Below are 234,825 nucleotides of genomic sequence, written 5' to 3'. Positions count from 1 at the left end.
GCCTTTGGGATCAGATTCAGGTAACTGGTATTTATCGAAAGTAGGTTGATATCTTTATCAGCATTCTGATACGTTTGTTTTTTTTTTTTAACCATCTGGTCCCTTCCTCGATAAATTGGAAGTCAAGAATTTCTACTTTCAGGCCGGGCGCGGTGGCTCACGCCTGTAATCCTAGCACTCTGGGAGGCCAAGGTGCATGGATCATTTGAGCTCAGGAGTTCGAGCCCAGCCTGAGCAAGAGCGAGACCCCGTCTCTACTAAAAATAGAAAGAAATTATATGGGCCGGGCGCGGTGGCTCACGCCTGTAATCCTAGCACTCTGGGAGGCCGAGGCGGGTGGATCGCTCAAGGTCAGGAGTTCGAGACCAGCCTGAGCGAGACCCCGTCTCTACTAAAAATAGAAAGACATTATATGGACAACTAAAAATCTATATAGAAAAAATTAGCCGGGCATAGTGGTGCATGCCTGTAGTCCCAGCTACTCGGGAGGCTGAGGCAGTAGGATCGCTTAAGCCGAGGAGTCTGAGGTTGCTGTGAGCTAAACTAACGCCACGGCACTCACTCTAGCCTGGGCAACAAAGTGAGACTCTGTCTCAACAAAAAAAAAAAAAAAAAAAAAAAAAAAAAAAGAAATTATATGGACAACTAAAATATATATAGAAAAAATTAGCTGGGCATGGTGGCACATGCCTGTAGTCTCAGCTACTCAGGAGGCTGAGGCAGGAGGATCACCTGAGCCCAGGAGTGTGAGGTTGCTGTGAGCTAGGCTGACACCACGGCACTGTAGCACAGGCAACAGAGTGAGACTCTGTCTCAAAAAAAATAAAATAAAAAGAATTTCTACTTTTTCCTGTTGTGAAAGATAAGAGTTCTGACATGTGGGAGCTTAAATTAGACAAACCTTCAGACATTTCCTACTGTTATCATTTTATGTGTTTCACCTCAGCCACAGAAGAGTACATTTTTCTTAATGTGTCTTACCTATTTAATTTTGTGCTTTCTCAGCATTATTAACATGTACTTCAAAAATGTTTCTAAAATGTCTTGAACACTAACACATGTGAAATGTGGTCAGTTCTACAGCAAATCGTCATATCTTAAGGACTCTGTCTCAGTGTGGTGCCGGATTATTTGAATATTTTAACACAAAATCCAAACATAATTGGAAAAAACAGGTAGGTTTCTATTAATAAAATACCTTATCTCTAATTTTATGTGTACATGTGGAAATAGTATCTTCTTACAAGTCTAAGTGATGGTAACTTCTGTGTTTTCTTGAATGGACAGGGGAGCTATAAAGAGGCAAAAGCCACCAAAGGTGTGAGCCCCTGCCCTCAGGCACCACCCATGTGGCACCTGGTGGGAACACAGTCAATACTTAATCGGGTCATTGTCCGAGCTAATCGTTTGATTTCTGCCGTATAAAGTGTCATGAATTTTTTAAAATGAAGTGCTGTATATTTGTTGCTGCGATTAATTTTTTATTGGGATAAAATATACATAAAATTTACCATTTTAACCATTTTAAGTGTATATTTCAGTGCAGTGGCATTAGGTACATTCACAATGTTGTGCAACCCTCATCTCTCTCTATTTCCAACTGTTTTCGTCATCCCAGGTAGAAACTCTGTCCCCGTTAAACAGCAGCTCTCCATTGCCCACCCCCAGCCCTGCTAACCGCTGTTCTACTTTCTGTCTGACTCTGACTGTGCTCAGCACCTCATAAAAACAGAATCGTGCAGTATTTGTCTCTGACTGCCCCATTTCGCTTAGCGTAATGTCTTCAGAGTTCGTCAGTGTTGTGGCACGTGTCAGACTGTCCTTCCTTTTTAAGGCTGGGTAGGCTGTAGTCTGTCCTGTCTACGTTCCACATTCTGTTTTCTTCATTCATCCGTTGATCGCGGATGGACACCTGGGCTGTTCCCACCTTTCGGCTGTCGTGGAAGTGCTACTGTGAACGTGGTGTGCACGTGTCTGTTTGAGACCCCACTTGCGGTTATTTTGAGCATACACCTGGAGGCAGGATTGCCGCATCACGTATCATCCTGTGTTTAGTTGTTTGAGGAGCCGCTGTACCGTCTTTCACAGCAGCTGGGCCGTCTTACCTTCCCGCCAGCACAGGGGTTCCAGTCTCTCCACATCCTCACCAACATCCACTATTTCGTGTGTGTGTGTGTGTGTGTGTGTGTTTTTAAATAATAGTCATCCTAATGGGTGTGAAGTTGTATGTCATTGTGGTTTTGATTTGCATTTCCCTAATGACAAGTAATGTGGAGCATCTTTTCCTGCGCTTGTTGGCCAATCGTGTAGCTTCTTTGGAGAAATATTTATTCAAGTCCTTTGTAGGATTAACTTTTATAACTGGAAGCTACCCATACCAAAGTTGTATGTTAGTAATTAGCTAATGGAATGATTTTAGGATGCTTTGTCAATCTAAATGATGTGATAGTGCTATCATTAAAAAATCTATTTAAAATCTTTTTGCTCCTGCCAACATGCCAAGTAGAAAAAGGAAAAAAAAAAAAAAAAAGAAAATCTTTTTGGAAAAGTACCCTGTAGCAAAAGGAGAAAAGAAATCAAAGAGCTACAAAATCCCCAAAGGAGAGAATGAAAACTTTATTTTGTGTTAAGTAATTTATCTGGATATAACATTGAAAGAGGAACAACTCCTTTTTTGTGAATAGATAGAAGACCAGATGACCAGGTTACGTTCTCCCAGTTGTCACTCTGTCTCCGTCAAGTGGCAACAACTCAGCACAGACGCGCCGGAGCCCCTGCAGGCCCCAGCCCAGGTGCCATCCCTGTTCCACAACGACCGACTCCTCGTCTATGGGTTTATCCCTCATTGTACACAGGTAGGCAGGCACACGGTGTGTTATACTATTGGAAGACTGATATATTTTGCTCGTTACTTTTTTCCCCTTTTTTCTTCCTTCTCCTTCTTACTGGCAGATTTTCTCTTGGCAACATAGCTGGTGGTTAGCCAAGGCTATGGGGAGGCTTCTAATTTCCATGGAAATGGGAGAGGAAATCACTGAAAGAATTGTTGTTAAACTAACCAAGGCATTGTGGAGTGGAAAAGCTAATGAGGAATTAATGTTTTTCCCTGCTTCAGGCAACCCTGTGTGCACTAATTCAAGAGAAAGAATTTTGTACAATGGTGTCAACTACTGAGCTTCAGAAGACAATTGGAACTGTAAGATTCACAACTTAAACGATGGGCCTGTTATTTGAAAATTATGATCTTAAATTCCCGTATATAATGCTCCATGTGCTTCCTTTGTTGCTGCTTTCTGTGTTGACATTTCAGTACACAATAGGAGATGGGTACCTATACAAATGAGGACGCTCTCCCTTCAGTTCTAATGCACCAGTTCTCATCTGTGGTTCTTGGGTCTGACTGTGTCCACGTGGGCATCAGTGGGTATGAATGACTGCAATTTAGTATGGCTTTTTATGCATGAAAATTTTTTAGGGAGATTCTCAAGGATGATCATGATTCAATAAAAGTTAAGTGCCACTGGTCTACCTATGCTATTTAAAAATATTGCAGTCCCAGCTACTCAAGAGGCCAAAGCAGGAGGATCACTTGAGCCCAGGAGTTCCAGGCCAGCCTGGGCAACATAGCAAGATCCTGTCTCTAAGGGGAAAAAAGTATTAATTATAACACCACTGGACTAAGAGTAAACTATATCATATATTGAGGATGTGTTTGTTTTTTTCATTTTTAGATTAAAAGCAAATGAAATATGAAATAAAAACTCCTGTTTCTTCTAGACTCTTAGTGCCTCTGGTCTTCAGATGTGTGGGGTTTCCCCCACACTGACCAATTCTCCAACACTGGTTGTGTGTCCTACGATTTTTTTTCCAAAGATAGGGTCTTGCTCTGTCACCCAGGCTCAAGTACAGTGGCACAATCATGGCTTACTGTATCCTCAAACTCCTGGGCTCAAACAATCTTTCCATCTCAGCCTCCCAAGTAGCTGGGACTACAGGTGCATGCTACCATACCCAGCTGATTTTTCTATTTTTTGTAGAGATGGGGGTCTCACTATGTTGCCTAGGCTGGTCTCAAATTCCTAGGCTCAAGCGATCCTCTTGCCACAGCCTCCCAGAGTGCTAGGATTACAGGCATGAGCCACCATGCCCAGCTTGTCCTACAATTTAATTCAATTATGACACTAACTGCCTGGAGTTGGCAGAGACCCCCGCAGGGTAAGGGCTCAGCCCCATGAGACTGTGCCCCACTCCAGACGCCAGTCACAAGTAGTGGGTCCCCGGGTTACTCACACTTCTGTCTGACCTGGCTCCAACTCAGAGGTTCTCACAGCTCTTCCTCAGGGTCAGTAATCTGCCGTGACGGCTCACAGCTCTCAGGGACACAGGTTACTCACCGTTGCCGATGTATTACAAAGGGTGCCATGGAGGATACACATGAACAGCCAGAAGCAGAGGCCCACAGGGCGAGGCCGGCAGAGGCCCGAGCACAGGGGCTTCTGTGGTGTGTGGAGCTGGGGTGCACCACCCTCCCGGGACGTGGTGCCAAACGGAAGCTCCCCGAACCCCGTCAGTTGAAGTCCCACCCTGGGAACTTTCCAAAAGTCACCTCACTGATGTAAGCTCAGGTGTGGTTGATAGGGGTTGTTACGAATAACACAGATGTGTATTTCTTTTTATATCTGAAGGGAAGTTCAAACTTTCCCTCTGAATGTTCAGTATTGTAGTCTATAAAATAAACTGACAATAGACAGGTTAACAGGAGAAAAGACATACAAATTGATTTACCTGGGAGCCACGTGAGACTCCAAGAAGGGCAGGACGGCTGAAGGGAGAGGGTTCGGGGCTCTTGTGGGGAGGTGGGACGGGTTGTGGGGTGGGACCGCATGCCGAGCAAAGTGTCTTGTCACCAGACGAAGTGTGGCGGCGGCAGCCCGCAGAGAGAACAGGGAGCAGCCTGTAGTAACGGTGTCTCTGTCATAGCTTTAAAGTGTCAGATTTTAGTCTTTTCCTGTGGGTTCGTCTTTGCTAGATTGGGCTAGGGCAGGTAGGAGGGTCTGGAGAAAGCCTGTTTGCACCTGCTGTTTACTTCGCTGGTGTGGCTGTCCTGTGGGCATGGAACCCTGCCCTAGAAAAGGACGGCTCCTCGGAGCTAGTCCTGTGTCCGCAGCCCCTCTGAATAGCCACCTTGAAATATGTCGAGGAAATATGTTTTGAGGTGGCATCCATTGGTTTCCCACTTATCACAATGTCACAAATTAACACCAAAAAGTTTGCTGTATTTGCATTATACTGAATCCACTGTAGTTTAACCTTGGAAAGTCTTAACCTACGTATGCTATTTATGTAGTTTGTTATTCAGAGGAGTATTTGTATAACCAGATAAATCATTCCCCAGACATTGCTAGGTTTTTTAAAAATAAAATATTGATTACTTTTTGGAACTGAGTCAATATTATTGACTTACTACTTGCCAGTGACTTATGTGTAGAACTTAAAGGAAGCTGTATATTGCTTTAAAAATAGGTTCTAAGGGGGAAATAAACTAAAAGGATTCTACCTGGGAAGAAGTCTTTTTCCATAATATCACAGTCTTTATAGTTGTACTTCCTCTATGAACAGTGGCCTTCCCAATGACACAATTACAGGAGTTGGAATTATTGAAAGTGGACGTTGCCACTGCAGATCAGCTCCGTTTCTTAGTCATTTCAGAGGACACACCTCGCGGTATCCAAGGCCCCACCGTGCAGAGCGCAGGCCTCCTTCGCGGGTGGGCGTCGGCACTAAGCCAGCCCTTCCTACGGCAGAGCAGCAGTTTGGAATTTGTGAAACAAATTGAATCGCCAAAGTGGCCTTTTGTAGAAAAGGCAAAACTCTAGGGACAGAAAATGGATGAGGTGTTGCCAGGGCTGGGGGTAACTGCAGAGAGACACGGGGGAGCTTTCGGGGTGAGGGAGGTGTTCTGTGTCTCCACGGCAGTTGTGGTCACACGGCTGGATACGTTCATTGAAACTTGTCAAAACGTACACTTAGAAGGGGTGATTTTTTTTTTTTATTAAAACACTCAATTGGAAAAAGGTTTTTTTATTATAATTTTTTAAACAGTTGGCATCAATAAAGGGGTGAATTTTACTGCATGTAAGTCATACCTCAGTTTTTTAAATGATGTTCTGTGCAAGTCTTTAATTAAAAGCCATTTGAATCTATTTTTCCTTGCTGCTGAAACAGATGATTCACAAGCTGACGGCACGCGCTCTCATCCGAGATTATGAAGATGGCATTCTTCACGAAAATGAAACCGGCCACGAGGTTCGTTCTTTCTACAGTAAAAATCACAGTAGTAATTAAGCATTATTCTTGAGCGTTCTTAAGTTGATTTATCTAGGAAATGTAAAGGGAGGCTGCCTGGATGACTGTCAGGGCCTTCATCACTGGTGTCTGTGACGTCTGTGCCTGGGACGTGGGGTGCACAATGAATGTTTGTTGAGTGAGTTAACAGAAGAAGGGATCTCAGCCGTTTCCCAAGAATTCTGTGACATTTTGCCCACCAGAAAGAGGCCCATCATCTCAGATGTCACACGCTGTAGCGTTGGTATTCCCATCTTACTGATGTGAAGCCCAGGTGCAGGGTGGTGAGTGACCTGCCTGGGGACACACGGCAGAGCCAAAGCCCACCTGACCCCCTCTTAGGGAAGGTCCTGGCAGAGGGTCCCACTCAGCCCACCCCCCAGGACCGTCCAGCTGGTCTCTCAGGGACTGTGGTCTTAATGAGGCTACGAGAGTGTTGGTCTTCAGTGCCATCCCCAGAAGAAGGTGCCGGCGTGCCACACAGGGCCCAGATACCTTGCAGACAGTCACATTTGGTGACAGATAGCCTGGTGCTTTCACTGTTCTCCTCGAGGGCCCTTGGATTAGCAGCCTTTGTGTTCTGTTTTGCCGAGGCCCATTTATACTGAGCAAGTCACTTGTCTCTCCAGTCCCTCAGCTGTAACACAGGAGCCACCGACTGTAAAAGCGTGAGGAAGCTCACTGCATACGAGAGCGCTTTGGGAACCACAGAGAGCTGTATACTTTTTCTTAATGACTTAGCTTAGTTTGTTGATCCCATTTTGCAGGGAACATTTAGTCACCTACTTAAGATTTTTAAATAAGACCCTTGATTCAATATTTATTTTGAAATACTAATTATAAAATGACTTACTATCGTAGAAAAATAGCTTTGCAGATGATTAAATACTCCCTTAATTGGTCATATATAGCTAAATAGAAATAAATAGAACAAACCATGATTTCATTTGCTTTATCCTAGATGAAGAAACAAATCTTGAAATCTGTGATTATTAAACTCAGTAAAGAAAACTCTCTCATAACACAATTCACAAGCTTTGTGGCAGTTGAGAAAAGGGTATGTACTGTTTTAATTCGTGGTTAAATTATTTTATGTATATTTCCACCTTAAGAAAGTCACTCTTGCTCTGCCGGTTAATGACAAGGCTCTGGGCCGTGAGGTGGCCTCAGGGGCCAGGGCCTCCCATTCACAGAGGGCCCAGGCTTTGGGACTTGAGGTCATCTTTCTACATGAATTGCATGTTATCATTTTTAATGTTATAATTATTCATAGCTACGTGTGCATTTTAAGATACACTACAATTTTGTTACATCTTTGGCATTTCTCATCTTTTATTAATCCAAGACCCTCAAAAAGAAAATAGAAAAGGCCTGGGTTTCCCTGACTCTCGGAGGGGCCCCTTCCCCTTCATAAGTTTGGGGAGAAAATCCACATAAAGCACTTAGCACGGCGCCCAGCCCAGAGGGCGCTCCTTAAAAAGGAAGCCGCTCACCCAGCACCCGGCCTTCTCCCCTTTCCCTCCATCTACGGCCTGGACAGGATCCGGACTTACAGGCAGACATCCCAAACCAACACCCACAGGTTTTAGAATGTGTAACAGTCACTTAATTGGATGACGTCTGCTTTAATTTAATCTGATTGTGATTCAATATAGGATGAGAATGAGTCTCCTCTTCCTAATGTGCCAAGTGTTTCTGAACTTATTGCCAAAGAAGACGTAGACCTTCTGCCGTACATGACTTGGCAGGAGGAGCACCGAGACGCCGGCGGGACGCAGGTAAATGCTGGTCACCAAATACACCGATATTGTGCTTTCACCTTTTCATGATGATGAGGGGAACCCTTTGCTAAAAGGATTTTTAAAAAAAAATTTACTACAAACAGCTGTTCTGCCCACCTTCCTCTGCTACACGTAGCAGGAAACAATTCTTCACCTGCCAGTTTGGCCCAGAAACAAAGAACTGAACAGGGCAGGTGGGAGGGGATCCGCTATCCCCATTTATAAAAACCCTCACTAAACCCCCTTCTATGCTGACTGTCTTTTCGGACTCAGCCCACCCGCATCTGGGTGAATAAACCAGCCATGTTACTCCCACATGGCCTGTGTGTGACATGTGTCCTTTGGGTCATTCACCCTTTCATTTAATAAAGTTGGCTTCTGGATGCTCAGCATGGTTTCAAATCCCACAGGACAACAGGCGAGACGGAGAGTCCTGGGCCTGGCCCAGTTCCCAGTCCCGCCAGGGCGTGTTACGACAGGTCCCTTACGTTGTCTTTCCAGAGACGGCACGTGCAGGAGTGAGCTCACTGCATCTCTCCAACCGCAGCAGGTGTTAATACAACACACCGTGCGGTACCTTGTTCTTTATCTGTACCTTGGAAATGTGTAGTACAGCACAGCTGCTTTATCTTTATGGTGGAATGGCATTACAGCATATATGCATGTGCCGGAACTTACTCAGCCGAGTCTTTTATCAATGGACAATCTGGTTTGTTTCCTGTCTATAACAAACAGTGCTATTGTGAATAACCTGCACGTTATTCCTCTATGTGTTGTAGTATGTCTGTGGGGTATATTAGTAGTAGCCTGAAGCTGTACACAACCATCAGCAGGTGAGTGAATAAGCAAATTGTAATACAGCCAAATGATGCAATGCTGTTCAGCAGTGAAAAAGTTAGCTATTGATACATGCATGCGGCATGGACGCATGTCAGGATAATTAAGTCCTGAGTAAAAGATAGGAAACAAAGAATAGATACTATATGACTCCATGGATATGAAATGTATACAAAACAGTCTATAGCTGGGGTCCCGTGCCGGTACTATGGCCCATTAGGGACCGGGCCACAGAGCTTGCCCTCTCCCTTCCCTGCCCGCCCCGTCTGTGGAAAAAATGTCTTCCATGAAACCAGTCCCTGGTGCCAAAACGGTTGGGGACCGCTGAGCTATATAGTTACTGAAAGCAAGTCACAGTGCCTGGGAACAATGTGGGGAGGCTTGAGGTGCGTTACAAAAGAACACAAGGAATATTTTAGGAGCAAAGGACATATTAACTCTCCCAATTGTGATAATGGTTTTATGGATGTATACTTACATCAGAACTCATCAAATTGTATACTTTAAATATGTAGTTTATTGTATATCAATTATAACTAAATAAATCTGTTTTGAAAATTTTAATTAGCTCTAACCAAATTGCCCTCTATATAGGGTGTATCAGTTCCACCCCCATCAGCAGCATGGGAGAGAGGCTGTTACTTGTCCCTCTTTAACCCAGTGTATTATTCAAATTTTTGATCTTTGCAAATCTGATAAATGAAAAATATAATGGTAACATTTTAATTTTCCATTATGATTGAAGAGGAGCATGTTTTATATTCCTAAGGGCCGTATGTATCTCTTTTTCTTTGTATTACCTATTTATGTCTTTTACCTTTTTCTAATTGAGGTGTTAATAGTCTTTTTCTTGTTTACTTTCGGAAGACTTCAGATGTTAGGGAAATTAGCCCTGTGTGATAGTTGTGAGAATTTGTTTCCCAGTTTGCCGTTTGTATTTTGATGTTGCTTATTATCCTTTTGTCATGCAGATTTTTTAATGCAGTCAAACTTTTAATCTTTGGGTTTCTTCTTTTTGTTTCGTGGTTGTGTTGTTTTTCATCATGCCTAGAAGTACCTTTCCTGTTTGGAGATTATATTTTTAAATTTTTCCCTCTTATTTCTTTAGTTTTATGTTTTCATGTTTACATTAGTTTTTCATCCAACTGGAATTTATCCTGGTATAAGATAAGAAGTATGGGACAAACTATTCTTTTCCAGGTGCCTACCCGATTTTCTCAGCATCATTTATTGAATACTTCTTTTCCTCCCATTGACTCAACATTCAACCTTTGTTCTCTACTAAATTCTCACATTTTAGGAGCTACTGCTGGACTATCTGTCCATAGATCCATCTGTTATTATAATTTTATAAAAAAAAATCTGATTAAGTCCAGTCCATCACTATTGGTCTTTTTCAGTTTGCTTGTCTAACTAAAAATATTTAACCAGATAAGCATTGTTTTTAAATATTATTTTGAAATGCGTTTTGTCATATGTTCTATATTATTCAAGGGTATACTTGAAATTTGACTACTGCTTTTTTTAAAGGACTATTCCTATTTTAAAATAGCTCATGTACACAGGTAATGATTCCAAAATATCTTGAGGATTTATCCATATAAAACTGGGTTTGGTTTACATGCAGCTTTTTAAGGAACATTCTTTACACTTAGATTTAAGTAATAGTAGTAACATAGCATTCCTCATTCCCTTTTATTTTACATATTGTTCATATTCTGGTGAAAAGATACATTCATTTAGTTACTTTACAACTTTTGAAATTTTCAATTTTCTCATTTTTTTAATATTGCTGGAAAGCAATATAAGAGACTAGAATAATCTAAATTACTAGCTTAGTGTAGGGCTAATTTACATACTGTGATACTGCTCATTGCAAAATCCTGGGCAGCTCATGTCTGTGGTCCTCAGTTCCTCACGTGTTTAACATTCCACGATTGCCGGGACAGACAGAGAAAGCGCCCGCCGTGCGACCGCCGGCGCCCTCTCCGGCCCGGCCTCCGGTCTCGGGTCTCCGGAGCAGGTGGCGCTCACCAGGCCGCGCGCGTCTCTGGGGCCCTGGCCGGGCCGCCCGCGGCGACGGCGACGGCGCTGACGCGGACGCGCGGTTGGGGACTGCCGCGAAGACAGCTGCTAGGGACAATGTTCGCTTCACTGTTCCTTTCACTCCGTTTTCCCCTCACATTAATCATTTCCTCTTCTGCGCAGCCTCTTTTAGCATCCTCTGAAAGGAACGAAGAATTACGTTTCACCAAATGTAGATGCATGGCTAAAAGAAAACCTACACGGCGTCCCGGGAAAGTGTCCCAAGACTCTGAAGGGGCGAGCCTAGGTTCGGAACTAGCGGCACAAGCCTCCACGCCCAGTGTTGAGGGTAAAGGTGTGGCAAAGCCCGTGGATTTACGGCTTTTTTCAAGTAAACCAACAGGAGTTCCACCACAGCCCTGCAGTGCCCTTTACAAAGACATGCCTGTTGCCGGCTCGGCCCTTGGGACGGCAGCCGCGCGTTCGCCTCTGCTGGCTGCGCCCCCTCCTCCCGCGCCCGCCCTCCCCTCCTCCCGCCCTCTCCTGCCACCCCCAACCCTCCCTCCTCCTGCCCCCCTTCCTCCCGCGCCCGCCCTCCCCTCTTCATGCGTCCTCCCTCCCCTCCTGCTGCCCCCGCCCCTCCCTCCTCCCGCCCCCTTCCTGCCCTCCTCACGCGCCCTCCCTTACCTCCTCCCGCCCCCGCCCCTCTCTCCCCCCACCCCCGCCCTCCCCTCCTCCCGCCCCCTCCCTCCTCCTGCCCCCTTCCCTCCTCCTGCCCCCCTTCCTGCTGCCTCCGCCCTCCCTCCTCCTGCCCCCCTTCCTGCTGCCTCCGCCCTCCCTCCTCCTCCCCCCCTTCCTGGTGCCTCCGCCCTCCCTCCTCCTGCCCCCCTTCCTGCTGCCTCCGCCCTCCCTCCTCCTGCCCCCCTTCCTGGTGCCTCCGCCCTCCCTCCTCCTCCCCCCCTTCCTGGTGCCTCCGCCCTCCCTCCTCCTCCCCCCCTTCCTGGTGCCTCCGCCCTCCCTCCTCCTCCCCCCCTTCCTGGTGCCTCCGCCCTCCCTCCTCCTGCCCCCCTTCCTGGTGCCTCCGCCCTCCCTCCTCCTCCCCCCCTTCCTGGTGCCTCCGCCCTCCCTCCTCCTCCCCCCCTTCCTGGTGCCTCCGCCCTCCCTCCTCCTCCCCCACTTCCTGGTGCCTCCGCCTTCCCTCCTCCCGCCCCCCTTCCTGGTGCCTCCGCCCTCCCTCCTCCCGCCCCCCTTCCTGGTGCCTCCGCCTTCCCTCTTCCTGCCCCCCTTCCTGGTGCCTCCGCCTTCCCTCCTCCTGCCCCCGGCCTCCCTCCCCCTGCCCCCCCTCCCCCTCCCCCTCCCCCCCCCCTCCCCGGCTTAGGCTTCGGCTCTCAGGTCTCTCTGTTTGGTTCTTTTTCTCGTCCCGGGCTTTCTGGCCCACCTCAGCATCGCCGAGGCTTTGAGACCGGCAGCTTTGCCGCCGCTGCCTCTTTCCGTCTTGGGTCAGCTGCTGTCCCCCCACCGCCTGCCCAGAGCCCGCCTTCTGGGCCCCTCCCTGGCGGTGCTTTTCCAGGTCACTCCTGCTTTGAGCTTGGTGACGGTGAGGGCAGCCCTTGTACTGACACGCCCCCCGCGGTGTGCCGGCCCCGTCCGCAGGGTCTTTCTCTCCTGCGTTCTAGAGCTGCTCCTCCCACCGGGGCTTTCCCTTTTCGCCAATCCTCTGCTTCCTTTGCTTTTCATTCTGAAAGTTGCGCAGTGCCTTTGAGCACCGGTTACAAGCCGCCAGTAGACTTACCTGAGCTTACGTCCAGTGCCCCAGGGCGTCTGTCACCTGTGTCTGCTAGAACTGCCTCGTCGCATTCTCTGGAAAGTCACTGGGCTGACTCCAGTCCCGAAAGCCTTTGTGGAACAGAATGTGATGACTTATCAGCGCCATTTCTAAGGCAGTCATATCTTAAGGTAATGAGTGACTTCCCTGCGAGCCTTCAGGCAGGGGAACACACGGACGCAATAGTCTGCAAACAAAGCCGGGGGAGTGTCGTGCCTTGGGCTGAACTCTTCAGTCTACAAACTGAGGTATTGGTTTTATTTTTCCTTAATCTGTGGGTAGCTGGCTTCATAGTTTAGGACAAGGTGACTCAAAGTAGCTGGTCACAGAACTGTTTCTTTACGGTTCTGTAGTGAGGTAAGGGGCCCTACCATCCCGTAAATCACTGCGTCCTGCCCCATGAAACTCTTGCTGCAAAACAAAACAATGGAGTCAGCTGAAGGGACAGGGTGCTTGCTGACCACTAGCGTTTATCCATTAAATGCTACTGAATGCTAATGTTCGTCGGTTGAAAATTAGCATCCCTGAACAGGTCATAGGGTAAGACCTTAATTTCCGAGGTTCTAGAACTGATGAATTGCAATTTATATAAATTTCCCATTTTAACATAAAGCATAAGTGCTGTAAGTATACTCTAAATATTTTCATATAAGGTTGTGGGACTATAGATATTATTCAACATGCAATATGTGTTAGAGCTTATCATTCTATTTGTCAAACTAATAAACACCCTTTAATTTAGCTCCTGCACTGGCACTAAGGCCTCATATTTGTAATTATTTGTTTTGATGTAAAGTAGTTTAGTGAAGTGGAAAGGACTTAATGTAGTATAAGGCCAAGTGTGGGCCGAGCATGGTGGCTCATGCCTGTAATCTCAGCACTCTGGGAGGCCAGGATGGGAGGATCACTTGAGGCCAGGAGTCTGAGACCAGCCTGGGCAACATAGCGAGACCCTACCTTGGCAAAAACTAAAAACAATTAGCTGGGCATGGTGGCACACACCTGGAGTCCCAGCTACTCAGGAGGCTGAGGCAGGAGGATCATTTGAGCCCAGGAGTTTGAGGTTGCTGTGAGCTATGATCACACCACTGCACTCCAGCCTGGGTGATAGAGTGAGACCCTGTCTCCAAAAGAAGAAAAGACCACTTGGTGATATGGGGCAAGTCAGATAACCTGAGTCTCAGTTTCCCCATCCACATAATGGGGATAATGATGATGTCTACCTGTGGAGTGGTTTTGAGGTTTCAACAGGGCAATAGCTGCCCGGCTTCCTAGGCGAGGCAGTGCACGTGAAAGCCTCTAGGAGGCGAACTGCAGACGGTCCTGGCTCTACTGCTTGTCAGCTGTGTGACTTTGGACACCTTGCTTAACCCTCGTGTGCCTCAGTGTCCTCATTTACAATGTGGGTATAATAATAGTGCCTCCACAAGCAGCAGCTAAAAAGATAAAAGAACAGCACCCGGTCCCGGTTTCATATGGGTTGGCACATATTAATTAACACTGCTGTCATTTTTCAAATTACTGCCGTGAATCCTTTAACCTGTGCCCCTGCCTAGGATTGCACCCTCCTTTTTGCTCCCTGTGTTAGTTCCCCAGGGCCTGGGGTCTGCCTCCTGCAAGGTCAGGAGCCCCATGTGCAGGCTGACCGCACTCTCCTATGTGCTGGTGCGGGCAGGGGGTGGGGGACACAGGAAAGGTAGTTTAAAAATCATCATCTTCATGTATCAGATTATGTGAGGGTACATTTTTATGTTGCACGAAAGGAACCATGCTAGAGATCTACTGCACAACACAGGGCCTATGGCTAACAGTATTGTGTACTTAAAAATTTGCTAAGAGGTAGATCTTGTGTTTAGTGCTTTTTCCACGAGAGGAAACAAAGCAAAACAAAGGAAAATTTTGGAAGTGATGGATAAGTTTATGGTGTCGATAGTGGTAATGGCTTAATACTGTCATAGGTGTGAACTTATCTTCAAACTCATCAAGTTGTATACATTAAATATATATGGCTTTTTGTATGTCAATCATACAAAAAGTTTTTTTAAAAAAAGGAATCATGCCAGTTAAAAGTTTGAGAAACATTGGTGCAATGCAACTGCTAGAAGAAAAAAATATATAGTACCATTTAAAAAAGTCTCTACAGATGAAACTCTTTCCAGAGTTTTTATAAATTCCACCAGATACTTAGTGACCATAGTATTTATGAGATTCCAAGCAATACTATGTCACTAGTCTATGAAAAATTTTGATTTTACAGTAATAAACATTTTTAAAATATCTTAATTAACTGAATTGGAAAATGGAAACATTCATAACATCTTTTGTGATGAAATTTCAATAACACGACTTAAATTTGTTTTCTCAATTTCATAGGATGGCTTCTGGAAACTTACACGAGAACTAGGATTTATATTAAACCTTAATATAGATGCTTTACGCAGCTTTCTTGAAGAAAAAGGCATTCAATCTCTAGGTAAGTCACTATCTTTCCATTTATTAAGTCACTGTTTTCATTCGTTTTTCATTTATTCATAGGCATACTCCTAATTGTTATAAACTATTGTGTCAACTAGTATATTAACATAATAAATATGAAAGTTACATATGAATGGAATTATATTTGTTAACCATCAAAGGAAATAGGAGACTGATTTCTGTCATATCGTTACCACTTGTTAGAGTATTGTCTGTGCAAATGTGTTAGCATAAGTAGCACCAATTGTTGTAAAAAACAAAACAAAATCTCAGTAGCTCAGCACAATCACAGATTACTTTCTTACCTGCATCATAGTCAAATATTGGTCATTTAGAGACCTTGGCTCCTTCCATGTTGGGGCTTCACCACCTTCAACATGTGGCGTCATCCCCAGCAGACAAGAGGAAGAGCACTAGTCACAGAGCCCCACCCAGGTACAAAGGGGCTGGGAAATGGACTTTTTAGCCTTGTGTCCAGGGCAGGAAGACAGCTTTGATGAGCGTCTAGCCAGCCTCTGCCAGAGCCAGTTGTTCAACCTCTGGATCTGTTTCTTACTTTGACAATGAAGGGGACAGATGAGGAGGTCCTGGGCATCCTTGAACCAGCAAGCGGTTTGAAGGCCAAATGCTGGCCCTGGGATAGGAGATCTTTTAAAAACTAAAATAGACATTATTAAACAACTAGCCAGCAGTCAAGGATAAATACAACAGCAGCGTCTCACTGCTCTGCCAGCTCCTGAAATGTCAGGGTGTCCCTGTGCCAGGCCGAGGGGCGGGCAGATGCACAGCCCACTCGTCCTGCGCTAGGTTAGAAAGGGATGAGACAGTTTGCACGAGAGGCAGTGCTTACTCCTGGAGAAACAGAAGAGCTTGTATCTGACTAAGTCTCCTGCCAATAACAGTTATCAACTCTGGGTAAAATATTTAAAAACCACTCTTTGAAAGCCTGGAACATAATCCAAAACAGGCAGAAACTAGAGAGGGCACAATCTTTTTTTTTTTTTTTTTTTTTTTTTGAGACAGAGTCTCACTCTGTTGGCTGGGCTAGAGTGCCATGGTGTCAGCCTAGCTCACAGCAACCTCACACTCCTGGGCTCAAGCGATCCTCCTGCCTCAGCCTCCCGAGTAGCTGGGACTACAGGCATGCGCCACCATGCCCGGCTAGTTTTTTCTATGTATATTTTTAGTTGTCCATATAATTTCTTTCTATTTTTAGTAGAGACAGGGTCTCACTCTTGCTCAGGCTGGTCTTGAACTCCTAAACTCGAGCGATCTACCCGCCTCGGCCTCCCAGAGTGCTAGGATTACAGGCGTGAGCCACCGCGCCCGGCCGACTTGCATTTTTTAAAATAAACATGGGTTAACTTCTGAGTTCAATATATATAAGCATTCGTTTTTCAATTTTGATATGTTGTAATATAGTAAAATATCTTGATTTGGATACCTGTAGGTACCAATCACTAGAAACAATTTGACAGACTGGCATAATCAGTTATATCTGTTGTTTGCTGATGTATATTTCGGTCTACTCTTCTCAGCCTAGAAATTGGCATTTTGTCATTGTGCCGCACAGCTGCTCTGGTTATTGACAGTGGCAAGGGAGGAGCGTGCTGGGTGTACCGCTCAGTTTCCTAACTGTCAGGATAACGTGATAGGCACATGTTCCATTTTTTTATTTAAATAGGCTAATCCTAATTAGCCTTAGTAGAGTTATTACAGAGTTTGATGATCTGCTCACGTGTTATGGCTTAACAGTAGTATAATTCTTTAATGGAAATGTTACAAACAGGCACAGTTTGAGATGCAGTGTTTCCAGCAGACATAACGAGTTTTTTTCTCTTTTAGGTATAAAAGGAAGAGAACGTCTCCTGGACCTAATTGCCACATTGCTGGTGCTACAGTTTCTTAGAACCAGGTTGGAACAGGAGGGAATAGTCTTCAAATCACTGATGAAATTGGATGACGCAGCTTCCATTTCCAGGTGGCTTTAACTTCAGTATTAAGCAACTCACTTACATTTTCAACCATTTCTTAAACCTTACAAGCAGCTATAGGGGAATTGCCTCACATGTATTTACTACTTTGTAAGTATTCACAGGTAACAGCTTGCCTACAATCCCCTGAGGTAGGCAGAGCTGACGCCACATTTTTGCCTGAGGCTGCACAGGAAGACTGGGGCCCAGGGGCTTACGTGTGGCTTACACGTGTGGCTTACACGAGCCCGGCACTCCTGACTCCTGACTTGGTACTCGTCACTATAGCATGTTGATCCTGTGTGGTTTTGGAAGATCCACCATATGATTGTTGGGACCAGGCCTGTTCCCGATAATAGCAGGGCTAAGTTTCTCCTAATTTACTGTTTTGTAGTTTTAACTTCGGAACTATATGTAAATATTTTACATAGTAATTGTCTGGGTGTGGTAGCTCACCACCTGTAATCCTAGCACTCTGGGAGGTCAAGGTGGGAGGATCCCTTAAGGCCAGGGGTGAGCAACAACATAGCAAGACAACCCCTCACCCCCCAGCCCAGTCTCTACAAAAAATAGAAGAATTAGCCAGGTGTGGTGGCCTGTGCCTGCAGTCCCAGCTGCTTGGGAGGTTGAGGCAGGAGAATCACTTGAGCCCAGGAGTTTGAGGCTGCAGTGAGCTATGATGACACCACTGTACTCTAACTGGGGGACAGAGGGAGACTCTGTATCAAAAAAAAATTGTTGGCCGGGCGTGGTGGCTCACGCCTGTAATCCTAGCACTCTGGGAGGCCGAGGCGGGTGGATCGCTCAAGGTCAGGAGTTCGAGACCAGCCTGAGCAAGAGCGAGACCCCGTCTCTACTAAAAATAGAAAGAAATTATCTGGCCAACTAAAATATATATAGAAAAAATTAGCCGGGCATGGTGGTGCATGCCTGTAGTCCTAGCTACTCGGGAGGCTGAGGCAGTAGGATCGCTTGAGCCCAGGAGTTTGAGGTTGCTGTGAGCTAGGCTGACGCCATGGCACTCACTCTAGCCCGGGCAACAAAGTGAGACTCTGTCTCAAAAAAAAAAAAAAAAAAAATTGTTGCATAATAATGTATAAAGTTTAAACTCAAATAGGCCAGGCATGTTGGCTCACCCCAGTAATCCTAGCACTTTGGGAGCCTGAGATAGGGGGGTAGCTTGAGGCCAGGAGTTTGAGGCCAGCCTGGGCAACATAGTGAGACCCTGTCTCTACAAAAAAAAAGGAGGATGGTTTGAACCCAAGAGTTTGAGGTTGCAGTGAGCTGTGATTGCACTACTGCCCTCCAGCCTGGGTGATAGAACAAGGTCTAAAAAAAAAAAAAGAAAAAGAAAAAACAATGTTTAATTAAATAGATAAACAAGTAATCCATGAAAATAGGAAGCAAAATGAAACAAATCTAACTATAGATCAAGTTGGTGGCTTAACCACCCAAAGAGGAATAATTTAAGGTGATTTTAAAACATAGTACATAATCTGACTATACCTCCCCATTGGGATAGCACCTAAGGGTAAGAAGAATTACAAAGAATTCTTACTGTGAGTAATCACATTGTTAAAGCACTTCTGATTTTGTTATTTTGAAAGATAGATATTAATATTGTTAGGAACTAAGATGTATAAAATCAAAGAAGTTAAGTGAAACCTCTTCAACCCTAAACTTGAATTAGGGGAGAGAATAGAGGAACATGTTAAATGACACCGTGGACGTGCACCCAGCAACGTCTGCGATGTGGGGAAATAAGAGATAAGAGAAAAAAGCAGGGGCAGCTGGAACCTATAAGTAACCTCAAAACTTCAACCAAAGCCAGGGTAGACCTTGTTTAGATCTGGATTTGAAAACCCACTGTATTAAAAAATGATGAGGTAAGGAAAATTAAACATTACCTAGATATTTTGTGATATTAAAGAATTATTAATAACTATTTTTAAGTGACATGTTTAAAAGTAATTCTTATCCTGTGAGATACATATTTACAGGTAAAATTAAAATAAATAAGTAGACCTATTTTTAGGCTCTCACAAAGACTGATTAAATTCTTTATTCCCAATAGCATCAAACATAAAGTAGGTACTGAGAAAATTCTGAATTGAGCATTTCACTATATGTAATGTATACCTCCATGTTTTAAAAAGCAACACCTCTTTAGTTTGCCAAAACAACTCCTTGAGAAAGGTGGGAATTTATTAAATAAATATCAAGAAAAACCACTTTGAACAACTAGTGGATGAGACTAAAAACTTAGTATTTGATTTAATGGGCACATCCAACGAGGTCCTTCTTCTGTGTAGAGTTTTCTCAACTCTGATAGCCGTTAGAACAAGGATTAACTTCCAACCTGCTTTTTTTTTTTTTTTTTTTTTTTTTGAGACAGTGTCTCACTCTGTTGCCCGGACTAGAGTGCCATGGCGTCAAGCTCACAGCAACCTCAAACTCCTAGACTTAAGTGATCCTTCTGCCGCAGCCTCCCGAGTAGCTGGGACTACAGGCATGCACCACCATGCCTGGCTAATTTTTTTCTATATATATAAGTTTAGCTGTCCAGATCATTCCTTCTATTTTTAGTAGAGATGGGGTCTCCCTCTTGCTCAGGCTGGTCTCAAACTCCTGACCTTGAGCGATCCTCCCACCTCGGCCTCCCAGAGTGCTGGGATTACAGGTGTGAGCCATCGCGCCCGGCCTGACAGTGTTGAATATTCAGTTGTGTCCACATCATTTTGTGGACACAAACTTGATGTTTATATGTTACGCATGTTTTACTAGTAAGTTGTTCCTGGTTTATGTTACACAAGTAAGTGTACGCCAGTTCCACAGGGGACTCTCCAGGATTCTGCAAGTCCCTGATCAAGCTGAGAAATCCCGGTACAATGAAAAGGAGAGAGAAACTGCAGCCTAATTTGTAAAGTAGTGCTCGGGCTTGTGCCTGAAGAAGAGTGGATTTAGATCCAGAAGAGTGGACAGGGGACAACAATAAACAAGTATATAGAGGCTGGGAGCAGCTTGAGTTGTCCTGGAGGCGGCACATGGAAGCCGGGGAGTGATTTCACTTGGCAATGCAGAGAGTAAGCTCAAGCAGTCAGACCGGTAGAAAGAACGTTTTTAAGATGTCAAGGAGAACTGCTTTTATTAACATCTTGACTGCCACACTAGAAAAAAAAAGTTTTTCCTTGGGGCCACGGTGTTTTATTGTGAAAATAGAATAAAAACTTCAAAAACAACGATCCTTTCTAATTTAATGAAAAATTTGTTATTTTTTTTTATCATTTTCTGTGCATGAGTGATATGTAACTTGAAAAATAGTTCACTCGGCTTCCAGGGTAAAGAGACACTGTGAGTTACATATGCTTCACGAAGCCCCGGGCTCAAAACTAAATACAACTCACACGGCAGTTAATGTGTTAATTATCTTCATTTTTGACAGAATCATTTTGTCCAGTATAATGTGATAGATTTAGTACCTCATTACCTTTCACATGTAATTATATTCTAAAATCAAGGGAAACATTCTCTTTAACCTAGGAATATTCCCTGGGATTTCGAGGCAATAAAGAAAGCGAATGAATGGGTAAGAAGAACCGAGGGACAGTACCCGTCTATCTGCCCACGGCTGGAACTGGGTAAAGACTGGGACTCTGCCACCAAGCAGCTGCTGGGACTTCAGCCCGTGAACACCACCTCTCCTCTTCACAGAGTCCTTCGTTACAGTCAAGGCTGAACCGAATGAAACTGGATTTGGATTTTAAGCTTTTCTCATGCTTCTGTGTAGAAAAATAATCAAATGTTCATAAATGCCTGTCGTGAAATTTAATTATGATTTTATTTAGTGTAGCAGTCAGTCCCTTTAAGGTAAATGGAAGCAGAACGGATTTTTAACCAACTAACAAGCAATAATAAAATGAAAATTACAATGTCACAGTTTTTTGTGTTTCCGAGTTTTAAGGTGATGAGAGACATGTGTGGCTGGTCGTTGGGGCTCGTTCCTGTGTCCGGTTCAGGGTCTTGTGGAAAGCCCCCGCTCAGATGAGCAGGCTGGGAAGCAGCAGGGCCTCTGGCCGATTCGAGATCCTGGCACTGCCTGTCTCCAGGGCCGCGGAGCAGACTCCCCGGTGTGGCTCCTGGGTCTGCAGGTGCCTGGATCCACTTCCCATCACTTAGAGAAACTAGCTGTCCCAAGCAGTTCTTTCACAGATCTTGCTTTTGGTGTTGCATATAAAAACTCATCGCCAGACCCAAGGTCATCTAGCTTGTCTGCTATGTTATCTTGTAGAAGTTTTCTAGTTTTGCATTTTACGTTCAGGTCTATGATCATTTTGAGTTGCATTTTGTGAAAGGTGTGAGGTCGCTTTCCACTCACACAGCCCTTTGCCGGCCTTCGCCCCTCTACCTCTGTGTAAAACCAGATTGATTTCTTTGACTTTCTTGTCTTTTGGCTACACTCCTGCCTGTTCTCATTGCTGCCATTCCCCAGATGCCCAGGACCTCCCTCAGTCGTGTGTTTAGGGGTTGTCCTGCCTTCATCTGCAGTGACTTCCCATCTCCTGAGGTATGCCCTGCTTAGTGCCCTGGGCTGTCGCTACTAACCTTTTTTTTTTTTTTTTTTTTTTGAGACAGAGTCTCGCTTTGTTGCCTGGGCTAGAGTGAGTGCCGTGGCGTCAGCCTAGCTCACAGCAACCTCAAACTCCTGGGCTCAAGCGATCCTCCTGCCTCAGCCTCCCGAGTAGCTGGGACTACAGGCATGCGCCACCATGCCCGGCTAATTTTTTCTATATATATTTTAGTTGGCCGCTACTAACCTTTTTTAAGTTCTGTTTATTGTGATCTAAATATGAGCATTGAAATTAAATAAAGGAAAAAGTGAAGAGTTCTTGCCTGTATTTGGAAACATTCCTTTTTTTCTTTTTTCTTTTCTTTTCTTTTTTTTTTTTTAATATAAAAAGATTTACAGCAACCTCAAACTCCTGGGCTCAGGCAATCCTCCTGCCTCAGCCTCCCGAGTAGCTGGGACTACAGGCATGCGCCACCATGCCCGGCTAATTTTTTCTATATATATATTTAGCTGTCTATATAATTTCTTTCTATTTTTAGTAGAGATGGGGTCTTGCTCTTGCTCAGGCTGGTCTCAAACTCCTGAGCTCAAACGATCCGCCCACCTCGGCCTCCCAGAGTGCTAGGATTACAGGCGTGAGCCACTGCGCCCAGCCGGAAACATTCCTTTCACTAGATAAAAAGCAGAAAGACAAAGTCAGAGAACTCTGTCTGGGTCTTATATGAAGAAATAAACCCACTGAAGGAGGGTTTATTGATCTCCTTATTTTAAGTTAGTATCAGCATAAGGAAGAAGAAACCAGGAAAAATTACTTCTGCAGTGCTAGATAGAGAGGAGCAGGGTGACAGGGCATCTCACGACAGCTGCAGCATAGACCAGTCAGGCAGATGCTGCCTGCCCAATCAGAAGGGACGCCAGTGGTAAGTATGTTTATGCTTTTATCTTTCAAATGCTATACCAGAATTAAAAGTGATTTATACGTTAACATTACAGTACTATGTGATTCTATATTTGTCTGTTTATTTACCTTCACCAGAGAGCTTCATATACTATTTTCATATGTTTTCATATTGCTCTCCCTTTAGTATTATTTCTTGTAGGGCAGGTCTAGTGGTCTGACGACTCCCTCAGATTTTGTTTATCTGGGAAAGTCTTAATTTCTCCTTCATTTTTGAATGAAAGTTTTACCAGCTATAATATTCTTGGTCAGCAAAGATTTGTTTTCTGTTGTTGTTTTGAAATCATTTTAAATATATAATCCTGCTCTCCTGTGGCCTGTAGGGTTTCTGCTGAAAAAAATCTGCTGGTAATCTTATAGGAGCTCCTTTGTATGTGTTGGGTCTCTTTTTTTCTTGCTGCTTTCAAGATTCTCTTTGCAATTTTGACAATATGTGATTATTATGTGTCTCCATATGGGTCTCCTACTTGGAGTTCGTTGAGCTTTTTGAATTTCTATGTCCATTTCTTTACTCAAACTTGTGAAGTTTTTGGACATTATTTCTTCAAGTAGGCTCCTGACCTTTTCTCTCTTTGTTCTCTTTCCGGGATTTTCAAAATGCATATATTGTCCCACTTGATAGTGTCCCATAAGCTCCTTAGGCTCTCCCTACTTCTCTTCATTCTGTTTTCTTTTTCTTCTTCTGCCTCAATAATTTCAAATGACCTATCTTCAACTTTGCTGACTCTTTCTTTTACTTAGTCAAATCCGAACCCCTCTAATAAATTTTTCCATTCAGTTATTATATTCTTCAGCTCCAGAATTTCTGTTTAGTTCTTTTTTATAGTTTCTATTTGTTGATAGTCTCATTTTGTGCATGCATTGTTTTCATGATTTTGTTTAGTTGTTTGTGTTCTGTTTTAGCTCATTGAGCATCTTTAAGATGGTAATTTTTACACTTGATCTTAGCCAAAAGTCCGAGAAGCAATATGGTTATTTTAAATTCTTTGTCAGGTAATTCATAGATCTTCATCTCTTCAGGCTCAGTTTCTGAAGTTTTATTTTGTTCCTTTGATTGGGCCACATTTCCCCATTTTTTTGTACGCTTTGTCACCTTTTTTAAGCTTTGGGCATGTCAAACTGGTTTTGTATAAGGGAAGACTTTCACCAATCAACCTGGCTAGAGATTTTGGGGATTTTTCAAACCTTTTCTGGTGATACATCTTATCTGGGCTTGTTTCTGTAATTTCCCAGTTAAAGAGGTTTACTTGCTTCTTATCTGGAGTCTGTAATCTCTTGCTGCCCCTGGTATCTGTCTGTCTGTCTGACTACAGTCTCTGTGTTGCCATAACAAGCTGTGGTGCAAACCTTGATTCTTAGTGACCCCAACCTGGCATCAAAACCTCTGTTGTCATCAGCACTCCAAGTCAGAAGAGACAGAAACCTGCCCCTTAGGCAAGTCCCTGAAGAGCCTGAACACTGGACTCATGGTGCCTTCTTCTCTTTCCCTCTTGAGGGAGAAGATAGGAGTTGGGATTTTTTTCCTAATCACACTACAGCATCCCAGGGAGGGGAAGTGGCTGGGGTAACAAAGAATCTCTCCTTGACCAAACTTTTGTCAGGTTCCTCTGAACCCTTTTTGCAACTAAGCCTTGACATTTGGGCTTCTGTGTTCATCACAAAACCGCATCTTGAAGTTTTAGCAAGAATCCTGCTAAATCAGTTTATCAGGAATCTTCCACTCTTGATATCTGATCACCCTCGATTTCTGATCAAATTCTTTGGGCTGTGTGGATTTCTGATCAAATTCTTTGGGCTGGGTGTGGTGGCTCACACCTGTAATCCCAGCATTTTGGGAGGCTGAGGCAGGAGAATCCCTTGTGGCCAGGAGTTCGAGACATGCCTGGGCAACATAGTGAGACCCTGTCTCTACAAAAAAAATTCCTCATCCTCCACCATCCCCTAGGCAATATCTGATCACCCTGGCCTGTCTTTAGCAAGAATCCTGTCAAATCAGTTTCATCAGAATCTCCCCCTGCCCTTGATGTTTCCTCTTAGTAATTTTCTGTCCACTCATACTGTCCCCCTACTCCTTGTCTATGAATCCCTCCTTGTCCTTCCTCTAGACAATTATCCTAGCTTTTCTTTGACAACGGGAGATAAAATGCCACACATTTTCCTACCTGCTTCAACGCATCTCTTCTTGGCTTTGTGCACCTCTGGGTGTTGCTGCCCAACCAGCCTCATTTTCCCCCTGCCCAAGCAGCAGCCAATATGCTGAGTCAGCAGGTTTTACAGCTGAGAAAGAGTCTTTATTGACATAGCGCTAAGCGGAGGACAGAAATTTCTCAAATCTGCCTCCCCAAGAACTTGAGAGAGGGTTTTTAAGGGCAGTTTGGCAGGCAAGGGATTAGGCAATTAGGTTTGTTAATTGGGGCAAAATTATAGGGATGTAGAAATCATTTTCTTGTGTTGTTTCAGTCCCTGGGGTCACAATTCCAGTTGAGTCGATTTCTTCGTCTGGGCCTCGGGTCTGGGTGAGCCAAGCGATCCACTGGAATGAGGGGCCTGGAAGAACTACCTTTAGGTTTTGAAAAGGTGATGTTATCTATGGAGAAAGTTAAGAATCTCTATGGACACCAGCTATGGGGAAAGTTAAGAGTCTTTATGACCACCTACAGGGGGACAGTTACTAATTATTATCATTATTTTTTAGCTAGGCCTGTGCACTATTTTAGCTAGGTCCTTACCACAGTTCTTGCCTTGCACCCCATTATTGAAGGGCAGTTTCATGGGAGCCGCAGCCTCTCATCTGGAGTTCTCAGAAAGGCAAACTTGTCCATATGTTGTTGTTAAGCTGGTGTTTCCATGGCGGACGAGGGCCTGGGCTTCCTATTCTGCCGTCTCGCTTACGTCCCTCAGCACTGTTACTTCGAAGTATGTCGCGGCTGGACTTGTGATCTTCCCTGAAACCTGCTTTCCCAGAGTGTTCCTTCTCCAGTGACACAGCGACACCGTGCTCCCATCCAGTACTCAAACTGGAAGCTTAGGAATTATCCTGGACTGTGTCCTCTCCCCCGCATCAAATTATTAGCCAAATATTCTTGATTTTGCTTCAGAAATAGCTATCAAACCTACCCATTTCTCTTTACTTCTATACAACACCATCCCTTTTTATCTGAATGATTATAACAGTCTCCTAAATGGCCTTCCTGCCTCTACTCTGACCCCTGCAATCTAGTCTCCCAACTGTAGGTAGAGTGATTCTCCTCAAGTGCATATATGGCCCTGTTATTCTGCCACTTAAAACCTTTCAGCAGCTCTCCACTGTCTTGGGGATAAATTCCAATCTCTTTTAAAAGGTTTACAAGACCCCTATTGTTTAAAAGTCTCTGATCACCCCTCCAACCTCACACAACAAAGAATTATCTGGCCCAAAATGTCAATAGTGCTGAAGTTGAGAAACCCAGTCCTAGAGGATGGGCTCACAAAATAAAAGAGTCAGCCAAGAAAGAGGAAGAAATGGAATCCAAAAAACCAAGAGATCCAACATGAGGCAAAAGAAATCCCCCAGACTTATACATTATAATTTAACATAAATGATCAACACCAAGTTATTCCTGCTGCTGTTGGACTTCTTAGGCCGTGGAGGCTGCCATGTTGCCTGACAGTGGTCTTTTCTCCTTCAGTGTTCCTAATAGGTAGGTTATTCCTGTGCCCACTGTCAATTGTAAGGAGGCAGCCTGAAAATGATATTGTGGGATTGCTGTCAGCTTTAGCCTTGGACCTGGTCCAGAGAGGGACAAGCTTCATGTGCTCTCAAAGCCACAGTATGACGTAGTCAGATGGGACTGAGAGTTCCTCACATAGAAAATTTGGTCCTGCTTAAGCGGATTTTAAAAAAATGGGATTTAGGGAATTACCTGTGAGCTGTTCCTGCCCCTGGAATCGTGCATTTCAGTTCCCTGTTAGGAGGGTGGTTTGGGAAAGGCTAGTCTGAGCTCCACACTAGTCTAGGAGTCCAACCACTGGACTGATGAGGGCCTTCTTCACACCTTGGAGAAGCAGGCTTTTTGTAACTCCAGCTGGCTGTTCTACTAGACCTAGAACAGATGACTGGGACAGTGGAAAGTTATCTCAGCCAATTGCATGACTCTGTCCTTGCAAAAATAAAAATAAATTAACCAGGAATTTATCAGAGTGGTGTTGGAGTCTAGAAAAAGAACAACATAATAAACCTAAAGAAATTAATAAGCAGGAATAATGAAGATAAAACAAATTAATGAATTTAAAAAACAAAGGAAAAAGTCAAACAGCAATAGATTGCTAAGGAAAACCAAGGGCTTGATCTTCAAAAAAAAAAAAAAAAGACAGACAAACCCTTGGCAAACCTGCACAAGAAAGAACTAAAAAAACACAAATATAACATCAGAAATGAGGAAGGGGGAAATACATACATGGATGTGATTAAAAGAACTATGAGAGAATTCCATATATAACTTCATGCCCATGAATTTCAAAATCTCAGGTAAATGAACAGTTTTCTGGGAAAATATGTAAATTACCAGATCAAGATGTTAAAAGCCTGAATAGCTTAGTGATCTGTAGGGGAAGCACTCCACCATGGCCCCTAGCCACCTTGTGCTATCACCGTAGGCCACACAGGCAAAGGCTTGGACCACAGCTACTGTGAACCTTGTGATCCCCTGGAACACAAGAGGATGACAGCTTTAGAGGAGCTGCCCCAGGCCTTCTCCCACCTGCCTCCCCACACGCCCTTGGCAGGCTGTCAGGAGAGAGTTTCTCATGGCTGTCCAGTTCTGATGAGGTCTGAAGCTCAGACTACAAATCCTCAAAGCTACAGTCTAGCACTGGACCCTCAGCAACAGGGTGTCTGACAACTCATGTCATAATAATCTAGATCTTTTTGTTTCCATGTCCTTTTTGGGGTGTGGGACAAGGACCAGGGGGAGCTGGCATCTTAGACTACTCTTCCTTTTGCTGCTTATATACGTAATAAACCATCGAAATCTAAAGAGGGCTCGTTATATCTTTATTGGCTGAATCTGTCAGGTCTTGGCCTTGCCTGCTGTGTGCTGGACATAATCACAGCAGATGGGCTGTCTTTTCTTGGTTTACTAGATTAAGGGATTTAAAAGATTGATAGAGCCCAGTGGCAAAGAGAGCATGGGTAAACACATAATTCCTTACATTGTTGCTGGAAACAAATACAGTTGGCCCTCCCACGGCAGATCAAAAATGTAGTTAGTCCTATGATGCTTGCATCTGTACTGAACATGCACAGACTTCGTTTTCTTGTCATTATTCCCTAAACAATACAGTATAGCAACTATTTACATAGCATTTACATTGTATTCGGTCATATAATCTACAGATGATTTAAATTATATGGTAGGATGTGTGTAAGTTATACGCAAATACTATGTACGCCATTTTATGTCAGGACTTGAGCGTCCGTACGTTTTGGTATCTACAGGAGTGCTGGAACCAATCCCCTGTGGTTACCAAGGGACAGCTGTATTGGTAAAACAAAATTTGGCAATATCTATTGCCTTAGTCTAATGTCTTAGTGTGTTTTCTGTTGCTTATAATAGAATATCTGAAACTGGGTAATTTTTATTTATTTATTTATTTATTTATTTGCCACTCATGAAACTGGGTAATTTATAAAGAAATGAAATTGATTTCTTATAGTTCTGGAGGGTAGGAAGTCCAACGTTGAGGGAAGGGCACCTGGTGAGAGCCTTCTTACCGGTAGGGACTTTCTGCAGAGTCCTGAGGTGGCGCAGGGCATCACATGGCCAGGGGGCTGGGTGCTAGCTCAGGTTTCTCTTCCTCTTCATATAAAGCCACGAGTCCTACTCCTGTGATGACCCATTAATCCATTAACCCATTAATCTATGAATGGATTAATCCATTAATGAAGGCAGAGCCCTCATTACCCAATCACCTGTTAAAGCCCCCACCTCTCAATACTACCACATTGGGGATTAAGTTTCAACATGAGTTTAGATAGGGACAGACATTTAAGCCATAGCATCTATCAAAATATAAATCACTACCCTCTTTGACCTATAAATTCCACTAATAGAAATTCTACTTTTAGAAATTTATCTTAGAGGAATATGTAAACACACATATGCTATATATATATTAATATATGCATATATGTATATATTGCAACTGTAAAACAATATACCGTAGAGCTCATTTAAAAAATGTTTATATGGCTGTTTATATATGTATGGGATACAAACTTGTGATGTCATATTACAAACTGGTTACCTTTGATAAATAGGAACTTTATTTCTATTTTATGTATTTTTAAATTAATTGAACAACTTTTGCCATGAATATATGTATTAAAATTATTTTATTTCAAAGATACATAAAAGCAGAGAATAGTTTAAGGAACCTATCAAGATTTAAAATATTTAAAATATATTGCCATGTTTTTCATCTCAAGTTTTTATAACCCTAAAACAGTCTTCTCTTGCTTCTTCTTTTGCCTTTTTTTTTGAGACAGAGTCTCACTCTGTTGCCCGGGCTAGAGTGCCGTGGCATCAGCCTAGCTCACAGCAACCTCACACTCCTGAACTCAAGTGATCCTTCTGCCTCAGCCTCCCGAGTAGCTGGGACTACAGGCACGTGCCACCATGCCCGGCTAATTTTTTGTATAATAGTTTTAGTTGTCCAGCTAATTTCTTCCTATTTTTAGTAGAGACGGGGTCTGGCTCTTGCTCAGGCTGGTCTCGAACTCCTGAGCTCAAACCATCCGCCCACCTCGGCCTCCCAGAGTGCTAGGATTATAGGCATGAGCCACTATGCCCAGCCTTCTTTTTCCTTTGACTTGAAGAAACAGGGTCAGTTGTCCTACCAGATATCCCACATTCTGGATTTGTCAGACTGTCTCCTTTTCCTCTTTCCCCTTTACTCCTGCAACTGGAAATTAGATCTAAATGCCTGAGTAGATTAAGGATCAACATTTTTGTTAACAGGAGGCATATAGTCTGGTTGTTCTACTTGTAGTAATGCTAACATTCATCAGTGGGGTTTACAGTGTGAAGCTGGGTTTCCCCTCCAACCAATAAATAATGAGTGAATACCCAGTTCCTCATCAACCTTTCATTTAATGGCTTTGTTCTCTGGCTCGTTTTCATGCAATATTATGATTTTCTAACTTTTAAAAAATACTTATTATCTGGAATTCTTCTGTAAAAATGAGCTTTCCTCCATCAACTAATTATTATTTGGTTACAATATTTTTACAAAGTTATTTAAAATCTCTACATAAATATAATTGTCAGAATTGTTGTGTCTTCCTCTATAGACTGAGTGGTCCCAGGTAGGTGGAGGCTATGTTCTATTGATCTTTGTATTACTATTCTTAATGCCTAATATAGTGATGGTACATAGCATGCATTTTTTTTTTTTTTGAGACAGAGTCTCACTCTGTTGCCCAGGCTAGCGTGAGTGCCGTGGCGTCAGCCTAGCTCACAGCAACCTCAAACTCCTGGGCTTAAGCGATCCTACTGCCTCAGCCTCCCGAGTATCTGGGACTACAGGCATGTGCCACCATGCCCGGCTAATTTTTTCTATATATATATTTAGCTGTCTATATAATTTCTTTCTATTTTTAGTAGAGATGGGGTCTCGCTCTTGCTCAGGCTGGTCTCGAACTCCTGAGCTCAAACGATCCGCCCACCTCGGCCTCCCAGAGTGCTAGGATTACAGGCGTGAGCCACCGCGCCCAGCCCATAGCATGCATTTAATAAGTCAAACAAATAATAAATCATTGAGCCAACTTAAAGATCTGGTGATCCTCTCTGAAGAGATTTGCTGGATCATAGATTATTCTTTAGTTAAACCTCAGAGATTTGGTAATGAGGCCCATCTTGTAATTAAGTTCGCCATTCAAAGCAACAAAAACAAAAAGCTCACTGCCATAAAGACTTCAGTTGCATATGTGAAATTCAAAGTGAGAAAAATATATTACCCTTATGTGGATTTTCCTAGTAGGATTTTGCAAAGAGGAGTCCCTGTATATCAAAACAAAACAAAACAAAACAAAGATGTATGAAGCTACAAAGCATTCGTTTTCCAAGTTCTAGTAGTGCCTTTTGGTTTTTTGGTTGAAAATATAGGAGAAGAACGCGATGAAAGGATTTGTTCCTTTCATCGCGTTCTTCTCCTCTTTGGCGACCAGGCTATAGTGCAGTGGTGTGATCATAGCTCACGGTAGCCTCAAACTCCTGGGCTCAAGGGATCCTCCCAACTCCGCCTCCCCAATTGCTGGGATTCCAGGAGTGCATTTCCTTATCTTTAAACAATATCTATTAAAATATAACAGCGGTATGAGTTATATTTGATTGGATCATTCACATGGCATGGGAGAGGAAACCTGCAGCCTTGAGGCCGAAGGATTTCCTGAGCATCTGTTCTGCTCGGCTGGGGCTTGGGCAGCAGCAAAGTCCCTTTCCTAGAAAGTCCTCGGCTCTGCCCCGCCAGCGTCCTCCCGGCGCCGCCCTCCTGCTGCCCAAGGTCCGCGCGGCGGCGGCAGCGGCCTCGCCCATTCCGCCCCAGGACCCCTTCCGCCCCGCCCGCAGACCGCGTTCTTCCGCCCTGGGCGCCACCCCACGCCCCGCCCACCTGCTTCCCGTGGGCTCCGCGGGGCTTCTGCGCGCCCGCCTTTACGTGATTGGTTGCTGGACGTGTCACTCCAGGGCCCAGAGCCCGCCATTGGCCGGCTTTCGTCACGCCGCCGAAGTGGATTAAGGCCGAGCGCGGAGCGCGAGGAGCTGCTGGGTGTGTGTCGCAGCCAGTTTCCCTCGGCGGTTTGCTGAGCTCCTACGCTACCATGGAGCCGGCTGTGGAGGGAGCGAGCGCGACCGCAGTTCCTGTGTCAGGTGCCCACACCAGTGATGACTCCCCCGAAGTCGAAAAAGGAGTCGGAGCAGCGGTTGAGAAGAAGGACGCCGCCGCGAAAGGAGCGGAGCCCGTTGGGGACAGCGAGGAGGACGGAGAGAATGTGTTCGAGGTGGAGAAGATCCTGGACATGAAGATCGAGGGAGTACGTGGGGGCAGGGGCTGTGTTCGCGGGGAGAAGGTCGGGCCGTGGAGACCGAGCGGGTCCGTGGGGTGCGGCGCGCCCGCCGCCACAGGGCAGGGCAGGAGCCGAAGCGCCGGTGTGTGCGGACACAAAGCGTGAGCAGGGAGGAACGTGAGAGCCGAACGTTAGCGGGCGAAATCGGGGGAGAAGCGGAGTGACATTTTCGGACGGACTCTTTAGGGCCCTGTGTGTGAAGGATGCTTCAACAGGTTTTAGAGAATTGATTTGGCCGGAGAGATGAAGCAGTTTAGGACATGGTGTGTGGCTGTCAGAAGGGTGCAGACACCTGGGGAAGGGCCTCTGTGGTCATCAGTGTTTGGGTACGTGATGGGGGCCGCTACGCTATGCCGGGAAGGAGCGATAGGATAGCGAAATAATGCTTCTCTTCGTAGTCCATTGTCCACGCCATAGTTCCAGTGTTTTCTAAACCCGTGATCGAGTCTCTGGTTTAAAATCTTAAGGAATTCCCATTAGCCCTCTGAATGGAATCCCGATCTCACTCAAGGGGGTGGCACTTAAAAGCCTTCAAAACCTGGGCGGTATCGTTGCTCTCAGCCCTGTGCGTTGTAAGGGTTGTAGCCTCACGGCGGCACCTGAGATTGCTCATCCCACATGCGCGCCTGGGCACTCAGCTGTTCTCCCCGCCTGAACCGTTGTCTTCCCTGCCGTTGTGGTGAAATCCTACTCAGTTTTTAAGGCCTCAGGGTCCATTTCTCTGGGGAAAGCCTTTTTTGACCCTGATTCCTGGAGAGTGAGGCGCTTTCTCGTCTCTGTCCCTATTCCACTTCGTAAGACCTCCGTGCAGGCATTGAAGACATTGTTTGTGTGTGTTTGTCCTGCTAGCTTGTGGACTCCTTTAAGCGGCGGAGGTGGAGGAGGGAGCATGGACAATTGGAAAATAATGTTTTAATAGGTAGATGACCAGAGGGCCCGTGCAGTGGGCGGTCTCTGTGTTGTATTCTTTTTATTGTCTGTTATTTCCCATTTGTCATATGCCACTTTGTGTTAATTTTTTTGTGCATTCATTTGGCACTTTTTTTTTTAATCAACTACTGTGTGCCAGATGCTGTGTTAGGTCCTCACAATATAGAGATTAATTGAAGCCTACACAGTTGCAGACACTGGAGAGTTATCTTGACCAGGGAAATAATTGAAATCCAGTGTCACTAATATTGTTATTTGCAGTCCAGCAAAGACAGAAATGTGTTTACGTATAATTTCTCCAGATATATCGTAAGCACCTTGAGGTGAGAGGAGAAGCCAGTCATAGACTGTTTTGTATTGCCTGCATTTAACACGGTGCTTGGCACGTAGAAGATATTTAGAAAATGTTTGTGTAGGTGGGTAATATCTTTAGGGTTAAGATGATTCACCCATTCGTACAGTGTTTAATTTTGCCTCAAACAATTGTAGGCACTGTAGGCCTTGTGTTTTAGTCTAAAGGTTGATGAAACTAAGAAACTTAAATGTGTAAGGCAGTTAGGCTTTAGTGATATAAGGTTGAGTTAAAATTCTAGTTCTTGGATTTTTAGGTGCTCTTATTAACTAAATGGTTCGTAAGGCGGAAGGTATTATCAGTTCATAAGAACACAGCTGTGGCAGTTTTCTTTACTAGCTACTGAGTGAGCCAGCTAGTTGGTCTGCCATCTAGTCATTCACAAACGTAAGGGTTCTGATAGTGGTTTGTTAGGCTTCCTCATAGTCTAAGGGTTTAAAATTAATCAGAAAAACTTGAAATTGACTCACTTTTTACTAATTTATGTATTTCTTGATTGCTAACTTATGTATGAGTAACTGGCCTAAAAACTATGGAAATACATACATACACCATTCTAATACATACATTATTATTTATAATTTATTTAGGGTGATAGAATAAGCAAAAAATTAAATTCCAGTACTGCATATTGCTTAATTTCCAAATATTTGAGGGTGTTATATTTATCCTTTTAAAAATGATTTCTAGGTTAATTGTGTTTTGGTCAGAGGATGTTCTCTATATTATGGTCTTTGAAATTTGTGAAAACACGCTTTATGATCTAGCATATGGTCATTTCTGGTAAATACTTCATGTGCATTTAAAAATAGATCTCTAATTGTTTAGTGAAATTGGTCAAATAGGTCAAGTTTGCTAACTGTGCTGTGCTGTTGAGATTGTGCTTTGTGGGGTTTTTTTTTTTGGCTTGATTTTATTTTCTATGTGTTTTCCTGGAGAGATGTGTTTAAATGTCCTGTTTTGATTTAGTCCTTTTTCCCTTTGTAATTATATAATTTGTGCTATATATACTTGTTTTGAGTTTTACTTTGGAATTATTAAATCTTTCCAGTGCATTTAACTTTTGTGGGGTGGGGAGGTGGTGTTTTTAATCCAGGCTAATTTTTCTACTTCATAATCCTAATATTGATTGTTGTAACTATCATTTTTTAACTGTGATTCTTGTTAGAGTTATACTAAATTTTTACTTCTGTTATAAACATACTTCTAGAAAGGATAATAGTCTGTAACCTCTGTGTACAGTGGAGAGCTGCTTGAGCTCTTGTTCTACTAAGGAGGTTTTAGGAAAAACCCAAACTGCTAATATTCAATAGAAGTCCATTGAAATGCTTAATTACAGTTGTGCATTTTTATTAACATTTCATATTGATAATGCATTCAGACCCACTGGCCTTGATTTCTTTTTCTTTGAGAGACTGAGTCTCACTCTGATGCCCAGGCTGGAGTGCAGGGGTGTGATCATAGTGCACTGCAGCCTCAGACTCCTGTCCCAGCCTCCCCAGTAGCTAGGACTACAGGTGTGGGCCATCACAGCCAGCTAATTTTTAAAATTTGTTGTAGAGATGAGATCTCACTATGTTGCTCAGAGTGGTCTTGAACTCCTGGCCTCAAGTGATCCTCCCATCTTGGCCTCTCAAAGTGCTGGTATTATACGTGTGAGCCACCAGGCATGGCTGGTTTTTTTTTTTTTTTTTTTTTAACAAAAATTTTAAGCTAATTATCTAGTGTATGTGATCTGATATGATAGTAGGAGTATGTCCTGCCTTTTACCTTGGTTCACTGATTAAAGGAAAACTTTGGCTATCAAGAAAATAGACTATTTCTGGAACTTTGAAGACATGTTTATAAATTCCAGGCTGTTGTGAAATTTCCTAATATTTGGCAAACCCCTGGACAATATTTGGATCTACACAACTCCTATAAAAGGACGTCTAACAGGGATTTCATTTGTTTTTGTATACTGCTATGCCTAAAGGACCCAAAAAGTTCCTGACACATAGTGACCACATTCAATAAATATTTACTGAATAAATGAAGCAAAACTGCTGAAATAAAGGCTGATAACCATTATCAGTAATTTAAATCTGGAGCTAGAATTGGGATATGCTTCTTCATACTTGAGAATGTTAATACCCTGATTCTTGTATTCTTGTTGATTAAATCAAATTTCGTTGGTGACTGGCCTTAAATTTATGACACTGTTAACATAGAAGTAAAGTTTACTGTTGTATCCACTGCTCGATTTTTTTTTTTTTTTTTTTTTTTTTTTTTGAGACAGTCTCCCTCTGTTGCCCAGGTTAGAGTGCAGTGGCATCATGGAACCTGAAACTCCTGGGCTCAAGCGATCCTCCTGCCTCAGCCTCCCAAGTAGCTGGGACTGCAGGCTCGAGCCACCATGCCTGGCTAGTTTTTCTATTTTTAGTAGAGACGAGGTCTCACTCTTGCTCAGGCTGGTCTCAAACTCCTAACCTGAAGCAATCCTCCTGTCTCTGTCTCCCAGAGTACTAAGATTACAGGCTTGAGCCACCGTACCCAGCCACCACTACTTTTTATTATTATTATTATTATTATCGGAAAAGTTGCAAGAATTTTATAGAGTCTCATATACTTTCACCCAGATTCCCTAGTTGTCAAATCATTTATCATAATTGCTTTATCTTTTGTTCTTTTCATATACATTTTTTTCTCGACCCATTTGAAAGTAAAGTGTTTTCTTTATTAGTCAATAAATTTAATGATTACAGCAAATACAAAATTGTTTTGTAAATGACTGTTGGTTGATAATTGACTTAGTAAATAGTGTTTTTTAAAAGCTGTATTGAATAACAAATTTACTGTTATTTTTATGCACACACATATACAAGGATCATTTGTTCCCATGACCTGTCGTTGATAAAATAGCATATTCCCTCACCCTACTGTAATGACATAACCCTTTATATGATAGTTCTACCAAGACCAAGCATGTTGCTTTTAGGCAGTTGTGCATGCTATTGACTAAGATTTCTTTTCTTTCCCCCCATTCATGCATGCTGTCTCACCTTTGTTTAATTTCTTCAATTTTAACTGCACCTTTATAGCAGCTCTTTTAAAGTTGTATATAATAGTAGTTTTCTTTTTGTATACTATTTTGTTAAAAAGAATATGCATATATTCTCAACTAACATAATCACTGTCTTCCCAGTTAATGTAGCTAAGCCATAAAAGTATATTGATGTCCCCTTAACTATTATTTTAAGGATGTTCAGAATTATCTTTAAAAGTAAAGATTTTAAGTCTGCTCTTTTCTCATTATTTCTTAGTTTCTAATCCTACTAAATGCTGATACTGGGTCTTTCTACAGATGGCTGAGTGAAGGGCAGTTTGGGTATGACTGAAGGGTAAAATGAGAGGGAGCAGTTCTTGGCAGTCAACTTGGAAAGTTTATTCCCTTGGTGGTGGTAAGAATAAAATCAGACAAGTGTTAAGCGTATAGCTAGAAGGTGCTCTGCAGTTCATGTGGGCAACCGTGTTATATGTTCTTGCTTCTCATTGAGATAGGGTATTGAGCAGAAAAGATAAACTAGAAATCTGGAAAAGCAAAAATTTGGAAATATATATGGTAAAGATTTAATAGCCATAAAGTAGTAAAAAGAAAAATTCTTATAGATGAGGAAGAAAAATGGGCAAAAGACACAAGAGGTAATGAATTTTTTTATTATAGATGCACATATATACCATAAAATTAGCAGCCATTTTAATCATTTTTAAGTGTGCAATGCAGTGGCATTAATTACATTCACAGTGTTGTACAACCGTTACCATTATTTCTAAAACCTTTTCATCATCCTAGAGACTCTGTAACTGTTAGACGATAACTTCCCATTCCTCCTACCCCAAGCCCCTGGTAACCTCTAATCTACCTTCTGTCTAATGAATTTGCCTATTATAGGTACCTCATATAAGTGGAATCATAAATATTTGTCCTTTTGTGTTTTGCTTATTTCACTTAGTATAATATTTTCAAGATTCATCTGTGTTGTAGCATGTGTCAGGATTTCTTTTTTTTTTTTTTTTTTTTTGAGAAAGAGTCTCCCTCTGTTGCCCGGGCTAGAGTGCCATGGCGTCAGCCTAGCTTACAGCAACCTCAAACTCCTGGGCTCAAGCCATCCTCCTGCCTCAGCCTCTGGAGTATCTGAGACTACAGGCATGTGCCACCATGCCCGGCTAATTTTTTCTATATATTTTTAGCTGTCCAGATCATTTCTTTCTATTTTTAGTAGAGACGGGGTCTCACTCTTGCTCAGGCTGGTCTCGAACTCCTGACCTCGAGCGATCCTCCCACCTCGGCCTCCCAGAGTGCTAGGATTACAGGCCTGAGCCACCGCACCCGGCCTCATTCCTTTTTTTTTTTTTTTTTTTTTTTTTGAGACAGAGTCTCACTCTGTTGCCCGGGCTAGAGTTAGTGCCGTGGCATCAGTCTAGCTCACAGCAACCTCAAACTCCTGGGCTTATGCGATCCTACTGCCTCAGCCTCCCGAGTAGCTGGGACTACAGGCATGAGCCACCATGCCCGGCTAATTTTTTGTATATATATATTTTAGTTGTCCATATAATTTCTTTCTATTTTTAGTAGAGACGGGGTCTCACTCTTGCTCAGGCTGGTCTTGAACTCCTGACCTCGAGCGATCCACCCGCCTCGGCCTCCCAGAGTGCTAGGATTACAGGCGTGAGCCACCGCGCCCGGCCTCTCATTCCTTTTTAAAGCTGAAGAATATTCCATTCTGTGTATGTAACACATTTTGTATCCATTTATCCATTGATAGACACTTGGATTACTTTCACTTTTGGCTGTTGCGAATAATGGTGCAGTGAACATTTGTATAAAAATATTTGAGTCCCTATTTTCAATTCTTTTGGGTATATAGCTACCTGTGAAATTTCTGGGTCGTAGGATGATTTTATATTTAATTTTTTGAGGAACTGCCTGTTTTCCATAGTGGCTGTACCATGTTATATTCCCAGCACCAACATAAGAAGGTTCCAATTTCTCTGCATCCTTAGTAACACTTGTTGTTTTCTGTTGGTGTTTTTTTTTTTTTTTTAATAGCCATCTGATAGGTGTGGAGTGGTACCTCATTTTGTGGTTTTGATTTGCATTTCCCCAAGGACTGATGATGTCGAGCATCTTTTCATGTGCTTGTTAGCAATTTGTATATCTTCTTCATAGAAATGTCTAATCAAGTCTTTCACCTACTTTTGAATTGGTTTGTTGTATTGTTTGTGAGTTATAGTTGTTTATATAGTCTGGATACTAATCCCTTATCAGATACAAGATTTACAAATATTTTCTCTCATTTTGTGGGTTATCTTTTCACTCTGTTGGCAATGTCCTTTGATGTACAAAAGTTCCTTTTTTTTTTTTTTTTTTTAAGAGGTATTGCTCTGTTGCTCAGGCTAGACTGTAGTGGCATGATCATAGCTCACTGAAACCTCAGACTCCTGGGCTGAAACAGTCCTCCTGCTTCAGCCTCCCAAGTAGCTGAGATGACAGGTGCGCATCACCATACCTGGCTAATTCTTCTGTTTCTCATAGAGATGGGGTGGGGATGGGGTGGGGTCTTGCTGTGTTGCTCAGGCAGGGCTTGAACTCTTGGCCTCAAGTGATCCTCCTGCTTTGGCCTCCCAAAGTATTGGGATTACAGGCATGAGCCACCATGCCTGGTCTATCCTAGTGTTTTAAAAAACATACTATATTTATGTTAATAAATGCAATAGGTGAAGGAAAATAGATCAAATTGTTATCAGTATCTTTGGATGATTTGGTTCTTCCTATTTTCATTGCTTTTCAAATATTACACATTGTTGATAGATCAGTGATGGTGGTTTTCTTTTCTTTTTTTTTTTTTGAGACAGAGTCTTGCTCTGTTGCCTGGGCTAGAGTGAGTAGTGCCGTGGCATCAGCCTAGCTCACAGCAACCTCACATTCCTGGGTTAAGCGATCCTCCTGCCTCAGCCTCCCAAGTAGCTGGGACTACAGGCATGCGCCACCATGCCCGGCTAATTTTTTTCTATGTATATTTTTAGTTGGCCAGATAATTTCTTTCTATTTTTAGTAGAGACGGAGTCTCACTCTTGCTCAGGCTGGTCTCGAACTCCTGACCTCGAGTGATCCACCCACCTCGGCCTCCCAGAGTGCTAGGATTACAGGTGTGAGCCACCGCGCCCGGCCAGCGATGGTGTTTTTCTTAAGCCACTTGTTTTAAAGTTCTTTCATATCTTCTCAGCAGTTTTGTGTTTTGGGAAATTTAATCAAGTCAGTAATATCCTTTATTTACCTTTTTAAAATTTATGGCACAGGGTAAAGTGCTTTACAAAGTCCGCTGGAAAGGATATACGTCAGACGATGATACCTGGGAGCCTGAGATTCATCTGGAGGACTGTAAAGAGGTGCTTCTTGATTTTAGGAAGAAAGTTGCGGAGAACAGAGCCAGAGCAATTAAGAAGGACATTCAGGTATCGTGTTTTGACTCACGTTTGTTCTTTTCGTTTGTTTTCATGTACGTAGTTTATTATAAATGTTACTGTTTTAAGGTATGTGTTGTAAATAATTTACGAATAACAAAATATACAATATTCCTTAGTGTGAATTCCATATAACCAGTTGATGCTTACAGAATTGTTTTCAGTGATTTTTGCTGAATTCTTCTTTCTGTATCCAACCTACGATTGCATTTGACAAACAAGCATAGTTTGGATGTGAATATTGGCATTTTCCTTTAAGTTAAGAGTAAGATGAAAGTAGGGGAAAAAAGACATGTCAAAACTTGTCCGTCCAAGATGTGAGCAACTTGTTTTTGTGTATTTTATGTTTAATCTGCATTATTAACCCATGTTTTATGTCTGCTTTTTCTGCTAGTTAAAATAAAATAATTCTTAGATCACTTCATACAGTTATAAAGTTTAGTCCATTTCAGATTATTCACAGGCAGATTTTCTGGGTCTTGTTTTTCTTTTCTATTTGCACTTCACTCTTTAGCTATTTTATTGCTTTTTAGTAGCTCTTCCTGATAGTAGGCAAGAATGAAGAAATCGGAGGGACTCAGATAAGTCAAACTTCTATCATGAGCAGTTTGGAAAAAGATTGCGATGGTAGGCTGCAGTTGGGTAATGTGAAAGTAATGCACAAATTTGATTTCTGGGTTTTCCTTCATGGATTTGTCTTTTTTTTTTTTTTTTTTTTTTTTTTTTTGAGACAGAGTTGCCCCTCTGTTGCCTGGGTTAGGGTGCTGTGACATCATCATAGCTCACTGCAACCTCAAACTCCTGGGCTCGAGTGATCCTCCTGCCTCAGCCTCCCAAGTAACTGGAACTACAGGTGTGTGCCACCACACCTGGCTAATTTTTTAATTTTTTGTAGCGACAGGGTCTCGCTCTTGCTCAGGCTGGTCTCGAACTCCTGAGCTCAGGCTATCCTGCCTCGGCCTCCCAGAGTACTAGGATTACAGGCGTGAGCTACCGCGCCTGGCTAACCCACTGTTATTTATAACCCACTATGAGACTGTTATTGTTCACTCCTGCTTCTGTTTGGGGCCTTTAGCAGCACTAGAGCTTTTTGTCCCTTTCTCTGTGTCAGCTTTTAAAAATTGATGTTCATCATCACCAGCAGGACCTGTGTGCTAAATCAAATATATAAGAAGTAGCATATAACTTCAATTTAGGTAAGTAATTTTAAGGAGTTGAGATTCTGTTTGGGAAAAAACATTTCTACCAGATTTCATTGGTACTACTTTTGAAAGCCCTTAATTTTTATGTTAACAAGTATTTTTTAACTTTTTTTGTATTTTGTAGAGACTATCCTTAAATAATGATATATTTGAGGCAAACTCCGATAGTGATCAGCGAAGTGAGACCAAAGAAGATACTTCCCCGAGGAAGAAAAAGAAAAAATTAAGGTATAGAGAAGAGAAAAGCCCAGATGATCTGAAAAAGAAAAAAGTAAAGACTGGGAAACTGAGAGATAAATCCAAACCAGACCTGGGGAGCTCCTTGGAAAATTTAGCCTTTGATTTAAGGACAAAGAAAAGGATTTTGGAAGCCAAAGAAGAATTAAAGGAGTGCAAAAAGCCCAAAAAAGATGAAATAAAAGAAACTAAAGAAGTTAAGAAGGTTAAAAAAGGTGAAATAAGAGATTTAAAGACTAAAATAAGAGAAGATCCCAAAGAAAACAGAAAAACAAAGAAAGAGAAATGTGTTGAATCTCAGGTGGAATTTGAATCGAGTGCACTTAATGATTCCCCGTTGCAGGAGCAAGACAGTGAAGATTTACATTCTGACGATAGAGAAGAGAAACAAAACATTAAAAGTGCAAAAGATAGAGCAGGGCAAGATGCAGGGCAGGATCAACCTCTTGATAAACAGCTGGACAGCGTTGCGAGTGCTGACGAGGATGCGGATGTCAAGGCCAAGAGGAAAAAAAAAACCCTGAGAAAGGCTGAGGAACCCAAAGAGAACAGGAAGCTAGAAAACAGGAATGCTTTCTTAGAGAAGAAAACTGTGCCCAAAAAGCAGAGGAATCAAGATAAAGGCAAAAGTACCACCGAGTTAGAGAAGCTGACGCCTCCCTCTGCCCAGAGGCAAAAGGGTTTGAGGTTGGGTGGGGAAGAGCGAGGCCTCAGGTCCACCGACCCGACGACGGAGGAGGTAAGGGCCGAGGAGGTAACGCGGGCGGGAGGGATAACCTTGCAGATTACAGAAATACCCGAGCAGACTAGCGCCCTGTGAGTGGTCAGGAAGTTTCACAAATAATGAGACAGATAAACTGTAAAAAGTGTTTCCATCATCAGGGAGTTATTGAATAGTGTGACAACCATGGGCAGTTTTAAATGCTGAAGATCCTCTAGCCGTTGGACACCGCCCCCACCAAGTTTATCTCTTGGTCTGACTTATTTTCTCTTAGATTAACTACAACTAGAAAATTGAAGACTAACTTGTGAACAAAAGTAAGGATTTCTTTTTAGAGGTACTGAGATGTTGCATTGTATAGTCAGGCTTACAGCTTCATGAGCTTATTTTGTTAGCTTTTCATACCCTACTTGGTAATTTCCCCTGTTATGTTAAGAATATACCACTGTTTACTTAAACAGTAGTACACAGAGTGCATTAACATTACAAATCTTTTAATTCTTACAAAAATATATTTAGTAGAGAATTTGTCCGGTTATAAAAATTATGATATGGTTTTTCAAAATGGAAATATTTTCCAAATTATGCAAGTGTTTACATGTGTAGTGTTTATCAAGGGCTATGCAAAAGGTCATTTTCTTTTTATTCATTATTCCCAGTTTTGGGAATTTATCTTAAGTAAATCATTTTCAAAGGGGGAAAAGGGTGTGTATACAAACAAAGTTATTTATGACAGTGATTTTCATTAGTGAAAAACTGATAGCAGTCTGACTTTCTAGCTGTGGGGGAAATGGTTAAGAAAATGTTGGTGTACCAACTCAGCGACTGTTACAGCCATTGAAATACTGATTTTGAGGTCAGTGTAGCAAAAACAGAAAAGTTTAGAAAATGTGGAGAAGAAAACCCTGCATACATATTAACATAATTATGTAAAAATATCTATGTAAAGAAAAATGGATTTTTAAAAAAATCCATGCAGAGGTACAAGAATCAGAAAGAGGAACATGGAGAAATAAAAATAGTCGTGCTTGTTTAATAAGACTACAGGTGAAATGTTTTTGGAATTTTATAGTATTTTTTTTTTTTTCTGAGACAGAGTCTCGCTCTGTTTCCCGGGCTAGAGTGAGTGCCGTGGCGTCAGCCTCGCTCACAGCAACCTGAAACTCCTGAGCTTAAGCGATCCTCCTGCTTCAGCCTCCCGGGTAGCTGGGATTACAGGCATGCACCACTATGCCCAGCTAATTTTTTCTATATATATATTTTAGTTGGCCAGATAATTTCTTTCTAATTTTAGTACAGACGGGGGTCTCGCTCTTGCTCAGGCTGGTCTCGAACTCCTGACCTCGAGGGATCCTCCCGCCTCGGCCTCCCAGAATGCTAGGATTACAGGCGTGAGCCACCGCGCCCGGCCAGTATGTTATTTTTAATAATAAAATTTTGAGTAGGTAAACCAGTATTAGGTTTTGAATTTGATATTTTATAAATTATTATGTGGTTGGTTAAGGAAGCAGTTAATGTGAAAAAGATTTAATGATCAGGCCGGGCGCAGTGGCTCATGCCTGTAATCCTAGCACTCTGGGAGGCCGAGGTGGGTGGATTGTTTCAGCTCAGGAGTTCGAGACCAGCCTGAGCAAGAGTGAGACCCCATCTCTACTAAAAATAGAAAGAAATTATATGGACAGCTAAAAATATATATAGAAAAAATTAGCCGGGCATGATGGCGCATGCCTGTAGTCCCAGCTACCCGGAAGGCTGAGACAGGAGGATCCTTTGAGCTCAGGAGTTTGAGGTTGCTGTGAGCTAGGCTGACGCCACGGCACTCACTCTAGCCTGGGCAACAGAGTGAGACTCTGTCTCAAAAAAAAAAGATTAAAAAAAAAAGAAGATTTAATGATCAGTTACATGCAGTATACAAAGGCAGTCACTGAAGTGAGGAACCTGTATTTTCCAGTTTTCAAATGTACAGTGTTAGCTCTTTATCCGTTCTTGTTTTGGGTTTTATACATTTGTTTTCCTCAGGAGAAAGAGACCAAAAAAAATGAACCCAAAGAAAAATACCAGAAAAGGCATGATTCAGACAAGGAAGAAAAAGGCCAAAAAGAGCCAAGGGGATTAAAGAGTGAGTATAAATACAAACATGTTACATTTGCACCGCCATCCTCCTACAAAGAACTTAATTGAGTATGAAAGCATTTGCATTTCTAACATGGAATGTTATAGAAAATTTCATTGGGAAATTTAGAGTTTTATGCTACTTTTGATTAACCATTTACCTAAGTTTATTATATAACAACTTATATAATTAATTTTTTCTTTCTGTTCACCTTGTTTTTCTTCCTTTTCAGTATTGTGAGGGAGTAGGTTAGAATTACCAACAGAAGAAATTAGTTTTGGCTGAAAAATCAATGTGTGCTTTATAGTGGATGCTAAATAAAACAACTTTTTTTTTTTTTTAAGTATTAGGTTATTAAGTATGAAATGTCCGATTTACTGTGACAGTATCTCTGATATTTCACTTTCACACGTCTTGTTTTATTTTTATTGTGAAAGTACATTCTCAGTCTTTCATACACATGGTTTGGCTTGTGATGATCCCTCTAATTTTTTGTTAGACTAATTTTTGTGAAACCATGGATAAGTCAAAAATTCGTGATATTTTCGAATATAAGTTCTGTTGTGGAACCAGTGCTGTGCAGACACCTCAAAACATCAACAAAGTGTTGGGAAGGATGTGGCTAACGAACACACAGTATTTAGATGGTTTGAGAAGGTTCATTCTGGTGATTTTAATCTTGAAAATAAGCCATTTGGACAACCTGAGACCAAGATGTATAATGATGAGCTGAAAGCTGTAGTGGAAGCGAATTCATCTCAACCTTTGCGTGAATTAGCAGCAAGGTTTGACATTACTATTCTAACAACATTGGATCATTTGAAACACAAGGGCAAGGTAAAGAAGCTGGATAGATGGTTCCGCATGAATTAAGTGAGCATCAGAAGAGAAATCATCTCGAAGCTTGCCTTTCTCTCCTGTCACGTCATAAAGGAGAACCATCTCCACACTGTATTGTTACGTGTGATGGAAAATGGATTCTTTTTGACAACTGCAAGGATTCGGCACATGGATGGATAAAGATGAAGTGTCGAAACACAGTCCAAAACCAAATATTCATCAAAAAAAGCTAATGGTGTGTGTTTGGTGGTCCAGTGCTAGTATTAGCCACTACAGCTTCATGAAACCTGGTCAATCCATTCAGATGTCGACTGCAACCAATTTGACAAAATGATGAGGATGCTTGCGACTAAGCAATTGGTCAATGGAGACAGGCCAGTCCTCTTGGAAGACGATGCTCCACCACAAGTCGCACAAACAATGTTGCTCAAACTACAGAAGCTGGACTTGGAAACTCTGTCTTCTCCCGTATTCACTTGCCTTACACCAGCTGACTACCACTTCTTCCAGGCTTTCGACCACTTACAAGGAAAAATATTCAAGTCTCAACAAGCTGTGGAAAACAGCCTTTCTCAGTTTCATTGCCACTCGCTCTCCAGGCTTCTTTGTTGCTGGCATAAACAAGCTACCGTTAAGATGGCAAAACTGTGTTGACGGTTTAGGCGCATATTCTGATTAACTGTACTCTTCTTGTTTGAGATAAAATAAACTAAACTTTTAATCTGGAATTGGACATTTCATATTCAATGACCTAATATAGTCAGTATTTAACTCTCATTTGTATAAAGATAATATCGAATACACATTTTGCATCACTTCAAGATATATCATAATTGGGATTCCATAATACATATCAATCCTGGGACAAGTACTTTGTGAAGGGACAAATCACCACTAATGTGTTTGAATAAGCCCTAGCAGGTAAGTATTTTGGTTTATGTACCAAAACTCCTTGGAACACATGTTTTCTTGGAAGCAGTGATTCTAAGATAAAGATGGGTAATTTTCTCTGGGTTTTCTCCAAAAGCTACGTGTAACTGAAGTAGTATAAAAAGTGGATTTCGCTGTACGCCCGGGCTGAGGCTCGGCGCAGCAGCAGGTAAGTGAAGCTAGGAAGGAGCAGCGGCTGTTTCAGTGACTGGCCTGTCCCCTGTCGTACCCAGAGGTTACGGGAGTTCTTCCTAACTGTCTTCTCTTCTTTTTAGGGCTACTTTTCAGGTCTGGAGCTTTGCCAGTTTTCTTCCCACTTTTATCTTGAGTTGAAAACTGGTCACATCACGTCCAGTTTGACCAGTTTTACCAGGTGCAGGCCGGTGCTCTGCAGCCTGCCTTGCCCCCGCTCACCAGCAGAAACTGTTTGCCTCAGGCTTGGAGATCCAGCGGGAGATAGTGCGGTGTCTCTAGCGGTAGGAAAGGTGACCGTGTGAGCTGGGTGGCTCTGAGGCTCGCTGTGGTCAGTGAGCCGCAGTCACAGCTGGAGGCGAGTAGGTCAGAACGCTGCTTACAGCCCTCACTCTGGACGTCCTCTGTAGATACGGAGCAGCCGACAGAAAGACCAGTGGAAATGATTTTGTGGCTTTGATAGTAAATCTGACCGTGCTTTATGACCAAGGCAGATGTTAGTGAAAATAAAGAAAAATATCTGTTTTTTTAAACATTAACCCAGATTTTCTTTCAATTACAACAGACATTTGTGACTCATACTTACCAACAATTTTAATTTTTTCACTAGCATTTAAGGAAATCAGAAATGCATTTGACTTATTTAAATTAACTCCAGAAGAAAAAAATGATGTTCCTGATAGTAATCGGAAACGAGAAGAAATACCACTGGACTGTAAAACCACAGAAGATCACAAAACCAAGGAAAGCAAGCAGTTACTTAAAGAAAGGAGAAGTACAAGAGACGAAACGGATACTTGGGCATACATTGCTGCAGAAGGTGACCAGGAGGTTTTGGACAGTCTGTACCAAATGGATGAGAATGCGGGTGGGTTTGTTTGGAATCATTTTGCAGAATTTTTTCAGGGTATTGCACCATATTATTTCAGTCTACTCTTCACTGTAATTCTGATCTTTATCAGAAAATAATGGAGTAGATTTTATGTGATTGCTTGCATATTGAAGACTTGGGTCATTCTATGACTTCTAAATGGGTAAAACCACTTTTTCTGAGTTCCTATAATGTGCTCAGCACATTTAGAAATTATAAAGATTTCTGATTTTCTACCTTATCTACTCTTGCCTGGTGGCCTGATTGTATATCTTCTTGGATTTCTTTCAGAAAATTATCACCTACAAACTTACTTGTATTCCTTATTTTTTTCTTTTCTTTCTTTTCTTTTTTTTTTTTTTAAACACCTCGTCTCCTATAGTCTTACCTCAGGGACTTACTTGTTTTTTTTTTTTTTTTTTCCTTTTTATTTATTTATTTATTTTTCCTCATTTTACTCCTAGAAAACCCTGGCAGAAGGGACTTACTTGTATTCTGCCCTTATAACTTTGCAGTAAATAACACTAAAGATATATGATAAATGCTGTCCTAAAGACACAGATTGGTTGAGAAGAAGGGGAGGACCTTGTATAGAATACGGAAGACAACAGCTATGGGGATGAGTGAAAACAGTAAACATGTATGTTCATAACTAGGACTAAATAGATAAGAGATTACTCTGATAAAACTTTGTATAATTTATGAATCTTGAGGAATAGTTTAAGAGAATTTTTTAAATTGAAAGTATATGACAGGCTGGTCTGGCAGACGCTTTTACTGCAAAACAACTAGATCCCAGATACCTAGGTAAAATGTGCTTATGGATGCACTGCTGAGTTTGCAGGAAATTGGGATAATTTCTAAGAAGGCGAGGGGGAGGGGGAGGGGGGGAGGGGGAGGTCGGTTGCCCAGAGGGCATGCCAGTTAGCAGCACTGCTGTTGGAGGCCAAGCAATGAAGAATAGATACAGTAGGGAACATCAGTAATGGCAGAAGTTGGTTCCTAAGCAATCCTACTGTCTCAGCCTCCCGAGTAGCTGGGACTATAGGCATGGGCCACCATCCCCGGCTAATTTTTTTCTATATATTTTTAGTTGGCTAGATAATTTCTTTCTATTTTTAGTAGAGACGGGGTCTCGCTCTTGCTCAGGCAGGTCTCGAACTCCTGACCTGGAACGATCCACCCGCCTCGGCCTCCCAGAGGGCTAGGATTACAGGCGTGAGCCACCATGCCCGACCGCAGAAGTTGGTTCTTGAAAAGACTGATAAGAGACAAGCCCCTGACACAGTTAGTTGAGGGAAAAAAAGAATGAAGGCTTAAACCATATTTTAAATGATAAAAGACACACGATTACAGATTGCACACAGCCGGCCCGGGTGGCAGCTCAGGGGCTACGCCTTTTTCCCTCTGACATCAGCTCTCAGAGTTAGCAGAGAGAGGTATTTGAGTTGAGGCTTGGAAAAAATTTACTTCATTTATTGCATATCTTTTACAAACTTCATTTCCATGACCAGGTTATCTGCCTAACATCATCTGTGTAGCTTGAAGAATTGGTTTTGTGTGAAAATCCTTTAACTCTTACCATCAACTGTTTCTGGTTTTTATTTTTTTGAAATAGCATAGAGCCAGCCGGGCGCAGTGGCTCACGTCTGTAATCCTAGCCCTCTGGGAGGCCGAGGCGGGTGGATTGCTCCAGGTCAGGAGTTCGAGACCAGCCTGAGCAAGAGGGAGACCCCGTCTCTACTAAAAATAGAAAGAAATTATCTGGACAACTAAAAATATACATAGAAAAGATTAGCCGGACATGGTGGCGCATGCCTGTAGTCCCAGCTACTCGAGAGGCTGAGGCAGGAGGATCCCTTGAGCCCAGGAGTTTGAGGTTGCTGTGAGCTAGGCTGATGCCACGGCACTCACTCTAGCCCGGGCAACAGAGCAAGACTCTGTCTCAAAAAAAAAAAAAGAAATAGTATAGAGCCATTTTGGATCTCCCACATGAACTGTGCTGAGGTCTTAGTGATTTATTGCAATGGTAATGACAGTGAGAGCTGGACATGGCCACCCCCAGTGTTACTGCACCTGTGGGTCCCCCAGACCAGGGAAGACGCTAGCAGAGCTTGGTGGATGGAGTGTGGGCACTGTGGGAACAGGGGCTTCCAGGAGGGAGGGGCTCAAGCGAGTCTGGAACAGTGACTTCCATTGACATGCTGGTCTGGTTCACACGTTGGGAATTACATTACCTGTGGAAATGGTTGGCAGCAATGTATATCCAAGAAGAATGGCCACAGAAAGAAGTCATGTAGAACGACTCACCTTTCTTCTTACTGAATCCTGTGGTTTCTGCTTCCTTGAGCTACTCAGTCCTGCACTTAAAATTCATCTTTCACTATTTTACAGTTACAGGTTACCTTTGGAGCACCATGGTATTAAAATGTGGCTAGTTTGTATTACTTCCCAAAGAAATCAGGAATTTTATCAATTAAAGAAAAGACTTAATGACTTGTGTTAAAAGTGAGCATGGTGGCTCACACCTGTAATCCCAGTGACTGAGGAGGCTGAGACGGGAAGATTGCTTGAGGCTACAAATTTGAGACCAGCCTGGGCAACATAGCAAGACCCCGTCTCAAAAAAAAAAAAATAACCTCAAAAATTTAGCTAGGTCTGGTGGTACCTACCTATAATCCCAGCTACTCACAAGTCTGAGGCAGGAGGATCCCTTGAGCCCAGGAATTCGGGGCTGTAGTAAGCTATGGTCCAGCCACTGCATTCCACTCCAGGCAAAGAGTGAGACCCTATCTCTTTAAAAAAAAAAAAAAGAGAAAGAAAGAAAGGTATGCATAAGGTATTGGTTAAGACACTACAACTTTAATAAATAGCATTGTGGTTTTTTATACTTGAGAAAAATATCTGTTAATAAGGCTCTTGTGTGTTCCAGATGGCCGGCAACATATTTTGAGTTTGGGGATGGACTTGCAGTTGGAATGGATGAAATTAGAAGATTTTCAAAAGCATCTTGATGGGGAAGATGAGAATTTTGCTATAGCTGATGCAATTCCAAGTAGTGAGTAGTTTTGGAATTACAGAAATCCCTTTCACAAATGTATACATACAACCTAATTTATCTTTCTTCATTTTAGATTTGTTGAGGGATGCTGTGAAAAATGGGGATTATGTTACTGTAAAGGTTGCACTTAACTCAAATGAAGAATATAACCTGGACCAAGAGGTAATATGTTTTTGAAAAAAATCTCATGAAAAGAAGTTGGAAAGTAGCTCTTTTAAAAGAATTCAATTTGATTTTTCATTTATTTTATAGAGGTAATATGTGTTCACTGTGCAAAATTCAAATGTAGAACTCTGTAAATGTGCAATTATAGTCCCGGTAATTCCAGACTCCTCCCAGATGACCATTTGGTTTGGTTATGATCTGGCTGGTTTTGTCTATGATCTTCCTTCTGCCACTTTGAGGAGTGTAAAATGACTCCCATTCTCATGTGGCCCGTTGTGTTCTTTGATAGTTGCCCATTTGTAGCAATTGCTCATCTTTCTGTTGTTGCTGGGCATTATTCATCTTGATGTATATGGGTTTTTTATGTGGAAGCACATTAATCCTTCTGGTTTTTAAGTATTGTGTTTTGGTTCTTGTACTGCTTAGAAAATTTTTATATTTTCTCCTTTAGTTGTGGATTTTTTTAGGTTTAATCCTTTGGGATTATAGTTCAAAAGATTTCTTGGGATTTTGATTAAAATTGCATGAAATAGATTAATTTGAGCATTGACATTTTTATTTACATTTGAGTCTCTTCCATCTAGGAACATGATAACTCTATACATTCATTCAGCTTTTTTTTTTGAGATAGTCTCACTCTGTCACTCCAGCTAGAGTGCAGTGGTGTCATTGTAGCTCACTCTAACCTCAAACTCCCTGGGCTAAAGCGATCCTTTTGCCTCAGGCTCCTGAGTAGCTGGGACGAGAGGCATGCGCCACCACAGCCGGCTAATTTTTCTATTTTTGGTAGAGGTGGGTTCGCTCTTGCTCAGGCTGGTCTCGAACTCCTGAGCTCAAGCAGTCTTCCCGCCTCGGCCTCCCAGTGTGCTGGGGTTACAGCCCACCGTCCCACCGCCCATTCAGCCTATTCTTTGCCCTTAAAGCAAAGTTCTGTGGGTCTTTTCCTTTGTGGTGGTCTTGCACATTTCTTTTAGATATATTTCTACAAGTTTTATAATGTTTTATTACCTTACTATGGTCATTAGAGTCTTTTTTTCACTCAGAGTTTGTTTTCTAACTGCTGCTTATAGATGTTGAAGCTCCTGATATCTCTGTGCGTGTGTATATGTGTGTGTCTCCAGTCACTTAATGAAATTCTCTTACTCTTAATTTTTAAGTTACTGTCTTTGGATTTTCTAGGTAGAGACCATCTGCCCCCAAATAATCCACTGATCATTTTCTATCATGCAAACTGTCGATGTGCCATTAGGATTTAATACAGGCATTCCTCAGAGATATTGCTGGTCGGTTCCAGACCCCTGCAGTAAAGCAAGTCTGGTAAAGCAAACACAAAGGTTTTGGTTTCCCAGTGAATATAAAATTAGGTTGATACTACACTGTAGACCTTATTAAATGTGCAGTAGCATTATGTCTGAAAAAACAATGTACGCGCCTTCATTAAAAAATCCTGCCAAGACATGCTGGCACGGAGACAGGAAGCGGGCACGCGCGTCGGAGAGACGGCGCCAGCAGATGTGCTCAGTGAAGGGTTACTACAAACCTCCAATGTGTAAAACAAGGCAGAATCTTTGAAATGAAGTAAAGCAAAGTGCAATAAAACAAGGTACGCCTGTATAGGAAAGTTGTACAATGTTATGGTAACAGTTATATGTGAAAAAAAAATCTAAAGTTACAGTTTCTGATTTTTAGGATATTTTAGTGAAAAACCTAAGATGCTTAAATCAATGCGATTTAGTGACTTCACATTGAAACATGTTAGGTGAAAAGACATGGCTCTCGAATTGTTCTGGTTAAAGGTGAACAATTTTTTTATTTCACAAAACCACCGCAGGATGCCAGCGGGATGACACTGGTGATGCTCGCTGCGGCGGGAGGACAGGATGACCTCCTGCGCCTCCTCATCACTAGAGGTGCCAAAGTGAACGGCCGGCAGAAGAACGGGACCACTGCCCTTATTCACGCTGCTGAGAAGGTCCGCGGCTCCGAGTGCATCAGCGTGAGGGTGGGAATTCCTGCCAGCGCACTAGGAATCTGCCTCTGTAGTGCGATGTGGCAGCCATGCGGTCACGTAACTTTGTCACTTCACATTTCAGTTGATCTGTGACTTCTAATGAATAGATTTTTTAATCGTCAGTAGTACTTTGTAATCAAATTTTCAAAATAATGATTTATCTAGTTGGGAGTAATTTATATTGAATTAAAGCACTCTGATTAGGCCGGGCATGGCAGCCCACACCTGTTACCCTAGCACTCTGGGAGGCTGAGGTGGGAGGATTGCTTGAGGTCAGGAGTTTGAGGCCAGCCTGAGCAAGAGCAAGACCCCTGTCTATACCAAAAATAGAAAAACCAGGTGTGGTAGCACATGTCCGTAGTCCCAGCTACTCGGGAGGCTGAGACAGGAGGATCGCTTGAGCCCAAGAGTTGGAGGCTGCAGTGAGCTGTGATGATGCCACTGCACTCCAGCCCGGGCAACAGAGTGAAACTGTGTCTTGAAAAAAATAAAGTACTCTGATTAAAGTTCTAATATTGATTTTAGTCTTAGATAATTTGAAAGTCTTTTCCAACTGAAATGAAGTATTCCTTTTGGTTAATAATTGAATTTAAATGTTCCCATGTATTGTCTTTGGAAGGATTTACATGCAGAGGTTCTTCCGTAGGAGGCCTGGGTCCCGCTTCAGGCGGCCGAGCACAGGCGCGGGGGGTCCACCCCCGGGCACAGGCCCGCAGCCCACTTGCAATAGAATCTGCTGAATATTTTTCCTGATGAATAAAAATTTCAACACATATTAAAAAAGTCTTTTAAAGAATTTCTGATGTCAGATCGCTTTTTTTTTTTTTTTTTTTTTACAGAACTTTCTAACCACAGTGGCCATCCTTTTGGAAGCAGGAGCTTTTGTGAATGTCCAGCAGAGCAACGGCGAGACGGCGCTGATGAAGGTAGATCCCTGCCGCGGATCATCGGCTGTTCCTCAGCCTCTCGGCAGGTGTGACGTTGGCACCTGCGGCTGCCGGACCCTGTGCTGGGGCTGGGAATAGCCTGGGGAAGAGACGTCCCCAGACCCAGCAGCTCACAGAGGAGAGGCGTGGGCCAGCGAGGCGGGAGAGGGAGAGTGGTGTGGCAGTGGTGGGACTGCAACAAGCTCAGGGAGCCACAGGGTCACACGGGTGCTCCCGAGCTTGGGCCTGGGGACCTCCCTGAGCCTTAGTGTAGACGGGCAGGCTCCGGGCTGTGTCCTGGAAGGCAGCACAAGTCTGCAGCTGCAGCCCTGGCAGGGGCGGAGACTGGGAGTGGGACAGAGCGCTGTGCTCACAGGTCAGTGTGTTCTGTATTATTTTGGTGAATTGTCTCCTCGGTCTCAGGCGCTTCCTGTGTTTTGGAGTTGAGGTTTGCAGATGCATTTGAGTGGAGGACTGTTGGAGGCCCCAGCTTGCCCCGTGTACCTTCTTAGCCCTCCCTGTTGAGCGCTTTGAGTTTGCCTTAGGGGCCCCAGCCCAGTCTGGCCCGTTCTTCTGTGGCAGTTGCAGGTTCCTGGCCCGAGATGTCAGTAGCACATGGCAGGCCGGATGGCCAGCTGGGGGTGGCTGTGTCTTGCCCCGGGCCTGGGACGTGGCTTTACGTGAGCCAAGCAGGGGCTCGCCTGCAGTCCTGTCTCCGGCTCCCGTCACCAGGGAAGGCACACGGTGCAGGACAAGCAAAGGGCGCTGCAGATGTCTGGCGCTGTCTTGTCCCTTCTGTCACACGAGGCTTAAGTAAGCTTTGCTGTCTGCTCTGTGTTTCTCTTTCATGTTCGGTTTGTGGAAATGTTTGCTTCGTTTAGGAGCCTGAACTTTGAGACTTGACTTTCCCTTTACGTGTTTGTGTTACTGCTGTATGTTTAGAGCAGAGGTGGCTTCTCAGAGCATCGTCTTAGCAGTGACAGGTGTGACAGGTGCGCTGTGAATGGCCCGCGCCGGGTGCCTTCTGGAGCGTGGGGGAGGGGAGAATGGAAGCTCCTGGTGGCTGAGGAGCTGGGCTCATCCTGAGGGCAGCTGGAAGAACTGTAGGGTTTAAGCTGGAGGAAGATACAATCGGATTACAGTGTTTTTCATTTGTTTGAATGGTCTTAGTCCAGTAGGGACAATGGATCGCAGAGAAAGGCAGTTTGCAGACGTGGAGGGTCTGCAAATGACAGGAAGTGGCAGTAGCACTTCCCCAGGTAGTGACAGAAGGGATGCAGTGGGTGGATTCACGGGACTTGTGACGACGGACGACACCCGGTCGTCGCGTTTTCTGAGTTGGGGTGCAGGCGGCGCAGGGGCAGGACGGTCGCCACTGAGCTGTTGAGGTGTTGCCTTTGCGCCAGAAATGCTCAGAAGGCGTTTCGCGCAGGAAACGCAAGCTCAGGAGTGAGGTTTGGGCTGGAGATTCAGGTTTGGAGTTGTCCAGTGAGGTGACAGTGTAGCCATTGGTCGAGTGGGTCACTTGTCAAGAATTGACAGAAGGGCCGGGCGCGGTGGCTCACGCCTGTAATCCTAGCACTCTGGGAGGCCGAGGCGGGTGGATCGCTCGAGGTCAGGAGTTCGAGACCAGCCTGAGCAAGAGCGAGACCCCGTCTCTACTAAAAAAAAATAGAAAGAAATTATCTGGCCCACTAAAATATATATATAGAAAAAATTAGCCAGGCATGGTGGCAGATGTCTGTAGTCCCAGCTACTCGGGAGGCTGAGGCAGTAGGATCGCTTGAGCCCAGGAGTTTGAGGTTGCTGTGAGCTAGGCTGACGCCACAGCACTCACTCTAGCCTGGGCAACAGAGCGAGACTCTTGTCTCAAAAAAAAAAAAAAAAAGAATCGACAGGAAGGAGAGGCCAGAGAGGGAAGGAGGCTGTGTGGCAAAGACCAGAGAAAGACGAAGATGGGGGGCAGGGAGGTCTCGAGCCAAGGGGAGAAGGTGGCTCACAGGGTGCCTGGGAGGAGCGACGCGGGCTGGGGCGCCGTCAGGGGCACGTGCCGAGTTGGCAGTGGAGGCGCAGGGCGTGCCGTGAGCGCCGGCGCCCAGGAGCCCTGACTGGGCAGAGGCCATGCCTGGGAAAGGGGAGGGGTCCTGTCCTCTCTGAGAGGAGACTTGGAGCTCATTTAACTGGTGTCTAGTTTAGATAGGCGGCCAGGCACGGTGGCCGTCACCTGTAATCCCAGCACTGTGGGAGGCTGAGGTGGGAAGATCACTTGAGGCCAGGAGTTCAAGACCTGCCTGAATGACATAATGAGACTCCATCTCTACAAAAAGCAGAAAAATGAGCCAGGCATGGTGGCGCACACCTGTAGTCCCAGCTACTTGGGAGGCTGAGGCGGGAGGATCGCTTGAGCCCAGCAGTTGGAGGCCGCAGTGAGCTATGATGAGGCCACTGCACTCTAGCTGGGGTGACAGAGTGGTAAGACCCTGTCTCAGGAAAAAGAAACTTAGATAGGCTGCCCGTACCTACAGTTAGCTTTATTTAGTTAGGTACCTGTTCCTGAAAGGCAGTATTTTAATTGCTTAGAAGGTGTATAATGGTATATTAAGTTTTACTGAATTTTAGAATTAGAAGAGATACAGAGATTTCAGAAATTAAAATAAAAAACGTTTTCATGTGAAATTGGTCCTCACCAGAGTAGGAGATGCAGGTAACTGCCCTTGGACGTTGGTGTCGGGGCCTAGCAGGGATTGTCCCCTGCTGTGGTGTGGCTTGGTTGTCTGGGGCCTGTGCTGGGCACTGCAGGATGTTCCCCATCGTCCCCAACTGCCATACTGGCCACTGGTGGCACCCCTACCGCAGTGTGATACGCAAGTGTCCCTGGTGAGGAGCCCTGGGTGACGCCTCGCGGAGGGCAGTGCGGCTCCGTCCCCAGGGACTCGGCTGTGTGCGGAGCCTGCTCTGCAGAGCGGCCCCAAGGGGAAGCCTGGCCTTGGCCCTCCAGTGTCCTCTCCCCAGTGTGGTGACACACAGGGAGCGAGGTCCCCTTTTAACAACTGGAGACTCACTTACCTGCAGGCACGTGGCTGGTGAGGGACAGAGGGAGAGGACCCGTGCCACAGGTGTGTTTTCTCCAGACGTGGTCTCCACACCGTGTCGCAGCTCCATGTTAGATGGCAGATTCGGAATCCTGTCTGTGCTCGGGTAGCCTCCGTTACAGCAGCTGTGGGGACAGCTTGAGTTCCCTGCGGCCTCGAGAGCTGCGTGTCAGAGATTCTTGAGAAAGGCCCTGAGGCTGAGGGCGGCTGCCCGGTCCTCTGTCGTGCGCTGGCTCGAGGGGCCGCTGAGCGGGCCTGGTGTCTGCTCGTTTCCTGAAGAGTCAGCGAGGACGGGGACTGAACATGGCTGACACTTCTGTGCTGCCGCCGAGCGTCTGCAGTGCTGCACGGCCACCCACACCTGCCGGGCCTGGCCCAGGTGCTCGCAGCGTCTCCATCGCCCTTTGCCCTCTTCACAAAGAGCCACCAGGCACGCACGGAGAGAGGGACCAATGCCAATTGGTAGTTACCGTGGTTTACAGTTAAGTAATTATTGCTTTTTTCCTGACCTAGGCCTGTAAGAGGGGAAATTCGGACATCGTACGACTTGTAATTGAATGTGGAGCTGACTGCAATATTTTGTCAAAGCACCAAAACAGTGCACTGCACTTCGCAAAGCAGTGTAACAATGTGCTCGTGTACGACTTGCTGAAGAGCCATTTAGAGACGTAAGTGGCAAGTGACCCTGCCGTGGCGAAGTCACAAAGCATATCTGTTCATTTGGGTACATGGAAATTGGAACAGCCTGTGTGTAACTACTGAGAAAAAGATTAAGCACAAGTCCTGATTGGTTTCTGTTTCCAGTAGATTATGAATTTAATAAGTAGCATATGAATTATTTTTCTGTAGGTTATTGGAGTCTCAGAAAATTTCACACCTAACACTGGCATATCAGGGAATATCTCCTTAAAATCTTAAGTGTGCTCTTAATTTGGTTAGTAAACATTTCCTTAAAACCCTTTAAACTTGGCCAGGCACAGTGGCTCATACCTGTAATTCTGGCACTCTGGGAGGCCGAGGTGGGCGGATTGTTTCAGCTCAGGAGTTCGAGACCAGCCTGAGCAAGAGTGAGACCCCATCTCTACTAAAAATAGAAAGAAATTAGCTGGACAGCTAAAAATATATATACAGAAAAAAATGAGCCGGGCATGGTGGCGCATGCCTGTAGTCCCAGCTACTCGGAAGGCTGAGGCAGGAGGATTGCTTGAGCCCAGGAGTTTGAGGTTGCTGTGAGCGAGGCTGACGCCATGGCACTCACTCTAGCCTGGGCAACAGAGTGAGACTGTCTTAAAAAAGAAAAAAAAAACCCTTTAAACTTTGTTTTCTTTCTAATAGACTATTTTTTATAGCAATTTTAGGTTCACAGCAAAATTGAGGAGAAGGTAGAGTTTTTTCAAAGGCCCTCTGTCCCCTCCATTGAGGTCCCCAGCAGAGGGGCATGCTGTTACTTACTGCCCGTGGCCCTGCGCTGACACACCCGTCACCACCCATAGTCCGTGGCTTCCGTGAGGGCTCGTGCTCTCTTGGTGCTACTTTCCGTGGGTTTGGACAGATGCACAATGACAAGGGCCTACCATTACCGTTTCATACAGGAGAGTTTCACAGCTTTAGGAGTCCTCTGTCTTCCACCTGCTGTCCCTCCCTCTCCCTAACCCCTGGTAACCACCACTCCTTTTACTGTCTCCATAGTTTTGCCTTTTCCAGAACAGTTGGAATCAAACATTATTTGGCCTTATCAGATTGGCTTCTTTTGCTTAGCAATAGCATGTAAGGTTTCTTTCATGCCTTGATAGCTCATTTCTTTTTAGCACTAATATTCCATTGTCTGGATGTACCACAGTTTATTAAAGTTCATTCTTTTTATTTTTATTTTTTTTTAATAGAGACAGAGTCTTGCTCTGTCTCCCAGGCTGGAGCACAGTGGTGAGATCCGAGCTCTCTGTAGCCTTGAACTCCTGGGCTTCAGCAATCCTCCCACGGAGCTGGGACTACAACGTGTGTGCCACTGTGCCCAGCTAATTTTTAAAATTCTTGTAAAGACAGGATCTCACTAGTGTTGCCCAGGCTGGCCTTGAACCCCTGGCCTCAAGTGGTCCTCCCTCCCAAAGTGCTGAGATCACAGGTGTGAGCCACCATACCCAGCAAGTTCATTCTTTGACAAATGAATTCTAAATTTTATTTTAGCTTCATACTTCATAACTTTTTATCACTTAAAAATTCTTTTGGTGTACACCTGGAAGCAGAGTGTGGAATGATGGACAGTGGAGACTCGGAGGGTGGGACGGGCTGTATGGTGGGAGGTTGCTTGGTGGGTGCGGTAGGTGGCCCCGTGATGTACGTGCTGAAGGCTTGACTTCACCACAGTGCAGCAAACTGCACTCATACCATCCCGTGAATGTATAGAAATAAAAAATAAATGGAGAAGAAAATAATTCTTTTCTCAGCACGCATCAGGAACTCTACAGACAGTAGCCAACTCAAGTAAGGTGTTTATGTTTCACCTAAAGGGGTCCTGGGGTAGGCAGCCCTGGGCAGGAGTAGCCACTCTTATCTCCTCCTGGTCCACTACACTTAGAAAATGACTTGTATCGTCATGCCCACAAGATGGTTACTCCAACTCCAGGCTTAAGGTCTACATTCTAAAGAGAAAGTAAGGTAAATTTCAGTTGAGACAAAAAAGGTGCGTACCTGGTCTGTCCTCTTGACGGCCTTTGCTGGGAGCCTCGCCCGACCGGTGACTTGTCCGGGCCTCCCCGGCAGGCCCAGTGCGTGCAGGGCTGTTTGCAGCTGCAAGGAAACCCGGGGAGCCAGCAGGTAGGGTGACCCACTTTCCTGTTTGCCCAGGACTGAGGGGTTCTCATTTCTGGTTTTCCATTTATTCATTAGACAAATACGGGGTTTTTTGGTATAAATTTATGGGGCATAATTTTGTGGCACTGATAAATTGCATAGTGAAGTCAGGGTTTTTAGTGCATCCATCCCTGGAGTGATGGACACCATGCTAATTAAGCAATTTCTCGTCACCCACCCCCAGCTCCTCCAAGTCTCGTGTCAGTCCACACTCTGCTTCCATGCGGACACATGGTTTAGCTCCCACTTGTAAGTGAGAACATGCCGTATTTGTCTCACTGTGTCTGCGTCGTTTCACTTAAGATAGATAATGGCCTCCAGTTCCATCCATGTTGCCGCAGAAGACAGGATTTTACTCTTTTATAGCTCCGTAGCAGTCCGTTGTGTATATATGCCACATTTTCTTTCCCCACTCCCCGCCCCCAGGGACACTTAGGCAAACGTGGGAGTGCAGGTGTCTCTGTCCTGCCGTGTACACTCTGTGCCAGGCAGTTCTGAAGCTCAGGGATGTGGAAGTAGCAGGCGGGAAAAGACCTGCCCTCCTAGGACCTCAGCTGCAGTGAGACAAGAGACGGCTGCCCCGCAGGCCGCGCGCCCAGAGCTCAAGAGGAGTCGAGTCGGGGGCAGGGTGGGAGGTGGGCATGGGCAGGGCTGCGGCTCTTTTTTTAATAAAGGTTGACCTAGAAAGGCCTCGCTGGTGTTCAACAGTGTATGGCTTGTAGGTCTCTACATTGTCAACCTGAAATAACAGAAAGGGTCAGAATCCAGTTTTAAAAAGTTTATTCAAGCAGAAAGCTGGGAATGGCCATTTGGAAAACACAGACTCCATAGAAATGGGGTCAGTGTCCCAAACTTAAAAGTGAAGTTCATGTTTATATAGGCAGAAAACAAAGAAGTTTGGTAGGACTATAACATTTTTTATTTTATGAGTTACAACAATTTAATTAGTTACAGTTTGGTTTTTTTTTCTTTTCCATACGGCTCGTTTTCATTTTCTTTCCAGTTTAGAGTATATTTAACATTCAATCTTAGGACAGTGTGCTAGCCGTGACGTCTCCGTGTGAGAACGCCAAGAGGGAAGTTCGTCTGTGCTGAAGATGGGCAGTGAAGAGGGAGGGTCTTCCCCGTGCCCTTGAGCCACTGGCAGCGCCAGGAGGAAGGCGGAGGAAGGCGGCGGGTCTACTGCCGGAGGAGCCCGGGGTACAGCTGGCTGTGGCGGACCTCGGGCCCACAATCACATGACTTCAAGGCTCAAAATAATTAAAAGTCCCAACAGCTTAAATTTCACATTACTTATTTTCACAGCATTAATATTAACGATTCTCACTATCCTTTTCTCTTAGACTTTCAAGAGTAGCGGAAGAGACAATAAAGGATTACTTTGAAGCTCGTCTTGTTCTACTAGAACCAGTCTTTCCAATAGCGTGTCATCGACTCTGTGAGGGGCCAGACTTTTCAACAGATTTTAGTTACAAACCCCCACAGAACATTCCAGAAGGTAAGCATAAGCTTCTCTCAGTTTGAAGTGTGACACTATAAGTATTAACTGATTTTTAGACAGAATCCTTTCTTTGAACAAAACCTTAAAGAAAAATTCCATTATGTGTAATTCTATGAAATAATAGCAGAGCTACTGTGACATAAGAGACCCAGCTAAAGCCCCACCCCGTAGGGGACTCTGTCGGGTCTGCAGAGCACTGTGTTAACACTGCTTTAAAAAGTGTGAAAGTTGGGTCTAAATAATTACACAAGTTTTTACTACATTTTATTCGAGCTTAGCTTCACAATTCTAAGCCTAGAATCTTTGTAACCCCGAATTTGGGTTATTATTACAAATAGTCTTTGCCCTTTTAAGAAGAAAAAAATTCTTACTCCATAGCAGAGTGGGAAAGATGGAAACCTCAGTTCTTTTCCTAGCCTGTGCTCCAGAGGCGTTCGTTCAGATAGGACGGTGACCATGGCCTGACCCTGGCCCTCTCTGGGACACCGTGCTGCACACACATGGAGGGGGTGACGCTATCTCTGCCGGGAGGGAGGAAGCTGGGCCTTTTTTTAATGTTAGAAACGCCCACTCCCCATTTTAAAAATGGCATTAATAAACTTACTAGAGAAAATAGAGCCCTACTGATTAAAGAGCACCACTTGTGACATCTTGGTGTTGAGTGAACTTGACATCAAAGAGTCATCATTTGTAGTTTTGACTGTTGACGTGAACGATGTGCATTGCTGGGCGTGGGCGCCAGAGAGCACCGAGCCAGGCTGGGCCAGCTAATGAGTCCATGAGATTGGCACAACTGGACCAGCTTAGGGTTAGAGTTTTTCCTGCACACGCACAATGTCTGCGTCCACCAAGTTTTATTACTCATGTGAAGTCTCCAATCTAAGATCCTGGTAGACTTTCCTGGCCTTTGCTGCTCAGGGTGTGTATGGTCTTTGCATACAGCCAGAGGCTGGGGCCTGAGAATGTCAGTCTTGTCTTGGGCAAGATCTCAGGCAGTTTGTAACCACATTAAAATTTAAATACACTACCGTTGGCCTCTTGAGGGACTTTGGCTGCTAAGAACTGTAATCTTGTTTGTGAATGCATAGTTTGGCTGAAGATAAAACTTCTAAGTTTGTACTGAAACAGCTGTTAGCAAATTGCTTGTGTCATTTTAGATCTATGAAACTCAAGTATTGGTCAGACTGATGAACATCCCTCCCTTACATGTAACTCACTGTGGTTGGCAGAAATAGAAACATGATCCCCCCCGGGAGGACTGCCCTGCAGACCACCTGAGCCTGCCAGGGCTGTGCGCTGCCTTCCTCCGGGGATAGGAACGCTCGAGGAACACTTGGCTCTCCTGGACCCCCCACCTTGCATCCCATGTGCTGTTTCACAGTAGACCTGGCTGGGGGAAGGAGACAGAGACAAGACTGTCCCTACATTTAGGCCTTGTCTCCCCCTTGATTGGGGCTGGGGGTGTGCATGATAAGACTAGGGGGCAAAGTGTGTCCAACCTCAGCTTGAAAAGAGGCCCCACAGCCAGGGCCCCAGGTGCCCTTTTTTCCTGGTTCTTTGGGGTCTGGTAAAGTTTTCTCTTGTTGTTTACTGGCCTAGAGCAATGCTGTATCATGTTAAAAATGGTTGGGTTTCACAGGTCATGCAGTTCATATACCTATTTTCTGTTTTATTACTAAAAGTATGGCTATTGTTGGAAAAAAATGTTATATATTTTTGATATTCAGTAAAAGTTTCACATCTCATGTTAGCATTCTTTTTCCAAGTAAGATCTTTTGGTATTAATCAGAAAGTTTGGAAAAGGCAAAACAATATGTGGAAAAAAATGGAAAACCAGTCAAAGCCATACCCAGATATAACCACTATAGAGTTGTCCGTGGGTTTGCTTCCACGGACATGTACACACATTCAGCAGCAACTTCAAAATACTACTTTTTAAAAATTGTTTAACTTTAGAAAATCATATTTAAGTCTTTTCCAAGAGTGATAGTATCAGTAGGGATTACTTTGGACAAAAAGTAAAAAGTGGCTAGGCGCGGTGCCTCACACCTGTAGTCCCAGCTCCTCAGGCGAGGCCAAGGTGGGAGGATCACTTGAGCCCAGGAGTTCCGAGGCGGCAGTGAGTTACAATCACACCTTTGCACTCCAGCCTGGGCAGCAGAGCAAGACCCCCGTCTCACCAAAAAAAAAAAAAGTAAAAGTAAAAATTGTTCTGTGGTTTGAAAAATGCTAGGTAACACATACATGCTTTGAAATTGGCAGTTCTTGCACAGGTGCTCCTCCCTCAGGGGGGTCTGAAGGCTGTAAGTGTGATAAATCTACTCACATCTCCCTTTTTCAGGCTCTGGCATCCTGTTGTTCATTTTCCATGCAAACTTTTTGGGTAAAGAAGTTATTGCTCGCCTCTGTGGACCATGTAGTGTACAAGCCGTGGTTTTAAATGATAAATTTCAACTTCCTGTTTTTCTGGTAAGATATTACATAGTTCAGTACTGAAAAGTACACTGTTCTAATCAGAAGCACAGATGACTTAAAACGTAATCATTTAGTAAATGATTCAGTAAATCAGTTGTTGGGAATGAGGCAATACCCATAATCGTAAAATTATCCTAAATTTTGTCAGTAGTGATTTTTCTACATGTTTAATTCATTTCTTTCCCTTAAATTATGCTTAACATGTCTTGGAACCAGCATTGTTCTGAATATAAGTTCTTAACAGTACAAGAAACATACTGTCTGATTTTAAATATTATGCCCTTTTCCACCATTGTAATTACAAACAAACATTCTTTCGTACTTGAAATACTAAATGCAGCCACAGTATAACATTGGTTTTATCTATGCTTAGTTTTAATGCATAATTAATATTAGTGGCTGTGTAATTTCTTTTTTAACATCATAAAAAATTGCTCCCGGAGATTCTTGCCACCTTTAGAATTCTTTCCTTGGCCTGAATTAAGCACAATTAACTGGGTGTGGACATTTTTAACACTGGTACTGTATGTGGCAGGATACATTCTGTCTAATCCCAAAGATTTCCTTGCTGTTGTTTTTTCTCATTTGTATCTTTTTAATGAATGCAGAAAAAAATTAAATCAACATACTGACTTATAAAATCAAAAAATAAAACTTACACGTGATTCTCTTATACCACTGGAGTTTTAAAGGTTTCTGGTCTCTATACAGTCCAGCTGTTCATTTCTAGATGTGTGGCTTTGTCTGCAGAAAGAGTGACTCTCTATCTCTTTCCACTCCAGGACAGTCATTTTGTTTACTCGTTCAGCCCCGTTGCAGGCCCCAATAGACTCTTCATAAGGTTGTCGGAAGCACCCTCTGCTAAGGTGAAAATCTTTTCATCATATTTAGTGTTACTGCTCAAACTGTCACTCTAGATCACTTAGGATCATTACAAGAAAATTTGAAGAATGTCGTGGTGTGCCTGTCCTAGAGACAAGCACTCCCTGGGGTAGCAGTGCTGGGCGCACTGCTGTGTCTGATGTAGGATGTGTTGGACACAGACGGTGAGGCAGGAAAGGGACGAAGGGTGAAGCTGAGAAGAACATCTCTCTGGAAGATGGAACAGTGTGAGTCATGTTCTAGGCTTCGGGATGGAATTGCCATATGTAAGTCTTTATCTTTAGGCTGGTCACCAATCTCTCTGTGAAGGGAGCTGGAGTGAAATATTCAGTCCATTGAATAATATAGTTATTTAATGTAATAACCTAAAATGAAATTGTAAGCACTTGGATTTTTTTTATTTTTTTTATTTTTTTATTTTATTTTATTTTTATTTTATTTTATTTTTTTTTTTTTTTGAGACAGAGTCTCACTTTGTTGCCCAGGCTAGAGTGAGTGCCGTGGCGTCAGCCTAGCTCACAGCAACCTCAAACTCCTGAGCTCAAGGGATCCTCCTGTCTCAGCCTCCCGAGTAGTTGGGACTACAGGCATGCACCACCATGCCCGGCTAATTTTTTTGATATATATTTTTAGCTGTCCATATGATTTCTTTCTATTTTTAGTAGAGATGGGGTCTCGCTCTTGCTCAGGCTGGTCTCGAACTCCTGAGCTCAAATGATCCGCCCACCTCGGCCTCCCAGAGTGCTAGGATTACAGGCGTGAGCCACCGCGCCCGGCCATGATTTTTTTTTTTTTTTTTTTTTAATTAATTAAAACGGCACACCTGTAGTCACAGCCGCTCTGGGCTTTAGTGTGCTGTGCTGCTCTGGTTTCTGCACTAAGTTTGGTATCAATATGGTGACCTCCGGGCAGTGCGGGGCTGTCAGGTTGCCTAAGGGGTGAACTGGCCCAGGTCAGTAACTCCTGTGCTGATCAGTGATGGTGCCTGTGAATAGCCGCTCAGCTCCAGCCTGGGCAACATAGCAAGACCCTGTCTCTACTTTAGAAAAACAAAAATAAAAAAGCAATAATCAATCTAACAATGTAAATTGATAACCAAGTTGAAAATATCGCCAAATTAGAGAACTAATTCTTGGCCATGGGTGGTGTTTTTTTTTGCTTGTAAGAAAGGAAAAGTCTAGTTCTGTGTACTGACACACTCATTTTTTCTTTCAATAGGTGAAGTTGCTAATAGGAGCATACAGAGTGCAGCTGCAGTGACCAAGCAGAAAGGATTGGGATGCAGTTACTTTCAGACCGATTCCTAAATATTCTCTATGGAGCAGTTTGGAATTCTTCTGGCACATGTCAAACTTTCACATGTAAAGTTTTGTCTGCAAACCTCCTGTGGTGTGAGCCTGTCGTCTGTTGTAGTCTGTGAGCTGGGATGCAGATGTGTTTGTGCCAGTGTTGGGGAATCTCAGTGTTGTGTCCAGACTGCGTATTTTCAGTTTTTCCACAATGTGGATGGTACCTATGAGGATTATTTAAGGAAATTAAAGACTTTTTTTTTTTTAACTTGAAAGTTTATACTAGCCATGGTGAATTTCTGTGTTAAAAAAAAGGGGGGGGTGGGGAGGGGGGAATATTCAACTATAAAGCATTTGCTTACAGCAAGGGAGCTGTGTTATATTCAGTTTACCCAATGCCAAATAATGTGGATTTGCTGCCCTGGAAGGGTGATTAATGTGGCGGTGGGGGGGGGCCTGATCTTTTCTAATCTACAGCTGCCACATATTCCCCAAGCAGAAAGGGTGGTGGTGGCAGTAACTCAGTAGAAGTGCAGTAATCACTTACCCTTTCAAATGCTAACAGGGTAATAATATGAAAATCTAAGATGTAGCAAGGGTACAAACCGGACATTATGAGGCCTAAAAGAGACTATTAAATGTGAACTTTTGGCCGGGCGCGGTGGCTCACGCCTGTAATCCTAGCACTCTGGGAGGCCGAGGCGGGTGGATTGCTCAAGGTCAGGAGTTCGAGACCAGCCTGAGCGAGACCCCGTCTCTACTAAAAAAATAGAAAGACATTATATGGACACCTAAAAATCTATATAGAAAAAATTAGCCGGGCATAGTGGCGCATGCCTGTAGTCCCAGCTACTCGGGAGGCTGAGGCAGTAGGATCGCTTAAGCCCAGGAGTTTGAGGTTGCTGTGAGCTAGGCTGACGCCACGGCACTCACTCTAGCCTGGGCAACAAAGTGAGACTCTGTCTCAACAAAAAAAAAAAAAAAAAAAAAAAAAAAATGTGAACTTTTAGTCTTGTTCTTGGAATCTCAAGTAATTTTGAAAAGCCACGTCCTGTGCCCTTGTTGTGAACACTAACCGGGAAGACCAGCCTCAGATCCCAGCCACGCTTGGCTGTCCCAGGGGCTGGGTTAGATGTCAGGCTGTGCCTCCGGGGAAGAGCTCCTGCTTCTGTAGACGGCCCCACAGGTCTAACTCTTACATCCTCTTAAATATTTGGCGAACACTCATAAAAATCAAGCTCAGTCTAGTTTTGAAAATTGTTTAGTTCCTCATTAGTTTATAATTGTATGAAATATTTTAATGCAAGTTTTTCAGACTATCACATTACGACGTTAGACCCACATACATTGTATAGCCATTTCAGAGAACCATTTTACTTTACATCCTAAAACTGCCTTTTCCCATAGTTTCCTCAATAAAACAACACGATGTTGGTCTATTTGCTTTTTATCTCAAGTCTCAGGATGTCATCTGTTAACTCAAAATTATGCCTAAGATGAACAGCCTTACAGGAACAGATCAGAAGGTGATCTGCCTTTATCAAGAAGGTCGGGCTAACATGAAACTAACCCAAACAGAAAATCTGCACACAGTTCTGTTAGTAGTTCAGGCTGAGGAAAAGCAGGACACATATGACAGTTATCAAAAAACTGATTCACGAAAATGATAGAGAATTTTGAAATTTTAATACTTCGTGCAGTTAACGTTTCACAGCATAAAGTTTTAAACTTAGTTCCAAATCTTTGCCCAGTGAAGACCACTTACTTACGGAAGCCACACCGCCTGCCTTCGTTTTACGCTGACTTGCAGATAATGCTCCTCCTTACAGACCAAAGCTGGGTTTTCAGACGTGACTTCTCCCTCCAAGCATCTTGATTTAATTTATAAAAGAACAAAGAACCTGAATACAAATGGAAATCCTTAACCACAGAAAATGTGCCCTTGAGGCATGTTTTAAAATGTAAAGTGTTACATTTACTCCATAAATGTACTTAAATGGAATAATAAATTCATAAGCGAAATAAAATGTTTCCTGTTGTTTTCTCCTGTGTTATTAAAAGTATTTTTCTCACAAAATGATTTGACCTGAGTGACAAATTCTTCAGTAGTAAACAGGAACTAATTTCCATAGTTTTTCTAAAGAAAGAGGTTTCAGTCATAAAATAATTTGCTGGACTGAGCAGCAGACCCAACAAATATTCAGAGATTTCAATATTAAAATTTTTCAAAGAGGAAACCATATGGAAATGGTACTTTCTTAACTCTTTATAATAAAAGCAGATTCAATGCCATTTCTATTAGAATTAAATGTATATTTGACACTTTAATCATTTAACTTTCTTTACATGTTTCTGGAATCAACCTCCAGTTTCTTTTCACTTTCTTAGGAAATAAACTCAATGAAAATAACTGCTTTTCATCATAAACAGTATTCACAACTTTTTAATCAATTAATTTCAAAATCCTCAAGTTCATTGACAAATCTGCTGGACAAGCTTATAAAATCTCTTGCCCTCTGTTTTTGAAAGCCACATAATGCTACAGCTTTTATCTATGCCACAGGTAGCCTACGTACAGATTTTCTTTTTCCTATCCATATATTTTGAGATTATTAAATTTTAAGGGATCTACATATACAGTAATTTGAAAATTTAATCCCAACAAAATGTCCACAGAATATAAAGTTACTTTATAAACATATTTCAAAGGGCAATTCTAATTTTTCCATTAGTAATTCCTTAGGTCAGTGGTTCTCTAATAGAAACCAAAATCACCTGTAGGACTTTAAAATAAAAAAATAGAGAAAACATATTGCCAGGTTCCCTATCTCAGAGTTTCCGTTCAGTAGGCCAAGGGTGAGGTCTGGGGATGTGCATTCTTAATAAGGTCCCAGATGATGCTGGCCTAGGGACCAGGCTAGAGAACCAACGCCTAAGATTAATTTTCTACACCTGGGTAACAGTGTGCAAAAGAACAGCGCACACCTTTGTGCCACATGAAGATACTTAACATTTATCAAAGGTACAGAATATGTCAATGCTTCTCAAAGTGCACAGATACCTGCTGGGGTCTCGTGAAAATGGACGTTCTGGGTCATAGGCCCGTGTCCTGCTTGGGAGATCCTGCATTTCCAAGCAGTTCTCAGGCAATGGCTTCACTCCTGGTCCCCAGCACCACACTTGGAACAGCAAGAATAAGACAGAATAATGTTTATTATCAGATAAGCTAGCAAGGAAAGAGGCCTCTACAGGTTAAAATAATACTTCTGGATCTATCAGGATGACAATATACCCATTGGAAATTTATCATAAAGATTACATAATGTAATGTTTCCATAAAATTTTATAATGTCTGACATAAAGAAAAACTGTGACCACTCTCCAGAGAGCAGAAAGCAGAGAGGGAGAATGGAGCTAGTATCCCTAACATGGACCCGGGTTTTATGCCATTTTTAAGATTAAACACTTTCCAAAGGAGCATAAAACTAAAATTTTAGGTTTGGGGTCAATAAAAACCAATAGGGAATTTGTTCCCTTTGTAAGACCTTTTATTTTTCTCTCCTAACCCCAAAACCTCTATGTCATTCCTCATCTTAGTCCAGTTTTCCCTAAAGATAATACACACTACTGCCCAAATTTGGAGCTAAAAGTCTCCACCAGCTTTGCTCAAAGACAGGCAGTGACACTGGGGGTTTCTGTATGAAGACAAGGTGATATAGAGGCTGTAGCTTCAGCTATAAACTACTCACAAATATTCTACTAACTCAAAATACTAAGGCCATTACATATGTTCGCTATAGTAAACAATCAGAACCAGGAAGAATGACTATGTGAGGGGCTGTCAGAAAATAATGAACAGACGATGCTGACTGACCTGAAAGGAAGGATAATTCCAGCTCTCCTGGCCTTCAAGCTCTTCTGAATTACGCTGGAAGCTTAACTTTGGGTAGCTTCATTCATGTTTCCTTTTATCACCCTAGGAATACAATAAAATCAGATTTAGCCTTTTAAAAACTGATTTCAGTAATCAACCAAAGACCAGAATGTTAACTTGTCTCTCAAAGTTCTTAGGAGTAATCAAGGTTCTATGAATTTATCATCTTGTTGTAGCTGCATGGCGAGATTACTTCCATTCAAGTAAGGACTTTCCTTTTAACTCAAAATATTCCCCATTTCTTCAAAGAACCAGCACTACCCACGTAAAATTCAGCTTAATTTTATCTTTTGGCATTGAACTCTATTTAAAGTCCTAAATACTAAATCATTTTCAAATCTCCTAATGATTTAAAAGTGTTTTCTTAAGAGTATTTTACCAAATGCTATTTCCATAGGCCCTCCGATACGGATTGCTGCTCCCTCAGCACAACATGGCTTGAAACCTGACACTGCAAAACCCTACAAAGGATCCTAACTCCTACTGTGTCTACAAAATCTTATTCTACTTGTACCATGGCAGGGCATAAAAGTATATCTGTTGTGCTCTCTCAGAAAAAGACTCTCTTCGCCTAGTAATACCTTGGATCAAGCAATCCTCCTGCCTCAGCCTCATGAGTAGCTGGGACTACAGGTGCATGCCATGACACCTGGAAAATTTTTCTATTTTTGGTAGAGATAGGATCTTGCTCTTGTTCAGGCTGGTCTCAAAGTCCTGACCTCAAGTGATCCTTCCACCTCGGCCCCCCAGAGTGCTAGGCAAGAGCCACCGTGACCGGCCTTCCCATATACTTTAAATTATTTCTGGACTACTTATAATACCCAACATATATAGTACAAATGCTATATAAATAGTTACACTGTATTTAGGGAATGACAAGAAAAAACATCTAATACGTGTTCAGTACAGATGGAACCATCATAGGCCTAACTACATTCTCAATCGCATGTATAGGTAGGGCTGACTGTATATAAAAGTAACATATTAATATTTATAAAATCAATTTAAGAATATGAATGAATTTAGGAGGAGATCCTCAACAAGTAATTTCTGTAGCAGAATGCTGGTTGCTGGTGGAAATACATAAAAACAATTTTCTTGACTTATGACGTGCCTTGCTTCAAAAAATATTTAAGGTTTTATAACAAGGACCATATGAGTACCACTGGGTCATTGAGGTACACAGGGGGATCTGTAGATCCCCTTTACTTAATATGCAAAATCTTATATACATATTTCAAGCTATGGTGGGAGGAGTTCGAGACCAGCCTGAGCAAAAGTGAGACACCATCTTTACAAAAAAATAGAAAAATGAGCTGGGCATGGTGGTGTGCGCCTGTAGTCCCAGCTACTCTGGAGGCTGAGATGGGAGGATGGCTTGAGCCCAGAAGTTGGAGGTTGCAGTTAGCTATGACAACGCCACTGCACTCTAGCACGGGCAACAGGGAGATTTTATCTCAATCAGTCAATAAAGTGTACAGGAAGATGTACATAGGTTATATATAAGTACTACACAGTTTATAGCAGGAACTTCAGCATCCAGACTAGTATCCATGGAGGTACTGGAACCATCCCCCACAGGCACTGAGGAACAACTATATATGTCTTTGGTAAAATAAAGGCTAACGAGAAGAATAAATACAACCATAAACCAAACTAGACAAGAGAATTACTTAATTTTCAATGACACCTGGACTATTAAAAAACTTTAATTAAGCCTTCCCAACTTTTCAAAACTGTGAATCTGCATTTACAAAGCATGAATTTTATTGAAACCTAAAAGCTAATCCTCAGAATTTAGCCAATGCTAGTTGTCAGTATTTAATCTTTAAAAAGGTAGCTTAGGCCGGGCGCGGTGGCTCACGCCTGTAATCCTAGCACTCTGGGAGGCCGAGGCGGGTGGATCGCTCAAGGTCTGGAGTTCGAGACCAGCCTGAGCAAGAGCGAGACCCCGTCTCTACTAAAAATAGAAAGAAATTATCTGGCCAACTAAAATATATATAGAAAAAATTAGCCGGGCATGGTGGCGCATGCCTGTAGTCCCAGCTACTCGGGAGGCTGAGGCAGTAGGATCGCTTAAGCCCAGGAGTTTGAGGTTGCTGTGAGCTAGGCTGACGCCACGGCACTCACTCTAGCCAGGGCAACAAAGTGACACTCTGTCTCCAAAAAAAAAAAAAAAAAAAAAAGGTAGCTTAATACTCATATTCAATATTCAAAAACAATCAGAAAAGTTCGGTTTAAAGGGAGTCTTGGCTGGGTGCAGTGGCTCATGCCTGTAATCATACATTGCATTGCCATTAGCCCTAATAAAACAATCACAATGAGCTACTACAAAAGTACATCCATTCAATGATACCCATAATGTGGATTTAAAAACCTGTGAAGCCCTGGAAAGCTGATACACAAAAGACAGAAAGACTTTTCTGATCCTGAAGAACAGCTGTCCCCATTAAAATGATATTGCCAAATATGAAAAAAAAAAAAAAAACCAACTGAATTGCATTAAAAGAAAAGGTCTCCCTTAACTGAAATCTTAAGCATAACAGTAACAAGACTGTATGATACCACATTGGACAAGTCTGAGAATAAAAATGGGTCAATAATAACTGTGTACATGTTAATGTGTTAATGTTTTGTTTTATTTTGTTCTGTTTTGAGGTAAGGTCTCACTATGTTGCCCAGGATGGTCTTGAACTCCTAGCCTCAAGAGATCCTCCCACCAAGCCTCCCGAGTAGCTGGAATTACAGGTGTGCACCACTCTACCCAGCTAATGTTTGATTTTCCCCTCCCATGCAAAAACATCTGAATAGTTAAGAGTGAACAAAGACCCTCTAGCCATACCCAAAATTTGAGTAGTCAGAAATGTGAACAGTCAATACCACATATAATGTTTCTGATAACTTAAAGAATAAAACATTAAAGATACAGGCCGGGCACGGGGTACCTCACGCCTGTAATCCTAGCACTCTGGGAGGCCGAGGCAGGTGTATCGCTTGAGGTCAGGAGTTCGAGACCAGCTTGAGCAAGAGCGAGACCCCGTCTCTACTAAAAATAGAAAGAAATTATCTGGCCAACTAAAATACATATATAGAAAAAATTAGCCAGGCATGGTGGCACATCCCTGTAGTCCCAGCTACTCAGGAGGCTGAGGCAGGAGGATGGCTTGAGCCCAGGAATTTGAGGTTGCTGTGAGCTAGGCTGATGCCACGGCACTCTAGCCCGGGCAACAGAGCAAGACTCTGTCTCTAAAAAAAAAAAAAAGATACAGAAACTCCATTCTTAAGAAAATGGTCGACCATGTAACAATAGACCTAACATCCCAACCTTTGAGTGAAAGGAGATATTCTTTTTCCACTGAGGACACAAGTCTACTCTCATTATTACATGATGTATATTACATAATACGTAAATTATATAAATAGCAAATTCTAAGGAATGAATGTATAAAATATAGATAATATATAATCCAATATATATAATAGAGGCTGAGATGTTCAAATTATAAGATATGAATTGTAAAAAGCCAAGAAATAAGATTTTAATAATGACATATTGGCCAGGTGCGGTGGCTCACGCCTGTAATCCTAGCACTCTGGGAGGCCGAGGCGGGTGGATCACTCAAGGTCAGGAGTTCGAGACCAGCCTGAGCAAGAACGAGACCCCGTCTCTACTAAAAATAGAAAGAAATTATCTGGCCAACTAAAATATATATAGAAAAAATTAGCCGAGCATGGTGGCACATGCTTGTAGTCCCAGCTACTCGGGAGGCTGAGGCGGGAGGATTGCTTAAGCCCAGGAGTTTGAGGTTGCTGTGAGCTAGGCTGACGCCACGGCACTGACTCTAGCCCGGGCAACAGAGTGAGACTGTCTCAAAAAAAATAAAATAAAATAAAATAAAATTTAAAAAAAAATGACATATTAAAAGATGCCTTCCTATAAAATCAACCTAAAAGGCAATGATTTCCTCTGAAGCAGATTTCTGTGGGTATTGAGCCACAAGGAATAGCATTTTTTCTTTTCTTTTTTTTTGAGACAGAATCTCATTCTGTTGCCCTGGCTAGAGCGCAGTGGCATCATCCTAGCTCACTGCAACTTCAAACTCCTGGGCTCAAGTGATCCTACTGCCTCAGCCTCCCGAGTAGCTGGGACTACAGGCATGCACCACCCACACCCAGCTCGTTTTTTTCTATTTTTAGTAGAGATGGTGTCTTGCTCAGGATTGTCTCGAACTCCTGACCTCAAGTGGTCCTCCCGCCTCAGCCTCCCAGAGTGCTAGGATTACAGGCGTGAGCCACCACGCCAGCCTAGGAATAGCATTTTTGATTAGCATGTTCATTATTCAACAGCAGGGATTCCCTTCTGAGAAATGTTATGTTCTAAAGTTTGCAGATTTTGGAGGGGTGGGGATTTCCATATTATCAAGCGTGGATACCAGACAGATTGTATATAGAACAGCCTTTACAAGAATCCTTTGCCTTCGTGACAAAGACAGATGACAATAATAGCTGCTAAAGCAATAAATAAACCAAATGCTGTTACAGGCAACTCATAAAAGTCAAAATATGTTGTATACTTTTTATCAAAGTTAATCCATTTCAGTGTTAATGAAAAGATTCTCTTTAAGCAACAAAGAGTGTATCTCCAAAGTGTAGGGAAATAGTGTGATTGAACACACAACATAGCAAAAGAAAAAAAAAAAAAGGCAAAAAATTTAAGAGCCATCATTTTCCAAGGAAGCTTGAGAAAATGCCCAAGAAAGCAACAAACATGTAAGATACCTCACAATATATCCACAAGTTCATCCTGCTTTTTTGATGTAATTCAACTTCAACAGATGAAGAAAATGATTTGGCATACTAAAATATAATTTGAGCTAAATTAACTGGACAATATTAAAGAAGTTCAATCTTTCAGCTGATATTTTGCAAGGAGCAAAAATCTGTAACACGAACATTCAATTCTGGAATCCCAACCCCATCTGGCTTTTCAGAACTGTAATAAAGCTATCTATGTTTAAACTCACTTTTACATCATCGTAATTTATACACATAACAATGAGTTTTACATTAGATGGCAATTATCTAGTTACAGCAATATGGGTATATGGTCATTAGAGGGAAAGCAAGAGAACGTTACAAAAGAAGGTATCTGAATCACAAAGAAAGTATATAAAAGGTACCCAACATCAGAAGTTATCAGGAAAATGCAAATTGAAACCAAAATGAGACATCTCTATGTGCTACCTAGAAATGCTAAAATTAACATGACCTTGTACATAGTGTTGACAAGGATGTGGAGCAACAGAAATCTTACACATTCCTCATGGGAGTATAAAACAGGACAGACACTTCTGAAAATTATTTGGCAGTTTCTAAGAAACAAATACCTACCCCATGCTCAGCAATTCTGTTCCGATTTTCCCCAAGAGAAATGAATGTATAAATAACTTGTACAAGAGTGTTCACATAATAGCCCCAAACCAGAAACTACCCCAAGAGCGTATCAATTGAAGACTAGACAACAAACTATGGTATGTTCATTTAATGGTATACTATTTAGCAATATGAGAATTAACTACTCATATATGCAACAACAAAGACAAATTTTAAAAACACTACGTTGAGTGAAAGAAGCCAGAGGGGGAAAAAGTATATATTGTAACATTTCATTTATATGAAGTTCAAAAACAAGCAAATTAATCTATGGTGATCAAAACAGAACAGGAGATAAAACATCCTAACACCAGGGTAGGATGGATTGAACTGCAAGAGAGCTCAGAAGATCTAAAGATTATGAAAACTGAGTCAAACTGAACAAAACTTACAAATTTTGAAAAACTGACAGGCTTGTCCAAAATTTTAAAAAGCAAGTTTTCTTACATTAAAGAAAATTATTTGAAAGTTCATGTAACCATTCGAAATTTTGAGAAATAAGTACTAAATAAGTACTAAGACTAAAATAACGTCATGTTCAAGTATAAGAGAATCAGTTGTGAGTATTAAAAATAACATTGAAATTTCGGCCGGGCGTGGTGGCTCATGCCTGCTGTAACCCTAGCACTCTGGGAGACCGAGGCGGGAGGATTACTTGAGCTCAGGAGTTCGAGACCAGCCTGAGCAAGAGTGAGACCCCGTCTCTACCAAAAATAAAAAGAAATTAGCCAAACAACTAAAAATAGAAAAAATTAGCCCAGCATGGTGGCACATGCCTGTAGTCCCAGCTACCCAGGAGGCTGAGGCAGTAGGATTGCTTGAGCTCAGGAGTTTGAGGTTGCTGTGAGCTAGGCTGATGCCACAGCACTCTAGTCCAGGCAAGAGAGCAAGATTGTCTCCAAAAAAAAAAAAAAAAATTTACATTAAAATTTAGAAAAATATTGAAAAATTAAACATTCCAGCTAGAATATTAAGTTTTTCAGGAAAATAATTTACTGATATTTATACACCATCTTTTCTTCTCAAGGTCATAAGGTAACATTTCCTGTAGTTAACAAAAAAATCTTAAGTCCAAAGACTTGTATTTTAATGATTTTATCAAACATACTCATCACTTCCAAGAAAAAGATAACCCTGTTTCAAGTGTCCAGACCTGAAAAAAGCAAATTCTAGAGAAAATGGTGAATCTGGTCTTAAAACATGTATGTTTTCTTCACAAGGCAACTGTCATAAGGTAAATGCTAGTTAAGCAATGAAAGACACCACTGAAAATTTTCAATCTGAATTTAATTTTGTCCCCAGATTCCTACAAAGGCATTTAAAAGACAAAATTCAGCATTACCCTCTTGTGACCACACAAAATTTCTCAAGCATCATAGAAAATATAAAACGAAACAAAGAAAGTCAAGGAAAACCTATCACTGATCATTGCATCATCAGAGGTAAGTTTTAAAAACCATGTTGGACTATCCTAACAATAAACTGCATTTTTTAGTTCAAGATAACAGATCATTATTACAAACCTATCTGAACAGCTTCCACTATTTTCTTTAAAAGTTCAATATTTCAAGTACATTATTGCCACATCCAGGAATCCCCCTATTACTTATTTAATGTATCAACCATATACATCTATCACGAAAGGGCACTGGAAATGAATTATCAAATGATATTCAACAGTTTATTTTTCACCATATACTTAAAACCACTTAAAAATATCCCGTTACCTACTTCGAAGGTAACATGTAAATCAACTTATTAGGCAAAAAATTTCTTATAGAAATGCATTATATATTCATATGCACCAACACCAGAATGTTGTATTGGGGAAAACTATTCAACTGCCCTACAAGTATAATCTGCACTGTTTTGTGCTGATCATCTATTTAAATGTGGGGGAAACAGGCCCTGAAGGCAATCTGTGGTGGGGTACGATGATCATGCCCCCTCCAGCACCTACTCCTCACCTCGACACTACTTCTGAATTACAAGTGTCCCAACAACTGTATTTATGTAAAAAAATTAAGATCATTAAATGTTTTAATGATTTGTCTAAACAGGATAATACATTTTCTAAAAAGGAAATGAAGTATAAAAACAAAGGGAGTTTTAAAAATGTCACATTTAAAATTCCGTTTATTATCACAAGGTTTGATAAATTTAGACTGTACAAACTAGATTAATATGTAACACAAAAACAAGGCACAAGAAAAACCATAAAATACAAACGAAACTTTTTCTGCCTCCTCGTCATTTGTAAATGCTACATCCTGCCATCAGCAGGAGCCCGACAACTGCTCTGCGCCTCGTCTCATCAGAGCCCAGCCCTGGGCAAGGCAGGACCACATCTCCCTAAGTGGTGGGCGAACTTTTGAAGAATTCCATGTCATCCCTTTTTTAAAGCATATATCCTATTTCCCATTTGCAGTCACAATCAGGGCTCATTAAAGCACTCCCAATAATTTTGCAGTGATTATACTCAACTTTCAGGCAAAACTGTGTGTATAAAAAAATTCCATTTTGATTCTGCTAATAACTCCAGTGTGACCTCAGACAAACTGCCTGTTTACTAAGTCAACAAAATGGTGGGGGAAGCATCTCTCTGAGACTCTCCAATGCCTTACGGAGTCATCTCCCTCAATAACTCATCGAGGCCCTGAGAATTGTGTATTAGGTAAGAATTATTTAATCTAATGGAAACAGCATTAGAATTTAACTCAAAGTGTCCACATACTAATGCAGAATCATGACTACTATAGCACAACAAGAATAAACAGGCTCTAAGCAGATTCTCCTCCAAGAAAGAGAAGAGACTAGAATAAAAGGCACAAAATACAGGCCACGTTCCCAATGAGACCAAATGAGGCTGAAATAAATCTGGCATTTTGACGATTCTAAATTGTTCTCTTTCATTATCATCCACATATATGCTAAATGACTGAAAAACAAGAAACTTAAAATGATATCAAGGTTAAAAACCACTTGAGTCTCTCATTTCCCAGTGTTTCCTGTATGTTTCACAGGCAACCTTCCTTCGTATGTCTTAGAGGGCATTTCCCCCCAGAGATTTAGTCAATATTGTACGTAGACATACTTCATTGTTGACCATTAGTACTGCACCTATTTTATTTTCTCTCCTCTTATGTATCTATCAATAGAGATTTTTATAGACCAAGCCAGCATCACCCTCCCCTCTCTATATAGATCGAATTGGTCTACCTGCTTTGATTCTGGCTTTCCTCCAGTCAATTCTCTACGAGTAGCAAAAACAATTCTTTTCTAAAACAAAGTAGATCACATCACTACCTGGCCCAAGCCTCTCCAGTGATTTCCCAATTCATTCAGGGGGAAAAAAAAATCTCAACTATTTACCACAGCATCTCAATAGGGCAATATCACCCCACTCCCCCAAAGGGCAGAAAATTATCTGGGGGGAGGGAGAGGATAAATATCTTACTTTTTTCATGTATAAAGCAGAAATATATTTACAGTACATAAACAGTTAACTGGGTGGTAAAAATGCCATTGCAAAGGAATCGATTAGGAAAAACTGTCTAAAATCCTTCTGCAGGGGGAGCAATGATGAAGAAAAGGTTAAGAAACTTGTGTACTAAGAATGTATACAAATATGTCTATCAATGCCAAGAAACTTTGGAAAGAATACACAAGAAATGAGTAACAATGGCTGCCCTTAGAAACGGGAGGTGGATAGCTAGTAGACAAAAGAGAAATTTGCTTTCACTATGAACCATTTTGCATTCTGATTTTTGTGTACCAGGTACATATTATTATTTAAAAAATTCAAGACTGGGCCACGTGTGGTGACTCAGGCCTGTAATCCCAGCACTGGGAGGCCTAGGCTGGACATTGCTTGAGCCCAGGAGTTCAAGACCAGCCTGGATAACATAGCAAGACCCCATCTCCACAAAAAATTTAAAAAATTAGTCAGCTGTGATGGTATGCACCTGTAGTCCCAGCTACTGGGGAGGCTGAGGCAGGAGGATCCCCTGAGCCCAGCAGTTTGAGGCTGCAGTGAGCTAGGATCACCACACTGTACTCCAGCAAGGGCCACAGAGCAAGACTCTGTCAAAAAAAAAAAACCAAAGCAAAAAACAAAAAACAAAAAACCCCACCAATGATACATTTATAAAGAGTGTTTGAAGGCCAGCTGATTTTTAGTAGGGTTACTGCTTTCTCAAGTACAATGATGTAATAAAGATTATCTCTAGATCTCAGAGTGGGATTTGAAGGATGGCTACAATAAAGGGCCTGTGTAGGTACCTAAGTTTGAGGAGTAAGAGAGAATAGTGATCAGCCCATTTATGGTTTCCCTATTTCCTCACCCCGAACATTGACTAAGTACAAACAAAACCATCTTTAATGAACGTACATGTATTTAGTGTGCATGTTTCCGTAACTAATGAATGCAACCGCAATATTCAAATAAGAGCTTTAAGGGTTTAGATGTATTTCTACACAACTGTTCACCAGCCCTGCAGGGTCTACCTACCTAAACAACCTCCTAACCTATATAAATTCTGCACTACTGAATTACCTGTTTCATATTTTCACTTATCAACTGTTGCTTACCTTACTGGCGACAATCAAAATTGTCCAGTGAAGACCTTTTTCCTAAACACCAGAATTTCACAGGCTGCACACCCTTTCTGGATGTCACAGCGTCTGAAGCCTTCCCTCCTGCCTTTGCTTCTCCCAACTATTCTTAGAAGTTGGTAGCACCAAAATACCTGTCATTTGGTTAAAAAACAAAAACTCTCACCCTTGCCTTTTTCTTCCACACAAATCCCTCACATTCAATTAACCAAGTCCTGACTTCACAACTAACCAGACTGTCTGGTTTTCTGCCCTTCCTCTCCAGCCCTCCTACCCGGTATTTCAACTGCTCTTCCTCCCTGCAGTCTGAGTTCATTCAAATGCATCCTTCCCCAAAACCACTAGTTATCTGTCTGACGTACAAATCTGACTACCATCACTTGCTTGCCAAAAATCTCCTCATGGGTCCTTATCACAGAGTAAGATCTCTGATTAGTTTTCCAGTTTCATTCAATCTGAAGATGAGACACCTGGGTTCTACTAACCCCAATCCCTAGATAAAATACTACTTCCCCTCTTTGTTCTGAATGGTCACCTAACACTCCCACCTCTAAACAAGAGTATTCTCCCCAACTCATCCTATGAAAATCCTTCTCAATTATTTCACATATTCACTTCTCTGCCAAACTCCCTGTAACACACTTATTTTGGGCAACAGGTTTCACGTGTAATTTATGTCAAGTCACCCAAGTATACTCAGCACAGTCACTGAACTATACACACAGCAGGCGATTTTAAGAAAACTGATAATGGGATACCATATAAAACAACCTCCTGTCACGTGATACATCCAAAGCTGATGCTAACAAAATGCATGCTTTATTGAGAACAAAATTCCGACACTCATTCTGTACTCATTTGTGCACGGTTGACTTTTTCCTTTCTTCAGTCTGCCTCTCAATTCACGCATATGTAATCCAAGTCTCAAGTTGTTAAAAGGTGCTATTAAGCTAAATGACATTTCTCATCCTTTTGTTTTTCCTTAGTCCTTTTCTGCATTGTTTCGTTATTGTGCTTTTTTTTTTTTTTTTACCAGTTTGGAGTTGCTGGAAGACAGGAACACATCCTATCTATCCCATATACTGGCTGTCTTGGTCTTAAATAGAGCAAATCCTTGCAGGATGGAGTTTATATTCCATGTCACCCATACCTACTGTAGAATTAGTCATTCATAATCTATGACTTCTAGTGTCTACTAAACTAACAATCTAGACTTTACACAAATATAATCTCTCAAAATTTGATCAAATACAGTTAGCTAGCTTATATGACAGCAACAAAACATTCAGATTAAATTAGCATTTTATTAATAAAGGATGTGATAAAATTCCAAAAAGAAAAAAACCACAAAACTCATTGTAGTGCTCCTACACTAGCACCCATGCTATTTTATGTGTTTGTGTATCCATTATCCAAAGGAAAACAACTAGTGAAGGACAAAGGTAAAAATTATAGTTAACTGGCACAATAAATTATCAGGTGGTTCATTTAATGATAATCCAAGCCAGGAGCATATCCAACCCAGAGAAGCACTGAAGTCCTTCTGCTCTAGCTATTCTAGACAGCAACCAGTTCAACCAGAGCAGAAAAAGGAAGGCCTCCAGAGGAAGTCTGGAGTGAAGACAGGAGCTAAATAAAGACAGAATGATAAATAATATGAAAAAATAAGGAAATGATAAAGACACTGAATGCTAGGGAAAAAAACTGTATGAATAACTTATACAAAATAGTTCAAACAATTAATCATCTTTAAAACTTGTTCTTTTCCCACACTAGTGGGCTTAAAGATAGAAAATTTAACCATGGTTCTATTAAAAGTATTCAAATTTTACATTTCATATACTACATATCAACTATATAGAATGAATTAAGAGTATTGGCTAATTTAACTTGATTCCATTTACCTGAGCTCCTGAAATACTTAGAAGATATATATCATTGCAAGATATTGATTATATTAAGCAAAATTATACAACGTAAACCTGAAAATTTAAGAAAATCCTTTCCAAATGTTGAATTACACATGTATCTCCCAACTTTTCTTCATCTCAAGGTCAAGGAGAAAAGAAATAGCAAAAGAAAAAAATGTTTCTCACAGAGGTTCCCAGACTTGGTGGCATTTCCATTCTTCCTAACTTGCACTTACACAAAATATAGAACCCAGGATACTAAAAACAATGTATTTTGCAAATGAGGACAAAAGCCAAGATGGAGGAACTGAGTAATGTCTACCACATAACTAAGAAAAATGTTAATCTTATCTCTGTTCTTAGAAAACATTTAAAATCATCACTGTAAAAACAAACCAGAAAAGCAATGTCTATTTTATAGGTAATTTTAAAAAATCCTTATAATCCATCCAAACAGTAATAAGTATTAATCCAAAACCAGGATAAAGGAAGCAGCAAGCAACTGAAAAAGGATGGGGTAGAGGAAAACTGGTGATGTTTATGAAGTCTTCAAATTATCTGAATAATTATTCACTCATAAATAGGGACTGCTAACACAAAGACCAAGTCAAAGAAATGTCTTGTGGAGTAACATTACTTCAAACTATGAATTACATGCTTTGCTTCCTCCCAATATTTGTAAAAGGTAGTTTTTCAATCTATGTTGGTACGATACCGAATTTCTCATTAAACCTACCAGAGGATTAGGTATTCCCTTCATTACATACAATTTTTACTAAATTATTTCTCCTGGAAATCTTAACTACTTTGTCATTTTAAAGTTCAATTACTGTAATAATTAACATAATTAGACCATCAGTGTCTGTAGAAGTGCATATGGAAAATCACATCAACGATGAGTTCAAGTGGCTACATTTTACCAGGAGGCCTGATGAGCTGCTCCTGGCAGCCAGCCTTTCCCATTTGTGTTGCTTCTAATCTTCTCTTCAATGTATACCAAAGAAGAGACGCAAGAGGAAGAAAATAAATACACAAACTTGTAAAACCAGTAGCCTTCATTTTACACTCAATTAGAATAAAGGCTACTTTCCTACAGAGACTTTAGGCAGGCCTTTTAAACTTACTTCCAGGTTCCTCTGTTCTTCTTAATGCTTGGGGTTCCACCAATACCAAACACCAATGCACGTGGTATAGCCAAAACACAGAACATACACTGTGATTTTAGTTTTAAATTTTATTTCAATTGCTAAAACCTTGTCTTCTCCCATGCTGCCACCCTTACCCACTCTCCAGACTTAGAGCAGGACGTCTTGACTCCCATCCATCCATCCATCCATCCCAATGTTTTGTTTTTTTTCCTCTCTCCTTTTTCCTGAGACAGGGTCTACAGACAGAAAAATATATATTCTTCTCTATTAAGAACAGGGCTACTCACTCACATTCTCTGCTGGCTCTTCTTGCTGTGACCCTCAGTACAATGTGGAACTGCCTAAGAGTTTCTTTAGGGGCTTTCTTCCCATGATTTCTCTTGCCACCCATTAAACTTCAAACTCAAAGAAGGTAGGGATGAAGTCTACCTCCTTCACTATTATATATGCATGGCTAAGATAAAAACGCTCAGTATTTGTTGAATGAATAAACAATCTGAGATTCTAATCCACACACCTTAACTGGCACTAAAAGCTCTACTCTTAAATACTTGCCACTACCCCATTTTTCTCAGATCAGGATGAAGATGAATGTAATACAGGTACAAGCAAATAAGTAAGTATCATATATTGGCAAAATGACATGAATGAAAAAAGGTGATGTGAAAGTCTGTTGGGAAAGGCTCTTTTATAAGAGACCTACAAAAATATCTGGGAAACAGAGGAATCACCTTAGAGTTAGTGACCAAAAGGTGGGCAGAGTAGATGGGGTTGGAAAGGTGCACTGAGTCAGAATCAGATAAAGCCCTGTGGTCTACATACAGATGGGCAGCTACTGCATTTGAAAAAGGAAAGAGACCGGATATGACTGATGTTTTAAAAAGATGCAATGGATAACTTGTGGGAAATAAATTGCAGGAGCAAAAGTAAAAACTGGACAAGTTAGGAGGGTATCATAGTCATCTTGGCAGTTCCTTGAGAGAGAATGTATTTACCACCAGGCAGAGGGGTTTTCTAAAATGTTAAAACTCCCAATGAACCACCAATCAGCACTCAAAACCAAAATATTAAAAAATCCAAGGGACTATGCCCTCCTCTCCCTCTAGCAGCTATGTGGTCTCACCATTGATTCTGAACACACTTACCTTCGGTGTCTCAGTTAACAGTATCCTCAACCAATCATTCAAACTAGAAACCCCTAGAACAATGCATTTCCCTGTCTCCTCCAATATACTAGTCACAGTTGATTAAATTCACTCTACCTCCGAATTGCTCAGATCTGGAATCTGAACAATCCTCATTGCCACTAAAGATCCTTTCAAAAATCAGGTAGGGAGATGGGGGTGGATCAGTGACCTTTGTGGTCTCTCTGCTTTTTAGAACATATACTTAAGGTAACTGTCCTGACTCCCGGTCACCTAAAAGGTAAAGACCTGAACTACTTAACAGAGATCAATCACAATCTTATCTCTACTTCTCCTCTGCTCTCCAGCAGTCTTACCTCTCCCTCCCCTCAGCCAGCTTGCTGCCTCTCAGGATCTCTGCTCACGGCCATTAGCCCTTGTGACCCCATCATCATCTTGCCATCCCACAACCCTCCCTACAATCTCCCTCCAAAAACCCTACAACTGGACAGTACCTACTCACCTTTAAGACCTGCTCAGTCAAAGGTTATATAATCTTAGTGAAGTCTTCCCAGCCTCCCCCAAAATAAACGGATGTTTATTTCTAGGTTTTCAGAGCACTTTCTATTCCCTTTATTATGATACTTGGTCAAACGGCTTCCTTACAGTTCTACATACACCCATTAAACTTCAAATCCAAGAGAGTAGAGACGAAATATTGTTCATTTTTGTATCCTCACTAGTGAGCACTGTGCTCATCCCACAGGTGGCGTCATTCATTCACCAACAAAACATTTAACAAGGACTTACTAGGAAATGAGCATTAATTAGTAAATGATAAGGTCCCTAATTCCCTGACATTCTAGATGGAATAAAGTGAACAAATACATGAACAAGAAAACCTCACACAAATGTTTAAGAGAAATCTCCTATGACAAAAATCTTTTCAGTACTTAAATATCTGTTTTAAACTTCATGAACATTATCAAATAGAAAAGCAACGAAAGTGAAAGGGGCATAAACATCAATGTGTACAATTTATTTCCTGATAACTCGGTGCTCGAACTCCTTCCCTGCACTACAGCAAACACCAAATAATTATACCAGTAAATTGATCTCACACTGACAGTTAACAATGAACACATACTTAAACAAACTTTAAAGTTCAACCTTACAACTCTTCATTTTAAAAGGTGACAATAAATAAATTACATGATATACAGTCCATGTAGTGGGATTCTGGGACTACAATCATGAAAGGAAAAACTGTGACACAGTTATTCTTCAATACTAATGCTGTCTAGAAGAAAAAGGTGAACCACATGTGAAATCTCGTATTTTCTTGAAGCCATACGAAAGGAAAAAAAGCAACAGGTAAAATTAGCTTAATAGTTTATTTTATTGACCCAATATATCCAAAATATTATCACTTCAACATGTAGCCACATTAAAAAAGTTGAGATATTTTACATTCTTTTCATCACATTATGTTTGCAAATCTAATTGAGGTGAAAATTTTTCTTCAAAAATAGTCATCTGTACTTAGATTACGTAAAACTGAAGATGCAAAAGTTGTTCCAAGTATGCTTAATGCTCTATAAATAACTGAATTTAATTACAATAAAATTAAAATTTCAGTTGCTCATCTCACTAGGGCCATCCAAAGGATCCAACAGCCAGATGTGACTACCACTGGACAATGCAGCTCCAGACAGAAGACTTACTGCATCCACTGACTTCATCACAGCTCATGTAACCAGTACAGTCAGAATGTTTTCCCCTTTATCTCCTAAGACAGCTATCTTCTAGACCTCTTATCTGAAACAATAGCTGTCATTTTCTCTATCAACTACGTGGTAAGATATTTCCACTGTATGTCACTCTATTTGTTCCCCTAGGTCTAGAATACAAATGCCACGGAGACAAAGGATTGGTCACTGTGTTCACAGCTGTATTCTTAGGGCCCAGACTGCAAGAAACTATTGTCAACATAGCAACTGTAGGAAGTCTGTATGTATCTGAGAGAGATTAAAATGTTGCTGAATTATTTAACATGTTTATCTATGCTACATTTATGACCTATAAAAAAACAAACTGGTTGTGACAGAGTAATCATCTTCTGTATTAGTCAAGTAATTCCAAAATAATTCAAATTATGAGATCCAAATCTTCAATCAACCTAGGGAATATTTCATCCATTCATAGGTCCAAAAGTCTGTGATACAAACCTCTCCCAATATCTTTATTTACCTTACTTCTAACACTTGTAGCACAAACAGCAGGACATACATTAAGTACATTAATATTGCAAGGCAGAATTTAAGAATGTGAATACAGTTTTTCTACACTGCACTTCCCACCCACCAAGCTTGGAACATGTCATTGCCCATCAACTTCCCATCTTCCAATTACTAATTTTTACGAAAGTGTTAATGGCTCTAGATAAAGGTCATAGCATAATATACAGCTAAGGAACAAACAAAAAAACACATGCTGTCTTATTTTTCCTAATTAATCATCATGCATGAATCTCAATTACTAGCAATAGATCAAATGTAATCTAAAATTTGTATGGCTTCCCAATAACATAACAGTGGGGTTGATAAGTTTGCATGTGGGTGGGAGGGTGGGAACCATATTCCAAATCTTCAGTAATGTACAGGATGGGACACAGTCAAAACTCAAGGCAATTCTCTTTTTCCCCCCTGCATTCATGTGCCTAAAAGTTAAAGCACAGATTTTTGTAGATATGTAACTCATTTTAGTGTTACAGGAGTTAAAGTAATCATTTCTTGACTGAAGAAAATTAGTAATAAATAATTCAACAAGAAAAACTGTGTCAAAAAAATCAAGTATCCACAACAATTTTTTTTTTTAAAGAGATGAAAAAAAGTTTTACTCTCATTAGCCTGCTTGAGATTTCCTAAGTCAGAAAATAGGTTAATAAGCCATGTTGGGATAGAAGCCTAGAATCTTAGTTTTGGGCTTCCCTGAACAAGGAATCTGACTCTGGAACAGAAAAAAGGAGGAAAGGTGAGTTGGTGCAAAGTTAAAAGACAAAAGGGTAGGCAGGATGGCTTCCTTCAGCACAGAGGGATAGACCTTTCCCAGAACCAAAACCATTTAATTTGCAAAAATCTCAAAATATTTGATCAATGTAGGTTTCCTGGAAAAACTGAGAAGATACTAAATTCTATGCTGGGGGTGGTCTTTGGGAAACAGAGTCAGGACACCAGGTGATATATGGATTAAAATCAGAAACAAGTCTCTACACTTAAAGTGTTTCCTAGATACAGATACTCTTAGCATACATACATCAAAAGCCAATGTTCTCTACAAACTTAACTTCTGAAATATTCAAAGGCTTAAAATTGGGTGATTGTTTCTTTGCACTATTATAGTCACAATATCTTGGAAAAAAGTCAATATAGCAACTATGTGCTCCTGTTATAAGCCAAGTTAATTATTTAATGTACTGCATAATTCTGAATAGCTTTGAATCACACACATATATTTGAGGCTATGAAGGAAATGAAATTATGTGTAATAAATATACTCATCGTCTTGGAAAACATAGTTATCAAATCTTTTATCTTCAATCTAGAAAAACAAAAGACAAGCTTATACAAAAGAAAAAGGCCATGATTTTAATCCACCAAAACTGTATCATTCTGTTCATATTTGTCAGGATGGTAAGCAAAGACCAAAATGGTTTTCTAGCACCTTCATCCATCAGGCATAAGCATGTTCAAATACACTGATACAAATACAGATTATTACAGTGTTTCATCACTCATACTGGTATGGACAGATGGGGATCAGTTAAGTGAAAAACTTTTACAAAATTTTCAAAATGTACTTTTCTATAGTCTCTCTTCATCTGAATTAACCAGGTTTGTAAAGCCAACAATAAGACCCTAGAAGGCATAATGAATACATTTTACGTGTTATGTGCCACTCCACAGCTACTATGTTTCCTAGTCAAAAATAAGGAACTTGTGCAGTGCTTGTCAATTGGCAATTGCTGGAAACTGTCTCAATGATTGGTCAGGGATCTTAAACAAACTACACTGTAATGGGACAGTCATCTATAACAACAACAAAGATCACACAGCCAAAAATACGATGTCTCTTTTGAGAAGCAATGTTTTAAAACAGAGGTTCTCAAAGAGAGGTTCCCGAAACAGCATCAGCACCATCGCCTGGGAACTTGTTAGAAATGCACATTCTTTGGCTCTACCTGAGACCTCCTGACCACCGAGGAATGGAATTCCGAGATCTGTGTTTTAATAAACTTCCCAAGTAATCCTAATGCATGTCACAAGAGTATGGGAAACAATGATTTAGAGGGATGTCTGTATGGCTGCTGTCCCTTAATTTAAAGGATGGATTTTGTCCACTGTTCTAGCTTAAGCCCTAGAAAAGTGCCCAATCTACAGTAAGTAGGGCCCCAATATATATTGCTACAGTGAATTATGAATATGGTAAAATTCTGAGTGACATGAATCTAAAATCATGTATGACTAAGAAAATAGTTTGTAAACAATTACTCCAATTATCATTTTCAGATTCCTAAACTTTTCACTTCAATGTCATAAATATTCAAGCCTAGTAATACACTCAAAGAATTAACATAAACTAAGTAAACTACTGAGCAAGTTACTATTGCCCCCAATACCAAAAAGGTCAGAAATAACTAAAACTCACATAGCATGACCATGTAAGATTCAGTCTATTTTTCTCTCATTACATAAAAACACCAAACATAAATTTAAATGTAAGGAGTGTCTGATATACTGATTTACATTATCTACTAATGTAAAACCACATGAAAAATCAACTATAATCATTCTGACAAAATGTACACTAAGGTGTTTTCTCTATTTTCACATAAGATAATGTAAATTAGCAAAAAAATTATTTAAATAAACATAAAAATAAAAACATAGGCAACTTGTAGACCAAACACGACAAAGTTAATAAACATAGGATTATATTTACATAGTTCTTCTAAAACCAAAAACATACAGTCATTCACATTCACAAAAGCCTGGTTGGTTAACAAACATACAATGCCTTTTTCCGTAAAAGAAGCTAGAACAACACAGAGTACATATCAGAGATCCAGTCAGAGAAAACACATAGAACATAAGGACTGTGGCTACTCATTTAAGTAATTGACACTGGTGCATATACGTATAATTTCTACCTCACAGGATACACCATACATAAATTAATCAAAATGCAAAGTTGTCTTGACAGGACTAGAAAAAATTTTAGACAAACATTTAAATAAAAATAGATCAAAGATAAAAATAAAAATTTAGATCAAATATACATAAAATTATCAATTTTAACATCTTCAATGCCACCAACAAACTGCTTATAGAGAGCATTTTGAAATGTAAAGTCCACTTATATTATTATCAATGCAATGCAGGACAATGTATTAATTTTTTTTAACTCTAAAAACTTTCTTATTGACCAACTTTATTTTAAAATGTGGGGAAAATTTAAAAAGAAAAAAAGAAACCCATGTATTCAAGTTAAGTACACTTCCACTTAAATCTACTTAATTCTAGTCTTAATTTTGAGACTGAAGTGCCTCACATGAAATCTGGGTGATTGTATTCTATGAGACAAAACTGAAATTTTATTTATATATACAAACAGAATACCATCTCTTTTGAAGTTCATTTCTTTAAATCAGAAAGACAAGCTGAAAGGAATAATTCTGACTTTTTTTTTTTTAGCAAAGCCAACAAAACATAATTATCTGTTGCAGAGGGGGGAACTGGTAGAGATAACTGTGATTCAATCCATAAAGCAAGCAACATACTTGAAACAAGTTTTTTAAATGTGTATTTACAAAACTCTGGCTACCTAACTTTAAGAATTTCAGTATCCTCAACCTGGAAATAATGCATTTCTGTTATTCAAAAAGAAAACAAAGTGTAATAAAACAAAGAAAACATACACTGTTGATTTCACCAGGTAAATAAAAAACAAAATCAAACAATAAAGAAGAATCCTTAGAGATAAGTATAATCTAAACATGGTTTTACAGGAAAAAGGGTCAAATAAAATCAAAACATAACATAGCTCCATAGCAGGGCCTTTAAATATTGCCTTCTCAGTTTCAAACTTCAATCACTAATGTTATTCAGTAATTACGGAAACAAAAAAATTTAAAATGTTTTTACAAGACATAGAGGATAGTACTTCTGATATTTTTTAAAAATCCAGATTCTAAAGATCAGATAGTATGAAATTTTTTCTGTAATTCTTCAGTACTTCTGCAGAGTAACTGTCTGTATATTACCTGAAGGACAGTCATTTGGGAAACAGTAGGCATACTTCATTTTAAACCACTAGAAAAAAGTATGAACACAAGAAAATGATTTATTTTTTAAATTCAATAATGAAGACTGCTGGAAAAGAAACAATACTATTAAAAGTAGAAGACTAGTCCCAATTTATTTAATCATATGTATTGCATACAATGAAATAAATCCATACTAGACACATAAATTAAGAGACTTGACTTTTCGATTTGATGAGGAAATTCTCTGGTATAAAACTGACGTTAAAATGTTCTTACTTTTTGGGAGAGTACGTTGAAATATTTAGGGGGGAAGTAATATGAAGCCTGCTACTTTCTGAAATAATTTCCCACCCCTCAAAAAGTCCATGCCTACAAATATCTAATTATACAAAGGAAACCATGAACTTTTAAATTAGGAAACACGTATATGGATATTCATTGTCTTATTCTTGAAAATAAGAAGTCTGACTTTTTGGATCACTGGTATCCTCTGACACTTCAGGAATAGAGTTTAATATATTAGATGTTGTAACAAAACTATTAACACACACACAAAAAAAATTTAAATACCACCATACTCTCTAGGTAACTTTCTCTAATTTTTCGAAGTGATCTAGCCCTTTTAATTTTTGACTAGTACCATTTGACACTAAATTTCAACCTTTTCAAGCTTTTAGCATACATTTTATCACATTCTTTCACAAAACTTATTTCAATCACACATTTATGTCCTTTTCTCATTCAGAATCTATGTTGTAATTATTAATATCGACATAACTTCAATGTATTAATTAGTGATTATTGATCATTCACATTGATATTCATAATTATTACAGACTTTTACATATAAACACTAAGTTACTGAAATAGTCAACAAGTATGTTTCTGAATAAACTGTAAAGGTATAATTTCAGTTAGTGTTTGAAAAACAAGAATGAAAGTTTCAGTCACTGCCCTTGTTAATAATTCCTATTTCTATTAAAAGGCAATTCCAGCAACATATTTTCCTTCTAACAGTACCAATATTTTAAGGTTAAAAATTAATATTTAATCTCTTTCACTGACCACTCAGCACTATCTTTAGATAGAAAAATCCAAAAAGCTCAAGAAAACAAATAGAATTTTACAAAATACAAGTGAACTTTAAAACCTGCATCTGTCAAGAAGAAAATCAATGTACTTATTTTCAAAAGAAACAAAAACAGGGGGCAAATTCTGACAAAACACAGTGCTAGAGTAGAACATTTAGAAAAATGGGTGTTCCTTTATTTTATGCATATTAATTACAAATAGCATATGAAGCCTAAGTCCTGTAGACTTTAAACTCAGTACTTCAAATCATGACACAAAAAGAAACATAATATTGTGGCATTATAATACTAAACTTGTTTCATATTGCCTTTTTATGGAAAAAATGATAGCATATATAACAACTTCATAGTTAAATTTAGAAAGCTAATATTGAATTTCCTCTTTATTTTTATATCTACCACTTTAAGCAAATGACATCAAAAAAATCTTCCTTGGTATACTAATTCACAGGAAAAAAAACTGACTAAGCCAGTTGCAAAGTTTATCTATACAAAAACACTATACAAAACTGTACAAAAACGCTAAGAACTGAATAACTAGGAGTTCAGGGATGCTCCACTTGACTGTCACTCAGAAGCTGACTGTTCCCAGGGTAAACTTGGTAAATACTGGAACAAGGATTTTCTTGATGCCGGAAAAAAGCTGTGTAGAACTCTGTTCTTGGAGCCAGAGTTGAGCCTGGACACTAAGATGTTCAGGAGAATAAGACATCTCTGTGCACTGGCTTTCAAACGTTCTTGAATGAATCATACAGAATTTCACAGCCTTGGCCAAAGGTAGCTTGGTATTAACATCAAGGAGTCAAGATTCTCCCAATCTTAATTCAGCTTTGAAGTAATATATAATGCTAAAATTTACCTAAGAATTATATGAATAAAATATAGATGACAGGAAAGGTAGACTTAAGTGCAATATATGTCACTTAAAAATTATAATTAATATTAAAATTCCTCCCCAATTAACGTCACAAATTGAAGCAAATCCCAGTCTCCATCACCTCACACTCAAGAAAAATGTAATAATCATCTTCAACTATTATTTTACAATTTCCAAATCATGTTTTCAAAGAATTGCCAAAAACAAAAGCCCATGAATAGTGCAAATTCTAGAAAATAATTCCATCCACACTATTGTGTCTAAAAAATAGAACATGAAATAGTACATATGATAAACTTAATTGGTACAAAAGAATACATCTCAATTATGCTTTACAACCAACTGCTTTTATGTAAGACTTTAACCAAATTTATTTCTTTCCAAATATGCTTTCCAGCGAAAAGAGAAACCAGGGAAAAATAAAAAGCACTATTTACATACTGTTTATTTAAAAATAGCATATTATCTTTCAGAAAGGTGCTAAAAGCATGATATAATAATACATTGAAAGGTTATATGAGAAATAACTGTGCTATGATCAGTGTCTGATAAATTAGATTTGTGGTATAGTTAAATATATCATTCCTTAAGTGTAATTTTAAATAAACACGACTAACATACAAATTTTTAAGTATAATTTTGTTTTGGAATAAACATTATAATTTGATAAAATCAGTTTCTCCCTAGCATTGAAAATCAAAATTGAAAATAGGTATTTGATAGTAGAGGGATCCAAGCAGATTCCTATGACCCTACCCATTCTTCTCAAGTTAATTCTCTGCTTTTTAACATCACCATCTGAACTGTAGTCCTTGGAGACAGTCCCAGCCCATCATAGAGTTTTACCAGAGAGACTTACCAAACTATGGAGAAATATTTAAACACTGCAGAGTCAAGTCATTTTTTAATACGTCTAGAAACCTACATTCTCCAGTAATGTCTAATTCACCATGAATCACACAGCAAATCCTTAATTAACAACCAACTCAACAGTATTGATTTTAAAGAAGATGTAACACTAACTGTACAATGATAAACAGGCAGAGAGATTCATACTAGACATTACTTTATAAGCAAAAGAGATTTGCCTTCAAACAGTTTTTTTTTTTCAAGATTGAAAAGATTTATTTGGAAAAATCAGCACAAGTTAAAGATATCCTTAATAATTCTTCTTAGAATACTTGAATATTCAGAATCGATATGAAATGTAGGCAGCAACTCTGATTTCACATAACATTAATGGCTTATACAAATTAAACTCCCATACCCACCCACTCCCAAATATACTACTCTATCTACCACGTATTGAAGTTAGCTTTCATTAAGCTTCCATCTTCAAGGCTACTTGCACAAACCAAAAAGCAAAATAATTTTCATTTTTAAAGGACTAGGATTAGTTAAAGCAACCAAAGCATTACCGTTACAGCAAAGTTTAGTAAATCCATAAGAGAATACCACTGGTAACATTTTTAAATTATCCAAAATGATTTCTTTATTGAGATTAAGTAACTACATAGATTTCACAGTACTATGGCATACTTATATTTAGCTAAAGTCACAAACACATTTTAACATTCAAAATGATAAGCATCATCATTACCATTCTAATCTACAAAGCTTATGAATAAAGAAAAATACAAAAACCTCAGGTTTTACAAAAAAAAAAACTTTAAGTCTACATACATTAACAATAAAACCATTTCTTCCAGGTAACAGATAAAGTATAAAGGCATACCACTGACTTTTTTTTTTTCTATATTGCCAGGAATGAAAGAATGTTTAGTATCTACGACGCTTATTAGGGCCTTCAAAGTTGGCCCCTTGACTTCCTCTACCAAAGCCAGCAGGACCACCACTTACAGGACCCACACCACTCATTGGTGCTTGAGGGGTTTCAGAACCTGTTCTACTTCCCATAGGTGAGCCCATTTGAGATGGTGGTCCTTGGGGAAATCTATCATTGTGCTATAATACCACATAATAAATATGAAGTCCATTTGGAACACGCCAAATATAAGTGACAAAAAAAATTGGCAAAATCCCAAGTGGTGGTGTCATGAAGTTCAGCAGAAAGTCCAGCAGAATCAGGATCACACATAGAAGGAAGAAAGGAGCAATTTAGTTAGTTACTATGTTTTTTTTTAAATGCAGCATCTGAAGATTTACATATTGCTAATGCTATGCCCCAATTTCATGAAAAAACTGATTTTATGGCATAAACAAATGCCATCTTAAGCCTAATCAGTATTATAATAATGCGCTGATTGCTTTTTAAAAAAACTTACATTGCACAAAGCTATGCTGTGAAACTTTGCTTTTTTAATAAGAGAAATAAAACTGGGGAGCAGCATCACATTCTTTTTTTAAAAGTAAACATTCTAAAAATTTTTAACATCAGTGCTTTTAAGACAGAAAGCACTAGTACAAACACAAAAAGAATTATGATTTCAATATGGAAATTTCTGAGGTGTTTTCCTTGAAAGACTATTATTGTGAAAATAGATTTAGTTCTAAAAATTGATAACTTAATATGTACTGAATCAACTATTTTGATAAACTTCACAACAATAACCACACATATTAATCTCAAAGTTTGAATAGAACTCCCTAAAGTGCAGCAGTAAAACGTCAGTGCAGAAAAGACCAAGAGTGATATGTAAATAAACTTTACAATTTCAAGGAGGGGGTAGAAAAATGGGACAGTTGATGTTACTTGTAAGTTACTACTGATTATATGCAACACAAAAACTTTGCCAAAGTAGTGTAAGTCTGTACTAGCTTTCAGACATTTTACTATAAAATGAAGCCTCCAATGAAAGGAACAAATGCACTAACTGCATTATGCGCCATCGTAGTAGATACGCACTGCCTCTTTATCTCCCTGTACAAACTATCATTTAAAAATCCCAACTATATGCATGTTCAATTTTTCCAAATTCTTAAGAGTGTATGAAGCAAATAAATTTAAAAAATGATAAACAATGTATTCATCAATTCTAAGATGACGATTTATTACTTTTTAACAATCACAATGAATTTAAAACTGATGGCATGTCTGAGTTTAACTGGCAGTGCTTTTTCTTAGCAGCAATGGCGCCTTAAGATTTGATATGGCAGTTCCAAAACTAACTGCCTTTTCAAAATATACAATCAACCAATTTTTCTAAATGTCATTTAAAACATTCCCAAATACTCAATGAGAAACTGTTTTGTCTATATAAAGCCCCAATTATAGAATGACAGACCTTAAGAGAAATGATAAAAGGTATCATTCTTGCTACTGATATTCAAATATAAAAACTGCAACTGAAAAACCTTCTTTTTATAATATTTAACCCACACAAAGATATCTTCACACTCTCAGATCCAAAAGAAAAACTGTCCACTTTAAATTTAATAACAAATGTTAATTAGCAATTCTGTGAAAAAGATGCAGCAACATATGTTTAGAATATACACAAAAACTTCAATGTTAATTATACAGTTAAATTCTTTTAAATAAATCATGACAAATGATATTTTTATTAAAAATATTTACTGAAATCTGTGTTTTCAAATATATTGGAGTTTTGTCCCCACCAAAGGTAAGGAGTCCACACGAGAAAAGAACATAATCATAAAATTTGACCATTACATGGAATGCTCGTAAAAGGTGGATACAAATTAAAAGACTGAAACATATCTAATTAATATATGTATTTCCTATACACTGAGGTATCACAGCATGCCACAGGTGGTAATCCTGATTTGTGGGCTACTTAAAAATTACCTCTTATAAATCAACATATAACTTCACAAAATTGTTTTTTCTTCATTGGTTATTGATCTCTACTGCCGAAACAAATGATGCCACATTATAATAAGTGTGAAGTTATCTTTGGGGCAGAAGTGTATATTACTGTATATAATCAAATTAATGTTTATGATACATTACCACTGCTCCATTATCTGGCATCATTGGAGTTCCCATATTTGCAGCTCCTTCTGGTCCCATGGCAGGACCAGGACCCATTGGTGGGCCAGGTATAGTTCCTCTGTTGTTCATATTCATACCCATCATTGGAGGAGGACCTTGGTTACCAGCAGGTGCTGGGCTAAACGCATCTACGTAAAACAATCTATACTTAGAGCTGTCCTATCTTAGTTTAGTAAACATTTAAAATTTAACAATACTTATGCAATCTATATAGCAAGACCATTATTATAAAAACCATTTTCCTTCCTTAAGAAGGGAAATGGGACATATTAATCTATTCTGCAACAGAGCATTACCCACACTCTAGAATGTTCATCCCCAAAACAAATGTACATAAAACCAATGAAGCAACTATCACTTATTTTAGGATATTTAAGACTGTAACAGTTTGAAAGTTTTAAAACATCATTATTTGCTATAGTCTGCTTTTAAACCAAATAATCCCTAACAATGGTGACTAAACTCTACCTGTTTAAATGAACAAAGGATCAGCACTTAGAAAACCACATAATTGTTTTCAAGTCATGGCCAAAAACATTAGCACATAAATAAAGCTGTGAGAGGGAAAACCATTTCCTGCGATATATATAAATAAAGATCACTATAACTAAGCACTTGGTTTTATATATAGTTATTGAATAACCCCCCCAAAAAAATTACAGGAGGTATTTTTTAACTTTATATTGAAAAATGCAATCCAACCAAAAATAAACTAAAATGACTCATGACAAAATTTATTCTTAAAAGCAACTGAAGCCAAATACAGATAAAATATTAACCCAGCTATTTGTATCTCTTCAACATGCTCGAATTCCAGCAATGAGGACAATCATTTGATATACTTCAAACTTTTTCATCAAAAAGATATCCATCTATCTCTTATTAATTGAAATAGTGTTTGCACTGTAATACCACATATATGATACTTAAAAATACGACATTTTTAAGTATTTTCTTTGAAATTTTTTTCCTAAGTGCCATGTTTGTTTATCACCAAATATTCAAAGCAAAGATTAATTCCAATTTAGGGTTTTCTTCTAGTATTTCATTAGGTAGGTCAATTTTCTGACACTCAGAACTCAGTTTCTCAAATCTATATTATAAAAGGAGTAGAAGTCTTTATTCAAACCCACAACTCTACATAATCCATAATGCAGCTGAACTCTGTACATGGCTGAGTCCAAGGAGCAGCTGAGAGAAAGAAGTCTCATTTCCTCCCAGGGGGTATCGTATTTCTGTTCTCTGAATCCAATCTCCAGGAACCTTGCAACTGCAACTTCGGTTCCTGGGGATTGGATTCAGAGAACAGAAATATGATACCCCCTGGGAGGAAATGAGACTTCTTGCTATCATATTTCTGTTCTTTGAATCCAATCCCCAGGAACCTTGCAACTTCATAGGAAGGAATTATTTTTTTAATCCCAAATGCTCTTGCTGAGAAATCTACCCTTTCTTTATTCAATACTTCCAGTTCCTCAGTATAGCTATAAATACCCATTTTTAATAATTTCCACAATCTAGAAATGAAAGAGTAGAGATATGAAGAAGAGTAGAGAACAGTATCTAGGAGGTGTCTTATCTCATCTTTCCTCCCCCCAAAAAAATTAAGGACAAATCTCTCTCTCTCTCTCTCTCTCTCTCTGTCTCAGAATGTAATGGCTACATTTGTGAATTTGGAATATAACTATATATAACTATGGGTATAAAAAAATAAAAATAGTATTTCTAACTATTTTCTAACTATCAGTAATTGAGACCCTTATTTTTAGTAATTACATCTTCTACCACATAGCTATAAATGAATTAAATTTAAAGATCTAAGAAATGTTAGCGTTATCTGGTTAACTGAAAAGTAGCTTTATAATCTATGTTTTACTTGGTATATAAACTAATGATACAACAGAAAATATGCTGACACATTCCTTCAATGTAATTTGATGGGATATGACAGTTTTACCTACTCAACAGCAACCCAACTGGATAATGATTAATAACTCCAGGAAACCTTTTTATGAAGTCTCACATTGCATGAAGACTAAAGAAAAAATTAAAATGGACTGAACTTTAGTAGAATAAGTGCTAAAAGATAAATAAGGTTGTCTGGGAGAATGGTAGATATGTCATGAAAATTTTAAATTCTCTTGAATCCTTAACTAAATGAAGAATGTAAAATTATGTCCTCATACTTCTGATAAAGTTGCTAATCAAGCAAACAGAATGCTTTTGGGGTCTCTCTGCACCATCAGAAATGATTTTTTTTTTTTTTTTTTTTTTGAGACAGAGTCTCACTCTGTTGCCCGGGCTAGAGTGAGTGCCGTGGCGTCAGTCTAGCTCACAGCAACCTCAAACTCCTGGGCTTAAGCGATCCTACTGCCTCAGCCTCCCGAGTAGCTAGGACTACAGGCATGCGCCACCATGCCCGGCTAATTTTTTGTATATATATATTTTAGTTGTCCATATAATTTCTTTCTATTTTTAGTAGTGACGGGGTCTCACTCTTGTTCAGGCTGGTTTTGAACTCCTGACCTCGAGCGATCCACCCGCCTCGGCCTCCCAGAGTGCTAGGATTACAGGCGTGAGCCACCGCGCCCGGCCTATGATTTTAAGTTTTATACCATTTTAAAGCTTAGTTCTGATGTTAACGACAATCTAATAATTATAATGGCCTTTCAAACTGCCTACAGTCCACAATATTCTCACTTTTACAATCCTGAAAACCACATTATCTTATATACCATCTCAGAATTTACTCTAAAAAAGACAAATACTGCACCAGTAGTACATTATTATATACTCAACTATGCTTCGTAATTTACAACTTACATATTCTTGGTTCACTATTTCATGCATCAAATGTACTAGGATCACAATTAAGTTCTTTATGGGCAAGGGACCATATTTCATGTTTCTTTTGTATACCAGAGATGTTCAATAAACTACTTGTTGGTAGAAAAGTGACCAAGTAAACAGCAATAAATGATTTCAGATCATCTGAAGAACTGGCATCAGAGAGTTTTTTTTTTAAAAAAAAAATGAGCTAATCACAGAAAAATTGCTCAATCCACATATTACATGTTTTCAGTTTCATTTTAAATACTATATATTCTAAGAACATAGTGCATTTTGTAAATGTGTTCATTTAGGTACATTAGATGCTATGGTAATGCAATCTTTAAAACAATATATACATTTGAGTCATATAAAGATTTTTAACTTCATGACAGCTTCATGGGGCAACTTAATGTGAAATTAATATATACAAAATTTAATTCATTATCCAATATTTGAATGTATGGCATTACAAATTTCAATTTTAATAAGACCTATGATACTCTACACTTATTTTTTCCTCAGTATATTTACTTGGTACTACTTCACTGACAATCTGGCTATATATGTCAATCTATATTAAAGTAGGTAATGTAGGTATTTTCCTAAAAACTTTACATCAATTGTAAAGATATGCATTAGCAAGACACATCTCATTTCCTTAACAAATCACAGAGGTCCCCAAATGGTGTACTTCTGTGCACAATACTGCAGTTAAGGGGAAAATGTTAAATATTTAGTGAACTGATTAGCAGCTTCAAAGTTACAAAATCTAGTTGAAAATAGAAATCTATAAAATGCTCTAAAAACATTTAAAAATGCAACTCAGAAACTATTTCCAAGGGGAAGAAAGCCAATCTGAAGGTATGAAACTTGATTTTAAAAGCACAACAGAGTTGTATTACGCCATGTAATGACTAAAGCAGTTTCAGGCTGTTATCAAAATCTGGTTTATAAATATCTTTCATTAAACCTATCAAAGTATAACATATCTTTTAGCCTTCAAAAAAACAAAATAAAAATTTTCTTCCTGGAAATACATTTTTAATATAATTGTGTTTTATTTCAATTTAATAAAGGTAAGAGATTTCACTTTTACAAGTGTTGGTTTCATATTTTAGTTTCTTACTGATATGCAGATACCACAAACAGCATATACAGTCCCCCAAAGAATTACAAGGAAGTTACAGAAGCCTTTTGCTTCAAATCCCTACCTCCCATGTTTATTGCTCCACGGGGACCCATATCACCCATTCTCATTTCCTGTTCTCTCTGTAAGTAAACATAGTTGTCACAGTCAACCTATCGATCTTATGACTTTACATTTCCCATCTAAAATCAAAAAGAAAAGAGTGAAATGGGACATCACTTTCCATTAAAAATTTTGAAATTTTCCATCATCATTTACTTAACAAGAACACTGAAAAGAAACTTCAGTCTCCCAGGCTATATATACAGATATACATATATATTAGTGTATATACATATATATACTACAAATGCTTAGAGCACCCAGTTTGTATTGTAAGATTAATTAGTGAATCAGATTACATGAAATCGACCACAGATTATTTTTAGTATTTTTATTCTAAAAGATCAAAGACATATGCCTAGATTCCAGGCATAAAAAAATCTAATAATAACCACTGGGGCCAATTATTTTTTCCTCCCAGGCCACTGAAGTCGTAAAATAGAAATGACTGTTACCATGTGTATATTGAAATATATTCAAATATGCAATGCAAAACAGCTTTAGAGCACTAAGCTAAAAATAAACAATTTTCGTCGTCTAAATACAATTTATTCTTGTATATTTATTCAACTAGTTAAGCGTTATTTCATCCAGCCTATACATATAACACAAAAGTCTCTACTCCACACAAACAATTATTGAAAGCTTGACATAACACTGCTTTCCTTTAACTGAGCAGCAATTTTACTTAAAAACCTAAATTAAAGTATTGCACAGCTGGCAAGTTTTGAAACAATGTGCCCTTGATAGTAACTACAACACAACAGGTTCAAATGTTCAGAATGTTTGAAATTTCATTACAGAAACTGCTTCCTAAAAACTCTTCATTTACCAGTAATAGTTATATAGAATTAACTCTGATGAAATCTCTAGGTGAAATTACTCAAGATATCACATTAAAATTGCAATTTTATCTCAGACAGACAAGTATGTTAAATGTAGCAATCATGAAAAACATTCTATTATGAGGCAAAAGTAGCAATGTTTAAAGAAAGGGTAATTATACTTCTGAAAAGTAATCTTACTAAAATCTAAATGTTCATTTAAAATTCTATTTAATAATATAAAATACTGGTGAAAAGCACCCATAATACCTGGAAATCAAAGCCTATGATGGAAACATAAATGCTATTAAGCAGCAAATGGCTCCTTTAAAAAAATAAAAATAAAATACCTGCCTACCTAACCTAAACGGAGATACCCAAAGATAATCTTTAATGAAGTTATGGTACAATAAATGAAGCTATGGTACAGCAAAAACACCACCATGGGGAAAAAAATTTAAATATCAAATCTTTCTAAAAGCTGTTGTTTTTTTTTTTTTTGAGACAGAGTCTTGCTCTGTTGCCCGGGCTAGAGTGCCGTGGCGTCAGCCTCGCTCACAGCAACCTCAAACTCCTGGGCTTAAGAGATCCTGCCTCAGCCTCCCAAGTAGCTGGCACTACAGGCATGCACCACCATGCTCGGCTAATTTTTTCTATATGTATTTTTAGTTGGCCAGATAATTTGTTTCTATTTTTTAGTAGAGATGGGGTCTCGCTCTTGCTCAGGCTGGTCTCAAACTCCTGACCTAGAGCGATCCTCCCACCTCGGCCTCCCAGAGTGCTAGGATTACAGGCGTGAGCCACCGCGCCCGGCCTAAAAGCTATTTTTTAACTTTCCTAAAAATAAATCTCTCATACTATTACTGACCAGGAAAAAAAAAAAAAAAAAAGCTAGACTGTAAGGTAACACTGGCTACTGAGTAGTCAAGCATTATATGAAGAAAGTATTTTAAAGTAACAATTATCACCACTTCTCAATAAAGCAAATCAAGTTGCCATCTCATCACTACTTAGAACCTACTGATAAAGGGAAGACTTCTTTTCAACACATCCAAAGTCTTCTAGCTATACATATAATATTTATAGTATCTAGACAAGTACCTATAAATAATCTCAGATATTTGTTACTGAGGCCCTGGTTACATTGCAGCACCACGGAGTAAAACATGGATTTTATAATCATGACTTTTTTTTGGGGGGGGGGGGGAAGGACATGGATTTAATTTATATTTTTACTTTTGGATTTGCCTTAAATAAGGTAGGTTAGAAATGCAGTGTCTAACCACTGATACAGGGTAATTATTATACTCTGAGACTTTAATTTTCAAATATCCCTAACTACCTTTAGCACTCTAGGTAAAGAAAAGGAGCATAAGCAATCTTTTTTAATGTCTCTTTATATTTTCAGCTCTATTCTCAGAAATAACAATGTTTAACACATAATTATTCACAAAACACTTTCTGTTACTATTATTAAATTCATTTTCATTATTAAGAGAATTTCATGGGAAACTTTTTAACATGGTAGAGAAATCTATGATTTTCAGTGTCAGTAACATTCCCCTTCTGATGCTACAATCTTTCTGTAAATGAGATAATCAGAATGCCTTAGAATATTCCATGTTAATATAACATATCACCATGTTAAAATACCAATTCATGTTGTATATTGCATTTTTCACCATATATACACTTATACTTAGTAATATTGACAGTATCTTAAAGAAAATTACTGAATACTATTTTACATAGCTTTACTGGAGTTTATGAAAAGGAGAATAATTTGATGATGGATCATTTTAAGTATTTTAGAAGGAGCAAAATCAGTTTTCAGCTTCCTATTCATGTCTTCAGGATGCTGTTACTTTCTAGAAATCCACTGCCACATACTTCTAGTAAAATACAAAAGAGGTAGAGATTATATTTATTAAGGTGATTCTGTAAACTGAAAGACAGTATTTTTCACTACCACTTATCAAATGTCAATAAGGAAAATCACTTGAAGAAGTTCACTACAAGGTGTCCCCCCCAAAAAAGCAATACACAAGGCCCTCACTTCTATGATTTATTTTTAAAATATTTCAAATTAGAATTCAAATTAAAACTAGTACATAATATGTGATATTTTTACAAATTTTAATGATTTTTTTACTAAAAATTGAGAGTTGTGCTATAAGCTGAAACAACTTATTTCTCATCAGCATCTCGAAATACTGCAGTGCAGTAAAACAACGCTGTAACAAAAACTCAGTTTTCAACTACTGATTCAACCCTATGAGAGGTAAGTCTACCGTTACCCATTTTAGAGATGATAAAACTGAGGCACAGAGTCGTCAAATAAGTTGGTCAAGGTAATACAGGAAGTAATTAGTTGAGTCAGCCTATAACATTCTGCTAAAATAGAGTTCATAAGATTTCCACCTTCACAAGGTCCCTTCATTCTTCAATAATTCCAATAACTGAAACCTAACAAAAGGCAAGATTTCTTTCTTTTTTCTTGAAAGAGGGTCTTGCTCTACCACCCAGGCTAGAGTGCAGTGGTGTCATTATACCTCACTGGAACCTCAAACTCCTGGGGTCAAGCGATCCTCCTGTGTCAGCCTCCCAAAAGGCAAGATTTTTAACTTATCCTTATAATGTTTATAAGATTGTGTGCCTTTCCATGAAAAGAATTACATGTAAGTATTTCTAAAAGGTGTCACTAAAGTGTACTTAAATTAAAAGATGACCAAAAAAGGAAGCAAAAGTATGGCCCATTCCCAGAACCACATATCAAAGGAGCACTAAGAATGCCCAAGACCCTTTGAGGAAGTGCCCAAAGTTAAAACTATTGCATGGCTGGGTGCAGTGGCCCGAGTGGGTTAATCCCAGCAATTTGGAGGATTGCCTGTGGCCAGGAGTTTGAGACCAGCCTGGGCAACACAATCAGACATCTCTTGGAAACAAAGAAAAGAAAAAAGAAAAAATTAGCCAGGAGTGGTAGCTCCATGCCTGTAGTCCCAACTACTGAGGAGGCTGAGGCAAGAGAATGACTTGAGCCCACACAGGAAGCTATGATCGTGTATCACTGCACTCCAGCCTGGGCAACAGAGTGAGACCCTATCTTAAAAAAAAGAAAAAAACAAAACAAAACAAAACAACCCACTTCATGTTTCTATTAACACTAAGACATAATTATAATACTATGATCTTATGAGGCTTTTTACTATATCAACATTCACCACATTTGACGGTGCAAAAGCCATGGCTGGGAAAAGTCTCAGTGTTTCAGCACCAATCAAGGTACTTGAACTCAGTTTTTCCTAATAAGCATTGAATTTACCACATCCATGAAACTGAAGTTTAAAAATTTAAATTATGAATACCCGGATGAATTAGTAAAAATTATTAATTTTAGTAAATCTTGGATACATGCCTTTAATATTCTAAAAAATCCAATTTACATACAAAGCACTCTGAAGTAGTATGGTTATTTTAAGAAAAAGCATTTGTAACTGGATTCCATGCTGAATAAGCCACTTTTTTCATAAAACATGATTTTTTTCTTGAGATACTACCATCTGACAAACTATGATTACTGACTTGAGTATTTGCCAGACGTTTTCTAATGAGATCGATATTAAGAACTGTGACTTCTTTTTGACTTTCCATAATAAAATACATTAACATTTGGATAATCTCTTAGGTCAATGGATCAGTATTTTTCTACTGATTGGTACAGGACATTACAAAATCATGCTTGAGTAAAAACTGAAGGTAGAGCAACAAATTTTAATGCAAAAGAGTACTTTTAAGATACTACCACTTGTTAAGTTTTACTGTAGTATCAAAAAAAATTCACCATTATCTGAAGATATTATTAACATATTTCTCCCTTTACTTATCACTTATCCATGTAAAGACAGGTTTTCTTAATGTTTTTTAACCAAAAGAGCTTTTTGTAAGACATGGAATAAATATGGGACGCAGACCATTTTCTATAGAGCAGAACATTAAAAAAACTTACAAAACGTGAAACTGCCCTTCTTCCCACTACACTAAAGTTAAACATTAAAAATATTTGCAAAAATGTAAAATAAGGTCACTTCCGTCTATGACAGATTTTCTTTAAAATTTGTTTTAATTTTTAACATGGTATTTACTGATAAAACCTAAACAAAAGCTCTTTGAAGTCCTCAATAATTTTTAAATATGTAAAGGGATCTGGAAGCCAAAAGTTTTGAGAACCACCATTTTTTAAACCTCCAGTCAGACTTCCTTCATGAAAATATACAATAGCATAAAACTTGTTCTAGTGTAAATTAACCTAACCAGTATTTCCCGAACAGTACTAATAAACATGCCACTACTGGCACACAACACTATTTTATTTAAAATACAGATTTTTCCCTATAGTATCTAATAATTCTATCAATCTGTGATTTTAAAGATGCAGGTTGAGCATCCCTAATCCAAAAGTCCAAAATCCAAAATGCTCCAAAACCTAAAACTTTTTGAGCACCAGGATGATGCCCACCACAAGTGGAAAATTCATGTGATGGGTCAAGTCAAAACAGTCAAAATTTTGTTTTGTGCACAAAATTATTAAGAATATTGATAAAATTAACTTCATGATATGTACATAAGAAATATAAACAAGCCAGGCATGGTGGCTCATGCTTATAATCCCACCATTTTGGGAGGCCAAGGTGAGTTGGATCACTTGAGGCCAGGAGTTTGAGACCAGCCTAACATAGTGAGACCCCATCTCTACGAAAAAATTTAAAATTAGCCAGTGTGGTGGTGCACACCTGTAGTCCTAGCTACTAGAGAAGCTGAGGCAGGAGGATCCCATGAACCCAGGAGTTTGAGGTTACAGGGAGATGAGCAATGATCATGCCATTGCATTCCAGCTAGGCAACAGAGCAAAACCTGGCTTTTAAAAAAAGAAGAAGAAACAAATTTTTTCTTTAGACTTGGGTCTCATCTCATCTCTAAGAGATCTCATTATATATGCAAATATTCCAAAATCCAAAAATATCTGAAATCCAATATACTTCAGGTCTAAGGCATTTTGCATAAGGGATACTGAATCCGTATAATTTGGGGTTTCCCCCCCAAGTTAACCTAATTTAAAAGAATTCCATGGTACTCAAGTAAGGCAAAAGTAAAGTTGAAGGATACAGGATACAGTAAACCTAACGATACAGTGAACTAAATAAAAACTGCCTTACCTGTGTCAAACTGGAACATTTTGTGATCAATGACAAGATGTATTCACCTAACACTTTGACCAATCCAAATTCTTATTTGAGTAGACACAGTATTAAGGACCACAATCAATATTCTGATTTAGTCACACAGACTTCTGAAGCTTCTAAGAATTGTCTAGATACCACCGTGTGCTATTTAGGTTTCACGTCTCAAAAAAGAAAATACTAAAAATAATAGAGAACACTTAAATCCACTAAAAAATACGTAATTCTAGAGAAAAGTATAGTAAGTTCTGGCAAGTAACAAGATTCAGCTAAGTCTTTTATCTGGACACAGGGTCTCGTCCTGTCACCCAGGCTGAGTGCAGTGGTGCAATCACAGCTACTCCAGGGCTCAAGCGATGCTCTTGCCTCAGTCTTGAGTAGCTGGGACTATAGGTGAACGGTACCATACCCAGCTTTTTTTTTTTTTTTTTTTTGAAAGAGACATCGTCTCACTGTATTGCTCAGGCTGGTCTGGAACTCCTGGCCTCAAGTGATTCTCCCTATCTCGGCCTCCCAAAGTGCTGGGATTACAGGCATGAGCCACCACACCTGGCCCAACTTCTTTATCATTAAATATTCCTAAAAATAAATTTCCCAAAAAATCAATTACATTTAGCACTTGAAAGTATTTTAGAGTTAGCAAACTGCATTCTTTTATCTCTTCCTTCACTAGAAGGTTACATAAATAGTAAGAATATTAGTTAACTAGCCAAACTTTCATGAGAAAGATTAAATAAAAACTGTTAAGCATCCAGAAATAATCACTAACACAGCATATTTAGACATAAAGAATGGGAAAAACAATCAATTATATGAAATATTAAGAAAACTTAACATTTTTAGTTCAGGTGATTTAAAACAATAATTTCTGAAACACTGTATTACTCACTGCTAGATAGGGAAGGGAAGCTATTTTAAGAAACATAAGACAATCTTTTAACATTTATATCCCTAGGGTGGGTTTTTTCCCCTCAGTTTGAATACATGCATTCTAAAATATCTTCAAACAATGAAGATTGGGGAAAACGTTCCTCAGTTTTAAGATTTTTAAAATGAAACTTTACAACGTGTATTAGTAGGGAAATTGCAAATTAACATGAGATAGCACTACCCATCTATCAGAATGCCCAAAATCCAAAACAATAACAACAAATGCTGGCAAGGATTACAAGCAAAAAGAACTCTCATTCTTGGGAATGCAAACTGGTATAGCCATTTTGGGTGAGAGTTTGGCAATTTCTTATAAAACTAAACATACTTTTATCATCCAATATAGCAATACTGCTCCTTGCTTTTTACCCAAAAGAGCTGAAAACTTAAGTCCACACCAAAACCTGCCTAAGAATGTTTATACCAGCTTTATTCACAATTGCTAAAATTTGGAAGTAACCAAGATGTCCTTCAGCAGGAAATGGATAAATTCTGGTACATCCGGACAAAGGAATATTATTCAGCACTAAAAAGAAATAAGCCATCAACCTCTGAAAAGACATGGAGGAAACTTAAAAGCATATAGCTAAGTGAAAGAGGCCAATCTGAAAAGGCTACTTACTATATGATTCCAATTATATAACATTCTGGAAGTGATAAAACTATGGTAACAGTAAAAGGATCAGCAGTTGCCAAGGGGTTAAAAAGCAGGGATGAATAAGCAGAGCACAGAGGATTTTTATGGGAGTGAAAACACTCTCTATGATATTATAATGGCAGATGCATCTCATTATATGTTTGTCAAACCCTCAGAAAGTACACCAAGAGTGAATCCAAATGTAAACTATGGACTTTGGTTGATAAGGATGTGTCAATGTAGGTTCATCAATTTTAACAAATGTACCACTCAAGGTGCAGGATTTTGATAATGAGGCATAGCAGTAAGTATGTGGGGACAGGATTATATAAAAATCTCTGTACCTTTTGCACAATTTTGCTGTAAACCTAAAACTTCTCTTTTATTTATTTAAAGATGGGGTGTCTCACTCTATCACCCATGCAGGAGTGCAATGGCATAATCACAGCTCACTGCAGCCTTGAACTCCTGGGCTCAAGTGATGCTTCATGTCTTAGCCTCCTGAGTAGCTGGGACTACAGGCATGTACCACCATTGCCCAGATAATTTTTTGTGAAGACAGGGCCTCAATATGTTGTCCAGGCTGGTCTCCAACTCCTGGCCTCAAGCGATCATCCTGCCTCGCCCTCCCAAAGTGCTGGGATTACAGGCGTGAACCACAGCACCCAGCCAAACTCCTCTTCAAAAAAAAAAAAAAAAAAAAAAAAAAGAAGAGACAGACTTTAAAATGCTTCCTTTTGAATAATAAATTACATTCTTCCTCCCACTCTCTTTTTTTAAGGGACAGGGTCCAGGCTGCAGTCAAACTCTTGGGCTCAAGCAATCCTCCCACCTCAGCCTCACAAGTAGCTGGGACTATAGGTGCGTGCCATGATGACTGGCTAATTATATCTTAATTTATATTACAAGGTTTAGTCATGAAACAAAAATAGTTGTTCCTTGTTAAATACTGAATTCAGAAATAGAGGCAACAACAAATAGAAGTAGGGGGACTTACTGTGTTCATTAACTTGACATACACCTCATAAACCAGACATATTCAACAATGTATTTTTTTAAGGCCTAGTTCTAGGTAATTGAGTAAACAGATTATTCTCATGTTACTGTTAAATTCAACTGAATGTGTAGCAAAATTAATGGCTATTTTTTAATATTATACAGTGTGGCTTTCTAACTGAAGAGGAATTAAATGTAATCATATACACTCTAGCATACATCAAAGAGACAGAAGGAAATAAGTATTTTAGATAAATTAATTTTTAAACATATTCAGCTGAGAATTTTATTTTTAATGCATATACCTGAGAAAATTTATAAGATTGCCATTTTCAATTATCATGGCAAACTCTCCGAAGAGATGCTTTTAAAACCTAAAATTGATCAGCAATATTTAATTATTCCTCAAATTTAGTTACTATACACAAAACTCCTAAAGAAACGAGCAATGACATCAGCTACAAGACAAATATAATACTATTAATAGACTCTTACCAAAGTTCACATATTACTGGTGACTGGTTTGCATTTCTTTATCCATAACCTCTTTCTTACTCAGTACGTTCCCTTAACAAAGTTAAACAACTATCACAACTGCCCAGGTCAAGGTATGAAAGATGAAACAAAAGAACAAATGTAAACTGCAGAAGAAGCTATTCCAAATTGGTCCCATTAACAGAAGAAAGCAATGGAAAGAAGAAAACAAGGCATATATAAAAAAGGCCAATGTATGAGGAATTAAGTACATATTTTAGAGAGTATCTTTTTCTGTTTGTGATTTTAAGGCATTAGATAAATTATTTCAATAGTTTACCAGAAGTTTTGAAATTTTGACAATATATATTTTTTTGTAAGTAGCTAACTCAAAGCAACAGATCCAATACATAGTGATTTTTTCAATATTTAAGTAGTACCAAAACAGAAATTAAGAAGTTACTTAAAATTCACAAGTATAAAAGAAACTACTGTAACAACCATATTGGTTGTTTAAAATCAGGATTTAGAAAAGGCGGTATGCCAAACGAATAAGTTATCTTATGAAAAATATGGTAAATTTACAACCAGAAAAGCCAGGGTTTGAAACATAATAAACAATATAGTGGAAGATACCATAAGACAAAGAAGCAACTTACCCATATATTATCAGTAATTTGAAATATTTAAAAGCCTTTGAAAATTTGTAATTATCAACAGTCTAACTTAAATAAATGCATCTTATCAGAACATGCTTATAAAACCAAGTTCCTACACCCCAACACTAGTAGTTAATATTAAACATGAATATTGATATGCCCATTTTTTAGTTTTAGTATAAAATTCTGACATTTCAGATGATACTACACAGCTTCATACCTTCAATATGAAGTACAGAAGATATCAGATACTGATAAACCTAAAAAGCATTTTTTTATAGAATCAACATATAGAACAACTCCTGTAAGGTGGCTCTAAATGCACTCAACAAGTCACAAAGCAGAAGCAACATGTTAAATTTTTATGCCTTCCTAGGATCTTTTCATTATTAATTCAAACTAATAATCAGATAAAATTTAACTGGATCACACTTATTAGAAATTATACAAGACATGTTTACTTTAGTTAACCACTTCTATTCACCAGTCTTGAGTCTCCTCTTCTCGATTCCTCAAAAATAAAGGTCAACATTAGCTAAAAGAAAAATCTTACCATTCGGAACGAAAAATGATGAGAACTTACCATTTCTAATGAAAAGACATGAGGTATACCTATTAATATAACACAGCAGAGTAATAAACGAATCATATCAGTTAAAAAAAAACAAAACAAAACAAAACAAATTAAGTTCCACAATAGTGTCAAGGCTATTTAATGGCCTGCTTAACACTCGCCAGTAGAGAATTTGTCTGAACTCTGAGAACTTTTACACCCTGTGTTAAGTATTCTGATCTAAAATCCTCTAATATCCTTTGTATTCATGGTGCTCTGCACTATGTTTTGAACACAGGGAACAGTAAACAAATTTTTCTTCCTAAATGGAAACTTCCGAGTCTTCCTGTAAGCCTAATCCTCTGAAGGAATATTCAAGTGGGATCCGCATATTGAAAAGTTAGATATGCTGAAAACCAAGTACAAAATAATTATTAATTATCTGCTTTGAAAAATTACTCTTATTATGTGATTCCATTATGAAGTCTATAAAAACACAAAGTTGTACCTCAATGCCACCTATGTTTTCCAAAGTACTAAATGTTTACCAACTGAGGCATTAGTATTCAATAAATACCAAGATGTCATGGACCATAAAAAACACTGAAAACCATGATTGAGCTACATGGGCATTTGAAAAACATGATATCAACAACTATTTAATTTTCTCACTTTACGTCTAACTAACTATAATATGACAAATATAAAATTCCTGACTTAAAAAAATAGCACAATTGGTGGACAAAGTCAGAAAAACTTACATTGCAACTTGGTAAGTACTACAATAAAAATATTAAAAATGAAAAGGATCACAACTCAGGTGAGGAATCAGATAATATCTGAGCAGAGTCTACACAGATGTTCTTCATGAGGAAAAAAGATGGAAATTTTTCTGGACTATGAACCTCTCTGAAACTCTAATAGAAGGTAAGACCAAAAAAGACACTAGAGTCATCTAATATGGCACAAAAATAATCAAGTACAATTAATAGTCCTCTGGAAAAGTATATGTAGAATATAAGAGATTCAGTAATCATTTCCACCTTGTCATTCAGAAAAGTCTTTAAGATATGAATGATAAAACAGAGAAAAGAAAACTACTACTCATAATTGTAATATATAATTACGGTAACTATACATCCTGGTTTACCTAAGAAAGCCCATTTTATGCACCTGCTATAAAAAGTATTTTAATAATATCCATATTCATTGGTCCCAGTTTTGATGAAAAATTTTAAGGTTTCCCATACAGGATTAGATGATATTAATCTCAAAACTACTAAATAATCCTTCTGAGAAGTGATCAAATAACACCTGGTTAAATCTGACACATATCTTTAACCCAAATATCCCAAATCGTCAAGATTCTAAAGATCATTTCAGATACATGTAAACATTACAAACTTTACATCTCTGTTTTCATTTGAACACAAAAGTCTAAGTCAATTTCCAATTGTTTACCACCATCCATGTATTCAGAAAAGTCTTTGGCTTGTTGTGATAATCAATTAAATTATTTTAGTGAATAAATAAAAAATATGAACAACCCAAATTGGTCACAACTAGAACATTACACGTGAAATCACTGATGATATTACTGTTATCCATTTTGATTTTCACCAACACGTCCAAACCACTGGGACTGGGCCACCATTATACCTGCAACAGGTCACACCTAAATCTGACACCAAATCCTATAGCAAATAATTCTTCAGTTATTTTCAAAGGACAATGTAGAGGCCATAAAAATCCCTCGTAAAATGTGTCCTTTGTTTGAATGCTTCAAGTGCTTAGACTTCCAAAAACAAACCAAAAAAATTTTCTACTGCAACATAATCAAACTATTTGTTAGAGCTAAAAAAATATGCAGATAAAGGAATGATGGCCATGTGGAAACCACAAAATTTTAACTTCTCCTCTCAAAATTTCTCACACCATTTCAGAAAATAAGTTTGTACCTATCAGTAAGTAACAATGGAGATCATTTCTCTCTGCCAGCAGCAATTAATGGAAATTTTTATTGACTGGAATTTCTGTTCCTGAATTTTGTTCATGGCACATCAGGGGAAGTCAGGTTATAATTAAATCAAGGGGTGATTAAGAAAAGCAATGCCCGTGCAGGAAGCAAGAAAAAAGACTGACAAAGTTGTTACTGGTTAAATAATAGGTCAAATTTGGCAATACTGATCAAGAGGAGGTAACATGTGAAACAACAATGTTTTATACCTCTATTGATTAGAACTATAAAAGATTTTAAGACTCCAAGTTATCAGCTGTAGGGCAATCACACTTTACCAGTTCTTCCCATAACATTTTCTCTTTATAACCATGACTACCAATGAACCTTCTGGACACTAATTTGGATTCCTCAGGAAACTTGGATCTGGGATATGAGGTTCTTTCTGTGCTCAGTGAGCCTTCTAAAAACACTGGAAAAGAATATATAAATTAATAAATTTGCATTATAATTCACAAACTCTATGAGTTTGGTTAACATGAGCCACTTTTTATAGATTCCCCCCAGCCCTCAGACTGGCTCTAGATCAGGAGTGAGCAAACACTTTTGGTAGAGGGCCAGATGTAAATATTTTAAGCTTTGCAGGACATACAGTCTCAATATGGTCTCGTATAGTTTTGTCCCAACTATTCAAATCAGCCTCTGTAGGGCAAAGCAACCATAAAGAAACAAAAAAATGTGCTGTGTTACAATAAAATTTACAAAAACAGGCAGCACGCAGGTTGAGCATGGCCTAGTCTGTCAATCCCTGGTGTCTAGATGAAGTAATTAAAATACTAAAAAGTAATGCATAGTTTGAAACAATTATCTCCTGCATATATAGGCTGAAAGCCCAATTCAAGGTTGCCACACCCAAATTTCACAGGACACTCTTCACATAAAATGCTGTGCTATTTAAATGGTGCTCTAAAGACACATGCAGCAGCATGCACCTATAGTACCAGCTACTCAAGAAGGCTGAAGTGGGAGGATCGCTTGAGCCCAGGAGTTCAAGGCTGTAGTACATACAGTATGACTGTACCTGTGAATAGCCACTGCACTCCAGCCTAAGCAACCCAGCAAGACTCCGCCTCGAAATAAATAGTCTTCTATATGAATCCTACTGCCTCCATGTTAAACCACACCAAGCATGCTCTCCATTCACATTCCCCAGGACTCATAAAAAATTCAACTACTACTATTCTGATTTCAACATATGTCTCATTTCAATGTACAGCCAGTGGTTTCAACCTCTGTTAAGAAAAAGAATAAGCAAGGTGTAGAGTTTTTAAAATGCAGATCCCATGGCCCCAATGCAGACCTACTAAATCAAAATACTTGGTGGATGGGATCTCAGGCATTGTTCTTTTTCAAGCTCCACAGATGTGTTGCAAGGTTGAAAACTAATGGACTCAGCAAAAAATGTGAAAGGACAATGCATCACAATCTACTTCGATCACAAAACAAACCAATGTCTAGGTATATGACTTAGAAATTTACATTTTTTAAAAGCTCCCTGAGTGTTTACTATGTACATTTGAAAAACGCTATCCTGCTGAGCCCAGTGGCATACGCCTGTGGAGGCTGAGGCGAGACCCTTCTCTAAAAAATTTTTTTTTAGAAAAGAGAAGAGAAGAGAAAATAAAAAAGAAAATTAATGTCCTTGGAAGAGGCAATACACTGTTTGCCTCTGGCAACCTTTCCTTAATATTTCTGGCCTCACTATTTCATCATCCCTGAGGTGCCACAACAGAACACCTCTGACAAACAAAGATAACTGGGTCAAATTGTTGCCTTACCATAGAATAACAAATTTATTATACACATTTTGAAATATCGAGGCTATTCACAACTACTAAAATAAGACCAAAAAATCTTTGGCACCAAGTCAGGTATGTATTCAATCTAATGCAGGATATCTGAAACAGATCTAGAGAGCTATTCTTTTCTTTATTGAAAAAGCAAACATTATTTACCATATGAGAAAAATAAGCTTCTCAGATTTTAAAACTAAATAGTTTACAATCTAAACTCTGCCCCAATTTTCCTAAACAAAGTATTTCATGACTACATGACACAATTACTAAAGCTAGAATAAGACTGACATTTAGATATTATTATGACATTTTCCCAAGAAGTAAAGTTTTACTCCAAGAAACTGCATCAACAAAATATTAGAAGTAAAACCTGCCATTTACTGGAAGGCAAATTGTTGCCACAAATAAAGACTGGTACACTGTAGTACTTAAGTATTTAAACTAGTAAATCTGCAGTAAGTGGAGCAACCTGACATGAAAACAATCACAAGGCAATTATAAAAGACAATCTCATACAATTCTCATTGTTTCCAGAATAATCACTTCTAATATGTGATTTTGATAAGCAGAAAACTTCCAACTTAGTGAATACTGCCTAGAAAATGGTCAAATACACTCTACACTATGGTAAGAACAAACCTAAATATAATTAAGACACAGTATAAAAATGCATTCCTAAAGCAGTCAAAAGTATGTTATTCTACAAAAGTAAAAATATCATGTTTATAATTGTAACAGCAATTATCAAAAAAGTTCTACTTCTAAGGAAAAATAAGGTATGAAAGGCATGAAATAAAAATGACAACTTATAATTGATGAAGTGGTGACTTATATCCTTGAAACTCTTAAAAATACATTACCATGTATCTCATAAAACTATGATCAATTTGAAGGCCGACAAAGAAAAATACGACCAAGCATTATGAGGTTTTCCTCATCCTTTGTTACACTAAAAAAATATTATTTAAGACATAAAATATGTAAATCAATATTTACTTTATTCTTCAAAGCCCCATACTCTTAGTTGCATTGGAATATTTCTAATAGGAAAACAAGAAAAAAATGAGAAGTGGCATCTGAAAACTAATGAAGGAAATCTACTTTACTCATTACTCGGGCAAGCTGAACACTTACCATTTGACTCCTCCCTTTAAATTGAACAGTGAAAAAAGAAAGCACATAAGAGGGCCTAATTTCAAAGCTTTTAAAAAAAAAACAAATAAGCATTAAAATTGTTTAACAATTTTCTCCATAGACAATTTTCAAAGTAAATGAAGAATAACTGATAACAATTGCCTCAAGTAACTGCTAGTAACACCATATTTTCCTATTGTTTTCCTGTTAATACAAAATAAATGAGAACTGTAAAGAGCTTTTGTTAACATTTTTTTTAGTAGTTGGTAAGTTTGTATTAACAAGGAATTATGAAGCTATGAACCAAATAAAACTGATACCAAAATAAAAAACTTATGCCTATACATATAATTTCTAATTTCAAAAAAAAACCCAATATTAAAACACATACTGTATTTCTCTCTAAATATTTAATTCTACTGTTAGTCAAATTATCATACCTCATTTACGTACTATTTGAAATACGGATGCTCTTCAGAAAATCAAGAGCATAATACCTCTGTGGCCTATCTAACATAAGTACTAATTTTAAAAAAGACCACAAATAATCCAGCCCAGAGTTCAACAGATTTTTTCTCTAAAGGGCCACAGAGCAAATATTTTAAGTTATTGTGGATCACAAATAGTTTCTAGTATTATTATCCTTTTTTTTCTCCAATGACCCTTTAAAAATGTAAACACCATCCCTATCTCTGTGGTGAAGCTCTATGAGAACAGGCAGTGATCCCAGGCTATGGTTTCCTGACTTCTCTAGTCAAATTAATTATGATGCTTCAAAAGTATGCAACACAAACTTTAAGTAACTACTTGAAAAAAAGTTACCTTAGTATTTAAATGCATTATCACCTAATCCTTTTCATGACCACACTCTTGTGAAACAATATATGATCTATTTTTGAAATGCCACTAAACTCAGTATGAATATTTTTAAATATCTGATTAATCTATTCTCAAAGTTCATTAGGTATTTGTAAAATTTTGCCTACCACAAAAATGAATTTTAAACACAAAAATGTTTAAATAAGAACTTGCAGTAATTCAATTTTAAATTGTAGCAATGTTTCAAACATTTTAAGATAGAAAAGTAAAATTAAAATAGTCCATTGTTAATGATACCAATACCAAATAATACTACGCATACAGAAAACCCTGGTGTGTAAGTTATTTTAATTGTAAAATTATTTTAAAGAATAAGGAGTATGCAGCTGAATTTATGATATAACCAACTTAATCAAGTTTAGCAGAATACATTTTACTTAATCATTTCCTTCCAGTCCCCTAAATGATTTACGTATGACATTATTACAAATAGCTACACATTCACTCCAAAATGTAAAATTTATGCCAGAAAAATATTAAGAAAGTTAATTCCATCAATTTTACTATAAGCAAGCACTTTAGGAAATATTCAGGTAAACAAAAGGAATAGGCAGAATATCTTAATCCTCACAGGAAGTTTCCCTAAGAACTGTATCATATATGGTCTATATGTGATTCTCTTTGAAGATATAAACGCTAGCTACTATTTTTCAAATATACGTCTGGAAAACTTAAAAGTTTCACTTTCTTTTATAATATCATAAAACACCCTTACATTGATAAATCCAGCAGATTTACATTCAAGTGTAACAAAAACGCTAAGATGTCACTAAGTGCTATATATTCAAGGAAGAAAAGAGAATGATAAAATAATGCTAGAAATAACTCAAAAAAAAATTTAGAATGCTTAAAAAACTTAAGTCAGCTAATTTGGGAATGGAATTTTGAAATCAAACCTTTAGAATGACTTATAAAATAAAAACTTCTCTAACTGAATTTCAATGCTATATAATTTTAATTCAAAGGACATTTACTTGATAGTAAGATAAAAATTTCTTATCAGTATACAAGGGTTTATTTTACTGTGTATATTCCTTGTAATAAAAAAATTTTTTTAATTACCTAGGAACAAAAGAATGGGGACAGAAAAGGACCAAAGAAAAGTACCAATTATTTGAATTAACACTTTTGGCCTCAGAAACTTATTTAAAAGTTTAAGTTCTTATTAATCATGGCTTTTGAACACCAGAGAAAAAATAATAGTAAATACTTTTCAGAATGAGATAAACTGGCATCTTTTAAGGCGAATAATGAGGCCTCTTTATTAATTATCATTAAGAACTTGTAGACTTTTGAAGTAGTCTTGTTTGCCCCACCATCCTGCGCCCACTAAAACAAAAACCTGGGTCAGTCAGATCAGGTCTTTTGAACTAACGCCAGTTTGCAGGAAATTCAGGGATAAAAGCACATGTTAAACATCACTGCAAGGATGTAATTAATCTGCAAAATCCAGGATATGAGATACTCTATACAATGAAGCTCTGCTGATAGGTAGGTAGGTAGGTAGGTAGATAGATAAATAAGAAGAAAAAAAAGAAAGAAAGAAAGAAAGAAGGAAAGAAAGGAAGAAAAACTATAGACCAAAAAGACCAACTACATCAACCAATCCAAAGAAATCAACTGTAAAAAAATATATATTTGTAAGACCTAGGCAAATCTGAACTTTAACAAGTTAACAATAAAGAACTGACAATTTCTAAAGATATGATAAAGTTATTTTTTAAAAATCATCTTTTAAGATATATACTGAAAATAATTATTAATAAAATTATATCAATTCAGGAATTTCACACAAAATAATTTTCAAAATAAAGCGGGCATAAAGATGAAAAAGATCAGCCACATGTAACTGTTATGGCTGGAGGATGACCACATACTAGTTTCCTTCTGTATATGTCTAAAATCTTCCAAAAAAAGACTTTTTAATATCAGTATATGTTAAAAAATCAGTTAAGTGGAGATGACACATGTATAGATCTCTAATTTCTTAGCAAATATTTTTAAAAGATCAATGGAAAAAATATAACCTCCACTTCATAAAACAGATAATATCTTCAGAAACTAATTTTGATTTACTACCTGTAAGAGGCTGAGAAAATTACTAGTTTAACATGGTAAGTTCAAAAAGGTTAAAAAATTGACTACTACATAAACCAAAATCTACCGAATTCTAAATATACATTGTAAACCTGACAATGCAAAATCCATTTTAGTTAACTAGTATTTTACTTACATTTTCCATATAGTTTGGTTTAAAGCCCTCTTGCTGTCGCCTCAATTCCTCCTGCTCTCTGTGTCGGATCATTTCTTCCTCACGGCGACGATGTTCTTCTTCATGCCTAAAAAATTTTTAAGCAAAAATTTCAGCAACATGACATGTAAGTCATAACTATTTTATTTCATTTACATTATGCCAAATCTACGATTAATGATTGGCCATGATGTCCTAGATTTACCTACCTTCTTCTATTTTGCTCCAAGCCTTTAATAAATCAAATAAAACAAAGAAATAAAGGAATTTAACTGAGGTTAACTAAACTGAATAACATATAACTAGGACAGTTATTTGCTCATATTCAAGAAATCAAGAGTTCAAAAAAGCTCAAACATGTACCCTCTTACTATAAAAAGAGAAAAGTCTAGGATCTATTATCACTAGCACAGCAGAGTTCAGAAAGGCACTCAAGAACATATCGAGAGATAAATCACCCTAAAGGACCACAATAATGCCTAGACAAAAATCCCATCATGTGTAGACAGAAACTTTACTAACTGCTCTCTCCCCCATTTTCATCAACCCACTAAGAAAATCCCCTGTAACCCACAACCTGTTTTTATAAATTAAATTTTACACAATAATCATTTACTTTACTATCTACAGCCACTTTTGGGGCTAGAGCAGTTAAGCAGTTGAGGCAGAGATCAATGACCTGCAAAGACTGAAATATTTACAATTTAGTGCCATTCCAGGTTTGCCTAATCCTGTCCTAGAGGTACATTCAAGCAAAAATCGCATGCATATGCAGATTATCAAATCAGTAATTAAGTTATAATATGATTAAGATGGAAAACCTACAATATTGAAGTAATAGACTCACATTACACTGACATTATGATCAATGCAAATTCAAATGTATACAGGTTGAGTAACCCTAATCCAAAAAGCTCCCAAATCTGAAACTTTTTGCAACCCAACATGACACCAAAAAAAAAAGTACTCACTGAAGCTTTCTGGATTTCAGGATAGGGCTGCTCAACCACTAAATATAATACAAATATTCCAAAACATGAAAAAAATCCAAAACACTTCTGGTCCCAAGCATTTCAAATAAGAGATACTCAACCTGTACGACCGCCACCAAAAAAAACTGTAATAGTAACTTAAATACTGAAGGTTGTGTAAAGCTGATTCCCCTTTCTTTACTGGGTCTCATTTTCCAAGTTACTCTTATAAGCACTTTTCTACATTCAAAATTACAATGTAATTCTCAAATTTCAAGACACTTTGTTGTTGTTTGTTATACAACACTCCCCTAAACACAAGTCCACTAAAGACACTTTGATTTCTTCCATTGCCAGAGGAAAAACTCACTGTTAAGACCTCATGTCAGACCACATAAAGTAAAAAGACAATGTTCCTACGGGATTTCAAGCAAAATCTGGGCTATTTTCAGATCGTTGTTTATCTCTCCAAAATATAACTCTACTACATTCCTAAAAAAAAATCTTCAAATAAATTGGTTAATCTGTGTCCTGGACATTTGACACATTTCATACATTTTATTGTTAAGAAAACACTTTCACCTTCGTACACTGTTGAAAATGTATATTAGGTACAGGTAAATGTTCCTTTATTAAAAGACTTTAAGGCCAAATGTATTCAAATTCAGAGTTTTTCCCATTTTAAAAAGGGAAAAATATACTAATATAACTTATATTCCCAGTGGGATCTGGGCAGCACCCCATAATCAACCACATTAATATTTCTGCAGTAAGCTGAACTTTCACACTCTTTGGAAATGATAAAGGTTTTACACAACCACAACATGAGTTCGGGTCAAGCTTTGTCACCAAATAGACTCATGTCAGAGCCTACCACTCACTAAATGATACATGAAAAAACTTTTGGTTTCCAGGCTTTTTGGTCTTCAGAATTGCAGAGACTATTGTGGACAATGGCCTTGTTGGAGTTCAATTTCAAATATATAATTTTAAATGTGCAAAATCCACTTCCAGTAAAGAGGACATATGCAAGGACATATGTACACACAGATAAATGCCGTGGCATTATTTATGAAAGCAAAAGATTGAAGACACATTAATCAGTTATACTTGGGGGACAATTAAATTAAGGTTCACCGATGCCAAGGAACACAACTGTTACAAAGATGTAGGTCTGCATCTACTGACATGAAAGACTGTGTATGGTGTGGTTGTCCGAAAAAAGCCAAGTAAAAAAAGAATGGCATTCCTACTATGGCTTCCAAAAGTCTTTTCTGTGAGCCTACAAGAGGGTATGAAAAAGTTTATACCACATGGAAAATCATTTGGGGAACAAGAGCACTGCACTTATGGTTACAGCACAATGACAATTCCATAATCTAAATTTATGAACAGCATACAGAAACATTCTCTGTTGTCCACATCTTTGCTTTCAATTATTTCTACTCCACAAGATGCTTTAAATATCACTTTTACAGTTATATAAATTATCTGATGGGGTCAAGGATTACTTCCTAGGTTATATTCACAAATGGAACTAGTAAGTACAGTTACGACAAATTTTAACATCCTTTACATTATATTTTATTAAAAACTGATAAAATTTCAGCTTTCTCTTTTTGTTTTTGGCACCTCTCAGAACCAGAAAATTTCAGAGAGTTCCCTCAATTCTAAAATTTGTTTTATTCAGAAGCCCATTAATTATTTACAGGTCACAAATTTATTTTTTATTTTTGCAGGATTTTGAAAACCTGAGAGACCCTGGACACTAAGCCATGATGCCTACTGGATAGAACTTTCCTGCTGTTCCTGTTCAGCACTATGCCCCCACATCTATCACAGGGCCCAAGACATCACAACGGCTTTGTAATAATTTGCTGAATGACTTAACAAAGGAAATGAATGGGTGGAAGGGCAGGTGAGTGAGTAAGTAGGTGGGAGGAGAAGGAATGAAGAAATAAGTGATCAAACAAAACAAAGAACTCCTAAGTGATCAAGTCACAAGTTAAACCAGCTCATCTAAGATTCTCATCCTGGTCATCTTTCTGTACTGCCACAGGCTCTGAAAAATTAAGTGATGTAGGTCACGAGCAGCAGCTCACACCTGTAATCCGAGCACTCTGGGAGGCAGAGGCGGGATGATGGCTTGAGCTCAGGAATTCAAGAGCAGCCTGAGCCAAGAGTGAGTCCCAATCTCTACTAAAAATAGAAAAATTAGCCAGGCGTGTCACACACCTGTATTCCCAGCTACATGGGAGGCTAAGGCAGGAGGATCTCTTGAGCCCAGGAGTTTGAGGTTGCAGTGAGCTATAATGATGCCACAGCATTCTAGCCTTTGGAGACTGTCTCCAAAACAAAAACAAAAGAATTAGGTGACCTATGAAAAACTAATTTATTTGTAGTACTGAAAGGAAAACTAGAAACTTGTGCACCCCAAAGACATTCTTTATCTCAAAATATACTTTCCTAAGCCAATTTTTTCTATCTTCCAACCAAGATCTGGCATGTTAACAAGTAAAGCTGGTCTTATGTGGTAGCAGCCCCAGCCAGATAAATTGCTTCAGTTTAATTGTAACAATTTTCTTTATTTGTTGTCTTGAAAGTATCGGATATATCTGACAATTCTTACTACAAAGTAAGTTTCTAGACACAACCAATTTTTCTTTTCCTTTATACATGCTGCAAAACTACTCAATTTTAAGACAAGTTACTCACATTTCTAAAATCAAGATTCTTACAGTTAATTTCAAAAGAAATTCCCCAGCCACCAGGCAAAGATAGGGAGGTATTAACACATTTATCACTGCCTCCATTTGCTAAAATTTAGCCAAACATAAAGGTTACCCATCATTGCTGAGATACTTTTACCATTAGTATTTAGTTATCTAAATTTTAAATTGAATCCGACATCCTTGGATATTAAGATTACATATTGAAAAAAATCATGCAATAAAAAATTACCACATATGCAGACATCTCACACCAAGCATCCAGTATCTCAACCTGTGATTAGATTAGTTGCCTACTAAAAATTCCTATAAGCACACCATACTATTTCTCTGCACTTTACTTTCTTTTTAATAACCTGATCATTCTAACTAATATCTACCTCACTCATCTATTACTGTAAGTTCTACAGTGGCAGAGCTTGTGTCTTTTTTCCTCCATTTTGTCCCCACACCAGAGTACTATTTTTCTCTTTTCTGTATTTTTAACTTTTTCAGACATACAGAAAAGTTGCATAAACAGTACAGAGTTCCACTATATATTTCATCCAGTTTCCCCTGATATTAACATCTTACATACCATCTTAAAATCATGAAAACCAGGAATGAACATTGGTACAATATTGTAACTAACTATAGAGCTTATTAAAATTTCAAGTTTCCCCACTAAAGTCTTTTTCCATTCCAGGACCTTAAGCAGAATTCCACATTGCATTTAATTCTTATTTCTCCTTACTACCCCCTCCAGACTATAATGATTCAGTCTTTTTGTCTTTCATGAACTTGACACTATTAAAGAGAAATGATGATGTTTTCTCATGACTGGAATGAGATTATGCATATTGGGCAAAAACACCACAGAAATGATGCTGTGCCCTACTCAGTGAATTGCACCAAGGAGCTCCTGGATGTCAACTGTCTTATTACAGGTGATATGAAATTTAATATTTGGTTACAGTGGTACCTGTTGGGTTTCTTGACTTTAAATTTACTATTTTTCCATTTGTATTTTTTTTATTTATTTATTTTTTTATTTCCAAGCATCCTGGCTGGTTCCATTTGTATTTAATACAACTTTGAGACTATGCAAAAATTCTGTTTCTACAGTTTTTGCCTACCAACTTTGGCATCCATCAATAAAGCTTGTCTGTAAAAATTATTACTACACTATTTGCCTATCTATTATTTTCTAATTCCCTCATTCTTTCTGCATTTTATTAATCAGAATTTCGCTATAAGGAAGAGCTGTGCTTTCTCCCTATTTGTTCAATTACTTTTATCAGTATGGATTCATGCATATTTATTTTATTCCCTGGTTTAAAAATCTAATATCATTTTTATTTTATTACTGAAATTGTTACAACTTTGGCTGTTAGGAGCTAATTCAGGTTGAATCTTGCCTTCTTTATGTTTTGTTTTGCTGTGGGTTTGGTTTTTTGGGGGTTTTTTTTGTTTGTGTTTTGGAGTTTTTGTTTGTTTGTTTGTTTGTTTTTTTGACAGGGTCTTGTTTTGCTACCCAGGCTGGAGTGTGGTGGTGCGATCATAGCTTACTGCAATGTGGAACTCTTAGGCTCAGGCAATCCTCCTGCCTCAGCCTCTCAAGCAGCTAGGACAACAGGTATACATCATCACATCTGGCTAATTTTTAATTTTTTTGTAAAGACAGGATCTCAATGTGTCACCCAGGATGGCCTCCCAAAGTGTTGGGAATACAGGTGTGAGCCACCATGCCCAGCTGAGTCCTGGGTTCTTCTGATATGCCCTATCCTTTTTGGAGCACTTCCTTTCTCTCTGACACAAGATATTCAGTCTCATATTAGTTTTTCAGTCCTGGAATCAACCACTTCTTTAAAAATTTCCAGTTCCTTTTATTAGGGAATGGTGCTTAGAAATAAAGATCTGGGCACTAGATGTACTCATTGCTAACTGAAGCATCACTGCTTCCAGGGCCTCTCAGTGAACAGAGCTATAAAACATGGAATATGTACATATAAACCCATACATAAACACACATCTTTATTTCTATACCTATCTATCAATATTAAATACCATTGATTTCATAATTATACCTCTGATTCCAAACCAACACCACAGGATTCATTCTAATTTGTGCCTTTCATCTTTCCCCAGTAATTAGAAACCTGGATTTCATTACATATAATATATAGTCATACCTCAGTACCCATAGGAAACTGGTTCTAGAACCTCCCCCAAATACTCAAATCCATAGATGCTCAAGTACTTGATAAAAAGTGGCATAGTATTTGCAGATAATCTATGCACATCACTCCATATACTTTAGATTTTTTAGAGACAAGGTCTCACCCAGGCTACAGTACCATATCCATCTTTCACTGTAACCTCAGAATCCTGGGCTCAAGTGGTCCTCCCACCTTGGCCTTCCAAGTAGCTAGGACTACAGGTGCATTACCACATCCAGATTTTTTTTTTTGGAGTGACAAGGTCTAGCCATGTTGCCCAAGCTGATCTCGAGCTCTTGGCCTCAAAAGAGTCTTCCTCTTCAGGCTCTCAAAGCACTGGGATTACAGGCATGAGCCACCAAGCCTGGCCCTCCCATATACTTTAAATCATTTCTAGATTACTTATACCACCTAACACAATGTAAAGGCTATGTAAATAGTTATTATGTTGTACTGTTTAGGGAACGATGACAAGAAAAAATGTCTGTCCACATTTAGTACAGACAATTTTTCTTCAAATATTTTCCATCCGAGGTTGGCTGAATCCATAAATGTGAACCCATGGATACGGAGGACAAACTGTGTTTATTACTTTGTTCACTTAAAAAAAGTATACACATAATTTCAGAACTGCTAACCCACAACTAGAATACAGAATTTATAAATGGTTCTTCTTGTCATTAATCTTATTGTATCTAGTCAAGATACTGTTTTCCAAAGTTATTTAGTCCTTATTTTCTTCTCCATCCCCTTTCAGTGTGATTATGTTATTCATTTGTAATGTAATTAGGTTCATTTGTTACATTTTTGTATCCTATGTTGGGTTTCACCCCATATTCTGCTTGGTTTTCATTATTTGTCTATTTTGGGGGAACATGAAGGGTAGGGTACCATTTCAAAAAGCCTAGCCGTCACGTCAAAATATTAGAGGAGAAAGCTGGGTTTAGATAAGGTCCTATGTTAGGAGAGGGGAGGTTTCCTTTTGTTTGTAAAAGTAGAAGAGATTTGAAGATGTTTATGTAAAAAGAGAAAGAAAAAGTTGAAAAAAGTTCTCAGAAGTAGGCAGTTCACATGAGGAGTTGTGTACAGCAGTAGTTCTCAAACTTTCAGGTGCATCAGAATCACCCAGGATTCCCAGGTGGCCAGGCCCCACCACTCCAGTTCCTGATTTAGAAGTTCTAGAGTGAGGCTTGAGACTGTACTTCTAACAATTCCTAGGTGAGAATGCTAATGCTTCCTGTCTAAGGATCATAATTTGAGAATGTTGTGAGTACAGTAAAATCATATAGAAATATCACTGATAAAATCAAGTACAAACACAAAGTTGGAAAAAATACATTGAAATGTACTGAATACCACCTATCTGCAGACTGCAGAAAAGGTTCAGATTCATCCACAGTTTTTCACTGTCTTCTTTATCTTTACGTTCCCATGAACCACTTTATTTCTTGCCACAAGCACTTATTATTTTTAAAATAAATATTTCAAAACCAAATTTCTAAGTTTGCTTCATCTATCATAGCTTTGTTCATAACTTTCCCTAATTACCATGATTTTTGAAACATTTATCCCATTATGTTTTACAATTAAAAATTACAAGGCTGGGCATGGTGCCTCACAACTGTAATCCCAGCACTTTGGGAGATGGACGCAGGAGGACCACTTGAGGCCAGGAGTTCAAGACCAGCCTGGTCAACATAGTGAGAACCCTTTTCTACAAAAAATAAAAATAAAAAAATTACAGGCAAAAGGAAAGCTATCAATTTTTGTTTACACATCTTGGATTAACCACTCTCCCAAACTTCTCTACTTTAACCTAAAAGATTTTAAGTTGGCCACCACGATTATCTATTAGATACTGAGATTTTAAAGGCTCATATCCTTTTTACCACGGAGCCCACTTCCAGAAATCTTTTCTAAACAAATTATCAGAAGCAAAAAGATGCATAAAGACAATCACAGTAGCGTTACATACGTAACAAAATAAAAACTAAGAGTAATTCAAATATATCCATCTAGAACTAAAGTAGACCTTCCATTCGATGCAGCAATCCCACTACCGGGTATCTACCCAAAGAAAAAGAAGTCTGTTTATAAAAAAGACACACCTAAATGTTTATCGCCCACAATTCACCACTGCAAAGATTTGGAACCAACCTAAGTGCCCATCAACTGAGGAGTGGATAAAGAAAATGTGGCATATGTAATATACCATGGAGTACTACTCAGCCATAAAATGGAATGAAAATGAAATGTCTTTTGCAGCAACTTGGATGGAACTGGAGACCATTATCCTAAATGAAGCATCTCAGGAATGGAAAAACAGTTACCGCATGTTCTCACTTGTAAGTGAGAGCTAAAATGAAGGATATACATGGTGATAAAGAGCTGTAATGAACATTGGAAACTAAGAAACGAGCAGGGGGTCAGGGACAAAAATCTGCCTATCCAGTACAACATACACTATTCTGATGACAGGTACTCTGAAAGGCCTGACTTCAGCATGATACAATTCATCCACATACAAAAAACACTTAAACCCACTAAATATTTTGAAATTAAAAATGTTCATGTTTGTGTTATAATGAATTTTTATTACCTCAGTTGTATTTGCTTCCGTTTTTGCAGTTCTTGGTTTCTGAGTTCTTCCAAGCGTCTGAGTTCTTCTTGACGTCTCATTAGATCTGTAAAATGTTGATTGCACATTAATGTTTGTAGCTTCCCTTTGTATACTTTTACATCAATAAGCATAGAGATTCTCTATCGCCAGCAATATACTTGTCTACTAATCATTTTGTAGTGAAAAAATATAAGATGTGTAATCAAATTAATATCCTTTCTAGGCATATAATATAATAAAAACTATTAAAATTCATCTCTATGTTAAGAAATTAAAATAGGTAGTAATTACTTTAACATAAGACCTGGCACATACTAAAAACATAATAAATGATAGCTATATTAACTAGTTTTTATTTATAATTTTTAAAGAAATTGTAATTTTTTTCAGCACCAAATGCAAATCCCCCAAAATGCTTTGAGAGACACCAAGCAGAAGGCACTTAAAACCCAGACCAGACAAACAAGAATAAGGAGACAGGAAACTGCATAAAACCCAAAGGACAAACTTCCCATTACAATTAGCATTAAGATTCCTTCTTCACTAAGTCAATGTCTTACGAAGACGGGCAAAGAGAGAATTTTTGAAAGGGAAAACCAAGCTGAATACTGATATGAACAAAACTATTTTCAACAACAGCAGCAAAAAGCATTCTAACACCAATCTCCGATTCCAGAGTAAGATAATGAAAAGTACATTTGTATAGCACATCTGAGTAGTAGTATGTACTGTTCCAAGCTAAAAATTTTCTGACTTAAAAATCCTGTCTGTAATATGTATGGTATAAAATTATGTGTGCATACATGCACATAATAAAATATTAAAATACTCTGAGGCTGGGTGTCGTGGCTCACGCCTGTAATCCTAAAACTCTGGGAGGCCGAGGCACGAAGATCGCCCAAGGTCAGGAGTTCGAGACCAGCCTGAGCAAGGGGGACACCCCGTCTCTACTAAAAATAGAAAGAAATTAGCTGGATAGCTAAAAATATATATAGAAAAAAATTAGCCGGGCACGGAGGCACATGCCTGTGGTCCCAGCTACTTGGGAGGCTGAGGCAGAAGGATTGCTTAAGCCCAGGAGTTTGAGGTTGCTGTGAGCTTGGCTGATGGCACGGCACTCTAGTCCAGGAAACAGAGCAAGACTCTGTCTCAAAAAAAATAAAAATAAAATAAAATAAAATACTCTGGATGGCACAATTATTGGTTGTTTTTATTTTTCTTTTCTCTTTATGATGTTATCTGAAATTTCTAATATGAACATAACTTATCAATTGAATGCTTCCTAATAAATCCTTATACTCAACAGCTGACTTACATATAACATAATACTACAGCTAAAGTTAACCTAACCTCAACAAGGTAAACATTCTCTCCATTTTAGAAATTAAAAACATTAAATTATATTTAAATTATACCAACGAAAAAAGGATGAGGATTCAGACAGATTATAAAGTTAGCCCAGCCACCCAGCTATTAAATGATTCAACTGCGACGCCTGGCCAATTCTCTCCTTATTCCAAAATGTAACTCAAACCTGGTTGATCAGACTCACCTTGGAAACTTTTACAACTATGTATTTTGGGAGTCTGCTCAGAAAAATCTGTTTTAGTACATGGGACAGGGCCCAGGTGACTCTGATAACATGCCAGTAGAGAAAACAAATAACATTAAACATGACTATAATGATTTCAAACCTTTATAACACTAGTTCTCAACCTTAAATGCTCAATAGAATTATGTAAATATCTTTTAACCTCAGATCAATTAAATCAAAATCTCTTCGGAGGACCAAGCATATTTATTTTTAAAGCTCTCTAGATGCCTTCATTGTGCAACCAATGTTGAAAAACACACAACTATCACGTAATTATTTTAGCTGTGGAAACCTAGTAGAAAACAAAAATAAATAATCTACTTACTTTCCTAAGAGGAAATGCTTCAACAAGCCAAAGTACAGAAAGTGTCCTACTATGATTACCAATCGAAGAAAGTTAATCCAGTGTATATTGCCTACATGATGAGTGCGATGCGCACTGTCTGGAGGGTGGACACGCTTGAAACTGTGACTCGGTGGGATGGGGGGAGTCATGGGCAATACATATAGCCTGAACTTTTGTACCCCCATAATAAGCTGAAATAAAAAAAAAATTTTATCCATGCCTTGTTTTGTAGGTTGGTTGCTCTTAAATAAGGGACTACCTAACACATATAATAAATGTGAAAATATACATTACTTTTCTTCCATGAAAAGGAATAAGAACATAAATTTTTGTTTTCTGACAACTGGATCTTCTACTTTTAAGCTGTGCAATTTGAGAAAGCTGATTTAACTTCTCAAATCTTGTTTCCTGATCTGTAACATTGGTATAATTAACTCAAGGCTCCAACAATCAAATTATCAGATAAGCAGTTACCTGATACTTAGAACTATGAACTGAAAACAAAACCACCACTTTACACTTACTAAATTATTTTTTTAAGTTGCTAATAACCAAAGTTCCTGAAATTTCACTAAAGTTAATACGCTTGTACACTGCCATGATAATATCCTTCCAGGAAAAAAATTACAATAAATATGTAACTAGAGGTGTTTTTATCCTTTGATCCAGTAAATCACACTCAGGAATTTTTCTTAAGAAAATAAAACAAAAACATCCACAGAAATGAAAACATCAGCTGCATCACTACTTACTACTAGACTAAATAATATTTAAAATGATTACCTGACAAATTTAATGATAAGAGAACATAAAACTATATGCAATTTCAATATATCATCAATATGGATATACAGAAAAAGGGAATACAAGGGAACACAGACAGTTAAAGTTTGATTTGCTAGACTGTGAAGAAAAGTGCTTTCTCAATTTGATATTGTGCAAGTCATGAAAACTGAATATATACTTTCTAACAATTCTAAATACAAATTCTAATTCAAATATAAGATTTGAATCTGCAGATTAAAAAGGCATACCTAGTGTCAAGGAAAAGTTGAAATATTATGGTGCACAACAAGATATATTTTGAATACAAGGATGGACAGACAGAAAGATGTAACAAAAGCAGGTATGATAAAACTTCAGGCCAGGCATAGTGGCTCACGCCTGTAATCCTAGCACTCTGGGAAGCCAAGGCAGGAGGATTGCTTAGGGTCAAGAGTTTGAGACCAGCCTGAGCAAAAGTGAGACCTGGTCTCTACAAAAAATAGAAAAGTTAGCTGGGCATGGTAGTGAGTGCCTGGATCCCAGCTACTTAGGAGGCTGAGGCAGGAGGATCTCTTGAGCCCAGGAGTTTGAGGTTGCAGTGAGCTATGATGATGCCATTGCACTCTACTAGCAAGGGCAACAGAGAGAGACACTATCTCAAAAAAAAAAAAAAAAAAAAAAAATTTTTTTTTCATGTTTACTTTAGACTCTCCCACAGAAACATTTAATCCTAGAAGATAAACTTAAGAAAGAAGGGGGGGAAAAAAGAACCACGAATTGTATACCATTCAAGAGCCAAAGTACAATGAGATCACAGATAATATTTTAGTACATACAAGAGCTCAAGGAATATTGTTACCATGAGCCTTTATTAAAGAAATCAAGATAGGATAAATATCAGACAAGCGATGAACAGAAAAGTCATTCCTAAAACTATTTAAAACAGGATTAAAATTTAAACACATATGGGGATTATGATAAAAGAACATTAAGTCAGTGTCATAAATACAAACAAAACAGAGGCAAAATAACAAAAACTGACCGGAAAAGAGAAAGAAAGAGGGGCCTAATATACCTATTTCCTCATTCTTTTTCTTTGGTAGTCAGGCACCAAAAGGTATCATTTATGGGAATTACATATATTTTTATTTGATTTATAAGTAAAGGCATACATAAAAAATGATAATATTGCTGAGTCCAGCTCAGCACTGGGAATCCAAAATGAAGTGGTTCCGCAGAAATGAAGACAAAGTAGCCAATTATCTGGATAAGCGGGTGGGGGGGACTCGATGCTTCTAAGAGCAAAGTGCCCCGTCCTTGGTGCACACTTTGCTGTTATTAGTATAACTCAAGAGGGAACGAGGGAACTCAAGCGCAGGAAACAAATGGCCATTTACTCCCCAATCTCTGTATTTTGAGAACGCGCTGTTCGAAGAACATTCCCAGGCCTCCTACATGACTGCAGTCACTGGAGACACGGCTGTTTACTTCAACTTCTCGGGTGCTGACCAGACAGCTTTCCGTCAGGTCAGGTCGGGCTCGCTTTCCTTCGTCCACACCTCACAGTATTGCTGCTACATAATATAATCTAGGAAAATCCAGTAGTGGAAAGGGACGGAATAGCAGCACAATACATGGCACAGTGGCATCTGCCTGTAGTCCTAGCTACTCAGGAGGCCAAGGTGGGAGAATCGCTTGAACCCAGAAGTTTGAGGAGGCACTGGAGCTAAGATCATGCCACTGCACCCCAGCCTGGGCAACACAACAAGACCCTGTTTCCAAAAAATAAAATAAATACTGGGTGAAGCATTAATACTTTCTACTGGGAGTTATATAAGTTATGGTAATAAAAGTAACATAAAAATAACCATGAAGAAAATTCAGGAATTGTCCCCTATACTGGTGATCAAAAAGAGATGAAAGAAGAAATAAAAATAACTTGTAAAAAGTGTAACAGGATTTGGATCTAGAAAGGACTAATAAATATCAGTAAAGTATAAATGAAGCAATTAGCTACTGGTGTGCCCCAAAATAAGAATCAACATTTACAAAAATTTTCTCAGGTATATGCATATATGTTCATTATAGCATTGCTTTTAGTAACTGAGAAACTTAATCAAAAGATGATGAGCTAAACTAATTATTTAACAATATCATTCAGCCATTAAAAAAACAAGGCATGTATCTATGTACATACTTATGTAGAAAGTTAAAAAAAAAAAAAGGTACAGGAAAAGGTAAATAGTTTTCTTGGGTGATAAATAAAGATACACATCTACTGACACGCAAGCTTTTTCTCATTAAAGGATATAAAAGAAACTGTTAAAACATAGAAAAGTGATTCCTATAGGAAAGCAGAAGGTGGGAGAGAGAGGACACCTTTTCTGTACTGTTTGAGCTTTCTACTTCTATGGTATACCATGATATGAGTTTCTGCAGAACCACAGAATTAAGATTATCCAAAGTCCCTCCTCAACCTGAATACACTCTTGGAAATGCTGGATGAAATATAAAATAATAAGAGCAAAAAGGACAGAGTTGTAAATTTTCTTTTTAATTTTTAAACAAACTAAAACTAAAACAAATTTACCAACTGCAGTCTTTTGCTAAAATAAATATACCATGTACTTCAGCAGAAGTGAACCCAGAAACAAGGAATATAATGCACTAAGCAATGTGATCCTCTGATAATACAAACAAAAATATAGTTAACAGAGGCTTTAAATGAACACACACCATAAACGAAATTCAAACTCATGGGAAATAACTTTGCAAAATTACTCTACTTCAAAAGTCAAAATACCTTCAGAGGTAAGGCAAAGTTTTCTAAGAGCTTACAAGAAAAAAACTCTATAAGGTCTAAGGAAATGTACTTTGTCATCAATATATCCTCAGTATCCTGAGACAGTGTCTACTATAACTAACATTAAAGATGTGCTGAATTAGTTATACTACTGTTTGTCAGTAGTAAGAAAAGAAATCTTTAGTACAGATGCTTTCACATCTAATCAATGTTATTTCCTACTTAACGCATGACTGTAGATAATGGGAAAATAAAGTAGCAAAGAGAAATGTCTACTAGGCTAAAAGAGAGAATAATTCATATTGAACAGAAGTGTTAGGGCAACCAAGGGCCTTAGGAAAATGAACTGTAAAAACTTTCTAAGCTGATTTTGATATGTAACAAAATTTCAAAACCACTGGACTGGGTAAACTTTAAGATCTCTCTTCTAGCACTAACAGCCAATGATTCAGTATCTTTATCTTAAAAAACAATTTTCAAATTTTCTGTGAAATAAGAGATAGTTTCTTTTTAAACATACCATAAGATATGAATGAATTCAATTTTGTTAGAAGAGTGAGGTTGAGGGTCCAAATGAAATCAGAAATGTCTGACTAGTTTTTATCATTTGCTGAGCTGAACTGTTTTGTTTTGACAAAATTTGTCATCAGTACAATTATTCAGTGACTTGATCATAACTGCTCAACAAACATTTACTGACTAATAACTTACTAAATAAAACACACACAAAAAACCCTTGACTTTATCCTAAAGGAAATGAGAATTTACCAAAAGGATTTAGAGATGAATGGTCAAATTTTCACCTTGAAAAAAAATTCTGGTTCTAATATATAGAATGGTTTAGAAAAGGCCAAGATTAGATGGCGGAAAGTTCAGTAAGACTACTCTAGAAACTCAGGCAGACATCTGTGGTGCCTTGATCTCTGTGGTGACTCTGTCTCAAAATAAATAAATAAATAAATAAAAAGGAACACAGAAAGCAAGAAGATGCTCCCCTCCCTCACCCCAAGATAGAGTCTTTGCTCTGTTGCCCAGGCTAGAGTACAGCGGCACCATTACAGCTCACTGCATCCACAAACTCCTGGGCTCTAGCTACTTTAGCCTTCCAAGTAGCGGGAATTACTGGTGTGTGTGGCCATGCCCAGCTAATTTTTGTATTTTTTGTAGAGATGGGGTCTCCCTATGGTGCTCAGGCAGGTCTTGAACTCTTGCCCTCAAGTGATCATCCCGCCTTGGCCTTCCAAAGAAAGTCATAGTATTAGAGTGCGTGAGCCATCACATTGGCCAGGTGCTTGCTTGTTTTAAGAAATACAAAAATAGGCCGGGCGCGGTGGCTCACACCTGTAATCCTAGCACTCTGGGAGGCCGAGGCAGGTGGATCGCTCAAAGTCAGGAGTTCAAGACCAGTCTGACCAAGAGGGAAACCCCGTCTCTACTAAAAATAGAAAGAAATGATCTGGACAACTAAAAATATATATAGAAAAAATTAGCTGGGCATGGTGGCACATGCCTGTAGTCCCAGCTACTTGGGAGGCTGAGGCAGGAGGATCACTTGAGCCCAGGAGTTTGAGGTTGCTGTGAGCTAGGCTGATGCCATGGCATTCTAGCCTGGGCAACAGAACGAGATTCTGTCTCAAAAAAAAAAAAAAAAAAAGAAAAGAAAAGAAAGAAAGAAATACAAAAATAAACAAGCAAAAAAGAGAAATACAAAACTATTATGGGTAGTGGAAAAGATAAATGATAGGAGGAACTAGGAAAAATTAATTGGAAAATTAAAGAACAGACAAGAGAGGGAAGACACAAATAATAAAGATAGACAGGCATTGTAAGAAAGAAGAAAAGGGGGATAAATGAGCTTCTGAGATATATTTAAGCAGCTTGTCATATTGTTAGGTATTTGACCAGTGGATAAGAATAAATTATCACCTGTTATGACCATTCTTAGAAATTCAGTTAGCATGGATCAAGGGTTTAAAATGTTCTTGCCAATTACTAAGAATTTACTCTTCCTGAATCCCCATATCCATCTACACCCAATGAATCTTTTTCATCTCTGCCAAATTATCCATCTGTACTCTTTCGATGTGTGGTAATAATCTTACATCTTGTCGTAACTCTTCTTTTCACCAAACAAAATCTTCTGTGTGGCTTTATGCCATGTCTGCCTACCAAGAATTGCCCACTGGGTTTTTCTTTTTGACAACAGAATCATGTTCTGCTACCAGCAGAATTTAACATGCTTGAATTACCTTCCACAATACTACTCATGTAGGTAAAACTTACTTTTAATAAGTTTTTTTTAAAAGGAAATTCTCACAGAAAAGGGAGATTTTTATATCTAATATGTTGAATTCCAACTATGTCTCTAAGCAACTTAAATACTAATACATATAAGTAGTATGCACAAATTGAACCTCAAGGAGAAAAAGAAAATCACACCACAAATACATGAAAATCCATTTTTACCTTGCCTCATTAGCATTAATTGGTGTTCATGCCTAGCAGCTTCCATTTCTGCCTCCAGTTTCTCTTTGGCTTCTCTGATGTTTCTATCAACTTGTTCACGCTGCTGCTTTTCCATCTCATCAAGAGCCTTCCATCGAGATGCATACTCAAATTCAAATGTCCCAGGTTGAGCAAAACGTGGTGGCTGTTCTCTTTCCCTAAATTTACAGTAAAACATACAGAAATGTATGCTCAAAAGGTTAAACAACAACAAATGAGAAATAACAACAACTATCATTTATTAAGCATTTTACAATGTTCAAGGCACTGTGTCAGGCAGGTACTCTAACAGGAATTATTAATACCTCATGGCAATGTTGTGATGCCAGTTTAATGGGCCTGAGTTTAAGAAACTGACCAAGAATGCCCAACTAATAAGTGATGGAAGCAGTCTTCAAACTTATGCAATTGGGGTGGGGGGATGAAAAGAAAAAAAAAAAAAGCAAAAAAAGCTATGCAATCTGATACCAAAACCTCCTATAAGGCCTTTCTGGTTTTCATTCAATGAACTATTTTACATAAGGGATCTCGTGAGCCCAGGTGTTCAAGGCTGCAGTGAGCTATGATCGTGCCACTGCACGTCGCATCCTGTCTCAAAAACAAAAAAAGTACTGACAGGAACACAATCTCCACTCTACCGATAAAAGTATAGATACTTTGCTGCAATTATAAATTTTAACTTTTATTTTGGGGTGGCGAGGTGAGCATGAGTGGGTGGGACAAAGTTGAGACAGATAAAGGAAGGTGTCAGAGAGTGAAAGATGAAAAAGCTTCGAAGATCTTCAGAGGCATATGACGAAAATCAAAGTTAGCCATGATCCTAGGTATTCTAATCGGAAAAACTTGTTTGTATTTTTCCTTTTTAAAGTACTGACTGGGAAGTGGGAAGGAGCAGGAGGATCTAGCAACCACTAATTTTTTTAAAAGAACTGTTTATTAGCAGTTCCTAAGTCAGAGATTGACTATATAATACAAATGTTTAAAACTCTTCATTTTCTCCCAAAGGAAACACCACTGAAATAACACGTATTTTTGGAGTTAGAACTGAATTTGAATCTTGGCTGTTATGTTTTGTGAGCACGTCCCCTACTCTTTAGTAGAAAAACTGGGAATATAACTAGTTCTTATAAGGTTTGCTGGGGTAACTAAATTTATATGAACAAGTATTGTCTATAAATTCCACTTCTTGTAAAAACCCTTGTAATTCCAGTTCTCTAATTACCAAATCCAAAAGTGTGCTCTATTTCAAATTTATAATATAACCTATAACAAGAAAAAAGTCATGTGAACAGAAAATCATAGTAAATCTTTTAAAAATAACATTATAAGAGAAATTAAAATGGTTGTGAATTACAATCAATTACTACTCATCCTTCTCTGAAATACTCTCTTCCTTTGCTTCCAGGACACAGCTGTCCCCTCCAGTCTCATGACTGCTCCCTCTCAGTCTTTTCTGATTCCTTCTGATCTTTCTAACCTCTGTACATTAGAGTACTCCAGAGTTCAGGGTCTAGTGATGTAATGTTATAAACACCCTTGATAGCACATATCTAAAATATCTTTATTAATAAAATCTTGCTGCAAAAATATAGTTAGATAGAATGAACATTTGATAGCACAAAAAAGTGACTATAGTCAACAATAAGTTGACACGTATTTTAAAATAACTAAGAGTGGAATTGAAATGTTCCTAACACAAAGAAATGATTAATGCCTAAGGTGATGAATACCCCAATTAGCCTGATTTGATTAATGCACATTGTATATGCCTGTATCAAAACATCACATATACCCTATAAATATATACTATTATGTACCCATAAAAATTTAAAAATAAATTTATAAATAAAATTTTAAAAAATAAAATCTTACTTATGATATTGTTGTGTTTTCTGCATCAGCTTCTCTGGCAAGCCATCTTCATCATCAAATTGCTCCATGGGCTCCACAATGACTGGACGAGGGGTCCTGGTAGGAATAAAAGCATTAATGAGAATTAATGTAGTGTCTAGAATTAATATCCTGCTAGAAATTTTTTATAATAATAAAGATATATACTTGGAAATGTCTCACTTTAGGAAAATGTCTCAGAAATACCATAGGTACTCATAAAATCAGTCAATAAACATTTGCTGAGCCAGACATAGGTGAATGTTAAAGCAAGAAAAAGATGAGCAAATAAAGCAACAATTATGAACCAGCATAACCACTATAGTTAACTTTTACAAAATACGATGAAAAAGAATGCCGTTGTTTTTATGTATGTAGCCTTCATTGTCCGCATGTCCCACCACCTCAACCAACTGATCTCTGCCTACCTCCCAGTCTCCTTGTGTTCTACCACTACTGCTTAAAAAATTCTTCAAAAACGTTAAAACCAAAAATGAGACCTAAACGATGTCAGCCAAGCAAAAGTGAAGGAGGGCAGGCAGAGGACACTAGATATTCAAGGAGAAAGTTGGGAGGAGAGGGAATAGACAAGAGAGGATGATCAAAGATATGAGTAGAAAACCTTTAGTATTTCTTAAATAGGAGGAAGAGTTCATGGAGGGGGAGGAATAAGAAGAATGGATGAGATACTGATATTAAAATTTTCTTTGCTATCAGTTCTTCACCACACAAGCTGCATTAAAATCTATTTATACTTCAGAACAGTGATGCTTCATTTAGAGAGAAACAAGTGAACTTAACTTATTTAAGTTATTTCACTTAAGTGAACTTAACTAGAAAAGCTAGAGAAATGAAGGGGGCATTCTGGATTCCAAAAGCTTTCCTTGACACATAAATTTCCAGAGATTAACATGGACTTTAGATCCTAAACTACAGGAAAAGACACAAAATGATTTTTTTAAATTATTACTAAGCTACTACAGATATTTTAAAAGCAGGTACAGAATACCATGGGATAGTGGAATGGTATTATAGAAACCTCAGATAAACTGAGTGGGAATCCAAAAGAAAAGGGATTTGGGGTGTGGTACTCCTAAGGGTACCCAAAGGGGTCCAGGGCCAAAACGCAAGTGTACTATATGGACCATCTGCCCACTGGAAGCCATGGCAGCACCACCAACATCAGAACAGTAATAGAACCAGATAAGAAGAGTTAAATCTGAGTAGAGGCCATCAAAGAAATGAGCACACCCCTCCAATAACACAAGGCCACCCTACCTCGAAGAAAATCCAGAAAAAGGGACTCAAGAAGGAAAATAAACTAAGCAGATCATCTGTCTCTTAGAACATGACAGACTTACTTGGAACTGATAAAATTATATGAAGCCAAGGGAAATGGTAAATAAAATTAAGAGAAAAATATGACATCTCTGTACTCTCGAATGTCTTCAACGTATGAATATGGGCCACTAGACAACTCTTATTAGGGGAGAGGGGAAATACAGCCTTCTGGGAGGGAACTTATATAATACATGCAAAATTCATACAATCGCCCCCCAAACCGGTCATCTTAGTTCTACAATTCCACGTCTAAAATGACATGTGAAAAAGTGAGCAAAGACCAGTCACAACCACATTCATGACATTATACAACACAAAAGGATGGAGGAACATGGGTATGTGTGGTATACAAAGGAAATGCTTAAAGAACTTTGTCTTATTTTTTGTTTATTGGGACATATGCTAAAATGTTGACATCTATGATTTCATTGTATGTATTACTTCCTATAGAAGCTCCTTTTGTCCATTTTTTTCACCCATCCTGTTTGTTTCATGTTCATCTTTAGGTGCTAACAAAAGTTTGTCAAATCTAACAAATTCTATTTACTACACAATTACCAAATTTATTCTTTTTACAAATGTAAGTAAGTACATATTATACACCAAAAAAAAGACTCAAAGGAAACAAATCGAAGTGTTCAAACATGTTAAATCTGGAGTTTTTCTTTTTCTCTCCATTTTGCCACCAAATCAATCATCCGTTTGGTTGTAAACTTCCACAATGTCCCCCTCTGGAAAAATTTAAACAACATAGTAACTTCTGTAGAGGAAACTCAGTCCCCTGAAAGCCTATCATGTGGAGAGGAGCTCCACACATTTTTATGAATACCACACTTCAGACTTTCCTGTTAAGATACACATTAGGTTATCAAGTATGAAATGTCTGATTTCCTTAAGTACTAAGTTTGACAGTTGATATCTCTGAGATTTCACTTTGACACTTCTGGGTTTTTTTTGTGTGTGTGTGTGAAGGTACATTCTCATTCTTTCAAATGCACAGTTTTGCTTGTGATTATCTTTCAAATTTTTTTTTTTTTTTTTTGAGACAGAGTCTCACTCTGTTGCCCAGGCTAGAGTGAGTGCCGTGGCGTCAGCCTAGCTCACAGCAACCTCAAACTCCTGAGCTCAAGCGATCCTCCTGTCTCAGCCTCCCAAGTAGCTGGGACTACAGGCATGCACCACCATGCCCGGCTAAGTTTTTCTATATATATTTTTAGCTGTCCATATAATTTCTTTCTATTTTTAGTAGAGATGGGGTCTCGCTCTTGCTCAGGCTGGTCTCGAACTCCTGAGCTCAAACGATCCGCCCACCTCGGCCTCCCAGAGTGCTAGGATTACAGGCGTGAGCCACCGCGCCCGGCCCAAATTTTTTGTTAAAGCAATTTTTGTGAAACCATGGATAAGTCTAAAATTCACGTTATTTTCGAATATGAGTTCTATCGTGAACCAATATGGTGCAGACAGCTCGAAATATCAATGAAGTGTTTGGGAAGGATGTGGCTAATGAACACACAGAATGGTTTGAGAGGTTCCATTCTGGTGATTTTAATCTTGAAAATGAGCCATGTGGGCAACCTGAGACCAAAGTGGATAAAGATGAGCTGAAAGCTATAGTGGAAGCAAATCCACCTCAACCTACACACGAATTAGCAGCAAGGTTAGACATTACTACTGTAACAATACTGGACCATATGAAACAAATCAGCAAGATAAAGAAGCTGAGTAGATGGGTTCGGCATGAGTTAAATGAGTGTCAAAAGAGAAACTGTCTCGAAGCTTACCTTTCTTTGCTGTTATGACATAAAGGCAAACGATTTCTACACTGCATTGTTACGTGTGATGAAAAATGGATTCTTTTTGACAATCACAAGGGTTCAGCACATGGATGGATAAAGATGAAGTGCCAAAACACAGTCTACAACCAAATATTCATCAAAAAAAGCTAATGGTGTGTGTTTGGTGATCCAGCGCTAGTATTAGCCACTACAGCTTCATAAAACCTGGTCAATCCATTACAGCAGATGTCTACTGCAACCAACTGGATGAAACGATGAGGATGCCTGTGATTAAGCAGTTCAGACAGACAGGCCAATCCTCTTCCAAGACAATGCTTGACCACAAGTCGCACAAGCAATGCTGCTCAAACTATAGAAGATGGACTTGGAAACTTTGTTTTCCACTGTATTCACCAGATCTTGCACCAACTGACTACCACCTCTTCGAGGCTTTCGACCACTTCTTACAAGGAAAAATATTCCATTCTCAACAAGCTGTGGAAAAATCGCCACTTGCTCTCCAGGCTTCTTAGTTGCTGGCATAAACAAGCTAATGTTAAGATGGCAACACTTATGTTGATAGTTTAGGCTCATACTTTAATTATACTGCTTGTTGTTTGAGATACAATAAACTACACTTTTGATTCGAAATTGGACATTTCATACTAATAGACCTAATACAAACAATGTGGATTACGGTGAACATAAACCTTTTTGATATCATGCTTCCTTCTGAGAGTCTGAATTTTCGGTAACTGCCAGATAATTAGGAATGTTGTGACTGACACCAATCCCCTAACACACACACACACACACACACAAGCTCAGATGACACACCATACGTGTTGTCTCAATTCATTGCTGGATGAATTCAGCATGTCCTGTGTGGCTCTAATGAGAGAGGACTCTTGGAAGTTTGCCCCTAGTCTCCTCTAGGCTACACCATGCAACTTTTTCCTTTGCTGATTTTTCGTCTTATCTTTTCACTGTAAGAAATCTTGGCTGGAGTACGACTATATGCTGAAGGCTGCTAAGTCCTTATCGTGATCCACGGAACATGGAGGTGGTCTTGGATACCCCATGATACACCCGTAAGCACTCTAACCAAGTATAACTTCTGTAGACGTTTTCACGTTTTTATTTCCAGTCTTTTTTTTTATAATCAGCTCATTAACACATTATTAGGAACATAGTATGCATCTAGTTTTACATCCTTCCTTTTTTGCTTGCTCAATGAAAGTTTTATGTTTTAAAAAATAAATATTTTAAGAGCTGTTACGCAGCACATGTGCATAGCAGAATGCCCTGCCATAACCAAATTTAGAGTTGTGATTTAATTTTATTTTTATTGAGATATAATTCATGTACCACAAAATTCCCCCTTTTAACTATATAAGTCAGTGGTTCTTTAGTATGTGCAATCATCACAATCTAAATCCAGAACATTTTCTTCACCCCCAAAAGAAATCCTGAACCCATTAACAGTTAACTCCCTATAAGTTCCCCTGCCCTGAGCCTCTGGAAACCACTAGTCTACTTTTAGTCTCTACGGTATATCTTCCTTTTAAAAAAAAAACTATTACTATTGAGTGTTGCATTTTCCAGTGTCATGTAATATTCTTTGGGAAATAGTTAATTACATACTAATCCATAGTAAGTATACTTTTATTTGAGGAATTACATATTAATTTAAAACTGTCCAAAATTTTATCAGAAGTGATAACCCAGAAATAAACAGATACACCAGAACTGTGAGTCAAATTATTTACTTAAAAAATATATATATTAATGAATCAAAGAATCTTAACGTTTTGTAGGGCTGGTGATGCCCAGGCTGGTCTCAAACTCCTGTTCTCAAGCCATCCCATCAACTTCAGCATCCCAAAGTGCTGGGATTACAGCCATGAGCCACTGCCCAGCACGGAATCTTAAGGTTTTAATACCTAGTAGCTAAATCCCTTCTAGAAAAAAATTAACTAATTTTCATTAGCACCAGGATCTATAAAAACACTCATGTGGCTTCATTTTTATTCCCTGGGTATTTTTAAGTCTTTGCCAATACAACAGTTTCTTTAAAGTTTTGCTTTGTCTTTTAATAATTAAAAAAAGTCCGGCCAGGCGCAGTGGCTCAAGCCTGTAATCCTAGCACTCTGGGGGGCCGAAGCAGGTGGATCATTTGAGATCAGGAGTTCAAGACCAGCCTGAGCAAGAGCGAGACCCAGTCTCTACTAAAAATAGAAAGAAATTAGCTGGACAACTAAAAATATATAGAAAAAATTAGCTGGGCATGGTGGTGCATGCCTGTAGTCCCAGCTACTCAGGAGGCTGAGGCAGGAGGATTGCTTGAGCCCAGGAGGTTGCTGTGAGCTAGGCTGATGCCATGGCACTCACTCTAGCCCGGGCAACAGAGTGAGACTCTGTCTCAAAAAAAAAAAAAAAAAAAAAACAAAAACCCCAAAAACCCTAACTATCTAGCTGTCAATCTTAAAAACTACCCAAGCCACAAATATCTCTTTCCTGAATCAGAAAAACGCACAGAAATTTAACTTAGTGTCGGAGAGAAATAATAAACAGTAAATTATTTTCCTCCCAAAAACAATAAAAGTGGACAAAAATTAGCAAATAGAGTAATGCTACATATAATGAGCATTTGAACCACATTAATAGTTATAACAAAAAATAAGTTACTCCTTGCTACAGACTGAATATTTTGTGTCCCCTCAAAATTCATAAACTGAAATCTAATCCCTAATGAGATGGTATCTGGGCCTTTGAGAGACGATTAGGTCATGAGGCGGGACTCCTCAGGAAGGGAATTAGTGCCCTTATAAAAGAGACTCCAGAGACCCTTCACCCCTTCCATCATGAAAAGAAACAGAGTGAAAAGATGACTGTCTATGAATCAAGAAGCAGAACCTCACCAGACACCGTATGAGAACCTCACCAGACACCGAATATGCCAGCACCTTAATCTTGGACTTCCCAGCCTCCAGAACTGTGAGAAATAAACTTCCGTTTTTTATAATCCTGCCAGTCTATGGTACTTTGTTATAGCAGCCTGAGTGGACTAACATATTCCTTATCTATTATTCTAAGACGTTTTCTTCAAAGTTAAAGGATTTACAATTAATTTGGACACTTGCATCCTTTACTTTCCAACGTATTTTGGGTTACCATAATTCAATTAGTTTAAAAGAAACCATTAAGCCTTTTCTAAGGAAATTCTGGAATAAATTTGCCCCATAAAAATCTATAGCTGGGGACTGAGGATGCAGAGATCACAGGGACAAGGCTGAGGACAAGGAGTGGCCCCCAGACACCAAGCTGGCCCACCTGGTAAAAGACATGAAGATCAAGTCCCTAGAGGAGATCTCTCTTCTCCCTGCCATTGGCTTTTTCTGAGATTTTGAAGACTACGCCGCACATAAAAGCAAACCTTCAGAAGCCAGAAGACCAGGTTTGAGGCATCTGTCACCATCAGGGACTACAATGGCCATGTTAGTCTGAATGTTAAGTGCTCCAATATGGTAGCCACGACTATCCAGGGGGTCACCATCCTGGCCAAGCTCTCCATGGTGGCTGAGAGCCAAGGCTACTGGGAGAATACCATACCATTCCTTGCAAGGTGACTCGCCACTGTGGCTCTGTGCTGTTTTGCCTCATCCCTGTCCCCAGAGACACTGCCATTGTCTCGGTACCTGTGGCCAAGAAACCTCTGCTGATGGCCAGTATTGACAACTGCTACACCTTGGCCAGGAGCTGGACACCCTGGGCAACTTCGCCAAAGTCGCCTTTGATGCATCTCCAAGATCTACAGCTACCTCAGCCCTAACCTCAGGTAAGAGACTGTGTTCATCAATCTCCCTATCAGGAATTCACAGATCATTTCGTAAAGACACACACCAGTGTCCTATACAAAGAACCCAGGCTCCAGCTGTAGCCACTACATAGCATTTCAGACAAGAAGAACAGTGAACTAATTAAGCATATTGTAAAAAAAGAAATCTATAACCAGAAAACAAAGTGACCAAATATTAAGTACTGTAGTGTTTATCACCACTTTACCTATTACAATAATAAAGGGAAAAAAATCTAAATGCCTACCAACAGAGGAACAACTAAATCTGGCATAATTATAAAGAAATACTGTATGTAGGGATCGTCAACACTATACGGAATCTTTAATGACATGAGAAATAATTCACAAGAAAAACTTCACTTTATAAAAAGTATACTAATTAGCAAGGAAAAATTCTTGGGTTTATCATAAAGCAATCACCCTAAAGTTAATAAAACAGGTAGTGATGTAAAGGGGAAAGTCTGAAACATCTAGCAGTGTTCTCTCCCTGAAAGCTACAATAAGAAAGTCAACAGTAAAAACTCTCAAAAGCCTAAGAAGAAAAATCCAAATTGAAAGACATTCTGTAAAACAAGAATCCTGGACTCTTCAAAAATGCCAAAGTCATGACACTGACATTTCTGTCATTTGAGGAACTATTCCAGATAAAAGGAAATTAAAGACATGATAACTAAATTCAATGTGTGATTCTTAATTGACTACTATATTGAAAAAAACAGCTATAAAGGGTATTACTGGCAGTGGGGGAAATTTAAATATGGACTGTATGTTAGATAACAGTATTGAATGCAAATTTCCTCACGTGACCACTGTATTGTGGCTATATAAGACAATCTTCTTAGGAGATACATGTCAAATATCATATTCACAGATAAAGTATGCCAACTGTAGCTGACTCAAATGATACAGCAAAATTTGTGTATATATAGCGTGAAAAAAAGGTGGCAAAATGCTAACAATTAACAAATGTGAGTAGAGGGTATGGGTGTTAAACATACTATTTTGGCAACTTTTCAATAGGTATGAATTTTTTGCAAATAAAAAGTTATATTTCAAAATCATGTTCCCTATGCTTACTCTCTTTAACCAATGATCCACTATGGAAATAAATTAATTATATTAATTTATTTGACAACTGCAACACTTTGGCCAGGGGCTACACTGCCACCTGGGCAACTTCGCCAGGGAATGAGGCACACCACCACAGAGCCACTCTGGTACAGAGTTTGCTGATTCCTCTAGTAGCCTTGCTGCACAGCAACCATGGAGAGCTTGGCCAGGATGATAATCCCCTGGATGGTGGTGGCTGCCATGTTGGAACACTTAATAGTATTAGATTAATACTAAAACCAGCATGAAAACTGTATGATGGCCAAGTGGTCCCTTGCCAGACATATACAGGCTTTACGCTATTCTATATTAAAATATACTATGTAAGTTAATTTAAAGGGTTGTTTTAAAGGGAAAATTTACTTCCCTAAATGAAACTGAAACATATATTTTTCTGCTTTTGTGGCAGCAACCCCACCATTTTTAGAATACCAGTTGGAAAATGGTAAAAAAACAGATCACTATCTCTTCATTTAATTTAACCTGCAATGATCTTTAAAAGAAAAAAAAAGCACCTGCAGCTGGTAAGAAAATAATTTCACTATGTGAATGTTTATCATTATGCCTACCCAATTTCTACATAGCTCTAGAGTGTGAGCATTTCTAATGCTCTAAGTGTGATTCTAATGTTTAAAGATGTAGGTATAGCATTATCGTCATAGGTGAAAGTTCAATTTTCCTTTTCTTCCCCATTTGTCTGCCTCTTTTCTAATGTCAAAATAGCATAAAAATGTAATTTACACATACTTTTGCATATTATGTTCATTATGCATACTGTATAATGCTATCTACTCAAAACCATGTATAGCATACAGCACTTTACAGCAACTTAACAGTTGACCTTTGAACAACACAGAGGTTAGGGGCACCAACCTGAACAGTCAAAAATCCACTTATTACTTTTGACTCCCCCAAAATTTAACTACTAACAGCCTACTGTTGACCAGGAGCCTTACCAGCAACAAACAGCTGACTGGGACATATTTTGTTATATGTATTTTATACTGTATTCTTACAATAAAGTAAGCTAGAGAAAAGAAAATGTTATTAATAAAATATTAAGAAAGAAAAAATATATTTATTATTCATTAAATGGAAGTAGGTCAACAGAAAGGTCTTCATCTTCATCATCTTCACGTTGAGTAGGCTGAGGAGGATGAAGAAAAGGAGAAGTTGGTCTTCCTGTCTCAGGGGTGACAGAGCCAGAAAAGGCAGGGAAGCAGAAGGGAAGGTAGAAGAGGAGGCAGGCACACTCGGTATAACTTTCACTGAAAAAACTGTTAAAAGTAAACCCTTGCAGTTCAAGCCAGTGTTGGTTCAAGGGTCAACTGTATTTTCAAGAGAAATTTTGATTATACAAGATATTTACATTTAGAAACTAAACCCCTATGGTACTACTCCTGTAAGTCACTTATCATTTATTTAGATATCTGAGATTCAGTCAGTGAATAAATATTTGATTGCCTAAATTGTACCAAGACTGTACTTGGGGCCAATGATACAAAGGTAAATAAAAAAAAACGTTCCTAATGTCTTCAGAGAAACAAAAAATACATGAGTAAACAATAAAGTAGACAGTTTAAGAGCTAGGAAGGAAAAAAACAGAATGCTGTCACAGAGAACAACAGAGGGAACCCATTTGAGATAAGGCCATCAGGGAAATTCTCTCCATGAGGTGACATATCAGCTGGGATGACTACACACAACAGCAGGGAAAAGAGCATCCTGAATTCCATGAGCAAGTTTATCTAACAAGCAACAAAGTTCCTGAGCAAGGAGAGTCTATTGGCAAGTAAACCATTCCACTGAGAACACAACATAAAAAGCAAGGAATGTGGCATCAGATTAAACTATTACAACTAATGCAACTTCCTACAACTTAATAGCTGTACAACTGTAAGCAAATAACATCTCTGAGGCAATTTTCTCATCTGAAAAATGGAACAAATAATAACCAGAGTTGCTGCAGAAATCCAAGAGAAAATGATTTGTGCATTCCCTCAAAACTGTCTTTAAATTATTTAAAAGCCACCTATAAGAAATAGTTAAATATTTACCAAGCCTGGCTATGACTTTAAAAAACACCAATTAACCCTAAAAAAAAAAAAAAAAAAAACCAATAAAATAAAAGACACCAATTAATCAAAGCTTTCAATGGAAAAAAAATAATCACATAAATAATCACATGCCTTGCCTATTGGTTTAGTTTCTTCATGAAACAGTTATCACAAGCTTACAGTGTGGCAAGGGATAATTAGAATACAGGTGCTGAAATTATACTATTGAACAAGATAAGTCCCTGACCTCGTGGAGCATACATTCTACTTGCAAAGAAAGACATATAAATTAAAACAGTAAGTGCTAGGAAGAAAAATAAATTAGGGAGTAAGTCATCAGTGACAGTGCAGAGAGGATGGCTATTTTAAGATACAATGGTCAACTTTTTGAGAAGATAACATTTTTAAAAAAGTGTGAATAAAATGGAAAAAACTTGCAACAATCTGAAGAGAGAGCATTCTCTAAGCACAAGGAACAAGACCAAAGTCTCTGACAAACGAACAAGTTGGCTATGTTGTAAAATAGCAGATGTAACTTGAGTTTCAGTTTTAGCATGAATGCTTAACAGTTAAAAACAAATTGAAAAAGTTTTTACAAATCACCAAACTAAGCTCCATGGGGCCAGGAAACAATTTTTTTATTCCAATTCCCTAAACACTAAAATATTTGAATGATCTCAACCAATAACTGACAGCACCACACGATAAGGAAATACAAAGAATCTAAATAACGAAAAACATTTTGAAAACAGTTGATTTCAAAACTTATGATAAATCAGGTAATTAAGGAAGTGCAGTTTGGGAACAGACATACCAATTAATGAAACGAGTGCAGATTTTTTCCCCCAAATTTATGATAAAGGTACAAAGGTAACAAAGGGAGAAGTCATAATCTTTTCAATTAATAGTGCTGAAACAACTGGAGATCTACATGAAGAAAAAAGAATTCTTAACTCACATCATAATCAAAATATATGATAGGTATAAATATAAAAGCTATAAAATTTTTAAAGAAAACACGAGGCTTTGCAACCTTAGGATAGGCAAAGGACACATAGGGCATATAAAGCACAAACCATAAAAGAAAAAAATGATCACAACTGGACTTCACAAAATATAAAAGCCTCTGCTCTTTGAAGGTCACTGTGATTAGAATTAAAAACCAAGCCACAGACTAGGAGAAATATTCATAATACAGACATGTACCTAGATTTAACAAGTCAGTAAGAAAACAAACCACCAATTAACTAGGCAAAAAACTTCAGACACTTCACAAAAGATACATAATTGGCCAAAAAGCAGATGAAAATATGCCCATCATTAGTCATCAGGAAAATAAAATTTAAACAGCAATGAGATTCCCCTACACTAACTATAGTAGCTAACAGACTAAAAGCACCAACACTATTATTTTATGGAGCAACCAGAAGCTTCTTTCATTGCTGGTGGGAATGTTAAGTGATACAACCACTTTGGAAAACACTTTGGCAGTTTCTTATAAAGTTGAACATGGAGCAATTTACCTCTAAATATTTACCCAAGTCACTTGAAAGCATAATGTTGACAAGCAGCCTTGTAGACAAACGTTCACAGTAGCTTTATTCACAATGGCCAATAGCTGGACACAACTCAAACTTCCACCCACATGTCACTGGACAAACTATAGTTATGTTCATACAATGGAATATGAGTTAGCCATAAAGAGCAACAAAATACTGAATACACCATGACATGAATGGAATCTCATCAACATTATGCTAAACAAGAGAAGCTAGACATGGAAGAGTACATACTATATGATTTCATTTAATATTAGAAAAGACAAACTTATCTACAGAAACAGAAATATTAATAGCTGTCCAGGGCAAGGATAAAGGATGGGGAATAATCACAAAAGGGCACAAGATAACTTTTTCGGGATGATGGAAACGTTCTCTATTTTGATTATGGGTGGTGAGTTACATGAGTACCTACGCTTGTTAAAACTCACTTAGCTCTCCATTTAAAACAAGATGCTTTTTTTTGAGGTAAGAGTTGTTGCCCAGGCTAGACTGCAGTGAAATCAACATAGCTCACTCCTGGGCTCAAGCGATCCTCCTGCCTCAGCCTCCCAAGTAGCTGGGACTACAGGCGTGTGCCACCGTGCAGGGCTAATTTTTCTATTTTTTGTACAGATGAGGGTCTTGCTCTTGCTCAGGCTGGTCTCAAACTCCTGACCTCAAACAATCCTCTCTCCTCAGCCTCCCAGAGTGCTAGGATTCCACGCGTGAGCCACCATGCCCGACTCCAAGATGCTTTCTGATATATGTAAATTATGCCTCAATAAAGTTGATTAAAATTTCTTAAACAGTTACTTTAAGTTAATAAGATTTTGCTTTGCATACAGATATTCAGTAAGCTAAATGAAATACAAAACACAATACAAAACATTCCAGAGATTCAACTATGTATCAGTACATTGATGTTTGAAGAAAGTATATAACTTCTGATTCCTACCAGCACAGAAAAATTCCTTATTTATATTCACTGAATATTACTCAACACCTACTTACCATATGCCAGTATGAACTGCAAACAAACACAGAATTCCAAAACAGAGAGAAGCCCACATGTAACTGGATAGAAGAAGGACAAGATATTTAAAACTTACGTTGTTAGCAGGAACGCCCCATCACCACATCTTTCAAGAGCCTTTCGAGCAGGAGGTTTTGCTGCAAATTCTACGAAACCTTTTCCTGTAGCTCTACCACGATCATCCACAACCACAACAGCTTTCTCTACTGGGCCAAATTGGGAAAATGCTTGCTCTAGAAGCTCATTGGAAACAACTGGAGAAAGGTTCTTTACAGTTAGAGCTGCTCCATGTGTAGCAAAACGAATTCGGAGAGGTCTGCTCTTCAAAATGGTGCCATCCAGCTCTGCTTTTGCAATTTCAGCCAGGGTTCTGGATTCCTTTTTAAGAAGAAAAACCATTTTTTAAAGATAATAGTAACACAAAAAATTTACAACAGTGGTTTGCTTCTAGGGAAAACTGGATACTTTTAGGAAATGGCTGATAGGATCACTTTGGTTTTGTATCTTTTAACTTTGGTATAACAAGGTTTTTATTAACTATTCAAAGATCATTTTAAACAAAAGTAAAAAGTCCCAACCCTATTTTCCTGTTAAAAGTCATCACTTAACCGATTAAATGCTCGATGAACAAGTTACCAGCTGTTAAATATTCAAAACAATACTGTTTTAAAATCTCCTACTTATATTAAAACAAACACATACTACTTTTTGAGACCAAGTGCCAATTACCAGAAACTACCATTGAAAGAATTCTCTAAACTCTCCATGTTTCTGATATTTATATCTTAACAAAACATCCCTCCTCTCCATTGCCAGACAAATCTCCTTTCCTTTTTATTTACTTTTCTCTTTTGTATTATCTGTAAAAACTAAAAAATACAGTATCATTTAATTACAATCAGTTTTCTCTACACATTAAGATTTTGCATTGTCCACACAAAGAACTCGATTTTGAAAGTTCCAATAAGAAAGCTTTCACAAACTGCAATGAGTATCAGATTTGCGGGTCTAAACTAAAAAGACAACCAAAAAAAAAAAAAAAAAAATCACTTACTGCATAAAAATGTCTTCCACTAAAAAAGATACTTTGAAAAAAAATCCAGCTTCTACATATGTGACAATAATGCTGTACAAATGACACTGATGAATTCACTACAAAGCACACAGGAAAATCTAATAAAAGTAGATATTTCATCCTGTAAGGGTAAACTCTTCACTGTTCAAATTTTTAAAAAATATAAAGGAGATGGAATTTTGAATAAGTATTGGAAAACTTCAAAATTTAGATTAAGTCGGAGTAAAATACATATTATTCTAATATTAGGATATTTAAGTAATATATAAAGTAATATCATCCAAAAAAAGTGGAAACCTCCAGAATGCTGGGCGGCAAAACATTAGATACTTAATTCAACACCGTCCCATCCTGCAGACTGAAATAGTGTTCCTCCAGTACAGAGTTTGGGCACCTTGGCAATTTATTTAAGGTAAACAGCGGGCTACGCCGAGGTGAGAAGTGGTTTAGCGTTAAACGCATGCAAGCCTGGTTGAGACCAAGGAGATGATCTGAATAATTATTTAAGACGCAAGTCTGTTATTTAGTCCTTCACGTCCAGTAGCTTCTGTTCCAAATTCATACCCAATTTGTTTCCTTTACAACACAATTTTGCCTCGAAGAATTCTCACCCTGAAACGCTGCCGTCCCTCCCCACGACCGCAGTGGGCAACCGGAGCACAAGGGAACGAGGCAGCTCTAACCATAAGGGCAGGGCAGAGGAGCGCGCGGCAGCAGGCCTGCTGTCACCGCAACGCAACCCGGAGCGCAGGAAGCCCCGGCCCGCGCACTCGAAATCGAACGCTAAGGCGCCGAGCCGGGAAAGCGGCCGACCCCGCACCTGAGGAACGGAGAGCCAGGGACGCCGCGGCTGTCACAGGCCGCAGCAGTAGAGGGCCCGGGCCCCGGCCCCGCGCCCCCGCGGCCACCCCGACGGCTCCTTTGTTCCCTCGCGCGGGCGACCCGAGACTCACCAAGCGGATGAAGCCGAAGCCACGGTCCCGGTTGATGAAGACCTCGCTGGGCTCACCATAGCGCTCGAAGAGCCTCTTGAAGTCCTCCTCGGTGATGTCGGTGGGCAGGTTTCCCACGAAGAGGCGGCAGCGCTGCGTGTACGTCTTCTCGCCCGGCTTGAGGAAACTCTTGATGTCGATGGTGAACCCCATCTCCTCGTCCGGGTGGTCCTCCGGGGGCGCGGGGGCGGGCTGCGCCTGATCCCCCGCCAGCGCGAGCGCCATGGCCGCCGCAGCCGCCGGCTCGCTCTCGCCCGCCCCGGACTCGAGGGCGCGAAGGCGGGCCGGGTTCTTCTCAATGCGCACTTGCTTCAGGTTTCCTCTTAACATCATTTTAGGGAGTTCGCCTCGGATACCGGATACGGGTCGGTCTGTATCAACGTATACGTCTCTACGTGTATCTTTAGAAACGAAATAAGAAAAGTCGCAGACGGCAAGATAAGCGAGCCAGCAGCCCTGCCGCCTCCAACTCTCGCCCGCGGCAGCCGGACGTTCAAAATGGCGCTGCCACAGGCTGCAGTTGGAAGAAGAGACGCCGATGTAGGCCCCGCCCACCCGCAAAGGCCGGCGCAGGAGCGACGCGCCTGCGCATTCCTGGCGCCAACGGAACGCGTTGCTCATGCGCATAACGTTGGACGCCAACTACTGGCCTGGCCACTCATTGGGAGGGAGAAATACCCTTTCCCATCCTCCTAAAATGTGTCTGTTGCATATACTCTTGGGACAAATTATATGATGTGTGCAGAATTGTGTAAAAATACAATGATTTGGGGAACATCCTTACCCTTTTTAAGTATCAAGCTCAATTTTCAATGACGATGGGAAATTAAAAACATGCATCTTTTCTTTTTTCTTTTTTGACACAGAGTCTCACCCTGTTGCCGGGGCTAGAGTGCCGTGGCGTCACCTAGCTCACAGCAACCTCAAACTCCTGGGCTGAAGCAATCCTCCTGCCTCAGTCTCCCAGGGGCGCGTGAGCCACCGCGCCCGGCAACATGCATCTACGTTGCATTCGATAACAAGCTATTTCCCAGTAACTTAAAAACACTTTTATTTATGTTTCAAGGCCAAGGTTTTTATTATAATGCCTAATTAAACAGTCTAATTCTATCAAATAAATGTGTTGTCACAAATATTCCATTCTGTCCCGTTGGGTTCCTAGCACATGGTAACTCCTCAATGAGTGTTAAGGAAATGAACTCACAATCATTCTGCTTAAACAGTTCAGCAGTTACTTATAAAGTCAACGTTTGCCTAATTTACGATAGCAATCCCATTCCTAAGTATTTATCCAAGTGAAATGAAAACGTGTATTCACACAAAAACCTTATGCAAATGTTTACGGGGGCTTAATTTGTAATCAACAAAAACCAGTAACAACTCAAATGCTCTTCCACTGGTGAATAAATAAGCAGTGGCATATCCATATAATACAATACTACTGGACAATAAAAAGGAATAAATTGGGCCGGGCATGGTGGCTCACGCTTGTAAGCCTAGCACTCTGGAAGGCCTAGGCGGGAAGATAGCTCGAGGTCAGGAGTTCTAGACCAGCCTGAGCAAGAGCAAAACCCCCGTCTCTACTAAAAATAGAAAGAAATGATCTGGACAGCTAAAAATATAGAAAAAAAAAAAAATCAGCTGGGCATGTTGGCACATGCCTGTAGTCCCAGCTACTCGGGAGCCTGAGGCAGAAGGATTGCTTAAGCCCAGGAGTTTGAGGTTGCTGTGAGCTAGACTGACGCCACAGCACTCTAGCCGGGGCAACAGAGTGAGACTCTGTCTCAAAAACAAAACCAGGGCCGGGTGCGGTGGCTCACGCCTGTAATCCTAGCACTCTGGGAGGCCGAGGCGGGTGGATTGCTCAAGGTCAGGAGTGCGAGACCAGCCTGAGCAAGTGCTAGACCCCATCTCTACTAAAAATAGAAAGAAATTATATGGACAACTAAAAATATATATAGAAAAATTAGCCGGGCATAGTGGCGCATGCCTGTAGTCCCAGCTACTCGGGAGGCTGAGGCAGTAGGATTGCTTAAGCCGAGGAGTCTGAGGTTGCTGTGAGCTAAGCTGACGCCACGGCACTCACTCTAGCCTGGGCAACAAAGTGAGACTCTGTCTTAAAAAAAAAAAAAAAAACACAACAAGTAGCAGTTTCTGAAATATTAGTTGCAAATGGAATCTGAAACCATACCAATAAACTTCATACTCGATTACATTAAAATCCATTGGTTTATTTTGCACTGTGCGTGGATCTTTTACTCTTGCGTGATTTTGTAACATTTGAAAATATGTGAGGACTTCAAAACATTCATGGAATCAAAAGACAAAAATAACAAATATAAACTTTATTTGTCAACACAAGGTCCATCAAGACACTTTTGTAAATGATGCAGCCATTTAGTCCATCCCTAAAGAACTGAGGGTGCTGAGAATTTAACTATGTCAATGGGGCCTTTCTTACATTATTAACTGAAGAAAAGTGGGTGCCCTTTAAAGATTTTTTAAGATTAGAAGAAATTCTGGCACATGATGTTGGGACAGGGGGGAAAAAAAGCAAAAATTGGGAAATAAAAAGATGTCAGAAGGAGCCAAATCAGGACTGTAAGGTTGTAAGGCGGATGCCTAATGACTTCCCATTAACACTCGCGCACAATTGCCCTTGTTCAATGAAAGGAATGAGCAGGAGCATTGTGGTGGAGAAGGACTCTCTGATGAAGCTTTCTCAGGCATTTTTCTGCTACAGTTTTGGCAAACTTACTCAGAACGTTCTCGGAGTAAGCAGAAGTTATTTTTCTTTGGCCCTCCAGAAAGTCAACAAGCAAAATGCCTTGAGCATCCCAAAAACTGTTGCCATGACCTTTGCTCTTGACTGGTCTGCTTTTGCTTTGACTGGACCACTCCCACACCTGGATAGTCGTTGCTTTGATTGTGCTATGTCTTCAGGAGCCTGTTCCAATTCTTTAAAGAAATACTTCTTGTTGGCCGGGCGCGGTGGCTCATGCCTGTAATCCTAGCACTCTGGGAGGCCGAGGTGGGCGGATCGTTTGAGTTCAGGAGTTCGAGACCAGCCTGAGCAAGAGCGAGACCCCACCTCTACTAAAAATAGAAAGAAATTATATGGACAGCTAAAAATATATATAGAAAAAATTAGCCGGGCATGGTGGCGCATGCCTGTAGTCCCAGCTACTTGGGAGGCTGAGACAGGAGGATCGCTTGAGCTCAGGAGTTTGAGGTTGCTGTGAGCTAGGCTGACGCCACAGCACTCACTCTAGCCTGGGCAACAGAGTGAGACTCTGTCTCAAAAAAAAAAAGAAATACTTCTTGTTTAAATCCCACTTGTTTAAAATTTCCATTGACGGCTCTGCTCTTGCCCGCAACTGATCTGGGGGTGATGGTTTTGGCACCCGTTGAGTGGAAAGTTTGCTCAACTTTAAATTTTCAGTCAGAATTGTGTAAGCTGAACCAATTGAGATGTTGTCTATGGTGTTGCCTATTGTTTCTGCTGTTAATTGTAGGTCTTCTTCAATTAGGGAATGAACAAGATGAATTTTTTCCTTGCAAATTGTTGTGGATGGTCTACCACTATAGGCTTCATCTTCAACCTTGTCTCATTCCTTCTTAAAATGAGTTATCCATTTGTAAACTGCTGATTTCTTTAAGGCATTGTCCCCATAAACTTTTCATAAAGCATTAATGATTTCACCATTCTTCCACCCAAGCTTCAACATAAATTTGATGTTTGTTGTTGTTTCAATTGTAGCAGAAATCATGTTGCTCTCTGATAGAGGCTCTTTTCAAACTGATGTCTTATTCTTTTTAGTGCTTCAAACTAGATCCTATTCAGACATGTAATAACAGATTAGTATGAGTTTATGGTGTAAAAAAAATTTTGAAATCTATGCACAACTTCTTCACATTTTTCATAAACTTTTTGAAGTTCCCTCATGTTGGTTCACTGAGTGATGCAGATCTCATAAAATGTTGACACTTCAATGCTCCTTTACTGACTAATGATGGGGTTACTTCCTCATAAACCCATTGCAAGTTGATATCATAAGTCAAAAATTCATTTAATACACTTAACATATCAAACATCATAGCTTAGCCTAGCCTACCTTAAACGTGCTGAGGACACTTAAATTAGCCTGCACTTGGGCAAAATCATCTCACGCAAAGATATTTTCTAATAAAGTGTTGAATATGTCATTTAATTTATTGACTATTATACAGAATGTGAAAAACAGAATGGTTGTACAGGTACTTAAAGTATGGTTTCTACGGAATATCGCTTTCCTACTATTATACAGTTGAAAAATCTTAAATTGAGCCATCATAAGTTGGGGACCACCTACACAATTAGAACAAATAAAGCCACATTATATAATAACAACAAATAAAATCACATTTTAATGTCACCACTGATCTCATCAGAAAATTCTTCAAATATTGGGAAACTGTCCATTTTTTTCATGTTTTTTATATTTTTCTCAATCTTATGAAAATTTCAAACACTCAGAAAAGTTATGTCAAAGATAAATTTTTAGACATTAAAGTGATAAGGACAGATCTTAATCAGTAATATGCTATTGCAATAGGAGAAAGTCTAGCAAGAACTGAACTCAACTTTGATTTGTACAGAAGTAACTGGTTGTTTTAAACGGAGAATGAGGGAATAGGAAAGTGGTGTGGGGGAGCCCCTTAGAGTCAAAGAAGTGAAAAATTTCAAAGTGGGAAGTGGGGGTGTTGGTCCATGTGTTGGTTCATCTAGATTTATTAATTGGCACTTATTAAAGTTAGGCTCCTTCCCTCACGCAGAGGCTGGGAACAGGGGCCCTATCCTCAAGTTATTGGGTGCAATAAACAGTAAACTCTTTTGGCAGCCTTGAGTTTTCTCAGGCAGGGTCTAGGATCATCCTAGGGAGGTGGGCTTCAGCTGTCAGAAACTATGTTACTGTCTTGTTCAACACTTTATAGGCCAAGATTGAAGCCCAGTTGAGAAAGGGCTCAGAGGAGCCTGGCTAGAGTTTGGTCAGTTGAAAGTATTTTACAGTTAACATCCCGATCTACCATTAACATTTCTTTTTTCCTTTCCTTTCCTTTTTTTTTTTTTTTTTTGAGACAGGGTCTTACTCTGTGCCTGGGCTAGATTGCAGTGACATCATCACAGCTCACTGCAACCTCAAAGTCCTGGACTCTAGCAATCCTCCTGCCTCACCCTCCTGAGTAGCTGGGACTACAGGCATGTGCTACCATGCCTGGCTAATTTTTCTGTTTTCTGTAGAGCTGGGGTCTTACTCTTCCTCAGGCTGGTCTCTAACTCCTGGCCTCAAGGAATTCTCCCACCTCCGCCTCCCAAAGTGCTAGGATTACAGGTGTGAGCCATTATACCTGGCCCCCATTAACATTTATATACTTAGCGAACATATATCCTTCCACCCCTCCGTCAGTCCACCTTATTTTTGTTGCATCTGAAAGTATGCAGTAGTATGTACCTTGTTTTGAAGTTACGATGTTTTCTGAGTATGTCTTTCCAATGTGTTTTCATTATCTCTGTGGATTTTTGTTCCTTATTCTCTTTTTTCTTGTAATAATTTTGTATGGGGATTTGGCCTTGTGTAGGTGAATTTGGTTTTCCTGGAATATTAAGAAGTGTAGTTCAGGTAAACTTGCACTCCACAGAGCTCTTTTGTTTGCTGTTTTTGTACAGTGTTAAAAAATGACATCGCTCTGCTTTCTGAGATTACCTGGCTCTGTTCCTCTTTCACACTTTTATCCAGAACCTCTTTGCCTGGTCTCAATTGTCTCTAACCTGCTCAACTTTGATTGCTTTAAGTGGGGCCTTGTCCTGGAAGGGACCCTTCACTGTTCAGTTTCAGTGCTTCATAGAATCTTCTAAAGGGCTCCTTATGCTCATTAGTTACTGGATTAGGAAAGCCCCTTCCAGGTCAGCTGTTCTGATTGGCCTGCTGTACCTTTCAGTGAATTCCTGCTGGCTTCCTTAGCATCATTCTGTTCTCAGACTCATCAAAGACCCCTTGCTTTTCTCAGCTTTCTCCGGCAGAGGGCTGATAATGTGCAGAATTTGTCCTTGGTAATTGTCCTCATTCATTTGTACTTTGCAGTTTGTGGGGACACCTTAATACCTAAGTTGTAGAAAATGTTTTTCATGGCTTTTTGGTTTCACTTTCTATTTGCTTTCTTTTTATTGGAGTAGAGAAGATCCAAAACCTATGCTGCCACTTCCACGTTTCAGAAGTTCTCAATTTTTAATGAAGGCCAATTTGTCAATTTTTTCTAATGATTTCTGATTTTTTGGGTCTTGCCTATCCCAAGGTCATGAAGACATTTTCATTTTCTTACAGAAGTTTTATTTTACTTTTCATATTTAGGTCTATGGTAAACCTCAAACAAATTTTTGTGTTTGGTGTGACAATAGGAGTCAAAGTTCACTTTTTCATATGGCTATCCGATTTACCTAGCACCATTTATCGACAAGATCATCCTCTTTCCACCAAATTACATCTGTGACTTTGTTGTGAACCAGATGATTATATACATGTAGCTTTGTTTCTGGACTCTCTGTTATATTTAATTGATCTATTTGCCTATCCTTGTACAATACCAGACTTAACTACAGCTTTATAATACTTTTTTTTTTTTTTGAGACAGGGTTTTCTGTGTCACCTGGGGCTGGAGTGCCGTGGCACCATCATAGCTCACTGCAACCTCCAACTCCTGGGCTCAAGCGATCCTCCTGCCTCAGCTTCCCAAGTAGCTGGGACTGGAGGAACGAACGACCACGCTCGGCTAATTTTTCTATTTTTTTGGTGAGACGGGCTCTTGCTCATGTTTAGGCTGGTCTTGAACACCTGGCCTCAAGCAATCCTCCCACCTTGGCCTCTCAGAGTGCTAGCATTACAGGTATGAGCCACCGTGCCTGGCCTATAATACATTTGGATAGGGTAGGATAGGGTAGATCCTTCAAATTTGTTTCAAGAATGTCTTGATTATTATTCTAAGATTTTGCATTTCCTTTAAACTTCAGAATCATTTTATCACTTTCCACCCAAAAACAATATACAAAAATGCCTGATGAGATTTTAACCTGGATTGTGTTGGATCTAGATCAGTATGGGAAGAACTGACATTTTTATGTTAACATCAAGTCTTCCAATCCTGCGGTCCCCAAGCCCCGGGCCCTGGACCGGTACTCAGGTATTTATCTGTGGTCTGTTAGGAAAGGGCCGCACAACAGGAGGTGAGCTAGCAAAACATCTGTATTTACAGCCACTGATCTCTGCTTCCTGTCAGATCACTGGCAGCATTAGATTCTGCATTATGGTGAGTTGTATAATTATTTCATTATATGTTACAATGTAATAATAATAGAAATAAAGTGCACAATAAATGTAATGTGCTTGAATCATCCTGAAACCATGTCCACCCCCCCCCACCCGTGGGGAAACATTGTCTTCCATCAAACCCGTCCCTGGCCCCCAAAAGGTTAGGGACTGCTGTTCCAATCTACAAAAATAATATACTTCTCCTTTTATTCAGGTTTTCTTTAATCTGTCTTTTATAGACTTTTGTGTAGAGACTGTTCATAACTTCCACTAGAGTATTCCTATGTATTTAAATTTTTGGATGCCATTGTAAATAATATCTGCTTAATTTCCTTTTCTAATTATTTATTGCTAATATATAGAAATATAATTATTTTTTTAAATATGTTGGCCTTGTAGCTAACTACCTTGCTAAACTCCTTATGAATTCTAACAGTTTGCCATAGTCTTTTGGTTTTTCTCTGTATATAGACAGATTGACTGAAAATAAATTTCATTCTTTCCTTCTAATTTTCCTTCTCTTTTCCTTCTCAATTTATTTATCTTGCCTTATTGAACTGGTGAGAACCTCATGCAATGTTGAGTAGAAGTGATAATAGTGAACATCTTTGTCGTTTTCCTGAACTCAGGGGAAAAAGGGTTAACTATTTCAGTAGTATGATTTTAGTTGTAGGTTTTTTGTAGATTCCCTTTTACCTAATAAAGTTTCCCTCTATTTTAATAAAAACCAATCAGTTTGCTGAGTTTCTATTATGAATCGTTGTTGAATTTTATCAAATCTTGCTTTTTTTTCTTTTTGAGACAGGGTCTTGCTCTGTTGCCCAGGCTAGAGTGCATCATCATAGCTCGCTGCAACCTCAAGCCCCTGGGCTCAAGAGATCCTCCTGCCTCAGCCTCCCCAATAGCTGACACTACAAGCGAGCACCACCATGCTGGCTAATTTTTCTATTTATTGTAGGGGGGAGGGGCTTGCTCTTGCTCAAGCTGGTCTCAAACTCCTGGCCTCAGGTGATTCTCCTGCCTTGGCCTCCCAAAATGCTAGGATCACAGTTGTGAACCACCACGCTCCGCCTCCAATCTTTTTTTGTATTGAGATGATTATATTGTTTTTCTTTAACCCTGTTAATGTGGTAAATTTTATCAGTTAATTTATGAATGTTAAACCAACCTTTTATTCCTAACAACTCTACATGGCTATGATGTATCATCCCTTTTATCCCTAGAATCGATTGCTGATATTTTGGGTAGGATTTTAGTATGTTCATGAGACTGACCTATAATTTTCATTCTTTTATTTGTAATAGGGATATATCTGACCTTGTAAGAAATGCTCCTTTCATTCTATTCTTTGGGAGCATATAAGACTGATATTATTTCTTCCTTAAATATCAGAGTCAATTTTTTTTTTTAAAGCCAGTCAAATTTAGCTCTGGAGGAAGAGTCAATTTCTTTAATAGAGACAGATCTATTCAGATTTCTTCTTGGGTCAGATTTATTTTGCACTGCAAGGGATATGTCCATCAAATTTGTCAAATTCTTTTACCTAAATTGTTCTCATGTTTTTAATGTCCTTTAATGTCCATGAGAAAATACCTTCTCACGTTTTCAATGTCCATAGATCTCTACATGATTCCCGATGTTCTTTTTTTTAATCCGTTGATCAGTTTTGCCTAGAGGTTTACAGTTTTATTAATTTATAGGCACGTTTTATAGAAGTCTTTTTGACACCAACAGGAGTAAGGTATGAGTCCTATTTCCCAGGTTTTAGGTTCCCCTTGCTTTATTTATCTGCAGAAGCAAACTGGATTAATTTGCTCTTCATTCTAAATGTGACTTCCAGGATATCAGTTCATAATCATCTACTCTTTACATTTTAAATCACTGCTATCTTTAAAAAAATCACTATTATAAGTTTTTGAAAAACTTCTCTAGTTTTCAATATTAACACCACTATCTCCTAGAACTAACTTCATATTCTTAAAAATTAAGACTTGGGTAATTGCCTCAGATTTTGCCTTCATGTTTAGGAATTCTCAAATTCCTTTTTTAAAAAAAAAAAACTAGTCAAGAGCAGTAGTGAGAAAGGGGGGAAGGGTAGAATAAGGAGTTTGATCTGTAATTAATTGTTTAGATAACTCACTTATCTCACTGGCTCACTTTGGTCCAGCTTCTAATTCTTAACTTCACCTTAACATGGTCACACCTTATAAGTCATCACAGAGCGCTATTCCATTTCTAAAATTTTGTACCTTTATGTTGTCTTTGTCTACCTCTTGCCCTATTAATTTGCCACTGATGATTGCAGCTGCTTATCTTACATTGTGCCAAGGAGTCGGAGTTTTAAACTAAAAGCAATGGGGAACTTAAAAGCTTTGAAAAAGAGTGATGTGACCTAAAAAGATACAGCATTATTTGTTTTGGTGAACTTGTCTCAGCTTTTCCATTCAATTACATATTCACTTTTACATTCTACCTAGCAAATTGTACCTTGTATGTGTTAAGTGGCCATTAGCACCTCTTACTGGCTCATGGCACTAAGAGAGAAGGCCAGGAAAATCACAAGAGGGAAATGAGTCAATGTAAGAATTGTAAAGACAGCAATTTTGAAAATCAGAGGTTTATGAAAAAAATTCCACTTGTCTTCTATGAGATGAGAAAAACAGTAAGTCAGTATTAATCGGCATTGCCATTTTTTCAAGGACTGTTATTCTGAGATTGTCCTTCCACATTTTTGGTATTAAGTTAGCGGTAGGAGATAATTTTTTTTAATGATGTTTCTCAGTGAAAGTACAAAGTCAGACACAAACCCTGGGTATAGTACAAATCACTGATGACAAATCCTGCAGCTGGGAGGTAGGGGATGTAAACAGGACTTTCACTTCTGTTTCCTTCCTTCCTTCCAGTCAGCACATGTTAATTTTACAATGTAAAACAACAAAAAAAAAAAACGTAGAAAAGTCTTAAATTATTCTTCTTTGAAGATATTTACATTTTTATCTTCTCTGAATTTATAGTTGATTTTTCCTTTTTTTAAGAGATGAGGTCTCATTATGTTGCCCAGGCTGGACTCCAACTCCTGGACTCACTTTACAGGTGGATGCCACTGCACCCAGCTGGTCTAATATTTTATGAAAAATGTCAAATTTACTGAAAAGTTGAAAGATATTTACAGTGAATACAGGTCAACCAGCACCTATAATACAGTTTGAGTTTTTTACATTTAACTAATTACTATTAGTAATTACATAGTAATTACTAATTACTATGGGTAGAGTTTATGGTATCTTATAGGCAGTAGGTTTTAGAAATGAATGAATTTAAGGTGAGGATCTATTAATTTTTTCTCAATGAATAAATCTGATGTTTTCACAAACTTATCTTAAGCAGCCACTTACTGATTTCATTAGTTTGCACAGATACCAAAGAGTCTAATACAATTATACAACGTGTCATTTCATTGACTGGTAAGCTTTAATGAAATAATGGGCGCATTAATCATTTGCAAGGAAACATCAAACCCTGTGTCTAGAGTATCCTTCTTAGGCCTCTGAGAGGAAACTAGATTTCTGGAAATATCTCAAAGCCATATTCAGACTCAAGTCTGAAAATATTAAATGATCTGGTTATTAAAAACCAAAATGGTTATAAAGTAATGAGAATGATTTTCATGGGCATTCCAAAAAGTTTTATGCACTGGCATCACTGAAAGCCTGCAGTATTCCTAGTGTCAGTCCCCCAAGAAAAATACATCTGCTGTAGTCATTGTTTATATGCCATTTTCTTTCATTGGAAAAGATGTGAAAGGAAACAAGGTCAAGTATATGTAAGAATATATGGGCAGGTCTGAAGGTAGTGAGTTACCTCACTTGATTATTCACAGTCAGTTATAGATTGAACTCCTTGTTCTACTTTCCCCCTTCTCACTACTGCACTTGACTAGTCTTAAAAAAAAAAAAAAAAAGAATATATGATAAAATTGCCATCAGAAATCAGAAATAAGGTCAGGCACGGTATCTCATGCCTCTGTAATCTCAGCACTTTGGGAGGCCAAGGTGGGAGAACTGCTTGAGCCCAGGAGTTTGAGACCAGCCTGGGCAACATAGCAAGACCTTGTCTCTACAAAAATTTTTTAAAAAAATTAGCTGGGCATGGTAGTATATACCTGTAGTCCTAGCTACTCAGGAGGCTGAGGTGGAAAGATCGCTTGAACCCAGGAGTGGGAAGCTGCAGTGAACTGTGATTGTGCCACTGCACTCCAGCCTGGGCAGCAGCAGAACAAGACCCTGTCTCCAAAAAAAAAAAAAAAAAAGAAACAGAAGGCCATCTGGGGGATGGATACGCTTAAAGCTCTGACTTCGAAGGGGCAAGGGCAATACACATAACCTAAACATTTGTACCCCCGTAATATGCTGGAAAAAAAAAAAAGAAAAGAAAAGAAACAGAAGGGATATTTACTAAAAACACAGTGATGGGAACACTGATCATCTTTAGATCCTTAATTTTCATTAGTGTTTCCCAAATTTCAAGCATGTAGTCTCCTTTCACAGGGGGAAAAAAATAACCCACAATACCTGAAGGTTAACAATATATTTTTATTTTTTTAATATTTGCACCAATTTAAAAATAGGTATATATTCTTTATGCTTATAGTTCTCATACAACAAAAGCTAGAACATTTATAAGTTAAATTAAAACAAGAAAACCAGTAAAATGTAAGTTGACCACCTTTATTTAATATGACAAATGATGCTATTTTGCTCAAATAAAAAGAAAAATGTATTGCTCAAAAGAAATAAATCACAAGTATTTGGTTTGCTAGCAAAAAGCTGTAGTTTCAGATCCCATTCTGTAAACTATTTCAGTGTTTTTACTTTAATAATGTTGAGAATGCTTGTTCACATAAATATCTTATTCAGATTTGGTACAGATAAATTCAAGTCTGTCTTTCTTCTTATTAGGTAATCAGAACACAATATTAACCAGACCTGTCAAATGGCAGTCCTCAAATGCCAATTTTAAAAAGGTGTAAACTTATAGACAGAGAAAATTAAAAATTGCTTTTATTAAAATTTGCATTGACTACAGAATCCAATTAGTTTTAGATTTGGAATAAAAATATTCTTTACTATTTGCTATTATACTTATTGCTAATGAACTGTTGCAAGTTACTCTGTATAGGAACCTTACAACACAACGGTATTGACTATTATGGTACAGATTTTTTCTGAGTAATATAAGACCCAGTCATGTCAAAAACCAAACCTCGTATATTATGTGTACAAGAGCAGCACACCATCATTTTTCTCATCTTTATATAATCCGTGTTCTGCAGCTTCAGCAGTTTTATTTTTTTTCAGATCAGATTTTAATTTTGAATACTTAACACTATTGTTGATGTGCATTTCACTTTCTTCATGTTTACTAAGAATATGTGATAAATGCTGCCAATCTTTGCACCCATTCTCATTTTTAAGTTGATTTTTTCCTTCCCCAAAGAGTTTGCAATATAGACAAAACACAGAATCTTTTGAGGTTGAATAAAGTAACCAGGATCTAGTGGTTTTTTCGCCATTTGGAAAAATTCGTGTATAATAAGTTTCTGAAAACTTCCTCCCTGTATTGTCTTTTGGAAAGTTAAAATTTCTTACTTGAGGTGGATCATTTTCAACAAGAGTGTCCCGTTGTTTAATATTCAAAATTCGGGGCCATGTACCTGGGTCTGTAGAAAGCACAACTGGCATAATGGAATCTTCTGATTTTTTCTCTTCCAGTTGCTCTTGAAATGTATCAGCTATGGTTGATGGGGAAGAAGGTGGTAAACTCACATTCTGTTTGATCAGTAATGTATCTGTGCTACACTCTGCTGAAATCTGTAGCTCTGAAGTCTTTCCTTTTTTTTCTGGTAGTTCCTCTAATTTTTCCAAAAGTGTACCTGATGATCCATATAATTGTCTTTCATTTTCTTCTCTAACAGCATTCCTTTTTCTATTTTCTGATGCTGATAATTTTTTTGATTTTGTTTCCATCATCTGGGGAGAAACAGGATAAATTACGATTTTATTTTATGATTGTTAAAATTAAAAAAAAAATCAATGTATATACAAATGCCCAATAAGTACACAAAAGGATGCTCATTAGCCATCAAAAAATGGAAATCAACATGAGAATGACATACCACTAGGATGGCTATCCTACATAGATAATGACAACTGTTGGCAAAGATGTGGAGAGACTGGACCTCCATAATATGATGGTAGGAATGTAAAATGGTGCACTACTTGGGAAAGCCATTTGGCAGTTCCTCTAAAGTTTAAACAGTTACCATATGATCCAGCAATTCTACTCCATGGTATATACCCAAGAGAAATTAAAATGTTATGTCCACACAAAAACTTACACACAAATGTTCACAGCAATGTTATTCATAATAACCACAAAGTAGAAACAACTTAAATGTCCATAACACTTTAACTGATAGATTATAATGTGGTATTACCCATGCAATGAAATACTTTGGGCTGGGCGCGGTAGCTCACGCCTGTAATCCTAGCACTCTGGGAGGCTGAGGCGGGAAGATTGCTCGAGCTCAGGAGTTTGAGACCAGCCTGAGCAAGAGTGAGACCCCGTCTCTACAAAAAAAAAAAAAAAAAAAAAAAGAAAGAAATTAGCTGAACAACTAAAAATATATAGAAAAAAATGAGCCGGGCATGGTGGCACATGCCTGTAGTCCCAGCTACTTGGGAGGCTGAGGCAGAAGAACTGCTTCAGCCCAGGAGTTTGAGGTTGCTGTGAGCTAGGCTGATGCCACAGCACTCTAGCTGGGGCAACAGAGTAAGACTGTCTTAAAAAAAAAAAAAAAAAAAGAAAAGAAATACTTTGTGGCAATAAAAGCAAATGAAGTACCAGTATATGCTACAACATGAATGAACATTTAAAACAGTATGATACATGAAAATAGCCCTTTGGAAAGTACCATATGTTATATATTCCATTTATGTGAAATGTCCAGAATAGGCAAATTTATAGAAACAGAAGATAAATACTTACCTAGAACTTTGAAGGTGCGGAGGGAGAAGTGGGGACTGTTACTGGGTTTGGAGTTTCTTTCTGGGATGATGAACATGCTCTAAAATTGAGTGGGTGAATTACAGGGTACATTCATAATATCTAAACAAAGTTGCTGTAAAAGTCACTGAAACTTAATAGCCATTTACAGGTGCGTGCCACCATGCCCGGCTAATTTAAAAAACTTTTTGTAGAGACAGGGATCTTGCTATCACCCAGGCTGGTCTTGGACTCCTGGCCTTGAGCAATCCTCCTGCCTTGGCCTCCCAAAGTGCTAGGATTATAGGCATGAGCCACCACACGTGGCCAATAGCAATTCATTTTAATGGTGAAATTTCCATAAATATTCCAACACATGTATGTACACACACACAGGTATATACACATACACATATATGTAATATGGAGAGAGATTGCTAATTCAGCTATACTTAATACTTTGTGTGTCATTCATCATTAATGGTAAATTATTACTTTTAAAATGTCATAATAGAAGTACTTATAGATTTTTAATTTTAATTTTTTTTAAGACTAATCAAGTACGGTAGTGAGAAGGGGGAAACAGTAGAACAAGGAGTTCAATCTATCACTGACTGTGAACAATCGAGATAACTCACTACCTTTGGACCAGCTAGTACTTACAGATTTAAAATATACTAATACAAAGAAGACTTTTAAAATCTGATTTTAACAATCACCTTAAAGAACAGCTCCTTGCTCAGAAGCACAGACTATTTTTAGATGCTGCTAGATTAACAATGTAAATTCAAAGTAGAATGTATGTAAATTAACATTGTTAGAGTTGGCACATCTGTCACAAATTTAATTTTTGTTTTTGAACATTTTACTGCCATCTACTGAAATCTGTTGTAATAAAAAGACATATTGCCTATTTTTGTATCAAATTATAATGAAACTGCAAAAAAGATTCAACATAACAAAGATGTATAAAATGTGAATGGCATTCTATTGGGTATACACAACTTGAACACCATATACAATGGAGCTGAAGAAAAAGAGCCTGGTTCTGTTTTAATTTTGAGAGCAATATGGCAGCAATGAAGTAAGAAAAAAAAAAGCAAAGGAGTGACATTATCAAATTTGTACTTTCGAAAGATTACTCTTGATTGTATTATGAATTTCCAATCTTACATAAGGAAGCAAGATCAGAGGTACAAAGATCAGTTAGAAAGCTGTGGTAGTAATTCTAGGAAAAGAAGATGGTAGCTACGTCTAAAATTGTATCAGTAGAGATAGTATAGAGTTGAGAGATGGTTACAAAGTAGAATCTGGATTAGCTAGTAAATGAGAATGGCTCTGGAGGCTAAGGAAGAAGGAAGAGTAAAGAACGATTCAAGGCCGGGCACAGTGGTGCATGCTGGTAATACTAGCACTCTGGGAGGCTGAGGTGGGTTGATTGCTTGAGGCCAGGGATTCAAGACTAGCTTAAGCAAGAGTGAGACCCTGTCTCTACAAAATAGAAAAATAAGCAAGGCGTGGTGGCATGCACCTGTAGTCCCGGGTACTTGGGAGGCCAAGGCAGGAGGATGCCTTGAGCCCAGGAGTTTGAAATTGCACTGAGCTATGATGAGGCCACTGCACACTAGCCCAGATGAAAGAACAAGAGCCTGTCTCAAAAAAAATTCAGTCTCTGCATGGAAATCTGATTGGATGGCGGGGTCATTTAATGATATGGGAAACAAAGAAAGAAAGCAGGTTTTAGAGATTCAGTTTTAGGCACAGTGAGTTTGAGGTACAGTCATGTGCTACATAAGAAAATTTCAGTCAATGATGGACCGACCACATGTATGACAGTAGTCCTTAAAATTATAATGGAGCTGAAAAATTCCTGCGGCCTAATGATGTCATAGCCGTGCAACCAAGTGTTTGTGGTGATGCTGGTGTAACCCACTGTACAAACAGTTGTTTAAAGTATAGCACTTACAATTTGTGCAGTAAATAATATTTGATAATGATAATAAACAACTATGTTAATGGTTCATGTATTTACTATACTTTTTTTTTTTTGAGACAGCGTCTTGCTCTGCCACCCTGGCTGGAGTACAGTGGCATCATCATAGCTCACTGCAACCTCAAAACTCCAGGGCTCAAATGGTCTTCCTGCCTCAACCTCCCAAGCAGCTGGAACTACAAGCTCACCCCACGACACTCAGCTAATTTTTCCATTTTTTGTAGAGGTGGAGTCTTGCTCTTGCTCAGGCTGGTCTCACACTGCTGGCCTCAAGCAATCTTCCTACCTCAGCCTCCCAAAGTGCTAGGATTACAGGTGGAAGTCACTGCGCCCAGCCCAATATGTTTTTTTTTTGTTTTTTTTTTTAACGAAACAATGTCTCACTATGTTGCCCAGGCTGGAGTGCAGTGGTTATTCACAGGTGTGATCACAGGGCACTACAGCCTCGAACTCCTGGGCTCAAGTTATCCTCCTGCCTCAGCCTCCCAAGTACCAGGGACTACAGGCATAGACTACCACACCTGGAATTTGTAATTTTTTTAGCTGATTCTTTTTGTGCTTACTTCCCAATCTCATAGTAATGTTTGTATCACTATTTGCTAATTTTTTTCTTCCCAGCTTTAAGTGTCAATTGACTTCTCAATGAGGAATATGAAAACTTAGCTTTCCCTCCTCTCTTCACACTCATCATCTATGCTCAACACCAGACCACCTACTTACCCTTCGGTTACAGGATTTCTTGGGTAGGATGGCGGTTGTGAGGGACTGTCCTGTGCACTGCAAGATGTTTAGCAGCTCTCCTGGCCTCTATCCGCTAGATTCCAGTAGCACCCTCCAGGTATGATAGTCAAAAATGCTTCCAGACATTGGCAAATACCCCACGGTGGATAACATTACCCCTGGTTGAGAATCACTGGCTTAGATCAGATTCAGTCTTTACATTTTATGACTGTGTATATTATTCAGCAATAAGCCACTAAGTACAAGATTTCAGATTTTTTCTTATGGTGTTCATAGATCACTGAGGTTTTCTCTATTGGCCTTCTCAGAAGGCCTGCCACCAATCATTTCAAAACACTTATGTGCTAATAATGGTGGTGGTGGTGGTTGGGAAGCACATTTATAAAACATACAACTTTATTATACAGAAATATCATGGCTATATTTGCCAAATGTTTATTAGTTATGAGTTACTCTGTATTACTGAAATACACATGGTAGAATGAACATTTTCTTCTATGGGATCAGAGTAGCAAGCAATAGTTATTAAAGTCTGAATTTACAGCTGCTGCCTATTTTGACTATGCACATTTCTTCATTTCTATGCCCTCTTCTGGTGTCCATTTAGGAGTTAAAAACTCATAATCTACGTGCAAGCCTAATGTTTTTCAGAGGAGAGCATTATGGTATTTGTCTAAAGTTTATGAGCTCACTGCCCTTAACAAAAACTCAGATACAGGTAAACCATCAGGTAAAAAAATAAAAAAGACTTGGAAAATATTAAGACTTAACAGTTTTATATTATCAAATTAGAAGCTCATTAGGTTACTTTTGCCATGTGTTTGAAAAGATAACTTAAAATATTAGGTCTTTCTGTATTTTTAAATTTTTCATTATAATTTTCTATAAGCCAAAGCCTTGTTAAATATTAGGTGCAGTACATATGAAGAAAACAAATTTAACCTAAATTAAGCCTTTCTTGTAAAAATAACATACAACTCAACTATGGGTATCTACTGTTTCTTCTGTTCAATAAAAGCCTGGCACTTCACGGTTACTCTTCCCTAAAGATAACCACTTAAATTCTCATCCAGTGAAATGGGGGTTAAGAATATGCCTGGTTTAACATTTTTGATGCATCTCAAATTATTTATTTATTTATTTATTTTTATTTCAGCATATTATGGGGGTACAAAAGTTTAGGTTATGTATATTGTCCATCCCCCCCACCCCAAGTCAGAGCTTCTAGCTTGTCCATTCCCCAGATGCATCTCAAATCAATTTTTGTGTATGGGAGGAAATGGGGTCAAGGCTCACTTATTTCTGTAAAAAACAAAAAATTGTTCCAGCAGCATTTGTTTAAAAACCTGTTTTTCCTATCAAAATGATTGGTACTTTCTTCTAAAATCCACTATCTATGTGATTCTATTTCTGAAACATCTTCTTTCCTACTGATCTATTTGTTTATATTCCAATACCATACTGCCTTGATTATTGTAGTTTTTTAATGTCTTAAAATCAAGTAGTTGATAATTCCTTAACCCACACCATAAAAAAGTTAATTCGAGATGAATGACAGACCTAAAAATAAAAGCTAAAACTAAAAAGTCTCTAGGAGAAAATGTAGGAAAATACACAACTTTGGTAGGCAGATTCCTTAAATAGGACACAAAAAGTATCAAAGAAAAGAAGCAAATAAATTAAAATAGGCTGAAGACATGAATAGACAAAAGAAGATATGAGTCATAAAAAATATTAGGTTATTAAATATGAAATGTCTGATTTCGAATCAAAAGTGTAGTTTATTATATATCAAACAAGAAGCAGTACAATTAATGAAATGACGTGCCTAAACTATTGACACAGTTTTGCCCTTTTTTCTTTTTTTGAGACAGAGTCTCACTCTCTTGACCAGGCTACAGTGCCATGGCATCAGCCTAGCTCACAGCAACCTCAAACACCTGGGCTCAAGCTATTCTCTTGCCTCAGCCTCCCAAGTAGCTGGGACTACAGGCACTTGCCACCAGGCCTAGCTAATTTTTCTATTTTTAATAGAGACAGGGTCTCGCTCTTGCTCAAGCTGGTCTCACTCTTGCTCAGGCTAATCTCGAACTCCTGAACTCAAGTGATCCTCCTGCCTCAGCCTCCCAGAGTGCTAGGATTACAAGCGTGAACCACTGTGCTTGGCCACAGTTTTGCCATTTTAACGGTAGCTTGTTTATGCCAACAGTGAAGAAGCCTGGAGAGCAAGTGGTAATGAAATCACGAAAGGCGTTTTCCACAGCTTGTTGAGAATTGAGTATTTTTCCTTGCAATAAGTGGTCTAAAGCCTGGAAGAAGTGGTAGTCAGTTGGTGCAAGGTCTGGCGAATGAATACAGTGGAAGACAGAAAGTTTCCAAGTCCAGCTCCTGGAGTTTGAGCAGTGTTGTTTGTGCAATATGTGGTCAAGTGTTGTCTTGCAAGAGGACTGGCCTGTCTCTATCGACCAATCTCGGCTGCTTAATCGCAAGTATCTTCATTTTGTCAAATTGGTTGCAGCAGACATCTGCTGTAATGGACTGATCATGTTTCATGAAGCTATAGTGGATAATACTAGCTCTGGACAACCAGACAGACACCATTAGCTTTTTCTGATGAATATTCGGTTTTAGACTGTGTTTAGGCACTTCATCTTTATTCATCTATGTGCTAAACCCTCTTAATTGTCAAAAAGAATCCATTGTTCATCATACATAACAAATGGTTCGCCTTTGTGTAGTGATAGCAGAAAAAGGCAAGCTTTCAGATGATTTCTCTTCTGATGCTCATGTAATTCACGTGGAACCCATCTATCCAGCTCCTTTACCTTGCCGATTTGTTTCAAATGGTACAATATTGTTGGAATAGTAACCTCAAATCTTGCTGCTAATTCATGTATAAGTTAAGATGGATTTGCTTCCACTACAGCTTTCAGCCCACCATTATCCACCTTGGTCTCAGGTCGCCAACATGGCTCATTTTCAAGATTAAAGTCACCAGAACAGACCTCTCAAACCATGAACGTACTGTGCATTCATTAGCCACATCCTTCTCAAATACTTCATTGATATTTCAAGCTATCTGCACCACATTGGTTCCACAATGGAACTCATATTCGAAAATAACACAAATTTTTGACTTATCCATAGTTTCAAAAAAATTGTTCTAAAAAGAAATTTGAAAGATAATCACAAGCCAAACCATGTGTTTGAAAGACTGAGGATGTACCTTCACAATAAAAATAAAACTGTAAGTGTCAAATGAAAGTGAAATGTCAGAGATTTCAACTGTCAAACTTAGTACTTAAGGAAATCAAGTATTTCATACTTAATAAATGAGATTCTAAAACAAATCTGGCTAATGCAAGCTAACAGGGTCAATCTATTGACACCTGATCATTTAAGGCTCATTAAAAAGAATTACCTGTTTATATCTGTTAACACAACTTTGGCAGCAAAATCTCTTCTCCTGGCCTCCAATCATCAGGATGTTGTTTCCAGTACTTTTACTGGGCATGTACTCTCCACACTGTTCACAGCAGTTCATTGTTAGACCATTGGCCAATCTGTACTTATTAAAGCAATGGTTACTGCACAGTTTATGTGTTACATTATTTACACTGACTTCGTGGCGAATCTAAAAGAAAAACCAGAATTTATTAACTAAAGTAAGTGAACCACATTAGTACAGTAGGCAAAGAGATAACTAGTTTCTGCAACATAAATAAAGAACCCCTAATAATATCTTAATGGGAGATATGTTCAGGGGAAAAAAAAAAGCATGTTTCATTATTCTTTCATTTTTTTCTTTATAAAAATCATTCTTTGAATTTAGAAGAGGAAAAATAAGATGCATAGAACAAAAAGCAATAAAATCAGTAATAACTTCCCTAAAGATATTTAAGAATGACAGAAAATGAACTGGTTTAGAAGACTGTTTTTTTTTTTTTTTTTGATGCAGTCTTGCTATGTTGCCCTGAATGGTCTCAAACTCCTGGGCTCAAGTGATTTTGATATGACCTGCTTAAAGGAAATGGATCAGGCTGGGTGCAGTGGCTCACGCCTATAATCCTAGCATTCTGGGATGCCTAAGTGGGAGGACTGCTTGAACTAAAGAATTTGAGACAAGCCTAAGCAAAAGCAAGACCCTGTCTCTACTAAAAATAGAAAAATTAGCTGGGCATTGTAGCACAGGCCTGTAGTCCCAGCTATTTGGGAGGCTGAGGCAGGAGGATCGCTTCAGCCCAGGAGTTTGAGGTTGCAGTGAGCTATGATGATACCACTATCACTATACTCCAGGGTGACAGAGAGTGACTCAATATCAAAAAAAAAAAAAAAAAAGAAAGAAAAAGATCAGCAATTTTTAGGCACTATTATAAAGTACACTGCCCTAGAACATTTGTGAGAGGGGCCAAGGGAATCAATATTATCTATATTGAAGATGGTGCCTGTATATCTATAACTAGGGTGGTTCCTACTGTGGTAAATGAGATACAACTGTGCCCCTGATCTGTATGGCTCCAGGGTAACCAACACCAAATGTAGTTACTAAAGACTTTGTGAAATTAGGACTGCCTATATACATGTTTCTTCCTCTTCTAGCCACTGGTAGGATTGCAATACCACTTACTTAATGTTTAGCAAACGGAACATTCACTCTACTTGTTCCACATGTTCTCATACCAGGATCTGTTGCTTCCTTCATGTCCTGAAACTACATTTTTATTTGGCATTGCTAATAAGAACAAAATCCATTATAAACAATTGCTTTGTTTATAAGTACAACCAATTCCACAGAAACAGATGTGTATTTTCCATACTATGCAAATTGGATATTTATTTGTAAGAAAGTTCTAACATATCCTTATTCTTCTGTTTATCTTAATGGTGTACATCTAGGACATGTGCATTATGTAGATGACAGAGCATAGAATAGCACTTAAAAGTTAAAACTATCCCTGTTAGTCTAAATAACAACCTAGGTATAAAAATCCAGACCTCTGTTAATTTACTACAGATTGTACATCTTGATTTATTAAAAACTCCTTTTTTAAGATTCTGGTTGTCTTCACAGGGAGACAGACAAGATGTACTATAAATTTCTTGGAAGGATTTGCTTGACTCCACCAGAGGAACCACTGTAGCCTTCTTTGTAGCTGCATTTCTGAAACACAAGGGATAGACACACAATTTCAGAACACTGCATTTTAATAAAAGTCACATTTATGAACAATAATTGACACTTTTCATTTTCTTATGATTTAATCCTAGGAATCAACAATAATTTTTGGATGTAGCAAAATCAACTTTTGGCTTCATTTCTAAGAGTTCTTTTCTTTTTTGTTTTGAGACAGAGTCTCATTCTGTTGCCCAGGCTAGAGTGCTGTGGCGTTAGCCTAGCTCACAGCAACCTCAAACTCCTGGGCTCAAGCAATCCTTCTGCCTCAGCCTCCCCAGTAGCTGGGACTACAGGCATGGGCCACCATGCCTGGCTAATTTTTTCTATATATATTTTTAGTTGTTCATATAATTTCTTTCTATTTATTTAGTAGGGACGGGGTCTCGCTCTTGCTCAGGCTGGTCTCAAACTCCTGAGCTCAAACGATCCACCCGCCTTGGCCTCCCAGAGTGCTAGGATTACAGGCGTGAGCCACCATGCCTGGCCAAGAGTTCTTAAATAATATGGAAAGAGAAGAGTCAGAGGTAAAAGTCTTTTGTATTAATAGCACAAGAACCTTGCTGTAAGTTCTTAAGATTTTTAGAATCATTAAAAAATGCTGGTAGAACTAATGTGTAAGATGGGGAAATGGGAGGCAAAGGCAGTGGCAGGGAGGGGGCAATTTACTCCCATACCTATGTTCTATTTTCCTGCCAGGAGTAAATACAGCACAAGTGAGTCCACAGCTCTGACACACCATAGAACTCAAGCGCAATACACTTGAAGATACTCCTGCAACAATTCTACCCGTGAATCTATTTAGATCTGCAATTACATACAAAATACTTATTTATACCACTAGTATTCAACCATGTGGAAAATGTTGAAAGGTACTGCTTACTTTTTACATGTTACACTTCGTGTCTTTCGAGTACGTTTATGAGAGAAGGAAGAAAGGCAGGTGGTAGAACAAAAGAGGTGAGCTGATCCTTTTCGTTGATAAGCTGTCTGTCCCTTCTGTAAAGGTTTTCTGCAATATGCACAAGTGATCTTAGCTGGTTTAGTAAGTTGCTGTTGGGCCGAAGGCTGGAAATTCTGTTTAGGAAGTGAGGCCACTGGTGATAAAGAATGCACCCCTGGCTGCTTCTGATTACGGGGAAATGAAGCTGACTGGGAGATCCAAGAATCTTAAAAATGAAACATACAAGAAAAAAATCATGGAGTAAATCAAAATTTACATCAGAAAAATATTTTAAATTTTTATTTAAGAGATTAAGTGAATAGTTGAGGCAGCTGTATAAGCACATGGTTAAGGCCAGACAGCCTCCATGCACAATCCCAAGGGAAATATCCATTTTGTATTCCAAGTGAATGATACTCCATTGTGCTGACAACAATAAAAAATAAATGGTGGCCCCTGGAGTTGTGCAATCAGTTCTTAAGTCAAACTACACAGGTTCAAAATGTAACTCCTAAGCTTACTAGACTATACAAATATATTATTAAGCTCTGCCTTGGTTTTCTCAGCTATAAACTGGTTTACAATACCTAAGTCACCAAGTGTTATGAAGAATAAATGAGACAATGCATATGGCAAAGCAAAGCCTGGCACACAGGGTACATAACAAATATTAGCCACTTTTTCTTCCCTAAGCGGAAAGTATTAATACATTTATAGAATAAAGCAAAGGGTATATATGATAAATACATAGATAACTATAGTAAAAGCTTGACTATCCAGAACCTTTGAGGAATGTGGAGGAATATGGCAGTTTATATATATCATATCCATGTTCATAAGTTTCCCCCAACATTATGAAAAATTTTAAGCATACAGAGATGCTGAAAGAATTTTACACTTAACATCCAAATACCCAACCAACTAGATTCAACACTATTTTACTGTTTTTGCTTTATCACATATTCCTACCTATTCATTCCTCTAAACAATCAATACATCTTTCTTTCTTTCTTTCTTTTTTTTTTTTTTTTGAGACAGAGTCTCACTCTGTTGCCCGGGCTAGAGTGCCGTGGCGTCAGCCTAGCTCACAGCAACCTCAAACTCCTGGGCTCAAGCCATCCTCCTGCCTCAGCCTCCAGAGTAGCTGGGACGACAGGCATGCACCACTATGCCTGGCTAATTTTTTCTATATATTTTTAGTTGTCCAGCTAATTTCTTTCCATTTTTAGTAGAGACAGGGTCTCACTCTTGCTCAGGCTGGCAATACATCTTTTTTAAACATATTTCAGGTAAATTGTAGACATTAGTATACTTCCCTTCAAAATACTTTAGATATAACACTTTGATGCAAATCTTTCTACAATTATTTCCTAGCCTTCTAAAATATTATTTCACAGGCATCAATATAGACAGTGGATTTCACAGGCATCAATATAGACAGTGGATTACTCAGGAAAGCCTCAGCTTTCCTAATGTTACACAGGGACTGCTACATCATATAGTACTGTTAGCTTCAAAATGATAAATATTTATACCATCTAAAGAGAAACTAGAGTACATAAAATGGTACAGTATTACTTATAGGTGAGGTGCTTCTCAAACTTTAACATGCACATGAAGTCACTTGGGAATCTTATTTATATGGAGATCTAAATCAGTAGGTGGAGGCTGGTCGCGGTGGCTCATGCCTGTAATCCTAACACTCTGGGAGGCTGAAGTGGGAGGATTGCTTGAGCTCAGGAGTTCAAGACCAGCCTGAGCAAGAGTGAGATCCTGTCTCTACTAAAAATAGAAAAATCAGCCAGGTGTGGCGGTGCATGGCTGTAGTACCAGCTACTCGGGAGGCTGAGGCAGGAGGATTGCTTGACCCAGCAGTTTGAGGTTGCTGTGAGCTAGGCTGACGCCACGGCACTCTAGCCTGGGCAACAGAGTGAGACTCGGTCTCAACAACAACAAAAAAATCAGTAGGTCAAGGAGGGGCCTGATATTCTGCACTTCTAACCAACTCTTAGATGACGGTGACACTTTGCAAAACAAGGCCCTAGAGTATAGAATTATTTTGTGATCTCTCTTCAAAAAGAGCTTGTCCATTAGCAAAAGGCCTATGACTGTCCACCTGTCACTGTAGCAAAGGCTTCTCACAATACTACCTACCTATCTAACAAACATACTATCTCGTATCTATACTCATATCTAAATTACCACCTACTGCTTCAAACCTCCTTTGTCCTATTTTCAAATTATTTTACTTTACAGGCAAAAACAGTACAAAGCAAGTAACAAAAGGAATTCTTTCAGTTCCTCAGGATGGCAAATCAAGTATATCTAAATAAATTTTACGTTTAGGTTAACAATTTAACCTTTTAACTTCTCTTTGGGTTAATGTATTTTCTCAATTTTATTATAGAAAATTATTCATCACACCTCTTTCTGTTCCATTTCTCTCTTGCTCTTTCTGGGTCATTAATTACATGTTCTTTCCATCAAGGGTCATAGGTCTTTCATATTCTTTTCTGCATTTCCCACCCTTTTGGCTATGATTCACTCTGGATACTCTTTTCTGATATACTTTCTAGTTCATATTCATACTCTCTTCAGCTGTGCCCCATTTACAGTTAAAATGTATAGTTTCTTAAAATCTGTGCCTGATAACCCTCTTACCCTGAACCCTTGCGAGTGCACTTTTAATTAAAATCATGTTTCTTCAGAGATGGGGTCTTGCTCTGTCACTTACGCGGAAGTGCAGTGGTGTAATCATAGCTCAAGTGATCCTCCCAAGTAGCTGGGATTATACAGTGATGGGCTAACTTCTGTCTTTTTTTTCTTTTGATTTTCCTTTTTTTAAAAATTTCAAAATATTAAGCGGGTACAAATGTTTTTGTTACATGAATATACACTGTATAATGCTGACGTCAGGGCTTTCAGGGTGCCTGCCACCATGATGGTGTTCACTGTACCCGAATTTTTCTTTTGATTTTCTATCATATGGTGTCCTGACTTCTCATACCTCAGGGTTGGTTTTTATTATTTTTATATGAAAGTGTAAAAAAACTCTAAGGTTCTAGATGATGTTAGCATTTCATTCCAAAGCTTGGAAGAGTTTTTCATTTTTTTTTTTACCAGTACTCCTCTTGTAGGGCCCCTGTGAGTTTACTGAAAGGCCCACTTAGCTTCTCAGCCTTTCTCAGCAACCTTTTCTGGAACTGAACACATACCCACAAGGGAAAGCAGCCCCAAGTACTAGGATTACTTCTCTGAGGCTTCTTCTCTCAGATCTTGGAACCCTAATTTTTCCACTCTATGATGCCTTTAAATAGATATTTTATATATTTTTGCCATTTTCCTCTAGTTATTCTCAGCAGGAGGGATAGGAATTACCTAGTTATCAGAGGTGCAAATCACTAGAATCAGTATTGTGGCCACAAATGTTTATAATGCAACAAAAATACAACATAGATAACAAGAGCAATTTCTAAGTATTTTCTGTCATGAGTTTTTTTTACTGTTTACATCAAGGTATGTAGTAACTGGAGAACTTTCACTGGAACACAGTCTAAAGGTAAATGAAAGGATTAAATGGCTTAGGGGTCCATCCTAAAGAATTAAACCCTATTTTCATAAAATGGAAAGCACAGTTCTATGTGTACTTTATGAAGAGCCATACTTTTACATGATGAAATTGAACCTATGAGCCCTGGATGTAAATATAACTCAACTCCAGAAATCCTTGCCTTTTGTGGGGCAGGTACTAAAAAACCTTCAATTTATTTAAGTGGGAAGTATACAGCAACTAAAGACACTCGGGAGGAGTTTTGACTTCAAATAATAACATTATAATAATAATATAATCACTGTCATTTTATTCTCACAGTTTCCTGGTAAAAAATGATTCGTTTTACTAATGCTGACAGCAAGTAAAACAAAATCTAGGGTCAACACTAAAAATAGACTGCTTTTACTATTTTATATTAAAGTTAAACAGTGAAAAAGAGCAATGACAACAAAAAGACCATCCTTTTGACAAGTGACCTAATCTTTAAGAAAACTTCAAATATTCACTTGTTTTTCACTATCACCTGAAAATCTGGTGAACATTTTCTTTAGAATTCTAGATTAAATCTTATTATTTAAAGGATATAGTCCTGTAACTTTTGTCCCCAAAAATAAACCTTTAGAGAACCCAGGAACATTGTAAATTTATCCATACTTCACAGACCATACAAATTCATTGCCCTGTATCATAAAATAGTTTAGACGTAGTTATAAAGACCTTCTGCTTCATTTTTATGAATGAGTGTCAAATGGGTTATTTAATGCAGTTAGTCTTTGTTAACATTTTAAAATTATCGATACTTCATGTGATGAGAAAAATCAGAAATATAAAATATAGTTTTGGATTAATAAAAGGATGACAATAATAAAAATAAATCCAAGAGTAATCAAGACTGCTTTCAAACAACCTTGGCAATTGTCAATTATGCCCACAATTTGAGTGGAATGATAGTATTGTATCTAACTACTGTATGCTTTTTTTACAGTTAAGTATTAGTCTATATTACACTTTTATATTGAAAAACATCTATTTACCCACATCCACCATTAAATATATATCAATTTACTACAGAAGGTGAAAACTGGTCTTGAAGACTAAAACATAAAAGAAATACATGGCAATGCTTCTAGCTGAAACTCCACTGAAGAGCTTCTATTTATATATGAAAAAATTCATGTTTATATAAACAAGCATGAATAACATCTAAAACAAGCAGTAAATAAATATCTCAAATTTAGGCAATAATTATAAAAGTATTATGTAAAAGAAATAAACAGACCCTAAAGGATGATTTTCAATGTACATCATTTCAAAGTCTTCAATACCTTCTTCACTGCTTTTAAGTTTAACATATCCTTCCATATAGAGATCACAAATTTTTTATGTTATTTCTCAGGTTTAAATATCAATAAACAAAAGATGTACATAGTAATAAATGGATGACAGACATGAATTTAAGCAAATTCATTAAACAGTTGCAAATATATTTTTAAAAGGTTAATAATATGTAAATTAGGATGATACCACCTTTTAGTTTAGCAAACTTTAGATAATATTCCTACACCTGAGGAGTGCTTACAATACAGAAAAGAAACCCTCTTTTTTTCTACAGACAGCACTGAAAAAGAACTCTTATGTTGTAAAAAAAGTAATACAACTTTTTGGTGGGAGGAATTTTGCATTAACCATCAAATGCTTAAAAATTATGTTGACATTCTGACAGCAAATCTACCTCTAGAAACTTTTCGAGAAAATAAGTGTGCCAATCTCACAGAAATGTTTATGAGAAAGTTTGTTTATAATTTCAAAGAGTAGAAATAACCCCAAATAATAAATTATTATTCATAAACTTAAAAAGATAATTGTATTTGATATGAGCTAATAACACATTGATGAAATGTCCAATGCTTCCCTGAGGCCAAGAATAAGACAAGGTTTTATATGCTTACCACTTCCATTCTGCATTGTATTAGAAAAAGAGAATTGTGCAAGGCCAAACTCTTTCTATAATGATACCAAGATTTATTTGCTTTTTTCACTATGTTGGCATTTGTACTAACAGTATAAAAGCAACACTGCTGGCAGTGGAACCAAATTGTACTACTAGCAAATAGTTTCCACTATCATGCGCTTGCCAAAAAGAAAAGTATCACTTTCATTTATGGATGTTATTCCAACACCAACTGGTACACCTGCAATATAAGTGTATTGCATAAGTTTAAAGACATGGTCCCCAACAAGACTGTCCTCACTTTAAATACCACCTGCACTTCCAAGTGCCTACAAATCTGGGAGCTTCCTAAGTTTTAATAATTTGCTAAAATAACTCCCAGAACTCAGGAAAGCTCTATATTTACGATTATAGTTTTATTATAAAAAATACAAACCAGAAACAGTCAAATGAAGAGACACACAGGGCAAGGCCTGGAAGGGTCCCAAATGCAGAGCTTTTGGGTCAGCTTTCTGTGTAATCAGTAGCATCATCCTCCTGGCATACTGATGTTTTCACCAACCAAGAGGCTACACTGAGCATCAATGTCTAGCATAGTTTTATTGGGGTTTCCCTCAGTAGGCATGACTGATCAAATCATTGGCCAAATGACTGAACTCAGTATCCAGGTTCGCTCCCCGAGTCTGGGCTAGCTCAAAGACCCAACTGTCTAATCACATGGCTGGTCTTTGTGGTGACCAGACCCCATCCTGAGTCATCTCATCTTTTACCATAAATTTAGGTATGAGCCAAGGGGCTCATGAATATAGCACAGATACTTCTAATACTTGGGAAATTTCAAGGATGAATGGATAGATGGATAAATAGATAAATAAATAAAAACCACAGAGCAAAAGACTGAAAACAAACCAAAATCTTAACGGTGATTGGAGTAAGGTGACATATTATTTTCTTACTTCTAACTATGATTTTTTTCCAGATATTCTGTAATAATCACACAGTATTCTCATAACCAGAGGAAAAGACTTAAAAAATAAAGAAAAAAGCACTAGCATTCCATTAAAGCAACAACAGTGATTAGGTTCTTAGGTTTCAGTTACTTTTTAGTTGTTTCCCAAAATTCAACAGGCTAAAAGTACTAAAATGGTTAAAAAAAAAAAAAAAAAAAAGCCCCCCCCAACCCCACAGAAGTTATAAAAAAGCCACAAAAGGGAATTGTTATTTTAAAATAATTTCTGTTATATTTTATCAGAATAGGACTATCCACATAAAAATTTTAAAAGTAACAATTCTTTGATTTAAAGGGAAGAGAGTTTTCCAACTTTTAAAATTGAACAACTAATAAAATGCTGATTTAAAAACTAAAATCCTTTGTGTTATAAGAGATAGCTCATGGGCCGGGCGCGGTGGCTCACGCCTGTAATCCTAGCACTCTGGGAGGCCGAGGCGGGTGGATCGCTCAAGGTCAGGAGTTCGAGACCAGTCTTAGCAAGAGCGAGACCCCGTCTCTACTAAAAATAGAAAGAAATTATCTGGCCAACTAAAATATATATAGAAAAAATTAGCCGGGCATGGTGGCGCATGCCTGTAGTCCCAGCTACTCGGGAGGCTGAGGCAGTAGGATCTCTTAAGCCCAGGAGTTTGAGGTTGCTGTGAGCTAGGCTGACACCATGGCACTCACTCTAGCCAGGGCAACAAAGCGACACTCTGTCTCAAAAAAAAAAAATAAATAAATAAAATAAATAAGAGATAGCTCAGCAAAAAAAAAAAAAAAGAAAAGAAAAACTAAAATTCTGTAACCCCAGCACTTCGGGACGCTGAGGTGAGATGATCACTTCAGGCCAGGAGTTCCAGATCAGCCTGAGCAAAACAGAAAGACTTCGTCTCTACAAAAAATAGAAAAATTAGCCAGGAGTGGTGCCCCGCACCTGTAGTCCCAGCTACTTGGAAAGTCAAGGCAGGAGGATCGCTTGAGCCTAGCCCAGGAGTTTGAGGTTGCAGTGAGCTATGACAACACCACTGCACTCCAGCCCGGGTGACAGGGTGAGATCCTGTCTCAAAAAAAAAATAAATAAAAATAAAAATAAACTCCCCCCCCAAAACAAACCACAAAACAAAACGTAAAATTTGAGATATGCAGCCCAAAAGTAAACACTTAAAAAGCAAAAACTGAAACTTCAAGTTAATAATAGCAGATTAAATAAAATTAAATTATTATATAATATTACTTTAGTTTTTCTGTTGACTACCCATCTTTTTATCCTATGATTTTTATTAAGATAAACAAGGCTGGGGGCAGTAGTTATAGGGGTTTTCAATTAAAACACTTTAGATGTAAATCACATTGGGTAAAACAGATTAAATTCCCCAAATTTCAGAAACCAAATAGACTGCACAGTTCTATTAAGTAAAATGTATTATCTTAATATGAAAGTCAACAGAAATAAAATATTTCACATTTAGGATGTAAATAAAATAGATATGAGTACTAAAAAGAACAGCCAAAAGTTTATTTACTTGAGGTAGAAAGAAAATATCATCACTTACTACTTACCAGGACTATGAGTTGCAAATCCTCCATTCTGAAATACATCTCCTGCCACATTCATTCTACCAGGATTAAAAGGCCTTACTCCAGTCTTGGTCTGTGAAGTCAAAGATGGGGTGTATGTTTGTATATTAACACCAAAATTACTTGACTGCAGTCCTTTAGCGACATCTCCCAAGTTGGAATTCTATAGTGATGTTATATGTGTAATCGTTATGTTCGTGTCTCGCTCAGCATTCACAGAGCATATACCTGTTTCTATAGTTGTAACATTAGTAATATGTATTTCAGAGTTGATTCTGTAGTGATAACACTCTTACCCATTCCTGCATTTACCTTACTTCTTGAATGACTGGAAGTGGAGAAATCCAAATCTTTGGTTCTGTTTTTAGTTCCAGGAAGTCCCCATTCAGTAAAACTAGAAGAATTTTTCTCCTCCCCTCCATTTGTTTCTATGTCTTCTTCATCATCAATAACAATTGTCTCACTTATATTTCCCTTCTGAGAAGCCAAATCTCTTGAAGAAGGAAGAATTATGGAATACCTTCCTTGTGGCTTTTCATTTTTTGATGACGCAAATATAAAATTTCTTTCATCAGCTATCGCAGGAGCAGAAACTGAAGGAGGTTGTATAGATTCAATAAATACAACATCATCATCATCATCTTCCACTGATGAGTTGCTAGATCTATTGATTAAAAGACTAGTTGGATCACCAAATGAATCTCCTATGTCCATGAGACTAGCTGTCATAGCTGTTCTCCCTAATAAAGCAGGAGTCTGTTCAGTCAATTCTAATCCTCCCACTGAACATTTATCCATGCCAAAGAACCTGTAAGAGACAAAGAAAAAAACAAGTTCTATTATATTATGTTTTTTTGCATTTTAATGCAATGAAATGGCACAAGTAACATTTTAAATTCTTTTCTTTATGTGTTACCTGATACTCATCCCTGTTTTTCCTCTCCTGTCAACCATCTAATATTTACTTCTTTGGAGTTTGATGGAAATTAATGATGCAATTTTTGGAAGTCCTTTAAAAAATACTCAATTTACAGTACTTTAATCTATTTACTTTTTATATTGAAAAAATACATAAGTCTTCCTTTGAACCAGAAAATAGCAACAAAATAATTCTATCAATTACCAATAATCCAAGGTCCTAACACTTATATAGTCCATATGCTTTCATCTACTACAGCATCTGTGATCCAGTCCAATTCCTATTTCTCTAGTATCTTTGTCATTGTTTTTTCAAAATCTCTGCTTCCAATGTAACTATGTGATTACCTTTTTGCATCTTTCTTGTCCTTATACAGAAAGCTTAAGTACTCTTGTGCCAGGCATTATGCTATGAGCTCAGATCTTCATGATGGTAGGTATAATTTACTCTATTTTACAGTTTAGAAAATTGAGGCTTTGAGAAGCTAACTAAATTGTTTTAGATAGGTCTGTGTGAGACTTAACTCAGAGCTCTAACTATAGGCCCCAAATTCTTAACTATTCCTGTTATACTCAACATTTTTGTGTACTTACTATGCGCTAAGCTATTATGAAGGAAAAGGACCCAGCAGAGAGATAATAGTTGAAGAATCTGGGGAAGTGAATAAATGATGGAGCATGGCCCTTAAGCAGATGAGAGATGGGGACATGTGCACAGATGGTAGTAAAACTGATCATATGTAATAATCTCCTCTATCTCAATAGCAAGAGGGCAAAACTAAGTACAATTGAAATGTATGTAAGTATGTAGAAATGATGGGAAGTTGCGGTTGTTTATACATGCTGGCCTCAATTTTCTGAGAGTACACTCAAGTGAAAGGGGTGGGAACTGTAAAGGTGTTGAATGATTAAGAAAACTTGCTTCATAAGGCAGTCATCATTCCATTTTAAACATCTCATATCGAAATATGCTAACATTTGTATTCTAAAATTTTCCTAATCTTAATCAGTAATATAGTCATGTAATAAGTAACATTTATTCTTAATATGTACTATGCTACTAAATATATTAACTCAGTTAATGTTTACTTAAGTGAGGTAGGAACTATTATTTTTCCCACTTTACCAATTAGGAAACTAAGACTTAGAAGATAAGTAATCTGCCCAAGTCTTGAGTGCTGGAAAGGGTAAAGTCAGGATTCAAATCCAGGAAATCTGACTCTAGAACCTATTTCTTAGCCACTGCATTATATGCAATGAATGAGGAAAACAATTTTTAAAAATCACTTATCTTTTATTAAGATAAGCCAACTAATTAAAAATTTAAAAAATCAATATTCAAATAAGGCTGTTTCAAAGATAAAGAAATAACAAAACTAAGGGACCAGTTTAAAAGAAGGTTTATAAAAGAAACACAAAAATTGAGATCATGGTTAACATTCATCTATTAAGCTTATTATGAGGTTGATTTTCAAACGAAAGGGGCAATAATTCAGTCTAAATAAACTGAGTTATAAAATATAAGAGAGGTTAATACATGAATTTCTTCAGTCCTTTCTGTATCTAATAAAACTTAGAAAAGAACAATTTCTGGAAAAGAGATATATCTGACTCCACAGTATCCCCATGGCCACTACTTCCTATTTTACTCTTTTCACAGAAAATGATAGGGTACTCTTCACACTTAGCTCACTGCAGTCATTTCCCTCTGAAACAAAGATTAAGTATTCATTCACTTACTTTTAAGTCCCAGATTATAAATTAAACCACTACTCAAAGCCATTGTGTTTGTAATTTAACCATCAAACAGTTTCTCAATTCCATAAACACAAGACCACAAAGAAGTTCTATTTTTACGATACTGTCCAAAAACAGATAAGTTCCTGTTTAGCAAATGTGCTATGTGGCACTGAGCAAATTATTTCACTCCATGGAGTTTTTGTTTTCTAACTGTAAACTGCAAATGAGAATAATACATGACGTCAAGGTTTTTATGTTTGTTTGTTTTGAAGACAGGGTCTCAATCTGTAGTCCGATCTGTAGCCCAGGGCTACAGTGCATCTATGTCATTATAGCTCACTGCAACTTCAAATTCCTGGGCTCAGGTGATCCTTCTGCCTCAGACTCCTGGGTAGAGTAGCTGGGACTACAAACACCACCACACCCAGCTAATTTTTCTATTTCTTTGTAGAGAGGGGGTCTGGCTCTTGCTCAGGCTGGTCTTGAACTCCTGAGCCCAAGTGATTCTCCTGTCTCGTCCTCCCAGAGTGCTAGGATTACAGGCATGAGCCACTGTGCAGGGCCAACCAACTTCAAGGGTTTTAATGAGATAACTGGACATGCAAATCCCTAGTATACTGCCTGAACCACATTAGAGAGTGCAAAAATTATTAAATCCCTTTCCAATGAGAAGGTATTTTAGGCAAATACTTTGCCTACATCCAAGGATTTTTAAAAGTGCCTAATTAAATTAATTTTAAGCATGTACCTAATCTTCTTGTGGTATGTTATTCATCCACAAATTATAACTATTTTTGTTTGATTTAAATGTTTGATTTAATTTGGTACAATGAAAATTACTACTAAAAACCACACATCAATGTAAAATCTAAGGAAAATCTGCACAGAGAAGGTCAATATATTACCACTATACAAACAGGCTGAAACCCAAGCAAAACGCTTAAATGCAAACTATCCCTAGGGAATGGGCAACAACCTTGTAAATTTAACAGGATATTTAATTGAGGATAAAGATAAGACTTAACACTAAAACAAAGACATAAAAAAGGTAGTATTTAGCTCTCTTCTGGTAGACTATTTTCAGAAATACCTCGGAAGGTATTTTCCCCGGAAGGTTGTTGCATTCACAAGTTGTATGGCATCTCTGTGGATTTACATTGTCCCACAACTAACAGATTTTTCTTAATATAAAGGTGTACTATGATTCTGAAGGTATAACAAAAGTAATGAGATAGGAGAAAGAAGAATCAACTGAACTATCGCCACAAATAACAAGAGAATTACTGCAGGGACTGGGTATGAGATTATTATCTAGAAATCAATACCCTGATAGGGTTTAATACGATAGACTGATCACACACAACTAACTTGACTCCCTTCCAAAACTCTGCTAAACAGTAGTCAAGGTCCTACCCACAAGGAAAGGATGAACAGAAGAAATAAAAGCAACAGAATTTTGTAAGCTAAGAGCAAGTGGACGAATGATTAACTCAGCTGACCCAAGACAGCCAAACTCTAAAACAGTGATGGAAAATTCCTCAAAAGGCTCAGGAACCTGTAACACCAGATATTCCTGAAACAGGTGGGTAGATGGCTAAAATGAGGAGGTTGGGAGACTCTAAATCTCTTGCCTCCCATCATGTTGACGGTGACATGTTCTAGACATGTTCTTGTCCAACCTAGCACAAGTTCTATAACAGATTTTTATTCTTTGGTGAGGACAGAACATAAGATCCTTGCCTTGGGTTCATCAAGCACTGGTGAATTTTCACTACCATGTGTAAGAAATGTCCCCTCTCCCACTTGATTCCCAGAGTTGGCATCCAGACCTCTATCTTCCAGGCGGCAAACCATTCTCTGGCAGACTTCTTTCTCAGGAAGATTCTTCCCTGTGGAACTAAGAACCAACAAAAAGGAAAACCCTAAAGATAATGACCCATGGGGTCCTTCATATATCAGTCAAAAGATTACCCTATTGTGAAGCTCCCGGTTGAAAGCTACCCTCTCGTTCTTCCATCTGCTTTCTAGTCCCCAAAAGACAAAGCTGGGGAAATCTTAAGAAATAAATGAAAAAAATAAAGAGGGTAAGACTATCTACCACTAACTATATATGCATATATATGTATGCATGTCTCCTATAACTTATGGACTAAGCACTTTACCTATTTTTGTACTCTTTACAATCCTCATAACAATATGGAGAAGATAGACATTTATAAAATACACGTAGTTCAGAGAATAAATGACTTGCCAAAATAAATGCAGGAACAGAGATTTGAATCTCAACATGGCCAGCACCAAAACGAAGTCCTTTGTACTACAGTGTGCTGTAAATACCCTAGGAACACCCTGCTGAGAAAAATGGTGTTCTAAGTGGTAATAACTGAGTTAGTGACCTGCTACCCTGGCAACTTTCTTAGTTCCCGTTAGTTTCCTTTCTCTATTTAGTCCATCTAGGACCACATCCACATCCCATTATCTCACCAAACTACTACCATGGAATGTGAAATATCACTCCTTCAGGTATCCTATGAAGATTATCCACTTCAAACTATCATCTCTAAAAGCTAGACGTAGAATTCTACAACCTGACACTGTCCTAAGATTAACCAATCGAAAGAGATACGCTGTGAAGTATAAGACAGTAAGTGCAACTAAATTAGCAGGGAGCAACAAGGGCAAAGGGAAGGCAGGAATACTACTATAGGAGATAAACTAATCACTTTAAGTTCCGTTTCCATAAGCAACAAAAAACTGATCAAGGTTAAAAGGACAAGACAGGTAAGACCTCAGACTCTACAAATTCCCAGATAATGAAAGCAGAAGCAGAGCTTTAAAAAAAAAAAAAAAAAAAATCATCATTTTTTTGACTCTTAAAATTATCCATTCAGGCAAGGATTGGTGTAAAAGCCATTAACCCAACAGCTGTCGGAGAAAGGGCATTTGTATTGTACCAAAATGAATACATAGAGCACTTTCTGGTAGCAACGGAAAAAAACATTAACTTCATAATGGAGCGAGATCAGGCAGTCACTGCGGATTTACTGGTCATCTTAGAATCAGGAATAGTGTGACAATGAGATTATATATCTCCTGACGTGATGCTAGCTGGAGGGCTGTTAGTGTACATAAGTTAACAGTCTTCCTCAAATACAAGGCAAATACATTGAAAAGAACTTCTCTTCCATAATCTTAATAAATCATTCAGTAAATTTTTAAAAATCCAACAGCAAACAATCAAACACCACTTTTTTTCCTATCCATTGGAAAGGAAGAAGAAAATGTTAAATGCAAAGCATTTAAAAGAGAGCTAACTTTAAATCCTGTTTCGGAACTTGAGAGAGTACCAGTGGTGTAAATAAATACCAGCACCCACTCCCACTTCCTTCCCAGGGACTACCCTGGCTTGGCTCTGGGAACAGGGCCATCTAAACAATTAGCTTGAAGACCAAGGCCTGCAAGACAACACAAAGGCAAATCCCACAGGAAGAACACCCTACTACTGCAATAAGTATTTCAAACAGGAAAGCGGGATAACATGACTCACAATGGAAATGTTTCCCTTCTTAATTTCTGCCAAATCTTCACTAGATTGGCTTGAAAGTGATTCCTGCTCCTAGAATGAGAGAAGATGAATGATTTCGTGACGACTAATCTGGACGCAGCACCAACTTCGCAATACAGAGGAAGGAGGAAAACGGATGGATAAGAGGTCAAGGAGTTTCAGCGCTCTGTTATCCTCCCCCACCCAAACATTGCGGAGAAACCAAGTTTGAAAAAAATTATAGGAACCAGAACACAACACAAAACTAAATCTGCTTTTTTCCAATTACAGAATTGGGAGGGCTAGGGTGGGCTGAGGGCACCAAGCCTGCTCCCAAGAAGGGCAAACGTTGCCTCGACACCAGCAAGGGATTTTTATTTCCTCCTAAATTCACCCACCCAACGTCATCCCCGTCATTCTCAGCACCAATTCAGGAGTAAGGGGCGGCTTACGCAACCAAGCTGGGTCCACATTTGCCCCACGCAGCTGCCCTGGGCCCAAGATTTGCCCGCCCTGCAGTCGATGACTAACTGCTTCCAGGTCCGCCATTAGAAACTCTCCAAAAAAAAAGTAGAGTAAAAAGCTGCGCAGCGCCGGGGAAGAGAAGAGCGAAGGAGGGTACCCGGCGGGGCACTGGCAGCTACCCTCACCCCGAAAAACTTGTGGCCCTCAGCTCCGGCGGACAAAGTGGGAGCGCAGCCCCGAGAGCCGACCTGGGCGCCCTACCCCCAGCAGGAGAGAAAGGAAAATACCCCGTGACCTCCCCCGGCGACCCCCGCCTCTGGGGCCCGTCTCACCCAGCCCTCCCGGCCTCGCCCGCACTCTCGCAGCCCCAGACGCCGTACCGCGGGGTATTAACCCCGGGTCGCTGGGAGGCTCCGGAGGCTGCCCTCACGCATCTCCGCCTCCCCAGTCGCCTCCGCCTCCGCCTCCTCCTCCAGAGGCTGCGCTGCTCCCAGCCACCCCCACTCTCGGCGGCCCTGGACTGGAAAGACAGCGGGGATAAGCCTCACCGGGTTCTGGCTGCGGCTCCGCGGAACGAACCTCCCCTCCCCCGACCCACCCCCCTTCGGCGACACGCACAACTCTGCGCGGTCCAGTCCCGGCTTTAGCGCTGAGGAGGAGGAAGAGGAGGCGGCGGCTGCGGCGCGGCTGAGCCTGGAGAGGCCCCGCTCTCCGCGCGCTCATTGGCTGGCGGAGAAGGCGGGCCGAGGTGCGTCCGGCACATCTATTGGCTGCGTCGGCCTTCTTTCAGGACTCCGCTTGGTAGGGTGGTCCGCGGGGCTGTCTGTCAGGGCGGGCCCCCTCGCCCCGCCCCCACTCCGGCTCTGCTGTTCCACTTTTTCCTCCGGGTCCGCTGGGGTCAGGAGCCCGAGTTTCGGGGTCCGCTGCACCGGCCTCCGCTCGGCCCCGGGGGTACGGGGTTCTCCGGGCTCGGGACAGCCCGAGAGACTGGGGCGGGGCCGCCTGCCCTCGCCCGGGCCTGGGCGCACAGGCCGCTGCAGCGGCTCCCCACGACTCTGCCCGAGGAGAGGCGCGGCCTCGATGCCCCAACGCCCTCCCTGTCCAGTTCTTTGAAGCCCCCCGCGAGGGGCGAGACCGGGGAGGGGCTGGAACGGGGCTGCGTGGGCAGTCGGGGCCGCGGGTGAAGTGGACCCTCAGGCGCTCTGAGGGCGGTGGAGGCACTTCCAGCCTCGCCGCGCCCCCGTGGGGAATAGTCCCCCCACCTCCCGTCATGGCTGCAGCAGGAGGAGACGACGTCCTCCATTTTGTCGGAACTGCTGTGGGAACTTGGGACCCATTCAAAACCAAACCCCGTGGGGCCGGGAGACTCGTCCCCGAGAAGCCCCGACTGGGCTCTGCCATTCGGCCGAGGGAACGGCCCCAGCTTCCGGCGTCTGCGTCCGCCCGGCCGTGGGGGACAGGCGCGACGGTGGGGAGCCCCAGACGCCGCTCCCCGCCTCCACAACCAAGATGGAGGGAGCTGCGGGCTCCCCTGGAGCTGGGCTCCCCGCCCGTTGGAGGGACCGGGGCCTGCCCTGGGGCGTCCCGCGGCGCCGCCGTCCTTCCTGTTCGCAGCCCCGGGCGCTTGCCTTGCCCCAGCCTCCCCCGGCCTCTCCACCGCCTGCCACGGGCTCCTGGTCCTCAACGGTTGATGGAGGCTCCACTCTACAGCCCGCTCCATCGCTTCGCCCACTTGGGGCGGCCCCCGCGGGGAGAGGCCCAGCGCCCGGGAGCCGAGCCAGGGGCGGACGGCGCCGTGCGCCCCGGGGAGGGCGCGCCCCAGGCCGCCTCCTCGAGGGCCTCGTCTTTTGTTCCTAGTCTACTCCTACGTCTTCGGTGGATGTCATGGTGCTGAACGATTTCCAAGACTCCACGTAAAGATGAAGCGATGCCTCTTTCGTTTCGCCCTGGCGGTTGTCAGTGGGATTACAACTGGTGGTGATGGGTTTGATAGAAGTTAGTGCAGTACCATGTTGCCATATTTGGAAACACAAATAACGTGGTTTAATTAAAATACACTGTGAGCCCTCTTCTGTTACTTCTTCTGGAGTATGGCAGAGGCGCAGGTTTGTTCAGTGAAAATCAGACGCAAATCCTCTATGACTAACGAATGTGCATGGATTGATGAGTGAGATGCTGTGTGAGCCTTTGCATATTACACAGTATTGTATTTCATGGACAATTCTAATATCGCCAACATTTTTTAAGTCCTCAATTACTGGTTGAAGACAAATGAATTAAACGTAATGCCAACATTTTAATGACTGCTATAAATTACAAGCATCCCTCCTCTAGTCAGCATGTGTAAGCGCAAAGCCAGTGGTATGTTGTGCTTATAGAGAAAGTCTCCATAGAGAAAATTTACAGTAAGTTCTGACAGAAACTACATGTTAAACTCAGTAGCCTCATGTCATATATTTTCAGAATTCGTATCTTTTTCACAGTTCTTTGGCATTGGTACGGTTCAAAGATCAAAAATTGGTAACATTTGTTTTTCCTGAGATGGCAAGAGTACCAGGTTCATGTGCCAAGGAAAACTCTCACTTCAGGCCAGGCACAGTGGCTCACGCCTGTAATCTTAGCACTCTGGGAGGCTGATGCTGGCGGATAGTTTGAACTCAGGAGTTTGAGACCAGTCTGAGCAAGAGTGAGACCCGGTCTCTACTAAAAAAATAGAAATTAGCTGGACAACTAAAAATATATAGAAAAAATTAGCCGGACACGGTGGCACATGCCTATAGTCCCAGCTACTCGAGAGGCTGAGGCAGGAGGATCGCTTGAGCCCGGGAGTTTGAGGTTGCTGTGAGCTAGGCTGACGCCACGGCACTCTAGCCCAGGTGACAGAGTGAGACTCTATCAAAAAAACAAAACCATAAAACCACTCTCACTTCAGGATACTGCCATGATTTCAAGGGGTGTTGAAAATTTAGAACAAAAAAGTCTTCATTGTTGACATATGCTTAAATAAATTTAACGTCATATAAAATTAATTTTCCAAATAATTTTCTTTGTTAAAGGTAGACACTGTGGTTACTGTAATGACAAGAGCAAACTGTAGAGGTTAATATGATGTAGCTGAATTACACTGAGCTTTCTAGGATAGAAGACTCGAATCTAGATTATTGTTTCCTCTGCTGCTAATTATCAACCTTGGTAGTCTCTTACACTCTCAGCCTCACTTCTTGTTTTGTAACAGAATAATACAGGATTTTGTAAGATCCAAGTTAAAAACTTGTTTGTGAAACTTTTAAACAGCAACAACAATATCATTTATTATTTATCTTTTCGTAATTAAGGAAGCCTGGCTAATGTAAAAGCAGAGTAGCATTAGACCAAGAGTACACGACTGCTGGAGGGAGATGGCCTGCCTTTGAATCATAACTTATCACCAGCTAGCTGTGTGATCATAAGAAGTTAAACTCTCACCCTCAAAATGTAGGTAACCAAAATACCTAAGGAGATTTTTTGAAGATTGAATGAATTATCCCATGTATGACACTTAGAATTGCACCTCGTACATTTAGTAGTAGCTTGATACATTTTGGCAGTTATATAATCCAACACAATAGCTATTGGCCATATATTACTATTTCAATTTAAATTAATCAAAATTACATGAAATTTAAAATTGAGTTCCTCAGTCACACTAACCACATTTCAAGTGCTTAGGAGCCACACGTGGCTAGTGGTTACTGTACCTGGACAGCACAGATACAGAATATTTCCATCATTGCAGGAAGTTCTATAGGAAATCACTGAATTCATCTTCTAACATAGAAAAATGAAAACAAAGGGATGAAAAATATGTAAAAATGTGAAATATACAAAATGTATAAATGTATATAAAATATATATGATACTGTGGCATACCTAGTATATTTGACATGCTGAGTGGATTATTTTTAGCACTTTTTCATGTAACAAAACTATTTTTTCTAATGATCATGAAGTAAAACAAATATGTTTCTTATGTGAACAAAAAGATACCTTGCAGCTTGTATTCTGTTTCATTGTTTGAAATTCTAAACAGACAAAAACTCCAAGTGGTCACATACAACAACAAAATTAGAATTAGGTTCTACCTTTTACAATAACTATGCTGTCATCATTATTTTTATTGTTTAAATGAAAGAATATGTAGCATCACAATAGTGAAGCCCTAAACTTTACATGAAATGAGCTATAGTGATTTAGGAGTGTTGTGATCTTACTCTGAAAATGAAATTGTATGACAGTTCATGTATATTGACGGCTGATAGTATAGGGAGTTTCCCAAATTAACTTCTATAAAAAATATGCTTATTAGATTATAAGGAATAAAACGTGTTAATTTGGAGCTTACAAGATTATTATTAAAACCTAATAGTACCTGCAGTAATTATTTTTAGAATGTAGACCAACAAAAGATATTTTTTGGGGGGAGAAGCATTTTATCACTGTCATTGTTTATAATTGCCTGCACATAGTGATAATAAAAAGCAGACTAAACTCTTAGTAGATTTTATCATTGTCTTTAAATTCCCTACAGACAATGCAGCTCTTACTTAACAACTCCTACATCATCACCCTTGGCATGTATGTATTTATGTACATATGTGTATATCTATGTATATGCCCATACACATAGATTTATATATGTTACTATATATACTTATATGCAAAAAAAGGACTGCGAAGGGCATATTATAATCAACCAAGCGAGAAGATATAACTGTCATATATTTACCTGAAACTTACTACTTAGAGTGTGTTGAAGAGTGCCCTACCCAAAAGATATGTCCACCCAGATCCCGTGAAAGTTTGGGGAAAGGGTCTTTGTAGATACATTAAAGACCTCGAGATGAGTTCATCTTGGATCAATTTGGGCCCTAAATCCAATGACAGGCGGTCCTTATCAGAGAACACACAATGGAGGAGGCCATGTGAAGACAGAAGCAAACACTGGAGTTATGCTGCCACAAGCCAAGGAATGCCCGGAGACACCAGAAGCTGGAAGAGGCAAGAAATTATTCTGCCCTTGAGTCTTTGGAGCCGGGCCCTGCTGACACCTTGACTTCAGGCTTCTGGCTCCCAGAGCTGTGAGAAGTAAGCTTCAGTTGTTTTAAGCCCCCATGCGGCTTAAATTTGTACTACAATATAACCACAAAGCAAAACAAAGAAGTGAAATTAGAAGTAAGTAAATCTGCCAATAATTTTATTTGAAGATTTTAATAACCCCCTCCGAAATTGACAGATCAAGCAAATTAAAAATAAGATGAGATACAAAAGATCTGAGCAACACGATTGAGTTATTAGATACATAGAGAATCCTACATACAATTAAATAGAAAATAAATGTTCTTTTCTGCGTAAAAATACGTACAAAAATACATCGGGTTTGATCATAAAGTAATCCTTAATGAATTCAAAAATATCATACCTTATTCTCTAATCATAATCCAATAAAATTAAGATTAATAACAAAAGGGCAGATTGATAAACCCCCTGATGTTTGAAAACTTAAATGATTACTAAATAACTGATGGGGTAAAGGAGATTACAAAATACTTAAGAATGAAATGGCAGTGAGAACACAAGGTGTCAAAATATGTGGAAAAGACCCAAAGCAGAACTTGGAGGGAAGTTGTAATTTAAAATACATTTATCAGGAAATTTTCCCTAGCATGCTCTTCAAAATCTGGCCTCCACCCACTGCTAGGTTCCAAAGCCACTTTTCATATTTTTAGGAATTTATAACAGCATCACCCCACTTCCAGGTGCCCAAACCTTCTTTATTATTTACCTTTTCTATATTTCACTTATTTCTGAATTTATGCTTATTAATCCCTTCCTTTTTGTTTCTATGCATGTAATCCATCAATCTTTTCCAATTTATTGACTTACATGTTTCACTAACAAAGTGTTAGTAGAAATCTGGGTCACTGGACGGTACCAGTGAAGGTTCAGAAAGTAGTGAGGAATATACTATTGTAGAGGGCACAGGAAGACAGGTACTTTTATCTACTACTGGTGGCATTGCAAACTGGTACAACATCGGAGAGGAATTGGCAATATAGGCAAAAATATTATACATAAAAATACATAAAATTTATACTTTGATCCAGAAATTCTCATCTAAGAATTGTTGTTGAGACAGGGTCTTGCTCTGTCACCTGGGCTAGAATGCAGTTGCATCACCATAGCTCACTGCAACCTCAAACTCCTGGACTCAAGTGATCCTCCTGCCTCAGCCTCCTGAATCCCTGGGACTACAGGCACACACCACTATGCCCTGCTAATTTTTTTTATTTTTTGTAGAGATGGGTTCCTCCCTCTGTTGCCCAGATTGCACTTCTAATAATTTATCTTAAAGATCTCCTAGGGAAAATATTAAATAACTTATGCACAAAATTATTCAATTGTGTCTTTATTTGAAATAGCAAAAACTTAGAAATTACCTATATGTCAATCAATAGGGACCCATTTTAAAAATTTATATTACATCCATACACTGAAATACAATGCAGCTGAAAAAAGAAATGAGGGAGATGTCCAGTATATACTGATAAATGAAATAGCAGTACACATGTGCTCTACAGAGATTCAAATGTAATAATAAAATACTTAACAAATATGTACTCTAATAAATTTGAAAATTTTAAGAAACTCAAAAAGTCTTATACAAATATAAAATGCCAAAATTGGAATAAGAAGAAATAGAGATTGTCAACTGACTAATAAGAAGGGCTAATTTAAATTAGCTGTTCATACCAATGTTCACAGGTAACACTTGTTTTGATTAGCTTATCTTTTATGTAAGGTGAGGATACAAGCATATATAGATATATGTATACACACACATATAATTGCTCACATTTGCAAAAAGAAACACTGGAGGGAAAAATCAGAAAATTAATACTACGAGATACCCATGGGAGAGAGGCAGAATAGGGTAGAGGGGACAGAATAGGGAAAAGACTCTCTGCATGCATTTTCATATGTAGGTTTGACTTTGGAAACACATAATTGTTTACGTATCAAAAAATTTTTTTCTAAATAACAAGAAAGCAATCTCTAAGAACTGAAAACAAATGGAAATGTTACAAGTAGCATCATAAAAAAGAATTATTTCTAATATTTAAAAACCCATTATATTGACTATACATATTTAGTAGAACATAATGTAAAGACAAATAGAACTACAAAGAAATCTTAAACCTCCTTGACTAGTCTTATTGTTAGTAGTGATTATGCAATTGTTGAATTCATTCAATAGATTTAAAGATAAAGTAAATACGTAATTATGTCAAAGATGTTAGAGCCATCATTTTTTATAAAATTAAGTAAAAGCCATTGGTCACCTTTGGAAATAATTAAGGCAACAACTCCTTACCCTGAAAATTGGCAAGAGAAAGAATTAAGAATTTATCTTCCCTTTTAAAAAAAATAAACTGTATTTAAGAGTAACCAAATAACCCTATTTAATGATGTAATGATAGACATTTTTTCTTTACTGAAGAAATCCAAATAGCAAATGTGAAAGAAATGCTAGATTTAAAATCAAAAGCATATTCTTTTAAGAAATTAATAACATACATTATTAAAAAAAGAAATAAAATATACAAGAAGAAAACATTAGAGATAACAACAAAAATAAATGATCATTTTATAAATTCCACCATGCCCAGCTTGTAAATTCTAATTAAATAATTGATTAAGGGAAAAAATGGGAAAAACCTATTGAGTGAGAGTGTGATGGGTACTTTAAAAAGGAGAGATCAATGGGTGCATAGCTCATACCTGAAATCCCAGTGACTTGGGAGGCTGCGAGGGGAGGGTCACTTGAGCCCAGTAATTTCAGGCTGCAGTGAACTATGATCCCACCACTGCACACATGCCTGGGTGACAGAGGAAACTCAGGCTGCAAAAATATAAATAAAATTAAATGAAATTAAATTTAAAAAGAGGGATCATGCTATCATCACTTAAACGTCTAAAAGTGGGAATATTATGTGCTTCGTATTCATAATTAAAAATGAAATTACCCAGTACTACCTATGAGATAGTTTTGTAAAAATAGTTGAAACTGTAAACAAACTCCTAGAGCTAATTTCTAGCTTATAGAAAATATAGTGTTCAAGGAACAAATTAAGTAACATGATCAAACAACAAAAGGACAAATTCAAAAAAAGGGAATAGTCTAACAATCTAATGACCTGGATGCTTTATGCACAACATTAAAAAGTGGGGATGGACTAAAAAAATTAAAGGAGAAACACAACAAGATTCAATGTGTGGACCTTGAGGGATCCTGACTCTGACAAACTAAATGAAAAAAAAGATATCAAGATAATTGGGGACATTTGAATATAGACAGGATAGAGGATATATGGTAATATGGAGGAATTATTTTTAAATTTGTTATGTGTGATGATATGGAGCTGTAATAAAAGGTCCTTTTTTTAAGACATATGTTCTGAAATATCTCTATTTCAGATACTAAAATCTGAGATTTATTTTAAAATTATTCACAGATAAAAAGGAAAGAAAAAAACCAAAAAGTTATAGGTGCAGCAAGAGTAGAAAAATTGTGAGAAATTTAGAATCTGGGTAGTGAGTATAGAAATTTATTATGTAAATTTCCATGCTTTTATTTATTTTTTTAGGGCTGCAAAATAAATTTTGAGTATCAAATAATCAGAGGAAGGCCGTAGGAAGACTGATGAACTCTTTGGTTTTCTTTTTATAATTTTTATTTTTATTTATTTATTTTTAAATTTAAGAATCTTCCAGTGGTAGAAATGCTTTGGTTACATATATTGCCTTTGCACCATCCAAGTTGGAGCTACAAGCGTGCCCAAACTCCAGACATCACACACTGTACCCATTAGGTGTGAATTTACTCATCCCCTCCTCCCCCTTCCTACCTGCCAGACGCCCTATGAATGTTACTTCCATATGTGCACGTAAGTGTTGATCTATTAGTACCAATTTAATGGTGAGTACATAGGGTGCTTATTTCTCCATTCTTGTGATACTTCACTTAGAAGTATCAAGTATTTCTTCACAAGAAATGGGTTCCAGCTCCATCCAGGATAATACAAGGGGTATTCGTTCATCATTTTTTTATGGCTAATACTCCATGGTATACATATATCACATTTTGTTAATCCACTCATGTATCAATGAGACTTGGGTTGTTTCCACATCTTTGCAATTGTGAATTGTGCTGCTATGAACATCGAGTGCAGATGTCTTTATTATAGAACATCTTTTTTTCCTTTGGGTAAATACCCAGTAGTAGAATTGCTATATTAAATGGTAGTTCTACTTTGGGTTCTTTGAGGTATCTCCATATTACTTTCCATATACGTTGTACTAGTTTGCAGTCCCACCAGCAATGTAAGAGTGTTCCTGTCTCTCTGCATCCACGCCAACATTTGTTGTTTTGGGACTCTTTTGATAAAGGCCATTCTCACTAGAGTTAAGTGATATCTCATTTTGGTTTTGATTTGCATTTCCCTGATGATTAGAGATGTTTAGCATTTTTTCATATGTTTGTTGGCCATTAGCTGTCTTCTTCTGCAAAGTTTCTGTTCATGTCCTTTGCCCATGTTTTAATGGGGTCATTTGATTTTTTCTTGCTGATTTTCCTGAGTTCTATATAGATTCCAGTTATCGGCCCTTTATTGGATGTGTAGCATATGAATATTTTCTCCCATTCTGTAGGTTGTCTATTTGCTCTGATGATAGTTTCCTTGGCTGTGGAGAAGCTTTTTAATTTGATCAGGTCCCATTTATTTATTTTTGCTGTTGCTGTAATTGCCTTTGGGGTCTTCTTCATAAATTCTTTGCCTAGGCCAATGTCTATGAGAATTTTTCCAACATTTTCCTCTAGGATTCTATGGTTTCATGCCTTTGGTTCAAGTCTGTTATCCATCCTGAGTTGATTTTTGTGAGAGATGAGAAGTCCGGATCCTGTTTCAGTCTTCTACACGTGGCTGTCCAGTTTTCCCAGCACCATTTATTGAATAGGGATTCTTTTCCCCAGTGTATGTTTTTGTCTGCTTGGTCAAAAATCAGATGGCATTTCTTTTTTCTTCCTTTGTCCAAAGAAGCTACATCATTTACAGGCCTTGTTAAAAAACTACTAATAGTTTCAAGACAGTGACCATAGAGTGCTAAACTGAGTACAGGCCTTCTAAGTGTGGGCCCCTGCACCACTGCCAGACCACATGCCTATGAAGCCAGCCCTGCTCTTTTCAATGTATTTGTTGAAGAAACTGGACAATTTGTCTATTTCACTCAGTTTTAATTTTGCTGACTGCATTCCTACAGTATAGGTTAACATTTTTTTCTGTCCTCAGAATTTTCCCCAAATTAGTAAATCTAGAGGTTTAATTATATTCAGATGTGATTTTGGAGAGAAGGCTACTTCATAGGTGGTGGCATGTTTTTTATAAAGTGCATGTAATGTTAGGTTGTCTCTCTTTTTGCATTGTAAGTAGCCATTGATGCCCATTGATTAGATTGGGGAACCACAAAATGGCAATATTCAAATTATATTATTGTCTTATTGATTTATTTATTGGAATACTTCTATAACAAGAAACTCCCCCTCATTTTTTGTTTGGATACTCAGTAGTACAGTTATTAGGAAAGGCAGGATAAATATAGGAATCTTTCCCTTTATTTAAGTTTTTGAAATGAAGAGTTGATTCCCTTGTTTTGAGCAAAGGTGACCGATTCTTTTTACAAGAAATATCATTATGAGCTCATGATTCTAAACATAGCTGATGTGTTTCATTCTATTGCAATTATTTTCCTTATTTCTTGCCCACATTGCCTTATGTTTGTTTAGTGGGATTCTCTTCAGTTGGCTTACAACTATTTTTAACATAACCCAAAAGTGTTAGAAATGTCCTCACTACCTGGAGTGACAAGCTGTTCCATGCTCAGGTTGTACATTTCTGGCCCAAGGTATGGAATCAGCCATCTAGTCCTCTCTGTCCAAGAGAGCTAAGAAATCTTTATCTATATCTGTACTCCCTCCTCCACAAAGATGAAATACCGCATAATTTTATCCCGATGCTATCAATTAAAATTCCAAACTAAAAGTGTTTACTTAACCTATTCTATCTCAGATCCATCTTCTTTTTCCCACAGTGAAAGTATTTACCAAGAATATTGGAGTGATATAATTAAAATATAGTAATAGTATACTTACTCATATGCTGCATCCCCTATTACACATAAAATATACTCAGAATAACAGTAGCAACACTATCACTGTCAACATAATTATTGAAAGTAGTTTTGAAAAACGTGTTTGCCTGTGTTCTCTTTTAACCATTGTTTTTACGGGTGCGTTGTATCTATGACACTTTGTTAGGGCATATAGTCATTAAATACTATGATTTGTATCCCAAATACATTCTTAGTTCTACATATAAATATCTAGTCAATTATCATCTTTCTATCAATGTCACTCCAGTAATTATTAGTGTCCAAAGATAATTTTCTCATAGATTTGGAAGTAAGGGCGCACGGTAACAATATTCTTGGAGTATGTAGTTGGCAATTTCTCCACATCCTTTTAGATTTGAAAATTAGGTTGACCAGGTACAAGATCCAGGGCTCATATTTTTTCCTTGATTATTTTAAATATATTTATTTGCTTTTGGCATAAAATATTACTGTCAAGAGCATCTGGTGGCAATCTAGTTTTCTTTCATTACGTGTACCTTGTGTGGATCCTCAAATAATGTTTTCCTTTTTTTTTAAAGTTTAACAATTAAAAAAAATATGTGTCAGTGTTTGTCATTCAGGGTCCGTTTTTCCAGATGTACAGTGTGTCCTTTTGGTTTTTTAAATTTTAGTATAAAGTTTTCTTGAATTTTAGTTTTTAATATTTATTCTGTTTCCTTTCTTTGATTTCTTCTTTGGCAATCTTATCATATGTTCAATTTCCTTTGCCTATCTTTTATATTTGTCCTTTTTGAATATTTTTATCTCTTTCTTCATATCTGTTTGATTTCCCTCATTTCTCTTAAGTGTTTATTTACTTTTGTGTTACTTCTAGTTTTTTCTTCATTTCTCAAATGATTCTTTTATGAATTCTATTACCTCATTTCTGAGTCTCTCTACTTATGATTTATGTTGTTTTTGCAATTCTTATATCATTTCAAATGTCTTTTGACTAGTTTGGAAATATTAGGCTGTCATTTCCATCTATTTTGTTAGCGTGTCTTTCTAGTGTCCTTTTATTTTCTATAGGCAACTTATCTGGTTTCTTATTTTTCTTTCCATTTTTTAAAAAATACTAACTTTGTATGAGATTTAACTTGGATCCTCTTCTGTTATTTATTTTCACTTTAAATTAGTTTCCCGAACTTTAACAAAGGAGGTGTAATTTAATATTGTCTTTCTAATTTTGCAGCTCTGTAGTGCCATCTTCTGTTGTACCTAAGTGGAGTTGAAACACACAGCAGCCTACTTTCTGAGAGCTGACCATATCTCTGTTGGCTCCCTTGTTGTATCTGGACCATCTTTTTCCTTTGTGTTCATTAGAGAACTGCTTAAATCTTCTACATTCTTCGATAGAGAGATTTAGCTGGTTAGTTTTGAGAGTTTATGGGAAGGTCTCTCCCAGCCTATTCATATCTTACTGAGGATGCCTTGTGAAACCCCTGGGGTTTCAGATATTTTTCTGAAGTTGGCCCACTGAGGGCCCCAATGCATACCTATTGGTTATTTTGTAATTTTTGGAAGTCTGGTGCTCTGTTTTTTGCCTCTGCTTCCTTCTGCACAGATGCTGATACCATTTATCTCTTATAGCTTTTGCTGGTTTGGTGCTACCTGCTCATTTGTTGGACTTTATGAAATCACTGTACCATCTAGTTTTACAGTAAAAAAGAATGATCTCAGACCAACAACTATACACATTAAGGAACTAGAAAAAGAAGAACAATTAACACCAAAGCTAGCAGAAGCAGCCTGAGCAAGAGCGAGACCCCGTCTCCACTAAAAATAGAAAGAAATTATCTGGCCAACTAAAAATATATATAGAAAAAATTAGCGAGGCATGGTGGCACATGCCTGTAGTCCCAGCTACTTGGGAGGCTGAGGCAGGAGGATTGCTTGAGCCCAGGAGTTTGAGGTTGCTGTGAGCTAGGCTGATGCCACAGCACTCACTCTAGCCCGGGCAACAGAGAGAGACTCTGTCTCAAAAAAAAAAAAAACAAAAAAAAAAAACAAACAACAAAAAAAAAACCAACAAAGGCTAGCAGAAGGAAGGAAATAATAAAGATTAGAGCAGAGATAAACAAAATAGAGAACAGAAAAAAAGAGAGGAAATTAATGAAACTAAGTGTTATTTTTTTGAAAAGATGAACCAAATTGATTTCTAGCTACATTGACTAAGATAAAAAGAAAACTCAGGCCAGGCATGGTGGCTCACGCCTATAATCTCAACACTTTGGTAGGCTGAGGTGGGAGGATCGCTTGAAGCCAGGAGTTCAATACCAGCCTGGGCAGCACAGTGAGACCCTGTCTCTAAAAAACAAAGAAACAAACATAAACCAAAAAACCCTCAAATAACTAAAATCAGAAAATGAAACAAAGGACATTACAACAAATTCTATAGAAATAAAAAGAATTATAAGAGAATATTATGAACAATTGTACACCAAAAAGTGGATAACTTACATAAAAAGGATAAATTACTAGAAACACACAACCTACCAAGAATGAGTAATGACAAAACAATAAATCTGAACAGACCTATTATTAGCAAGGAGATGGAATCAGTAATTTAAAACTTCCAAAAAAGAAAAGCCCAGGACCAGATGGGTTCACTGGTGAATTCTACCAAAAATTTATGGAAGAATTAACAAACACCAATACCCACAAACTCTTTTAAAGAAGTAAAGAAGAGGGAATATTTCTGAATTTATTCTGTGAGACTGGCGTTACTCTGATACCAGACAGACAAAGATAATATAAGAAAAGAAAACTACAGACCAATATCCTTGATGAATATTGATACAAAAATCGTCAGCAAAAGTACTACAAAGCAGAATTGCACAGCACATTGAAAGGATTATACACCATGACCAAATGGCATTTATTCCTGGGATGCAAGGATGGTTCAACATAAGAAAAATCAATAAATGTAATATATCACATTAATAGAATGAAGACAAAAAAATACACAATCATTTCAATGAACGTAGAAAAAATATTTGACAAAATGCAATGCTCTTTAACGATAAAAAATTTTTCAATATACTAAGAATGGAAGGAAATTATTATAACATAATAAAAGCTGTATATGAAAAATACACAATTTCCCTAGGCCCTGCTTTTGAAGGGAGAAAAAAAAAGAAAAAAGAAAAATCCATAATTAACATCATATTCAATGGTGAAATATTCCAACACTTTTCTCTCAGATCAGGAATAAGCCTAATAGCCAATTTCAGCAAAGTTGCAGAATACAAAATCAACACACAAAAATCAGTGACATTTCTTATAAACTAACAATGAACAACCTGAAAAGGAACAAGACAAGGATGTCTGCTTTTGTTAATTCTATTTAATATCATAATAGAAGTCCTAGCCAGAGCAATTAAGCAAGAAAGGAAATAAAAGATATCCAAATTCACATTTGAGGTGATGGGAAAAACAACAAAAAAATATTTTTTGAAAGATAAAAAAATTCAAAGAAAAAAAAAGAAAAGATATCTGAATTGGAAAGAAAGTACAATTATCTCTTTTCAAGACTATATGATCTTATATGAAGAAAACTGTAAAGATTCCACAAAATTTCTGTTACAACTAAGAGACAATTTCAGCAAAATATCAGGATACAAAACCAACATGAAAAAATCAGTTGCATTCCTATACACCAACAATGAAAAATCTGAAAGATAAATTAAGAAGGCAATTCCATTTACAATTGTGTCAAAAAGAATAAAATACTGGCCGGGCGCGGTGGCTCACGCCTGTAATCCTAGCACTCTGGGAGGCCGAGGCGGGTGGATCGCTCGAGGTCAGGAGTTCGAGACCAGCCTGAGCAAGAGTGAGACCCCGTCTCTACTAAAAATAGAAAGAAATTATGGACAACTAAAATATATATATACAAAAAAATTAGCCGGGCATGGTGGCTCATGCCTGTAGTCCCAGCTACTCGGGAGGCTGAGGCAGTAGGATCGCTTAAGCCCAGGAGTTTGAGGTTGCTGTGAGCTAGGCTGACGCCACGGCACTCACTCTAGCCCGGGCAACAGAGTGAGACTCTGTCTCAAAAAAAAAAAAAAAAAAAAAAAAAAAGAATAAAATACTTAGAAATAAATTTAACCAAATAGACTAAAGACTTTTACATGGAGAACGGCAAAAGGTTGCTGAAAGGGATAAAAGAAGACAGAAATTAAAGGAAAGACACAAATTCAAGGAAAGATGTTACACATTCATGGATTGGAAAACTTAATATTGTTAAGATGTCAATACTACCAAAAGTGACCTACAGATTTCATGTAATCCCTATCAAAATCCCAATGATGGTGGCACACACCTGTAGTCCCAGCTACGTGGGAGGCTGAGGCAAGGAGGATTGCTTGAGCCCAGGAGTTTGAGGTTGCTGTGAGCTAGGCTGATGCCACCGCACTCTACCAAGGGCGACAGAATGAGACTCTGTCTTAAAAAAAATAATAAAAAAATAAAAACATGAAGTGTAAATAGATGTCATTTAAAATAAAATAATTTCCACTGCCACTGCATGTTCCCAAGCAATTGATTTCCCTATCACTTATCAAGCACTTAGAATTTACTGCAGGGCAGTTTGGGTATGATTTCATGTGTACATACCTTATCTACACAACTGGATCGCGATCACGAGGATTCTGTTGCGGATTTATTTCTAGCTATGCAGGATCAGCTGTTTTTATGTAGGAAGTGCTATTTGTGTAGGGAGAAAAACAATAGAGACCTGATTTCAATTCCTCATTCACTTTCTTGGGAATATACAACCCCTATTTTACTTGTTTACAAAAGGTGATTGCTAACGTACTCTCAAGCTCTGACATTCTGATTCCAAGAAAGCATGTTAATATAGTCCAGATTCCAGAGAGCTGAAGGACTGTTAACAACAAACCATACAAGTTCATTTTCAACCGTTCTCAAAAAGTAATGGTATGTTAATATCTTGGTTGAGGTATTATACTATACTTAAAATTTTTTTTCATTTCAATAGATTTAAGGGGTACAAATAGAGTTTGTTACATGAATATATTGTATAATGGTGAGGTCTGGGCTTTTAGTGTATCCATCACCAGTATAGTGTACATGTACCCAATTGGTAATTTTTCATCCCTCACCGCCCCCCCCGCCCCACTCTGAGTTTCCAATACCCATTATTCTACTCTGTAGGATCATGCATACACACAGCTTCTCTGCCACTTATAAGTGAGAACATGTGGTATTTGGTTTTCTCTTCCTATTTCACTCTTTTGCAAACACCTTCACGGATATACTGAGAAATAATGTTTTACCAGCTATGTGGATCTTCCTTAACCCAGTCAAGCTGACACATTAAATTAACCATCACAGACTCTCTTTAGTATTTTTTGTAGGGCAAGTCTACTAGCAACAAACTCCTTTAGCTTGTTTATCTGAGAATGTCTTAATTTCTCCTTTGTTTTTGAAAGTTAATTTTTCTGGATATAGAATTCTTGGGTGACTAATTTTTTCCTTGGAGCCCGTTTTTTAATTTGTTTGGTTTTTTTCTGTTGATGTTCATTTATAGAAGTTCTTATGGATAGGATTTTTTGGTATTGTTCTCTGAGCTTCCTAGATCTGTGGTTTGGTGTCTGTTATGAATTTTTCAAAATTATCAGCCATTATTACTTCAAATATTTCTTTTGCTCCATTGTCCCTTTCTTCTCCTTCTTATATTCTCTCCTTTTATGCTACAACTAAGTTTACTTTAGAGCATATCATATGAGCTTATTTTGTCTACCTTTACGGTTTGTTATTTATTTTGGTGTGATAGATTACTTTTCTCTTCCTCTTATCATAAGCAAATCTTCTCTATTTTTATTGTTTTTATTATTTACCTAACACTAGTTTTTTTTTTTTTTTTTTTTTGAGACAGAGTCTCACTCTGTTGCCCGGGCTAGAGTGAGTGCCGTGGCGTCAGCCTAGCTCACAGCAACCTCAAACTCCTGGGCTTAAGCGATCCTCCTGTCTCAGCCTCCCGAGTAGCTGGGACTACAGGCATGCACCACCATGCCCGGCTAATTTTTTCTATATATATTTTTAGCTGTCCATATAATTTCTTTCTATTTTTAGTAGAGATGGGGTCTCACTCTTGCTCAGGCTGGTCTCGAACTCCTGAGCTCAAAGGATCCGCCCACCTCGGCCTCCCAGAGTGCTAGGATTACAGGCGTGAGCCACCGCGCCCGGCCTAACACTAGTTTTTATCTGTTTCTCTGCACTTCTGTTTCTTCTACATCTTGTTCATAATGGCTTCTTGTCTTCTTACTGATTTTATTTATTTATTTATTTATTTTTTTGAGACAGAGTCTCACTCTGTTGCCCAGGCTAGAGTGAGTGCTGTGGCGTCAGCCTAGCTCACAGCAACCTCAAACTCCTGGGCTCAAGCGATCCTCCTGCCTCAGCCTCCCGGGTAGTTGGGACTACAGGCATGCGCCACCATGCCCAGCTAATTTTTTCTATTTTTAGTTGTTTGGCTAATTTCTTTCTATTTATAGTAGAGGCGGGGTCTCGCTCTTGCTCAGGCTGGTCTCGAACTCCTGAGCTCAAGCAATCCTCCCGCCTCAGCCTCCCAGAGGGCTAGGATTACAGGTGTGAGCCACCGCGCCCGGCCCTTACTGATTTTAAATACCCACTTATTATTATAAGTGCATACAAACATCTATTATCTTCTAAAGTAGTATTCCTTGATTGTTTACATATTAAATTGCATTTTTTAAATTATAAATAATGTTATTTTTATTTTGTCTTTTTTTTCTAGTCATGAAATTATATTACTTATTTTTTAAAACTATGATTCTAGGTCAATCATATATACTGTGAATTTTACATCAGGACAATAAATGGTATGTCAAAATATTTGTATAATGATGTGTCAATGGAGGTTCATCAGTTGTAACAAACATACGACTCTGATGTGAGATACTCACAGTGGGGGAGGCTGTGGGTGTGCGGGGCCAGGAGGTATATAGGAACTCTCTGTATTAACTGGTCAATTTTACTGTGAATCCAAAACTACTCTAAAAAATAAAGTCTATTTAAAAAAATTTGTATATGAGAAGAGAACATTAGGTCTAATAGGGCTGATCAAGAGTCGGGAACTGGCCAACTGCAGACGGCTGATGACAAGGTCCACCAGAGGACCTACTGTTTGCTGATAGCCACGGGACAAGTCATGGCGACTTGCACACAGCTTGCTTTCTGTCACTAATCCCCCCTGCCCCTTCCCTTTATAAATTGCTCAGCAAGCAGAGCAGAGATGGCCTTTGGGACAATAGTCCGCCGTCTCCTCAGGCTGCTGGCACTTGAATAAACCACTTTTCCTTCACCAATGCTCACTTTTCGTGTTTGGTTCTCGGGGTGGGCAGCAGAACCTGCGTAGGGCAATGTTCTCACTGAGGGTTCATGCAATGCAAGGCTCTGGCCCGAGACTGGAGATAGGAGGAGAAATGCCAGGGTATTTCTGCAGTGCTCCCAACCTTCAGTATCTTTCTCATTAGTCACACTTCTTCATTGACTCTATTTTCCACAGCGCAATCCAACCCTTCTGGTATCACTGCCTCTTCTCCTTGTGTTTCCATCTTGAAGATGGTAGTATCGGCCAGGCGCGGTAGCTCACGCCTGTAATCCTAGCACTCTGGGAGGCCGAGGCGGGTGGATCACTCGAGGTCAGGAGTTTGAGAAGAGCCTGAGCAAGAGTGAGACCCCGTCTCTACTAAAAATGGAAAGAAATTAGCTGGCCAACTAAAATATATATGGAAAAAATTAGCCGGGCATGGTGGCTCATGCTTGTAGTCCCAGCTACTCGGGAGGCTGAGGCAGTAGGATCGCTTAAGCCCAGGAGTTTGAGGTTGCTGTGAGCTAGGCTGACCCCACGGCATTCACTCTAGCCCGGGCAACAAAGCAAGACTCTGTCTCAACAAAAAAAAAAAAACAAAAACAAACAAACAAAAAAAAGATGGTAGTACCTTCCTGAAGTTGTCAATCTTTGGGTTACTTCAGCATTCCCCAATTGGCTTCTTGACTCTTCTGTCACCTGTGTAAAAAAAAATTCCTTGTATTAAATTCCTTGTTTTCTTAATGGAATAGTTTGTTTTCCTAGTGGTCACAACAATAGGAAAAATAGATACTGTATTTTCTGGCCAGGGGCAGTTGCTCACGCCTGTAATCCCAGCACTTTGGGAGGCCGTGGCAGGAGGATCGCTTGAGGTCAGGAGTTGGAAACCAGCCAGGGCAAGTGCAAGACCCCGTCTCTACCAAAAATAGAAAAAAATTGGCTGGGCGCGCTAGCTCACACCTGTAATCCTAGCACTCTGGGAGGCTGAAGCAAGGTGGATCGTTTGAGGTCAGGAGTTCGAGACCAGCCTGAGCAAGAGCAAGACCCTGTCTCTACTAAAAATAGAAAGAAATTAGCTGGACAACGAAAAATATATAGAAAATATTAGCCAGGCATGGTGGCACACACCTGTAGTCCCAGCTACTTGGGAGGCTGAGGCAGGAGGATTGCTTGAGCCTGGGAGTTTGAGGTTGCTGTGAGCTAGGCTGACGCCACGGCACTCACTCTAGCTCGGGCAACAGAGTGAGACTCTGTCTCAAAAAAAAAAAAAAAAAAAATACAAAATAATTAGCTGGCCGTGATGGCATGTGCACTTGGGAGGTTGAGGCAGAAGGATTGCTTGAGCCCAGGAGTTTAGGAGAGATACGATGACACCACTGCACTCTAGCCTGGGGTGACAGAGCAAGACTCTGTCTCCAAAAAAAAAAAAAAAAATAGATGCTATATTTTCTTTATATTTTATTTTTTAGAGATGGGACCTTGCTATATTGCCCAGCTTGGACTCAAACTCCTGGCTCCATTAATCCTTCCAGCCTCTGAGTAGCTAGCACTACAAGTGTGTGCCACCACGCTCAGCTTATATCCTTTTTAATTTGGTACTCTTTTAAACTAGAAACTATTTTATTAGTTGAATGGAGATAAACTCCACAAATCAGTTTTTAGAAAAACCCATATTCATATGCACAATCTACTGATATTCATCCACTAAAACCAAGTAGTAAACATAGAAATAGCTTATTATGTAAAACAACACTTCACCCTCTTAGAGACTACTTTTTCATAAGCCACTGCCTTTTTTTTATGATGTTGATATTCTTGCTTTTTTGCTCTAGTTCTATTTTCTAATAGTATTTTATTATTTTCGTATTATCCTATCTTATCAAATAATGCTTTAAAATTATCTTCATATTATTTGCTTGAATGCCTTACAAATTCTGCATGCATTTTGGGACTTGAAGATTAGATTTAATAGTGGGTGTTATAGGAGTTTGTTGCCACAATGTCTTGAACTCCTGACCCCAAGGGATCCTCCAGCCTGGGCCTCCCAGAGTGCTGGGTGACAGGTGTGAGCCACGGCTACCGGCCCTGTTGCTACAACGTGATCGCTTACTATGTCAACTTTCCAGTGCTACTTTTCCACAGGATTTATATGATATCCAAGTTAATACATGTGGACCAGATAGTTGTCCCTATTGTGCTCTCTTAAGTCACTATTCATGAATTTACTGCAAAAAGTAACATCCTAGGTACAAAGGTGATAACATCCCCACACTCCAGAAATTTATATTTTCATTAATAAATTTTTAAAACTTTTTATTTTCAGATAATTATAGAACCAAAGGAAGCATTTTTTGAAAGTTTCCTGCTGAGCATGAAATTGACATTGATACAGTGTACATGCCTTATTCTGTGTTATTTTCTCACATGTGTAGATTTCTGTACCTTGCACAGCAACTGAAACATTGACCTGTTCCCTCACCACAAAGATGTGTTCCCTCTTTACAGTCACAGCCATCCCTCTCTCCTCCCATCACTTTCCCTAACTCCTAGCTGATCTGTTTTCCATATCTGTAATTTTGTCATTTTAAGAATTCTATATAAATTAAACCATGTGGTATGTGACCTTTTGAGATTGGCTTTTTTTTTTCCACTCAGCATATGTCATTGAGATCCATCCAAGTTGTGTGTATCAACAGTATGTTCCTTTCCATTGCTGAGTTTCAAGGATGGATATAACAGTTTGTTAACCCTTCACCTACTGAGGAACATTTGTATTGTTTCTAGTTTTTGGCTATTACAAATAAAGATACCACAAATGAGTCATATGTACAGGTTTTTGTAGAGACATAAATTTTCATTTCTCTGGGATAAATGCCTAGGAGTGCAACTGTTAAGTTATATGGTAAGCGTATATTTCGTTTTTTAAAGAAACTGCCAAACTATTTTCCAGAGTGGCTGTGCCATTTTACATTCCCACCAGCAATGAATGAGAGATCTGTTTTCTCTGCATCCTCACTGGCATATGGTATTTTCACTATGTTTCAATTTAGCTGTTCTAGTGGGTGCAACTTGGAGGGGGATATTAAAGTGTGGCTGATGAGAGAAAGACCCTGTGCAAGTCTGACCAGAGGATCCTCCTCCACTCAAAGAGAATGGGTTGGATAGCAAAGGGATGGCAAATAGGTGTGTATATATTTTTTAAGAGTTAAATACTTATGTAGGAATCATGAATTTATGATTTTGTCAAACTAAAAGGAAGAGGCTGAGGCAAAATTAATATAAGTAAGAATTTATTTGGGCCAAGCTTGAGAATTGCAACCTGGGAGCACAGATTCAAGTTGCCCTGAATTCATACTCTGACTAGCAGCAGTCACAAATGTGTTTGTTTGATTTTTTTTTTTATTCTAAGACAGGGTCTCACTTTGTCACCCAGTCTGGAGTGCAGTGGCATCATCATAGCTCACTGCAGCCTCAAACTCCTAAGTTCAAGTGATCCTCCTGCCTCAGCCTCCTGAGTAGCTGGGACTATAGGTGGGCACCACCATGCCCAGCTAATTTTTCTTATTTTTTTGTAGAGACAGGGTCTTGCTATTAGTATGTTACCCAGGCTGATCTCAAACTCCTGGCCTCAAGTGATCCTCCTGCCTCCCAAAGTGCTGGGATTGCAGGCAGGAGCCACTGTGCCTGGCCTCAAAGAGATTTCTAAAAGTGAAAAGGGGGGACAGGAAGTGGACTGATACAAAGTTGTTTGTCAGGAATTCTCATTGGTTTGCAGAAATAACATTGATTAGTGATTGGCTATACATCATTAAGCTATAGGGTGGGCGTTATAGTGTCCAGTGTGGTATTGTTAGGTTAATTTATAGCTACTTGTGGCAACTGGCAAGCAGTTTTGAGAAATGAACACATAACTCAAAGGGAGGAATAGGGCATGATTGTGGTCTCATTTTAATGTCTTTCTGGGCCTGATAAGTAAAAGGATTTATATTCCTCAGATAAATTTCTTTTCTTTTCTCAATCCTATAATTAAAGTTTTCAAGTACTAATCCTCTAGAACAGGGATGGACAACGTTTTTCTGTAAAGGGCTAGATAGTAAATATTTTAGGCTTGCGGGCCACATATGGTCTCTGCCGCATATTCTTCCATGGTTGTTTTTTTTTTTTAAACAGCTTTTCTAAAAATGTAAAAACCATTCTTAGCTCTAAGGCAGTACAAAACAAGTCTCAGACTTGATTTGGCTTGTGAACATTAGTTTGTCATCTCCTCTATGAAAAGCTTGATGCTGTTTCTTCCAGGCAAGGTAGGTAGGTGTAGGTGAGTAGTTTCACGTTACACATTCAGTATAGGATAAGGGTAAGGAGGAGGGGAGGGAAGGAGAGAGGGGAGAAAGGGAATAGGGGAGGCAGAGACTGAAGGAAAAGGGGCTAGTAGGGAAAGGAGAGGGAGAGGAAGCAGGGAGAGGAGAGAGAGAAAGGCAGGGAAGGGAAAGGAAGACGATGGGGTGCCTGGGAGGAGGGCGCTGAGGAGACTTCACTGAGAAACCAGGAAATGCACGTCGTCGACCTCTTTCTCTAGGAAGATTGCTCTCAGCCTTCGGGATGTGTTCTTAGGTTAGATTTTTAAAAAATTGTTTTCCTCTTTTTATGAATTACTTTTCCATATATTTTGCCCATTTTTCTACTGAGTTTTTTTTGGAATTGTTTTATTTTTTGGAAGAGACAAAATATATAAAATGAATGCTATTCCTCTGTCGGTTCTATTCAAGGGAAATATACCTTCTTCAAGTGTCTGACCTGTCTTTAAACATTGTTCCTGGAGTCTTTTGTCTCTTAATTCATTTCAGTCTTGTAATGCCCTTCAATCACACTCCACAAATTCTTGGAGCTCTTAGTGTTAGCTAAATTTGTGGAAACTCTGTATTTTCTGTTGTCTTTTGAATAGGATGTTTTAACAATTATGTTTTTATTAGTAGTGGCCGGTAATGCAGAATGCTATTTATGTTTCATATTGACTGATTATCTAGCAACTTTACTTATTACTACCAATTATCTGTATAGATGCTCTTTTTTTCACATTAAATTTTGTTTTAATGGATCTCAGAATTCTGTGGAAAATTTTGGTCAAGTTGTTTCCATTAAAAAGTACTGATTTTTAAGGCCGGGCGCGGTGGCTCACGCCTGTAATCCTAGCACTCTGGGAGGCCGAGGTGGGCGGATCCTTTGAGCTCAGGAGTTCGAGACCAGCCTGAGCAAGAGTGAGACCCCATCTCTACTAAAAATAGAAAGAAATTATATGGACAGCTAAAAATATATATAGAAAAAATTAGCCGGGCATGGTGGTGCATGCCTGTAGTCCCAGCTACTCGGGAGGCTGAGACAGGAGGATCACTTGAGCTCAGGAGTTTGAGGTTGCTGTGAGCTAGGCTGACGCCACGGCACTCACTCTAGCCTGGGCAATAGAGTGAGACTGTGTCTCAAAAAAAAAAAAAAAAAAAAAAAAAAAGTACTGATTTTTGGAACTTAAAGTCAGCTGATTAAAAAAAGTACTTATTTTAAAAACTAATAACTTGAATCTGCCACATGAATGAAAACCCCCAAGTGGTCCACAAAACATTCTCCTTTCCTTCTGGAGGTTTTCCAATACATTGTTACCAGTTCTATTAAACTTAAGTTGCCAAGTGAAAGAAACAATTCTGAGACCGTCCTTCGTCCTTCAACGCTGATTAACACTTGGGAGGCAGCACTAGGGATGACCATTCAGCCTTCTGAGCTTTCTGGGCAGACTTGGTGACTTCGACAGCTCCAGTAGGCGTCTTGTCTACTGCTCTGATGACACCCACAGCAACTGTCTATGTCATATCACCAATATTAAAATGACCCAGAGGAGGATAGTCAAAGAAGCTCTCAGTACACAGGGGCTGGGCAAGGTGGCTCACGTCTGTGATCTCAGCACTCTGGGAGGCCGAGGCAGGAGGATCACTTGAGCTCAGGAGTCCTAGCTCACCCTGAGCAGGAGCGAGACCCTGTCTCCACCAAAAATAGAAAAATTAGCCGGGCGTGGTGGCACGTGCCTATAGTCCCTGCTGCTCGAGAGGCTTAGGCAGGAGGATCTCTTGAGCTCAGGAGGTTGCAGTAAGCTATGATGACGTCACTGAACCCTACCCAGGGCAACTAAGAGAGACTCCATCTCAAAAATAAATAAATAAATAAATAAATAAATGAATGGTGTGGACAATGATTTTTTTGTTTGTTTTTTGAGACCCAGTCTGATTCCATTGTCCTGGCTAGAGTGCAGTGGAATCATCACAGCTCACTGCAACCTCAAACTCCTGGGCTCAAGGGATTCTCCTGCCTCAGCCTCCCTAGTAGCAGGGACTACAGGCACGTGCCACCGGTCTTGCTCTTGCTCAGGCTGGTCTCCAACTCCTGAGCTCAGGAGATCCTCTCACCTTGGCCTCCCAGAGTGCTAGGTTTACAAGTGTGAGCCACCATGCCTGGCTGAATGGTGGATGTGTTTTGACTCTTCCTTTCTTATTCTTTGATCTCTTCTTTTATTTATTTATTGTTTGTTTTGTTTTGTTTTTGCATTGGCTAGCCATTCTAGTACCAAATTGATTAGCAACATTATTGGTGACTCTTACGAATTTAATTCAAATGATTTTTAAATTTTGCCATTAATTCATATTTGCTATAGATTTTAAAAATATATTTTTTAAAAGAAATTGTTCCAATCCCAAAGTTATCAACATTCCTCAACATCCCACTATGTTCTTCAGAGAACTATAATGTTTTTCTTTACAAATTTAGGTCTTTAACCCAACTTGACCAAATTTTGTGTGTGGTATGTGATAGAGATTTAATTGTTTCCCCTATATGAAAAGCCAGTGGTCTCATTTGTTTTTAGTGACTCGTTTACCCTTTCTTCATTGATTTGTAATTTCCCTAGTATGTTGTATGGAAGTTTCATATATATATATATATATATATATATATGCGCGGATCTTTTTGGGGGTATGCCACTGACATATTCCTATGCCCTACCATATGGTCTTAATTCTCTCTCTCCCCCTTTTTTATTTTTATTTTTTATTTATTTATTTATTTTTTTGAGACAGAGTCTCACTCTGTTGCCCAGGCTAGAGTGCCGTGGCGTCAGCCTAGCTCACAGCAACTTCAAACCCCTGGACTCAAGAGACCCTCCTGCCTCAGCCTCCCGAGTAGCTGGGACTACAGGCATGCACCACCATGCCCGGCTAATTTTTTTCTCTCTATATATATTTTTAGTTGTCCATATAATTTCTTTCTTTTCTTTTCTTTTTTTTTTTTTTTAGTAGAGACAGGCACTCGCTCTTGCTCAGGCTGGTCTCGAACTCCTGACCTCAAGCCATCTACCCGCCTCGGCCTCCCAGAGTGCTAGGATTACAGGCGTGAGCCACCACACCTGGTCCTCCCTTTTTAAAAAACCATCTTAACCATTTTTAAGTGTTCAGTAATGTTAACTATATGCACATTGTTGCACAACAGATCTCTAGAACTTTTTAATTTTGCAAAACTGAAACTACATTCATTGAACAACTCGCTGTTTCATCCTCCCCCTGCCCCTGGTAACCACCACTCCACTTTCCATGAGTTTCACTATGTTGAATGCCTCATATAAGTGGAATCATATACTGTTTGTCTTTTTGTGAGTGCCTCATTAATGTCCTCAAGGTTCATCCATGGTATAGCTTGTGTCAGGATTTCTTACCCTTTTAAGGGTGAATAATGTTCTACTGCATATATTAATATATCCCACATTTTGTTTATCCACTCATCTGTGGATGGACACTTGAGTTACTTCCATCTCTTAGCAATTGTGAATAATGATTCTAGGAACAGGGGTGTACAAATATCTCTCTGAGATCTGCTTTCAATTCTCTTGGATATATACCCTCTTGGATATATACCCTGGATCATATGGTAATTCTATTTTTAATTTTTTGAGGAACTTCCATACTATATTCCATAGTGGCTGCACCATTTTATATTTCCACCAACAGTGCTATTTGCTTTTTTTTTTTTTTTTTTTTAGTAAATTCTCTTTATCTGGTTAAAGGACTTCATTTATAGCCTAATTGCTAACCTTTTCTTTATCCTGAATAGGTCTTGAATTTATCAAATGCTTCTTCTGCATATATTGAGGTTATAGATTATAATATGGTTTTTCTCCTTGAATCTATTATATTAACATATTTTAAATATTACACTTTCTGAATTTCTGAAGTAATCCCAATTGCTTATGATATACATGTATATTTTAAAAATATGTTGTTGTATTTGGAATACTTTTTGCTTTGTCTCATTTTGTTATAAAAGTTACAATACCTTCATGAAAAGGGATTGGGGATTTTTTTCTTTCTATCCTGTGCATAAATTTGTGTAAGACAAGGAGTACCATTTTTTAAAAGGATTTTTCCAATTTGCTTCAAACAATAAAGGACATATTGCTTTTGGGGGTGAGTGGGTGGAGTTAGGGCTGCTTATTTCTTTATTAAACTACTAAGATTTTCTAATTATTATTGAATTAGTTTTGATACTTTTTATTTTCTAGGCAGTTCATTTGTCTGAAGTTTCAAATCTATTGGTATAAGTTATATCCTCTTAAGAAGACCTCTACAGTATTTATAGTTAGATCTCTTTTTTATTTATTTAGGTAGAGTTTCTCTCTTTTTCTTGATAACATATGTATTTGTCATAAAAATATCATAGTATAATGAATACTTGTGATCCAACCTCCCAAATAAGAACTAGACTAGTCCCAATAACATGTGTTTACCTATTTACCTCCTTTGTCCCATATCTCTGTTTGCCCACTAGAGGTAGCCATTATCTTGAAATTTGTATTTAAACAGATAACTTTTATCCCAAAGACACACACAAACACATGTAATTGGTTGCTTATTTTTGTTAGTTATCATAAAAAAGTTATGACACTCTGTGTGGTCTTCTGAGACTTCCTATTTTTACTAAATATAATGCTTCCCTGATTCATCTACACCATAGCATTCATTATAGTTCATTCATTTTCATTGCTGTGTCCGTTGTCCAGCCAATTGTGTGAATATACCACAATTACTATTATTACTATTTAAAGAAAGGGTCTGCTCTGTTGCCCGGGCTAGAGTACAGTGGCACAATCATAGCTCACTGCAGCCCCAAACTCCTGGTCTCAGTGATCTTCCTGCCTCAGCCTCCCAAAGTGCTGGGATTACTGGTATGAGCCACTGCGCCTGGCCTGAATATGCCACAATTATTTGTCAATTATTTTGCTGATAGATGTTGAGTTGTTTTTTATTAAGGACGTGGCTGCTATGAATATTCTTGTAATCTTTCCTTGTGTACATATCTACATGCATTTCTTTTGGGTTTGTATAATATTTAGGAATGAGATTGCTTGGCTATAGATTTGTGAAAGCTTAGCTTTGAGAGAGAATTTTTCTGTTTTTGGTAGAGATGGAGTTTCGATTTTGCTCAGGCTGGTTTCGAACTCCTCCCATAGTGCTAGGATTTCAGGCATGAGCCACTGCACCTGGCTGTGAGCCTTTTTCTTACTGATTTTTAGGACTATTTAAAATACATTCCATCACTGCAGCCATGGTGCCCAAACGAAAAATGCAGCATCTGCTGCTGCTCTGGCCTTCTGGGCCCTCCCCCCATGGCCACTGGAAAGCTTGCTGATCCCAAATCAGGAAGCAACAGCGTAGTGGGAGAAGATATTTGCAACAAATATAACCAATAAAGAGCTTATGTCTAGAATATATAAAGAACTCTTCCAGCAAGCCATTAGAAAAACTGGCAAAAGACCAGAACAGACACCTTACAAAGATAGAGGTCTAAATGAACAAGAAACATGTGAACAAGTACTCAACATCATCGATCATCAAATAAATGCAAGATAAAAACACACCACTTTGAAATTGGAACTCGTGTCCACTGGTGGTGGGATTGGTGCAACCACTATGGAAAAGAGTATGGAGTTTTCTCAAAAAATTAAAAATAGAACTATCATATGACAGTCCCACTTCTGGATATATATCCCCCAAAATTGAGAGAAGGATCTTGAAGACATATTTGCACACCCATGGTCATAGCAGCACTATTCATAACAGTCAAGAGGTGGGACTGACCTGAATGCCCATGGATAGAAGAATGGATAAACAAAATGTGGTGCATACATACAATGGAATATTATTCAACCTTACAGAAGAAGAAAACGCTGACACATACTACAACATGGATGAACCTTGAGGACATTATACTAAGTGAAATAAAAGACAAGTACTGTAAGCCAGGCACAGTGGCTCATACCTCTAATCCCAGGATGATTACTTGAGGCCAGGAGTTCAAGACCAGCCTGGACAACATAGTGAGACCCTCATCTCTACAAAACCCCCCAAAATTAGCTGGAGGCAGTGGTGTACCTACAGTCCTGGCTATTCAGGAGGCTGAGGTGGGGGAATCTCTTGAGACCAGGAGATGGAGGCTGCAGGTGCTACTGAACTCCAGCCTGGGTGATAGAGGGAGAGAGACCCTGTCTCTAAAAAAAAAATAATTTTTTTTTTTAAAAAAGACAATAAAAAAATACATTTCTGTGTCAGGTATGTGTGTTAAAAATATCTTTTCTCAGGTTGTGATTCATGCTTTTTATTGAGTCTTTTCTTTCTTTCTTTCTCTTGAGACAGAGTCTCACTCTGTTGCCCGGGCTAGAGTGCCGTGGCGTCAGCCTAGCTTACAGCAACCTCAAACTCCTGGGCTCAAACTCCTGCCTCAGCCTCCCGAGTAGCTGGGACTACAGGCATGCGCCACCATGCCCAGCTAATTTTTTCTATATATTTTTAGTTGTCCAGATCATTTCTTTCTATTTTTTTTAGTGGAGACGGGGTCTCGCTCTTGCTCAGGCTGGTCTCGAACTCCTGAGCTCACACAATCCGCCCGCCTCGGCCTCCCAGAGTGCCGGGATGACAGGCGTGAAGAACATTTTCTTACCTCTCCCAAACGTTCCTCGCAGTACAAACCTCAGGAGCTAAGCTGGCGTGTCCCCGCCACACCGCCCCGTGCCAGTGCAGGCCGACCTCTCTAGTGGAGCCCAGGCCGCTGGAAGAGCCGAGTGTCTCTGGGACACACCTACGGCGAGCAGGGGTCAAACGCTAAGTCCCAAAATGCCAGGGAAGGGGCCATGAGGGGGCCGTCAAGCGGGGACAAGCAGCAGAGCCCGTCAGTCGGCGTCGGCCCCTCTCTGGAACGCCGTGTGCTCGCGGGAGGCCGACCGCCCCCCTTGAGCCCCGGCGGCCGCAGTGAGCCCTGCCCCGCGCCCCTCCGCCCCTCGGCCCGGGCGTCCTCGATGTTCCGAGGCCTCGTTCAGCTCCCGGAGCATCTGGAATCGTCCACGCCCGCGGACCTGGAGGGCGAAACGCCGTCCGGGCAGAGGAGCTGGTGCCGGCGGGGGCGGGGCGGGGCGGTGCCGGCTTAGCGCCCCCAGGGGGCAGCTCGGGGCCGGGGGCGGCTCGGGCCGGGCGCCGCTCTCCCAAGGAAGTTTTCTTCCTCCGCGCGCGGCCGCGCCCAGGCCCGGCGGGACTCACCGCACCCGGCCGGCCTACGGGTGACCCGCGTCTCCCGGCGCCGCCCACGGGGAACCGCGCACCTGCCGTTGCGGTGCCCACCTCCGGGCCCGCGGGGCGCCACCGCGCCACGTGGACGAGTGCTCTGTCGCGCAGGTGCTCCACACGCACCTATCCTTCCACGCGGAGAGGGTGAGGACGAGGGGCCAGAGCCTCGCTGGCCGAGCGCCCGCGGCCTTGCGCGTGGTGACCGCGTGTGGGTGGCGGGGCGCGGCCGGCGGGCGGTGCCAGCCCGCACAGCGTCCCGTCGAGGGCAGGGCAGGGCAGGGCCGCAGGGGACCGACTCTCTGCCCGGCGTGCGCGAAGCTCGGACGGAACGCGCGGGGGCCGGAGCGGCCGGTGCGGGGCCACGGACGTCCTGAGAGCTTCATCCGGACTGTCGCTGAACCGGTCCGCAGTGTCTACCGGGGACAGCCTCGGATCTCCCGCCGGGGGGCAGCGAGGACGGAGCCATGCTTTCCGCAGGTGGTTTCCGTCCTTCCGGAAGAGTCTCCCGAGGGCTGGATGCCGAGCGCCGACTGCGGCTCCCCCGGGCGGCGGCCAGGAAGGCAGAATTCTGGCCGCGGACACACAGCTCCGTTTCTCTGACCCCGTCATTGCGAAGCTCCGCGAAGAACCCTGCCTCACCTCCACCTGCCCATTCAGTGCCGGTTTTAAATAGACACTCCTTTCTTCTGCCCTGCCATCTCTGCAGCTATCAACTTTCCTAATAAAGGTGGGTCTGTTTCTGGGATCTTTCTTCTGTTCAACTGGTCAGTTTATCAATCCCTTTGCCATTGTCACACAGCTTTAATTATTATGACTTTAAAATAAAATTACAAATGGCTGAGTATCTCTCCTACCTTATCCTTAAGTATTGTCTTGACTATTCTTGGAATTTTTTTAATTATAAATATTAGATTTAATTTGGCAAGTTCTACAGAAAAGCGTTCTTTAAAAGTAGAATTGTATGATATTGAATCTATGAATGAATTGGAATGGAAATGATTTCTTTACCAAGTAGAGTCTTCCTGTGAATGAATAGGACATAATATGTTTGAAACAATTGTATTAATTTTCTACATATTGATCTTATGTGTCTTTTGTTAGATTTAATCTAGGCAATTTATAGCTTTCGTTGAGATTATAGTGTCTTTAAAAATTACATCCAACTTTTGCTGGTGTTATAAAAATGCAACTCATATTTTTATATTAATATTGTAGTCAACCACTTTATGAAATTTTCCTATTATTTATAATGATGTGCCTTTAGAGTCTTCTAGGCCTTCTATATAGATAATAATTGCTATGGTTTGGATATGGTTTGTTCGGCCCTGCCAAGTGTCATGTTGAAATTCGAGCCGCAGTTTTGGAGGTGGGGCTTGAGGGGAGGCATTTGGATCACTGGTGGTATCTCTCATGATGGGTTTGGCGCCATTCTTGAGTGGTGAGTTCTTGCTCTATTAGTTCCCAAGATAACTAGTTGTTTAAAAGAGTCTAGCACCTCTCTCCCCTCTCTCTTACCTCTTCTCTTGAAATGTGATGACTGTTCCCCTTCCACCATGAGTGGAAGCAGTCTGAGTCCCTCGCCAGAAACAGATGCTGGCACCGTGCTTCTTGCACAGCCTGTAGAACTGTAAGGAATGTAATTCTCTTTTCTTTGTAAATTACCCAGCCTCAAGGTATTCCTTTATAGCATCACAAATGGACTAAGACAATCAGATCTCTGTAAATAACGACAGCTTTTTTCCTTTCCAATTTTATGCCTTTAATTTTTTATTGTTGTACAGATTATAGAATTTTTCTCCTTTTATGCTTAATGTGGTGATTAACATTTAAAAATTTTTCCAACCTTAAGCCATTCTAGCATTCCTACATAAAACAAAATTTATCATGACGCAATGTCTTTTTGTTTTGTTTTGTTTTGTTTTGTAGACATGGTCTCACTCTGTTGCCAGGCTGGAGGACAGTGGCCCGATCATATGGAACCTCAGACTCCTGGGCTCAAGTGATCCTCCTGCTTCAGACTTCCAAGTAGCTAGAACTACAGGTATGCACCACCATGCCCAGCTAATTTTTTTATTTTTTGTGCAGACAGGGTCTCACTACATTGCCCAGGCTAGTCTTGAACTCCTGGCCTCAAGTAATCCTCCTGCCTCAGCCTCCCAAAGTGCTATGATTACAGGCATGAGCCACTGCACCTGGCTGCAATGCAATGTCTTTTTAATGTAATAATTTGGGTTTATCATGCTTATTGATGGCTTTGGACTTTTAATTTTCCATCTCAGACTTTCATTTTTTTTTTTTGAGACAGAGTGTCACTCTGTTGCCTGGGCTAACGTGAAACTCAATGATAAAAGACTCAATGCTTTTCCTCTTGGATCAGGAACAAGGTTAATAAATAGATTCATTAAGGGAGCAGAATACAAAATCAATACACAAAAATCAACTACATTTCTAAACACTAACAATGAACACTTTTAACAGGAAATTAAGAAAACAATCCATTTACAATAAAAATTTAAAAAATAGGAATAAATTTAATCAAATAGGCCAAAGTCTTATATACTAAAAACTGTAAAACATTGCTGAAAGAAATTAAGGAAGACACAAATAAATGGAAAGATGTGCCATGTTCATGGATTGGAAGATTTCATATTGTCAAGGTGACAGTATTGCCCAGTGTGATCTACAATTTCAATTCATTCTCTATCAAATTCCCAATGATATTTTTACAGAAATAGAAAACCCATGCTAAAATTCATATGGAATCTCAAGGGACTCTGAATAGCCAAAAAAATTTTTGAAAAAGAAGAACATATTTGGAGGACTCACACTGTCACTTTCAAAACTTAGTACAAAGCTACAGTAATTACAACAATGTACTATGGGTACAAATACAGAAATACTTCTATGGAAAACAGTATGGAGATTTCTCAGAGAACTAAAAGGAAGCCTACCATTAAATCCAGCAATCCCACTACGGGGTATCTACCCAAAGTAAAAGAAGTCATTTTACCAAAAAGATACCTGTGTGCAAATGTTTATTGCAGCAGAATACACAATTGCAAAGATGTGGAATCAACCCAAATGCCCATCAATTCATGAGTGGATTAATAAAATGTAGTATACGAGATGTACACTATGGAGTGCTACTTGGCCATAAAAAGATGAATCAATACCTTTTGCAATAATCTGGATGGAACTAGAGACCATTCTTCTAAGTGAAGTATCACAAGAATGGAAAAACAAACACCACATGTACTCACTATTAAATTGAAACTAACTGATGAGCACACAAGTACTCAGTGAAAAGTAAAACTCAGTGGAAAGAAACCGAGGGGAGTGGGGAAGAGGGGAGGGGAAGAAACCAACCTAATGGGTATTATAAACACTATTGGGTGGTGGGCACACCTATAGCCAGGTCTCAAGCATTCCAAAAATGATTTATGTAACCTAAAACATTTGTACCCCGTTAATATTCTAAAATTTTAAAAAAGATGAATGGAATAATATACAGAGCCCAGAAATAAATCCTCACCAACATGGTCATCTGATTTTTCATAACGGTGCCAAGACCATCCTAGTATTTTTTTTTAAGTATTATTATTTTTTTATTTTTAGAGACATGGTCTCACTATGTTGCCCAGGCTGAGCTTGGACTCCTGGGCTCAAGTGATCCTTAGGTCTCAGCCTCTAGAGTAGCTGGGACTACAGGCAGGCACCTGGCACTGGCAACTTTTAAACACAATTTTGGTGACTTATAAATTCTTCCAAGATGGCTTTTGGTGAGGAGAAAAGCCAGTATCCTGTGCTAGTTTACCCTCTTAACAGAAACCCAAGTATGTTTGTGTGATATTGTGAAATATATATTTGGTCTCTAACCTGTTTCCTGACATACAACTTCTAAGATCATTAGAATCTCCAAAGTGATGTTTTTTGTATGCTCCTGGCAGCATACAGGGTGAGGGCTGATTACTAGAAAGACCGAGGCACCATTAGCGGGTTGGGACTTCTAGCCCCATCCCTCAACCTCCGGGGAGGGGAGAGGAGCCGAAGGTTCAATCGATCACCAATGGCCAGTGATTTAATCAGTCATGCCTATGTTATGAAGCTGTCATAAAAAACCCAAAGGACTGGATTCCAAGAGCTTCTGGACAACTGAACATGTGGAGGTTCCTGGAGGGTGGTGGGCCCCGGGGGGGTGTGGAAGCTCCATGACACTCCACCCACACCTCGCCCTGTGCCTCTCTTCCTCTGTATCCTTTGTAATATATTTTATAATAAGCTGGTAAATGTAAGTAATTGTTTCCCTGAGTTCTGTGAGCCACTCTAGCAAATTAATGGAACTCAAGGAAAGGTCATGGAAAACCCATTTATAGCCAGGCGATCAGGAGCCGGGTGCGGCAACCTGGAGCTTGCAGTTGGCATCTGGGGTGGGAGGGGGGCAGTCCTGTGGCACTGAGCCCCCAATCTGTGGGATCTGACCCTATCTCCTGGTAGATAGGGTTGGAATTGAACGGAATTAGAGGACTTCCAGCTGGTGTCCACCGCAGAAATGATTCCTTGCTTGCAAGTGGGGAAAAACGCCCACATATAGAGTCACAGAAGTCTTCTGTGTTGGTTATTGTTGAGTAAGAGTATAGAAAAAGCACTTTGAGTTTTGTTTTTTTCCCTCAGATTATTTTGCTTTGCATCAAGAAAGCAGCATCAAGTGCAAACAACTTCTGTTTCTCCAAATGCTGATCATCTGCAATATAAATTATTTTTATTCATTTTGAGACATTGCTGGTTAACAGGATACTAGCTTAGTAAATTTTGTCAGGCATGTGGTACTTCCCTCTATAGTTGTAGAGGGTCCTAGATGAATGAAAGGCATCTCTGCTATGAGTGAAATCCGTCTACATTGTTTCTGTACCCCCTGGTCCCTTGTCTCCCACTCAACTATTATACAAACAATAGCTGCTAGACTGAGGTTTTTCTTACCATTCCTCTGGGGCAGAATCACTGCTCAATGACCTGCAGCAACTTTTCCTGATATAGAATATGGAGTAACATCCTAGGAATGGTTATTAAATAATCTGCTAGTCTCGATTATCTGTCCTGGAGTTCCTTTTTATGAAAATAAAAAAATGACTCTATTAGTGTGGATATGCAAACACCAATTAGCTATATGACCTGCAAGAGTTTTAACCTCTCTGCAATCCTTTTCAGTTTCTGTAGTAGTAATCAAAAAACATTAAGAGGAGAGTTTCAAGAGTCTTTAAAAATCTGAGCATGACTTGTACTTGTTAGCTGGAATGGTGATGTCGCTAGCTAGCAACAATAAGATTTTTGAAAATCTTTGTCTTTTCTAGGCCTTTTAATTAATACTCAAAGTCCAGCATGTAAATGGTATAATATATGAATATATAAGCACCTCTTTCTAATATTATTTTTTAAAGAGTAGATGTTGTCACGAGAAGGGCTTGTTTCAGATTTTGCAGAATTAAAGGTTTGTGTTATATGGTAATTTTCTCATCTCATAGTATGGCCCTTCAAGACCACATTTTGAGGCTTTGCTACATAAAATATATTATTCCTGTCTGCTCACTTAACCATGGATGGAACTATCTGGAAGCATATTTTTAGAGATGATGGAACCTATTTTTAGACATCAGGAGAAGGTACATAATTTTTTTAAAAGAAGAGAATAAAACTTAAAAAAAACCAATTAGTAGCCAGTTACGAGAGGTTTTCCTTCAGTTTCTTTCCTTTTATTATAGTAACTACTAATTGCTACAATCTCATGGATTTGCTAAAATACACAAAATGAGTTGGTGAATGTCCTGTTAAAAAGTAGATGGTATTTCTGGATTTTAGTTTTCATAGTACACTAAATTACAAATGAACTGACTTAGAATTTGGTTTTGATTCAGAGAATATTATTAACATTGTTAAGATTGTCTGGCTATGTGCGGTGGCTCACAGCTGTAATCCTAGCACTCCAGGAGTCTGAGGTGGAAGGATTGCTTGAGGTCATGAGTTCCAGAACAGCCTGAGAAAGAGCAAGACCCTGTCTCTACTAAAAATAGAAAAAAATAAGCTGGGTGTGGTGGTGTGCGCCTGTAGTCCCAGCTACTCAGGAGGCTGAGGCAGAAGGATCGCTTGAGCCCAGGAGTGTGAGGTTGCAGTGAGCTATGATGACACCACTGCACTCTACCTTGCGTGACAGAGTGAGACTCTATCTCAAAAAAAATTTTTTTTTCTAATTTAAATAATTTTTCAACTGAGTCTTTTAATAAGTTGTTATAAGTTAGTATGTAGCTTTAGTGATATTAAATTTGATTAAATTTCCAAAAAATCAACCCCTTAAAAATTAAAAAAAATACATGGCTACAAATGACCTAAGTTAGTCTTTCACTTTGAAAAGAAATAAAGATGTATTTGGATTAGGTTTAAAAAGTTTTACCATAAGTATTTTAACTTAGTAGTGTTAAAATGATGGGAGTCCATTGTTTTGGACTGAGCTCCTGCATTAGGCTCCAACAGAACAGACAAAACCAAAATGGAGTCACTCGTGCTAAGTGGTACATAATCCAACCAAACCGTTAAGGAAGCAGATCCCCAGACAGACCAGTTTTTCCTGAAAACGATTCGAGTCTACCTGAATCAGTGTAATAAGGAAGTTCTCTTTGCTTTAACCGAATGAAAAAGCAACCTGGAGTAACCTGATGTTAACCAATCACTTTTTTCCTATTGTTCCATTTCTTTGTTCCCACCTCATAACACCCAGTGTTCTGCCATTGCCCAGTGGGAGCCCTCCTTCCACTTTGCAGAATGGAGGCTGCTCCACTTCGTGAATCATGAATAAAAGCCAATTAGATCCATAACTAAATTTATAGTAATTTTGTCTTTTTGACAGTTCATGAGATCTAATACTTATCTAAATGTTAAAAAATTAATGTTTCTGTAAATTATAGTCCTAAAGTTAAAATGATAGGTTATATGATTTAAATTTAAAGTTTAATAAATATTTCTACTAATTTACTAATTTATACTACAACTATCAATAAGTGAAAGTAACTCTTTTTCCATGATTCATTCACACTGGTTGCTAACAGTTTTTCTTCCTTTCTTTTTTTGGGGTATTTAATGAGTGGAACATGGTATTTAATTTTTGTTTTAGGATGTTTATCGTGGCTGATTTTGTGATAGCAAAAATTTAAAAATACTCTCTAAATACTAAAAAATATACAAATAATTCCAAGTTAGGGAATATACTTATTATGGAATATTTACTATTAACCATGCAAAAGAATGAGGTGAGGACATGTATTTCCTTGAACATTTATATTAAAAAAACTATGTTAAGCACTTTATACATATGAACACATCTTATTCTCTTTACAACTCTAGGTACTCATTACTAGAGTTGTAATGAGAATTATATTCTTTTTTTTTTTTTTTTGAGACAGAGTGTCGCTTTGTTGCCCAGGCTAGAGTGAGTGCTGTGGCGTCAGCCTAGCTCACAGCAACCTCAAACACCTGGGCTTAAGCAATCCTACTGCCTCAGCCTCCCGAGTAGCTGAGACAACAGGCATGCGCCACCATGCCCGGCTAATTTTTTTTTTCCTATATATATTTTAGTTGGCCAGATAATTTCTTTCTATTTTTAGTAGAGACGAGGTCTCGCTCATTGCTCAGGCTGGTCTCGAACTCCTGACCTTGAGCGATCCACCCGCCTCGGCCTCCCAGAGTGCTAGGATTACAGGCGTGAGCCACCGCGCCCGGCCGAGAATTTTATTCTTATATCTATCTCACAATTGAAGGAACCAAGGCAGGATGGTATATCACTACCATGGACTGCTATGCAGCAGTGAAAAAGAATGAGGTGGACTTATGTACTGATCTGGATCAATGTCTATAACACATTGTTAATTAATAAGGTAAAATTGATAGCAATCTGATACAATTCCATTGTATGTTTTTAAAATATAATGTTTATGCAAACGTATCTGTGTAATTATTGACTCCAATACAGAATGATACTTCGTCAATAGTTTGGAATTGGAAGAGTCATAAGGAAGGCTCCCATTGTTAATACTTAATTTTAAAATAAAGAAAAAAAGATGGCAGGAAAAGAAAAAATTAAAGAAGTGAAATAGAGTTCATCCTTAATGGTGAATCAAAATATGGGGCTCAGGAATATGCTAAGTATTTCTCTGCTTGCATCCAGTGATGGAGAAAAAAGATGTTATTAATCTGTTTAGAATTTGGAAGCATTCATGGCAAACTCTTTCCCATAGTTTACGGTTAATTCAGGATCTATTTAAACAAAATCACTAAGTTTTCCTCAAATTTGCTGTTTAAGATGTAAAATTGGTAACTACCATGCCAACTTCCTTTCTTTTTTTTTTTTGAGACAGAGTCTCACTTTGTTGCCCGGGCTAGAGTGAGTGCCGTGGCGTCAGCCTAGCTCACAGCAACCTCAAACTCCTGGGCTCAAGCGATCCTACTGCCTCAACCTCCCGAGTAGCTGGGACTACAGGCATGCGCCACCATGCCCGGCTAATTTTTTCTATATATATTTTAGTTGGCCAGATAATTTCTTTCTATTTTTAGTAGAGACGGGGTCTCACTCTTGCTCAGGCTGGTCTCGAACTCCTGACCTTGAGCGATCCACCCGCCTCGGCCTCCCAGAGTGCTAGGATTACAGGCGTGAGCCACCGCGCCCGGCCCCAACTTCCTTTCTATTCTCTACTTTCAGAGATTGTAATCCTAGCTTTCAGGTTTTTTCCTGAAAACAACAGCAAAAAAGATTTTGTTTATTAAGTAAATTATTCTCAAATAACTCTCTTACATCTTTACTTAGCTTTCCTGGAGTTTCTGTAAGAAAGATCCAACTAAACCCCCCAGACTATATTTCAAATGGCCTTCAACCATTTACTTGACTAAAATTCAGTTTCCCTAGGTAGAGTCAGATATTTTCTCAGTGCTCTATGGGATTAAAATGTGTGTTTTTCTAGGGAAATGCTATAGCTTATTCCCATTGTAAACTCTAGGACAGAACCTACGTCAGAAAAATTTTATGAGCTATATAACAGAAATGGATTAGTAAGTCTATACTCTGCACGTGTAGTTATGCCAAGTGTGGGAATGCAAAGATAAATAACATGCTGCTTCTGCCATCCAAGAGATTAGGGAGAGAGTTGGAAACAATGAGACTGTATTGTTTAAATCTGTATTACAATATTTTATATGCTGTAGTGTTTAAAAGACAAAATAAAGTTGAAAGAGTTTATTTGAGCATTAAAGGATTCATGAATTAGGCATCACTCAAAACTGGAAGAGGTTCAGAGAGCTCCACTCTAGTGGTGTGAATAGCAAGCTTTTATAGGCTGAACATGGAAGCAAAGTAAAGAAATTACTTGGTCGGCTACAGCTAGGTGATTTCCTTATATGGTTCAATGGGAGGTCCCTAATTATGTAAACAATTGGCTATTTGGCTTTCTGTTTGGTTGAAGCTGGATTTAAAATTAATCAGATACAAGGAATGCTTTCTAGTTAAGTTTTGGCTTGCTTGTGTAAGGGTTCTGGGTGAAGAAACAACTCTAGGCAAAGGACCTGAGGCTCATTTTGCTTTAACAGTTGAAAACTGCATTGAGGTCTGAGGAAGAGGAGAGAGGAGGGACAGGGAGACTTTACAGAAGAGGTAGTATGTCAGCTGGACCTTAAAACAGTGGTCTTCATTAAGATTCAGAAATTATCCAAAAATAAAAAAAATCTTCAAACTTCTTTTGCTCACATACCCTATAAAATGATTTTGATTATAAATCCATTTACAATTTAAAGTGACATCTAATTTCTGCACAGTGCAAATATAAACCTTAAATCACTGTTATTACTGTATCCTATGGAATATACTTTATTGATTTGGTACTTACCAGCATTCTTTTAAAAAGTATGTGAGCAAGAAATTCTTTAGTAGTAGGAAATTTTATGTGCTTCCTTTTTCTCATTTGAACTTGTATGTCCATTCCACTTTTCACAAGAATTTTATCCCAGTGTAATATATATTTATTCTTAGAAGTCTTTTAGTGATCATCCTAGTATATTACTCTGCAACAGAAATATGTAAATAAATGAAAATTTAAAAATTTATAAATTTCTGGCTGGGTGTGGCAGCTCACAGCTGTAATCGCAGCACTTTGGAAGACAGGTAGGAGGATTGCTTGAGACCAGGGTTTTGAGACCAGCCTGGACAACATAGTGAGACCTCAATCTCTACAAAAAATTTTAAAAAATCAGCTGGGCATGTGGCACATGCCTGTAGTCCCAGCTACTGGGATGCTGGGGTGGGAGGATCACTTGAGCCCAGGAGTTTGAGGCTCCGGTGAACTATGATTGTGCCACTGCATTCCAGCCTGGGAATTTTAGTGATCATTCTAGTATATTACTCTGCAACAGAAATATGTAAATAAGTGAAAAAATAAAAATTTATAAATTTCTGAGTTAGATAGAGCTAGACCCCCTCATCTCTCTAAAAAAAAATTTATAAATTTCTAGACCCATAAAGCTAAATGTTGAAACTTTCTTATGAAGGATAAAGCTATTGGATAAAACTCTTTCATTAAATCAACATAATATATGTTTTGACTAATAATTATGAGTAGTAGAATTTTATAGAAAGTAATTTTTAAAATAGCTCTTAAGTCTTTGGGTGAATATTATTTTTTTGCTAAGATGGCACAGATTTTATTCCCCACCTTTTTAGTTTTATGGATGTAAGTGATGAGAAAACTGGTTCACAGATAAGTAGATGAAAATATAAGACATTTTGTTTAATGTGTCTCTCAATTATTTTGAACTGTTTGGGAACTACATGCTAAAAGTTATACAAATATTTGTATGAGTTTCCTAGGGCTGCCGTAACAAAGTCCTGCAAAGCGGGTGGCTTACAACCGCGCAGATTTATTGTCCTAACAGTTCCGGAGGCCGGAAGTCTGAAGTCAAGGTGTTAGCCAGGCCACGCTCTCTCTGACAGCTCTAGGTGTGAACACTTTACTGCCTCTTCCAGCTTTTCCCTTTGCCAGCAGTCACAGGAGTTCCTTGGCTGATAGATGTGACACTCCAGTCGCACGGCCTTCCTTTCTGGTGTTTCTCAGGCCTTCCCTCTCTGAGTGTGTGTCTTTGTGTCCAAATATCCCCCTTTTTAAAAAAATTTTTTTATTTCAGCATATTATGGGGGTGCAAGTGTTTAGGTTATGTATATTGCCCTTGCCCCACCAGAGTCAGAGCTTCAAGCGTGTCAATCCCCCAGACGGTGCGCACCGCACCCATTAGGTGTGAATATATCCATCTCCTCCTCCCCCCTCCCATCTGCCCAGCACCCAATGAATGTTACTACTTATATGTGCACTTAAGCGTTGATCAGTTAATACCAGTTTGATGGTGAGTACGAGTGGTGCTTGTGTTTCCATTCTTGTGATAGTTCACCTAGTAGAATGGGTTCTGGCTCTATCCAGGATAATACAAGAGGTGCTAGATCACCATTTTTTTTTTATGGCTGAATGGAACTCCATGGTATACATATACCACATTTTATTAATCCACTCATGTATTGATGGGCACTTAGGTTGTTTCCACATCTTTGTAACTGTGAATTGTGCTGCTATAAACATTCTAGTGCAGATGTCTTTTTTATAGAATGTCTTTTGTTCTTTTGGGTAGATGCCCAGTAATGGGATTGCTGGATCAAATGGTAGTTCTACTTGTATCTCCTTGAGGTATCTCCACAAATATTCCCTTTTTTATGAAGAGACCAGTCGTACTATATTAGGGCTCATCCAATGACCTCTTTTTAACTTGATTACCTCAGTAGAGACCCTACTTCCTAATAAGGTCATATTCTGAAGTAGTAGAAATGAGGACTTCAACATATATTTTGGGGTGTTGGGAGCACAATTATTAATAAATCTGTAACACCATGTTAGTATCTTTTATAATTGGTCTAGAATTCTTTCAAGGACCAATCAGTTGACATCCCAATTAGGTCTTCGTTCAATTTCATTGAAAATAAAGAATTACAAACCACCTGATGTTCAAAAGAATTTGTCATCCAGTCATCAGAGTCATTAATTTCCATTCAAATTTATACCAGTATTTCAAACTGTCCTTTTGTTGGACATTCTGAACGCTTTTTCACCAGGAGTCACCTGGCTTTAATGAGATTCTGGGGTGAGATGCCTGCCTTTCGTTTTAAAGTGGGAGAAGGATGGATGTGAAAAGGACAGGTCAATTTTGGGAAACAGTGCAGATGAATTCGAGGATCTCGAAACTGATCATTCTAAGAGGGCTCTTGCCCCAGCGGTGGGTATGTATATCCAAGTGTGAAATTTTCTGCCTTAAAGATGATGTAGTTGACTAGACTGGATGGAAGGCAAGATTTTACCAGTTTAAGGAAACAGCACAAAGGCACTCTGTGGAAAGTGCAGGATTGTTGGGGTGGAATACATCACCCGGCATGCCTAGAGTGTGGGCTGTTTGAGGGGAGGAGAAGGTAGATAGGGCTGGATTGGTGGGCCTAATTGTGAGATATTTGGGACCATAAAAAGCTGGAATTGATTCTTTTTTTTTTTTTGAGACAGAGTCTCGCTCTATTGCCCGGACTAGAGTGCCGTGGCTTCAAGCTCACAGCAACTTCAAACTCCTGGGCTTAAGCAATCTTTCTGCCTCAGCCTCCCGAGTAGCTGGGACTACAGACATTCGCCACCATGCCCGGCCAATTTTTTTTTTTCTATATATATTTTTAGTTGTCCAGATCATTTCTTTCTATTTTTAGTAGAGACAGGGTCTCGCTCTTGCTCAGGCTGGTCTCAAACTCCTGACCTCGAGCAATCCTCCCGCCTCGGCTCCCAGAGTGCTAAGATTACAGGCGTGAGCCACCGTGCCCGGCCTTGGAATTGATTCTTTAGGCAAATGGGGACCGTTAGGCAACCTTGGTAGGTACAAATCTTTCTTAGCTACTTCTCTTTTGATAATGCACATCTAGAAAGACTCTTTAAATATTTAAAACAATAGTAGGAAAGTCAAGAATAATTGCCACAGGCCCTTTTTGTTACAACAGAGGGGTCTGTATGTGGTTTTATAGTGAACATATAAAAAAAAGAATAATTGCCACACAGTTACTTAGTACTCAAAACATTACTCCTTGCTCAGGATAAAATAATTTTCAAAAGGTGTTTTGGGTTGTTTGATTTTAAAAAGTAACAGGTAATGAGCAAATAACCTCCAATTATCAGATTTGATATTAAGGACAGGATAATGGAATGACTGATGGTGACTGTAATCTGACTCTGTCAACGACTGACATAGTTTAAATAAATTATAGTACAATGGAAAATTATGCAGTCCTGAAAAAGAATGTGGTGTGTCTCTGCATGTTGATGTGGACTCAGCTTTAAGATATATTGTTGAATGGGAAAAAATCAAGTTGTAGGGAAAAATATATGCTTTTCCATGAGGGAACCTTTCCGGAAAGAGTTACAAGGAACTGGTAAGAGTGCCTGTCTGTGGAGAGGAAGCCTGGAGGGTAGTGGAGGCAGGGAAGACTTACTTTTCCTGTCAATTTTTTCCTCTTTTCTCCTTCTTCTTCAAGAAAATCACCTCTCCTTCTTCCATGTCCTCATTTTTCACTTTGAAAAAAATTAATAAAAACAAATAAAACAAGACCAAAATGGAAAAAAAAAAACAAAACCCAAACACCACCAAGGTTATTCACTAATATTTTAAAGAACCACTGTGGTGGTATAGCAATATAATTAAATTAGAAAACAGAACTTGGAGGCCGGGAGTGGTGGCTAATGCCTGTAATCCTAGCACTTTGGGAAACTGAGGCAGGAGGATTGTTTGAGCCCAGGAGTTTGAGAACAGCCTGGGCAATTGCGAGACCCCATCTCTCCAAAAAATAAAACATTAGGCTGGGCGCGGTGGCTCATGCCTGTAATCCTAGCACTCTGGGAGGCCGAGGCGGGTGGATCGCTCGAGGTCAGGAGTTCGAGACCAGCCTGAGCAAGAGTGAGACCCCGTCTCTACTAAAAATAGAAAGAAATTATATGGACAACTAAAATATATATATACAAAAAATTAGCCGGGCATGGTGGCACATGTCTGTAGTCCCAGCCACTCGGGAGGCTGAGGCAGTAGGATCGCTTAAGCCCAGGAGTTTGAGGTTGCTGTGAGCTAGGCTGACGCCACGGCACTCACTCTAGCCTGGGCAACAGAGTGAGACTCTGTCTCAAAAAAAAAAAAAAAAAAAAAAAAAAAAAACATTAGCTGGGCGTGGTGGTGCTTGCCTGTAGTCCCAGCTACTTGGGAGGCAAGAGGATAGGTTGAGCCCAGGAGTTTGAGATTGCAATGAGCTATGGTGATGACACTGCACTCAAGCTCAGGCAACGGAGCAAGACCCTGTCTCAAAACAAATAAAACAAGGCCCCCCCCACAAAAAAAACCCAGAACTTGGACAAATTTGAGGTTAGTTACAAATAATCAATAGTTATTTATTTATATTCAGAAGCATTCAGCTGTGTTCCCAAGTTTGTTGGAAAAGGAGTGAAAAGCAATAATTAGAACACTCAGTACTCTTTTGCTTATAAATTTTTAGACTAATTTCTTTCAAAAATCCAGTCAATTCAAAGTAGTATTACTTTATTGGTTTATTTAAGATGGTCCCTATTAGCCACCCATCTTGAAAGTTAGCTGCAATCTTTTGTGAAGTTTCTCATTTTTTCTTGTACAAAATTAATCAGATTTGCTAACAATTTAATATTGGAAACTTTTCTTTGTCTTAATTTTCAACTAGCTTCCAAATTTTAGAGATGCCTTTCTATGCCCCGTATCCTCCCGTCAGCAAGTGCAGTCGACTCACTTCCCCCACCCGCACTGCCACCGCCCTGCACGTGCCCATGTCGGCTCTTGCCCAGACTACTCGACAGCTTCCCAAATCCTACTCTTGCTGCTCTGCAAACATTCCCCACCAAGCGGCCAGAGTTATCTGCTTAAAATTTGCATTATATTGTGTCACTTTTTCACTGAAAACTCCTGTTTATGGCTTCTCCACACACTACAGTAACATCTTGCCTCCTTAGCGTGGCCTCCAAGCCCCCCAGGAACCCCCGTTCCCACGGCTCTTCCCCTTGACCGAGTGCTCCCAACCCCACTGACCTTCTGCCGCTTGCTAAAACACATTTAATTCTTGATTTTCCTGCTGTCCAGAACGTTTTTCCTCTGGTTCTTCTAACGGCTGTTCCTTTGGCAGATCTCAGTATAAATGTTATTTCTTCAGAAAGGTCTTCCATGACCATTAGCATAGGGCTGCACTGTTATTCTCTGGAACAGAGCTCTGTTTGTTCCCGTCCTAGCACTCGACTGTAATTGTTTTATTCATTTTGTTGATTCCTTGTTTATTGG

General features: G+C 38.9%; 3 protein-coding genes and 1 pseudogene across 11 annotated transcripts; 2 read left to right on the top strand and 2 right to left on the bottom strand.

Annotated features, from left to right (window-relative positions):
• The first annotated feature begins 31,549 nt into the window (after positions 1-31,549).
• MPHOSPH8 (M-phase phosphoprotein 8) lies at positions 31,550-65,677 on the top strand. 4 transcript variants are annotated; one of them, XM_069467759.1, is made up of 14 exons: positions 31,550-31,856; positions 39,511-39,666; positions 41,002-41,868; positions 43,855-43,954; positions 46,521-46,778; positions 49,714-49,839; positions 49,916-50,004; positions 51,839-51,979; positions 52,858-52,944; positions 56,550-56,704; positions 60,230-60,384; positions 62,729-62,856; positions 63,645-63,728; positions 64,963-65,677. In XM_069467759.1, exons 1-14 carry the CDS (start codon positions 31,644-31,646, stop codon positions 65,002-65,004), a joined length of 2,601 nt encoding a protein of 866 aa, XP_069323860.1. In that variant the 5' UTR covers positions 31,550-31,643; the 3' UTR covers positions 65,005-65,677. The 4 variants fall into 4 exon arrangements, with proteins under 4 accessions (XP_069323860.1, XP_069323862.1, XP_069323861.1 ...); XM_069467761.1 differs by having other exon boundaries at positions 31,587-31,856; positions 41,002-41,853; positions 43,858-43,954; XM_069467760.1 differs by having other exon boundaries at positions 31,587-31,856; positions 41,002-41,853.
• A 363-nt stretch (positions 65,678-66,040) lies between these two features.
• On the bottom strand, positions 66,041-151,640 carry PSPC1 (paraspeckle component 1). 5 transcript variants are annotated; one of them, XR_011233476.1, is made up of 9 exons: positions 151,099-151,640; positions 149,147-149,448; positions 136,337-136,432; positions 134,426-134,622; positions 126,431-126,515; positions 117,916-118,021; positions 68,908-69,009; positions 68,095-68,212; positions 66,041-66,934 (listed from the first exon to the last, which is right to left on the bottom strand). XR_011233476.1 is itself a non-coding variant. In XM_069467465.1 (9 exons), exons 1-9 carry the CDS (start codon positions 151,468-151,470, stop codon positions 68,986-68,988), a joined length of 1,410 nt encoding a protein of 469 aa, XP_069323566.1. In that variant the 5' UTR covers positions 151,471-151,640; the 3' UTR covers positions 68,904-68,985. The 5 variants fall into 5 exon arrangements, 3 of the variants coding, with proteins under 3 accessions (XP_069323566.1, XP_069323565.1, XP_069323567.1); XR_011233477.1 differs by having other exon boundaries at positions 66,041-66,904; XM_069467465.1 differs by lacking the exons at positions 66,041-66,934; positions 68,095-68,212 and adding exons at positions 95,424-95,593; positions 99,509-99,566 and having other exon boundaries at positions 68,904-69,009.
• LOC138382829 (small ribosomal subunit protein uS5 pseudogene) lies at positions 142,765-143,421 on the top strand (annotated as a pseudogene).
• Positions 151,641-163,279: 11,639 nt separating the features above from the next.
• LOC138382828 (zinc finger MYM-type protein 5) lies at positions 163,280-189,864 on the bottom strand. Of its 2 annotated transcripts, XM_069467462.1 has the most exons (8): positions 189,570-189,864; positions 188,656-188,724; positions 182,763-183,258; positions 182,433-182,523; positions 174,315-174,600; positions 173,254-173,419; positions 171,680-171,892; positions 163,280-164,509 (listed from the first exon to the last, which is right to left on the bottom strand). In XM_069467462.1, the coding sequence occupies exons 3-8, from the start codon at positions 183,246-183,248 to the stop codon at positions 163,751-163,753; spliced, it is 2,001 nt and encodes a 666-aa protein (XP_069323563.1). In that variant the 5' UTR covers positions 183,249-183,258; positions 188,656-188,724; positions 189,570-189,864; the 3' UTR covers positions 163,280-163,750. The 2 variants fall into 2 exon arrangements, with proteins under 2 accessions (XP_069323563.1, XP_069323564.1); XM_069467463.1 differs by lacking the exons at positions 163,280-164,509; positions 171,680-171,892; positions 174,315-174,600 and having other exon boundaries at positions 173,008-173,419.
• Between the last annotated feature and the right edge of the window lie 44,961 nt (positions 189,865-234,825).

The sequence above is a fragment of the Eulemur rufifrons genome, chromosome 4 (genome assembly GCF_041146395.1).
Source record: "Eulemur rufifrons isolate Redbay chromosome 4, OSU_ERuf_1, whole genome shotgun sequence".
In the NCBI taxonomy this organism is placed as follows: domain Eukaryota; kingdom Metazoa; phylum Chordata; class Mammalia; order Primates; family Lemuridae; genus Eulemur; species Eulemur rufifrons.
The sequence above is the reverse complement of the archived record's forward strand: the minus strand, read 5'-3'. Positions and strand labels throughout refer to the sequence as shown.

What these genes read in the sequence shown, in the direction of transcription:
- MPHOSPH8 (XM_069467759.1), top strand. Translation starts at nt 31,644, where the DNA reads ATGGAGCCGGCTGTGGAGGGAGCGAGCGCGACCGCAGTTCCTGTGTCA. An exon ending in TTATTCACGCTGCTGAGAAG is followed by an intron (nt 51,980 to 52,857) that starts GTCCGCGGCTCC and finishes TTTTTTTTACAG; the next exon opens with AACTTTCTAACCACAGTGGC. An exon ending in CTGAAGAGCCATTTAGAGAC is followed by an intron (nt 56,705 to 60,229) that starts GTAAGTGGCAAG and finishes CTTTTCTCTTAG; the next exon opens with ACTTTCAAGAGTAGCGGAAG.
- PSPC1 (XM_069467464.1), bottom strand. Translation starts at nt 151,470, where the DNA reads ATGATGTTAAGAGGAAACCTGAAGCAAGTGCGCATTGAGAAGAACCCG. An exon ending in AAAACACAACAATATCATAA is followed by an intron (nt 134,623 to 136,336) that starts GTAAGATTTTAT and finishes CTGTAAATTTAG; the next exon opens with GGAAAGAGAACAGCCACCAC. An exon ending in AACCAAACTATATGGAAAAT is followed by an intron (nt 99,567 to 117,915) that starts GTAAGTAAAATA and finishes GTTTACTTACAG; the next exon opens with AGAGAACAGGAAATGAGAAT.
- LOC138382828 (XM_069467462.1), bottom strand. Translation starts at nt 183,248, where the DNA reads ATGGATAAATGTTCAGTGGGAGGATTAGAATTGACTGAACAGACTCCT. An exon ending in ATTTGCAACTCATAGTCCTG is followed by an intron (nt 174,601 to 182,432) that starts GTAAGTAGTAAG and finishes TTCATTTTTAAG; the next exon opens with ATTCTTGGATCTCCCAGTCA. An exon ending in CGAAGTGTAACATGTAAAAA is followed by an intron (nt 173,420 to 174,314) that starts GTAAGCAGTACC and finishes CTTGTGTTTCAG; the next exon opens with AAATGCAGCTACAAAGAAGG.